The 251,083-nt window shown below is 43.3% G+C and overlaps 6 protein-coding genes across 17 annotated transcripts in view; 3 read left to right on the top strand and 3 right to left on the bottom strand.

Annotated features, from left to right (window-relative positions):
• Positions 1-26,272: 26,272 nt before the first annotated feature.
• On the bottom strand, positions 26,273-82,379 carry ZZEF1 (zinc finger ZZ-type and EF-hand domain containing 1). Of its 2 annotated transcripts, none has more exons than XM_042025950.1 (55): positions 82,010-82,379; positions 77,727-77,871; positions 76,504-76,698; positions 75,452-75,623; positions 73,853-74,052; positions 72,597-72,807; positions 70,983-71,099; positions 70,590-70,768; positions 69,464-69,562; positions 68,304-68,395; positions 67,181-67,329; positions 66,536-66,647; positions 65,218-65,433; positions 64,628-64,728; positions 64,127-64,296; positions 63,239-63,372; positions 62,871-62,941; positions 62,306-62,420; positions 61,519-61,678; positions 60,442-60,563; positions 60,246-60,356; positions 59,416-59,582; positions 58,770-58,851; positions 57,961-58,162; positions 56,770-56,918; positions 56,143-56,383; positions 54,537-54,616; positions 53,565-53,658; positions 52,499-53,015; positions 51,725-51,889; positions 50,954-51,073; positions 49,936-50,097; positions 49,177-49,306; positions 48,789-48,927; positions 48,430-48,595; positions 47,693-47,955; positions 46,554-46,726; positions 45,849-45,996; positions 45,152-45,291; positions 44,451-44,728; positions 43,222-43,396; positions 42,573-42,705; positions 41,382-41,578; positions 40,708-40,827; positions 39,590-39,778; positions 39,136-39,236; positions 38,492-38,627; positions 37,130-37,489; positions 35,120-35,263; positions 34,072-34,240; positions 32,091-32,189; positions 31,185-31,350; positions 30,389-30,539; positions 29,821-29,892; positions 26,273-29,336 (listed from the first exon to the last, which is right to left on the bottom strand). In XM_042025950.1, the coding sequence occupies exons 1-55, from the start codon at positions 82,346-82,348 to the stop codon at positions 29,262-29,264; spliced, it is 8,913 nt and encodes a 2,970-aa protein (XP_041881884.1). In that variant the 5' UTR covers positions 82,349-82,379; the 3' UTR covers positions 26,273-29,261. The 2 variants fall into 2 exon arrangements, with proteins under 2 accessions (XP_041881884.1, XP_041881885.1); XM_042025951.1 differs by having other exon boundaries at positions 45,152-45,288.
• Positions 82,380-82,538: 159 nt separating this feature from the next.
• On the top strand, positions 82,539-89,525 carry LOC121663554 (neuferricin). Of its 2 annotated transcripts, none has more exons than XM_042025946.1 (4): positions 82,539-83,599; positions 83,954-84,094; positions 84,729-84,915; positions 85,492-85,618. In XM_042025946.1, exons 1-4 carry the CDS (start codon positions 83,377-83,379, stop codon positions 85,583-85,585), a joined length of 645 nt encoding a protein of 214 aa, XP_041881880.1. In that variant the 5' UTR covers positions 82,539-83,376; the 3' UTR covers positions 85,586-85,618. The 2 variants fall into 2 exon arrangements, with proteins under 2 accessions (XP_041881880.1, XP_041881879.1); XM_042025945.1 differs by lacking the exon at positions 85,492-85,618 and adding an exon at positions 86,550-89,525 and having other exon boundaries at positions 82,541-83,599.
• Positions 89,526-89,634: 109 nt separating this feature from the next.
• Positions 89,635-121,402, bottom strand: ANKFY1 (ankyrin repeat and FYVE domain containing 1). 2 transcript variants are annotated; one of them, XM_042025944.1, is made up of 25 exons: positions 121,297-121,402; positions 116,394-116,586; positions 114,755-114,873; positions 112,309-112,444; positions 110,748-110,871; positions 109,426-109,575; positions 108,769-108,934; positions 106,518-106,722; positions 105,702-105,770; positions 104,754-104,953; positions 104,238-104,335; positions 103,634-103,859; positions 102,593-102,691; positions 102,062-102,215; positions 100,980-101,148; positions 99,699-99,817; positions 99,193-99,349; positions 98,033-98,233; positions 96,621-96,797; positions 96,058-96,205; positions 95,697-95,787; positions 95,246-95,370; positions 94,884-95,030; positions 94,313-94,403; positions 89,635-93,369 (listed from the first exon to the last, which is right to left on the bottom strand). In XM_042025944.1, the coding sequence occupies exons 1-25, from the start codon at positions 121,304-121,306 to the stop codon at positions 93,237-93,239; spliced, it is 3,507 nt and encodes a 1,168-aa protein (XP_041881878.1). In that variant the 5' UTR covers positions 121,307-121,402; the 3' UTR covers positions 89,635-93,236. The 2 variants fall into 2 exon arrangements, with proteins under 2 accessions (XP_041881878.1, XP_041881877.1); XM_042025943.1 differs by lacking the exon at positions 121,297-121,402 and adding an exon at positions 120,065-120,767.
• A 3,321-nt stretch (positions 121,403-124,723) lies between these two features.
• UBE2G1 (ubiquitin conjugating enzyme E2 G1) lies at positions 124,724-151,135 on the bottom strand. 3 transcript variants are annotated; one of them, XR_006015672.1, is made up of 7 exons: positions 150,831-151,135; positions 136,005-136,107; positions 132,565-132,662; positions 131,324-131,502; positions 128,025-128,148; positions 126,026-126,061; positions 124,724-125,906 (listed from the first exon to the last, which is right to left on the bottom strand). XR_006015672.1 is itself a non-coding variant. In XM_042025947.1 (6 exons), the coding sequence occupies exons 1-5, from the start codon at positions 150,874-150,876 to the stop codon at positions 128,062-128,064; spliced, it is 513 nt and encodes a 170-aa protein (XP_041881881.1). In that variant the 5' UTR covers positions 150,877-151,134; the 3' UTR covers positions 124,724-125,906; positions 128,025-128,061. The 3 variants fall into 3 exon arrangements, 2 of the variants coding, with proteins under 2 accessions (XP_041881881.1, XP_041881883.1); XM_042025947.1 differs by lacking the exon at positions 126,026-126,061 and having other exon boundaries at positions 150,831-151,134; XM_042025949.1 differs by lacking the exons at positions 126,026-126,061; positions 150,831-151,135 and having other exon boundaries at positions 132,565-132,657.
• A 13,076-nt stretch (positions 151,136-164,211) lies between these two features.
• On the top strand, positions 164,212-199,748 carry SPNS3 (sphingolipid transporter 3 (putative)). 2 transcript variants are annotated; one of them, XM_042025942.1, is made up of 13 exons: positions 164,214-164,518; positions 165,730-166,061; positions 169,182-169,247; positions 169,697-169,833; positions 170,373-170,524; positions 171,407-171,473; positions 172,331-172,521; positions 174,419-174,571; positions 177,699-177,888; positions 180,401-180,466; positions 186,965-187,063; positions 189,656-189,824; positions 190,319-190,483. In XM_042025942.1, exons 2-12 carry the CDS (start codon positions 165,854-165,856, stop codon positions 189,821-189,823), a joined length of 1,497 nt encoding a protein of 498 aa, XP_041881876.1. In that variant the 5' UTR covers positions 164,214-164,518; positions 165,730-165,853; the 3' UTR covers position 189,824; positions 190,319-190,483. The 2 variants fall into 2 exon arrangements, with proteins under 2 accessions (XP_041881875.1, XP_041881876.1); XM_042025941.1 differs by lacking the exon at positions 189,656-189,824 and having other exon boundaries at positions 164,212-164,518; positions 190,319-199,748.
• A 42,526-nt stretch (positions 199,749-242,274) lies between these two features.
• SPNS2 (sphingolipid transporter 2) overlaps positions 242,275-251,083 on the top strand; it is a 135,236-nt gene continuing 126,427 nt past the window's right edge. For 4 of the 6 annotated variants that reach the window (XR_006015671.1, XR_006015668.1, XR_006015669.1 and 1 more), the window contains exon 1: positions 242,275-242,753. Coding sequence is in view for 2 of the 6 variants with exons in the window: in XM_042025938.1 (XP_041881872.1) it covers positions 242,459-242,753 (295 nt within the window). In the remaining 4 variants the exon portion in view is untranslated. The remainder of the gene's footprint in view (positions 242,754-251,083) is intronic. The other 2 variants (XR_006015670.1, XM_042025939.1) reach the window with 1 other exon arrangement.

Below are 251,083 nucleotides of genomic sequence, written 5' to 3'. Positions count from 1 at the left end.
CTCCTCATATCTAATCTAAATCTCTCCTCCTTCAGTGTGAGGCCATTCCCCCTTGTCCTGTTGCTCCAGGCCCCTGTCCAAAGTCCCTCTCCAGTTCTGTTGAAACTCCTTTAGGCACTGGAAGGGGCTCCAGGGTCTTCCCGGAGCCTTCTCTCCTCCAGGCTGAGCAACTCCAGCTCTCTCAGCCTGTCGATGTCTCGGCAGATTTCCAGGCTGAGAAATGGGCAGGTTTGTGGGCAGTGGAAAGAGTCCAGAGGAAACAGCTGTGTCTTAAGCAGTTAAGAGGAGAGGTAAAATTTCAATCACAAAAATAATACAAAAAATATCAGGAGCAATAGAAGGAGGTGGGAATGCTGCAGGGATGCAGCTCAGCTGTGGGGTCTAAGGCGGCTGCCCAAGAGTGATGCTCTCTGGGTCCCCTCCATCACCCTACTTCTAGCTAGAAGCCAAGCATGCCCCAATCCTGCTCCTACTCTGCTGGAAGCAGAGCAGTTCCATGTCCACTGACTTTGGTGGGATCAGGATTATCACTGTATGATAGCAGCAGGAGCCCTGGAATTACACATCCCTGCCTGACACTTCTGGAAACCACTGGCACTGTTCCCATCAAGGCGCTGTACCCAGAGAGAGGCAGCAGTGCTGGGCTGCCTTTGTCTTTGGAAATGTGAGAAGTGGACTGTCACTGCAGGGAGACGGAGAAAGGACCCAAGGCACCTCCTGTGTGGTAAAACCTGAGCACCAGTCTCACTGCCTATGTCCCAGACATCCTCCTTCACACTCCTCAGTGCTCCTCGTCCCCACGCTGAAGGCAGAGCATCCGTATTTGAGGAACGGGCTTATCCTGGAGGCACCTGTGTCTTTGCAAGGATTCAGACAGCAGAACTGGCCTCGACCTGTCTCACTCTCCTGTTTAGCCAGGTTCCCTGTCCCTTTCCTGCCCGGCTCAGGAGGGGCCAGAGCTCCAGTTACACCACACAAGAGTTTTACATCACTCTTTGCAACACTTGTTGCAACGGGCTACTTAAATGACTTCTTCCAGCAGCAAAATGACTTTTTTTAGCAGCTCCCCCATGCAGCAGAGATCAGCAGCAGCACCATGACGAGTTACCCTGATCTGGCCCCCAAAATCCATGGTACAAGCCAGCTAAGGGTAACCACCACCACCACATCTGCAGGACTTTTCAACGTAGTGCACCTGACCCGGCTCCCTCACTCCAGCAATTTTTCCATGACCCAGCTCAAACCTGCTCCCCATGTGAACACCAGTTTCTGACTTTTCAGGTACTTCCAGTTTTCCCACTGTTGCTGGAAGAAGCCTGTAGCTGATGGTGACTGGCACTGCTCTCCAGCTGAGAGGGGAGAGGTGAGACAGCTGGAGGGTGACAAACCCAACTTCTACAGAAATGTACCCAAGGCAGAGGCGGAGACAGTGGCCAGTGTGAGGAAGTGACAGCAGACATCCCAGGGAGGAACTCTGGCTTATTTATTTCTATGTAAATTCATTTATAGAAAATGTTTTGTGGCTCCCACTGGAGTGGAGGTCATGAAGAAATGCAGGTTCAGTTTTCGAGTTTGATAAACTCAGTTTTTCGGTTCACCGCAGCTGAGGCGTGGGAGGCAGAGGGTGCTCCAGAGCTCAGCCCGGCATGCCACAGGCCCTCCTGCAAGATGCAGAGCTCCCAGCCCTGCGAGCTGGCCCTGCTTCAAGCTCTGTCATTGTATTCATCTGTCTCTCATGAGTGTTTTGGGAGGAAAAGTTCTGTTTCTGCTGCTGAGCCCTCCAGGCAATAGTGCTGCCCTTGGCCAGAGTCTGCCCCAGGGCTCCCTGGCTCATGGGGCTGAGTAGTTCCAGGATTCCAGGATGGATCAGGCTGGAAAAGACTGCAGTAGCTCATCTGGTCCAACCTTCCTGCTCCAGCAGGGTCATCCCAGAGCAAATGGCACAGAGTGTGTCCACAGGGTTCTGGAATATCTCCAGTGAGGGAAACTCCACACCCTCTCTGGGCAGATAGTTCAGTGCTTGGTCACTGTACATGAAAGAAGTTCTTCCTCATGTTGAGGTAGAACTTCCTGGGCATTAATTTCTGCCCATTGCCTCTTGTCCTATTTCTTGGCACCACTGGGAAGAGCCTGGTCCATCTTCTTGACATCTTCCCTTCAGATAGTGACAGACATGGATGAGGTCCCCTCTCAGCCACCTCTTCTTGGGGCTGAATGGGCCCAGTTCCCTCAGCCTGTCCTCCTTAGAGAGATTTCCACCAGGTGCCTGGGAAGAATTGATGTGATGTGAAAATATTAACTCATAATGTGCTCCTAGCCAGGGGCACAGAGGACCTGATGCAATAGATCATCCCCAAAACTTGGGAGCTGCCCTCAAAGCAGCTGCTCTGGCAGGGATGGGACAGGACCCCTCACCCCCCAGCCTGCAGCCCATGTGGGAGCCCATGATAGGCAGCTGCTCAGGCCTTGTTAGCCTATTTCACAGCAAACATGCTGCTCTTAGAGCAAGGCTTTTGGAAAGAGGGTTCTTGGTGTCCTCCTGGGTGTGATTTAGGCGAGGTCCTACTCCACAAACTCCCTCACCTGCAGAGAGAAGGTGAGGGTCTGGTTTAATGCTCATTGTACAGGTAGAGAACAGAGACAAGACACAGACAGCTCAAGCTGTGTGACTGTGCATGTACCACCTGGAGACCCTCATTGCTCTCCCCAGCGTCTCCTGACCCTTTTGTCACGTTCTCCCACACTGGCAGCTCCTCCAGCCCAGCAGTGTCCCACCCCACACGTGAGTCCCTACCACTAGGTCAAGTGCAGGGTGTTGTTCCTTCTTCTCCCAGTTTCATCGGATGATGCCAGTCCTTGTACTGGAAAAGAGCACGAAGGTGATGTCCCTGCTGCAAAGGTTCAAGTTTGACATGGCTGGGAGTGATTGAGGTGGGAGTTACAAAGGGAACATCTGGCAGCCCTGGTAACAAGACAGCGCCATCTCCCCCACCTATAATTAAGCAATCCATAAAAACCATTAGCGACCGGAAGTGGTAAATTAGTCAGTGAGGGAAAATGGACTGAAAACACACTCAGTATTGCAAGCAGACATCCCGGGCTGTGGAGGGAGCTGGGCTCCATCCCTGGCAGTCCCTCGAGTTTGGGGGATTCCCTTCTGTAGCAGGTCAGCCCTGAAACAAAGCGCAAACCTCCTTATTTATCTTGGCTTCCCCCACGATAATAACTTTTGGAGGTAGACAATCTTAAGAGAGCCATAAAAAGAAGAAAGGAATGGGTTTAACACCTCCCAGGCTACGGAGGAGTTTTTTTTGCCGTGGCTGCAGTGTGGGAGGAAGAGCAGGACCCAGCCAGGGCTGACTGAGCGCTGAACAAGACATGGAAGTCTACAGGCAGTTCTGATTTTAATCTTGCTTCTACGAAAGGAAATCAGGAGTAATTCTCCCCAAAGCTGTGGATTTGCACTGCTCTGCTCCCTGGCTGGGGGTGAGGGGAGTGGGATGGCTGGAGCCGCCCCAGAGTCTGTCGGAGTCAGCAGAGAGGCTGCCAGCGGCGCTGAACCGACGCCACGCTCCTCACTCCAAGGATTTTACAATCCATGGAAGATGAATCTTTTGTCTCCACTTTGTTCCTCTGAGATGGGGAAAAAATTATGTTCGCTGGAAAGGCTGAGAGAGCAGCCTGTGTGCTGGGAACCAGCGCCAGGCTCCGGCTCGGCTCGGCATGCGAGGCAGCGATGGGCAGCAGGCGCTAGCGGAGCCCGAGCGCAGGCACGCCACGGGTTTAAGGACTGTCAGCGGCAATTGAGGGGAAAGTACAGGGCTTTTAGCTGACTATTTCATCCTCTTTGTTTCTGCGCCAACGCGGTTTAGCGTCCACATCTCCCCACCTCGCTCAGGTCAAGTTCATCTTAATCCAGAGGGCGTTACAAGTGGGCGGCAGATGCAGGAGCCAGCCCTCGGATGGGCATTTCGCACCTTTTCAGGGATCTCATTGCCACCCCCTGAGCTCACCACAGCTGCACGCCCGCAGGAGAGGAGCCGAGAGCCCAAGAAGAGCAAATTCAGGGTTAACCACCCCAAACAGAGCTTCAACTCTCTCCCCTGGCCCCAGGGCTGTCACACACAGGGGTATTAACTAATTAGAGGTGACAGTGCCACTGCCATTTGTCCTGCTCCAGGCTTCCTCTCACTGCATACCCCAGTTCACAGACAGCAAATGCCCATCCACAAGGGAGAATCAGGAACGGCTTTTTTTTTCCACGGTAGCTTAGATATTTGCTTTTCCTACGGAGAAAAGAAAATAATACTCCTTGAAATAACAGTTTGAGGCTTTTCTAAATGTTACACGCCAGGTGACCTTTCAGAGCCAGGCTTAGGGGTTTATTTCTAATCCCCCAGCTAGGACTTGCAGCAGCTCTGGGTCTGTCCTGCTCCCTGAGGGCTCAGACATCAATCCTCACCACCACGATGCCCAGGACTGGAGCTCGGTGCTCCCACCCTTCCTGGAAATATATTCCCGTGGCTGTGCATCCTGTGCTGCCCTGTGCACCTTAAGGTGCTGTGGGAGTGTGGTTACCAGCGGGATTTGGCTTCTTGGAGCACAAACACACCCACTGAAGGTGGCAGGGAAGCACCAGGCCTGCCATGCATCCCAGCAGGATGCAGGGGATGATGTGGATTTGCAGCACAGGGCTGCAGCAATCCAGCTCTGCAGAGCCCACCTGGGGCCATGGATGAGAGAGATGGACATCCTGGGAACACCTGGCCAGCACAGGATTTTGAGGCAGGCAGGATGTTACGTCTAGGAAAAACGAGGAGGAACAGTCTGTCTGGACAAGGATTTTCTGTGGGAGGCCATGGCTGCATGAAAACAGAGCAGTCACCCTGTTTCCCAGCTCTGATCCCACTGCAAATGGCTCTGAAAAATAGGATTCAGTAAAGTGTCAGACTTTTACAGCAGCAGCTCTAAAGCATGTGTTTTGGGGTTTTCTTCCATGGCCCTGTCCACAACTAAGCTGGAAGTGGAGCTTTCCCAAGTGCAATGCCCCATCTGGGGCATGTCTGGAATGGTTGCCCAAACTAGATTTGAGCTTGGATCCTGTGGTGTTTCCAAACTCCCTGGCATTTTCCCCCAGCAGCACACTTAGGAGCCTCTGTTTATGAATCCAGACCTGTATTGGCCCATTATTATTTCTTTTTAACTGTATTCCAGTTCCTTTCAAAGGCAGGAAAATACATTAATATCCATTAAAGGGGGAACACCATGACCCTCCCTCTGACACTCAAATGGGTTTTTTCCTGATGCAAAATGCGTCCTGGAAAAAAATGTGCCTTTGTGGTGTGTCATTCCTGGGATTTTGCTGGAGTTAAGGAAACAGAGAAAACAAATAATACAACAGGAGGCTCCTGGGCAGCACCAAGAATCCCTCACATACCTGGGGCTGGGCTGATGGTTGAGGTGTTTAATTCAGCCCTCTCCCTGTGGGCAAAATTTCACTCCATGTTTCCTTCTAGCAAAAGCAGAAGCCAAAAGTGGAAAAAGGTCTGGTTTTCACCAGGCAGAAGGAACAATTCCTGCTCTCCATGGAGATGTGATGTTCACCAAGGGGAGGGTGAGGGCTGGAGACTTGCATGGCCCTGGACCAGCATCACCAGGCTTTGCCTCTCTCTTTCATATCCTCAGCACTTTCCTCTCCCCTGCCAAGCAGGAATTGCAGGATATCACTGCACCAGGAACTGGCCCCCTCCGACTGCTTGTGTCCATTGTCAGGGGACAAACATCACAGTGGCTTGGAAGCCAAAAATGCCCACAGGATGTGGGGATGTAAACAGGGGCGCAAACCAGCCTCATCCCTCCTCATCCTGGCCCATGGAGGGTGGGTGCCCTGGGGCTGGCAGGAGGGTGCTCATCCCCGCACGGAGCTTTGGAATCCAAGGGGACATCAGCACCCAGCACGCTGCATGGGATAATGAGCTGGTTTTTTACCACGTAATTTCTTTTTAAGACTGAAGAGTGGGAAAAGGGGAAACAGAGGGGTTCTGACTGCATGAGTCCTCCCTGCAGTTTCCTAGGAGATTGGCTGCCCACACTGAGGCACGCTGAGGACAGGACTGGAGCTTGTCCCCTGCCCTGCACCTGTCTCCTGTTCCCCTGCAAGTCACCAGGGTCACCCTGCTGAGACCTGGGGCTGCCCTGACCCCAGCCAGTAGCTGACCTGCACAGCACAATAATAATAAATAAGTAAAATTTAAAAATACTTAATTTAAAAATAAAACTTAAAAATATTTTTAAGGAATAATTAAAATAACAAGATTTTAAAAACAAAAATTTAAAAAGTAATTTGAAAAATATTTTTTAAATATTAAAAACAGAAATGAAAAGCCACTGGGGGGGCCAGGCCCTGGGCACCAGCCAGCATGGGAGAAAGGGAGTCCGGATGTTCCAGCTTCATCTCTCCAGCTGCAGAGATCCCACCAGGGCTGTCACACCCTGACACCCAGGAGAGCACCCTGGATGTGTCACTAGGATGGAAAATTAACTCCATGCACAGCCTGGAGCCGAGCTGGGCAATGAGCATCCTGCCTTCCTCCAGGCTCTTTGCTGCCCCTGAACCCTCAGAAATGTGCCCAAACAGGTCATTTGTGACATATTTGCAGCAGTGGGGCTCAGGGAAGTGACCTTCAGCGAGGCTGGGAGCCCTGGCCCTGCTATTTTTAACAGAGCAGCAGGCGGGCAGCAGCGCCTTTCCTTCCTCTTTCTCCTTCATGAGCGCTGAACAAAGGGAAACCAGATAAACCTCCACAAGCCCTTGGCTTCGGGGCAGGGAAGCCCTCGAGAGACAAAAAAGGCAACCCAGCACATTGCTGTGCAGTGTCAGGACGGATGGTTCAGGCAGAGAATTGGGAAAACACAGCAGTGACTGTACTGATGTGTTTGTAGCCAAAAAAATACAACTAGGTGTTAAAGGGACTGGTTTGACTGAGGAATCAAGCTGGAAGAAGCAGGGAAAAATAAAAGCAGCAGCATTTTTTATTCCAAAAGTCCCAGGATTTTGTTCCAACACTTCTTAAGGAAAAAAATGGGATTTCTTCTCGTTTTTTCCCATAGCTCTATATAAGAAGGGGAGGAATCCCAAATGATAAAAATCATGGGACTGTTTGGGTTGGAGGGACCAAAAGGAAAAGTTTTATTCATTGTAGCTCCCTTTACCAAAATTTTTACTGTATTTTTCATCTTGAAAGGAGAAGCCAAGTCACCACCACCCCAATTTGACACCCACACCAAGAAAATTTCTCAACCATCTGAAAATCTGCCATGAATTATCCAACACACTGCTACAGCTCCAGGAGACCTTATTCTTCTGGGTGCATTGATACCCAAAACACAGGGGCCACATCCCTGCGCCATTACCCAGAAAACACAAAGGTGTTTTGCATCAAAACCTTGGAGGATGGGCTGTCAGTCAGTGTAATGACTGCACTTACAGCTTCAGAGGGTGTCTGTGTTTTGCAGGTAGTCTGCAAAAGAAGTGGAAACAATATGTGGAGGGAGGTATATAAGTGTGGGGCTATTTATAGCTCGTAAATATATCGAGTGCTACCTACACGCAACATAAAAGAAGTCCTTTGCCAGATACTTCACATGCTGCTGTCAGATTCTCCATTTCTCTTCCCTGGAAAAAAAATCTCCTATATTAATCAGAGAGCAAATATATAGCCTGACAGGAACAGCTTTTGGCTCCACAAGGAAAAAAATGTGTGTGATTGCTCAGTTGGTTTCGGTTTGGATTCTGAGCCTGGAATTGCTGACGGCTGTTCACACCAAGGCTTTTGTGGGAGATGTAAAGCCTTTTTTCCACCATTTTTTCCTTCCAGCTTGAGGAATTGGTGATGGTTTCCCGGCTCCAGACATCACTCCTGAGCATCCCTCCAAATCAAGTTGCTTTAGTTGTTCTTGCTGGGCTTGGGCCAAGCGGGTTCAGGCTGTGCCTGCGGCCAGAAACCAGGGATAAAGTAGGCAAAAATAAAGAAAACAACCTAGAAAAACCAACCTTTTGAAATTCTCCTCTTTACATTGCTCTGGGGACTGAGGCTTTGGGAGAAAACACATTCCTGAGATCAGAGAACCATGGAATGGTTTGGGTTAGAAGGGACCTTAAAGGCTGTCTGATTCCAACCCCTGTGCCATGGGCAGGGACATCTTCCACTAGGCCAAATTGCTCCAAACCCCATCAAACCTGGCCATGGACACCTCCAGGGATGGGGCAGCCACAGCTTCTTTAGGGGGAAGTGCCACATCTCATCCTTCTGAAACCAAGGGCCAGCTACTTGCCTTTATTTATTTCATATGTTTTTTATAAAGGCACAGCTCGCTTTGCTCTCCTCGCCTAAGTGCAGAGGCTTGTCCCGCTGCTCCATCCCAGCGGGCTCCTTCTATTCCCAGGTTTTCCCAGAGGAAATGTTCTGGCTTGCACGCCATTCTGTGCCGTGGCAGGTGGCTCTCAGGGGCCTCTGAGGTGCCACAGCTCCTGAGCCGTGCATGGATGAAAGGGAAGAGCTGGCAGCCAAGGAGAAGATGTGTCCACCTTCCCCATGGTGATCAAGGGGCTGAAAAGCACATTCTCAGCTGAAATTTGCCCCCAGTCCCCAGCTTGTGGGGCAGGGGTGAGGGGAGCTCTGGGATGGATGGGATGGAGCCAGGCTTCGCTCACCAGCCCTGGCACCAGCACGCCGGGGCTGCCCTCGGCCTGGCGTCACTGCGGTCGGGACGTCAGGAACAACCTTCCCACAAAAATTGAAGCCGGGAATCTGGAAATAAAAATATCACAGATGATTTCAGGCTTGCTGAAAGCATGATTGACTATTTAATTCCCCCACACACACACTCCTTTCCTCACGACCAGGGTGACTCAGCCCTGGCATGGACGTGGAGGCTTCTCCTGGCTCCTGCCCTCACCGCGGGAGCGGAAAAGGTCCCCTCACAGGCGCCGGCAGCGAGGATGGATCCTGGCACCTGGGGGCCCAGCGGCCACTGCCAATCCAAACAGAGCCAGCGGCTTTCTCCCACACTTGGCCTGGGTGGCAGAGACACCCACTGCCAACAACACCTTCTCCATCGCCCCGGGATGCCACTGCTCCCACTCAACCCCAAATCACCAGGGGACTGAGGCTGCTGAGCAGCTCTGCTGCTGGGCCCAGGACGTGGTGAGGTGGGAAAGCCAAACACAACGGTGTTTAGAATGTCACTGGGCCAGAGCGCTGGTGCCAGGGGATAGCCTCTAATTCCAGTAGTGGCCATGGGAAATGCTGCCCATAAACCCATGCCTGTGCTGGGCTCAGCAGGTCCAGGCACGTGGAGGAAAATAAACCCCACAGCTCAAGGGAAAAAGAAGAGCCCCTCGGGATAACTCATCTCCCAAAGCCACTTCTCTTATTCCTGGACAAAGCTGTGAAGAGGAACGGCAGGAAAAGCAGTCCAGTGGGGACCAGCATTGGTCCTGCATTGGGATATGAGAAAAGACACTGTCAAAGGAAAATGGGCTCCTTTGGGGCTGGCTTGATATAGGGCTGCCTGCTCGAGGGCCATCGGGGCCAGCATGGTTTTGGTCCACATGGATTATTTTTAGTATCTGCACCAAGCACTAAGTACAAGCAGCCCTACTAGAGGTAGGGAAATCCTCCCTTGGCTGGCCCAGCTTCCCTTCCTGGCAGCAGGGATCAGGCAGCGATTTTCAGGCTCACCTTGTGCCAGTGGTGCTGCAGTGACTGAGCACAACCCCAGGGATTAAACAGAGCTGACCCCAACCTCCCCTCTCACTGCTTCATTCCCCACTCCCAGCTGGTTTTTGCTGTTTCTGTCCCCTTGTCTGCAGCCCCCAGTGCAGGATCCTCGTGGCACCTGCAGCCCCACAGCATTTTGGGGCTGCACCCTGTCCCCTGTGTGGGGGACGAGTGGTTTCATGTGAGTTGGAGTGTGCTGTGCCTGCCTCTTCTCCTGGAGTCTCTCATGCCAATCTTGGCTTTTATGCTATTTTTACACTCCAAGTTTCAAGCTGTAGACATGCAGCAAGTGCTCTCCAAATGTAAACCCCAGGATGCATATATTTAGAATCCAGCATTTCTTTAAAAGCAAGGTTTGGTTGAATTTTTCTTTAAGGTCTAAATTCACAGCTCTGGAGGAAGGACCACGCAGGGCATCTCCTGGTACTGGTGGGATGCAACTGTAGGACTTGGCTTCCTTCCTCCCACCCTGTGAAATGACACGTGCCTGTTTTCCAGCTTCCCTGTGAAGCCAGAAGCTCTCTCCCCTCAGCCAACCTGATCACACAAGCTCATGAGTCCCCAAGTGCACTTTAAGTAAACTAAAAGAGCCAAATCAACATTTAAAATACAAGAATCCCCAGGTGCATAAAGACTAAGACGGTTTGCAAGCCACGCAGCTGCATCTCCTGAAGATGCAGCAGAGCTGAGCCCTTGTCTCCTATATCAGAAACAGCCTAGGATAAAAAGATTTTTTAAAAAATCAAATCAAATCAAAAAAATTCACAAGAACATTTGCTGCTGGAACTGTTCATTGGGAGGGCGGGATGTCTGGAAGGAGCCTGTGTGCACAACGTGTGCCAAGGAAAGGGACGAGATGTGACGTCTCTGCATCCATGCCCAGAGAGATGCAAGGAGCACCCCCTGCATCTGGGGCCACCCCGGGCTCCTGGCCAGGCACTGTGGTGCCCACCACGAGCACCCTGAATGCCGGCCCTGGGGAAGCACAAACCAAACAGTTCAGAAAATTTGATTTGAAGCCGGTGTGGAGGCGGCTCTCTGCAGATGGCATCAATCCCAGCTCCACTGCCAGCTCCACGGTGTGTCATCGCTTCTGCTCAGCCTTAAGAGATGCAAATATAGAAAACAATGTCATTGTTGCTAGGATTTTCATGCTCCGACTGCCTGGCCAGGCTGAGAGCCCCGGGCTAGGCTGGGGAACGACAGCCACCAGGAATGGTGTTATTTCAGCTGAAGAGGAACATGAGTAACTTTTCCAAAGGCTGAGTCCCTTCAGAGCACAAATGAATTTTTTAAATGGCTCAGATGATCAGTAACACTTTTGGCTCCTGTAGGTCTCCAGGACATCAAAGTGTGTCCGCTCTGGGGCTTGGGATGGTGGCAAGAGTCACCTCGAGTGACCCAATGCCCTGGGTTTGCTCAGCCCTGAGCTCTGAACTCATGGAAACATCTCAACCTCAGTGCACAAACTGACCAGAAATTGGCATTTATAGAACACCAGACATTATTATTTACCTCTGAAACTCTCCCTCAGTGTCACACTGACCACAATGCCAGGGCAGCAATGAGGGGCGAAGCCCTGTTAAACCCTTCTACACCTTCCCACTGCGTCTCACCACGCGGCTGACACACAAGACAGGGCACAAGGCCATGCACAAGTTCCTGTGGCAGTGACTCCATCTCAGCTTTTCTGCCCTGGCAGCAGCAAGGACACAGGACAGTGGCTTTGCCATCTTCTGCCCATGCAGCTGCCCCAGTGCTGCCTCCTAGTCCCTGTTTTCCAGGGGGAGTTGTGGGCAATACATTCACTCCACTCAAAACCAAGGTTTTTCTTTTAAAAGCTCTGTGCCCAATGCATTTGTGTGCCCAAGAAGGGCAGTGGAGCTGGGGAAAAGTCTGGAGCACAAGTCTGATGAGGAGCAGCTGAGGGAGAAAAGGAGGTTCCAGGGGGACCTTCTCACTCCCCACAACTCCCTGACAGGAGGGAGCAGCCAACGCGGGGTCAGGCTCTGCTCCCAGGGAACAGGGACAGGACAAGAGAAAAGGGCCTCAAGTTGTGCCAGGGGAGGTTTAAGTTGGATGTTAGGGAAAATATCTTCAGCCATAGGGTTGTCCAGCCCTGGCACAGGCTGCCCAGGGCAGTGGTGGAGTCACCAACCCTGGAGAGATTTAAAAGATTGTAGATGTGGCACTTGGGAACATGGGTCAGTGGCGGCCTTGGCAGTGCAGGGGGAACAGTTGGACTCTATGATCGCAGAGGGCTTTTCCAGCCTTCATAAATCTGGGAATCTATGATTCTAGGACTACCCACTCCAAAACCCCTCAGGGAGGCACACAGCTCCCAGGGCTGATGCACCCTCCTTGCACACCCCACGCTGCCTGCAGCAGAGTCCTGCTGCAGGGACACACCAGGAAAATTCATTTCCACCTAATGAATTGCTGATCTGCTGTGCAGCCAGAGGCTGCTTCAGCTGGGAACTTCCAAGCCTCTCGTTCCATCCAGCAGCAGCAGGACACAGGGTGTCCCTGGCGTGGGGCCGAGGGGACGGGGATGGGGAGGGAGAGGGGAAAGGCCTCGCACAGGAAAGCCTGGGGTGCTCCATCATCCATCATCTGACATCCAGCCTCAGCCTAACCAGCTTCTCATCCCTGGAAATACACAACCCTGACCTATTTCCAGGGAACATGAGCGCCCTTTTAAACAAATCCCTGACAAATGAAGGCAAGAAACCATTTCCTCCCTATTTCCTTCCATTAGAAACGAAACACTGCCATTAATCACCAATAAAGAAATAAAACTCCTAAATGATTTGCTAGTGACTGGTTGAGTCAGGTCCCTCTCCTCGAGCTCACCATGGACCCAACCCCAGGCACAACTGGAATCATTCTGGCTGTGCTGAGCCAAACCATTGCTCTCTCCCACATTCACTGCATTAAAAAAAACCAGAGCTGCTGTTGGAGGACAAGCTGGGCTTGCTGATACTCAGCCCTATGTGCACCCCCACTTTATTACTCCAATTATTTTCTTTTTATTCTGATTACTTTTTTTTCCTCCCTCCAGGAAAAGCTCTTGCAAGAACCCTTTAGGAAAAAATCACACCCTGCACCGGGTACAAGTTATTCCTGGGGAGATTCCAGTTGGAAACAAGAGGAAAATTTCTCACAATGAGAACAATCAGCCATTGAAATAATTTCCCCAGGGAAGTGGTGGTTTCCCCAACATTGGGCTGTTAAGATTTGGCTGGATGTGGTGCTGGGCCATCTCGTCTAGACTGTGCATTTGCCAAGAAAGGTTGGACCAGATGATCCTTAAGGTTCCTTCCAGCCCGGGATTCTAGGATTCTATAAAATATCAGGGTCTCTTAGCAAGAGCTGTTGTTTTGCAAACCCTCCAGCAGCCTCCAGCTCCAGCGACTGATCCCACTCCCTGCCTGCCCTGCTCCAAAGGTAAATCCCAGGACACAGCAGACAGCAAACACCTGGTGGCTGTGCCAGCACTCACAGCCCCAGGGAAGCAGCCAGTCCCGGGGACACCATGTCCCAGCCAAGCACTGCCAGGAGCAGCTTGCTGGTAGATGGAGCAATTATCCCTGGCAAGGAGGAGGGCAGACGCTACTGGCAGAGGGTGCAGGAATTCTTCCTGCATTTCCAGGCTTGGTTTGTGAAGATAACTTTGGGTCGATTTGCTTTTTTGGAGCTGGATTCGAACCCTCCTTTTGCACCACAGGCAGGGCTGTTTACTGATCGCCGTTGGCAAAGCACAGCCCACCACAAACCTCAGTGGCCGTGCTGGCTGCAGCTCCCAACACGTCCTGCAGCATCCTGCTCTGACACCATCACTGGGGCAAAGGGGTTTTCTGTGCCCCACATTTCGGAGATCCCTGAATACTGGTGCACAGCATGCAAAAAGCTCTCTTTCTGCAGGCAGGTTGGCTCTCACAGTGATGCTGTGGGTGTCAAGCATATGGAGATGTCCTTGTTTCTGTGTCTGGTCAGAGCGATGCTGCATTCCCCTGGGAAATGAGGAGACGTCGTACAGGCATGGAATGATTTGGGTTGGAATGCACCTTAAAGATCATCTCATTCCAACTCTCCCTTCCACTATCCCAGGCTGCTCCAAGTCCCATCCAACCTGGCCTTGGACACTTCCAGGGATACAGAGGCAGCCACGGCTTCTCTGGGCACCCTGTGCCGGGGCCTCCCCACCCACACAGGGAAGAATTTATTCCTAATATCCAATCTAAATATCTCCTTTTCCAGTTTAAACTCATTCCCCCTTATCACCTCCAACTTGCCTCGCTGGGGTGAGTGTGGACCCGACCCTGGAGTACTCGTGCTACAATGCTTGTGTTACCTGAGTGGTCACAGCCAGGATGGTTACGTGGCTGCAGAATGGGGATGTTGGCAGGTGCTGCCCCACCTCCTGCTGCCTCCTGCACCCTCTAATCCCACCACAGCCACGCTGGGACTGTTCCCAGCAGGGGATCTCAAAGGAAAGCAGGAAACAAACCCCAGGGATGTCCCCACCACTGCTGAGGGACTCAGGTGCTGCCCTTCAGCTCCCAGCCCAAGCCAAAGCTCCTCCATCCCAGCATGGAGTGAGACACTTCCTGCTCTGGTGCTTATCTCCATGGCCAGGCGGCTTGAGGAAGCCCAACACCCTCGTGCTGTTGCTCAGTGGCTGCTGGCCAAGGGTGCACTTGTGTTCTGCAGAAACACAGCAGGGCTGGTCCCTCCTGCTCTGAGCACAGCCCCCAGAGTTCAGCTGGCAGCAACCAAGGGTGGCAGCGTGTCCTGCAACCAGCACAGACTGAAAATAAACATTTCTGACCTGATTTCACTCTTACATTACTCAACCCCACATGGACACGTTCTTGCCATGAATCCCAGCCCTGTGCACAAGATGGGATATTTGAGGTCCCAGGATACTGTGATGCACCCCAAGGTGCTGCTGCAAAGCCTTCAGAAACCAACCATCAGCTGCAAGTAAGCTTGAGCCCCTCAGCAAACCTTGGCTGACAACTCATGAACAGAACAACAGGGAATTTACTAAATAAATTGTGCTGGGAGTCATTTATCTTCCTTAAAATACCTTCACACAGGCAGCGCATCCCTACAAGGGGCTGGAGGCACCTCGGGGTGAGGTGCCTGGTGCCTTCGATGTTTTGCACCCTGCAAGTGCATGAAGAAATGCCAAAAACATGCAGAACCTCGATAAGGTCAGCGGGTAGGAAATGTAGCTGAAATCCTTGAGTTTCATAAGGGGCCATGACAATAGGCCGGAGAGCTGCCAACTTTCCTTTCACGCACTGAGCGACAAGTGCGCTTGGAAACTTCAGGCTCTCTGCAAAAAAAAGAGATGGAAGAAGAAGAAATGTTGGAGGAGAGAGTTTTGGAATGGTTTTCTGAATTTCAGCTAGTTTTGCTGTAAGATGGTGAGAAAGGTCCCCTCCAGTATGGCTAAGCTGAGGCAGCCTTTGCTCATCCTCAGCCCAGGATGGAGCAAAGGAAATAAATATGAAATTCATGAGCAGAGGAAAAACACAATGTTTCTAAATAAGTATTCAGGCTTTGCTGTAAACTCCCTGCTGCAATTGCTTCCATCACATCACTTTTTGCATTTCAAAGTTGGGATTTTCAGTGCAAATGCTGCTGAGCAGCCAAACCTGGCCTCTGGTAGGTTCCAGGGGATCATAGGGGTAAGGGCACCCTCTGCTCTGCTGGGATCTGCCACAGGTTTGGCTCCTGGGGAAATCCTCAGTCCAGCTGGAGAGCTGGATGGAGGTGAAAACCCTCTGAGGAATTTGCTCAAGGAGATGTCCAGATGAAGCTGTTTCTCATCCCTAGTGGAGATGGGGAGCTACGAGGGCTGCAGAGGTGATCACACCACCCTGCTGGGGAAAAGGCAGCTGGAAGCCAAGAGTCCTCACGCAGCAACAGAAATGGGAGGAAAAGCAGCATATTTGGGAGCTGAGCTCTGCAGTGGGTTTGTGCCCTAATTGTGGCTGCAGAGATCCAGCTTCAAAGCCCCAGTGGGCGTTTGGGCCCTGGGGGGATGCACAGGTCACAAAATCCTCCCTGAGCTCCCTTCCTGGGGCTGGAGACTCTGTGTGTCCTCGATGTTGGGCAGAGCCAAGAATGGCCATGGGGCCACCCCTCCCCACCACTCCCAGCAGGGACAGAGGGCCTTCCCAGGGCGGCAAACAGCATCCCCAGCCAGAGCAATTGACATCTGCACAGGTCACTGGCTTTCCAAAGCGTTCGGGATTTGCATTTGATTAAAATTGTTAGGAAAATAAAGGCAGCCAGCTCCTTACTGCAGCTGGGCCAGGGCAAAGTCCGATGGTGGGACCTGTATGAGGGAAAGAGAGGGGATAGGGAGGACAAAACCCCCAAACCCGGTCTAAAAGGGGCTGAAGGAGGGCTGGGACTGGGGGATGCTGAATGTGGCCAAAGCAAACACGCCCCGGACACCTCACAGAGATAGTTGGGATTTGTCGCCTCCGCTCTGACACAGAATTTGTATATGGAAAAAACATGCCAGGCGCATGACACCAGAGCTGCTCCATCTGGATAAATAGTTAACTGAGTAGTCAAAATAGCCGGTGCTACAAAACAGCTGCTGGGACAGGAGACAGCAACAGAAGCACCGCTGGAAAAACGGGATGGGAGGAAGGAAGTGATTGAGTGAGAGGATGTGCCAGAGGAGAACAGGCAACAGGCAGCAGCATAGAGCCCTGTGTGAGCCAAGACCCTCCAGCACTGCCAAGGCACAGCAGTGACCCACACCAGCCTCCCCAGGGCTTTGCTGAGCCTCTTCCCTGGAGCATCCCAAAAAACAGTGCTGAAGAGGGTGCCCATGATCCTGTCTCAAGCACTGGTACCCAGCCCATGCCACGGGATGAGGACAACAGGGTGTCTCACAGCACCCAAGGGGGACACAGCAGAAAGCCTGGTCCAGGGGTCCAGCAAACCTGCTCACCAGGAGAGCTGAAAGCAGGAGATGCAGGGTGGGAGGCGGTTCTGGACCTGCTGGAAACAGAGGAAGATCTCACACAAGAAATGCTGCACACCCCACTGTGGGCAGGACATCGCACATCACCAGGGCTGTGGGCTCCCTGCAGAGGGCTTTAAAGGAGGGACTGGACCTTTTCCATTCTGACTGACTAAGCAGATCTTAGCCCTGTTGACACACCTGAACCAGCTCCCTACACCTGAAAGCCTGGACTAACTTTCCCCACTGCTGCACAGGGCGTGGTGTCACCAAAAGGGAAGGTTTCCAGCAGAAAGCTCATGGATACTGAGGTGTTTGTCCCACAGTCCATCCCCTGCACCCCATGCAAACCCTCTAGCCCTGGGTGAGGAATGAGCTGGGAGCCAGGAATGCCATCAGGACCAGTTTCCCCGGCCAGAACTCCCAGCTGTGCTCATTGCTCACCGTGGGATGGGCTCAGCACCTCAGCATCAGCTCTTCCCAAGCACATCCCTGAGAACAGGGAGGCTCATGCTGCTGAGGAGGGGCTGGCATAGCTCCCCCATCCCCAGACCCCTGCAGCAAAGCTCCCGATGAGAATAGCTCTGCAGGATGAAAGGGATGGAACTTCTCCACATCCACGGGTGCTGGGATGCATCGCAGCAGGCTCTGACTGCAGCAGGAGAGTGGTTGGGGTTGGAGGAGTTTGTGCAAGAGCCAAAGGAGATTTTGGGAAGGAAAGGGATTACAAGCATTGTGACCCTAGAGCTACTGCCCTGGCGACATGTGTGGTGTCACCAACTTTGGGATGCAAAATGCTTGTGTCCACCTTGCTGCAACCCACGGAAGAGCTATGGGGACAGCAGCGCTTCAATGCGTCTGTAATCCCAAAGGAAAACCCCGAGGTAAGACTGGGTTTGGCCATGACGTGATGCCACACGGTGGATTAAGAGACACTTCTGAGCCTGAAGCCTTCCCAGGACCTCTCCCATCCCTCACCTCTTATCTGCTTCTCCCACCATGGGCCGGGATGTGATGCCCCAGCCCTCCCCTGGCCCCGTTAGCTGTGGTTGTATTCCCAGCACCGCTCCATCCCCTCCAGTGCAGGGAAAACACCTGGAGTGATGCACATGCCTGGAGGGATGTTACAGGGAGAAAACACACCTGTGCTCACCCAGCCAGAGATGGGTTTGCCATAGGAGAAGATTTTCTTTTCAAATGCTATTTGCATGGTCTCTAGGTGTGACCTGCAGTGCTCATTTGTTAATGATTTCTAATTGATTTACTCAATCCTAGCAGTGCCACTGGTGGGAGCAGCAGATGCTCCGGGTGGGTTTGAGCACAGTGATAGGAAGTGCTGCAGATGGCTCCAGTCCCCAGAACCAGGCAGTGCAGGATGGATTAAAAAAAATATTATAAGATTTATTAACCCTTCAAGAATAATTTTTCTATGGTACAGCTGGAGAAACAGGGACAAGAGCTCATGCTGAAATTTCCAAGCTGGAAAAGGCCCCAAAATGTCAATGCTCCCAGGAAAAATTAGGGGGGAAAAAAAGTTGTTCTTCTTTAGCCAAAACATCATATTTCTGCAAAGTCACTTTGTTTTCTTTGTGATTTGTCAAAGCTGGTAACACAGTGCAAAATAAAACAAATTATTTCCAAACAAGAGTAACTTTACAATAAAAAAATGTAAATATTTGTCCTGACGGAGTGAAAAGGGCTGCTCCAACATTTTCAAGATCTTCCCCAATCCTGACTTCCCCACCCAGCATGTTTTGCTTTAGTTTTTACAAGAAATCAACAGCTGGAGAAAGCTTTTGGATTTTCCAATGGAAAAGAGCTGGAGGGACACTCTTCCTACAAGTTCCGCCAATTAGCGCCTGGCTCCCCAACACGCGGCTGTGGTGAATTTTCCACTGCTGGAAATCCTAAATATCAAAACTGGCTGTTTTCCTCCAAGACAAATGGGACTGTGTGCAGGGCAGCTGCTGCCACACGCTGCTCCCTGCAGCCCTCTGGGCTACAGGAATGTCCAGCTGAGCATGACCCATTTCTCCTGAAAAAGCTCATTTTCCACCCAACAGCAGCTTGGTTTTGTCTGCCTGTGGGCAGGGGGAGAGTCAGGACATCCCTGAAATCCTCCAGCTGTTCCCCTGCCCTTCCTCCTTGTGCACACAAGCACTGCTCCGTCCCTCCCGGAGCAGCTGCCCAGATGTGCCTGTGCTCCAGATGTGCAGCATCACTGCAAACCTGCAGCAGTGCGTCCCCACAGAGCTGCAATTGGGGACATGAGTCATGTTACATCTTGAATTTCAGGCAAGACCTGACAGCTGGAACACGGTGCCAGGGATCAGAGCGTGCATGGGGGCTGCCCAGCACAGGGGCAGGTGAGGTGCAAGGCCTTAGCGGTGTTGCCGAACCCAGCCTTGTTTTATTAAGAGCATTAAAGGTCATCTTTTTTTCCCTTTCAAGACTATGACCCACACAACACGCACCAAATACATCCCATTAATCAGAACTACAATTCCCAGCACATTAAATATTTAGAAGCGATGCCAAAGCAGCAGGACAATAAAGAGCAATAACATTCGGGTGGGATAAGGAGGTCGCATTTAAATATTTTGTTGCACAAAGTAGGGCCACATCCTAGGAACTGCTCCTTGCTCCAGCCCATCCTTTTCACCAAGACCATCAGGTGCCCGTGCCTGGCTGGAGTTGTGCATCCTGAGGTGTCTCCCTGCTCTTTGTCAGCATCACTTTGGGTGCCAGGAGGAAGCGCTGGGGCTCTGGCCCAGGGGGATTGAGCCTTGCAGCCCGGGGGTGGCTTTCTCTGCCTGCCTGCAGGGGCTTCCCGGAGACGTCCAGGTGATGCCGGTGCTGCGGTGAGTCAGCGGCAGCGGAGAGCATGACTCAGCCGTGCTCAGGAGCAGAGCAGGGAGGCAAAAACAGTGGATCCTACGGCCTTAGTGATGCGATCAAACCTCAGCTACATCTGGAAGGGGAAGAAATGAAACATGGGAAGACAAAAGCAAGGACTCCTGTGGTTAAGTCACCCCTTAAAGGTCACAGTAATCCCTCTGCTCATAGAATTGCTGTTGAAACCCATCGCCATCCAAACCTGGTGCAGGAGAAACACCTTGCAAGTGAAGGGCAACTTCCCCAGGATAGCTTCCATCTCTGGGTGTTTTTCTCTGAGAACACAACAACCACAGCTCATGAATGTGGAATATTTTCCTTTTTTAAGTGTCTCTAAAAAGCAACGCAAACCCTTGAGAAGACTCCAGGTGCCAGGGAAAGCCGAGTCCTACAAGGGAAAAGCCTTTCTCCATGCTGTGCTGAACCCAGGGGCTGGGCACTTCCAGCCGCCCAAGTGGACACATGAGGTTGATACTCAAAAAGCAGTAATTTGGGGGAATTTTATGCATGAGGAGAGGAGCATTCAGTGAGAAAACCCCATGATTTATCTGCAAAATCTCTGCTAAGGGGCCATGGGGACATCACCACTCCTGACCCTTCCCAAGGAATCTGCTTCACCTGGGGACCTGGCTGCAAACACCATCATCTCCAGCCCTGCTCCACACAGTAATGTTAAGGGTAATAACCAGAAAACAAAGCCATACCAAGGGTCCCTGGCTGAGCAGGCTGCTTTGAGCCCACTGCCTGCAGAAAACTGATCCCAGGGAAGCAAGGAGTTTCCTTAATCGGGAAGGGCGAGGAGGGCGCAAGACCAGGGCAGGGCTTTTCTCAGCATTTTTATTTAGGTGGCAGAGAAATCTGACGGCAACAGAAAGGAGCTGGAAAAACAAACAGGTGTGTCCGGCAGTAAAGGGGCCGTAGCTATAGCAATGGGACAGGCCCTGTTGACAAAAGGCTGCACAAAGGACCTTCTTGAGAGATTAAAAGTGGTTTATGAGCTGGCAGGGTTTCCCGGGAAGGCGTCGGGGCTGGATCACGGCCGTGGGAGGCAATTTCTGAAAAAGCAGGATGGGGGTACAAGCACTGAGCACAAATCTGCCTCCTGCAGCATCCCCCAGAGCCAGAGCCAGGGTGGGGTTTCTCAGCAGCCCATGGAAATGTGTGGGTGTGCACAGGGCTGCTCTATTGCTCCCAGGGCATGGTGGGGTCTCTGCTCTGCAGCAGGCACCCCAAAGGGATGGGTTATTTTGGGCATCACCCAGCTCTGCTTGCCAGATGCTGCTTTTCTGGTGTCACCCTTTGCAGCTGCAGCCTGGGGCTGCTGCTCTCGGGCTTGTAGCGGTGTCCAGGGTTTGGCTGGGGAGTGCAGGTGCCCTGCTCAAAGCTTTAGCTGGACACCACCCTCAAGCCTCCCTTGCTCCCATCCCAGGCACCTGCAGTGGGAGAGGTGAAATGCTGCTGCTGGGTTGTGCAGCTCTTCCAAGAGGCCTGAGGGCAGCACCCAGAGCAAAACCATGAACAACAGCATGTCAACCCAATACCCCTCACACGGTGTCTGGTGGTGCAGCACCCCCAAACAGCCCGAGGCTCCTGTCTTGTCTTGTTTCTTCTACAACCCCTGCAGAAAGTGGAGCTCTGGTGCAGCAAAAACCTGCTGGGAGATCCAGGGGCCAGAAGAGATGTGTCTGAGACAGGAGTTTGGCTGTGCCACCAAGGAGAAACTCAGAGGGTCAAATTGCAGAGCCAGGCTTGGGAGCCAGGGACTGTCGGGGATGAGTGGTGGGACACCAACAGCAGCCTTTGCCCAGAGAGATTCACACTCAGGTCGAGTTCTGCCACAGACAGGGGCTCCTGAGTGCCCAAGTGAACCAACTGCTCACCAGCTGGGGTTGGGCTGCAATTGTCTGGTTTAATTTATCCGAGGCTTTCCAAAGGACTAGTTTGTAATTAAAGCCGAGGGTCAGATGCACTGACAACTGTGTGACCTCATGTACAGCCACTCCACTCCACATCAAGGAGAAAAAGTCTTAAAAGGAAAAAGCCAGAGGTTGCCTTGGGCAGATGATGGACCACTGGCACCAGCAGCCCATGCTGGCATCGTTGCTGTGTCCATCAAGGTTATAAAGGGCTGGTGGGTCACTCGTGTGCCACAAGGCTCATCCTGAGGAGAGAACAAACTGGACACAAACCAGGGGTTGCCAGGGCTGCCCCCGAGTGCTGGCCCAGGGTGAGGTGAGGGGTAGGGTGCTGCTTTCTGCGGGAAATCCAGAATTCCCCCGGGGAATGCAAACTCCTCGTTCGCAGGAGCCCAGGAATAAAACACACATTGCAAAAGGCAGAGCTGTCCCAGCAGTGTCCCACACGGGGTTTGCAGCTCGCAGAAGCCTCAGAGCTGCTTTTGGCCAGGGGAGCGGTGCCTCTCCGGCTGCCCCGGGCCCACAGAGCCGCCGCTCCCCGAGCCGGGGCCCTGTGGCGGTGGCGGCTCCCGGCGCTTGCCGGGCCCCGGGCGGGACACGGCGTTCCCGGCTGGCGAAGCTCCGTGCTCGGCTGCCTGGAGAGGGCTCGGGGTGCGCTTGAGGCAACGAGCCAGGGAGGAAACGTGATTTTAGTGCGTGAAAAACTCCCTAAGAGCAGCAGCCCCTCAGCCTGGAGAGCACCGGCGCCGCGGCTGCCCTGAGCCTTCGCTGGCCCCCACAAAGGGGCATCAGGCGTTGGAAAAAAGCAGAGGAAAAAACCCAGGGAGCTGGAGGGATCTTTCTTGTGCCCTTCTAACACTGGTTTTAGCTGTGTGGAAGCCTCGTGGAGCAGAGTAACTCCTACAGTGCACGGCAAGCACAAGCACAGGGGACAGGCCCCGAGACCTCCTGGATATCAGGCCACGCTCCTCATCCATGGATATCCTGCCTCAATTCTATGTCGGCTTAATTAAAGACAAGCTGTAACCTCCCAGCAGCATCTCTGCTGGTGCTAAGCATTATTAGTGCAAAAGGGAGGAGAGATTTGCTTTACCATCAGAGAGGCTTTGAGTTTCTGGTAAATAAAGCAACTATTTTCAGCTCCCCAGGTTTGCCCCCATAGGATTGCCTTCCTCGACCTAAGGGAAAGTCAGGAGCCAGAGCAGTGAGCACTGAGCACACCTTCCCAGATGCCATCATCTCTGAAGAGGCTGAGCCATCTTCTGCAGAAAAATAAGGTGGCAAAAGATCAAACACATCACACTGTATTTTGAAAGTGGCAATTGAGTGGGGGGAAAAGAATGATGTCATTTAAAATCCAGTAGTGTATCCAATACTGACCCCACAGAGGATGAAATGTTCTTCTTAAATATTAACAGTCACAATATGAAGGAACAAAACCAAAAACCAAAACAAGCGAACAAACAACCCCACGCCTCACTCCCCCACCGCTCCCCCCAAAAAAAAAATTGGTGGGGAGAAAAGAGCCCAACCTGCTACTCAGAGGAATAAAAACCCCAAAGTGTAAGTGAAGGAATTTCCGAGAAACCATTGACATTTCTGATGAATGAGCTTTCTGTGGGTGGTTGATGTAGAAAAGAAGGTTAAGAAACGCAGACGTGATTTATTCTCAAGCAAGATGATGAGACTAAAGGTCTCCTGACTCAACACTTCTCCTGACTCAAGAATTCATCTTTTTGTTTTGTGCCTTTGCAGATTCTGCTGGATGCGAGGGAAAGCCATACGATTTGTGCACCTCCCATCAACAGCACGGGCTGTTTAGGCTCCAAGGCAACAAAACCAATTTAAAGCCTACCTTTAAAAGCTGAACTAGATGTGCTTAAGATTACACCTTAATTCCATATTTAACTTGATCCAAGCACAGTGATGAACTGAAGCCCCAGTAAATGTCTACCTACACACGCACATTGAAGTCCTATCATAGATGACTTACTGGAGAGGAAAATCTGCACAGGATGCTTTTGCTGATTAGAAAGTATAAAATCATAAGGGAAAGCATTTCCTGTGATTCCTCTGGTGTTTTGTTGAGTCTTAGAAATGTTATGTGGTTGAGGAAGTTAAAACCTTTGGGGGCCTGAAAGGCAGCAAGGTGAGAACGGAGGTCCAGCCCACAACACAAAGGTGTGTAAAAGATCAGAGAACCATGGAATGGGATTGGGAAGGACCTTAAAGTCCATCTTCTTCCACACCCTGCCATGGGCAGGGACACCTTCCACTACCCCAGGTTGCTCCGAGCCCCATCCAACCTGGCCTTGGACGCTTCCAGGAATGGGGCAGCCACAGCTTCTCTGGGCACCCTGTGCCAGTGTAAGGGGAATGACTCATTATACAGAGCTAAACAGAATTTAGCGTGGCCTTACCAACACCTCCTGGATGTGATGATCCAGCTGTGAGGAGGTGCCAACAAAGTGTTTTAAAAATGAGCCCCTAAGAGACGATACCACTGACAAACATTTGCAGGCACTTCAATTCACATTTCCTTAGGTTTCATAAAACTGACTTTTTCCATGCAACACAAGTTTAAATATTTGTTATTTGCACTGCAAATGTTAAGAAAAAACTCCAAAATGCAATAAGATTTATGCAGTAAGATTATGGAAAGTCAGACAGTAAAGCGGGGAATGGAAAGAAGAAACCAGCTGAAAAAAAATTCATTGCAGTTGTCAGAAAAGGATTAGTAGGAAAAACTCCCTTGCTCAGCACTTGCAGGGAAAGACCCCATCTTCGACACAGACCAGTTATCCCTTCTCCCCCTCTTTTCCCATGCTCCCTAAACCCAAACATTGATTATTTTTATATTCAAGGAATGGGAAACTCTAAATGCTAAGTACCAGTACAAAACTGCCCAAGATTTCCATCTATTTATCAGGAATGTTTGTGGATGTTTCCAGTTGGAGGAAAAAAGAGTTTGGGGTTTTTTTTTTTCTTGAAGTGTTTATTCCTGCATACCCACATGTGAGGCTGACTGCAGTCTGGGCTGGAGCTGGGTACCAGCTTTTTATTATTTGTTCTTTCTTAGGTAAAAATCAGGAAAGATTTTACTGCAGAATAGACCTGATTACATTAGACCTGACCGTCATGGAAAGAATGAGCTTTAATCTTACTTCCTTCACCTCTTACTTAATTTCTTCCTTATTCACAGTGGATTTCTCTCTTATTCACTTGAATCAGGGTTGACTACTTTGCTTTAAATGCAGAGGTGAGGTGGGCCAGACTTCAGTTTCCCCTTACAAATCCCAGTACAGTTCCTGTTTTTCCAGGCCATTTTACCAACAGCCATTCTTTGTTCCAGTTATTATCCAGCCTGACCTCCTGGTCCAGTGCTGAAAACCAACCTCTTTACTTATACCAATGTATTTTCCAACATTTTAGAGCTTTCCCTAAAGGCCGGGTCATGCTTTTAGAGGCTCCCCTGGTTGTGATTTGTCCCCTGGAAACAGGAATGATGCTTGTGCTGGTGCCTCCCCAGCAGACCCAACACAATTCACTTCAGGGGGATTCACCATTGAAAAGGGGAAGAATGAAATCAATTATTGGGCCTTGCTCTGCCCCAGGGTGCCCAGATTTTACAGCAGGGTACTCCAGGGATTTGCAGTCATTCCAGGTTTAAAAGGTAAAACCAGGCAGGTCTTGCCCTCATGTTTGTGAAGGTACAAAACCCACTGGAAACACCAGACCTGAGCTGGGCTGTGAAAATGCAGGGATTGGGCCAGTTCTGTTTTAAACACAGCTCAGCCTTCTCCTAAAAGTAGATTTTTAAAAGTCACCTGGGCCAGTTCTGTTTTAAACACAGCTCAGCCTTCTCCTAAAAGTAGATTTTTAAGTCACCCACTTCTAAGCTAACTTGCAGCCTACCTTTGATCTCTTGGAATAAAAACAGTCTTAATGAACTTGATCTGAAAAGCAGATCCAAAGTGCTATGGATGTGCCCTGTTACATTCCAATGCCTGGCACCACACTGCATTTCAGAGCAATTACACTGAATTTTTTCACATTTATCAGCTGAAACCTCAAACCTCAGGGAACAATCCTCGCTCTTCCACACCCTCAAATCCCATTATTTATTTGTGTTTAATAAAATTACCTAATTAGACCATTCTCCAAGGAAACAACGTGCAGCTTTAGGCAAATACAGAAAGATGTTGACTTCGACACAGCCCTTTCCTTGAGCCAAACCCAAGGCAAACAACCTTTTCAATTAAACCCACTGGACCAGGTAGGCACAAGCACTTCCGCTAATAAATATCAGTAATTAGAATCAACACCTCCCAACACAATCCCAGCTTTACTGGAGACATCTGGGGTCTCCAGATGTGCTTTTCAGGTCTCAAAGTAAATACACACAGGCACTGAAACCACTGGATATCCACGGGAAAACTGAATTTTTAGGGTAAGGCCACTGGAATGTAAACAGCAGGGCCAGAATTTAAGAGATGACTCCAGAAGTCTGGTTCCTGCATAGCTCGATGCAGTATCAGATATTTACCAACCACATGGGGACAGGCAGGTTTGCTTACAGGCATGGAAAATAAGGATTCCTAAGAAAACCCTGGATCTCACTGCAAACTCCAGCATTAAACATTCAGTGAGGAGAGGAGAAAAACAAACAAGAAACAGACACCGTGTTGTACTTTTTTTGATTTTATAGAATTTTTACAATATATTTCTCTTCATTTGCATATTTTACCCACATCTGTAGCTTTCTTTTTACATGTTGAACTGAACTGGAATAAATCTAAAGGTCTGATATATTTTAAACAACTGATAAAAATTGCAAAGTAGTAAACCCGTAAGAAAAGAAATTATAAAACTCTCGTTTTTAAGTGTTTAATGAAAGCAAGTCAAATGTATCATTAGGAACAACATGGTTTGTTTTAAATACATCATATGTGATTCAGGCAGGACAACTTTTTTAGTTTTTCTTATATTAGGCACATTTTTTTTTCAGCATACCTGTTTTCCAGACAGTTTTATACAATTCAATAGCATCATTCACATCCGCTTGGAACTTCTGCATAATTTTCAAAATGTGATTGATCATGAATATTCATTATTGGTATTCTATTCCTCTTTCTTTAGAGCTACCAGAAGAAAAAAAAAAATCAGTGTTTCTTGTCTGTTAAAAAATCCATAATTAATGATTTGAGTTATAAGGCAGCAACAGATTCAGTGTCAACTCAGGTCACAGTCCTTCAGTTCCATCTAGTGGGTAGAAATTATATTTAGTGGACACTGTTCCTAGACAGTTCCTTCAGGGCAAGACGACTGACTCACGAGGCCAGTCACTGCTGGTAGAGTAAGTTGAGTGGTAATGCCTAGCAAGGAATTCTGGCCACTCCTGTGTCATCCTTGCAGCCTTATGTCTTCATCCAGAAAGCAAAAGGACAGTCCAACAGAAAAAAACCTGACTATGACAGAGCTGTGACAGGTTCTATGAATGGTTTATTTACAGTCTTCATCCCTGATGTGAAAAAAGAAAAAGCCTTCTTTGACTGAACAGGCAGATCTCAGCAGCTGCACGGCCCAGCACAGCAGCCCATTGCATATCCCTGATTCCCCAGCCACGGATGCCCACAGAGGCAGTGAATAGGAAGTCCTACTGCTCCAGGAAAGCCATTTCCAAGTGCTCACCTGCCCCATCCATACAGCTCCCTGGCATCAGTTTAGGAACGTCTCCTTTTGGTGGAGCAACTCCCGTGGCCAGAATCTGCTCAAACAATTACAAGGTGTGAAGCAGTTGGCTCCCCAGGGATCTCTGACTCCCCTGCAGGGAGGCTGCAAACTCCAACACCTTGCTTGGATGTGGGAACAGAATGATTCGTGCGTTAAAGGTACACCACAACCTTGATAATTCCCTTCCCATCATGATGTCTTTAAGGAAATCAACTCAGGATGCTCAAGGAGGGCTTTCAGAGCAGCATCTCTCTGCTTCCTTTCAGTCTTTGACAAATACTACACTTTTCCTGAATCCTGGCATTCTCATTTGCTAAGAGAGCCACTCCATTCCTGAAGGCAATGGCTTCAGCATGGTGCTTCTCGTCTTCATTTTTAAGTCTTTCAGGCAGAATACTCATATTCTGATTCAAGCACTTGTTGTGCACTCACCTGGCTGAACAGAAGTCAAAACAAAACTCTACAGCACTAGAGGCCATCAAAAAAAAATCCGAGGGATGTATTACTGCATGTTTCCCTCTCAGAGGGAGACTGGGCCACCCTTAAACTCCAGCCCCAGCTGACAAGACCATCAGTTCAGAGGACACCCCTCAAAGCAGGGCTCCTGTGCACTGGTATTTAGGCACCACTCAAATTTAAGACAAACAGGGTCAATAAATACATTCCCTCCTGACAGAGCCACTGCTTTATACAACTTGCATTCTCTTACTGCTAGAGCTATTGGCTGCCTTTTTTTTCCATAGTCCAACATTGGGGCGAAGAAGGGAAGAAGAAAATAATTAGCATTAAAAGTAATCTGAATTTATATTTTACAAGACCAGCTCTACAAACTGTGCAATGGTATACAAAATACACGCCCAAATCTTTCAGTGTTAACTCTTTGGAAAGGGAATAACCAATGTACCTGTGCAGGAAGAAAGCCAATTTATTTCAGCATAGAAGGTCTGCCATTTATTCCATGTTCACTAGGAGGAATGTGGTTATTGCTCTGTAAGATAAGAGTGGATTGATCATTAACCCTACCCTGAGTGCTGGGAGTCTGGGTTCCCAACATTGCCAAGAAGGACCTCCTAAGCCACTAATATTGAAATAACTAAAGGAAAAAACGCCTTGTGAATAATTTCTTGTAAAGATGCGGTTTTTGAGAAACATGTAAGTTCCCCACGTCTTCATATTACCACTGCCTTGTGACTGAGGGCCAGCCTTTGCTCTCTGCACTACAATAATGGGCTATTTGGAATAATACACTGGAGATAAAGCAAGGTGAGAACAGGTGACCCAGATGGATGAATCAAAGAACAGGAGAAACAAAGCTCTTGCACGAGGATGCTCTGAAACTGGAATCCTTCAACTGCTTTGCAAATCACCCACAATTTCTTTTACAACCTGTAGTTTAGTAAGAATTGAAATCCTTTTCCTTGGGTAGTAGCCTCCAAAGCAAAAATGACAGGATTCAAGTGTGGACCATTTCTGCAGCAGCCACCAGATTCTGGTTTGCCTGTTTCACTTTGAAGATGTACAACAGATGCTGCTGATGGCATCACCCCGAGTTCAGCAGTACTTTCTGAAGCTGACGCATTCCATGGATCAAGTTTCCTTGGGAGCAGATGATACCAACATGGGGGCCTTCCATTCTCATACTTCAGCTACCTTCTTTCCTTTACTTCCTCTGAATAAAAAACAATATTGTTCTGTTTACTCTAACATGCTACAATATGTGCATACATAACTGTAGGCGACGCGTGAGTTACTTCAGGATGTGCTTTTTCATTGAAGTGCGCTGTTACTTTTACAAATTCTACATCAAGGTGGAAGGAAGGAAGGCTGCAGAGTGCTCATACACTGAAGCTGAAGGAACTTTTCCTGAACGAAGTTAAGATGTTTGTTCCAATGTCCTATGGACAAACTACTCTATCCCATGCACTCCGGCCTGAGCCAGTATTAAACATTCCAGAAACTTGTTGATTTGTTTGGATAGTTAATGGCAAGGCTGATAGCAGCAATGTTTTTCAGGGCCTAGAAGAGAAAAGGAACAACAAAGTCACACCGAATATTCTCCTCAATTCCAAAGTGTAAAGAAATGCTTGTATGAAACTGAACAGAAATAGAAACCCAGAATCATAGAATGGTTGGGGTTGGGAGGGACCTTAAAGATCATCTCATTCCACTCCCTGCCATGGACAGGGACACCTTCCACCAGACCACATTCCCCCAAACCCCATCCAACCTGGCCTTGGACACTTCCAGGGATGGGGCAACCAGAGCTGCTTCGGGCAGCCTGTGCCAGGGCATCACTACCCTCACGGGAAGAATTTCTTTCCAATATCCCAGAAAAGCTTTTGTGCACAGTTCACTCACAACTTTCAGAGGCCTGTCAAGGTACTGTAATGCCCAAGTACATTAATATCTCTTTTATAAACTCCACTGGGCAATGAGAAATCATTCAGTGTCTGCCACAAAGATCACAGACCCACCCAGCCCTGCGGCTGTGCAGTCCTACCTGTGCTGTGCAGCGATGAAGATGATCTTCAGTATTTAAGGCAAGCAAATACTCCTGTAGAGATCCAAGCTCCTGCAGCCAGAAAATATGCAATGAACACCAGTGGTTCTGCCAAAGGTGATATTCTACTAATTAACATGAAAATGCTGATCATTAGAGCAGTCCCCGAGAACCAAAGGTATCAGAACTGCACACCAGACTCTCCTGGACTAGAGCAGTTTGTGATCACAGAAATGAGCTCACGACACTGCTCATATTTAAAGTTCAAAATCAACTCAATGAAAACCACATGCAAATACCTTTAAATTAATTATTAAACCAGCATTCCTCTCAGAATAAACAGTGGCTTTAGGGCCTTAATAGTCATGACTATTACTTAAAGTCCCATGATGGATAAGGCAACAGAATTCTCCTCTAATTAGAACTTGCTGCCACACTCCTTAAGAGAAAGTTGTTAATGTTTCTGTAGCTCTGAGGGATAAAGGAAAACTGCAATTAGTGTAACACTGAATTCTCTGTCAATCCCAGCACTGAGGAAAAGAGGGATACAAATACAGGAACTGCTTACAGTAACTCTGTTTTCTGTCACAAAGAAGAGTTCTGCCAGTGCACGATGAAGAGGAAGGAGAATACCAGGCTTGGCTGTATCGTGACATGAATTGTTTTCCATATGGGTGAAAAGCTGCCAAAGTGGCTTCAATAAGGTGAGGTCACAGTCTCTGAAAAAAAAGTAATTTAAATGAAATCGTGATGCAATGGTGAGTAACCACCATGCCCGTTTCTGGGAATGGGGAGGTGGGACAGAAACCAAAACCAAATCAAATTTAAGAGAACAAAACCATGCATTTGTGACAGTTAAAAATAAAAAATAACCACTTTGCTAAATGCTCTTGCATCTAGAGATACTCATGCCATACATACATAAGCTTAAGGACACATATCCCCTCTAAAACTCAATTACAGGCTTAGTGGTACAACTAAAAATAATAATTTAAAATCTATTTACTTTACAGAGAATCAGAACATCACCAGGTTATTATTTCATCCTTACCTTAATTCTGCAGTGTAACTAATACAAAGAGAATAATTTCTAGAAAATTAATTGAAATCTACCTTCATCCTGTTTTGGGGTGATTTTTTTGTCTTTACAACATTTGAATTCATTGGACTTTTTTAAAGGCCAAGAAAGAAGAGAAAGTAATAAATTTCTGCTACCAAAGCACTTTAAATTGTATCCATCAGGCAAATTAAGAATACCTGCTTCAAATCACAAGGGGTTTTTTGCTTCAAAATAGTATCAGTTTAGTGCCTTTTTGTTGCCCTGCCCTTTGCCATTGGTGCAGGGTGTGGAGCAGTGCACTCACCCCTGGGTGCTGCACTGCACTATCTTCAGGAGCAGGTGGATGGCCTTCAGACGCTGGTGACCCGTCTGGCGACACGCCACCCCCACCTGCCACTCCCAGATTTTGGCCAGTGGGAGGTGAGGAATTACCCTTTCCTCAGACAGCATCTGCTTTAGAATTTCAAACCCTGGAAAAAAGAAAATTCAAAAGGCTGTTACATTTTGTAGGGGGACATTCTGTTCACATAGTCAGTTTTCTCCATACACCAAGTATTGCTCTGGCAAGCCAGAAATATTGAATTAAAATACCAACAAAGATCTGAGACAATTCTGGATTACATCCTGACATGGCAACTCTTTTCTGAGGCAAAACATACATAAAAATTAGAATCATATCCAACATTAATTTTTTGCCCAAATAAGGCAAACAAAACATATATTATGTGATGTGCAGTAGAGTTTTGCTGATAGCAAATTATCCACCAGCCTCAATTTCATTCAAAATATTTAAACTCTAAAATAAACTAACAAAACATCTTATGCTAGAAATTAGACCCAGAACCATCCTATTTTAATGGATAACCACTTTTGAAAAATGCAATTACCATTATTTCTGTTTCCAATTACGGAATCCCAGAGTGTTTACTAAATACTCTTTGTAATTACTATCATATAATGAGATTTTGGATGCAAATTACATTATTATAATTGTAATCTCCAAGTCTCTGTGAAGATTTGTATTTCTACCCCAAAGTCACAGGAAGTAAGAGACATCAGTTGAGTTTCAACTTGAACAAACCTGATCGTGTTATTTCTAAGACATTGAATGCAAATTCTAAGTCAAGAAAAAGGAATAACCACGAGTTTCTCAAAGCTCAGCGAAACGACTAAAAAAGGCCTTTTCCAAAACATTCTGAGCATCTCTTACCTGTCTGAAACCTTCCCAGATGACCTGCTGTCACCGTAAATTTATAACCCCACTCAGTGTTGCTCATGTCAGAAGTAAATCGGTAGTAGAGTGTGTCTCCTATGTGCAGGGAAGGAAGAAAGCCCACATTACTACCTTCTGAGTTAGTTTTGCCATCTCAAACACAATTTAAATGAAAACTCTGAAATTAATTAATCCTAGATGTCTTCATTCAACAGAGGTGGTCTTTTATTTTTTGGTAACTATGAAACACACAGAACAGGGTGACAAAGAGGAAGCTGAAGCAAAACCCACAATGGTTTCCCCTGTCTAAAGATACTGGATAGGAAGGATAATGTCTTTTAGGAAGAATAATGTCTTTTACATTTTTGACAACTAAATAGAGGAAATTAAAGAAATTCCATATTCTGCACATGTAACTTCACTTTTCCAATTGTGTTATTGGATCAGTTATGATTTATGAAAAAAGAACCCCTATATAGGCAGCCAAGTTCTTTACAACAACACTCGAATTCATTGGACAAAAGGTTTAAAATATTTGAAAGTAAAATTTTTACACATCAGAAAATTAAATTGAACATTTTTACTCTAGGGAAAAAAACTGTTAAACTTAATCACTTAAAACCAGAAGGACTATCAGAACATTTGACCACTTAACAATCAGGCAAAAAAGATTCAAAAGGTTTTTGTCATTGTAGCATCTACACCTTCAGAGATAAATCCTGGTAGCTGGCTGTAATGCTGCACAAAACATCTTCTTACCTACTGTGCTATGTAATATTAGAGCTGTTAAAACTTAAAATATCTTTCTGCCCCATGAAAAAGCCTGTCATCCTGGGACAAGCAGGCTAGTTTTCACTGGGAAGCAGAATTTTCAAAGTTTCATGAACAACAAAAATTTTGAAGACATTTTTTAGGATTTAGAAGGAAATATCTAAAAAAGAATTTCCCTTTTTATCATGAAATGGAGACAATGTTCTCTCCTACTCATAGGAGAAAGCCCTGCAATCAAATTAAAAGCCCAGAAGCCTTTAAATGTCTGTTTTCAGCTAAAACCTGTGGAAATCAAGAGCCTTAACGCAGACAGCCTAGGCTGGAAATGAACTTTCTTAAGGTGAAATTCAAGTTTCACAGCCAAAGCTGCTTTAAACACTGAGCCTCGAAGTTCAGCTCCTTGGCAAACCTCCACAACTATTTGGGGGGAAAAGGAAGACAGAAGTTCACAAAAATCTAAAACATTTCTACAGAACACACATTTGCTTCTAACTAGGACCTTGTAACTCAAACCCAGCACCTTGTAACCCGAATTGGTTTGCTAAGAAAGTTCCTAAATCTCTTTACAGGTGCTGACAGTACTTGAAGTCAATAGTTTCCTGCAGTGCCCCAGTGCTCAGGGGTTAAAACACTTTAAAATCAGAAGCAGGGGACTGTGCAGTCCTCGAGCTCCCTGGCATTTGCACTGTGCTCTCCCAAATGTGCTCAGAGAATCCAGAGTGCAGCTGGCAGTCAAATCCTGGGTTTTTTCCAGCTGTGCTCTGTGGCACCAGCTGCAGCCAAGGCGTTGGCACTGGTTCTCTCTGCTCAGAGCAGCAGCAGAGCACGGAGACAGAGATAAGCCCATCTTTTTTTTTTTTATTAAAAAATGTGCTTCCTGTGGAAAGTAAGACAAGGCATAAACAATGTAAGTGAGTATCGTGCAGAACAAGGACTGTGCTGGAACAGAACCAAGATCAAATTTGTTTCCAGTAGCTGAGTGCATGCTTTGACTGAGGGCTGGAAAGAAAAGGTCACAGCACAACAACAGATAAGCCACTTTTGAGAAACAAATGCAAGAGTAGCACGTGAGAGCAAACGGAGTGGGACAAGGAAAGGATTGGCTTTTTTCCTACACATCTCAGGAACATCCACATTTAACTCATCAGGAGTTTCTCTCAGGAGTCCCAGCAATATCCTATATAACCTTGAATCAGGGCATATTCACCTGGAAGCTCAAAATCAGTCCATTTCTGTGGAGACCCACTGAAGCTGTGCCGATCCTGCTGGAAATCACTGCTGCTGGACATGAGCAGCTCATCACAGCCCTCCTCTGTGTTACACTGAGAGTCAAACTTGATGGAGAGGTAGATAGCACCAGGAATGTGAACTTTATCCTGAGAAATAAACACAGCAGCTGTGTGTCCTGTCACACTGTACCACCCAGAACCCACTTAACTTTCACCATACAAACAAGCGAGATATAAAAAATATTACAGCATCTCCATGAGTAAAAAACTGTTTGATATTTTTACCCAGAGCTAATTTAACAAATGTAAAGCATGGCCTATTGTTCACATTAGCTGTTAAGCACGTAAAATTAATTGCCAGCAATGCTTTCCTTTTTCAAAAGCAGCAATTGTTGCTGATATTGATCTCACTGCCAGAACCTACGGGGTTATACGCATTTTAAAAATAAAAATCAGAAGAGTCAGAGCAGCAGGGAAAATTAAAATTAAAAATCCCAAGACTGCCCAGAGGCAATAATTACTTATGAAACTATATCAGAAAAATGCTTTCAAACAGTATCAAGAAAAGAAAATCAGAAAATCCCCTGTTTGTATCAGAGGAAGAGTCTCAAATGAGAAATACAAGAGAAGACACCACCCCTACTTTCATCTAACAGCACAAGGGAGTAACAGGCCAACTGAAACAAATCTTTGGATGGAAGGATAGATATGTTTGATCATTAAGGCCTTGAAACCATTTACAAATCTGATCTACTTCAAATACATGCACAGTAAAACCATGTAAGTTATGCACTTTTCATATGATTGAATTACAACAAATTGAACACGTGATTGAACACGTTTCTTTGCAGGGCAAGGCCTCAGCTATCTGACATCAGCCTTTCTCAAGCAAGACTGAACAGACTTCACAGCTGCTTCAAGCACAGGAGTCCCACAGATACCCATGTGGAACTCTGAGAGGCTTCTGCTCCAACTCCTTGGTGATTTCAGCTTCAAGTCATGCACTGCAATCCATGCCTGCCTCACCTCAAAGCTCGTGTTGTTGTTGTAAGGATGCTGAGATTCCCGCATCTGCACTGCCATCCCTGGCTCCTCCATGAACTGACAGGCTGTCAGGGCCATGGTCCCCAGCATGTTCTCCTTGCACCCGTGCAGCACTTTCTGGAGAATCTGGGGAGAAGCAACGTCATGTAAATACAATTTACCATCAAAAGAACATTTACAGCTGTACATGCTGATGGCTGACACGAGTCATGTCCAGCCACACAGTATTTTGCAAGAGGGAATCAATGTACCAGCAAGAAACAAGATAAATTCACAAATGATGCCTACCAAGTGTCATCTCCATAAGCACAGAAGATTTCATTCTGTCCTCTGTTCTGGATCTTTCATTCTTTATTTGATAAAAACATGGCAGATATTGGCTACATCTCTTCCCACAACTGCTAGAATCAAGGCTAATCCATAAAGTAATTAACAGCAAACTAAAGCTGTCATCAAGTAAGATAGACAACTTTGTTAACATACTAAACAGGCACCTTTGCCTTCTGTACCTACAGGTTTTGATTTGAATAGAATATGTCATACATTTTAGCCTTCAAAAATGTACAACTCTGTGCCTAAGAAGAAATGATTAAGTATCAATTAGGTGGCTGAAGTTTTGAAAGCAGCAGATGCACGTTTTCTGCCCTTAAAACCTCCCAAAAATGCCCTTTAATCTGTATCAGGACACACTAAATATAATTCAGAACCACCTGTGTCTCCCCTTTCCTTACTTTTTCAAAGTGCACAAAAGCCCTGAATGGAGAGTTCTGTTACTTGAGGCCCTTTCAGGTCATCAGAGCAACTCATTACATCTCTTCACCTGCCATCTCCTAACTCCTCCTATAAAATCTAATATACCAGCTCAGACCAGCAGGTTCATCTCCAAATCAGCCAAAAACTGATTTCTTGGGAGAAGGAATTTGAAAACCAAAGGCAGCATGTAGCAGTTCCCTGAATGCACTCCTTGCCTTGCACTTGCAGAACAGCCTAACACAAAGGCTACACTTTTGCATTTAATATGTCTTAATAGATTTTATTCTATCAGTTCATCCTGCCCTTTTCTGAACCCATTAAAACACCCTGGGGCAACAATTACCATGACATACTGTGTCAAGAACCTGTTCTTTTGGTTTGTTTTGGACCTGCCACTTATTACCTTAATCTGACACTCCTTTGTTTTCTTACTGGGAGGGCCAGTGAATAATACTTGCTCTTAGCTTTTGCATGCTATTTACTGCTTTAAATCTACAGAGAAAGAGGAACAGACTTTTCCATTACTCCTTCTCCCTCAATGCCCCACAGGGGAAAGATCCAGAATGTAGAAAATTAGTTGGTTCCTCATACTGAAATTATTCCATGGCTGTAATAACCCCTGCCATTCTTCTCTAGGCCTCTTCCAGCTGTACTGCATCTGTATTTTTTAATGAGATGAGGGAGTCACTGCAGTCCAAAAGACTGCACAGTATTGGTTCAGTGGTATATCAATGCCTTCTGCTTTATTTTTCATTCCTTCTTCGAAGATTCCCAGCACTTGATTTGCTTTGACTGCCGTGAAGCCTTGAGCTGACACTTTCATTACAATATTCTATTGTAATTCCAAGATCACTTCCACCACCAGCTCATCAGTGGAGTAGCAGGTATTACAATATACACATTGAGATCTAAGTAAAAGCAGCTTTTAAAAGGCACTGCCTATTTTACCAGTTTCTCTAGATTACCATCTAGATTGCCTATTTTCAAAACAGACTGCCTATTTTACCAATTTCTCTTTCGTAACTGAAAGAGCTCTCTCCACAGAGCTAGTTTTTCCATTTTCTGTTAACAAGATCAGCACATCAAGATACTGACAGATCCCAACTGGTTTTTCAGAACTAATTTAAATTTTGGAGTTTCAATTTAGTTAAAAAAAAGGAACTTCAAGTATTTTTGTTAGTCAGAGTCTCATGGCATGTAGGCACAGGTTTTGCTCACGTCTAAGTGAAATCCACTTACTCTTTCCCACAGCTGCTTCTCCTCTAGCTGCATCAGCATGTCCAGGATGTATGTCATATGGGCTGGGCCACTGAGGTCTAGGATTTCCTCATTTATTGCCACATCATCAGGCCACTCAGCTAACAAGGATGCCAGCACATGCCTGGCATACAGAACTGCAATTGCCTCATTCACACGATACAGGTAGTCCCTCACAGCCTTTTTACTCCTGGAGTCCAGCTCCTTGTGCAGGAGAATGGAACTCTTGGTGCGTCGCTGCTTGGCATAGCTGAGCTGCAGGTCACTCTCTGTGTTGGTGATGAGTTTCTGGGCAACAGGATTGGTTTCTTCTGTTGCTTTATCACAGAGTACAGGCTTTGACTGCAAGAAGAGAAATGCAAGTTTGAAAACAGGCTGTCAATAATTTACTGCCTTATGTTTGGATATCTGACCAGTCAAACTGCGAGCTGAACTTACAGATGAATTTTCCAAAAAACCGACAAAAGTGGGATCTCTCACACAGCTAGAGGGACATATTTCCTGAGAAACACTGTTTATGTCAGCAGACCTCACTATACACTGATGCATTTGTGCAAACAGCAGTTAGAGTTCTAACCAGAAGCGTTAGCTGAAGCTGACCTACAGAGGCAAAGCTAACCACGTGCCATGAAATGAGGCAAGTTGGGAGGGACTTTTGGAGATCACTTGGTCCAAATTTGACTTAAGGCTGAGATAACTTCAAAATCAGGGTATTGTCCAGTTAAGTTTGGATTATTTCCAGGAGTGTGTATTTCACAGCCTGTGCAGAAGCTGTTGAAAGGCCTATTTTTTTTTCTTATAATTATGTGAAACTGCTTCAGGAAGCTCCTTGCCCTTAGCTGTACAACTGATAAACAGCTGTGCTGGTGACACCACACGGCCAGGAACGAGCCCCCAAAATAAAGCAGAGCTGTGGGACCCTGCTATTGAATGCAAAACCTAAAGCTTGTGAGTGTAGTGTCTGTCTGCAAGAAAAATTCATTGCTTCCTTGTTCTGCTGAACTTACTGTAAGATAACAATGATATGCTGAAACAGTAGCATGGCATAAGCTTACAGCAATGAGATACAATCTCTCTTGTGTAAGGGGAGGAAATTACAGCCTGCAATCACAATTTGTTCTCCTGACCTGGGAATCAAGTTCTTTCTCTTCCTTAAGGAAGGAATAACAAGGAAGAAATACTTGCTTCTTGTACCTGCTCACTCATTTTGACATAAAACATTGGTAACAGATTATTTCAGATGTTTAAAAAAAGATTTCTCAGGTTTGAAGTTACTAAACAGAAGCTACTCAATGCCAAAATTCATTATTTCCCAATTGCTCCTGTTTGTAGAGATGTCCATACCAAACAGGGTAAGATGATCATATCTGTATCCACTGCCTTGGAACTCTGTTCCTCCAGCCTCAAGCGTTTGCTGGGCTGCCACTTCTGAGCCAGCGTCCGGATCCTCTCATCCGTTGTGATTACATCCCCATCAAACCTTAACAGAGGCAAAAGAAAATCAAAAATACACAAATGTGTTTCCAAAGTAATGCAAACTCAATTAGGGCAATTAAAAGCAAATTAAATCTTCCCACCTTCTGTTTTGGAAGGATTAAACTCTACCTATTTTTATCACGTTAACTTGTTCTAACAAGCCAAAGGATTTAAATGTTACAAAATCACTCATTTCTGTGAGAACATGGTGTCTCTGTGAGATGCTTTGAGTACCAGAAGCCACATGTGAGCTCTTGACTCTCTTCCTCAGTTCACAGAACTCAGAGCCATAGCAGCTCTTGATATGGGAGCTACCACATAAAGAAGAGCATGTGATGTGTTTCAGAAGATGCTGACTTGCTTCCATAAATACAACTTAGCAGGAGTTTATTTCCTTACTTTTTTAAACATGAAAACCAAATCTTATCCTCGGAAGAATTCCTATCCAACACCGAGAGGATTTTAGATTTTCACCCACCACTGTTCCTCTGCAGCACCCAGACTCTCCGTACCTCTTTTGAACTTCCAGGAAAAAAGAATCTGTTCTTTTCATCTGCAGCTCATACATGGCTCGAAGAATATGGAGAGGTGCATTAAGTGCATCGTGTGTCATCTGAGCAAGGAGCAAAAAGAAATGAAAAAAAAAACCAAACCGCATTAGAGGGGGAAAAGAAAGATGAGTTTCTTTAAGGATGACCTAGGCATTATTCTCCACTTTGTAGGTAGAGAATTAATGAACTTAATATCTGGATTAGCAATAATGAGAAGCAATTTAGCAACATACTGTATAATGATTTTGTAGCATTCATTAGTAGTTCTATTTTATTTTCTTTAAAGAATGATGCATTGAAATCATAGACCCATATTCTGTAAATCTAGAAGAAAAACAACCATATGAACTACCAAATGTTTTATGCAACTAGCAAATGCTCATTTACCCACAAGGAGGTAAAGTAATTTAAATACCAAGAAGCATATTTTGGTGGCTTCATCCAGGCCCTCCAGAGGATCAAGTTTATTCTGCTCTAAATCAACAGGACCAACAACAGGCTGCTCCACATCTTGATCTTGTTCCCTGTCTTCCAGTTCAGTATCCTCCTGTTCAGCCAGGGAACTGATATCTTGCTTTGAGGAATACAGCATTATTGACAAAATCTACACAGAAAAAAAGGTAGCATATAGTGTGAGACCTGTAGGTATGATTAGTTTATTGCAATCAGCATTTTAGAAGAACATTATCAGACTTGGACAGTGCTTAACACATGCTATTTTACAAAGAAGCAACACCTAAAAAGAGAAAACAACCCCCAAAACACAAACCAAAACCATTTCCCACTTCACTAATGAGTTACACCTTCCATGCTGCTGCAAAGACAACTTCACTGATTAGCTGAAAGTGCAGAGAAAGTTGAGAAAATAATTTTTTAACCATTTCAGTACATCAAAGATTTGAAGATTCCCAGACAAAAACAGAGCAAAGGTAACTATCACCAAAATGCCACTAATGCCCCTACATACCCTTCTCCTTTGAAAACAGCCCTTTGGCTTTAGCATAGTCCTAAATATGAATTAACACAACTCCTGCCTAAGATAAAACATAACTAATAGTTGAACCACATTTACCTTTCAGCAATTAACAACTACCGTGAAAGAATATGCCCACATGTGCATTGATCTCCCCACCTGCACTGCAGCAAAACCTGGTGCAAATCATGCTTTTCATGGATATTTTCTAAATTGAAGAATGGAATTTTCAAGAACAATCTAAATAAAATCCATTAAACAATCTGAGTAGGTGAGGAATGTCTCATCTGCAAATTTTTTTCCAAATAAAATCAGATTAGTGGAAAACCAGTTCCTGTTTCAAAGAATTTAGACTATTACCTACATGATTATGATGGGCAGAAGGAGGCAGATTCAGGGACACAGTTAAGTGAACATTTTTTAAATTAGAGATAATTAATTAATTAATTAATTAATTAGAGATAATATTGAGTGTTTCTTCCCAGGAGGGCAGTGCACTGCTATAACCTTTCAGGCCACTGTGTGAAGCCTGATTTTTTACAAAATGTCACTTTTCTTACCTCCAAGTCTCGGAGAAGCCAAGTCTTACTGAAGCCAGTTCCTTTGCTACACTTCTTCACTAGAAGTTTGAGTAAACCAGACTGCAGAAAGGCAGCTTGGATCTCCTTAAATCCATGAATCTGCACACATAGACACACACACAAATAAAGAACTAAGTAAGGAACAATGCATCACAGTGCCTGCAAGGCACACAGCCTCGGGTGAATTTCCTGCCCAGATGAACTACACGGGGAATCTTTTTCTTTCATTTCCCTAAAATAAAAATCACTACTTCAAATCCCTTAGGGGTATCATCTATGACATGCACAGAGTGGTAACTGAGTATCTGTTTTGATCTGACAGTCCAAAAAAAAAAAAAAAAAAAACTTCAGGAGTGAGAGAAGTGAACTTCACTCCATAAAACGTTACCTCTACAAATTTCTTCCTGCACTCTCCTGAATGGCTGGCCCCCACAGAGGAGAAGCAAAACAGCTTCCAGCTCAGACTCACAAAAGCTATTTAAAGCCCAACAACAACATTTTCAGCTCCCTACAGACTGGGCATAAAGGGATCCAGCTGTGAGAGAAATACTCTTGTGGTAATTCCCCAGTGCGCTCAGTCAATACCCAAGCTCCTGTAGCACAGGGTAGAACATCAGTTTTTATTTCTCTATCATATTTTATGTGCCAGGTACCTTCAGAGTTCTGTAAAGGCCCTTCAGAGCGAGCGACAAGACCCAAGTTGTTTCCACTGCCTCAGCATAGCTACTGTCCATGCTGGTCTGCAGGAGGTGGGTGGAGATGAGGACAAAGTGCTGCAGGTACTGTCTCAGCTGGGTCTGGGAATCACTGCCTTCTTGCCCACATTTCTGAATCAACTGATAGTCTTTCACTACAAGAGAGAGAAAATACAATTCACTTGGTTGACTTCAAAATGTTGTGGAGTCATCTCTTAGATATGAGTAGGTTGAGACATGAGACATCCTTACATCAATTATGTTCTAATAAAGGTCTTATACAAAAATTATCTCAGATTCCCTGAACAGTCAAGAAAGTATTTCATTTTTCAGTACAAGTTTCTTAACATCTATTCCCATGTCACTTCTGGCAACAACACATATTTGCAGGTTAGCAGTACAGCATGCAAAGCAGCCCATGTTGTATTTTACAATTCAAATGGGGAAAATTCTGACCTGCAATTAATATGATGAAATAAATATTGCTGACCTTACTGTTTAAAATGTCAATAGTTAAACAAAAAGAAAAGCTTTTATATTCAAATCTTCCTTCAATATCAAAAAGCAGTTTAGTCTGTTGATTTTTCCAAATGTCTTTTACACAACTTCAGTAGTCAAATCTTAGGACAACCTTTGCTTTATTAACTTCACAATATTAGGTCATACAAAACAAAAAGCCCTTGCTCCTAAAAATCCAACTGATTTGTTGTATATTAAATGTTTCACTTGGTCTCAAATTTTAGGGATAGCCATACTGTTTTTAAACTAGCAATTATTTTACAACATTAAGCACACGTTTGTAAAGGGTAAGACACAAGCAGTACACAAATATTGAAACAGAAACAACTGCTTCATCAAAAGCCTATTTCTGAGATTTCTCAGTTACCAGAATAGTCTCAAGAGTTTTCTAAATCCTTTTCTGAATAAAGATAATTGAAATAATTACTGCAGAAGCTTCGCAATTTGGCAGTGACTTGCAAGCAGAATTTGGTAACCTATGAGCAGAAAGTCAGGCAACTTACTAATAATGGAATTCAAACTCTGCAGACCTGCACAGAGTGGTCTAGTTAACATTTGCTTTTGGGTATCCATAACAAACTGTAAGGAAATACTTTGTGATTCTCTGATAAAACAAAAATGTCACAGAACCTGTTTTTCTCTTTCGGGTTTTGATGTCTACAACCACTGCCCTGTTTTTCTCAGTGAAGTGCTTCAGGATGATCACGTTATGAGGCTCGTTAGCATTATCCATGTACACAGAACGAGTGCCCATACACAGCACCTGAAATGGCAGCAGAACTTCAGTTAGGATTTGGAACACTTATTTACAAATACACAGCCATGTCTTATATTGGTTATATTTGCTTATTCTTGGTATTGTATTTTTTAGCTGAACCATTGCTTGCTGCCAGGTATTTGCTGATCTTTAGAAAATGGCAGTTCGAGTCTATAGAAGAAATGCCTACAACAACCAACTTAATGTTACATAGGCAATGTATCAGTTATGAACATCAAGATGGAGAATGGACTGTTTTGCTTGTACAAAAGTCCTTTTTGATACTCAATGAAGCTGGTTTGCTTGTAGCAGTTATAAAGAAATGCCAGGCAAAACCAGCTCATTATTCCTCATTAGACCGACGTTAATTGCGCACAAGTGAAAAGATGCAAACTCTGACACACACCAGGTTTTGAGAGTTTATACAGGGTGTCCCCAACTGATGGAATCCAGAGTATTTAGAAAGAGACACCTAAAAGCTTTAACCAATTTCGTTTCCTTTAAGACTGACAGGCCACTTACCTCAGGAAAGCCAACCAGCACCAACAAAGTGAAGATGTTGGTGTGCTTTAGCTGGAAGGGCAGCTGCTTAACGCAGTGGTCAGTGAAAGCAGCGATCACATCGTGCCACTGCGCAGAGGCGTTCAGAGAGCGAAGGATGTCAGCCATGGAGCTCGCCCAGTCCAGACCTACACGACTGCAAAGCAAGAGCAGGCTGCATTAGGAGGGCTGACTGCAGACTTACCTGAAGCTATTTTTCCTCAAGACAGCATATCACTGGTAATCTGGCACAGCTGCAGCTTTCAAATCATTAGGGAACTGTTTTTCTAAATACTTGAAGCTTTCATGCCAGCTGACACATGAATTCTGCTTTGTTTGCCATAGAGCATAAATACTACTCTGTTTTCTGAGAGCACTTACAGTCCCAAATCAAAGTGTGCCTGAACATTGCCACTGTTAATTCTCAATTTTAGTTTAGAATTCAGAAGTTTCTGTTTGTGTGGCAGCAAGAGGTTTATTTCCCATGTATGTGACTACCTGCTTACTCTGTGGATCACACAAATAACCTACAGGGACTGGTCTCCTCACACTAAAGTTAGTTTTTGAGAAAATCCTTTCCCTCAGCTTATGATCTGGATATTCTGCCTTTAAATTTCATATGCTTTCCTATTTGTTTATGAACTCCCCCCTGTAAAACACAGCTACAGTAAAAAATAAGTCACATTTAACGGGCATGACATTAATCTCAGAATGCTCGAGTGCTTTCTCAGGATCTTCAAAATCAGTCCCTCCCTGATGTTTCCAGTGCTATTTTGCTATAAAAAACCCTTTCTCTCAAATACTCTCAGACAGAAGGGCCACATCCAGAACTCAGCACTGGTGATAGTTACATGACACACCCTCGTCCTTTCCCAAGTTACACAAGGGATTTGTAACTATGTGAGAGAAATAATGTCACACAAAAAATAAAGGACTGTATTTTTGGTTTTCCTCGTAGTTTCCAAACCTCACTTCCTCCTCCATGACATGCTGTGTAGGTAAGCACAGGAAATCAGGCCACTCTTCAGCAGCCAGCCTTCTTCTGGAAGGAAATTAAGATTCCCACTGCAACAAGGGCTGCAGACGGTAAGCTCCTCCATGACCAGGGTACAGGTTTAATTACCTTTCTATTAAAAAGCCTCTGTGCACAAGGCACACATGAAAACAACTGTTCAGCAGAGATTAACTAATTGGGTTAAGGTAAGAAGCACCTGTCTAAACACACAGCTCCCAGACTGAACAGAAGATGAGTTGTTTTCCATCCTTCTGGCACTGTAGACCCATCTCCTGGTACAAACAAATTATGTTTGGCTGAAAGGATTTTAGTCACAGCAGCATCCACTTCTGCAGGCATAAGCCTGAGGATTAACTGGCCCAGAAGTCCCAAGGTTAAATGATAAGTTTCATTCAGGTGGCCAGCATTTGAGATTACAACATGAAACATCAGTGGAAGTATTTGCTCCAGGTTGATCAGAGACATTGTGGAGCCCTGTGGAGAGAGAAAAATCTCAGTGAGGCAGGGAAAGAAAACAAGATTTTTAGTCAAAGTCAGCACATGCAAAAGCTTCTGTTCTAAAGGTCTTTCAAATGGGACAAAAGGAATGAGAGACTATGTTCCTACTTTGGTTACTGGCCTGTTAGTGTGACCTGACATGTGAAGCTAAACTGAAGATTTAAACTCTGCTGAACAGTTAGGACACCACCTCACAGATAGAAAAATTCCCTTCCCTCTCCTCCACCCAGAAACAAGCCCTTACACTCCTTAGTGATGTCAATGTCTGATGACATTCTAATTCACAGTTCCTAACATGTAAGCAACAAGGGCCCATATCCCACATTTAATTCCTATGAATTTTATTCATGTTATTTGTGCACCTAGAAAACTACCCAGATGGAAGTAAAAAGAACTAACTGATTTGAAAGGTGGTAACATAGCTGCCAGCAATCCCAGAATCCTCTTCTGAGAGCATTCAGCAAAAACTTGTTCCTGGCTCTGTATTAAAACCTTCTCTGTTGGCTTTTGGGCCAAATCCTCTGAGAGGGAGTCACCTGCTTTTAAATAAAAACAAAAGAAGAAAATCCCCTAAGTGACATTAAAAATAAAAGAAATAAGTGATAGCTTAATTTTTATAATCCAAATCGAAAAATAAATAGAAATTATAAAAAGAAGTATTACAATTTGAAAATAAAGTCTTTATAAAAGTGTAGGGAAGACAGAAGGCAAAGAAATTTATACCATCTAGTAAAAACATATAAAGGACAGTGCTACAGACAGATCCATTTAACTATCATAATTCTTACAATCCCAGTCTTTAACAGGATAACACAATTTCTGCTTCCAAGTGCATCAGAACACACAAATGTTGTGTTAGCCCAACAGGAATGATAATCTCTGTAGATGGATAAATATTTGTGGAAATCTACTCCGATTCCCAGACTCCTTTAAACCAACTGCAAGGCAGTTGTTCAAAGCAATGTCTGGCAGGTTTTCACAAAGCAGAGAGACATTTGAAAATACACAAAACTGGATTAGGAATAAAAAGGACAGCTGTTTGTTTGCAGATGAATGGGTATTTCTGTAACAGGGAAAATGAAAAATCATTTTTTACCTGTTGGAGGAACATTCCTATCCACAGACAAGTCTGACTCTTGTCTCACAACAGCTTTCTTTGCAGAGATAGCTTTGATTTCAATTTCTTGTTTTCCTACTTTATCTTCTGGAGGAGACTGGATTTCCTTGTGAGTATCTCCTTTCCCCTAAAAATAAAACAAAAGTACTAAAAGATTAAAACAAAATTTAATATCTGCAGGAACAAACATGGAAAGAAGTCAGTCATCTGCACTTGACAAACATTTTCCTTTGAGTATCAAAACATTTTACTGAAGAATGTATTGATGTATTCATGTCTTAAGCTTCCATACAATTAAATTATGGTTTTTTATTTTGCTCATATCTCTCTGCATAAAATTATTACACTACAATAGTTTTGAACACTGTATAAAAGTGTAGGAAAGTCATTCTCCTACTTAACAGTGCTAACAACCAGGGGAAACGACAGCTCTTTCACAAAAAATGAGACATGCCTCTCTCCCCCAACACTTTTGTGAATCAGTTCGGAACAAGAAGTTTTTGATCAGCCAGATCTAATGAAAAAGACAACTGTCCCTTGCCCCTCAACTTTTACCTATAAATGAAATCATTACTATTCCTTATTTCAGTCCCCCATACAGAATAGGCCGTTTGAACATCTGAAGATGCCTAATACCAGATCACATATCTGATATCAGTAGTTCTGGAAATAACAGGTACTTACACCACGATGCACCAAAGAGCCTGTGCTGGGTTTCTCATCTCTTCCCTTCCCTGCTTCATCACCAGGATGACTTTTTGGAGCACTGTCTGTTGGAGGACTGCCTGAAACAGTGTCATTCTCTGAGAAAGTCTCATCTTCTGGTAACATGCAGAGGAGAGCTAAGTTTTTCAGTCCTGGGAGCATGAAAGTTGTAAAAGTTATTTAGCTGTTGAGTGGTAAGACAGACAAAAAGCAGAACTGAAACACTTTAAAAGAGAACTGCAAACTTCTCACACACTTCTTTTGAACATTAACTCCATCAAAAACATGTTTTCCATCAGGCTCATATAATTATGTAGTTCCATTAAATACTAGTCATGGACAGGTGGTGACATCTTCCACCTCAAAGATGCCATTGGGGTAGAGGTCTTAATTTAAGAAAGCAGTAGAGTGTAAATTATGAATAGCAAATGAAATTTGTCTTATTTTTCAATCTTCTGACCTCTTGCACAATAGAACTGTATACTGTAAACAGATTAATTAATGAATGTGCACAAGTATTTGGTAGTGGTGTTATTTCAGCTGTATTACAGCTGCTCACAAAAACTACCAACAAACTTATTTTAATTTTGGTCTAGAATTTTTGATACATTCACCATAGGTCCCAATTATATCCCCCTATTTTCTGTACCAGATTTTTGTTCACAGAAACCTCCATTTCCAGACAAATGAACACCACTGCCAGAAATTTATACCACAAACACAGTTAAAAATCTCTTCGTAAGAGGTGCAGAACAAAAAGGTTTTCCACCAAGTTATTTGTTGTCCTTCAGCTGTCAGTGATACATTAGTAACAGAACATGAAGCTGTACTGACTGATCCCTTTACAACAGCTAAGATGGAAAAAAAAACAACTACAGACTTGCCAAGTTGTCTCCAATGTTTATGTAAGCATAAAATTAATTTTCTCAAGCACTCAATTTTCCATGTTCCAATGACCCTGAACGACACTTGTTCTACATTTGCTTTCTACATAAACAGTTATTCTCAGTGAAGTACACAGTAGCTTCCCCTTTCCTTTGGAAACTTTGAAGTGAGTAACCACAGACATTTCTGACACTGGTAGAAAGCATTGTTCAGAGCAGGAGGAGCTGACTCACCTTTTCCGTGCTGTGCTTTCATCAGGCAGTCCCCAATGAGCTGAATGCACTGATGCTGCAGAACTCTGGCATGACTGAGGACCTGGGGATCCAGTTTCTCTCCTTCTACTTCCTCCCCATTTGCCAGATCTGCGCTGTAGAGAGTCAAGGCAGCAAACAGCAGCCAGGAATAATTGTGGACATAGGGCTGGATGAGGCGCTGCCGGTCGCTGATTCGGATGGTCACCATGGGATACACCGTGATGCTGTGGGTGGGCAAGTGGCTGGAAGGAGAAGGGACAACATTTAGGAATGCAAGCTGGTGTTTTGCTAACCAACATAGCCAGTCAGTCAACACAAAACATCTTCAACAGGAAACCACTTAAAACCCAACACTTTCCAGAGGTTCAAACTGTGCACCTGGTTTTTATGACCTCTGGTGTCAAGCACTGAAATTGTTTTCCACAGCAGTGATCATCTCTTCTATCCTGTCATACAGGACTGGTAACTCCTTCTGCAGCTTTCCTAGCCACATCCAGAAAACAATTGCTACCAAGTGACTTCAGAGGTTGAGGCAGGTTTCCAGACTTTTTTGCTGAACTGGTCCTACGTAGCTTTGTTTCCCCAAAGGACACCAAGGAGATGTTCTGATGTCAGACACGGCTTTATAGGAAGCACCGTGAGAATGACTGATTGTATTTAGCTACTAAATATTGTCTTACTGCCACGTGGGGGAAAGCAAATCACATTTTTAATACCTGTCAGAGTATTTCTTTGCATGATAGCATCCATAGCAAAGGTCAAAGTCATCACACACATTGCAGTTCATTCTCCGACCTATGATAACTCCTTGGCAGTGATCACAGGCATATTCCATGTTCACCATTTCATGGTCATCCTCATGTCCTTCAGGTTTAACTCCACCTGTAAAGAAAGATTTCCCTGTAAAATCTTTTTGGGAAAGGCCCTTTCCTAATTTCAAGTTCACATACATATTAGGGAAAGAAAAGTTAAACATTTCCAAAGAAAAGTGTTTGACTTTATTTTGTGTATAATTTACAAGATGCTACTTTGGTTTCAAACACAGGGTTTTGAGGGGTTATTTAATGGTTCTTACCAAGGAAACAAGTTTTACACAGATCCATGTCATTGCACTGCAGACAGCGGTAGCGATGCCACGGTGCAATTTCATCACATCCATCACAGGATATGTCCACGTTTAACAGGTCACAGTAACGAGCAACAAACATGTGCATCTACAGCAAAAAAATCAACACAGTTACTTGAGTATTATTTTCTGACTTTGAGAAAGCCTCAGACAGAAAGCAGAACACTTCCCCTGCCAAAAATGAAGGGGGATCTTTTAATCATTTTAGACTCTTGAAAGTCTACAGAGATCCAACTCATAAAAATTCATTATAAACCAGATTCCTTTCTCCCCTTTTGGCTTATAGAGGTCTCTTATTTATCCCTTCTGCAGATAAATATACAAAACATGAGGTCACCTTTCTCTGCTTCTCTGGCTCAGCTTGAGCTATCTTTTCATACCAGGTCTCAAACATTACATCCTGACATTCATCCATCCATTCACAGTTTTGCTTGTAGTCTGCAATTTCATCTTCTTCACTCCACTGACTAAAAGAAAAGCAAGCTTAAAATTAAGTTTGAATGCAATCAGGATTCCCTTTAATAAAGCTTTACGTTTTAATGAAGAACAAAGTGCTACAATATGCTAATAAAACCAGAATTATTCACTTGGTTAATAAATGACCATACAGACACCTGCTTCTTGCCTCTGTGACATGCTTTTAAATACATACGGGGACCATAATGCAAAAATCAGGAAAACCTACTCTTACAAAACAGCTTTTGGAATGCTGGCAGATCAGATTAGATGTTTTCAGGTTTTTTGGCCTTCACATTTGCTCATGTGCAAGTACAACTACTATAAAATTGCCACATGAAGGTGTTAAAAACATTTAACATTCATCAAGGCAAGAAACAGCATTATCTACCTCCTGCTACACTGCCAAACAAGCGAAGTGTTCCAGTAGTAATCAGGTTAAAGATAAAATTTCCATGGTTTTTGCACTAGCAAAAAAAATTCAAATACTTCAGTTAAGCCACTGGATACTGGCCAAAACTGTGCCACACTTGTTAATAGCACTCTTACTGCTTGTTCCAGCACGAAGTTCAGGAGCCTTTCTGGGTAAAATGGAATCAGTATTTAGTAGCATGTGAAAGCTGCACTCTTCCTGACTCACCTAATGACACTGTCATGGATACTGATGTTCTCCTGTGATGTCGTCATGAGGAGATGTGGCAGCTGGATCTCAACAAAGAAGGAAAGATCACTGGGCTCCCAGCTCATATCCAAGAGGTGGAGAAGAGCTGTCTGCACACAGGATAAGGCAGGAAGCAACGACCTAAATAAAAACAAAAGACATTAAAACATGACAGCTCTAAAGCTGACCTAAAGCTGACAGACCTAGAGCTGGAATTGTGTATGGGGAGGAGGGGCAGAAAAACCACTACACACTGATTTCAGGCTTTACTATGCATTAAAGTAATCCTGTGGCAGGAACTCAGGTTTATCAAAGTATTCAACTTACACAATTTAGCAAGTACAGACTATGGAATTCGAAATAAAGATGGTTTTCCTTCTGGATTCAGTTAAGATCAAGCTAATGCTGTTGCCTGAGCATTAGCAAGAGGGTTTGTCTCTGCAGTACAGCTTTTTTTTTTTGGTATTTGCAGGAATTTGTTCTCTTTGAAACCTTTTTGACAATTTCACTTGAAACTGAACAAAGGACTTGAAAGTTATTGTCAGAGAGACTGACATTATAGCCATAAAATTCTCATTTCTCTAGGACACCTGGCTGTAAATCCTCCAAATTCTAACCAGAATGTTGCCAAAACATGAGTTTTAACATTAAAGCATGGCTGCAGAATTGCCATGTTTCTTGTGGCATTAGTCTTGCCCAAGTACTACATGGCAAATTTGCCATTTCTAGTATTTTACTACTAAGCTTCAGCAATACACTGCAGAATTGTAACTACAAAATGCAATAAATTTATTGTGCTTTCCTTTATTCCTTTAGTAATAAAAAGCTAACTTGGCACTTTTGATCACAAGATCAAGGCTCCTTATTTAGTTCTGTAAATAACGGAAAGTATAGTCAAAATTAATTAAGGCTTTAGATGACAACAAATGACAAGGGAAGAGGAGTGGAGGAATGCAAAAAAAAATTTCACATAAATAAAGCAAGCAATGTACTGTACCTGTCATTAATTGTACTAAATCCCTTCACAGAATTTACCAGGAACAAAACAAGCTGATAGTAGGACTCTCGAATCTCTTTGTGTAGCTCAGCACCACAGCCTTCCAAGTTTCCAAAGTAGCTGCAAATTAAAGAGTCGGCTTAGTAGCCTAGAATTCACTGTGATGTTTTAGGTAGCATGATTGGTGCAAATTTTACAAACAGGCCCTTTTTAACCCCTCCCCAAAAGTGGGAAAGATGTTAGTTTTATTTAAGAACACAGTCTAGAAGTTTCAAACAAAACCAAAAGAATCCTGTACTAGGAATCAGAAGTGATGAAACAAAACAGGCAAAGAGAATATTCTCATAGCACTAAGAAGAGAACATTCCTTTAAATTAAAAAGTTGCTTTATGAAAACCTAATCAAGATCTTAAAGGAAATCAGTGCATTGCAAGATGACCACAAAAGCTCCTGACAAGTGAAAAGCCAAGTGACAGAGTTCTGACAACACTAGCCAGACACAACATAGAAATCAGACCTAAACATGTTCATGGCATGAACAGCTGTGCAACTAAGTCCCACTTGAAAATAATTATTAATTTTGGGGTTTTTTTTTAATGAAGTACACAAGATATGCCTACTAGCCTGAAAACTAAACCTCAAGTCATATTTTCATTATCCACGTGGATTAAAAAGCAGAACTTTCTACTCTTGTCAATACACATGCCTGGAGGAACACAAGAACTCAGACAGTAAATCACATGGCTGAGATTTGCCTAAATAATTACTTACTTTGTAAAATCTTTCTGACAGGCCAGAAGTTCCAGGAGAAAAAGTACACAGGGTGGGTGAAAGCAGTGTGGCTGCCCAAGCGAGTCGAGGCACTGGCGGATGGTCTTGAGCACTTCCACAATATTCTGTCCTTGGGATTTTCTCAAAGCAAGAACCTTTAAAACACTGAAAGCAAAAAATGTAAGTGAAAACTTCAAAACACTGTGCTTAAAACAACACAAATAAATGACAATTCAAGAAGCGCTTGACTAATTACACAATTGCTTTGTATCTGAATTTCCAACTGTATTTCAGTGGAACAGTTGGAGTGAGTGATAAAGCTTTGAACAGAATCCAGCTCTTCCTGCACCACTCCATGTTTTAGAGCCCCAAACAGACAAGCTGAGAATTGGAAATCCCTCTTTTGATTTGCATTTCAGAAGACCAGGTAATTTAATCAGAGATGCAACTCCTTTCTATTTGGTACCAAGGATTGGTAGGAGTGGTACACCACATCTTTGCTGTTCATAGATAAAAAGCAAAACACATCTTGGGAAGCAAGACAATAAATTGCCAAGTGACTGTTTTTTATACTCTGTTCTATGTGATGGAAGCAAATGAAATGAAATAGTACTCTCTGAGCCCCTACATGCTCGTGAATAACTGAAGTTTGATACGTTCATATACAAAATATTCCACAATATTATCTTGCTGCTAAAATGCTTTAGCCCACCTGCAGAGGTGTGAAGTCAACCTTCTGCATAGTATAACTGACAACATTTTCAATTTGTTTACCTTTCATGCGAAAGTGATTGATCCTTAATAAAGTCTAATATGTTCTTCAAAATAGGATATTTTTCCTTCACAGTAGGCACAGCTCTTGGCTCTTCCATTGATCTGAACGACAGCAGCCTCAGTCTTCCCCGGCCGAGCTGAGACTTCCGTGTAGGAGTGGAAGGAGGGGATGACACATCCTCTTGCTGTGAAACTGTATTTTCACCAGGCTTACTATGAAATGCAGATACAGCTTCTGCTTGGTGGAGGTCTGGAATTTGTTTAACTTTCAGATCAGACTGTGATGTTTGACCCCCCTCTTTTGAAACAAGGTGAGTTCCTGCACTGGATGACACCGACTGTGCTGCCTGGAAGTCCATGTCCACAGCTGATCCTCGTCTTTGGCATTTATCACTCACATACTGCTGGGGATCATCCAGGTCTTGGGCTTCCAAACTGTCTGAGGCAGAATCTTTCGTCTTTGCTCTTATGGGCAAAAAATTCAGTAACAAAAGGCTCTTCTGCATACAGAGTTTTGCTGCAGCATAAAAATTGGAAGAGTTAAAATCATGACAATAGAACAACAAATTTGCTGTCTTATGCTTAGGAAGAAAGGGATTTATTTCTTCTCAGTCAAGACAGCTAGAAAATACTGTTTTTCTTATTATATTGATCATGATGCTCTCAGTTGCTTAAGTTCAGATTTCCAAACGCTAAATCTGAATAATCACACTAAACCATATGAAGTACAGAGTAGCCAATGAGAACACATTAACCATCAGCTGCTGTTCTAACATCAGTTAAATGTGGTAAGAAGTATCTACAAAAACAGATGAACGTAAGTTCAGAACCAGGCGACCCAAGTGAGAGGTCACACCCTGAAGAATTTGCTCACTGTTTTCTGCAAAGAATAGCTGAACACAATCCCAGATAGTTAATCCAATGTACACTAGGTTATCTCTTAAGGTATGAAAAAGTAACCCCAGTTGCTAACTTACCTTTCATGGCAAAAATAACGTCTTCAGCTTTACAAGGCAATGCTTTCCTAAGCTACCTGCAATGCTCCTACATACAAGGCAACACTCACCGAGAGTTTCTGGGTTCACCTCACTTGCTTCTGTGTTCTGCTTCTCCTCAGCATCATTTCCCCTCCCCATCAGGGATTTCTGCTTCATTTCCAACTGTAAACAGGATGTTAATATAGTTAAAATATGATTCTCTCTGTATATCTATACAGCAAGGCAGGATGAAGACTGTAATGACTAAAAGGAATTTAATCTCAGGGATAGATGACAGTAGTTACTATTCCCAACCTCAGAGCAAACTGCCCAGGAGCCTAAAAGAGCAGTACCTGAACTGTCAGAGCAGGAACAGCCTCACCACAAGCTGCTTGAGCTTTGTAGGCTGAAACCATTGCCTGTCTCGTGACTTGATGTGCATCAGTCCTCCAAGGAAAAGAAGGCTTCTCCTTTACCCTCAGCACTCAGGAAAATATATACATCTAGTTATGAGATAGAGTTCTCCAAAAACATGTCACCTCACTAGCGAGCTCTGCCAGATGCAAACACCTGTCCTGCAATGGGTAAAGGCAATTACTCATCTTAACATGCATCTGAACCCATTGTAACTCTAGTACATCAACCTGCCAGGAATTCTTAGGCAGAAAAGAGGAGGGAGAAAGTCACAAGACAATAGAATGATGTTTAAGACACACTTCTTTCTATGATATACCTCAAAAGAACTTCAAATGCAATGTAAAAATCTTTCTAATTTACAACATATGCTCTTACTGAAACATACCACAAATTTAATTGCTTTTCGGTCAAATTCAGTCCTAACTACTCATGATGACACATCTGGGGCTGAGGGGAGGAGGGGAGTGTAAGTATGCATTAAAACATTTAAGTCCAAAGTTTCAAAGTAAACCTACGTTCTTTCTAAGTGAAAACAGCTGATGTAGAATAACTGAAGGAAAAATTGTTCCACCCTACTCCTTAACATTGCATTGTAAAGTGCTAAATTAAATGACATTAACAGAGATCCTCCTGAGTGTTCTTACCATCCATATTCTAATGGAATCAGCCAGGGAATACACTTGTGCAAACTCATCACTCAAAGGCACCTTGCCTCCACTGTTGACTGGAAATGAGAGAAAGAAGAGAGTCCTGTTTATTTACAGCTCCATTTTTATACAGCTACTTAACTAAAATTATGCTACAGCCCTCTCTTCATCTCTTAGTCAATACTTGGAATTATACCTGTATGAAAAACAGAGAATAAGCCTGCCAACTTTCATACGTCCTAAATACATGAACTGCACCTTGACTGATTTATTTACAAAGTTAATTTACGAGTATCTTTCCCATCTCTTCCCAAAAATTGATGCCTAAAGCCATGGAAAATAAAATCCTTCCCTATGCATGCAATAACACTGATGTAAACTTATCAGAAAAATCAACAAATGCTTAGGATTAACCTAAAACTCTATAGATGTATTTGTTTTCTCTACTGTTTCACACTATGAATTTCTGGAATGGACTTTCAATACCAATTTGCAAAAATCATAAATCTGACAAATCAGTTTCTATTCAAACTGGCCTGACAATGACTATGGAGAAAAAGATAGTCAGTCTTCCCTCTTCCATTCTCCCTTTCTAATTTTTTTCCTGTATTTTTTTCAGCATCCCTTCTCCAAACTTCCCATAGAACAGGTGAACACGGGTCCTGAAATGAGTCTGCCCCAGCACAACCAGCAGATGAAGATACTGACAGAACAGTGGGATGGATTTCTTTAACAGTCATTAATACTTGTCCAGTTTTCAATGTCACTCAGAAAATTAGCTCAATTGTCAGACATACACAAAATGACTAAAGGCAGTAACCACATTAATCATCAAGTCAGTCTTTGTGTCAGTCATTTTTACTCATAACTTTAGAGCTCAAAAAATAGTTCAATCATTCTATGAAAATGTAAAATGTTTAGTGTCAAAATTATGACAAAAAGTGAAAAGCCTAAAATGAAATCCTTCAAAACCAAGTAACATCTTACTACCCAATACTTCAAACATATCAATAGTGGAAAGATGCTGTAAGTCAAAAAGTTGTTCATTTTACCTACTGAAAAATACATCAACTATAATACAATGGCTAGTAAGTTAAAAGCAAAACATTACCTTCTATTAGAAAAAAATGAAATATATATTTTGAGGATGGCAAGGTTGGTTTCCACTGAATGGTATTTTGGAAGATAATTCACACCTCCTCCAACACCAACAGTTAATAACAGAAGTTGTTGTTGGCTTTTTAGAAAAGGTACAATGTAGAAAATGATCCAAGAACCTCTAATAACTGGAGCCACATAGTTCTGAGTTAAAGCCCCAGAGGACATCACTACTCTCTTTAGGTATAGCCTTACAGAATTAGTAGCTTCTGATAGTTATTAATATTTTGCCAGTGCTCTGAAGACAAAAATACATGTTAATAAAAAAACAAATACTCTAGAGAAAAAGCTCACCTAGTCTGCCTAAATGATACCTTTTTACAGAACATCTTCTTTAAATTGCCCCACTAAACTGATTTTTAAATGCTATAAACTCAGCTGTAAGAGAGCCTTTTACAAACTTTAAGTCTTCATTATTAAGATAGTCTAATAATATTAGAGTTACCATATTTTTGAAGCTTCTCAAATAAATCTGGAGTGAGATACACCAAAGCAGCAAATGTTGAGTTCACAGCTTGATCAACAGTAGAACCAGCAACTATATCTGTCTTTGGGGTCTGTTTTTTACATGCCTGTATAAGTCCTTTGAAAAGTTCAGATTTTTGCCCACTGAAGTCCTGGGCAGGATCTGATTTTGCAAAGTCGATAAGAAAGTTACGGCAGACCTCGTGGGGAGAGCTCCGAGCCTGCAGAGAAGGATACAACACATTAACTTCAACATTGACTGAGAAAAAATGTAGCAATGAGCTGCAACCATCAGTCAACTTGCAGTTTATCCACTGCAGTTGAGCAAACTGATCAATGAAAGACATCCCTGCACAAGGTGGGGAGTGAATTAGATGATCTTTGAAGGTCCCTCCAAACCATTTTATGATTCCATGAAAATGGAAACTCATAAAGGGCACAGAACAACAGTTTCTTTCCTCCTTGATATTTGAATCCAACAGCACAAATGATGACAAAGATGACACAGCAGCACGTGCTTAAGGGCATTCACACTCCCTAAAGCCAAATGAACCTGTGTGATACACGGGGATTTCATGCCAAGGGAACACAGGCAGTGGGTAAGTACCTCTTTTTTGTCTTGGTGCTTGGTAGCGTTTTGCCTGGTTCCCAGGAGTGCCTCAGGACACATCTGATGCCTGAAGACAGGTTTCCACAGAGGAGAATTAAGAACTGATGTTACTTTCAAAGGAGGCAAGTCTGCTTCACTACCTAATTCTGCAAGAAATTCAGAACAGACCCTTCAGTTACTAAAGAATTTTCTTCATTTTTACAGATTATTGAAAATAATAAATGTTAAACATCCAGTAGGGAAAAAAACTGAAACACAGCAGAAAGTTAATGCAAATAGACTGAACAAGTAATTTAACAATGTTCTCTGTTTTTCTAACATGGTACAGAAAATTGATGTACCCTTTCATTAATGGCAGCATCGACATCTTATAGTGACTGTTACAATATGGAAGGATTTTAAACTGAACATTTTCACTGTATTATAACTACAGAAATTTTCTAATTTAAAAGAGTTTAAAAGCTTTCTCTCCTACTAAAGACCTAAATTGTTATATGCAAGCATGCTCATATTAAGAAAGGAAGACAATATTCTCAAACACTTCAATTAGTTCCTTGAATTCACAGGTAAATAGCTGTCTAATTTTCCATGGTAAACATGGACCACCTGATTGGAGCAAGAACTCTTTAGCTTTATTTAATTTCTCTAAAGTGGTGGATGGATTTGGATTTAGGAAGCTAGAGAGAAGTGGTCTTGTTTTCAAATTAAAGAATAAACTTTTTTTTTTTTTTTTAATTTATTTTTTAAAGTTTATTTTACTTATCTTCACAGGCCCAGATCCTAAGTGTACTTAACTACTGGAACTAACTGAACTTAATTTGTGAATTCAAATTTCATTCAATACCAAATGCTCATGTGGAATTTTTAGAATCACTTGTGTCCTAAGCGCCGTAATTTTTTCAGTTTGTTGGCCCCATATTCACACTCCCAATGTGAGGTGGATGACAGCACCAGGGAACAATTTTAGAAGGAAAAAAAGAAGCACATACTACTTCATAAACGTAATTTAGCTTAGTAGGATTACTTCCACGAGTCCACATCTTCCACGGACTCACAACACAGCAAGTGTTCCATGTTCACGTGAGAGAAACACAAAAGGAACTTCATTTTCCCAGGGGATCCTCAACATAAAGTCCTTGTAGCTCCTGTTTGCATGGATCCCAGCTGTGGGCTGTGGGAGGCACTCACCTCGCAGGGATTTGAGGGCCATGCTTCGGGAAGCCAAGCGCCCCATCAGCCGGGAGACCAGCAGCTGTAAATCCAAGCCCCAAGACACGGCAACGTCTGGGAGGCCGTAAGCAGTGACAGAGAACTTGTAGCCCCACTCATTATTACTGCTGTCAGAGTGAAAGAGAAACTGCAGCCGTGGGCCAGCCTTAAAGGTCACTTTCTACAGAGCAACAAAACAGTCATTTTGCCAAATGTACATGACAGGAAAACATTTCAGGGTAATGATTTCCCTTCAGCAACTCTGGGGTTTCATTATTATGTTCTGGCCATAACAGATCTAATTCCCCCCACCATCTCAATGAGAAACCCACAGTACTAAGCAGGTAAAATTTCTATCCAAGAGCTTAATGAGCAATATTATATATGATTGAGCTTTAAAAGTCAGAGCCACAAACAGAAGAGCAGATCCCATTTGAGGACAGAGCACAGCCCCAGAAAGGGCCACACTTGTCTTATGATATAAAAACTTGCAAGGGCAGAGCAAGTTTTGCCCATGTATTTTGGCAGTTAAACATGATTATTCCTTTTCACTTTAACTGATTGTTCTTTTGATAACAGGAGCAAAGAGGGATTCTTTACCCATTCACTCCTTTTATTTGCAGCATTTCAGACTTTCTTCCCCATCTCCTCCCCTCCACCTAAGAAACCTAATAAACACACCCATGCACAAAAGCACACATCCTTTTACATAAAACGTTTCCAAAGGAATCATAAGGACTTCCTAAGACTGGATAAATAATTTGGTTCCGAATTTTAAAGGTGCTCACCTTAGGCCACTTCTCAGTGCCAACCTTTGTATCGTAACGAGTTTTTGCCCCTCTGGCATCAGTGAACTCCAGGTAATCATACCTGTGAAAATTGCAATTCATTACTTCCAAATTTACTTTTCAAGTTTTGGGGGAGAATGTTTTCGCTTTTGGATTTTCACAAGTGCACCCTGTCACTTCTTTCTGAACCACACCTTCATGTGACTGCTAAGGAATTTATTTCATGTTTCAATGCAGAAGTCCTAGCAAACACAGATCTGCTGTCCTGCAGGACTTTGGAATTGGTAATGTTTGCCAAATCCAACATCTGGCAAATGCTTTAACTAAGCAGTAGCCTGATGTGTTACCAAGAGAAACCAAGCCAATAGAAAGAGGGCAAAAAAAATACCACGAGCACAAACTGCGGTGGTCACAGCGCAATTATAAAACAGATCAAAGCCAAAGGAAGCAAAATTCATATGGAACAGCATGTCTGTAAATTTGCCAGGAGAGGTAGCTTTCAGCACAAGGTCATTCAAAAATACATATTGTGTACTGCTCTGGACAATGAAGAAATTGAAATGGCATGTGTGGAGTGCACATTGAAACACGAATTGCCCCTCTGCAAACAGACACTGGAATTCAACACAGCACAAGATTAAATTACCTCCTTTCAGTTTCACATTTTTCATCAAATTCCACCTCAAAGTAAGTTGCCCCATGACACAGGAAGACTGAGACCTCATGGCAATTATTTTCATAGTTATGAGGTGATTCCATTGTCCAGGTTCGCAATACTACAGGCTGCTCCTGCTGCCAGCTTTCCATGTCCATCTGTACAACAAAAATGCATTCTTAGATACAAAGGCAAGAAAAAAATAAATTGCCACACTAGATTTTTGTGTCTATAATTTCAAGTTGCCAGATGTGCATACAAATGGCATTTAAAAGGCTACAGCATTGATTTACTCTGAAACTAGTTCTGAAGACATCCTTTGTAATCATAATTAGGAAGCACTTCTAAAGCAAAACCCACCCAGTCTACTGCAGGAGGAGACTCAGGAGGAGACTGTCTCACCCACAAGTGAGTACAAGTCTCCAGTCATGACAAAAAGAGAGTCTGGATGACTAATGCAGATTTAAACATCTACCCTACAGACATACAGACTTATTTGCATCACCACAAGCAGTGAAGCTAAAAATGTTAAGCATATACTATTTTTAATTTGTTTTCCTCTTCACCCTCAGAATCCCTTCCTTCCTATCTACCTTCCAGGCTGCTCATTCCAGTTGCACTGTCTGATCACTTTGCCCATCTCCCATATCAGTAGATATGTTTCTAGTACTTCACTCAACATTTCACTACACATCCCACACTTTTAGAAGCTTTCCAGCTCTTTTCCAATGCTCACCAACAGAATCACCCGAGTTTTCTATGTCTTTCTTGCAATTTTGCTTTTGTTTCACTGTGTTTAATGTGCCCGCGCCTTTAGTTACCTTATGAGGTTCACTACAAAGGCTTTTCAGTGGTTCTATCAAAGTGCTGAATCCCTGTAGCAGAGTACAGTATGGAATGTCTAAAGTGCAAAAATCCAACAAGAAGATGACCTAGGAGCAAACACAGGTGTCATGAAAATGCCAGAGTCACAGCCATGCCACCCAGGAATTGGAGAAAATCCCACTGTTCACTTACCAGCTGACGAGTTGCCATAGCAAAGACAGAGCTACTTATTTTTTCTACTATTGTTTTGCCACTATATTGAGATAAGAGTGATTGCAAAATTGTTCTGATATTTGACAGGAACTGGCCCACATCTAAAGAGAGAAAAAAAAAATCCTTAATAGCCACCTTAAGGATTTGCTCCCACAACCATGACTTCATGAAACATTAGGTGCATGATGATGTGCACAAGGACAAATACAGCAGGAAAGGATCTGCTGCCCCCAAGGCAGCAACACCCAACACTTCAGAGGAAGTTTTCTGTAATACTTCTATTGTGGAAACAAGTCGTGCTTATCAACAATATCACAGAAAAAATGAGTGATGAGTAATTTCATCAAACACCCCAGGATTGTTTCAACAAGCTCCATGTATCCAGCAGCCTCCATACACAGCTAAGAAAGGCAGCTGAAGTAACAAGTGAGGGTAGGAATTTTTAGCTACAGCCGTACTCAATTTTTAAATGTAAGACAGGAACACAGCAATGTATTTATATACAAATAACATAAATATGATGTCATTTTACATAAAATTACACCTTTGTTAAGTATTTGGCCCAATTAACTACTCAACACTGAGCTGCTGCATTAAAGAAAACTAACAATCCCCCCCACAAAAAACCCAATAAAACCCCTTAGGTGTACCTGGCTTCTTAAGCAAGTTCCTTTCTTCTTGCTATTACAACCATCTAGGAAAACACGTGTCACCACACAGGAGTTTACCAAAATGAGGGATGCTAAGACAATAAAATATTCAAATGGAAGTCTGTAACTATTTGTTGTTTGGGGTTTTTTTTAGTATCTGGCCCCCAAAACTTACTGAAATGCTTTCTGAAGATTCTCCCAGCATAAGATTATCAGTACAACTAAAACTCCAAGTTGCTAAATATGCCTTCTAATTACTTCCTAGAGAGATTAGAAAAGCTATGACATTTCTGAGTATGCCTCAGGCAACCTTTGGTGATCCCTAATTATACCGCAATTTGCAAAATCACATTTTAAAGTCCTGTATTGCACCATATTGAATTCTGTATTCAATCCCAGCACTTACAGTTTTTAAGTATTTCTACTGCAAGATCCTTGGCTGAATTATCAGTGCCTTTAAGCTGCAGATAGCACCAGGAAAGGAGGCTGCCCTGAACAGACCAGAATAAGGAAGACAAGACTGTGCCACTCTCTTGCTGTGCAACATCCAGCATCATCATTTCACACTGAAAAATAAGGAACACTTATGAATGCAATGGAGCCTCTTCTGCTGCAGCATGACACACAGTATGCACCAACTAAACTGGGATGGACACAATCATCCCACTCACCCCAGAAAAAGATGAAATGCAAATGACAAGCAGCATGTAACACCATGTAGCAAGTGATGTGCTTTGTTTTGATATATCACAATTTTAAATAGGAACAGCTACATATGAGTCACTCAATGTTCTCAGCAGAGTTTTTCTGCATATGTAAATAACCCTCCTCCATTTCCACCTCCCTTAGTGACATGCCCAATCCTATCCTCTCAAAATGGAATGATTCCTTCTGTAGCCCAGTGTCTCTCCATAGAGTCTTTTCAATGCTATGGAAAAACACCACATCTTACACATTTCCTACTGGAAAAATATTATTCATTTCCTACTCTACTATAATGAAATGTTAATGCTTAAAGGAAAACACTCAACTGATTGGAAAAGCTAATCCTACTGACTCACACAGCCATGAGCAATTGCATCCAGAAGGACAGGGAAGCTGATTCCTTAGCATCCATGGGCAGGCAAGCAGCTTGTGTTTGAGTGCCTACAAAACTCATGACAAAGAAGCAGGAGCAGTGCAAAGCCAGTTACCTCTCTTGCTGCCACAAGCAGAAGGGTGTCCATGACTGATAACACTTCACTTATATCAAAATTTGCAGAAACTCCTTTCTCTGGTAATAGTAAGAGTCCACCTGGATCTTGATCACTACAAAACAAAGATATTCTTACTAACCAACAACAAGAAGTTCCAAACAGTTCCCAACCAGAAATATAGTATTTTTTGTGTCAAATCTGTAGAGAACCTACTGTATAATTTACTATGAAAATCAAAAGTTTGTGTTCTGATGACTCCAGACTAATTAAATCAGTACCAACCATCAGCACCGGCAAACAATCACTTAAAAAACTGGAAGACAGCCTAGGAGAAGCCTAAGAGCAATACACTGTGATTTCAGCACCAACCTTGGCCAGTGCTTTATAGAGCTATTCAGTTAATAAAAATATTGAGTAGCAGTATGTCCTTTCTAAACAACATTAGTTGATTACTTCAGAGAATTATTGTTTAGGGGAATAACATTTCTAAAAATGATTAAATACATGCTTATTAACAAATGTGGGGTATCAGACAAACATTTTCAATTTCAGGACCCCTTACCTGAAGTGGGTACACAAGGATCTGAAGGCAAGATGTACAGATTGCTTATGTTCTTGCTCTGTGATGTTTTTCTAGAAAAGGAAAAAGATTTAGTTTTATCATACATTCTGTTTTCCTCCTCTGTGACAAAGAATTCTAATTTCTCTGTTCTATTATTCAGTTTTGGTAAGAAAGGCAGGGTTAGTTCCTCTTTCTTTGGATAAGCTGCAGAGAGAAAAGGGGAAGGGTAAAAAGAAGCAAAGAAAAAAAAGGGTTTTTACTTGAATGGGACAAAGTATATATTATTTGAGAATAACAACTCAGATTTGTCCTCTTTTCTGCATAAAGAAAGCAGGTACTAAACAAACAATTTCTCATTTAATGTTTACCATCATGGTGAAGAGCTGGTGTCGCCTGGTCTGTCTATCTGGGAAAAAAACTGCTGCTCCACTGAGTAAGGTGTTCTTAACTTCCTCTTTCAGCATTTTCATTGGCATGAAGTTACTGTCCCCCATATCCACTACTGCTCATACAAAAAGGAAACAAAATTACAAGTTCTAATTAATACCCCATCTAATATGTTAGAGGCATAACTGAATTAAATGTTAGTCTGCACAACTTCAAGTCCTTGCAATCCCATTATACACACAGAAAATGAGGGGAAACTTTTTAACTTACAGCAAGAAAGATTTATATTAAGAAAGAATATATTTATTCACCAAGTAAATGAATTCTAGCAAGATTATAACTTGACACCCAACAAAGCTAATAAAATTTTCAAGATGTGACAGATTCTATATAAAGTGTTTTCCCTCTAGCTCACTTTGTAGGAGACTCTTCAAATTACACTTGAACAGAGATTGCCACCCTACTTCCAAAGAAATCTAATGTGTAATTCCCATTCCCTTCACTGGCTCCAGAATCTTCCCTGTGTTCCTGTAAACGTCACAGTCTACTCATGAGCTCATTTATACTGATATGCAGTGTCAGAAATAAATTAACCCCAGTAATGTTATAGTCAAAGGGTCACATTCCCTGATGGTACAAGCAGGTGACACGTTCAAAAGTTTTCTACCGCAGCTGTTTCCAGACCACATTGCCAGAAAGTCTATAAAACCTTCCTTTGAGCCAAGGAAAGTTTCTAGTGATGGACTAATTAGCACACACTGACCTGAAGGAGAAACAAAGGAACAGGAGCTGACTTGGCCTCTAGGAATGAATATCTTTTCCCAAACTTTAACAGACAAAACAGTCAATATACATTGACTAAAAATTACCTTCACACAAATGTCTATAAAGCTCTTCTGCAGCTTCTGTGTGACCAGCTGTTTTGCTCTGAGGAGTTTCTTGAGGTTTAGCAGTTTTATTATCTCCAGTAAGTACAGAGAAGCAGCTCTGGAGAAGCTGCAACAGCAGTGTTTGAGCAAAGATACATTCTTCCCTTGGGCTGTAACAAGATATAGAACAAACAGAAGCAAAAACTAGAAAAGCAGCTCTTTTGCACCAAATAAATATTGCTATGAAAGTCACCATTTCAGATAGATAAAAACCACTGAGTGGAGAGACACAGCCAAAGGAAGTGTAGCTACCAGCTAAATTAATCTACAGCTCGAGCTTCTACATAACTTTATAGTTAAAAGTCCATATGGCAGCAGTAGGGAAATGTTATTTATGTAAATGATGTAGTTTAGGAAGAACAAACTGCTGTAACTAAACAAAGCATATTTTATTTATACACACTGATTAGTGCCTCAGCAGACATGAAAGAAGTAACTTACTTTTGGTGCAGTTTATTATAAAAATTCCAGAACAGCTGCAAATCAAGGCCTGTGAAATCTAAAAATGACTTGTATTTTAATCCACTCTCCTTCTGCTGAACCTTAAAAAGACAAAGAAAATGCAGGATTGGAAAATTAACTCTATACAGAACACATTTATAAAACATAAATCCCTGAGCACTGGGCTTAAAGGAAAGCACAGCCAGCTTTCCCATAAATTTGCAGCTAACATGAATTCCAGTTTCTTTCATGGATATTCTGGTGTCTAAATGTGACAGTTCATGCTGAAACCTTCTCCTCCACAGAGCTCTCCCCTCTTTCCAGATTTCTAGGATCCCATCCCTTTTCTCCACCACCAGAAGACTTCATAACCTCTACCTCTCCATCTAATTTGATTGAAAGTAATAAACTGTCAGCAAACATACACAGAATTCTATTTTTCAGAATTTTTTTTTTCTCCGCAACATGGTTTCTAACTTTGTTAAAAGCACCCCAGCTGTTCTTTGCCCACTCACAACTGCTGTTTGCACAGACTTATTCTTCTTAGGCTGGAGAACAGAGGCTTAAAAAACCCTAAGAAGTAAAAATACCAGGTCCTGTGCCAGCTGCTGGATGAAATGAAGTGTCTTCAGGAGCAGAGTTGTGCCACAAACTGTGTCATCCTCAGTTTTCCTGCACTGCAGGCAGCTCATGGTCCTGCAGGGCTCGTCTCGCAGGGGCCGCAGATAGCCCAGAACACTCAGCCCTTGGACCCCGAGCCGTTCTGCTGAGTCTTGTCTTGTGCACAAGAACTTTATCATCAAGTACTAGAAGGATATAAAAACAGCACAAGATTTGGGTTTAAAAGCTGGTACAAATTGGCCTTTTAAAAGGCATGAGTGGATGTAGGTGAGGAGACCGCAGCCGGGGTTGAGGGGGGAAGCCTTAGTCCCTCGTCTATCATCTCCAGAGGTTTAAAATACTGAGGCTAAGTTTGATCTCTCCCTACTTCCAAAAAGTCACAGGGACAGTTCTATGACCTCTACAGGCGCCTGCAAAGTTCGTTAGTTCATTATCAGTGCATTCATTCTGCACACACTGTTCCTCACTTCCACAGTCACAGTACTCTTGCAGGTTACAGAATTATTAGCTGCATTTAAAAGCAAGCAGAGGATCAATATGTAATATTTAAAACATAGTCTGCTCTCAGTGAGGTGCAGAACACAAAACTGAAGGAACAGCAAGTCCTGCCATCCACACGTACTCAGTTACTCCGCAGCAGCAGTGGCTTAGCAAGCAGCAACAGAGTTAGAAAAAATCCCAGTTGATACAACAATGCCACCAATTCTCTTAATTCCCACAGTGCAAATGGACTGGGGAACTACAGCAGCTGATTCCAGAACAAGGATCTGAAATGCAACATTCCCTACAAAGGCCCTAAGCACTACAAATCAAAGCCATCTTCTGCCATTCTTGAAACGGAAGAGTCTCCATTCCCCAGGGACAGCAGCCTAACTGATGGAAACTCTTAGTAATTGTTTGCCCACTAAAACATGGATTGAAGAACCTGGCTCTGAAAGAATAAATGCTATGACTACACAGTAGTTAAATGGTCTAGATACTAAAATAAAGCAACAATCATATTAAAACCAGTAATCTGCACATTATCACATAACTTTGCATTAAATTGATCATGAAGCACCACTTAACTTCAGATATATAGATATATAGATATATGTGCATACAGAGAAAAAGAATAAAATTCAGAGGACAAAAATTTAATCATTCATTCAAGTAGAAGCCTATTAATTTTTTTTTTCTGTCCAGCAGAGTTCTCCCTCACAAAATAGAATTAGGTTTACTTCAGTTGGCACAGAGAAGAGCCCCTGCTCATTTTGACTGGGCCAAGGGGTTTTTGTGGGTTCTTACTTGGGAAACTCTGCATTGCTGCATTTTGACATCAACTTCATCCCATTCTTCTTCTACTTCAAACCAGCCAATAGGATCATCATCTCCCAAATCATCACATGAGCAATTGCTTCTGTGTATAAAAGAATGTAAGACACTTTGTAAAGAAAACGTTTAGAGACATTGTAAAGCTGTTGATATACTACCAAAATACTTAAATTTAGCATGTTATGGCTATAAAGATGAGAAGAGAGAAAAGTTTCACATACCCAAAACTCTACCACATGCAAAGTAAAAAAAAAAAAAAAAAAATCAAGACAATCTTTTTAGTCATGGCCCCTTAACCTCCTAAGCAACAGTTCTGAAAACTGATTTAATAAAACTTAATTTTAAAATTTCTCATTGATCTGCACTTCAAGTAAAAGGTTTGTTTTGCTATATCACTTTCATAACAGGCCTTTAAATCAAGAAGCTGAAAACAACAACTATATACATATTTCCTCCAACACATCAAACTGATGGTCATTAAAATCAAACAAATAACAATTAAATGATGCACCATTTTTAAGTCACTTGGAATAATTCTCAGTAGTTCCAGCAGCACTGCAAAAATATCAAATATAACATTTATTTTCCAGGTATGCATTACAAAAAGTCCATTTATACCTGGTTTTTAGAAATTGTTTGAATTCCCTCAGCTTCCATTTGTCGTAGCTCTCAAACCTTTTGAAGTGTTCCTCGGCATGGAACTTTTCTGAGGCACCATTGTAAGCAAACACCAGCCCACACTGTGCCCCAATGGCACCTCTCCGGACCTGAAGGGGTAAATCCACAGCAGTGCAGTCAGAAAAAAGAAGAACTTATGGAAAGCAACCGAGTCCTGACAATCCTGGTCTCGGGAATTGCACGGGAAAATGAAACACATTTAGAGAAATGTTATGAAAACTTCTGTAACCCACTGAACTGAGATCATGTACACGGGTATTATTTACTGTATTTATCACCCTGCCAGCACCCTGACATTAACTAGAATTCCACATATTAATTCCCATTGTAATTTTGTCATCTTTTTACATTTAAAAAAATTAACAAAACTAAAATCATGCCTCCTTATTAATATCACTACTCTGCAAAACGACTCACCTGCCTCTCCAGCTCCAGTTAGAATTCACTTGCCAGAAGTTCATTCATGTTTAAGTCTCTTTGACATAAATATATGCATTGTTGCTCTGGGAATTAAACTATTGCTTTGCCTTAAGTAAATAAATCAATTCAGCTGCAGAAACTTCCCTGAAGTTTTGTCTTGGCCATGAGATTTAATCACAAGACCTTCCTTTGAAACCAGATAAAAGTCACAACGAATGTTCAAATGACACTGGTGTCTCTAAATAGAATTTGAAATAGCTTCATTTAATCTGAACTCACATGCTTAGTATCTTGAAACAGAGTCATAAATTTATTTTAAGCACAAGATAAAAGATCTTGCATATAAATCCACACACTTTAGAGAGAAACCATAAACCACAGAGTATCTGGCTTGAGATATATATTGCAAGATATAGATAGAATAAATATAAAATAAATGTCTTTACTACATGCTTGTGTCTCCCTGGAACAATTAAGGGCCTCCTTTTTCTGAAGTTCCCTGACCTACCCTGAAGAAAAATTCTAATAACAGTATTTCATAATGAATTTAAATTTCAGTTAATTTAAAAAATATCCCAATTCAATTCCACCACTAGGGAAAAAAATAAGTCTTCTACTTCAAAAGCTCACAGGAACTACCTACCTTTATTCTAATTTGTGTCACTTGAAATGAAGATTCAGTTCCAGTAGAAAGAATGATACTTGCTCTGGTTTTCCCAGTTTCAGTAAGAAAACCTAAAGCAGCAGTGGGAAGAGAATGAGGTTGGAATGAGTACTAGTGCAACATGTTTGAAAGAGAATATTGGGACTGTGGGCTGAAGGGGGGAAACAAAACCACAATGCTTTTCCAGTGAAATGCTCATTAGCAAATGTTCCCAAATAAAAGGGACAACTTAAGATTGTATTTTACCAGTATATACACAGAACTCTCCAGGCAGTGTCTCTTTGGGCACTGCAATATCTGCAGCAGTTTCAAAAATATTTTCTCATTGAAGTTTATTAGTAATTCCCAAATATTACTTTGGTTTGTGGCTCTATTCACTGAACTCAGTGACTAGTCCCCCAAACTATGACCCGCAAAACAACAGAAGACAAGTCACAAAATAACTACAGAATGAACTCAAATAATACACATGAACAAACAGAGGGGTAAAAAAAGCATTTAGAATGTGCCTGATTTTCTGTCACAATGGTTTTCATTTACCAGTAGCACTGCACAAGACAATAAACCATTTAAAAAAAAAAGATTAGGTGGCATTTCACTTAAAAAAGAGGTCAAGAAACACGAATCTCTTTGTTTAGGTAGTATCCAGTACATAAAAGCATTGCATTAACAAAGAGGGGCTTTAAGGGAGAATTAATAGGCATGTGCAGTGAGAATTTCAATGATTTCTACAAACCCTCTCCTCAACAATATTTGGGAAACTAACAGTGATTCTGGACTTCAGCCCACAAAGTGTGCTCTTGTAGAACATTCTCATTGCTGACTTCCACGTAGAATATCAATAATTCTCTCCAAAATCCAATCTTTTCGTTTGGTTAGCTTATTTTGACAATAAACTGGTTTATGAGAAATCCACAGTGCTGCAAAATCGAATTTATATAATGTCTTGGTTTTGTTTGTTAGTTTGCCTTTTTTTAATTACAGATCTTCTACAGCATAGAACTATAAAGAACCAAATATATATAAGTAGATATGGAACAGCACCACAGCATTTTTAACAATCACTATGTTTGGTGGAATTGTCTAACTTAAATGATTTTATGATTCTAATATTATGGATTTTAAGTCCAGGTTCTTACCATCCCCAGTCCATGGCTCTACAAGGAGGTTTTCAGGCCCTGATTTATCCTCTTTTCCCTTTACATCACATGCTTGCAGAGTGAGTCGTAAAGGCTTTCCTAAGTAAAAAAATCCACAGGTTTATCAAAGTCATTTAAAATGGTAAAATACATTTTCCAAACTTCTTCATACAGGGAAAAAAATGCAAAAAATTACAATACTATGAGATTTTTTACCACTGTCAGACCCAAAATAGGGGAGGGAAACTGGAATATGAGAAATACATTCTTCTAAAGTAGTTAGAGTTCTAGATACAGACAGAAGGACAATGAAAATCATGACAATTCACGTTCCTTCAACTGTTGCCACACTTTGGAATTCCCAGTCCATGAAATACCACTTGTCTTACAAAAGGCATTAGCTACTCTGGGGAAAATGAACTAATATTCAAAACTTTCAAAAGTAAACACTGATAATTATAAAGTAATTCATGTGCTCTTTGGCACAAGACAAGAAGTACTGACAAAACATACTAAAAGGCAATAAAGGGTAAAATTCTTCATGAGAGACTAATGAGAATCTCAGAAGTTGATACTGAGAAAATACAGCTAATACAGCAAAATCACCACCTGGTGCCAGACCATGAACAGCTCTACACTCATGACATACTCAGATTACAAAAACTTAATTTTAACTCATCTTATAACAGTGAAAAAAAAAAAAAAGAACCATAAAGAGATGCTATTCACATTACATTTAAAATGCATCTTAAATTTCTACATGCCTGCAAGAGAGAGCACTCACTGAGGATCACTCACACAAACAAATGTCTTCTGGAAGAATAAAAATATTTGCAGTCATTTGCCTTTTAAGCAACACAAACACCATCATCACCATCCTGATCCAGGGGCCATGATCTACAAAGTTCATGTTTTTTCTCTTGAGAAGATCTCACTTGGTTTAACTCTTTGGTCATGGAAAGCTGATCAATCATCAGCTTTTTGGGCAGTTCAGCTGCTAGCTTGTGATTTCAGTGACAGTTTTTAATTTAGATTTGGATAATTCTAAATCCCAACAAGTGGAACAACTCAAAGCTGTGTATTTCCTTAAGCATGTACAGTAAAGGATCCAGGATTGTTCCATTACCGTATTTATAGAGCAGGTTCTGTCTGACTGCTGCCATGGAAGAGATAAGAGAGGAAGCCTTGTATGGAGTGTCCAGATGATCAGTGATGGCACAAAGGGAACTCAGCACTTTGGCAACACTGCCCCGGGCTAAGGCAAAGGCCAGGAGTGTCAGCTCCACCTCTGGAGTAGTACAACAACTGTGAAGGAAAACAACAACAGCGTGAAAAGAAAATCTGGGACATTTTGTTTTTCAGTAAAGACAAGCTGCCACAGAATCTCTCAGGTGCCTATTTCTTGAAGTGTTTGTATTTTTCAAGATACTTAAAAAAGAGCATGTGGGTAAAGACGTAAAAGCTTTGATTTACAGATTCTTCTAAACCACTTCCCACTGCATCAACCACATAAGCTCACCTTGTTATTCTGATAAGGAAGCTATCTACTTCTTCCAAAACATTTGGTGATAAGAAGCTTGAAAAATCTGTGGAGCCTGGTGTTAGGGATAGAGGTGGCATGTGCTGCAGTGCTTTCCTAGGAAAAAACGAAACATAATGTCAGGAAGCCAGGCAGAATTGCAGAAAACAGCTTCCTAAAGTGAATTAGACGTTTGAATCTTCATGCTTTGTGTGGGCAGGTCTCTGCAAATTGCTTCTGAGTGCACAAAATCTATTTACACAGAGAATCTCTTCAAAAGGGAACAACAGTATTGCATTCTAGGCAGGGAAAGTTTAATGACTGCTGGGTAATCTTGAATCTAGTCTCAGTCACAGATTTAATGAGACAAACGTATCAAGGAGTTTTGAATTAAATCTGTGACAGCATTAGAAATAGCTTAGTGTCCAAGCACTGCTCCATTTTAATTTGGTCTAGAATTGAGCAAGAGCCTATGAATAAAGGGAAAATTGATTTGAAATTCCCTCAGATGAATTAGAGAAACTAGGAGAGACACTTGTTAGCTCTAATCAGAATTTTTCTGAATTTCCAAAGACAATGTGATAACCCCTGAAATTAGGAATTCTTAAGCAGTTTCACCGAAGTTATTCTATCCAATACTAAAGTTATCCCATCCAGTACTAAAGTTTGGGGGTTTTGCTTTATAATTCTAAACACTGAATCTAATTCCTGAAAGCATGATTTTAGTCAGGATTTCTCCTTCATAATTTTTTAATGCTTTATTAGCTCAGTGTTCATTTTATATTTCTAAAAAATATCTAAACTTGACCAAAACTGAAGGTCCTCAGTTTCAGCAAAGCCTGCAACTATGGGCCTGTCTCAGGTGTGAGCACGCATGACGTTATCTAAACTTTAAAGAGATTTCACAGATGACATAAATTAAAAGATAGGCTTAGTGGACTTTAGCCTACAGGATTCATCAACCTAATGACAGCCCTGCTCTTCAGTGTGGTGACATCGTGCTAACTGAGCTCTATAAAAGCTGATGTGGGTGTGGAGAGGTTTTATTAGGATTCCAATCCTTCAAGTCATCGAGCAGAAGTGCTTGGCAATCAAACAAGGAAACGTTACACAGAAAATGGTCAATCACCACAAGCAAACATTTGCACGGAGATGGTGCATGTACTCAACTATATCCCCATAAAATGCATGACAAGGCATCACATGAGCAGAACTCTGCTAAAAATTAAGCTAAATTAAGCTTCAGTCCTAAGGGGAAGATGTTAATTTTATTGGTTATTAATACTGGACAAGAAAAATTAATTAATTTTAGGCTGCTCAAAGTCATTACAAATGCATAGGTGAAAAATCTATTTTCCAGTGTCCATTCAGTCATGGTTTAACAACTAGATTAGATGAAACAGCCAGGAGAATTACAGTTGTCCTAGTACATGCAAATGGATAGAAGAAAAACATCAAAAATCTGAACAATGAGATAGAAAAAGATGTTTAAACACCTTAACGGCAGGAGTGGAAACCAGTTACAGACAGCAGACTGCCTACTAAAGCCAGAAGTGCTTTTTTAAAAAATTAAGAAGCAGATAAAATCACAGCCCATGTAAGTTTGGTACTTACTGAGTATTTTGTAAAATGGTGTGAACGAATGCTGGGTTTGTTTCCATGGAAGCTGTCACCAGAGAGGTCAGCAGGGACCAGTACCAGATGGCCGAGGCGTCGCACACGGACACTCCCACCTTCTTCACTCGCTGGTAGCCCACAGCCCGCAGCCCGTGGATTCTGGTGTCACATCCATCGCTAAGGCAACGCTTGATGTTTATCTGTACATCTGTCAAAACACAAAATAGAATTTTCTTCCCATTTCTTCTGCTAGATTAGAGCTAGAAGAACCCAGATATTCCAAACATTAAATTAGTGCAGGACCTCTTAGAAAAGTAACGGCAGATATGGAACAGCACTGCCTGATACAGACAGCCACACACGCTGTGCACCGTCTGATCTGGAAAATTCAGCCTTTGCATAAATAGCCTGTGGATCCATTACAGATGCTATGGCTAGAAACTAGGAAAAATTGTAATAAAATATCCTCAAAGTGGAAAATACATTGTAGATTGTTTGACCAGTACCTTCCTACCTACATACATAGGAAATGCCTTGGAAGCAAGTGGCTGTGGACATAATAGGGAAAAGGAGCAAAGCCTAAAAGCAAAGTTTAAAGTTACATAAAAATTTTCACACAAATTCTTGACCATTTTGCACAGATGGTATTATCCTGACTACTTTTGAGGAACAACATCCTTCCTGCCCACTTCTGTGGCACTGAAACCTCCCCTCAGAGAAAAGCATCTTTTGGAACTGAAGGGACAAAATTCCTGAAGCTGCAGAAACCATCTTAGGAAGGAGCAGCTTTTCTTGATTGATTCCAGTATAGCACCCACAGAGCTACCAGACTCAAAAATAACACTATTTAAAAGCGTAAAACCTGCCTTACATTGGATGAACTTCAGAGTTCCAGCACCAAAAAAGCAGATTTTTTTGCTAGATACTATCAGCCAACATATGCTTTCACTCCGCAAGTAAGGATATTTTAAAACTGCCCCATGTCTTCACACTGAGAGGCTAAAACTGTGTCTTTAGTTATTTTTCTCTTCAACCCTTAGCCCACGTTACAGAGGCCACGAGAAAGGCTTGGAAGACTCTCTTACAGGCTAGAAATTAAACTAGAATCAAAACAATTTCTCTGACCCAAGGACAAGGTCCAAAATGTCACCCCTGGTGACTGACACTGCAGCACATCTCTCCATCATCTACCCAAGCTTTCACCTTCCAAAAAGCACCAAACCAGTATCCCAATGGTATCTTTATTGACTCACACATCTGACTAATGTTAGCGTTTTCCAACAGTGTTACGTAGCCAGTGATATTGCTTGGAATGTGAACATCTCGGACCTCCTGGAGACTGCTGGCATTCCTTCCCACTGCCACTGTGACTTGCTGTGGCATGTAACTCTGGTCATTAGCTGCCACTGCAATGGACAGGTGTCTCAAAACCACATCTGGTTTCATCTTTAAACTGCAAAGCAAAGAGGATAAAACAGTTCTTGCAAAGAGAAGGTAAGTAAGCACTGTGCTTTTATTATATATTATATGTATGTATATATAATAGGTATTATATTATTGTTCACTCATTTTCCACCTCTACAAACACAAATACATCCTCTGAAATTTACCTAATGCTTCACAGGTGTTCTTAACCCCATACCATGGTGAACAAGTTAAAAAATTTTGATTTAGAAAACAGTTGCCTCTGAGAGACTGTAGAATTTTCTATTTATATTTTCAACTGAGAATTCGTTCTGCAGGAATAAAAATGCAGCATCAATAATGGCCAAAATGAGATTTTTTTTTTTTTTGAAGCACACATTCTTAGACACTAAACATTTCTGTTTCATTGAGCATTTCTGTTTCATGGAACTTCCTGGACAGTGGCAAAGTGTTTCTATTCAAGTACCAACCACTGCATCTCTATTACAGCTTGGAAAGTTTCTCCACATCACAAGGCTGTGAGTCACCACAGCAGATAAAGGCACTTCACAGGTGACCTTTTATTTGGTGGTCAGGCTTTTATATTTTATGCAGCCATTAGTGACTTCTGCTTTTACCTGTATTCATACGTCACGCATTAATTCCAGTTGTTTTCAATTACACCTGTATTGGGTTTGTGTGACAAGGTTTTAGCAGTGGGGGGCTACAGGGTGTGAGAAGTTGCTGGAGGCTGGACCTGTGGGGAGAGCAGCCTGCACTGGAGGAGGTCTGCTGGCAGGATTTGTGATCCCATGGAGGACCTATGCTGGAGCAGCCTCTTCCTGAGGGACTGATCCCCACAGGGGCCATTCACTTAAGGTCTGGACTTGATGATCCTTCCAACTCAGAATATTCTGATTCTGTAACTGCACGCCATGGGAAGGACCCACACTGGAGCAGTTTGAGGGGGAATGTCTCCCATGGAAGGGACCCCACGCTGCTGCAGGGGAAGGGTGTGAGCAGTCCTGCGCCTGAGGAGGAAGGAGTGGCAGAGCTGGCATGTGATGAAGGGACTGCAGCCCACATTCCCCATCCCCCTGCGCCTCTGGAGGGGAGGAGATAACTTCTCTTCCGTTTTTCTCTAAGCCTGGGAAGAAAGTGGGGGGGAAGGGGGAAGATTTGGTTTTGTTTCTCCTTACTCCACTCTGTTTTACTAAATTGAACTAAATTCCCCAAGTCGAGTCTGTTTTGCCTGTGATGGAGTTGCTGAGAGAGCTCTCCCTGCCCTTGACCCAAGAGCCTTTCATCACATTTTCTCTCCCCTGCCCGGCTGAGGAGGGGAGTCATGGAGCAGCCTTGGGGACACCTGGCATCCAGCCAGGATCAATCCACCACAACACCCCACTGGCTGTCAATCTCAGGACTCACAGCCCCAACCCTAAGCTCACCGTATCCAGTGGGATCGAGCACTCCCATCTGACTGCCAGAAGGAGGAAGTTTCTCCATTTGTCATCTTGTCGATATCGGCGGAATTGGAGGAGGTTTCGATGTGTGTGTAGCACTTTGTGACAGATTTCAGCTTGTCTGACTCCTGATTACCATTCAGATCACTGGGGTATTCTGCAAAGAAATCACTCAGAACATTCTTCTTTGGCCTGTTTTGAGAATTGTTATACCTTTGTAAGAACTATCTCACACAAATTAACTTGTTGGCACAGAACACAGCCCCTGAAGGACTGTTTCTGACAGAAACCAGGAGATAGCAAAGTTTCATTTCAGATGAAATTGCAATAATCTCCACCTATCACTCTCAGTATAAAAACACCTCCATTCCCTCAAGTTCAATAGCCTTTACCTATCCCTTTCATTACTTGCCTCACCAGTGCTTTATTATTTTTATACCCAAATACAAACAAATGAAAGGGAAAAGTAAATTATGATGGAGAAAACTTCAATTCATGTACTCTAGGGAAGGGACAAAGCAGTCTCTTTCCCAAGTAACTTGATCTATTTCAATAGAAGTACAGAAATCCGAAAATATCTAGTCAAGCTGTGAAGAAAAGGATCCCTCGCTGCAGGGACCAGGCCAGTCCCATCAGAGATACAGTAAGAGATTCACCACCTCCAGTCCAAAATGATAAAGTATCTTTTAATACTGAACAGTCAGCTTCAGAAAACATTCCCCTTCACATGGAAACTAAGTTTCCAGCAACTAGTAGAGACTGAATAAAGAATACCACAAATGAGTAACCATCGATTGTGAAACAGGCCAGGAGAAAGATAAGAACATTCCAGAGTGTTACTCAGATTGCTGGGTAGTTCAGAAATTAATTTATGTGTTTCAAAAACCAACAAAAATCCATAGAAGCATGCAGATCAACTTTATAAAACATCAGGCCTGTTGGAGGTAACATAGCAAAGAAAGCTTTCTATCTCTAATCTCTTTTTCAAAGCCATGGTTACACTACCCTCCTGAAAAAAAAGGGAAGACATTGCCTACCTCTCTCTTTCAGGAGAAGTCGATCCAAAGAATCCTTCAGCACAGACGAGCGCATGGTGCAGATGTTGTTGAAGTATTCCAGCACTGGGTAAGGGATGGCAGTACTGGAAATGCGGTTCCGGTGCAAGAATCTCAGGATCATTGAGGCATGAAGGCCCAGGCGCTCCTTCGATTCAGAAAATATATCAATAAACCCTAGAAAGAGACATTATTTCCTTGGGACCACAATGCAAGAAGGATATAAAACTATTAGAGAGTGTAGCTCAAGTCTGCAACCTCTACAGCAGGGAAAAGTGCAGGCAAATATTGTTGCCAGTGACTTGACATGCCTGAAGGAGTTGAAAACAATTACCAAAAATCTTATGTTTATTTTGCTGCCCCAAACCCTTACCTTCAAAATCTAAGGGAAGCAGATGCTACTTGGTTAACAAGCTCAAGTATTTGCATCACTCACCCTGAGCTACACTGAGCCTCTCCCTTTGGCACTGTGGATTATTCCCAAAGAGGTGCCTAATGCTCTCCATCAACGTGGTGAGAAATGTCAGCTTCCTGAACAGTGGTACTCTGAATCCCAGAGCATTTACATGCATAGAACAGTACTCTCTAAGTCCTCTCCTCTGACTTATCTGTAGCCAATTCTAGTGTTTCTTGTCTGATCCTTTAAGGCAAATCCCCTTTAGCCACTTATCATCAAAAGCTTGAAAGGAAAGCCAGTAACTGATACTTATCCCAGAAATCAAATTCTGCAAACTGACACTTTCTGAACTATAAACCATAAAACCTGAATTATGTTTTATCAGGATTTCAAACGCTGAATAACAGTGTAATAATAATAATACTAAAATATGTGACTCATGCCCTGGAACAGACTCCATGGAGGATTTATTCCTCCAGTTACCAAGTGCATTAGCTGGGTACTCACCAAAATTCTGCAAAGAACACTTTTCTGTCTGTGAAATAAACCAAACGGGGATAAGAGACTTCCCCAGTGACACAGAGAAGGAAACAGAGGCCATTTGTGAATGAAGTTCTGCATGTAATGCTGGGAAATTTTTAATTTACAGCAATTCCACTTGCTTGACACTAGAGAACCAAGAACCTTCTGGAGGATGGTTTTGATAAGATTAGGATAAGCAATGCTATTAAAGCAATTTATTGAAGCAGCACCTCTTCTATAGGGCAGGGCTTGGGAAACCCTTTCCTCCACCACTCTGCCCTCATACCTGGCACCAGTGAACAAGCTTGCAGTTGCCTGATTACATGGCTCAGCTCCCCCTGAAGATTTGCTCCACTAGAATTCTTGAGAGCCTCCAGCATATTCTCCACATCTACAGTGCCATCTCCTTCAGCATCAAATTGTGCAAAGGCCTGAAGGGCAACAAAAAAGGAAATTTATTTCAGCATATTTCCTTAAAGCAGAAATTCAAGGTATTTCACAGAAACCAGAGCAATAAACATTGTAACACTATTGAAACAAAATCAAAAGACTCCACTTTCCAAAGTACTGAATTCACGGTAACAGGAAGCAGCCTGGCTGGAAATCTGCAGTGTTTAGCAAGTTTGAAGGTATTTGCACTGCCTTCCTATAAAAGTCAACTGGAGTCATGCTTAGGTGGAGACAGCCCATCATATACGCCAGTGAATCAGCAGGATCCATCCACAGACAGCTGGGACTGTGAGGAAGGTACTCACAAAACACCAAAAAGCTCCTCAGTTTAAGGGTGGTTTGGTTCCAGAAGCCACACCTTCGATTACTCATCACTGCTGCATCCCTCTCTCACTGCATCCACTCAAATTCCTTCAGGGTTTACATATTTTCTTTATTTAAGAAATAGTCCTAAGAACAGTAATATTTTTTCAATTGGATTTTCCTCCCATAAACTGTTCTCCTACACAAAATACCAGTTTAATATAGTTTGTCTAAGTATCTGTGAAAACAGTGGAGAGAGTTAGAATTTTTTTTTATTGAAGAGAACCACTGGCAGTTTTATTAACTTTGACCTTAATAAAATTTTTAATATAAAAAGTTATGTTGAGCATGTACAAAAAGCAACTCACATAGCATTTCAAACTTCGAACTAACAAAAGTACAAGGTATTTTTATTCAGCTGAGCCTATAAAACAGAACTAAGCTCATAAATGTCACTTGCTTTAACTAACCAATGCAGAGAACTCATGATCCAGTGACACACTACTATTAAAAATCTGGCTATATTTTCACAATCAGATTTAATTTTGAAACAAACTTCTGTTTAATTGCTAAAAAAGTGGAACTTGTTCCAGTATTTCAGGAGCATCCACCTTTTTCATATAAATTAGGAATGCACTTACAAAAGATAATTCCTTACAAGCAGGACTTGAGTCTCACAGCCCTGAACTTTGTATTTCAAGTTCAGCCACACAAGCCAAGTAAATTTGGTCTCTAACAACAGATGATCTCACAAGTGTCTGAGTCAAGGGATCTCTGCTGCTCAGGAGGAAGCTCCTGCTTCAATTTCTTGGTTTGTTACCTGATTATCAAACTTGATGTACCATTAACAGTGCTATCCTAAAGAGCAGTAACCCGAAATGATCAGCTCAAAATAACCTGCCAATTAACCATGACATAATTACACCAGTAAAATGAGAGTAAAGTCCTCAGAAGACAACAGAATCGAAACACAGCGTTTTAGCTGACTAAAGCTCTCATGGCACTTCTGTGGCACAGAGCTGAATTTCAGCTTGGAAGCTTTATAAAGACGTCTTATACACACAGCTAAACCCAAGCTAATAATGATCACCCTTAAAAAGTTATTTTGAGTGGCAAAACTGGTGCTGAACATCCAGCAGGCACCACAGCCAGTCCAGCCTGGACACTGGGCTGATCCCGAAACAAAAAGCCACCACCTCTGCTTGAGGACAACAAGCCAGAGGGAATTAATTCTAACAGACATAACTCAGTTGCCAAAACAATTCAATGTACAGTTTCACACCACACCATTCTCACCGTTTTTCTTCAGATTTGAAGTCGAACTGCACAATTACTAAACTACAAATTGAGCAAGTTTTGTGATGTTACTGGTGACAATAAAACACAAGGCAACAAGGCTGGATCTGCTGACACTTACTTTAAACCAATTTTTTATACTCTCAGGTAAGAAGGGATTACTACATATATGCTTTTCTTCACATCTTAATGCAGTATTTTGTTATTTTATTTTTAAGCTCTTCCTATGATCTCAGGAGATTGCACCAAACCTAGAACTCTAAAATTATTTTTTGACTGTTCAGTATAACTTAAACTCTGTATTTGACAAAAAACATACACAATTTCCACTGCTGTCCTGTGTAATGGGGGAAAAAAAATAAAGTGGGGGGAAAAAACTGGAGCATCAACCTGTACTCAAAGAATTTTTGAGTTTGTGTGCAGGACTGGGACATGATACAAATTCAGCAGCTCATCCTACTCCTAAATAAAAGCAGTAACTCCACACAGTTCAACCCTGAACATGAAGAAGCATGTAAGAAACATCTTTCTTAGGAAATGATGGGTGAGAGGATTGCTTGGAAATACGGCACATGGAAAAATCAGCCCCTCATCTCACAGCTCAGGAGCTGGATGGCACAACAAAGTATCTGAAAGGTGACTTGGGAGAACTTTGTATCTCACCCTCTGCTCTCAGCAGTATTAATGTTGCCAGCCAAAGCTGGATACATGACATGACAACTGCTGAAGCAGTACCCAGAAGGATTCAAAGGTTCAGTTTATCTAGAGAACAGATTTTGCGTTTAAACATTGCTCATAAAGCATTTGAAGCCTGTGCTCAATGCCCTGCACTGAGAACAGAGAAACTGAAAGGGCAGATCAAATCATGGGCTGCTCCAGACAGGATTCTATAAACATTAAAAAGTGAAACCTATTGACCTGCCAGCCCCAAATTGACTTCTCATCAGTGTAAAACACACCCAGGAAAGCTCAAAATACCACAGCTCATGGGTTACTGCCAGCTACAGAAACTTTGACACCAAGGTTTTCCACAGAACTCTCAACATCTCGACTTCGCTGGACAGACCAGATGTGACCACATATCCGCGCCATGGTAAATCCTGTGACAAGCATTTTCCCCACTCCCTAGAGCAGGAAATGAAACCAAAACAAATAGATTCTTCATGCAGAGGAGGACGTGACATACAGACAACCCTCAAAATATTTCTGCAGCCCGCAAAGCTCAGCTGTTTGTGCCAACAGAAAGAACCCCAATGGACTAATTTCATCCTTGCTGTTGTTACAAATGAAGATGTGTTTGTTACTGGCTCTTCTTGAAAAGGACTGGAAGTGGAGGCAGTAGTTTACCAAGCTGCTTAAACCAGTCTGGTAGAAACACACCTATCTGTACAGGAAAATGAATCTCCTCCCAGTTTCCAGGAGCCTTGTTCACCTGTCAGCACTGATTTGAGGCGCGTGTGAGTGATTTAACAGTTTACATAGTTATTCTGCTACTCGGGAGCAAAACAAAGACAGCAGGAAGTGACTGCTGAGCCTCAGGAACTGCTTGCGCTAAGGAATTCAGACACAGCCACTTTCTCAAGTGAGTGTGGAATTCCCAGCAGAGTATTCTGCTGCATTTTGGACTGCTACAGAGCAAAGCTAAAGCTTAAGTGTTCTAGATATTAAATTCTCCATATCCTTTCCCACAGAAGGGGAAAACTGGAAATCCCAGCGGAGAGGAAACTACTCTCTTCTATCCTTAAAAGCTGCCCTTAACACCTTCTGGCTGTGGAAGGGGATCTCTGTTATACTACTTTCTTGCAAGTTTCCCAAAAGTTCTACTTTACAATAAAAGAGATACTTGACAATTTCACTGCTGGTTTTAAAAAGCTCCAGTAAAATTAAGCGTGGTAAACTTTGACTTGCTGATAATGCTAGTAAGTATCAAGAGGAATTACTCAGGCAGAATTTCCTACCTGTGTTCTCACCACACCTGTGCTCTCAGCTGCTTCAGCAGTAGCAACAGCAGAAATATTGCTGTAAATACCAATTTTATTCATAAGTGGCTGCTGAGCATGACCACTGATAAGTCACATAAGTTTTAAAGGGATATCTAGTAGCTGACAGGCTGCATATCAACTGCAGCAGCCGCTTTTCCAACCTTGTGCAGAACCCTCTGGCCTGGCCTCTCCCCAGGTACCAGGACGGGGTCTCCAGGGTCGTGTGGATGGCCACGGAGCCGGTGCCACCGCCCACACCGAGGGTTCGGGGAGACCAACCCCCAGCAGCACCCCGGCGCTTCCCCCGCCTCCCTTCCCCCGATCCCGACCACCCTCCCGGCCCGGACAGGCGGATCCCTGTAGGGGAGCCCCATCCCTGGAAGTGTCCACGGCTAGGCTGGACGGCGCTCTGAGCAACCCGGTCTACTCGAAGGTGTCCCTGCCCGAGAGAGGGGGTGGAAGGAGATGGTCTTCAAGGTCCCTCCCTGCCCAAGCCATTCCACGCTCCCTGCGGACGGCGCTTCCTGCCGGCTCTCACCTCCTCGCTCTCCCCGCGGGACCCGGCCGCCAGCCGGGACACGCTCTCCAGCACCTCGCAGAACTGCTCCAGGCTCACGGCCTCGTCGCCGCGGCTCAGCCGCTCCTCCAGCCATCGCACCAGCGCGCTGTGGTGCCGCGACACGAGCGGCTCGGGCAGGGCCGCCTCCCGCAGCCGCGCCGTGGCCTCCCGCAGCCGGGCCTGCTCCAGCAGCACCTCGGCCGGCGGCAGCGCCGGCACGGCCGCGCCGGGTTGGGGCGCGCCGGCCGCCCCCTCCATGCCCTCTTCGGCACCCTCCTCCTCCTCCTCCTCGCTGCTGTGGCTCACCGCCGTCCCCATGAGCCGCTCGGGAGCCCCTCGCAGCCGCCGCCGGTGCCGGTGCCGCCGCTCCCGCCGGTCCCCGCCCGGCCCGGCCCGCCTTAGTCAGCAACTTCCCGCCCGCCGCACCTGTCAGCGCGGGGCCGCCACACCGCCGTAAAGCGGCACCCGCGCCACACCGCCGCAAAGCGCCACACCGCCGCAAAGCGCCGCCCCGGTGCCGCAAAGCGCCGCCCCGCCAGCCGCCGTGGGCCCGACGGGGAGCGAGGGAGCGGCTGCGGAGGAACCGGCGGGGGCGGCTCGTCAGCGAGGAGAGACTGCGGGACATGGGCCTGGCTGCGTGGAGAAGACGTAGAGGGGGTTTCATTAATTCATAGAAATATTTCCAAGGGGTGCCAAGAGGGCGGTGCCAAACTCTCTTCAGTGGTGCGCAGTGACCGGATAAAGAGTAACGCCCGTGAACACATTTCACCTCAACTCGAGAAAAACTTCTTTACGTGAGTGTGGCAGAGCACTGGGACCGGCTTGCCCAGGGAGGGCATGGGAGTCTCCCTCTTTGGAGAGATTCCAAACCCACTCGGACCTTCCTGTGTCACCTGCTCCAGGTGACCCTGCCTTGGCAGGGGTTTCGACCGGGTGATTTCCAGAGGGCACCAACAACCCTAACGATTCTGTGATTCTGAGAAGGTCTTTAGGAATGACATCATTAAGAAGAAACTTTTCCCTGTCAGGGTGCTGAGGCCCTGGCCCAGGTTGCCCAGAGGAGCTGTGGCTGCCCCATCCCTGGAAGTGTTCGAGGCCGGGTTGGACGGGGCTTGGAGCAACCCGGGATCGTGGCAGGTGTCCCTGCGCAGGGCAGGGGCTGGAAGGAAGGAAGGAATGAGCTTTATGGGCCCTTCCAACCCGAACCGTTCCATGGCCGCTGCCACACTGCCGTAAAGTGCGCCCTCGGGACGGCCATCCTGCGCACGCGGCGCCGGCCGTGGTTGGCCGCCACGCTGCCGTGCGGCGAGAAAACGGTCGTGCAAGCGTCGTGGTGTCGCGGCGCGATGGGGCGGGGCGCGGCCGCGGGACTGCTGTGCCTGGCCGCCGCCTGCCTCTTGCGCCACGGGTTCGAGCCCCGCGCCCGCCTGCTCAGCGCGGCGGAGCTGCGCCGCTACCGGGGGGCACCGGGCGAGCCCGGGCTCTACCTCGCCCTGCTGGGACGGGTCTTCGATGTGGAGCGGGGCCGCAAGCACTATGGGCCCGGCGGCGCGTACAGCAGGCTCGCAGGTACCTCTGGTGGGGCGGGGAGGGGCTGGGTGTGGGCCTGGCATGGCGTGGCTGGGGAGGGGATCATCCCCGGGCTGGGGTGTGTCTGTCTGTGTGTGTGATCGGGTCTCACCCCTGACTGGGGGGTTCACTCCGTGCCTGGCGGTCGCAGCCCCGGCTGGGAGGAGGGAGGGCTCACCCCGTGTTTGGGGAGCCCACTCCATGGCTGGGGTCGCACCCCGGGCTGCGGGATTCACTCCATGCCTGGGGGCTCATTCCGTGGCCGGGAGGGTTCATCCCCTGGCTGTGGAATTCACTCTGTGACTGAGGAATTCACCCTGTGGCTGGGGGGTCTCGCCACCCCCTGCCCCGCAGGCAGAGATGCCACCAGAGCGTTTGCCAGCGGCGACTTCACCCCGGCGGGGCTGGTGGACAACGTGTCAGGGCTGTCGCCCCCGGAGCTGCTCTCCATCCACAGCTGGTTGAACTTCTACCGCGACAACTACGAGCCCGTGGGTGCGTGTCGCGGTGGGTGCGTGTCACGGGGCGGGCTCACACAAGGGCCACGCAGGTGGATGGTGGGAGGTCCAGGGCAGGTTTCACCTACAGGGTGCCACCACTGTAAGGGTCTCTCAGCTGTGCCCAGCGTCCTGAACCCTGTGGGGACCAGCTGGAGCTGCAGCCACACCAGATCTTCGAGGTCTGCTTCCCTCCAAGGGAAAGTTTAATAGTTTTCCCATCTGGCTGTTGCCCTGCTTTGATTGTCTGTGCCGAGCAAAAAGCATGGAGCCAGCCAGAAATCACCAGGACTTGGGAGACTATAGGAGCAGCAGTGCAGGGAAACTGCTTTGGGGAAGGAGGTGCATGGGTGGGAAAGGCTTCTGGGTTGTGCAGCTGAAACTGTCTTTAGTTTGCAGATCTTTAATGAGTCTGTGCTTAAGCTTATCCTGCATGGATTTATTAATATGGGTAAATTGCTGTGTGCTCCATGGGGTTGAAGGGATGTAAGCTCAATTGGGTTCTAAAATTGGGCCATGGTGCCATCTCCTTTTATTTTTGTCTTTAAATAACAAATTAAAAATAAAACCCCACCAGAATGATGCATTTTCCTTGCCTAGAAACACTGGTCTTAATTGATCTCCTCTCCCAGGGAAGCTGGTGGGCAGATTCTACGATGAAAATGGGGCACCGACAGAAGCCCTGAGGGAGGTTGAGGCTGCCATTGAGGAAGCTCTCAAATTCCAAGCAGAAACTGAGCAGAAGAAGCAGCAGTTCCCACCCTGCAACTCTGAATGGAGCTCCACTAAAGGCACCCGGTTCTGGTGCTCCAGACAGAGGTAAACTTGTACCCTTTGGAGGAGAGCATTCCTGTCCTTTTTGGGTGCCCTGTGCTTTGTTCTTGCCTCTCCTGGCAGGAGGGGTGTGGGAAGCTGTCCTGGCTCCTGCAGCCACTGCACTCCATAGGTAGCTGAGGTCTGTGACCTGGCACAGTGTACAGTGGTGCTGCCAGGGCTGGAATATGCCAGGCATGGACTCTGTCCCTGTCTAAATTCATAGGGTTGTTCAGGTGGGAAGAGCCCTCTGAGACCACCAAGTCCAACCATTCCCTCAGCACTGCCAAGGCCAGCACTAACCTGTGTCCCCAAGGGCCACATCCACACAGCTTTTAAATCCCTGCGGGGATGAGGACTCCACCACTGCCCTGAGCAGCTGTGCCAGTGCCTGACCACCCTTTCCATAAAGACATTTTCCCCAATATCCAACCTAAACCTCCCCTGGCACAACTTGAGGCTGTTTCCTCTTACCCTGTCCCTTGTTCCCTGGGAGTAGAGTTTAACCTTCACCTGGCTCTAAACTCCTGTCATGGAGTTGTAGAGAGTGAGAAGGTCCCCCTTGAACCTCCTTTTCTCCAGGCTGAACCTCTTCTGTAACACTGGAATCAAAGAATTTGCCACATGTGCACGTGATCCTCCTGTTCTCAGCAAAACAGGACAGAATTCCCAGTAGGACTGGGATTCAAACAGGTTCTGTCACCTATCAGAAACACAAGCATTAACTTGCATTTTTCAGACAGTTTCACAGCCTGATACCACAACATTTTCACTTAAACCACATAAAAATGAGGTTAAGCTTTGGATAGTCATTTCCTACTTACTTTCCTGTTAGTTGTTATCTCTCAGCTCAGGGACTATTTTGCTTGAAGGTGAAATCATTTCACAGACCGCACTGCAAAATGCTTGGGCTTCATGTCAGCCCACCAGCAGCACTGTGTACCCCAGGGCTCTGCTTCTCTGTGTGACTGAGCTTGGGGACAGCCTTGGGACCAGGTGTCATGTGGCAGTGACTTGTGTAAGAGGCTTAAAGGCTGCAGTGGTTGGGGAACAGGCAGGATTTGGCCCCCAGAGAGACACTTAGACATTAAGAGACATGATGAATTAGCTGGGGAAGTACTTTTTCTTTTGCCCCAGTTCTCAAAATCACTGTGTTTAGTCAAGGCACAGAAGGCCTAGAAGAGCCTGGTCTAGTGGAAGGTGTCCCTGCCTATGGCATGGGGTGGAGTGGATGATCTTTAAGGTCCCTTCCAACCCAAGCCCCTGTGATTCTGTGAAGATGTGTGATCATCTGTGAGCAATTTGGTACCTCCAGAAAAGGCATTTTGCTGTGCTACAGAAGGCTGTGATTCCTTTTCCAGCAATGGATGCATGGAATGCAGAAGCTGGTCACTCTCAAAATGGCAGAGCCTGTAGCAGCAGTGATGAAACCAGGTTCAGGCCACAGGTTTCTGAAGCACAGCCAATAAGAAGGTTATCAGCTGTGGGATGGTGGCTGCTGGGAGCAAAGTCTACCTCAGTGAGTGTATTGTTAGTTCAAGTTTTCCCATATTGTCTTAGTTGTTTTCTAAGGATTCTCTATTGACTGGAAGCATTTTCATGGGTTTGAATTGTAATTTATTTTCATTTTCCATTCCTAGTGGGGGAGTGCACAGAGACTGGGCCGGAGTCCCTCGGAAGCTGTACCGCCCTGGCTCGCAGGGGAGTCGCTGTGTGTGTGTGAGGAGCACAGGTCCCCCCTGGGGCCAGCCAGACTCCTCCCAGCACAGCGACAGAGGGGACCTGGATAACCCTCACCTGGAGCAGTATGAGGGCTGCCATCCCCTGGCTGAGCAGTGTGTCCTCACGGGCTGATAGCAGGCGCTGCATTCCAGGGCAGGGAGAGTCCTGCGGTGAAACGTTGCACTTTGGGTGGGCAGCTCCAGCTCCATCCCTTCCACCTATCTGTGCAAAGGGAGCAATAACAATCTCATGGTATTTGTGATGCTTTTTAACGTATGGAGATGGAGTTGAGAGAAGGGGAAAACACTTCAGCCAGGTTCGTGGCTAAAAATTCAAGTAACAGGATGCTTGCTTTATTTCTATGGTATTTTTACACCTGGCAACAAACTGTAAGATGCAGAGCCTGAATTGTATTTTAGAACTGCTTTCTTGTGCAGTCAGGAGATGGATGTTTGCGTGCACAGTGGTGGGACAATGTGCTGTGGTTTAAGGCAGCGAGGTCAGTGAGCACAGGAGCTGCTGCAGCATCACTGGCCCCAGTTCATGCACAGTCCTCAGGTCCTGCTGCAGGGCAGTGCTGATGCTCCTTCTCAGGCACCTGACTCGCTCCAAAGAGTTTAAAGGTAGCAGGGAGAACCCTGAATTTCTTCTGCAATTAAGATACACAGTATCTTGGAACTTGTGCAGTTTAGTTATACACAAGCTTTATCAAATTCTTGGAGTAGAGAAGGCAAAGGCCAGAGCTGTATTTCCTCATTCAGTGTTTGCATTAGATACTGTGCCAAGATATTGAAGCCACCTGTGAGGATTGCTGTTTGATATTGACCTCGCCCTCCTGGTCTGTGATTCACCACTTTCAAACTGCTCTCATCAGGAATGAGTAGTTTCTAAATAGCTTTTTTTGTTGTTGCTGCCTGGGTGGCAACACAACCATCCTACTGTAATCTGGCTCCTGTTTCCATTCTGGTATAAGACTTGCTGCCATCTGGTCTGTGCCTATCAGATTATAACCTGAGCTGAATGTGCCCTCACAAGACCCAGCTCCTTTAAAATCCATATTTATTGTATCAGAGCTGGCAGAATTCAGCAATATGAGTGACTCCCAGAAATGCAGGGCAGATTATTACCATTTCTGGGTGGGGCTAAAAGGGAGGAAGAAATACCTGCACAGGGTTCAGGCACTACAAACCTCAAGCTGCAGGCAAGCAGTTGCTGGTTTTAATGGAATCTGCTGTTAAAATCAGTTTTGGTGTAGCCAAGCTTTGAGAGAGACACGCAGATCATGGTCCAGTGGTGACACAGGTCCCTGCTGAGCTGTGGTCAGTTCTTCTCCTTAAGGCAGTTGTCACCTATGTATAAGCAGCTGGAAAGTGTATATAAACTGATTTTTAGCTACCATCACCTCTAAAGAGACGCCCAGAATCTAAGTGATTAGTTAGTTAATTGGCAAGTTTACACGAGGCACCATTCACTCCCTTGCAGTAGGACAGGTGACAGCACTTCTCACTGATAAAAGCTTAGAGGATGCTGCAGCTGCCAGGGCCGAAGTCATACAGCAGTTTAAATGTACATGTTTGCACATGCTTGTTGTAACATTGCAGGGGGGTTGTGGTTTTGGTTTTGGGGTTTTTTACCTAATCATCATCCTGAAGAGAAGCTCTTCCAGACACTGCCCTGCTGTGCCAGCTCTTAGCACTCCCAGGGAGAGTAGGATGTGTGGCAGAACCGAACCTCATCCCTGGGCTTGAGCCATCTTTGGGGGTGGAGTGAGCAACTCATTTCACACAATGCTGAAGATCAAGCTGTGTAAAAGGTGCAGGAAAGAGCTACAAAGCAGCACTTCACTGCCTCCACAACTTTGGCCTTGACCACATTTAAAAAGACATCACCACTTTAAATACAATTTCTTGTTAAAGTGGTGAAACCATCCCCCCAAATGATTGGCAAGTGCCTTTAAAAGAACTTTTAAGAGCTATTTAAAAGTTGCAGCAAATTCCAGACTATTAAATGCTGTAAGAAGTAGTTTGTGAGGGCAAACCAGTTCTAGTGAAGGTGGACCAGCTTGACCTTCTAAGCAAGTTTCATCTTGCTGTAATACTCAATCACTATGCAAATAGTGCTGAGGGGATGGTTTTGAGTGCAAGAGCTACACAAAAAAAATCAAATTAACTGCTGCAAAAAGGCAGGGCAGGAAGGTGGTGGTTTAAGTTAAAGTTGGTTGAAAACCACAAATATTCCTGTTTAGTGTTTGAAAATATGGGGGGGGAAGAGTTTGTCTTGCACTAGGAATGAGATATCTATTAAAGCAAACAAGGAGACACCCTCACTGACCTGAAGTGCTCCAAGACTACTGTACTTGTAACTCCAATTCAGCAGCTCAGCTGGATTCTCCCAAGGTGGAAAAGGGTGGGAAGAAAACAGTGACAGCTACAGAGGGCTCAGGTCACCACAGACAGTGCTCTAATAAAGCTTGCCATTCATCTGTACTTCAGTAAGTTTTATTAACAAAAGACTAATGCATCACAATCTCACCCAGAAGTCTTGGCTGGGTTTGCTGTTGCACTGAAGCTTTCCTTTTCCTCAACTGAAGCTGCAGGAGCTCTCTGCTCTCCCAGGGGGCTGAGCTGCCTCCAGAACACAACTGAGTGCACCAAGTGTTAATAACTTGAACTGATGAACTCCATGAACCAGCTCTGGCCCATGGGGAGCTCGGATTTGTTTCACAAGACTGATTATAGGTAAGTCTAGTATAAGGCATTCGAGATGACTACATGGTACAAACTAGAACACCAGACCTTGACAGCCAAAAGAACAGTTGTAGCAGTTCCACAACATGAAAATGAATACCTGGACTCATTTCAGAACAAAGAATAAAGTTGTTATGTCCAGTTGGATGTTGGATCCCTGGTTTTCTTTGTGGTCTGTAAGGATAGCTTGCAGAGGGGCAGCTGTCTCTGCAGGAGCAGATACTTCCTTAGCAAGGTTTCACCTCACGATGCATCATCTAGTTCTGCATTTTATTACAAGTAGAATCATTACACAACAAAGTAATGCATATTGGAAAAATACATTTTTACAACGACTCTGGACAAACATTGCAGATAAAATGCCATTGTTCTAAGACTTCCTTTTCTACTTCACAGAGGGTATTAGAAGGTTCAGTTACTTCTGTCACTCATACAAGCTTTGATTTTTCTAAAGACAAGTTTGCTGCAGTGACCACCTCTGCTGGTTACAGAAAAAAGAGGACTTGCCTATTAACATTTGATCTACAAAACAATCCAGCCTTGGCCTCCCATACTGTTACATGTTAGTTTATGAGCAGTTGGACAAGCTGTTATCTCCAGCAAGGGAAGTCATTAAGGCATCTGTCAGCTTGTAGCCAGCAACTTACTCTGCTCTGTTACCTTCAACAGCAACATTCTCACTCCACTCAGTGGTGTGAAACAGTGACTGCAACTTTTACAGACACAAAATTTCAGCCAGACCACAGTTTGTGCTTGTGTAAGAGTGCTGGACCATGGAATTTGCTTGTGTAAGAGTGCTGGATGACTGCAATCAAAAGGAATCCAGTCTCAGAACAAAAAGCTACAGCATGAACCACCCAACTTCCCATGTGTCCCTGCTGAAGTGCCTGAAGCCTCGTGTGACAGCAGCACTTCCAGGGACACAAACTGATTTTCCATTTAACCTTTTGTTCAGTGCTTGGCAGACTTGAGTCTCGAGTTAATAGATACCACTAAAAAACAGCAGGGGTAAGAGGGGTGGGGGGTTTGGTCACAACTGTGTTATGCTACAGAAAGGGAAGAGCAGTTTGTTTAGAGTTAGAAATGTGATGACCACCACTACATTACCAATTGCTTCATTCACATTTGTACCCTGTAGTGGAGCATTGCCAGCAAAACTCCCAAAAAAGTCTCAGTGGTCTGAGAGTTCAGACCAACACTAGGCAGAGTGTGTGAGGAATTGAGTCCCACCAGTTGTCTGGCAGGGTCAACTCCTCAGCTGAACTAGAAAAGAACTAACTTGGGTTTTGGTTCAAGTGAGCTTTTCCCCTTTAGCTCTGGCAGAAAGCTATTTAGAGTTAACTGGAAGGAAACTATCTCAAAGGCACTTTAAAAGGATCGAATTTGCTGAACTTAGTTGCTTTAAATTTAATGAACACCTCAGGCTGTACATTTAACAATAACCTTAACTTTCCTTTCAGACTTCAGTAAGAAAGCTGGGACAGTACTGGCTGTAAACAGCAAAGTAGGAGCACTACCAATGGTTTCCCAGATCTTTCCCAGAGTTTTACAGTTATAATCAACATCCTACTTTTCAGAAGACCAACTACCCAGCCTTAAACTTGCCATTCAGTTAAGCTGAATTTTCACCAGATCCACATTTTCCATCATTAAAAAACTTGCTTCATCTGTTAGAGCTGAGCTCCCTGTTCCTTTGCCCCTTCCATCAGAGAAGCCACTGAAAAAAGTGATGTTTAAATGCTTTCGCAATTACATGCTGTGCAGTTTTCCAATCAGTTTGAAGCCCATAGGCTGTCACCTTGGAAAACCCCTCCACTGCACTGTCTTTCAGCATTCTGAGCACACTCTTACCCCTCTACATCCCTGCAGCTCCAAACCAAGAAGGAAAAACAACATGTTAGCATGGGACTACAGTCAAGACTTCATTCACCAAATGCACTTTCTCTCCATCGTTATCTTTCACTGCTAGAGATGTGCAACCAGTGACACCCTGAAATATCAGAAGGCAATGGACCAGAAGTACAATGTTTCCATCATCTATTTCACTCAAAACCCCCCAAACTGTAAATCGCAGTTAACTGACACCATTAATTACTGTAGCTAACATTAACTGACACCACTACTTTCCCTCATTCACCTGCAATATTATGCCAGAGAGTCACCATTTGCTTTAGTAACTGTGTTAGAGACCAGCTGTGTTACCCAGAGCATTCTGTTGGAACATGACAGCAGCAGACATCAAACAGTGAGGCAAGGTTGTATTGTCATCCATTGTTCTTCCCTAGTGGTACAGGGGTGATTCCAGTTACAATATATGCATAGTGGAAGATGAAAGTGCAGATCAAGTGAGACTTGATGTGAAATTAATCATGCAAATGTCAGCAATTGCACCCTCTCCTATCCTCTCCTTGTACAAGCTTGAGAAAAACTGAGCAAGTCTCCCATAACAGCAGCAGTCTGGTTCATCATCTCATCTTACTCTTTAAGATGAACAAGTCACTGCTCCAAACAGGGCAACACATCATCACCTGTCCATCCTGTTCACTGGAAGTAACAGTCATTAAAAAATGCACACCAATTCATGTAGTAAAGATGAGGAATGCTGAATTGAGTCTATACTAGCTTTATCTCTTAGAATAAAAACAGCCTTAACATGGCATGTAGTTTTGCTTAAGTACCCATTTTTTCTAGCTGAAGCCTTTGCCCACCAAAGCTGGTCTACCAGCCAAGTACTTTCGTGTTTACCTAGACAATGTGGTGGTTTCTACAGATTCAGCATGTTTAAGAGAGCACAACCAGCCTAGATTAAAATACTGCAGCTTAGTCCTAATAGGAAGCCTCCACATAACACTTCCATTCACCAGCAATCCTGCTGAAAATGGACCCAAGTTTAGTGTCTAGAGGTGCAGCACACTCTACACTGGTAGGGTTACTCTCCCACAGCAGTTCAGGCTCCTTAAACCCAAGGAAAGTGCTACTCTCCCTCCTGGGATTCCTAATGCACTTCAGCATTTATTGCTGTACTGTGAGTTAGACTTCACCAGTTTTAGTGTTTCTCCTTTAGCACATGCTCAGGCCTTTCAGCAAACTCACGGTCATTTATACAAGTTCCATGAACTGGAAGGACCAACAACGTAAATATGAAAGTGCAACGAAGACTGACAGTTCCAGCAGGTATGAGCAAGAGCATTTCCTAAAACAATCTTGCACTTCTCTTGAACATGCTAAAGCCAATGAGTCGTTTGCTGAGGAGGTATCAAGACGTGGATCTGCAATTCTGACTGCTTCGCATCAGATGTTGTAAAGCTTTCTGTTACTGTAAGGCCACAATTCTTGAGCTATACTTAGAACTACCCCTGGGTCTGAAGAGTTTCTTGAACAGTGGTTGCAACAGCTCAGTTTAGCTTCACAAGAAGTCTTCTCTAGAGAAGGGGAACGTTTAAGACAAAGCAAAGAAAGATACCTGGTTACCCTGAAACTTAATGCCATCTCTACTAAGCAGCCTGAAAGCCACAGGACTTAATAGAGTTGCTCAGTGCAAAGCACCATGTCGAGGACAGACCTGTTTTATGCCGATTCAATCAGTATAAATTTCAGCTTCCATACCCCACTGCAACTAGAAGAGGGTCTAAATTCTTTTGTCACTTGGTTTCAACAATCCACTCTGATTCCTAGTGAAGTCTATCGCAGCCCGATACATTTACAGTCATACAAAATCATTTATACCAGAGTATATCATAACAGGGTCCTTAATTTGTTCAGTCTATTGCAGAAGCCTCCTCTTCCCTATCCCGAGGGCTTGTAAGCAGAGCTGCTGTCAGGTGCACTGACTGGGAATCCCTTTACTTCCAGAGCATACTAGGAGACTCCTCCCAGAGTCAGGACATCAAAGCAGATGTTGCAAACTCGAACTGGCTTGTTCAGATCAAATTTTATGATAGGAATCTCCTTTGTTGAGCACTTATGGCAGAGCAGGCGTCCACAGTGTCGGCTGTAGATAGAAGAGGGGTGGGAGAAAAGTGAATTCCCTCCTAGTGAACACCAGGATGTTACTGTTTGACATTCTTTATCAATGATAGCATCATTAAATACACACTAGCAATTGAAATGCTATGATTGTCTTGTATCTTCTGGTATTTGTCATGGAATAATTTACTAATGCCGACAGCACATGCTGGTTCTGTACTAGTGAGTCACCTGGTACTGCTTCAGCTGATGCACGTGGAGTTTCTCTGGCATACTGAGCTAAGAAGAATCTTAGCTTAACACCCCTCCAACCCAGCATGTTTTGTACAACTTCAGACTAGTTAAAAAAGGCAACTCCTATCTACACAAGAGCAGCTCATGTTCATCTTCAGCCATTTCCACACTACAAACAGCATCCCAAACCTGAGCTGTCAACACCTGCCCAAATCTGCCACCTGTTTTGGAGCAGGTCTTCCCACCACTGTGGTGATGGTGTGCTCCCTCCTGCCTTTCCTGGGTAAGCCACAGCCCCAGTTGTTGCCCTCTAAACCTCATGCCTCCACAGGAAGCTCTCCCAGACCCCATCCTCTCTGAAGGAAATAATCAAGTGCACCTTTGCCATCAAGTTCTGATAAACCATTGCCACATTTACCACTAAACTTCTGTTATTGTTGCTCCTCTGTGGAGTGAAGTGCATCACTTTCTTTCCCTGACAACTGGGTATTTAAATCCTGTTTCACTGGAATGTGGACATGATTCCTCATTTACAACCAATCAGAATATTAAATGCACAAGCTGCTTAAAATATGATTTCAGTCAGACTACAAGTTTCTGATCTAAGACAGGATGGAATGTTTCAGCTGGGTTAGTGGTTATACACCTACATTAAACTACTGGAAGGAACAAGCCTAGCTACATTTGGGGAGGAATCCATTTCCCGGTAAGCACAGCAAGGTGGCTCATATTACCAGTGATGCTTTCTTGTTGTGACTCCAAATTTGGCAGCACATTCATAGCAGTTGGAGCCATCACACCAGGGAGGTTCTTTTGTCAGCATATCTGTTAGAGGTAAAAATGTGAAGGCAAAATGAGCTCAGACACGTCTTGAGTACACTAAACATGAAGGTTTTTTCCAGTTCTAGGTTGCACCCAGTATAATGGATTTCACTACTCTTGCAGGAGCTGGAGTCTTGTTTGTAGGCAATCTGTAGTTGCTTTCAATCACATTGTCCACAGCAACAGTACAGCACCAGTTAAAAAGCAGTGTGTGTTTTGGACCATTGGACTACACAACCAGCCAGGAGTTTCCATGTCTATCCTTCCAGAAAAAGTAGTATCTGACAATCTGCATTGTACAACTTTTCAGCTAATCACAAAAAAACTAGTATTCCTACCCCCCACTGACAGTAGTATAAAATTCACAAGTTCCACCTCTCTGGAATTACTGTCATCTAAGTCAGATGTCCAGAGTTCTTTCCTCCAAAGTATCCTGGAAGCATAAGCCAGAAGCACTTTCCCACTGCAGCAAGAGGTACTTACCCAGCAGTCTGAAGAGAAGCTGTTTTGTAGCAACTTGATAGTTGAAGATATTGACTCCCTGGTTGTTGTTAACTCCCAGGCGAGCCCCAGCTCTCACTATTGCACGACACAAGTTCGCATTTCCCTTCATGTAAGCCAAGAGGAGCACTGAAAAACAAAAGCCAAACAGCTCCTTGCTAACAGAGTGGCAGATTGTGTTATATTCAGTCCGGACCAGGATTTTTAGTTTTTAAGTTTCTGTGTATTGTGTGCCTCCTACTGTATTTAACATACTACTGCCAATTATTCCAGCTTTAAAAGTGACGTACCACGAATACAACTTGAGTGACTTCCAAATTTAGTAGTCGTTGAGTCTCACCTACCTGTGTTTCCTTCAGCATCAGGTTTGTCTAGAGGGTATTCTGGCATACACTCCAAGAAGAGGTCACAGATGGCTGCTGCGTTATCTTTCCCATATTGTCCCAAAATATGCATTGGTGACTGGCCTCTGGGGAAAAGAGTTTGTTATCCTGATCAAAGTCTGCTTGCTACTGCAGTTACTCATCCAACTCTCCTTGCTTTCAAGTTTGGTTCAGACTTGAACAATGCTACATCTCTGCAACTCAGTACATCATACACAACTCCCCACTTTAACTTTCCTTTCTTGGTGCATACGTATAATCTGCACAGAATTTAGACACAGAATCATTTGCACACTTCCAAATTCGTGTATAAATAATATAATACAAGCCAAATATATTTTTTAAGCAGCATATCAGCACATTTTAAAATACAAAGCAGTTCTTTTAGTCTGTTAAGACTGTAAGTAATTACCTGATATTAAAGGCTTCTGCATCTACATTGCACTCTGTGAGGAGGACCCGGATATTGTTCAGACGGCCATGCATCACTGCCAGATGCAGAGCTGAACAGTAAAAGAAAAAAAAGAAAAAAGAAGGTTCAAGACTCTGAGCATCAGCAATAATTACAGCCTAATAACTAAATGAAACACCCTCCTTCCACTTTCCCAACCTTCCTTCTCAAACAACTCCTTCTGTCTGTTTTGATTTCCTGCACTTTTATTCTTTCACCTTTGCAGAGCAAGCCCATTCACAGTGAGCTCTCTAGCACTAGGAGACACCATTAACAGACCTACTGAAGTGTTTTGCATTTACTTGTGTAACTTAAAGTTTACCGTTATTTCCATTTTCATCTACAGCTGCAAAGTCTACTCCATTCTCCAGAAGGACTGAACAAATGGTGGGCAGGTCTTGCTGGGCTGCTAAGTGAAGAGCAGTCTGACGGTGCTTGGTCAGTTCATTCACCTGGGCACCTGCAAGCAGCTGTCAAGATGCAAAAAGGAATATGTTCAAAGATGGTTTCAGGGCTATTTTAGCCAACAGCTCATTTCTGTGAATGAAGCACGCAAGACTCTGGTGTACAGAGGTACTTCTAGGCCTCCAGCGTGTATAAAATGGTATCGTGACTGACTGGCTACAATTTGTGTTTGTGTTCAAATGTGCAGAAAGCACAAGGAAAGATTCTTTAAATTGAGCCATACTACCTAGTGATTGCCACAAACCCAACATGCTCAAGTGAAGGCTTCTGCAACAGCTCAGCTAACAGTACAGGCTACGGGAACTTTCTGTTTCAGAAAGAGTGGTGTCACTCCCACGGGATTGATCAGCCTGCAGGCACTGTGCAGTAAGGCAGAATGCACATTTTTAAGCAGGGGAACGGTGACTCTCCAGCACGCACCAGATTGCGCACAATGATCTCCGAGCCAGCCTGCACTGCCAGGTGCAGAGGGGTCAGTTTGGAGGCATCCTGGACCCGGGAGTTGACATTGGCCTGCACACTGATCAGGAACAGCACGCTCTCGATGTCCGAGTTCTGAACAGCCACATGCAGGAAATTCCGACCTTTATTATCAACCTGTGGCAGAAAGGGCATGTGAAATTAATCCATTAATCCTGCAGAATAAGGTGTTTTATGCAGTAGGACATGTTTTCACTAAGAGACACTTGCTCCCTTTACTTGAACTGTAGAATCTCGTTCCTTTCCCTCGTTGACATTAGAGACTTACCTGATAGATGTGACTATCAAATAACCAAACTGAGAAATTATCTGCTGCAACTGCTCGGTCCAATCTGCCTCACACTACTTTATTTCTATATTATAACCTTGTCATTTCTTGACCCCACACTGGAGAGTATTGTTAAACAGACAAAAGATTAACAGCTGTTGTAGTTAAGTACTGAGCAGCAGTTAATGATAAACTCAGTTAAATGACACAAGCTTGAGTCTATCTGGCAATTAATCCAGGAGAAGGAAGCAACATGGAATCCTGCCACGCTGATGCAAAGTGTATTCACAGAACCATAGAATGGCTGGAAGGGACCTTCCAAAGTGATCCCATCCACCCCCTGCCATGGGCAGGGACACCTTCTGCTATCCCATGTTGCTCCAAATCCTGTCCAACCTGGCCCTGGACACTTCCAGGCATGGGGCAGCCACAGCTGCTCTGGGCAACCTGAGAATTCGGTTTTTTTGCTTAATACCAAGTACATGTTGTTCACCTTGCACCTGACCTTAAAGCATATTTAAACTGGCTGTATTTGTAACCATGTTTTACATATATTACAAGAGCTCACTAAGTACTCAAATATTTTGCTAGTAATTAAACTTACACAGGATAGGAAGAACCTCCTGAACAGCTGCCTGAAGTGTCACACCAGAAGCCTGAAGATACAGTTGGAGGTTTTATAGTTCAGCAGGGCAGCATAGCATCTATTATTCAGTTATTTTAGGTCACGTTTTCTGTTTTGGATAGCTTTAGGAGAGCTGGGTAATAGATTATTTCTGTACTAGTCCAGCACAAGACAAGAGTAGAGTTAGAATTTCCTCCTTATACATACATATGCCTGTTTCTCAGTTCAGTATTGACAAGATAAGAAGATTTGACAAGATACTAACCCTTAAAGTTCTTACTCACACATATCACATACACACCTAGTTTCCTAATAAATCCTGCTAAAGAGAACTGGCATCTGGCAAACGGATTGCATGTAAAGCCACAAAAGGATAAAACAGAACCGGCTTGTGGAACAGCTGTTACCACAAACTAGTGCAGTAACAAAACCAGCATGGTTTGAACACTCCCAGCTTACCTGTTCGGCAGCTCCTGGTTCCCTCTTCAAAATTGCTTCAGCTGCTTTATTATTTTTATACGTCATAGCACAAGCAAAGGGAGTCATTCCTTGCCTGTCACGTACATTCAGCTTAATATCTGGATGTGAAATCATCAGCTGAATGATAACGTTATGTTGGTTGCTAATGGCAACATGGATTGGAGTTCTTCCTTCTGCATCCTAGAAGGAAACCAGGAAGTTTGTTATATATAGACTCAGTAGTACACAAATCCTTCCCTAATTTTCAAGGGTCAAAGCAACTTAGTAGTTTAGTCCTGTGACCTACCCAGCTTCCTTCAGCATGGTCACCAAACAGCTGCAGGGTGAGCTCAAACCCACAGTATGAGAAAAGCAAATTGAGATTTGTTTCTCCAAACAGGCTGACCTCAATCCTGTGCTACATGGCCTTTTAAATAGCTCACCATAACATTTCCCATGTAGTCAGTCATTCTGAGAGCAGAGATTAGCACTCAAATTTAATAGCAAAGTCAGCTGAGGTGTTTAAACATTTGTTTGCATCAAGCAGCAGTTTACAGCCAAGGCTGCTTTGTGACTGTGTTCTGTGATTCATTTTAATGTCACTTTCAACAGCACCAGGACCTAGAAATGTTATCCATTCATCTCTTTTGTTGTTATTTATAAAGCTTCTGTTTAAGGATTACTGTGTAATCGAAAATGAAATGTAACTCAAATCACCTCAGTTTACTCAATAACAGAAGATATTTCCCAAACATACTAACAAAGTAGAGTACTCTGGAGTTTTACACTATAGCTGATTTAATGATTAATTGCAGCACAATACAGCCCTGCTCCTGGCTTTAATTCACACTAGGGACAGAAGACACTGAATCCCATAGTTATATGAGAAAACTAACACTGCAAGAAGTTTTCTGTATCATTATTTTCCTTCAGCATAGCTTCCTGAATTAACCACCATACGGGCAGATAAGCACCAGGTCTGGTAAAAAGGGACAGGAGAGAAAGCAGAGCTTCAGCCAGTCATTGCATTGGCTCAGCTCTAAGAGCAGGATATTCTTTTCTCTATCAAGCAAAATACACAGCTGAGAGGAAAGTTTGTTTTCACTACGTTAGAGGCAAAGAATCTACTTTAAAAAATTGTGCATGATTTGTTCACACACCTGAGCATTGACATTGGCACCAAACTCCAAAAGGCACTGGATCACCTCCTCTAGTCCCCAGCAGGCTGCCAAGTGTAGGGGTGTCTGTCCATCATGGGCTTCCTCTTCTCCTTCTCCATTTGGGCCTGGCTTTCTGGGACTATTCACATCACACCCACTAAAACAAACACAGTGCGGTCAATTTATTATGTTTAATCCAGATTTAAACTGCTTGAAAAAAGGTCACAGAAAAGATTACAAGAGCTGATCCAGCAACTGCTGACACGTTCTACAAAAGCACAAGTTCCTGGTTTTAGTTTGACTCTTGTCATCAAGAACACGATGCTATTATAGGTAACAGAATGTGTATTTAGGATTGGTCAGAATCCCAAGTGTCACCCACCCAACCCAGCAAAAGCCTAAGGAAGCACATAGCTGTTATTGACTCAAGATAGCATTCAATTAATTTATGCCAGGGGCATCCCTACATGCATGTTAGAAGGTTCGTATCTTGGAAGGGGTCTGACCTGCGGATCAGGAAGCAAGCAATCTGTTCACTGTTCTCATCAATAGCTCTGTGGAGAAGGGTTTGTGAGCAGCCACTTGGTCCTGACCCCCAACACGTTGCGTCACAGCCATGCCTAACCTGGAAGGAGAAGCACAATGACACAGTGAAGGTTTTTTTCAACAGGCTCCTACTGTAGTCCCTGACTAATGCTTCTGGAACATTATCCCCTAGAGGTAAAACTTGAGATGCCTTGTCTATTCCTGTGACAGTCACTGAATTTCAGGAAGCTACTTTAAAGTCTTCCAGACCAATATTTTATTGTTTACTGTGTAATCCTTAATTAGACGGTATTTATTAACAATTTAAATATTCATCTATATACTTTGATAGATCTTAAGCAGGATGGACTAGTTACCTCACTTTCAGCAATGACAAGCACCTACAGTAAATCACGCAGCATCAGCAGACATTGCCTTTGAAGGTCTGGCCCATTTACCTGCTTTCTTACACAATCAACTAAACAGAGAGAGTTTTTTTCCAGGAATTGTTTGCTAATATTTGTATTCTTCTACTAGAGAACTACATACTTGAGCAATGTGGCACTTAAGACTTGTTCCACTCCACTTTACAAACTATTTACAAGGTTTAAACATGAGTAGTTAAGAGTGTTGACTCCATAAATGTTCTTATCCAATACCAGCACAGTCAAGAACAGTTACAAGATGTATTTCTCAGGTCACAAGCAGAGTTTTTAAATAGTTGTCTCTAGCAGACAACTGGACAAAGCAAAGTAACTTCCTTATGAAAAAGACACAAGGAGGTCTACATGTATCTCCTAGGAAATCTCCTGCTGTATCACCCATGCCTGAAAGTAAACAGTCTTTAAAGTAAATATAAGCTTTTAAAGGCCTTCTTGGTTCAACTTTAAGATGCAATAAAAAGCAACGTATACACTAAAGCATAAAATGAGTATTCAGTTTTATTCAGAAAGCTGATCATTACACAAGTCGTGTATGCTACAGACTGATCTAAGCAGATACCTACTCCTTCCAGATCAAGAATCCAGACAGCATATTCTACGTTTTTATTAAAGTGGCTGCAAGATATTTGGTTATGCAGACTACAGTATTTATAAGATTCCTGCAGTAAAGAGGAATTTGTGGTGAAGAAAAAGACCTCCAGAAATTAGTAATATTGGACAAGTCTGTTCTCTTCATGCATTGAGTTTGTTTTTGCTGATGAAGCCTTTTTTTGCTAGCAAGATGAAAAAAAGTGAGACTAAACCAACTGACAGTCTTACCAGAGTTGATGCAATATCTTCCAGGTTGTTTTCCAAGGCAAGCCATAAGGGAGGATTTCCCTTCTCATCCGGCACAGACATGTCTGCTCCCCTGGTACAAATGGCATCCACCACAAGTGGGAGCTGGTTTTGGATGGCCAGCTGTAGGGCTGTCTCTCCATCCTGGGTCCTGCAGCAGGGACACTTGCAAGTGTTACAGGTGCATCATAAAGTTCAGCTACAGCACTTTATTGGGAAAGCCAAGAATTATCTCCTCTTGTATGTATTTTTGCTGTGGTAAGACCATCACAAACACACCATGTATTTCATCACAGCTCTGCAGTCTACCTTTCTTCCTCCCTTCACTTCTAGCAAGTGATTGATTTCTAAAGTTGGAAAAACAAGTTAGTGTTCTTAGCTCAGAGACACTCAATTCCTTCAGTGCAGCCATTATTTGCACAGAGTTCCTTCCAAGCCAGCCTGCTGCCACAGAAGCAAACAGCTTTGTCTGCAACGTGGCAACACTTCAAGCAACAGTCAAATACCAACTGTTAAAAAGTTGAAGTTAGCACAGCAGCATTAGGCAGTTTGTACCCATGACATTCATTACAGTACAGCTCGCCAAATTTAACAGACAGCCTGTCAGTCATGTAAGCAGACAAATGTTCTGTTAAGTCTAATATCAAGTTGTCTAGGAGATACTGAGGAGGGAAGTTTATCAGACTCCTGTTGCTGGATCTATATCTAATATATTTTAGATAGTAGCAAACATGCAGCTCTAACAAGCTGGCAAATGGATGAGACAAGAGAAGTTCAGTGCCTCTAGGCCTGTCTCTAGGACTTCAGTCTCCTACAGAGGATGCTGTTTTACCTAGAATTAAGTAGCACCTCCCTCTGCAGCCTCAAGAGGAGGTACTGACCAATGGAGCTATACATAGGTCCAAGTTAACATATGTAATCCCTCAGCCATAACTAGTGCCACAGAACAGTGCCAAACTGTGTAAATCACAAACTGAAACAAATCTCAAGCCATTATACAAAGGCAGTCACCACCTGCTCCTAGATACATATGCAGGTAAGTGCTGTATCAGTTAGGATCTTACCTGACATTTATATCTGCCTGATGCTCCAGCAGGAAGAGGGCACTCTTACTGTCCTGTCTCTGGATTGCCATGTGTAGGAGCGTCTGTCCGTCTGACATGGTGTCATTGATGGATGCCCCAGATCCAAGCAGCTGAGCTGCTATTGTGTGCATGCCTGAACAGTTCAAACTCGTTAGTATTTTACCTTCCATTCTATAAAACGGAAACACTGAGACTAACAGAACCGAGTTAACGTGCACAGACAATACAGTGATCTGATATGAAAGCTGCTAGGGAGTTCACACAAGAAGAATTCCACAGAACTGCAAGTACAGTTCTGGGCAGAAGCTGTAGGACTAGAAATCTTTCACTAAGTCATATGTGAACACGAATTTTAAAAGATGAAGAACCATCTAAAGCTCTCCTTGACAACTCCTCCCTAGCAGCACAAGCCAGAACATGAACACACACCTGCTGTTTTATCTTTAAGAAAATCTTGTTCACATCATAGCTTCCCTATCATTGTAAAGTCTCATCTTGAAGGGCACATACCTGTCCAAAGAGCCAATCCCAGCACAGTCTGGTCTCTTGAGTCCTTTAGACTAAAGTCAGGAATAATTTGCAAGTTGTTGGTAGCATGAAGAGCATTAGCTACAAAAAAGCATAAGGAATTAGGGCATTCCTGTACTTGACCTGCAGTCACAGACTGAAAGCTGCAGCAGTAATGTCACATTTTGTAGAAGGTTGTTCCTTTAGCAGTCAGTTTTTAAGATCTGACAAAGTACCTTCAGCTTCCCTGATGTGACACTGCTTAGCATTCAGACAATATTGCCACTACTGCCTAATCTTAACACATATACTAAGAAAAATTCAGTTTTCTAGCTAAGAGGCTTAACCTGTCCCTTTCTACCTGCAATTCCAAATATACAAAGCATATACAAAGCTCTGAGAATGAAGAATGGAGGCTCCACAATAGAGCAGCAGCATCCCTCCTTCTCCATTTCCTGGGATGGACAATATCTACCCCAGTTCACCTAACTCCTTCTAAATCCCACTTATGGTAGGAGACAAAATTGGCCCTGCTTCGGCTGTCAAACTCCCATCCTGCTGCTAGAAAGAAGCTGACTAGTAGGATTAAATGAACTCATCTGCTGATATTTGAGCACTCACGTTTCAACTCTACTATCATTACCAGCATTGCTCTGTATAAAGTCCTCTTACTAAGGAGTTGAGGTAGGCAGAAGTCTCACCACAGAAAGATGCCTTTATCCAAAATTGATTCCAGCATTCACCTGAGGCAAATGCTTTAAAGCGATCTCAGTTGTACAGCTAGAACAGAACCTGAGACTAACTGTTCAAGCCCATTATCTGCAGTGGAGAATTTACAAACACGCACAGACAAAATAATTTTCTAGTTTTAACAAGCAGATGATTGGAGTTTAAGACTACTTAGCCAGTCTTATTAATTGCTATGCTTAAATACTGTTTACAGGAAGACATGCTTTCTCAGTAGTTTGTCAAAACACAACTTGGATCCCATCCTGACACACCAATTCACAGCAGCATCAACAGTCTGGACCAGCAAACACCTACCTTTTTGTTCTAGGATGACTGACACTACATCTGGGTGATTGTAAGCAATAGCCATGTGAAGGGGGGTTTGCAGGTGAACATTCTCTGCTGATGGAGGAGCAGATGCATCCTTCTGCCCAAGAGCCGCTTCTGCCGTCTGGATGTTGGGATTGGCTCCTTGCTGCAGGAGCTCTGCTGTCAGATTTGCTAGGCCGTGCCTGCAGGCTGTGTGTAGTGGGGTTTCTCCCTTTAATAAACAGGGTGCTGGGTTAACAGCTTGAGACATGAAGAGAAGCAGCTTTTAAATTATTAAAACTACAAGAGCTGGTGTAAAGAGTTTCACTCTTAGAAGCTGAAGCTCATTAGGAGTTCCAAACTACATGAGTTAGCTTTTACTAAGGATTTTATTACACCAGGCACTGCAGTAAGTGCTAAAAGCATGTTAACAACTGGTGATTCTGCAAGAACAGTGCCACAAGAATGCAAGTGATCGCTAGTAAATAACTGAAAATATGCAAAGGTTCACAATGTGCTCCAACTTGCTTTAAGCTAGCTACAAGAGATCTCTGCTATCTTATTTCTGAAGAGAAGTAAGGAAACTTTCAGACTAAGTGTCTGCTTTTACCCATTTGTTTTGGTGGTTGACTTTTGCTCCATGAGTTGCTAGGAAGAGAGAAGCTGCCTCATTTCCTGCACCAGCTGCTCTCTGAAGTAAGCAGTTTCCTACAGAAAAACCATGAACACTGTTAGAGTGCTACTCCAACCACACTGATAGTAAGTCTGCTAACACCTTCCCCACTACCTTACAACATTACACTTTGAAGCCAACAAGGAAAACCCTAGGTACTAGCAGTCCCCTTCCAACACTGGACTGTCACATGCACTTTAATTTAGTGATTACACATCTTGAAAGTGTAAAGAGGATATTAGAATCTGGCAATGACTCCATATGTTCTGTCACTTCCTGCAAGTCCAGCTCAGCTTGGGACTGTCAGTGTGCCAGCTGTGGGTAAAGCAACTACCACCTACCATTTATTATGGAGAAAATGCTGCTGAAACCTCATCCAGCTCCTCCAAGTGCAGTCAGCATCAAGCAATTAACTTACAAGCCTTCCACCTACAAAGAAATACTCTGTTTTACCTGTTACTGTGTCTGGAGCATCTGTATTGCTGCCTCGCTGGATCAACCTTGCTGCAAAACTGTTCTCATCAAATGAGGTTCCATTCACAACAGGGGCATCCTCGAAAGGGTTCACAGACTGATCAGATGATACAGTGATATACTGGACTGCAAGCCACAGAGCTGTGCTTCCTTCATGATCCTTCAGCTCCAAGTCTAGTCTAAAAATAAAGAGTTAGAGTCCCCAATTTATACCTTAAAAAGTGGTTCCCCAACACAGCTTAAGTTTCAAGTGTCTGAACAGCTGTACTAGTTCATCTCATACATCCCTGACAACTTTTGCTTGCCAAGAAGCCTACTGTAGCTCCAGTTACTTCAGAGAATTTGTGAATACTCTAAAACAAGCACAGCACCTTTCAATGACTACTAGATTCAAGCTCACTGCTCCTAGGGAAGTGTAGAATCCCTGGTAGATTTGGGCTCCCACTAAGTGTAACGAAGAGGCAAATCCCCTTGAGTAAGCTGTGTACAAGAACTGCAAATTCAGCTGCAATCAAACAGAGTCAAAGGAAGTGTTCTGCTTCACCACCCTAAGAAGTCACCGGTGTCAGCTTTAAGCAGAACCCAAGCTGAACTCAAGAACATACTGAGATATTTCAAGAGTCTTACTACTCCTTTTAACTCCACTACAAGTCAAGCTTCCTACATTACCTCACCTTTGAAATTATTTCAGTCTCTTTGAAAAGCACAGAGATGCAATTTGCTGCTTCTTTACAGTAGAGCAAAATCTTACATGGCTTCTGACATGGTTTTAGCATCTTCACTTATGCACAGCCTTTACACTTCTGCATCCAAAGTTATTACTAGTCTTATTGTAAGGCAAAAAGGCACAGAAGAGTTGTTAAACCAGTTTCCGTATCTTCACTATACAGGTAACCTCAGTGTATTTTACATTCAAGTGAGACTTACTGCTTGCATTGCAGGAGCTGACTGAACACAGGCTCATTCCTGACCACAATGGACACATGTAATGGGGTCCTGTAATTGCAGCAAAGAACAGTTACAGCAGGAATAAGCAAGGCACTTCAGACTTTGGCCCCAGTCACCAACACACCCCTAGGGAACCATGGGCTTAACTTTCATCTCTGCTTAAAGGAGAAAGGCACAAGCACTTCTTTTAAGAAAGAGAAATCTAAACTTTTAGTGAACATGATTCCAATTAATTTGGTAGTAAGGAACTCATTAATGTAAGAAGTAACTTTACAGGAAGAAGTACAATAGCCTCACCTGTCAGAACTGTGCAGCTGATATATCCCAAGTCTTCTATATTATTTTATGAACTTGCTTGCCAGCCCAACCTAACCTGTGAAAAAGCTTACAGGCCCTACACTTCAGATAAACAAACTGCAGAAACTGGCGATTTTTGAGAACATTTTAGTTTCCCTGACAGCTTCAGGTATATTATTTGTCATCTTAGTTAGCTTTTACCATTCAATGATTCAATAAAGGCAATTTAACTGTGTACCATGTGTTCTAACACTATCAACTCACCCCAGCTTTCTGTAGATGGGCTACATTTAATTGGCCGTGAAGGGTACCATTCAGCCTGCACAACTTTCTACTTTGAGTGCTACCAACTGGTCTCAAACCAGGTAAATGAATTCCTGGTTCCAGTATCAGCTGTACTTTGCTGAAAGACCTGAAGAGGTTCTTAGGAGGCTGCATCTGATCACCACAGCATTGTCTGTTACACTTGTAGCAGACTTTACATCCCACAGCATTTACCTGCCTTTGTTGTCCTGCATGTTTGGATTGGCTCCTGCCTGCAGGAGGGACTGTGCGATCTGTGCCATCTCTGCCATGACATCCGGCGAGTGCTTCTTGGGGCTGTACGATGCCACAAGGTGCAGAGGAGTCTCCTGGTCTCCCAGTGTAGCAGCATTCACACGGGCGCCATTTTTAATGAGAAAGTTTGCAGCAAATTTATCTCCTTTTGTGAAACAAAACCAAGTTATTAATGGATATATGTACCCTATATGTTTTATACTCCAGGAAATGGATACACGTGACTTCAATCCATACCATACACTCATTCCAACACAAGTGTCTGCTCCTAAAATGCCCCAGCAACAGGCAACTTCAACAGTGCTTCACTGCAAAGTCAGGATTAAAACACTTCACAGCAAACCCTTTGAAGAAGTGTTTTGCCCACAGGTTACCTGTGACTCAAGTTCTCACACCAGCTTATTGTTATAGTGATACTGACTTTGCTCATTCCTCTATCAAGATAAATCCATTGTTCCTTTAATAAAACATTGGACAAACTGTGATACTAAACATACAAGTATTTTTTGAACAAAAGGTACTATTCCAAGGCATTAGTCAAAAGTTTCCAGTTCAAGTTAGCCTGTTGAGTCTTACTACATAAACAGGAATAACACAGCCTTTGCTCTTGGAAATTCAGACCCTCATATATATACAGGGTAAGGGCTCCAGCAGTGCAGACCCACCATGCACAGCATTCCCAAGAACTCCTTGAGAGCTTCTCAGGAGTCAGAACTTAGACCCACTTTCACATATGAAACCTTGTACTTGAAACACCAATATGCAAAGAGTAACTTCAGGAAAATACTGGCTGCCCTTGCTTCAAAGGCTATTTTGCATAGACATATTCACATTTTGCTTGGCCTGAATGCAAGAGTGGAGAACAAAGAACAGTGTTTTAAATCCATATTGCTGGATTATCTCTATCAACAAAAACAAAAGTCCCATTCTGATCTCCATAGATGACATTCCCCCACTTTTCAGTGATTGTAAGTAGTAAGAATCATGTGGCAAGTGCAGACAATTTGCTTTAGCTCCATTTCCAGAACATGTGATTGTTAACTGTGATTAATTCACTGAAGTTGTGGTTACTGAAAAGCAAGTGTTCATTCTCAGAGCTCTAGATCAGACTGAAAGCAGACATTAGAACTAGGGACAAATGCCAGTATTAAGTATGAAGAACAGCCTGCTGCAATTTTTCCAGTGTTTTATATGGCTGCAGCCATCACAACACTGACCTATGCCTACAGTGTCTCCTACTCCCGTGGCTGAAGTCTCACTCACAGGATCAGAAGCCAGCATTACCCTGTTTAGACATGTAGGAGATGAATTTAAATTTTGTGAGTTTAAAATTCAGCTCCCAACTTCTTCCTTTACTTCTAGGGGTCCGAGACAGTTTGCTGGTAAAAATAAACTTATGCTTGGCTTTCTGGAAGAGAGCTGCCAAAGACACTGCAGAAATAACAAGCAGCACAAGGTGTTCGCTGCAGATTTTTACCACACTTTGACCACAGGCCAAGATGCTGCTGATCCAAAGCCTTCAGAGTACTGTGGCCATGGCAACCAGAACCTGCTGTGCTCCAATTCTCATAAGATGCATTTTCCACTCTAAGGTGGGGAACAGCTCAATATAATCATGTAGTTGTACTCAGACACCACTCTGGTAACTGCACTGGAGCTTTGGAAATATTCAGACTGGACAGTCCAGGTACCACCACCTGCTCCTCATCTTCTTTCAGTCAGATTTTCCTGTTCTGAAACTGCTATGCAGTGGCAAGGACCCTTACTGTTAACCATATTTCAAAGAAGCATATGCTGCATTCAACCCAAGTCTAGGAAAGGACTTCTTCTTTGTGACCTTTATTTTGTCGTGCTCAATTCAACTATTTGTCAGAAAGAATACTGTTAAATTAGAATATTCCCAGTGTCTCCCTAGATTTCTTCCTTTAGCAGGCAATGTTCTACTAGATTGCACCTGGATGTCACATAGCATAAGTTTGCCCAGCCAGCAAACTGGCTCTCAGATTTCAAATAATAGTCTGTTTGCTCTTACGTCTTAAAAAAAAAAAAAGAAACAGGACAAAGTTTATACTTCACTACAATTTTCTAACTGCAGTGTCACTACAACATGACACAGGAACAGACTTGGAAATATGTATTCCACACTGGGAACAACTGGAAGTTAACAAAGCTTCATATCACATCTCCTTACCTCTCTGGATGGCTTTATGGAGCAGACTCCAGCCTGTCTTGTCTGCCCTATCTACATCAGCCTTGTGGTTGACCAGTGTAGTTGCAATACTCTCCAATCTTTGGGCCAGGGCTAGATCCAGAGCAAGATCTCCATTGTGATCCAATTCATTGAGCTTCCCAGGAAGCTACAACACAAATACAGCCAACTGACATTACAAGTACTTGAATAACTCTTCCTTGCCTCTTGTTGGGAGACAACTTATTTGCTAGTTGTTTAGAGTTTTCATCCAAGCAGAACAAATACCTGTTACTTCAGCTTTCAACAGAAAAGTTGTCCAAGGAAATGATTCTTACTGAACAGCCACGAAGCAGCAAAGTTGGCTATTATAACCATTCAGCTTTAAATGTACATAGCAATATCAGGTAATGGATTTTATTAGATATATTCTGTTGCATGAAGATGTTTTTAAGTGTTACAAATCACTTCTAAATTATGTCTTCATGGAGCTACTGCTAGATAGACCTCCATTACCTACACAGAAGTAGCTGTGGCAATGCTGAACATGCAAATAAGAATTAGTGAGAAAAATCACTAACGAGTTTCGGACTGGTACTTAGGAGCTAGTTACTTGAAACACCAAATTGTAGAAGATAGATCAAGTCAGTCTCACTATACCTGTGAATCCATTTCAATAAGATACAAGAAGACTACATCTTCTCTCTCAACTTTAATGGCCTTATGCAAAGGATATTCTGTCTTTGACTTGAACATTTTATACAATAGCTGAGCACTCATGCTGCTGAAGTCTTCTTTACGCAAGTCATCCTAGAAGCAATAAAAAAGAGAAGGGTAAGCAATACTCCTGTTATATTTATAGACAAGGCATTGTACAATGTAATTTTGAAGTTCACAAAACAAGTTCAGTTAGAAGTTCCATTTTGATAACATTTTGGCAGGAAAAATCCCAGATGGTCTTTTAAGATTAGGAAGAAACAATCAGGAAGCTTTATATCTTACATTTTAATTTCAAGATCAGTTAGTGAAATTTTTCTTCCTTTTTGTCTACAGATATGGAAAACTAGCATTTTACCAGACACTATGGTGGATTAACATCTAGTCTTTAAAATAATCCTCTACTGACTTATTCTTAACTTTGCCAAAAAGTCCTACAACTACTGAAGACTGATTCATAAAATTATGAATAAAAGTAAACAGAATCTTCGGAATAAGAAGGCCTTCGGTCTCAGTTAGTGCTCATTTGACTAAACAGAAGCAACTTCATTTCCATGTAGAGCTGAGCATCAAAAGTTAGGAGTCAAGAAGAAAGTTGAGTTAAAACTGCTGACCCAAAGGTTCAGACATAATAATCTTTTTTTATGTATTAACATATCGAAACACTTCCCTTTGCCTTAGCATTAGCCAGAGAAAGAAACATCCACATCTAGAGTATGCATTTTAGATTTAGAATAATCTGAAGCCCCCCCCGCCCCAAGTTTACTGTTGACAAGTCTTATTTTAAAGGCTAACTCATTACTCAGTTAATCCAACTTTCTTCAAAATAAGAGATCAGAGCAAGTGAAACTTCCAAGCTGGTTGCAAGACCGGCTGCCTCTCCCTCCATTACAGAAGATAAATTTCCCTGGCTTCCATGAATTATTTTTAGAAGTAAAAGCAGGCCTGGGATTTGTGATCTGTATAGACAGAGACCAACTATGGATGAACTTCTAAACACTTTGGAGTCCAGATTTGATAAACAACCCTCTTGCTTATTAGAACACAGTCCCTTCTATTTGGGTCATGTTTAGGAAACTAAGACACTTTGTACAGTGAAGTATTTCCAATGAACAGAACAAGTTACTCCCCCCTACCAAGACATTCTCAAGACAATTGACCAACTAACTGAGGTTAGACAGTGTGGTAAGGTAAGCAAAATTCTACTATTACATTCCTATGATGTCCAAACATTTTTTGTCTTGCCTCCTTGTGCCAGAACTCACCCAGTGGCTAGCAATAATCTCAGCACAGTAGTTGAGGAGTGTGCTGGCACTGAGCTCCTCGGCAGTCTGATAGAAACGGATGCAGTTCCTGACATTAACGAGTGACATAACTCCTTTTTCACATCTGTCAAAACAGGAAAGCCAGTGTCAATAACCAAAAAGCTTCACTTAATCACTCTCCCATGCTATAATAGAGTCCTAAGACTCCTTTCTACAGATACCAGTAGAATATAGCAGGGACTTGCTTTAATAAGGCTAAACTGCATAAACATACTTTTGTCAGAAGTCCTAGAAGACTTCTTCCGTAAGAGCAGACTTCTATCAGAGCCCACCTAGCCAAGGTCCATAATAACACCACACTGCAGCAGTCTGCAAGTAGAGATCCATCCCAGTTCTCCCAAGGGCACAAACTGCAGTTCATTCACTACCATGAAGTAGGGAAGATGTGTATCTCTACAAGTACAACAGTGATCACAAGCAGGGGTTGTAGAGGTTGGATATTAGGAAAAATGTCTTCACTGAAAGGGTGGTCAGGCACTGGCACAGCCGCCCCGGGCAGTGGTGGAGTCACCATCTGTGCAGGGATTTAACAGGTGTGTAGATGTGGCACCTGGGGACATGGTTAATGATGGACTTGGCAGTGCTGGGCTGCTGACCACTCTATCTTAGTGGTCTTCTCCAGCTTAAACAATTCCATTATTCAGTGATTCTGTAACTACAAAAACATCTCATAATTATGAATGGCATCCTACACATCGACCAGCCAACTGCTAAGTTCACACTACAACATGAGGGCAGCTTTTGGGCTGGTACAAGGCTTGAAGCAGTTTTAGCACTGGCCTTACAGATTTCAGCTTCTCTGGTCAGAACACTTGACAGCAATTTAATTGCTTCATGTTGAAGGCATACAAATCATAGATTATGAATGTACTGCTACAGATACCCCTTGGGCAAAGGATTATTCAATTAAAGGGTACTTTGACTAAATTCAAGGCTTTGAAGTTGTACAAACTTGACGAGGTTTCAATTTGTACATTCAGGCTTCTCACTAACTCCAAATGGTTTAGAACACTCTGTAATTCAATATAACAACCTAGCCCCTAATACCATGGTGTAATCACAGTCTCAGAACGTGAAAGCATTGTACATTAACCCTATTTCTGAAGAAAGGTTGCACAAGATGCACAGAAGTTACAAAACTTTCACCTGTGCCACTTTAATACCAAGCTAATTGCCATTGACTTCCTAGCATTCTCTAACAATTCCTTTCTTGCAACTCTCCTGAACCTGACGCTATTCTACTATCTCCTCTCAACACCAGATTAGGGTTATTAGTTTGACTGGGAGAAGAACTGCAAAGTAAACATAAAACTTATGAGAAATCTGCTACAGTTTAACTGTAGCACAATGCTTCATTTCCCCTGATAAACTGAATGTCATGTTGTATTATTAAAAGCTCAAGACTTTGAAAAAAGTATAATTTTATCCAATTGCCAGCAGCTATCATCTTATTTCTGTTCAAACAAGGTTTAAGAGTTCAGGTATATTTACTAAGACCCACCTTTCCCTAAGCAGCTGGAGCTGAAATTTATTAGCTAATTTCATAAGCTCCGTCAAGAAGATATCATCTTCTCTTAGCTCAAGTTCATCTGTGTAGATCCACCGCAGCATTGCCATGGTTACCTCTGGGTCAGCATCTGGTACAGGGAGCAACAGGATTAATAAAGTACCTAAAAGCAATCACCTATCCTAGTAGTTGCTCTTCCTTTGACTTCTGAAAGTCACAGCTACCATAAAAAGATGGTCTTGTTTTGAAACTGTACTTAGTTCAAAATGTTGAAACTGGTCAGAAGTTGAATAACAATGCTGGCACCAAGCAGGAAAACCTTCTTACTCTGGGACACTGCAGAATGCAGGGAGCTATCTGCTACACCCACGTTGCATATTTAGGGACCAGTGATGCCCCTTATGCTCCTTGGTCCCTCACATATGGCCAAATGCACACCCACATCTGACAAGAACAATCTCCCTTTTTGATTTAACAGCCATATGTTATGAACCGCTGCATTCCAACAAAGGTATTTACACCTTGTTACACTTTGGTAGTGACTACAAAGCACTTCAAACTGCTGGCAGCCACTTTTAGGAAAAGTGTAGAAGAGCCAGTTCAAGGAGCTGGTTATATTTCAGGTGTTTACAAGACTGATCACAAACTGATGTTTTTATGCAGTGGGAATAAAACGGAAAATCACACCATGGGACACTACTCAAGCCCAGTGGCCAAGGACCTTTGTCACCTACTCACAATTAAAATGACAATCCATCTTACAAGGATGTAGGTAAGAATAACTTCAGGAGATCAGATCAACAACAGAAATACCATTCATTTAAAAAATTAACCTTAGTCCTTTGAGCTGTTTTGTTTTTCTAAAAAAAATTTAATTTAAAAACCTTAGACACCAGAATACCCATCCTAAAACATCTCCTTTAGATGGAGGGTTGGCCCAGATTATCTGCAGAGTAGCAGCAGTACTTGGCATGCAGACTGCCTCCTAGGAATCACAAGGTTTTAGTAAGACAAGTATTTTTTGCCAAACTTGAAGCAATCAGAAAACCTACTTGAGATGTACTATCAGCTCTGCCTTGGCAGAGGTAAGAGTGCATTTTCTCCCTCTCAGTAAGAGAACATGTGTTCATCTCTTTCTACTCTTTTAAAGATTAGAAAATTCTACAGATTACACGAACTCTAAAAACACTCAATCTCAAATGCTGCCTGCATTCTGAAGATAAGATTCAAGCAATCTTAGCTTGCAAGTTCTTAAGAGAACCTCTTAAGAAAACCATTTCCAGGGAACAGCTTGTTGCTTGCTCCAGCTACTTCATGAGGTAATCCTTGTGCCATTTATCAAATTTATTAAAAAATCAGTAATTCAATTTTACAGTGGAAAGTATCATTTACTAGCACACATTCAAGTAGTGTTTGCATTGTTAAACATGTAAGACGGCAGTTACATTTGACATTCTCAGACTAGCTTAGACATGGAGCTAGAAACACTTCGGACTGCCACTTGGAATGACACTCCAAGTAACATAAGAGCTTTTTAGTAATAGCTTTTGTTAGCATAGCAGTTTCAAAACTCCTTGGCATCTGTTTTCTTGTGCCTGCAGAAAGATCCACAAATCATGTTGCACGGAAGCCCACGCTGCTCATAAAACCAGCTTGCTGTGACTTGCTACTTTCCAGTTTGTTTGTACTTAGAATTCATGATAAGATTAAGTGCAGAAAGTGAAGCCAGTGCTTAATATTCAACATGCCAGTCAGCAAGCCTGCTTAACTTCATACCTGGTTTTATTGCTCACAAATTAATTGTATAAGGCTGTCCTACACTGTTAAGTACAGAAAAGCCTGTTGAGAGTTCAATCTGCAGAAACACTGCTCAGTGTAAGTACATGCAAGAAATAGCTACAGCAAACCAAAATGCTCATGTAGAAGACGGTCTTTTGGAAAACTTCTCTTCCTCACCTGTTTTACAAAGGTATCAAAGTGCCAAAGCAAACAATTCCAATAACACATCAGTACTTGCATTCACTTCCCACACACACTGTGTTAACAAGCAGCAAGGTATTTCCATGACACGCTTCAGAGAAATTATGCACACTACCTCAAAAAGCCCTGTCCTTCCTCACAAAGGAAGAAGTCAAGCTCCTCCATATAGATTTGTTTTTCATTACGTTTAGTTGACTCTAGAAAAGACAAACAGGCCACCAATCTCAACCCCTGTTTGTTAAAGAGAAAGAAGGCAGGTTATTGACTTAACTACCCCTAGCACACAGTTCACAAGCTCACTACCACTTTTCAGAACGAGAGCTCCATAATCAACAGATTAAGCACCACTTTGAGTGGACAGCACTAGACTGAAAGGCACTTAAGCAACCTTCTCCCAACAGGCCCTTTCACAAGTCACCCTAAAGACAATGAGGCATCACATTACTCAGCAGTGACTGACCTGACAGATCCAGCTCCTCTGTTGAGGCAAGGCTGGCAAGACTCCATGTATCACTGCGTGCAGCCAAGACAAATTTGTGAGCTCTGATGTGCCTGTCCCCAACCTTTATCTTCAGATCACTGATAGGAGAAAAAAGCACAAACACGTATTATGCAGACTTCCCCTGCACTTAGGTATGTATAGATTCAGCATCTCCACAGTATCTATGTCATGATATCCACGATTTTGGTTCAAGTTGTTTGGGACGTTAAAACACAATTGGTTAAGTAAAACATGTTGTCAAATGGCAATCCATATTTTTCTAGGGAGAAATGCAGTGAGTCATTAATACTTCAAGTACTTGGTTGGGTTTGGGTTTTTTTACCATTTCAGAATAAACAGCAAGAGAATTATTGTGGAAGTTAGGAAAAGCCACCAATCTTGAAGTTAAATATTTATGTCACAGTGTCCATACTAATACTGTCAGCTAAGCACCAACGCTTTCAGGCAAGACCAGCAAGAGAACAACACTGTTTGACAGTAGTCTGAGTGCAAGGCAGAATCCCCAGCTCCCCGGAGACCAGCTGTCAACAACACCCATTTCATCCTGACCGTTTATACCAGGTTATCCACTGCAGTTAGAAAATACCTGACCTGCTCTTTTTGAAGTCCCATGGCTTGCAAATGTTCTGACTGTGTAGGTGTGCTTTCCAGACCATTTTCCAAATCAAAGTACTGCTATAAACTACAGCACAACACCGAGATATTACTTAATGAAACCTGCACTGGGACCTGCTACCTTTCTCATTCTGTGATGTGTAGGCCCTTTTAGACAACTATTCTATGCATTTAAAGCTAAGAAGCTGAACAGAAATAAAGTGCTGCAACTCTTCTGACATACACTATCTATCAAATCTTTTACCCAGCAGGCTACAGTAAATTCTTGCAGGCACAGAGCCTTTTCTCAGGGAGGCTCATGAAGAGATGCTGGTGCAAGGAAATTTTAACTAAAATAGATTTTCCCTTACATGACTAAACTTCTTTACTATATTGGCACTGCTTTCAGTAACAGCAAAGAAATTGATAAATATCACAATAGTCTCAGAACTGAATCAGCTCAGAGATCTAGAATACGGAAAGGATCCTTAGTATGCCTACAGAAAACATTAACCATAACTTTGTGTTGAGATTCAAAAATACAGTGCATCACTAAGTCACATACATCACCAATACAACCAGACAAGCCAAATTAATCAGGCTTCTACACACACCACTGGAATACAGAACTGAAAATGTTTTAAGGACAAAGCCTTTCAAGAAAGGAACAGTTTTTCAGACACACTGTGTAATTAATCCATCAACTAAGTATGGTCCAGGTCAAAACTCCTTCTGTTCAAAGGGAGCTTTGCTGCTGACAGTGAGCATTGTCAGTTTTCTCTGAACTTGTCTGAGAAACAAACTTCTGCTTAAAGCTCTCGATTCAAGAACTGGATACAGAATGTCACTTGATTTTAGCATGCTCTTCCATCTACAGCTGCAACTCAGGACGCTATTCACACCAGGCAGCGAAGAATTTTCCTCGTCTAAGACCAGGACCTAGTGCAGTCAATAAAATCAAAGGTTCCTGGAATTCCCCTTTCCCCAGAGGGGGATTCCTTACCTGTACTGCTCCTGCTGATAGAGTTCAGCTACAATGGTGAGAAGTCGACTGATGAAGGTGTCGCTGGCATTGCCCTGGTTGGACTCCACAGCCAGAAGGTTGCACCTCCTTTCTGTATCAACAAGTTTCTTCTGCAGCTTCACATACTCCTGGCGGAGGAGCATCAGATGCTTTTCCAGCTTGGCCACCTCCTCTGCAAGGCACACAGTGTTACTACAAGGTTGAGACATGCACACCTTTTTCTGGCATCTGAGGATAACTTAAACCCTCAGATTACACATGTAGTTTAATTACACAACACTCCAAGGACAGCCTCTCCTCTTCCACATACTAGAGCATCTCACCCCCTGTATTAAACCTTCAATTTTATATCATTTTCATAAACACATTGAAAAATCATAACACAGTCACAGAAGTCACTTACAAAGAAAGTTCTGAATTTTGTAAATTTACAGGAATGCCGTAAAGCTCCTAAAGCCATGGGAGTCCATTTCTGTGGAAATTGTAGTTGGGGTAGAGGACTAAGTCTCTGGTTCTTACCCATATTTTCAGCATTAGGTAAGATGCTATTTGACTTGACAGCTGATACTTAAACCACAAGTGAGCAGGTTGCTGATGTACCATATCTACCTCAGAGTATTTAACTGACTGTTTAGAACTCCTCAACCTGTCAGCTAAGAAACTCCCCAAAAAATGGCCACAGTGGAAAACAGATTGTCCCCAGAATCTACGTGCTAAAGGCCAGTCAAAAATATATAAAACTACTTCCTGCTGACACACACACTCCTCCATTGGAGGCCCTCCACTGACAAGGCATCACATATGGAGTCAAGTCCATGGTGGCTATTTCAGTTCAGAAGCAGCAAAGCAACAGCACCTGGGAATCTGAGCCTTGAACAGGTACTTCCATCCATTGCAGAACTCACTTTTCCACCACACTTAACTGGTTACTCCATAACATGCTGGGGTAAGTTGTTCACTGAACTCAACCCAGGCCACCTCTAAGAAAAACCTCTACACTTCACTGCTGGAAGGAAACATCTGTACAGCTGTTTAAAACCAATCCAACTTATGGGTCCTTATTTGTGGATTAGTTGCAAAAACTATATGTTTGCTATTAATCACAGTTCTTTATTATTTTCCCCCCACCACTACGTTGATTTTTCAAGTAAGGCCAAATCCCAAACCAGTCCTAAAATAAGAGGGGGCAGGGAGGATAAATTTGTAAGCTAACCAGTGATTTTAGGTGGGAAAGTTCCTACAAGATTACTCCCTACCAGTTAAGAATTCATACTTCGACGACTTTTCTCAAATATTTACTAAATGTCACTAGTCCAAACAATGAGAAACTGAGCTCTGTTGATCAGTGTTTTCTTCTTGCTTCTGTAGAAAGTTCAACAGCACAGCTGACCTTGGCTTTGCTCTGACACAGGTCCCCAGGGCAGAGCATCAGTCTCTGGCTCTGCTGCAGACAGAACACCTTGTTTAGCCTGTCCTCTACAGACCTGGCAGCAAATGCTTCCTCATAAGTCTTTTAACTTAACAACTATTGTAATGGATAAATAAAAGGCAACATATCCCATTTTATTTTTCAGTTAATACTACTTAAGCACGTTTGGCAGGTACTTCCTTCAACAGCCTTTTCGTTAGCTTCATCCTTTGAAATTTCATAGATACCCTCTCCTTTGGGATACCTGTCTTTTTCTACTGAAATGTACTCTGATTTCAGAATTGTGCCATCAGCACCACAGCAAGCCTCAAGGAGGGTTTGAAATCCTGCTGTGGTCAGTCTCTCTATCTGAAGATGAATGCAGTTTTGGTGTTCCCAGAACTAGAAGGACATGTCCCTTGAACAACTACTCCTTCCTCATTTCTCCATGAGGAGAGTGTTGGGAGGGCACAAAGCAAATCCTACTGTTACAGCAGGGAGAGCAGGAGTCTGACAGGAGCCCAGAGTGAAAGACACTGAGAACTGCACCAAAAATTAGTGTATGAACAGCACCACTGTTCATCCAGTGAGATTTTTAGAGGCCATACAAATTCAAATGCTAGGAATAAGCAGCTGCCTAACGAAGCTCATTGCATGCACCACCTTACAGAAATACTGCATCTTCCAGTCAAACCATGGGAGTGTGAAGGTGGGAATAAAGAATCCGTACCAGAGGTAACATGGTAAATACGGTCATTTTACCAAAGTCAGCTCATTGGCTCCAAATTAGCCTGAAATCACTAGGATACAATGCAGAACTGCCTTGAACTCCCAAACAGCAGTAGCTGAAGCTTTGTGCGTGATCCACAATCCAGCTTGTTACTGTTGCTTTCAGGGCAATCCCAGACAATCCCTACCAGCAGTGAAAGTACCTCAAAGAACCGAAGCTTTGAGAACTCTTGTTTTCAGATTGACACCATATGCTTCCTGCAAATTCAGCGAGAAGGACTGATGGGTATTTGCTTACTGTGCCAGTTACAAGAATTGTAAAGGAAAGTTTCTCTTATTCTACGTGACAACCTGCACAGATGTTGGGTAGCAGCTACACTTGACGACGGTATTTGATCTTACAGCACATTTCAAATGCACATTCAAGAGAGTTCTCAATGTCCAGTTAATAAACATCTACAGCACAAGGGCAAAGTCTCAGTTTTCCCTGTGAAGTGCTCACTTAAAGAGTGAGCAAATAAAATGCACAATTACTGCAGGCACACACACACACACTCTTAATGCACACACTTAATGACCATCCTTGCCTCAAGACACTGAAAGTACAGGCTTAGTAAGATACCAGTAAGCCTCTGGCTAAACATCAATCCAAATGCCTCAGCCAGGTTCAGCAGAGAGGAAAATACAAAATGCCTCTCCTTCTAAGCCACAGTCCAGGTAAATAAGAGCAGTGTTTGTTAACAGCTTTCTGGCAGGTCGATCAGCATCTCACAAACTGGCAGAAGTTTATACTCCATATCAAAGACATTGAAGAGGATTTCAGGAAAGGCTACTGCTATTTTCTTACAGGAGAAGGCACAGAAGTACTTGAGAGCAAACAGATAGCTGAATGCAAGTAGGGAGGCAACAGGCAATGAGAGACAGATAACACATATCAAACACCAGAGGGTCTAGTGAAACCCATCACACAGCCCATCCCACCCATCCAAAGCAGTCCCAGAAACCATACAGACAGACTTTTTTTACTTATGAAGTGGACCTGGGTGAAGTATTTCAGAAAACCAAATTACTTCCTTATCCGCTCCACACTCTGACCCTTATCACCCCAAGGCTGTACAAGTCACTGCTTTCTTGCTCCTCCTCACTTTTGATCTTTACCCTGCCACCACCCCAAAATTCTACAGCTACTGCTTCTTTACACTCAAGCATTGATCCAACAATTCTTACCCATGCCTGCTTGTAAACCTCTGGAATTAGCAGTACAGAACCCAGAAATTAGAAATGCCAACTTGGCTCTTGTCTTACTAAGCTGTTCAGTCAATTTGCAGGTAGCAATTGCAATAAATCTGATTCAGGATTTTTGTAGAAGAGGCAACACTTCCTTATGAGAAAAAGCACTTGGCTTCTGAGCAAATAACCACAATTTGATAAGCTCCCCTCCTTAATAGGCCTTCACTTTTCAGCTGACTCAACCGTAGCTCTTAACTAGAGAAGTGAGGCTGCAGGTTGGTACCTTGTTTGCAGGGACAAAATGAGCCCCTCTTCCAAGACATCCCAAGGAACCGAGGAGGGTGACAACAACTCCAGCTTGCTATTCCTGTTCACACAGGATCATTCACTGGTCATGTGCTTTCTTCAGCCAAAAGATCAGAGAATTACTTAAGCTGGGGAAGAATCTCTGAGAAGTATAGATTGTATGAAACAGGGCTTGTATTAACTGCTGGTTAATTCTGCAGAGGAGGACCCTGAGTCAGAGCCTCACATCCTTGAGGGTCTGACTGGGGAAAGTTTCACTGCCTGAAGCCAACCTGGACATCTAAAGCCCTCCAGAACCGGGTCACCAAGGCTTAAAAGCAAGCATAAAAGGCTGGTCAGCTAAATATGAAGCAGTGGTATTTCAGCACACACGAAGTCAGGCATTGCTCTAGGGATTGATCAATCCAGCTTGACTGCAGCATCCTCTGAGGTGATGCATGCCAGTCCATCAGCATCTGTTCCATCTTAAGTCAATATTCTACAAGTGTTCCTAAAATTTCATCACTGTCCAAGAGCTGGACTTCAAGAGTTGAAGGCTGTGCTTTCGCAACTCTAACTTTATTTCCTTTGTAACTTTGAGCATTTAGCTCCGTTTGCCGACTCCGTTTTCTCCGAGAACAAAAAAGAGGAAGCTTGTCCTGCAGAAATGAGTAGAACTGTAAAAATCCAAGCGTCCCTTCAAATCGCATTAGGTTAAACGGTGTCACGTACAGTCTTCAAGCAACACAGCAGCACTCCAGGAACTCTGCAGATCTCACCTGAGCCTGACAAAAGGACTCAGCACAAGTGACCGGGAGGCTGCAGCACAGGCTCCCCGCGGCGACTCGGGCAGGGCAGGCCGGGATGAGCCCCCGGACGGCGCCGGGATGAGCCCCACGGGACGGGCGGGAGCCCCCTGCGGCCCCGCCTGACCCACGGCCTGCGGGGAGAGGTCGGCGGGACGTCCTGGCCGGCTCCCACCGCCCACAGCAACCCCAAGCCCCCTCCTGAGGGGCAAAGCCGCCCGCGCCAGGCCGGCCCCACCCGGGGGTGTCCGCCCGCGGCCCCCGCCATCTCCCGCTCACCTCGGGGGCGACCTGCCCCACCCACCGCGAGCAGGGCCGAGCCCGTCCCGCACGGAGGAGCGGCGGGAGCCGCACACTGCAATGCCCCGGGAGCGGCGGAGTCCCCCGGCCCCGCCCGGCCCCTCACCCGGGCTCCCCCCCTCACCTTCCGCCATGTTGGCTCCGGCACCGCAGCTCTCGCGAGACCGCCGCGCTCTGGCGCTGGGGCCGGCGGCGGCTCTCGCGAGAGCCGCGCGACAGCGCCCACACCGGCCGCGGCGCTGGGGCGGCCCGTCTCACTCCGCGTTATCCCGCCTTCTCCCGCGTTATCCCGCCTTCTCCCGCTTTATCCCCGGCTCCTCCCCGCCTCTCCGCTGCCACCGACAGCCGGCTGGCGGCACGGCACAGCCCCGCCCCCCCGGCAGTGGGCAGCCGGGTGTAGCCGCCTCCGGGATGCGCTTCCCACGTGGAGGACTCGCCCGGTGATCCCGGTGATCCCGTCCGGAGCGCTGGGCTGGCGGTGAACAGCAAGGCGCCGACTGGCACGGCTGGGGAACGCTGGAAAAAAACCGCCCAGCACCGGGGGAAACGCACCTGTGCATCGAGCGCCGTCCCGCGCCGCCCTGAGCCCGGAAAGCACCTTCTGCCCGGCCAGTGCCCGCACGGCTGCAGAGCCACAGCGACGGTGTTCGGGGCACGGGCGCTCCTCCGCGCGCTGTGCTCACTGTAGCATCGTCACTTCAATTCCTGCTTTTGTTTCAGAGCCAACAATCCTGGACACTGGATCGGTGCCCCCTGGACACTGGATTGGTGCCCGGTGGGTGACAAGTGGTTGCGAGTCGACAGGCAATGGCCAAGTACCAGTAAACAGGATCGTTTTCGCAGCCATGTATACAACACAGCTGCCGCCTCGGCTGCTGTCGTTGCTCATCATCGCTCCTGCTTAGGTGCAACAGAAATGCCAAATACTCGATGCTGGTCCAACAGCAAATGTTTTGCTTGCTTTAAGGAGCAACTTTCAATTAAACGTTTGAAGACTTCATGCACAGTATTGTTTTACAGACATAATTTTTTCTGGACTCTGCCATGAAGTGACCTTTGAAAAGTTGCTCTGCATATTTATTTTGGTGTTGGATTAAACAGCAAATACAGAGCTAGGCCCGGGAGAGCCACAGACTGTAGTTTTCTAGACATACCATGAAACAACCTGTCTCATTTTGCACAGCTCGATGACAGCGGTGTATGGCTTTGCTGCGTAGCAATTACCCCACTGCTCATGGTGCTATTGATCCTCTTGAGGAACTGCGAGGAAACAGTTACTGCTCCTTGATCAGATTTAGTTTAATTTCTTACTAACATCAGAGATCAGATTTCAAACTACTGCTATGTTTTGTATCAAGGGAATTGTAGTCTCTGAGGAATTGCCTGGGCAGGAAGCTGTTGTATGACAGTCTCTCTAAACCCCAACCAGCCTCTGATTTAGTTTAGAATCCCTCGTGCTGCTTCTGAAGGGCCTTGTGTTGCTGCTCTGTGTGCAGTGATGGCACTGCACCAAGAGCAGTGCACCAGATGGTACAGGCGCAGTGGAGTCCACCCCCCATCAGCCTACCAAAGCCCAAAATACACTTCTAATCACTTCAGAATTTATGTGCTCTGCTTATTGATCATCCAGTTTCAGTGTTTCCAGGCACTGCAGCAGAAGGAATTTTAGAGTGACAGCTGACAGCCTTTCTGAGTTTTAGAGATCTTCTCTGGTGCAGCATGGAGAAATAGAAAAAATGAATTAAGATGGCCACACTAGTTAGACATCATTCATATTTGATGCTTTTCCTTTTCCCCCAGTGATGCAGTGATATCTGGAATGCAGGGCAAACCATGTTGGGGCAAAAATCAGCTCAAACCCTCAGCCAGGGTAACAAACGCCTGGAGAAGCTACAGTGTTAACTGAGCATCCAGGATGCCAACAGCCTGCACAAATCAAACCAGATATAAGGCCTTGCTACAAGGAAAACTGAGGAATGCTAGTTTACTGCCTTGTTCACCAAGAATCCTCATACTACTTGTCAATACTGCAGCTCCTCAGTGGTGTTCCCATCTGATTGTATCAGTAACAGCTTTCCACCAGCGCCCCTTTCAGTGTGGGGCAGGAACAAACAAAAAGCCAACTGTAAGCACAGAAAGTGAAATAGGCCATTTCCTTGCCTGCCAGAGGATTCCTACAACCTGGACACTTGGCATCAGACCCTGAGCTGCCTCTTTCATTCAGTCACTGGGCATTAGCATACCTGCAGCTTGTAGATCTTAGCAGTATCCCATGGTAACGCTCCTCCCTGGGGAATATCTGGGTCAGGTGGGATCACAAACCATCTTGGGTAAGCCAAATATATATTTGAATTTACAAAGAGGGGAATGAGTAGTGCTGTGGAATTCTCATTTCTTCCATAGCACTGAGGCAAGACAAACAGTTCCAGGCCTACCCCCTAAAGAAAAACAAGCAGCAATTCTGGAGAGCAGAGAAGTAAAACTTTTAACTATTTTGTGAAGTTACAGGTGAGTCTGTGGTGAACTGTGTGTTATTTAGGAAGACAAAAGAAGAGACCACTGTTGAACTTGCTGAAAACAGCAAGTACCTTGAATTGCTTCAGTTCTAGATACACTCGTGGAAATCAAAAAGGAAGCGCAGCCTGTGGGGGAATAAGTCCATTGCTAGATTGAGGAAGAACAGCTTTCTTCCAGTGTTTTCTTTAATGGAAAGAATGACACCATGCCACTGAAATTCTGCACAGTCCCAACTTTTAAGTGGCAGTCAGCTGGTGGGATAGAAACCTGCTCTGAAGACCTTTTGGACAAGTGCTCCAACAGGAACTCAAAGCAGCTCTGGTGTCTGGGGACCGAAGTACTGCACGCAGCTGCCTGGCTGCCGGAGCAGCCTAGCCACTTAGAAGCAATTATTTAGAATTATTTCACAAAATAATTCACGTCCAAATACGTCAATGTGGATATCAAACATACCTGTTTATGTAAAGCACCTGTAGGAGGAAGTAGTACCTTTCCTTGTAAGTCCCCTTATACGAAATGCCTTTTTGTCTCCAAGGGCTGCCCTACCTCTAACAACTGTCACCTCCTTCCACTCCAGCCCCCCTCACAAAACCTGCAATATGTGCCTTTCAGCACATCCATGTTGCACAGCAACATGAAATGAAGTCCAGCCAGCAACTCAGGACTGAAGGCTTCTTAAAAGCAGACTCTTTGACACTGGAACTTTTGATTTATTAGTGGGTTATGCTGTGCTATGAAAAGAGTCAAGTAGTTTCAAGTTCTTCTATAAAGTTTCTTTGGTCAAAGACTTGATACCTCTTGCAAGCAGATACTCTGAGACTTGTATTTGCTCACTAGAGGGCCAAAGATGGTTACAATAAGGAGAAAAGTTGTGTGTTGTGTTTGCTCTTTCATTATTCAAGATGAAGCAAAGCATGTCCAATTCCTCAAGTGTTTGCTGGTGTTGTATAGTTGATGATGTTCAGGTAAAGTTGTGCTCCAACTATAGGTACCCTTCCTATTGTGATACTCAAGAGACCCAGTTTGACACATTATTATTGGAAAAAATTGTATTTTGGAAGAACTCACTACAGAAGGTGACAGAATTCCAAAAATCAAATTACATGAAAATATACATCGCAATTTTCTTTGTACATTAGGTGAGGAAAACTCTGAAGTAGAAGGCAAAGCAGATGAAGGGCCACAGAAGAGAGTAAAGGAGAGAAACTATTTTTGATACCAAACCCAGAAGTTAGTCATTTGAAAGCCTACAGATGTGCATGCTTGAACTCAACCTTGAGAAAAAACAAGCCTCCCCCACACACACCCCACCCCACAAACAGGCAATGAAAAAGGCAAACCAAAAATTTCACCCATAAGAAGCAGCTCATTCCTATCTTGGACTAACTTAAGTCAACCAAACTTCCAAGTGAAAGCACTCAAGTCCTTGGAAGTTAAAAATCCATCAGGCTGCTCAGGGGTGCTCCATGGCCAGTTTTATTGCTATACCCAATTCAAGAAGGATGAGTAATTGGGTTTAAAAAAGGGGTGGGAGGGGAAAAAAAGCACCTTTGAGACTACAAAGGTCATCATAAAAGAAGACACAAGTAATTGATAGCAAATCCTTTCAGGGTTTAATTAGGAAAATTTTAAGTTTTGATGGGGGAAATAAAAGGGAGCACATTTCCAAAAACCAAAAAAAGAGATACTAAACTTTAATAAGCAAGAAATTTTAATTAAGCCTCAGTGGGTCAAAGGAAATTTAAACTGGGAGGAAAAAAAACCAAAACCAAAAAACCAACTTAGTATCCTAATTGGTTTTGACATGCTTCACAAGTTGTTGTTGTTTTTTTTTAACTCAGGAAACAATGAATAGGGAGAGAAAAAACCTGCTAAAATCTTTAGAATTTACACAATTCTATCCCTAACTACAGACAGCATTATTTGGTACAATGTGTATTTGTGGATGTACATGAACAGTATATATATTATCCGGATCATGTTGTGCTATGTACACATCTTTACAATTCTTCCTGAAGGTTAAAGCAGTTCATTAGATTTCAAAATGCGTAATCATCTTGTGTTGGCACTTGTTAGGCTCTTGTCAGCATTGATAACTGGCATGTTTTATTGCAGCCCAGTTCCAGCCAGTGTTTGCCAACTTGTAACAACAGAAGTCCAGCAATAGGTGGGTAGAGTGCAGGAAAAAAAACAGTGCCATGTTTCTCAATTGGAGACCTGCAAAGAAATCACAGGTATTAAAATAAAACCCCTCCTCACCCTCAATTATTTTCAATATGTTAATTACTTTTTGAAGCTTAAGAAATAACTATTACTTGTTCAAGAACTTCACATACCTCTGGACAGAAGATGGATAAATCCAAACTCATCACCTGAGAAAGACTGGAGTTAGTTCAGCACACCGCATGTGTATCCAAGCTCAATTATCAGACTTTCTGGCTCCTATTACTCATGTTGCTTGTGGAGTGCATAGTGTGTAAAGCTTTGATTATTCACACATAGGGCTAAACACTGCAGATTTATCACTGAAAAGTCTGTGCATTACTTACTGTGAATGGTAGGTACAAATGGCACAGCAGTGCTCAGCAAGCACTGACACCACAGCCCCCAATCACACTGGGCTGGTTTGAAACCAGCTGTGGCCCCTTCTCATCCAATTCCCTGCCCATCGCTCACTTGGGAGGAGTCACCAGGACTTAGAAAAGCTTTCGCCTTCCAAAAAAGCAACACAGCCAATTACTTAAAATATTTGTCAAGAGCATTGTTTCACTATAGCTAAGTTCAACATGGCAACAGAGCTGAGGTTAGTTAAGGATACTCTGGAGTGTTACTCACAGTTACTCCCTTTCTCCAAGACAGGAAAAAAAGAGTCAGCTGCATTAACAATTCTTGCACTCCAGTTATAGGCAGTTGTACAAGACCTTCTGTTCCTTTGCTTAGTCTTTTGATCAATATTAAGCATTTTTCATGCTTAATCTGTACTGGAAAAAGTTCCTTTCAATCAAAGCATTTCTGCAAAGAGAGACTGCAGAACGAATTTGTCACAGATGGAGCCTTCCCCCAACCCCCCCAGTGCTAACAAAAGGGTAAGAAAGGAACTCTCTCCTGTACAACTGTGATGAAAAAAAACTACCTAGCAGAAGAATGTAGTATGCTGCTCTGGTTCAGTCAGCACAACCCCTCTGAACTACATACAGTGCCATATTTCTGTCCCTGTGAATTATGTATGCTGTAGATAACCAGTAAATATGGATTTGGAGTTTTCTAGCCAAATGGATCAGAGCAGTTTATTTGCCAAACCAACTATTAAGAAAAGGCAGCTTCAACATGAAGCTCTGTTTTGCTTTGAAAAGCAAGAGCAGGAAATTATTAGCTCATGGACGAAGTTTTCCCTTGGCATACCCAAGATAAAGTGACCAAAGGCCAGGGATTTAAGAGCCCTGCTTTAATACAGAGCTTTCTATGAGAGGCTATTAAAAAAAAAAAAAAAAAAAAAGGTCCCATTAAAACTGAGATGGGATTGTGTAAATTAGAGTTAAGTATCTTGAGTCAGAAGCTCTTTAACAAGGTGGCATAAAACGCAAATATCACGTCAGCTACTCTCAGGTCAAAACTTGTCCAAGCTCTCAGATATGCCACAGTTCAGTTTCCAAGCAGAACACAGCTGTTTTTATGACGTTATTCCCAAGCCTTCCTCACTAAAAATGTTTTTTGGGCTGCTGAAGAGAACACCACCTTTCTTGATATTATTGACAGGTAATATCTTAACTTGATGCTTTCTGCTGTGCCAGGAGACTTTCTATGAAAACTCCCATAGATACCTGAAGCAAACCCTTCTCAGTGGTTCCTGACAACCTCACTGAAGTCTCATTTAATACCTAAGTGCAACATGCCACCAACATCTGCAAGATAATCTGCAACTCCTGAGATAACAAGACTTTTAAGATGCTTTTAAGATTCTAGCAAGTGTTCTTCAAAATAATGAATCTCAAAGAATTATCACCCCCTTCTATCAGAGCTCCAAGTAACCTTTAAGTGCCATTAATAAAGCAGGATGAATTCTGATAAAGAGAAGTTCAACTTCTGAACAGCATAAAATGCAAGAATACAAGAGAAGTTCCCCAATTTTGGCAGAACGGGCTGTCTAGTGCACTTAAATTATTTTAGTCTTTAGTACTATATACAGCCAAAGAGCTCCACTGAGATCATGCAGCTGAGAAGAAAGGTTTGCGTGTTTCTTTTGCTTTTGAGGGGCGCAAAAAAAAATAGTTCAGCAACACTTAAGCAGGAAATCCTCAACTCAGGTAACTGACTTATCTTGAGAAGGATACTTACCCTGAAAAAAGTGAAGCTACTAGCTGCTGAATAAGTGTCACTCAAAAGCAGTTTCTTGGCTTTTTCTTACACAGCGGGCAACTTTTCTTTTAAATTCTCCATTTCTGTCTTCTCTCCATTCTTTCTGTAATTGAATAGACAGCTTTCAGATGTCAGTCCTGCAACAGTGTACAAGCTCTAGGAAGACTCTTGGTGTTTATGTTTTCAGACATTAGCCATCTAGTCAACACCTATATTTGCTTACAATCATTGAGATACTCACTGAAAATCTGAGATATTCAGGACTTTTGAAAGTTTGCTCTGGGTTTCTGTGCCCGCTGCTCACAAGACAGTGAGGATGTAATTTTCCCCCTGGATTTTAGGCATACTCCAAGACTAGCCTGGTGGCTTACCAGTATTTCACACTGTGCTAAAATCTATTTGCTTCAGCCTGCAAAGTAGCAGCAAGCTCAACCTGTAGACCACAAGCTGTTATGTGTTAATGTCTTTAACTGCAGCGGTGAAAAAGGTACACAGGTACTGTGGAGCCAGTAGTTACTCTATTTTTTTTTTTTTTAGGACAGTTTTAGTTCCCTTCAATCTAGCCAGGACACTCCAGGACAGAACTACAGAAGTCACAGTATCCAGAAGAGGGACAGCAGTGTCCTTCAAAAGCAAACACTTCCTAGTTAGATATGGCTATAAGATATATTGGCTCTGTGAGAAAGACCTTAGGAGAATACTCAGCTCATCTACAGGGCTGGTATCTGTGACAGGGATCTGATTTCAGAACTGCAGAGATGAAGAGCAAAGAAAAAGATAAGCAGGAAGATAGGTAAGAGAGTAGTCTGAACCCAGAGATGCACACATCAAGGTATCACAAAAACCTACATGAAAAAGTGCAGCCAGGTTGTTTTGTGCCATGCTCACAATGAGCTCAGATGAAAGCACAGGAGCATCGTGTTAACTGACATGCTGGGTACTACCTTCCAGTCAGAAGTGGTGGGGAAAATACAAAGAACCCCTCATTTCATGAAGTTCTGAAGTTCTTAGTTTCTGATATAAGCAATATATTCTTACTGCAGGGGTGAGGGAAGGGGTTAAAAACCCCCACATTGTTTTATCTGATGCAATCTAGCATACAACACCTTTTCACCCCCACTTGGAGTGAAGGTTGTAGTACACTTGAGTGAAAAATGGCATACCCTAACATTCATCGCCTCCAAGATCACTTCAACAATCAGCACACTGGAGAGCCCAGCATGTCTTAAGTCTCCTATGAAAGCACAAATAAGGCTACTAATTAATTTGTTCTTTTTCAGCAATTCATGCAGCAAACATTTGGTTCCTTGGATTGGGACACAGGACAGCTTACACAAGATGGCTTAAGGCCAAGAAAAACATTGAATTTGTGCCCTCGGAGCTTCAGAGTCTTAGTTTTGGTTTCTACTCTTTATATTTGCAGTTCTATGAATTGTTCAGATTTCAGTAGCAAGCAAAGTTTCCTATTTGACAGCTGAATCTCCAAATATGTAATTTTAGGTCATGAACTGTTCTATTCGCTTTTTCAAAATGTATGTTCAGGTTCCTGATTCTCATTTTTCTCCCGCTCCAAGAGACAGTACTCCAACATGCATAGTTCATTTTTCCAGAAAGCTATCCCCTGCTCCTATAATTCTGTGAACTGCCTGTAACACCTTATTCACTACTCACTTAAAAGCAGAAATTAATGACAGCAGACAAAGTATCTCATAGTTACTGCCAAATTTTATTGCTATAGTAAACACAGGAGCTGATTCTTCATTACCCTGATCAGTATGTTTTTGCTAATATGAAGAGGTCTCTGATCCAACAGGAGAAGCCAACTGCTCAAGCAGCACTTTAAAAGTTCCTTGAAACATGTCATGCCACAGTCAGAAATATAGTCTCTAGCATCCAAAGTGATGACTCACTACTATCTTCACAGGCAAATTTGGATTTTCTTGTTCTTTCATGCTGGGCTAGAAAAAGCTGTTTTCATTTTTGACCTTTACCCTAAGGCAAATTCATTTTGTGTCTAACTTTCCTAAGGAAAAAAATAAAAAACCCACTCCTGAAGTAGGTGTCAGAGTGGGGCAAAATACAAAAAGTCTGATGTCAGGAAGGTGACAAGCACAGCTAAAAGCATGTGCTTTCTCCAGGGTTAGGCCAACTACATTCAACATACATGAGTTTGTGAACTGAGGAATTCTAATTGCACTTTTAGCATTTCATTAATTACTTGCTCCTCTCGGTGCTCTCAGGTTTGCCAGCAGGAAATGTCCATGTTTCCTGGGTGTCTGTTTCCACCAGTAAAATGACACAAAAAAGGGGAGGTCCAACACTTAAAAAGGTTGAATGAGGAAATTGTTCACTACAACTTTACTTGTTTTCTGTCTTTTTTCCATTAAATTTGTTCCACATGAGTCTGTTCCCATGATGATTTTTCAGCAGAACTCAACCGCCTTTGAAAATACTCACAACATAGTAAATCAAAGGCTCCAGGAAACTACTAAACTTCACCCGCTTTGGGAAGGCATAGCTCGGCTAACAGAGCAGGTTAATATTCCTTTACAAAACTCTGCATCTCACAATTCCCATCTCCTTTTGCCTCACTCCCACAGTTAAAAGAGCTAGAACATGCCTTCTGTGAGAGGACAACAATGTCCGTGTGCAATTCAACAGCACGTTAGTGTACGTCAGATGAGTGGGGCCTAGAGTCTGTTCCCCTACGCCCTTCCAGAACTGAGACTTCTTTCCTCTCCCCACCACAAACAGTACTCAGCTTAACTGTTAGTCTGCTCTAAACACAGCTCTTCAAGAGAGCTGATAGCTGTGTTCACACATGCACACAGCACAGGCCATGCTCCAGAACACTGTGCTGCAAACGCTTGCATCTCACTTATGCCTGCAGATTCACCCTGGTCTTTGACTATAAATCAGACCATTCTTCCTCACTCCTCAGCCACTCAGACTAGTCTGGGACAACCCTTCCTGCTGAGTTGAAGGCCAGATGCCCAGTGAAGGCTTTGAGCACCTTCTCAGAGCACAGACCTACACAGTCAAACCTACTGCTCTAATCCATGGGACAAGAAGACTGTTCTAGAGAGGTGAAAAAAAAAAGTTCCCAAGGGTAATTAGTAGTTCTGTCTGACATCATCACTGCTTTTCCCAATAAAAAGGTAGTTTTAGCCTGTGATAGCAAAGGTTCTTCCCAAAGTTACTGTCTGCTAAACTAGAAACAGAACTCCATGGCAAGGTTTCTACATTGAAGACAATTGGCAGACCAAGGAAAGTCTTACCGCTGCATCAACATTAGCGGGAGAATCACCATTGGGATCTGCCAGCATAGAAATAACACTAATCATTATAGTTTCCACTGTGTGAATGGGAAGCCAGCGTTCCTCAGGTTTTTCATAGCCATATTTGTCTTCTCCAGGCTCATGAAGAATTGAAATGCAGACATCGCCGTTCTTGTCAACTACAAAATAGAACAAGGCATATTTCAGTAATGAACAACATGCTGGCATTTCTTCAGGACAGTCATGGAACTGTTCATCTTCATTCCAGCTAGTCTGAAACACGTTAGTGAAAACACTTTATAAAGAAGGAAAGTAATTAACTATTGCAGAACTTAAACTGTAATAAACAGGGCTTGGTGGAAGTCTGAATGTGCCTGAACTCCTGACAGAGAGGGTACATGGGGAGGAAGGACTCAGTCTAGCATCATGCTGCAACTCTCAAGACTATTTATTTAGACAGGCTTCCACTACAGTTTTTTCTGTTAAGTTCAGCAAACTAGAGAGTGAGTTTTTTCCACAGCAACAGCAGCAGCTGGATATTACTGGAACATACTGAAATATAATTTAAACTGCTGGAATTAGAAAGAGCCTGACAAGTACTCTGATATTTCCAGAGCTGAAACTGACACAGCATTAAAATATTCCCTGTCCTTTTGATGGGAGCACTGTCTCCTCCCACCTTTCAACATCTACAGTTTCTGAAGCTGAAGAGCATTTCTCTTTCCCAGTAAAACCACCTTCCATTTTATTTTATCTTCCCATCTAATCTCCAACAGCCTGTAAGTAAATGAGACATTAGGAGAAGTCTCCTTTGGAGGAACTGAAAGATTTCTTTTCATGCTTCACTAGATGAGGACAACCTTGGGCCTTCTATACTGAACTGCCAAGTCAGTAACAGCAAGACGAAATATTTGAAGGTATAACAAAAGGCAGCTATAGAACTCAAGTTTCTCCTCAGACTAGAATTTTGCACTTAGGAAAACAAATGAAGAAAAAATCCTTTAACAATTACCAAGAATGCAAGAACCTACTCTGACTAGCTTCTGAAAATAAGAGTATTTTATGCTCTCAGAGCAGCACTATTAAAAACTCTGCCATTGTTATTAGTTCTCTATTAAGTGAGGATGGCAAAGTAAAAGCAGGGTTTCATATTTCTAACATGAACAGAAACGTATCTATTTGTCTTCCCTGCATTTTAGTTCTGAACTGCAAAAAGAAATTGAAACTTTGACATTTCTTACCATTCGGATGCCAGATTTCTGTGATGAATTTCATTTTTGGCGGCCTCAGTGGGTAGTCTTTTGGAAAAGTAAGATGAGCCTTGAAAACACCACCTTCACTGGGGAATCAAAAATATCTTAGTAGAGTTTCTTGTAAGCTTAAGCTGAAGATCAGAACTTATTGATGTATCAAAACCTCTAAGTTTACACCTCACACAACATCATGTTGGTAATTAACAGTACCAACACTTCCATATGCAATGTAAAGCATTTCTACACTGAGAAGATCCTTTCACAAGATACTGCCAGTTCTCCAACATGATTTTTTTTAGAACTAGGATGATATTCCAGAGGGGAAAAACCACAGGGAAAAAAAAAAATCATCAAAAAACTGCCAAGGAATTTCCCATCTGGAATCACAACTTACATTTTTTCCCTCCCAGTAAATTTATTAACAGGAAAAAAAAAGGTATTGCCAATAACTGCCTTTCTCATGTCCAGCCCAGAAGACACCCATTTTCCTCTGTTAGAGACCTCAGACCTAATTTTGTGGTCTCAGTCTGCAGCAGTGAGCCCCAGGGAAAAACTGCAGAAAGCTCTGCCTGTGTCTACAGCATTAAATGTAAAAAGACTTCCAATGCTACCTTTTCAACACTAAGTTAAAGGGACTCAGGCATGACAGTGAGGTGTTCTACATTAGTTACCCACTCAACTGGAAAACAACAATAAACAAGAGACATCCAGGTTTTATGTGGAGTTATAAGCCAGGAATAGTCCCTTTTGAAAAATGTGAAGGCCTGTATTAGATGGAAAGGTTTACAGATGGAATACTTTGCTAATGTCAATAATACAACATTTGTCCTGCTACTGTCATTTCCTCTAACTGAAGGTTGTAACAAAATTTGGAATTGCAAAGGCAGAACAAAAAGAGGAACATAAACCTCCAAAGAAGATGGCAGGAGTTGCACAGTGTGGCAAGCTACTCCTCAGCAGCCACTCGGACAAAAGAATTGCTGTAGAAAACTGCTCAGTGCAATATTTTTCCTGTATTTGTAAAGGAGTAGGAATCTCTGAAGTGCACCAGCTACTGAGAAAATAACATGTTTTACCACCACTAACCAAAGGTGTGCAGTTACAGCAACTGTCTCAAAAAACCCCCCCAAACAAACAAACAAAAAACCAACCTCAAAAAGCACTGCATTTAAGTAACTTGGCTCTTTGAAGCAGCTGAGGGGATCTGAGCCCACGGCACTCATTTTTCACAAGTTTTAGAAAAGGCAGGCAGTTTCCAAAGAATCCTTCATCCCAGGAAAGTAAGAAGTCCAGAATTTTAACACCCATAATGTCAACAAAGGAGAGATAGACTGCATTTGTTGATTTGTTGAGAGCCCCAAACTGGTCAAACCCTTTCTTTGTAACTGAGAAAGTCCTTCTTTCCCTTTTTAAAGAAGCAGATCCTAAAGCTACTAGACTGCAGGGCATCCCTGGTTGCCCCATATCAACTGCATATAAATAAAACTTTTAAACTGGATATACATTAGAAATCAGTTAATGAAATACAGCTGTCAATTAAGGGAGATCAATGCCATTTTTAGCAATATTCTTGATAAAAGGGTTTCTCTCAGTAGACTAATGCACCATGTCTAAAGTATTTTCAAGTAAACTCAGAATAAATGAAGTGGGACCAGGAATGAGACTGAAGCTTGACAGTTGGCTAACTTAAACTATTATGCAAGACCATCCTTATCAAACAGCCCAGGGAAGAAGGATTCAGTGTAATACTACCCTGAAAAAACAGCAACTGGGGACTGGAACAGAAGAGAGTTTCTTATCTAAAAAGCCTCAAAAAAAGCTTGGGACCTGTCTTGAGGTGACTTTATGTTGCATCCCATATCACTGCCCATATATATGCCTTTCTATGCCTTTAAACTGAGCCTGAGAGGGGGGAAGGAGAAACTGAGCAAAACTTCTTCAAAGCAGTTTTGCAGCTTTGTTTTCATGTTTCGAGGACACAGAGACACAGACTCCTCTGGCTTCTAACAGCAGCGGCAGGAGTGAGAGGAAGCAGTTTTGTTTTCCAGCCAGCTTTCGGCCAGTTTTTCAGCTTCTTTTTCTCCAGAGAGAGATGGAGAGTTGAACTTTTGTTTTTTTTCTCTGGAATTTCAGATTTTTTTTCCTTTTTCTGCTGGACTGCTTCAATATCAGAACACATCAGGAGGACTTTCCACTGAGCACAGAGGGCCTGGCCCTGGGCCAAGTCCCAGTTCCAAGGAGGAGGAAGACCAAAGGGAGGACTCTAACACTTTCCCAGGTTTTTCTCCACAGTGAGAGATTTTATTATTTAGCAGTATTATCCTTTTCCCATGTCTTTGTTAAATAAATAGTTTTTATCTCTTTCACTTTCCTTCGATGAAAAAGGTTTTTTTCCCCGAACCTGGTGGGGGAGGGGTGGTTATAACCTGCCTTCTCTCAGAGGATATATTTCTAAACTTGGCCAAACTGGTACAGGACCCTATAAAAGTGGAGCAAAAAAACCACTACTGCAACTTTTAACACCTAAGATGATGAACAATTAGAGGCAGCATTTCTTTACTGACAGTATTTATAAAATAGCCATGAGAATATAACAGAACCACAAGACTGTTCAGAAAAGATCAAGAGAAGCTGGAGGAAACATCTCATGCAAAACATGAGAACCACAGTGTAGTGAGCTTGAGGAAAAGCCAAGCAATTTGATTGCTGGGTTTAAGTACTTATTCAAAGTCTGCCGACAGACATACACAACTTCGTGCTGCAACCAAAACTGACCTCAAGTAAATGTCACCAGGCTTTTTGTATCAGTAATTTGCTACTGCAACATCTTAAAGAAGATAACAGAGTTCATCTTCAGGAGTACACTTCAAACTGACCTCTCCTGAGCATAGAACCTTTTCCCAGAAACTGGAGTAGATGATCACCCCAAAGTACTCCAGGTGACACTTGGAAGTTCCCCCATCTCAAACTGACAGGATTTGAAGCTAATTCTATGGACTGCTTCGGCTTCCTCCAACTACATCCCTACATCCCACTTGAGTTGAGTATTTTCCTACCATCACAAACATGAAGTTGTAATGGTTTAGCACAGCACTATCAGCTAAACTACAGCCTCCCAGCAGCAACAGCAAATAGTGGATTTTATCTACCTTACTTACATGTGAAAGAAAACAGAAGCCGCCTCTAAGTACCTATTCTCTTTCTTTTCCATACAAGTACAAAGAGATCAGTGTTGCCTTTTCCCAGGGGAGCAAAGCAGTTTAGAACTTCTACATAGCAAATCCAGCTATTTACACATATTCTGCTAGCAACAGAAGAGCACTACCTAATTTAGCACAAAGGTTTTGGTTAGCTTCTGTTCACTAGGAGCAAACTAGAACTAGTAAATCCGAGTTCACTTAAGTTTCTGTATAAGTATCAGTACTTACTATAGTGTATCTGGAGGACCAATAATAAGGACTTCCCATCGATAAAGATCATTGTCATCTATTAAGCCCGCTGAAAAGCCTTCCACTGGATTTTTGTTGAGCTCTGTGAAGGGAAAAAAAAAATTAAGAGTAACTTTAAGTGTTTATAATACACACTTGCTGGTTTCGCTCGTGTGTCCATACATGACCAAAAAACCCCGTGACATTTAGTGCTTGCTTATGGACTTATGGCCTGGGTGAGTACCCTCAGCTCCCCCACTGCAAACACTTCTGCCAGTGCTGGGACCATGTCTGACCCTAAAACTCTGAGTACACCATGACCAGAAGGGCCAGAACAGCACACAACTATGGGACATGGTCTCCTAAACTAGATACCAATGAGTGTTCAAGTCAGGAAACAGGCTTTCTAATAATAAAAAAGCTTTCCAAGAACCCCAATGAGTCATTTTAAACTAGAGTCTGCCTTTAACTCTAGAAAATGTTAACAGCAGACCAAAGTCACACAATGTTTTTATTTTAAAGTAACATTCTACTTCATTTAAATGATTTTTTTTTTTCCACAATCTGAAAGCATTTGAGACCTGTGCCACTAAATTATGGAGATAATGATTTACTATACTTTGAACTAGTAGAAGAAAACATAGAAGGTAAGCTGCTATGCTGTTCCGGTATGGGGTTGTGTGTTTTTATTTCTTCCTTTTACTTCACAGTTTTTTCCTTCAGTGATAAGCAATACAGCATTCTAAGTGTATAGGCTACTTCATACAGTTACTGCCAGGTAGAGGCTTCTCTGGAAATAGCTACACACAAGTCACAGCTAGGTCTAGACTCCACTGAACTTCTGTTTTCAGCCTGCTCCATGAAAAAGACCTGTAAGGTTTGGAATTAAACACTTCAAATGAGTTTTGCCTATAATCCAGTGGTGAGAGTAGGAAGGTAAGAACATCTGTTAACTGACAGCTTAAGGTCAGAAATTACATTAAATGCCATATTTATGCCAAATTCAAATTCTTCATCCAGCATTTCCAACAGTACAGACAAAATCCTGATAGATCTTGGGTACTTAGAATATGGGAAGGGGGGGAAAAAAGTTATTCTTTCAATTGGTCAGTAATTTCCAGATTAAATTAAGAATGGTAGTTATTGGGGAAAAAAAACCCCATACTTATTTTACAACCTGTCGGACACCATGCAGCTCTCATTGTTCTGTTCCACAGCACAGTTTGTCGATATATTCCCATTTTTTAAACCCAAAAGCTGTACTTTGTGTTGTTTTCTCAGCATTACACAGACTTAAGTTCAGAGGGCCTTATAATGCCCTCAGGTACATGCAGCGGAACTTCAAGTGAGAACCTTGTATCTTTCTGGAGAAAAAGCTGCCAGTAAGTTCAAACTGATTTGCCCATAAGCTTGCAATCACTGGTGGCTAGTTAAGTTCTGAACTATTTAAAGTGTGGTTGAAAAAGGCAAGAAGAATCAATTCAAACCCTACACAGAGGAGTCCAACTCCACATGGGGAAAACAAAGCCCTCAGTTCACATGAAAGATCAAGGTCCTGAAGAGGGAGATAGCAGGAATATCAGCTTTGGTCATTGCTAATTTAGTCAAACTTATCCACAAAGATGACACAATCTAAAATCCCAAGGAACATATATTGGAAGGGGTTTTCCTAGGAGCTACTCAGAGGGGTGTAATCAGGAGGTGAGGTCAGCCACCCAGTCCCAAAGGTGCAGGACAAAGATTTGGGTATTGAGCCCAACCACTTTTTTTCCAGACAACGCCTGGAAAAAAAAAGGCAATGTCACAGGCTCTCTAACCAAGATGCCAACTTCAAACCCAAAAGCTACAGCATGGCCATGCCTCCTCCAAGCAAATCAGTTTTCAGACTCTGGCATCTATGAAACTTAGTGGAAACAGTTGCACAAGCCAGAGTAACTATTTAATTTTAGCTGAAAGGACAGATAGCTTGGTGAGCATCTCACATTAAGAGAGCGCTTCACCAGTCCCTTACCTCCTTAATACAAAAATTTCTTCAGCATGGTCTATTAAAGGTTCCACCACATCAGTAGTTGAATATAACCTGCTTTTTCACACAGGATTTCATTTTAAAAATTGCCTATTGCTTATGAAAAAAGCCATCTCTGCTCAGGACACTTACACCACCCTTTCGGATATTATCGGTACTGTAATACAGAATATCCACCATAGTAACTACAGAAGTCAGAATGCAAACACTAGGTTCGAGTATCTCACCTAAGACTTTCCAACATAAATTTAAGCCTGTGAAACACAAGTCCCATCATTTCTGCATTTCCGCTGAGAAAAAAGGATTTGTGTGAATTTTGTGTGAACTGCTGTAACTCAAACTGCTCACATTTAGCTTCTTTATTGTTTGCAAGTTATCACTGCTCACTGATAAGACTTTAAAGACTGCCAGAACTTAAGATTGAAAAAATTCAGAATGTTTCTCTCTATTTAAATACGCCACACTATTTCCGAAGCCAATATACACATTTTGTTCTCTATTTCTTAATGTGTGCCGTTTCAATTTCTTTCTACATCTGTCTCAGTATCAAACAACTTTATCCCCAAGTAGTTCAAAACATTTTTCGTGTATTTATTCCCAAAGAAAGACAGCGCTTACACTCCGACTCACACCTAGGACCATGTACCACTATATTGCAAGAGAATTTGAGAGAAGGAGTAAGAGTCCTGGATGCCAACTCCTTTAAAGTAGAACATCTGTAAACTGTATGAAAGGGATAAATCATTAACAAAAATTTTCAGTTTAAACAGTTTGCTTAGTGGACGTTGCCTATAAACGCAATGCACACACTACTTCTTTTAGAAGAGGTGGCATCAGTGTCTGCTTGTGAAAAGGTTATTTTCCTTCCATGACAGCAATATTGAAGCACAGCTGAAACAGCTGCTGATTGCAGAAATACTCTGAGGAAAAACAGTGAACATAAGCTCATACACCTTCTCCACAAGAGGTATGCAGAATTACCAACAACTTAAAAATGAGCTTTTCCATCCAGATTATTTATGCTAAACTAAACAACATGGCTGGTAGGCAGACAAAAAAGGAAGTCTCAGGAAAGTTCTGCACTGAGATATGAAAAGCATCATCCTTGGCTGCTCTACCATGGATAGCCAATAGCTGCTACTCATTAAAACTTGACAACGCAGAGGCCCAAGGTTTGTTTGGCTTTGTTTTTTTCCCTGGATATAGTCAGTGCTGTGCATCAGAAAAGTTAACTGGTAATACCACCTGTCTCTTGCCTCTCTCTTCACAGTTGAGCCTCACACAGTAGTGAAATCCATGCACCGAAATCCATGCACCAGAATCCCAGAGGAATAGCGATGCAGGCAGGGCACAAAAGGAATACACACAAACACAGGGCTCAGTGGCACAGGGCTGGTGCCAGGCTGGTGTCACTGCCCAGCGACCAAGCGACACTGACACTGCACCCAGAGCAGGGGACACCTGCTCCCTGCGCCTGTCAGTCCCCACCAACCACAGCACTGAACTGCTTGCAGCCTGAACAGGAGCTTCCCTAGACAAACATGTGGATAAAGCAAAGGATTCAGTTCCCTTCTCCAGGTAGGGAGAGGGGAACAAACTCTTAGTGCAGGTCCTCTACAAAGCCCTGATGAAGAACTGCCCTACAGGTCCTGGAAAAGCAGAGGAGCCAGACACCTACAAAGAACTGGATCCTTCCACATTATTTTTCCAACAGCTTTACTTTCAGATTTCTTGTTCAGCTAAAGATATGCTGTACTTTTTAAACATAAATGAGTACATTAATATATTTCCATCATGTCCATGCCTAACTAAATGCCACTTACTTGCAACTACTATATATTACAATCTGTGGTTTAGTATTTTTGACAACATTTTTTGCATTTCTGATTATTTAATATAATAGGCATTTTTCTACCCAGTAAAAGAAAAAAAAAAACCCCGAAACATTCTTACACTCAGTCTAGAAGCAGTTTCAGGCAGAGCCCTTTGCAAACCAAGCAGCAGCTGACAGCCAAAGCAGCACACACCTGGACAGCTGCCAGGCAGCAACATACTTGGAACGGAATCCAGTGTCTGCTTATAAATTAGACATTCAGTTCCTTTAATCCCAGTCCTGAACCTGGGATTAAATCCAATACCTGATTTGGGAGGTGAGGAAGACTAAAGGCCCATAATCCAGTGGAGTTGTTTAAATCAAGAAAAGACTTTAAAGCCCCATGTCTCCCTTTTCACATGCTCTGCCACACTGTCTGTCCCTTTAGCTCTTACTAAAACAGAACTAAATTACCACTGCCTTAAACTTGAGCCAACACAGTACCATAGGCTGCACTTCCAGTTTCAGTGTTTAGTTTACATCAAGCTACCGATGTTCCCACACTCACTGAAACTGCCTTTATATAAGCCAAGAGACTTCACCAATCCCAAAGCAAAACAGCATCAACAAAAATGACTAAGCAGAATGAGCCCCATAGTTCCATGGAACAGCTATTTACGGCATCCAAACTTTTCAGCCTGACGTCTCACTCAGCCAGCCACTGCATATGAACTCTGAGTATTTAAAGCTCCATTACAGTACAAAGCTTTCAAAAATATGAACTCCAGTATTTTTTAACAGCAGCCTTTTTTGTAAGTTACACAGTGTTGGAGTTTTGTGCAGCCAGTGGATAGAGTACAGCACAAAAACAGAGACTAGGGAGCCCAAGTCCCAGCTAAGGCTTCTGGATAAACCATCTAGCTGGCTTACACAGCTCTCAGAGCAAGCAGGCCATATCAGCATTTTATATCTGCTGCACCTTAAGCTCATGTTGTCTTCGTTGCTTTTTGTGAGGCTCAGAACTAGTTCAGGAGATTCTAACAGCTGTTCACACCGAAAATCCTCATTTTAGACTCTTCTTTCTGTACCCCACCCTGTGACTTCTGTATAGTCCTATTACTTCACTAAGGCCAGTTACAATTTCCAAAAATTGGTTGCCCATAGACCCTGCTGTAGAATCTCGCCTTTTAGAGAACTCAGGCTGAGATTATGACAAAGTAACATGATCTCTATGTGGAGATGTATTTCCCAAGCTCTCCATACTATCTGCTTTCATCATGTTCTGTCTTGCTCACAAGCTCATCCAAGAAGTTCAGACAAAACGTAGCACAAAATATGCACACGCTCCTGATAGCCACTGTGGGAGTAACAAATAGACAACATTTAAGACAGAACAGATTAAGTCTCTGAAGGACATTGAAATTATTTTGAAGGGAGACTAAAGTGGTAAAGACAAACCTGTCTTAAGCAGAGATTCTACCAACCATTTCAGTAGCAGCTTTAGATTTGACTTTAGCCTGGCAACTAACTAATTTCCAGTGCTCCACAAATCACTCCCTCTTTATAAGGGAAGCATTTCAGACTTCTGCAAATCAAATTCTCTGAGTTCAGAAAATATGTAAGAAAGCTTGCACAACTAGCATTAACAGGCAAGTTGCATCTCAGTGCAGTGCTGCACACCTTCGCATACTGCTTCAGTTGCCATCTCTTCAGCTATACATGTGAAGTCTTCCATAGATTTGCACAGTGAAGCAGATTTTGAAAGGACAGAGGACAAGGCTGGAGGTTTCTTGTTTGATTTTTGGTTTTATTCCCAGTCAAATTCCTAGCCATGGCCACAGTTCAGCTTTGCAAACAAGTAGAGAGCAGCACTAGCCCAAAGTTCCTAGAACTGACACTACAGGTATGAGGATTAAGGTACCAGAGAAACTTGAGTAAATAGAGATTGGAACTCTTTTATGAGTAAGGTGTCACTTTATTCTAGAATTAAGCTAAAAATTGAGTTTCTTGATTCTGTATATTCTGTAGCTCCACAGTCATAGGAGTCACGGCATACCTGGAGACAGACAATTGGAAGTTCAGGTTAGTTATTTAGTGGAAAACTGAGTCTTAACACACCAACCAGGAGCTTGCAGGTCTTTGGTACTGACTTGGTTCTTAAGGAGTTCCCTGTAATCCCTTAAACCCATGGAGGTGGGCACCAGTAGACATTGTCAATGCTCCTTTAGATTTCTCTCTCATGGGTCTCAAAACCAGCTCTTAGACAGTCTCAACTAGAGCACAGATTACCAGCAACCCAGTTTACCCAGCCCACAGTCTGTTCCTGCGCACCGTTTCACCTGAGAGTCCTAAAGACAGGCAAGAACAGTCACAACCTATTTTGAGGCATTTCCTTTCTGCAGCACTCTTCATACATGGACCCTTCTGTGTACACAAACTCAAACCAGTCCTTTCCCAACATCCCACACTACAGAAGGAAGGTCTGTTTCCCCCTCCCTCAACGCATTTGCCATTAAGCAAATATCTAAACTCAGTAACTTAAGTTACTGTAGACCACATTGTGCCTACTAAGCCCACAAATATTTTCTTTGAAAACAAACATGGTGTTCAAATTACTTTCCTGTCCAAATCACTGGAAATACAAAACATACTCATCTGATGAAAACCTTTAAATGTCATAGTATTGTCTGAAGTTTTGAAAGTTATGCTTCCAGAATTAAGGTTCTCAGCAGTAAATTCAAGAATATATGTTCAAATCACTATCAGTCACGTGATTTTGGTAGAAATCAAGATAAAATGTTTCCTGAAGAGCCTTCTTTGACTAGACTGCTAGAAGCATGCTGTGTATCCCATCAGACCAGAATCCAGCACCGTTATACCACCCAGGTTAAAATGGAGGTTGAATAAGGTCGGCTAAAAGACCACAACAAAATCATCCCCAGTAAGTTCTGAATTTTGAGAGGAAGTGTTACGAGGAAGGGAAAAACAAGGACAGTAAAAAGAATTGGAAGAACCCTGATTCTGAAACCCACATGTAAAAGGAAGCAATTATGTCACCAGGGAATATTCAGTGCTTTGCCCATCGAGTCAACTGCAGCACAGGGCCACATTCATCTCTCACACTCAGTGTAACAGAAATGCCACCTCCGCTTTGTCCTCCATGTTTGATGCCTGTTTCCACTCTTAAGAGTTAGACAAGCATTCAATGGCCATCTGCATCTGTCTGTACTTGAGATGGTCACGCTCAGCAGCATTCAAGACATCTTATCAGGCTAAGTAGTTTCGGAGACACCATAATTATCCCAAAGCAGTTGTTGAAAACAGGTCAGATGAATCACACTCTACACACACTTATTTCTCTCACCTACAAAGGAGTTTCAGATGCTTACTGCATGCAACTGCTGGAATTCGGGAAGACCAAATTGTGCCATTCTAGGCACCATTAATGTAGCTGAGTTTTTCATGGACAGGAGAAGTTCATTAACTTCTTGCAAGTTATTTGCAAATTACCAACAGACTAAAGCTAAGAAAAAAAATTCCATCCAAGTATCTTCTGAGCAGTCATATAGACGTTAGTCATGAAACAGCACTGCTGCACAGAGCCAAGGATTCTACGATGTATATGGTTCACAGACAAGAACAGAACACCATTAGAAATCCACTGAAAAGTCTTTATGGCATGCCTATGCCACACGGAGACGTTAACATCTGAGGAGTTCATCAGTAGCTTTCCTTGTCATACGCGTAAGTTCTTGTGCAAGTCAAGGACAATTTTTCAGCTTGTTTTCTCTCCTGCTTATAATATGAATAACAGGTTTGCATACCCTAACTTGAGCCACATTGTTATTCAGAATTGTTTTAAGACATTCCTTTAAATGACTCTTGACAGCACCATCTTCTGGATCAGCACCAAATGCCAGCCAGCTAAAAAAACAGCCAGCTCGACCTATGAGGTGTGTGATGACAGCACAGAAATAGGTTTCCCTTAACAATCCACACAGAGACTGTATGTGAAAACCTTGACGGAGGATTTCTACCAAAAGTCTTTACTATTATTCTAAACCTGGGCAAAACCTGCTAACATTTCTGTCCAGGAAAGTAATTTTTATGGAACCCTATTTCAATTAGATTGCTATACTTAGTGTTCTTACAAGGTCTGGATATCTGATCTCTGCTCCAGCTGACACACCTTGAACTTGAGAGTAGGAAAGAAAAGTAAATATGAACATTTACACTTGCACGGTGGCCTAAAGCTCAAGCCTGCTAGAGGCCGTAAGTGAAAGATCTCACCAAGACCAGACACTGACAGATATCCACACACCACTGAAAACTGAAGCACAGAGCAGGCACAGCTTGGTGAGAGCAAAGGCCTGCATGTGAAATGTTGCCCTGATTCCATTCCCATGCACTGGAACAAAAAGTGGACAGGAGAGTTTCAGGAGTCACATGTCCTCTTCCTCACGGAAGCCACCTGCTCTCCTTTTTCCAGGCACCCAAGTCTGCACACTCATTTTAGTATTTGGTTAGTTCTTGATTTCAGAACAGCAGCCATCTTTCAGTTCAGTTCCACTTCATTAGAACCCCATCTCTATGCTGGGAACAAACTGTTTGGTGTATTTTAGATCAAAACAGAGGTTGATTAAACACACTACAGGAAGAGAATTTAGCAGAATGCCTATTTAAGGCAAACAGGTTTCATCTACAAAGGTCATTTATTTCCAAAATGTTTAACATAGGGCTTTGAGGGAACTAAAAACCAACTTGTACCAACCACAGAAGGGACCAAGTAATCCTATGTTAGTTGAATATGCAGGTATTGTTCCAAGTCTGCCCTGCATTAAAAGAAACCTCAATAGCATAAAGAAAAGTCAAAGCAGAATCAGTTCTAATTACACATGGTTTCACCTGAAGACCATTCACTCTACATCAGTTTATCTTAAACAAAAAAACCACATATATAGCAAATCAACAAATCCTTAGTTAGCAATTCTGGAGCAAGTAACCCCAATACTGGATTGGAATCAGTATCAATCACACAAGGCAAGACATCTTAGTTGGTTTTGCATGATTTAACATCTCCAAATGAAGCTCTTATCAACAAAGCAGGAATTCTTCCGATGAAAATATTTTCTCAAATGGTATTAATTGTGCTCCTCTCAGAGGATCTCCAGCAACATTCTCCCATTGCACTATTCTCCAACAAAACAGGAATAAATCACTCTACTGCCAGATCCTGATATGCCCTTACTTTGGTGTAACTTACAATGCCTTGTTTGGGGCAAGCAGAGAAGGAAAAGAACTCAGAGTTCATGGTAAGTTTGGTTCTTTCCCTGAAAGATCAGTAAGCTGACCTAGGCAGAGCCAAGGCAGTGACTCCTTGATGAGGCAGCTATAGTAAGTTTATGAAGCAGCTTATTGCTTCATCCTGTTCAAGCAACTGGTTGAGTCATCAAGCCCTTCCATTCTGAGGTTTAGCTAAACCTCACTTTCCAAAACTGCCAGCACCCCTGAAATTTTGCTGGTGGCTGCTGTTATAAATATTCTTTTCTTTGAAGATGCAAAGTTCAGATAATTTCTGCAAGAGAAGCATTTGGAAAACTAACACGTAGCAGGCAAAGTTTGCCATTAGTCACATTTATCATGTTACTTACAGTGCAACAGAAATTCAGGCTGCTTGTGCTGTTGTAGTGACTGGAGTCTGAGCAAGATCTGCGTTTTAGCAATGATATTGTCTATAAAGCCATCTTGAGCAAGGGTGCTTTGATAATTTCTGTCAGCACAACCTCACAAGAAACGGGATTATCTCATTTGCTGAAACAGGGCCCTACACTGCCAGGGGATTAAGGCGAGTGCTACACACATGCTGTACCTAAGTACCCCAAAAAGCATCAGACCAAAAAATTGATGGTTATCTAAAAACATGAAAGAATCTTCTAAAAAAAATATGCAAGGCTGCTTTTAATTTCAGAAGCACTTCAAATGCTAAGTTTGACATCTGCAGAACCTTGGAGTCTTAATTGTTGGGGATAATACAGAATATTACTGTCCATATGAACAGACCTTCACAATGGAGGTAACACGCAATCTAGTACCAAATTAATACTTTACATCAGTGCCACTCAAATATCTTACAGACAAACTTACTGTAAGCCAGTGCTCAACTGTAAACAAAGGTTTCTTATACACCAGCCACCCCAGAAATACACATCTCAGCTTTGATGTATTAAGCTATCTTCACTCCACAATTCCGTCTCCATTTACTATTCAAACAGATTTTTTAGAAAAGTAAGTCCTATCTAATTGCCAAAAATTCAACTAGCTCAACATTACATGGCAAGATTCTTCCACAGAAGAAAGTAAAAATTGTTCTACTGTAACATTAAGTATTTAATACAGTTTTCCAACTTGTTAATTTTTAATTAGACATTTCTGCTTTGAAATAGAAGCTGCATCCACTTTAAACTGAAATAATGCCATGTTTCTCATGTTTAAGAAAAGCATTAGTGTGACTTTTTCTGTATCCTAAATTGGAGATTATTTACAACCTAGCACAACATCAGCCAACAAAGGCATGGTTATTCCCATTTCCAATGCTCCATGTTTATGTTAAAGAGAACTCGCACTTCTAGTTCCACTGTGCGCTACTGATTTAACTGCATCCTCCCTATGTGATTTTGCTGGTTGAACTAGACATGTCTGCCTACTCTAAAGTCTCTGTGTCAGCAAGAATTTGGCAGAAAGATGAAATAAAAGTATTCAGAGAAATACTTCAGTCTGTAAAACCTTTGGGCTTGACAGCTCTGGAGACTGGAAGAGAAGTTTTACACCCTGTTGTCTCCATCTCCTTTTAAAGAACATAAAGTTTGGGGCTGTAAAAAGAACAGTTTATCCTCCACCAGCTCCCCTGGGGGGTGAACTCTGCTAACCCAGTGCTACACCAATCTACGTACTTGCTGAAGACTTTTTTTTTTTTTAAGTTCAGAGGCACTTTTTTTTCTTTTAGTTTTTCCTGCACCTTGCCTGGAAGAAATGGACAGGTCATGGCTTCTATTTCACATTGTTACCAACCCACAAAGTGCCCCTCTCCTTAAGAAAAAAAAAAAAAGTAAGAACAAATATGTTTGAATTTTAAGATATTTCCAGAAGCTGCTACAACTTACAATTAAGTTGATTTGAGATGGAACAGCATTTAGTTTTACAGATATCCATAGATACTGCTGATCCTCCAGCTCTAGTTAGACTACCCTTTTTAAATGGCTTTGGTATTAAGAGATCCAAACCCACCACTTCCTTATCACTTAAAAAAACCAAAACAAAACCCATAAAAACTACCTGAAGTTCTTACTACCTTGAATTGTTCTTGTGCCTAAATGGGGGCAAGCACATGTCAATATAAAAACAGCTACTACACTAAGTCCCTGGGGATCCAGCTCAATATTTCATTAGCAAAGGCACTGTGAAACCACACAGAATTTGGGAGATTAAAAAAAAACAACCCACATCTAACTTGAAGTTGTATTTTGTGACTGTCATTGAATGTCCCTTCTCTCAGAGCACTATCAGCATCCAGAACATGCCACTGAAGCACACAAGCATGCTGTACATGGTGCTGTGGTACCAGCTCCCTGCTCAAGTTACAAGCCAGCTTGCTTTAGGAAAAAAAAAAATATAGGAGCCTGTCTTCATACACTTATTGGAGCAACTTACTTCAGGTTGTGTTCTGAAGTTTAGCTCTGTTTGATAAGACCCATTGTTTTACATCTCACTGACAACCAGCAGCCTAATCGGCTGACCTATACTTTGACAAAGTACTCAGGAATTAAAACAGCTCATTAAAGTGCTCTGTGTCAGACACCTTCTTTCCCCATAATTAAGAACCAAAGCATATGGGGGACCAAACAGGTAGCCACTCTGAGAACTACTGTTTAACATTCCTCCCTCCTCCTGCCATTGTTTTTTCTTCTCAGCATCAAAAAGAGATATCCAGGGTCTTACCATTAAAGACTTTTTATATTCCTCAACTGCTCCACCATTATACAGGTTTCAGATTCTCGCTTCAACCTCCCTCCATTTCTGGATGTCTTGCTTCAACTTCAGATCTCTTGTCATTACTGAAGCACAAGTGAATGATCTAAAGCAATTTAAACTAGCTTAGATCACATGACTCATATCAACTGTTTACTGTCCTCCAAAACCCAACTACCAGGTACAACCCCATAATTCACCACACTGGATATAGGCAATGGGAGCAGAGAGACTGAGTATCAGTCCCACCAGGGCAAATACCAGTGGTGACTCTTGGTTTGAGGTAGAAAAAAACCAGTATGGGTATAAACAAAGGGACACATTGGAGCAGCTGAGACTTGGAAGAAGATAAGTCAGCAGTAGGGAAGGAAGATCATGAACCTCAGTCTCTGCACTGTGACTTCAAGCAGCCTGACACCAGAAAAACCAGTGTCAGTCCAGTGCCAGCTCAGTTCAGATGTCACATAGAAAATAGTTTCTTCCATATGTGATAATTTTCTCAGGTCAGTTATTCCACGTAGGATTTTTGAAGAGTTCAAGGCTCTTCTTCAATGCTCACCACACTTCATGCATGCTCAAAGTCACTTTTAATACCGTTTCAATTTCTTTTAATACATGTAAAGGGATACCACAGGTATTGATATTACTTAAAACACCATCCCCCCACAATAGCTGCATGGTTCAAGCAAATGGCTGCAGTCAGTACAGCTGAATCAGTAACAGGGGCAACTGGAAAAGCTCACCAGTTTTTACCAGTACATGAGAAACCTTAAGAAAAGAGTGAGAAGAAAGTTAAACAGAAGTTAACACCTAGATCTAGACAGAAGTCTACAAATCTACTTACATATCCAACCAGTCTGTGCTTACACAACATCTTAAGACTTCACAAGACAAAAAAAAAAAAAAAGAAAAAAAAAAAAGAAAAAATACACCACAAAAGCTGAATACTTACTATCAAAAGAGACTTCAGCTAAACTTTCAACTTTCTTTTGCAGAGCACAACTAGTAGATTAAAAGAGAAATTTCAGACAGCTGAACAACTATTCTGGATTACCAAATGCTTGTTTTTATCAAGGGAGAGAGCAACTATCCTACACTATTGTTTCCCTTAAGGGATCATATATAGGAGAGAGAAGCTTCACGTCACATCCAGTCTGCAGCTCCTGCAGTTAAGCTCATACTGAGGCGGTATGAGCTTATCTGAACGTGCAGACACCTCACTGAGTGTCATTAATAACTTCAGCAGTTACCAGGGAGGGCATTAACAGGTGCATGCTGATGTTCAGGACTAAGGCCACAGTATGAGATTTTTAGCCACGGTACTAGGTTTTTTGTTTTGTTTTTAAAGAGCTTCACCTTAAAGGGGTAAAACACTCTCTGCTAGTAATTAACGATATTGAAGTTTCTCAAACTGGTCATCAGCCAAACCCAGAAAACAGTGCTGGAGATGCAGAAACACACCATCCAGCTTGCTATGCCCGGTTATGCAACCTCATCTCCTTACTGCTAACAATGCTGCTTTCCACCTTTAGGCTTTCAACGACATTAACTGAAGTCTCGGGCCAAAATCTTCCTCCGGGAATTCCCGTGCCACTCAGTGACCCTGTCCCTTTGTATGGCTAGTCGGTCAACTCCAGCCAGCGCTGTAATTGCCCGAGTTTAGGTACACCTAGCACACATTTCCTTATCTGGGTACGAAGCAGTTTTTACGTAAGGGGCGAAAAAGGCGACCCGATTCTCATAAGGTACCGGGCGGACCCGTGCGCTTCCTCGAGTGGACCGCCGTATCCCGGCCCAAGAGGCAGAGGATGCGGCGAACATGTGCGAGTGGGGGAGGGAGGAAGGGAGCGCTGCCGGCTCGTTTCCCTTTAAGTGTGGCAGCGCACACATGGAGCCGCATTGTGCGGCCCCGCGCATGCGGGTCCCCTCGGCGGGGCCGGGCCGGGCCAGCTCGGCCGCCCGCCCGCCCGGGGACAAAGGGAGGGGGCGCGGCGACACCGAGCCCGGCTGACACCCCGCTGCCACCCCGCTCCCCTCCGCCGCCGGCTCGGGCCCAGCACCCCGGCCCTGTCCGTCCCCCAGCCCGGTCCCCAACTCCTCCTCCCCCGCGCCCGTCCCGCCCTCTCGCCCCCGGCGGACCCCCCGCCCCTCCCCGCGGATCCCCCCGCAGCGGTCCCACCCGCCGCCCCCCGCTGCTGCCCGGTCCTCTCCCCCCTGCCGGTGCCTGCGGAGCCCCCGGCGCTTCTCCTGACAACAAAGGGGGCAGCGGCCTCCCCCTCCCGGGCACGGGAGGTGAGGGGGAGCCGGCGAGGGGAGGCGGGACGAGGGCACCGCAGGTCCCCGCGGGAAAGGGTGCGAGTGCGGGGAGTCAGCCTGGGCCCGGAGTGCCTCGTCGGGAGGTGGGGGAACAATCCTCCTCCCTCCCCTTCTTTCCGGCGCCTCACAAACACCCCCAAACATCATCCCGCATCCCCCGCGCTGCGGGACGAGCTCCGGCTCGGTTCTCCCCCCGCCCCAGGGAGACGGGGCCGCAAGGGGAGGGGACGAGGCGTCCTCCAGGCTTGGCACCGGGGGGGTGGTGGGGGTGGGGGCCGACGAGCGCGGCTGGTGCCACCCCGCGCTCCCCCGGCGGGACGGGGGCAGCCGAGGGGACGCTCCCCCGCCGTGCCGGCCCCGCTCCCCTCCCCCGGCTCCCCTGGCAGCAATCGCCGGCCGGGCTCCCCCTCCCCCGCTCGGCCTAGTTCCCTCGGCTCCCGGCTGGGCACAGCACGGCGAGGGGGGGCCGTAATCTCCCCTTCCCCCTCACACACACACACACACTCCCGCCCGCCCCCTCCCCGAGCCGGCGCCCCTTCCTTCCCCCGCTGCGGGCCGCAGCCCCTCCGAGGCCGCCCGGCCGCTGCTCCCCCGCGGCGGATCACCCGCCGCCCTCCCTTCCTTCCTCCGCCGCCAGCCCAGGTACCTGCTAGTTGTCTCCGCAGTAGCAAGGCGGACTGGAGCTCCGTCATTCTCCCCCGCTCTGCCCGGGGAGGGAGTCCCAGCGGCGGCGGGGACGGCGCGGCTCCTGGCGCTGCAAGAGGCGGCGGCGAGCGTCCCTCAGCCCGTCCGCTCCGCGCCCGCCGGGGGTCTGGCTCGGCGCCGGCCGCCACAGCACGCAGGGTCCCGGGCAGGGCAGCGCGGCCGTGGCTCCGAGCCGCCCTCCGCCTCCTGCTCCGAGCCCTCAGCGCCGCCACCTCCTGCTCCCCCCGCCAGGAATTTCACCGCACTCGGGCCCGCGCAGGCGCACCCGGGCCGGCCGCCGGCCCTTCCGCGCCGCCATCTTGAGAGCGGCTGAGGGGCGGGGAGGAGGGAGTCGTGCTTGGCCGCCATGTTGGGAAGGTCGCTGCCTCCCCTTCCCGAGTCAAGCCTGAGTTAGCGGGGAGAAAGGGAGAGCGCTTCGTGAGGGGAATCTCCTCACGAAGGACATTTAGGGCCATAAACTAAAGCACAACAAGTTCCACCTCAACTTGAGGAAGAACTTCTTTACGTGAGTGTGGCAGAGCACTGGGACAGACTTGTCCAGGGAGAAATGCCGACCTCACCTGGACCTTCTTGTGTCACCTGCTCCACGTGACTCTGCCTTGGCAAGGGGTTAGACCGGGCGATCTCCAGAGAGCCCTTTCAAACCTAACAATTCTGTGATCTGCAAAGGCCCTCATGAAAGACATTATTAGGAAGGAATGCTTTCTTCTTCAAGTGGTGATGCCCTGGCCCAGGTTGCCCAGAGAAGCTGTGGCTGTCCCATTCCTGGAAGTGTTTGAGGCCGGGTTGGACAAGGTTTGGAGCAACCTGGGATAGTGAAAGGAGTCCCTGCCCATTGCAGGGGGTGGAATGAGATTCTGCTGAGATACAGCAGCCCCCGAGACACATCTGCCCTCATCACCAGGCTGCACAGGACTGTCGGATGCAGGCAGTATGTAACAACAGTGTCTGTGCCCAGAGCTCTGCTGGCCCTCAGGCTGCTGCCATCTTCCAACCCACTAAAAACGGGAGGTTTTGAGGAGCAGCTAAAAAGAACAGCTAAACAGAACAGGTAAAAAGAGTTACCAGCTGCTGGGTAAATGTTGCTCACACAGGATTGCTGCAAAATGTACATTTTTGTCTGTGTGTGTGGTGGGCATGCTTTAGAGTTGTGTGCCACTGCACTGAGGATGTGCCCAGGGAAGAAGAAGGGAGATAAAAAGCCTAAATCAACCCTTACACTTATGAGGCAAAGGGACTTTCCTGCATTAGTGTATCCCTGAAGGGCAACCTAGGCTTGGGTTTGGATCTCCAGCAAAAACCTTCAGAAAAAGGGCTTTTGAAGGATGACTACAAGTCTGAAGACAGACACTGCAGAGGAAAAGAGCTAAAAATTAAGATAATTTATCCCAAGGAACTAAATAAATGGCCAGGAGAAGCCTGACAAAAGTATGAGTTGTCTGTAGGCTCACGTGTTGACTGTGAAAAATACACTGTGATAAATAGGTGTATGCAACTCTAAAGTAAAAGGTATGGGCTGCTCTGCTCCTCTGGCTTTAAGCATTTCATTGGATTCCCTAATTTTACATTTCAATTCACAAGTAAACGCAGTTTCTGGCTAATTGGATGAACCGTTATTACCAGTAGTAGAAAGCAGGAAACTCCCTGCTCTATTGCAGAAATAAATTACTACAAAGGGCTTTATCCTGTATCAGTTTGCCAAAATGTTCAAATCCTTTCGAAAAAGGAATTGTTTTAATTTATTTTTTCTACTACAGGGGCTTTATTTTGTGAACACCAAAACTGGCTTGCAACAAAAGGAAAGAGAATGAGCAATGGTAACGTCATTTCCTGTGCTCCAACTTGGAAAGCCCAGTATAGTCTGAGAGTTTCATTACTGTGCTAGTACAATTAATCAGAATACTATTCCCAGATATTCTTGCAGTTCTGATTAATTATGTGTCCTTTTCAATGATTAAACTGAGATGACAGAAGACATCCCATAGTGTATGATACCATTACTGAAATTCACCTCATAAGGGTGTCCTTAGCCAAAGAAAGTCTTTGTGAAAGCCTTTCTCCTTTGTAGGTTTACTCGCATTCCTAAATGTATTTTGTATTTGTATTTTGTATTGCTTCAGTCAGGTTCATTCAATCTTAAAAAACAAGCTATCCATTTAAACATAGGAGGCTATCATGTGCAAGTGCATTTTGTAAACTTATTATGCTAAGAGACAGTCACCCAGATTGGAATTCAGGCGTGTTGATGGGAAGTGACACTATTGTGGATGGTATTTCTCTTTCAGGAATAAAAAGTAGGCTTTGTTCACAATGTCAGTTAAGCCAGCACTAAATTCACTCACTCAACTTTCTGTACCTGATGTCAGTTCAGGCATGAGCACACTTTCTGACAGTTCTATTAATAGAGGACCTAACTACAGCACTGAAGACTGAAAGGTTATATGAAACAACTCTATTTCTATTACATTCTGTTAATCAAAATCATTCTGTATTGTTCACAATTAGGTCACTCAGTGGCAATTACCTGACTTAAGAAAGGAAGTTTTCTGTGGTCTCCTATACTTTGTGTATTATTTTCCTTGTCAGGCACATAGGAGACTGTAGGTTGGAAAATAAAGTATTCAGTTTATGCTGGCACAAATGACCTGCATTCCTTTATTCTGGCGACAAATTCAACCCTAGTTTATAAAAGTAGTATGTCTCATTATGGGAAGCATTGACAGTTTGAAGTGCTCTAACCCTGCTCTGTGAAATCACCTTGTGTGTAGCTGCAAAATGTCCAACATGGTGGTGAGGGCAGGTGTGTGACTGAGGCATAAACTAGTTTAGTGTTTCCTTGCAGCAGTAAAGACTCCGTGGAATCCCATCATGAAAATGGAGCTGTCATGCCACAGCAGAGGGGAGCTCTGTTGGTTTGCATCTCATGTTGCCTGTCCTTAAACACACCAGACTGTCTGAAAAGAGGGAGAAGCCTTTCCCTGCTAGATGAAGTGATCTTTGTTCTGTTAATATCTACTTTCTGTACTGCTTATGCACAAACACCTTGTCCTACTGTTTGTTGAGGCAACATGCACCACATTTGAGGAAAAGATTTCAAGATAGGAGAGATTGTTTTTTTGAATTTGTTTTACTGTCCCTGGCATGCAGCCTCTCTGCAGCCATCTCCCCCATTTCTGCATTGAGTGGAAGGGCAATAAGAATTTAGATTATCTTTTCTGAGACCATTTCTGGTATAATGACTGTTCAGTTCTGACAGCCATTTGCTGTGGTCCTTACTGCATTAATCTTTCCCTTGGCAAGGGTATATTATCATCATAATTCATCTCATGATTAGAATAGGAAATCCTGGCACTTTTTCTGTCACCTTAAAAAGGATCAAGGCTTCACATTCAGCATCTTACTTTTCTTGAATATGATGTCTTTCGTTTGACTTTCTCTCCAGTTCCTCCTTCACAACACAAATCACAGATTACACTAGTAGATAGTTTCTGTTCTGTGGAGTCTTCCAGCTGGATTCACACTGTTAACATCATCTGCTCCCCTACTTCAGCTTCTTGGCAAATGCAAAAAGCTGATGGTAAGATAGACACAGCTCCCTGTAACATGTTCTGCAAGGTTCCTCTAATTTTACAAGCTAAAGTCAGTGAAGAGACATTTTAAATGGTAGCATTGTGAAGTGTCAGGTTTTAGGCTTAAAAACAGTTCCTGTTAGGCAAAAAGGGACCATTTATATGCCCTTTATAGCATTTGCAGGCTTGGGTTTCTTGCAGTTTATATCTAGCGAACAGTAAAGGCTAAGTGTTTAAAAGGCTTATGTTCTGGATCCAAGTTGTCACCAGAAAATAATATCAGTTTGCTGAACAGTTCTGTGTTCCTGTCTACCCCCTAGCACTTGGTTTTGCTGTGCTTTTGTCAATACATAAGTAATTTGCTCTAAGGAATCTCTTTTTTTGAATAAGCCTTGACTGAGTTTACTTGGGAGTAGCAAAATCTAAATTATTTCTTGTTGTATTGTATGTAGAGGTAACAGTTGGCCATTACCATGGATATGCATCATAAAGAAAAATGCTCTGAAAACTCCTTGTGAAGAGAGAAATTGGGGGAAAGGAGATAGCAATTCATTGTACTTTTTGTTTGATTCACAGCTCCTTGCTGGCTTGAATAAGAGCATAGCAAGGTCTAAAAGCTGTTTTGTTCCCAATCTGGTGTGACCTATAAATAAAGCGGGGACTAAACCTGGGCCGAACACATCAGTCTGGCCTCAAGTATTTGTGCTGAGTTCAAGGCTACTCCTACAGAACAGGTTCAAAAGTTTAACTGTTACTCAAATGTTGTCGGGCTCACGTTTCACTGGAAGTGGGTGTGTGTGTGAAGAAATGTGATTTCCTGGAAAAATATGGACCAGTGAATCAGTAGCATGGCAAACAGAGAGAAGCCTGGTACAGGAATTGCTGCAGCTGCTACAATACATCTCTTCAGAACTTGTCTCCGAGCAGGGCATGATGAAAATATTTACATTGACTTGTATTGCAGCAGTGCTCAGCTTCTCCAGCTCAGATCAGGGTCCTGCTGGGTTAACACTAATCCTTGAGGATCTCTTGTAGAGGTAAGAATCTCCATTCTTCCCTACCAGTCCACATAGTCAGGATGGACATGTATGGCAGTCCATGGCGCTAAATTGTCTTGCCCAAGATACCAGAGCAAGCCCTGGAGCCAGAAATAGGAGCTAATCTTGACTTAACATTCCCTGATAAACGAAACCACAATGACCCTAATGTTCAAACCTCACCATATGTCTGTCTGTCACTCCTTAATAAATCTAGCAGTATTCCCTCTAGGTCACTGACCAGAGATAAAGGCTTTAGTTGTGGCATGAAGTGTGGACAATGATTGCTTGAGCCAAGGAGAGCAGATGTACATGTAGACAAAGTTGTTCACTGAAGGGTGACACCTAAACAAAGTGTTTTCACCTGACTTTTGGGTAAGATTTCTGGTATGATCAGGCTTGACAGGAATGGTTATGGTAAAACAGTCTCTGGAACTGCAGGAAATCCTTATGGATTCTTATGGTGGTGTTGATTCAGGCTTTTGGCAGAAAGGTGCTGTTTAAGACCTGGGTAAACCAGAATGACCTTGTTCCAAACTTTATTTGTATAAGCTTAAACTATTACTTAAACTGATAACATTCTCAGCTGGGAAACAGACATGCCTAGCCATTAGTGGTAGGAGAGTGTAAAATGACCCCTGAGAGGTGTTCACTTTACACAGCATGGACATAATTTATTCAGAATTGGATGTCTTTCCTGATTATTAGTAAAAAACAACATCAAAATAAATCTGCAAACAAAATCAGTAGTTAATGATGAAAGACAGTCTTAAATCCAAAGTAGTTATGGGGAGGGTTAAAGTAAAATGAAAATTGCAATTTTCTAACCCATATTTCTAAAGAATTGAGTGTGAGAAATCTTTGCTCTGCAACCTGAAAGCCTGACCTAATTGACAATCAGTTTAATATACCTGATGGAAAGCAGTCATGAGATCCACTGCTGTGTCAGTGTTCGATCCTTGGAACAAACACAAGGATGTGAAATATGAAGGAGGTCATAATTGATTTGCCTTTTCTGAAATGCTGGCATGTTACTGGAAGAAAATAAACATAAGAATTCTTTCTCGAAGAAACAAGGACATATACTCGAGAATGGTTATTTGTATGTAAATTTGGTGCTAGAAGTTAAAATACTGGTTTCACTGCTTCCTTTTTCTATTGTTGGTTTAAACAAGATATTTAAATAATTGATTCATGGTTTAAAATGGCAAGCTGGAAATACTAATTTACATAATTTATTTTATATTTAAAATTTTTAATTATGTTTTAAAATAGTGGATTCCAGGTGCTTGGCACAACGCTACTTTTTGACAGTCAGTAGGACTGGAGTAGTCATTGATTTTAGGTACATGAACATATATCTTTTCAAACTTCTGATTTTGTTCTTTAATCCATCAAGTACTATTTTGTTTATTAGATGCTGTGAGCTTTTAACTGATTCTTTCTGTTAAGTAACATTTGATGGGATTCAGTTAAAATGCACAAAGGAATCATTAAAAATGAGAAATGAGAATTTGTTTTTATCTCCCCCCACTTCCAAGATATTCATACTACCAGATCTCATCCTCCCACAAGTTAGATCTAAGCATCCCACACCTTGATTTTGCACAAAGTTTGGAAAAGGGAAAATCAAACTGGCTGCTTTTTTCAAACCGTGTTTGGTTCCCATCTCTTAATGAACCAGGCATCAAAATGAACTTGTTGAATAAACTCAGATGAAGAAATTTCTTTCTGCACTTGCAGATGAAGCTCTGCTACAAGGAGCTGGTTCAGCACTCCACATGCTATTTCCAGCCACTTACTCAATAACACCCACCAGTTCGGTGTTTTGACTTTCTCTGAAATTTCTGCAGCAAGCCTGAACTACTGGTATATTCTGTACTTTGTGATGCTGGGTTTCATGGCGTGTGGGCTGCCCTTATTTCACATTTTATTTTAGATAGGGCTGTTTTTAAAAGAACATACACACTTGGTTTAAAATAAAGAATTACACTTTAAAAATTGTTCTTCCTTTTAACCTGCTAAATTCTTTTGCTCACATTTTATAAAATATATCCCAAAAATTCATTTTGCAAAATCTATCCCAGTTGATGCCTCTTACCTCAAATTGTGGCCAGAAATTGTTGATTATGAGGTATATAAAATGCTTGGCAACAAAGTTAATTTTTCCCTGGAACAGTAAATTTGCAGTACCTTGAGATATGCTCATATTTGTACCTGACACATTCTGGTGCCTTTGCGAGTACAAATTTAGTGCAGTGCACAAAAGGGAAGGAAATATGTCTGCAGCCAGGAAGGTATTGAATAGAAATTGCCCAGAGATGAACGGAGCAGTGAATACAAATATAACCTGCACAAGGGCTCTGTGAGAGCACGAGCAACACGACCTGTACTGCACAGCTCAAGTGCCAAATCCCTTAATGTGGATGCACTTAGACATGTTACGTGAGGATTAGTCCCCTCAAGGAAGCAAAATAGGTTAAGATAGTGTAAGTCCAGCCATCAGTGGGCTAGAGTGTTACCATATAATACAATATTTGCCTCTACTAGAAAATTATGCAACCATAATTCTTGTATTATACACAGGAACTGTGGAACTGAATTTAATTTCAACAGAAGCCCAAAGGAAAATCTGGGCTTTGGAGCACCAAGCAGGTCTGCTGTGCAAACAGGTGGACAAAAGGGATGAACGGCTTGGACCTGTGGAGTCTGGTGATCTCAGTGTGTGGCCGTGTAGGACTGCTTTGGTTTTCTGTCAGGACTGAGAACTTGCTGGAGGAGGAGAAAAGCAGGAGGGGGAATGGAGGCAGTGAAAACACAGGTGGCTTCAGTTATATTTGGCTTTTTGAATGGATTAATCACTTTGCTGATTTACACTGCCCTTATTCTGTACTTCTAAATCATTTCTTAAGGAAGCATTTTAATGAACTAAGCCAGAAGATATTCTATTGACATAAGCCTTGTTGGAAGGTGCAGAATTTTTTTTTTTTTTGGATAGTTTTGAAAATCAAGTGATTGCAGTTCTTCCATGACTGCCAGTTAAACTCCTCCAACCATTCTGGACTTTGAAACAAAGCCTCTTCTTAGCTTCATTTAAATTCAGGATTTACAATAATAAATCTCATAACACTTTTTTTTCAAGCAAATGTACCAGCTGAATTATGCTCTATTATGAAAAGTATTCAAAAAGCTACTTTGAAGTATGGAAAAGAGCCTTTGCTGGTTGGTGGCTGGTAAGAATAAAGAGAGAATAGTTCTCCCACTTGTACTGAACTTGTCTTAAGCAAAAGTAGCTTCTAAAATTGTGAGAATAAAATTCTTTTTTATTAGCAGCCTGAGAGTCTTATACGTTATCAAAAGTGTGTAAAGTGTGCAAATGCCAGCATGACTCCAGGAAAGAAAGAAAGGCCAGAGTTTATTCATATACCTTATGATTTTATATGTAAGACATTTTGAGAGCATCTTCAGAACAGGTAAAATTTCTGGTATAAAGAGTGAATAGAAGGAGGTTGTGAATGAAATGAATAGAAAGAAGTTTAATTTCTATCTTTTTACTTTAATATTGCTAAGTGATTCATATAGTAATTTTTTTACTGTGGTTTTAAATTTTGTAATGAATACTGTATGCAAACCAGAGCTTTAAGAACCAAGTGCTGAAGCCTGAAAACATCTTGTATGTGTTAACAAGAATCAGATGTTAAGTAGAACTGTGTAAGTGTTTCAAAGTTTTAATGTTTATTGTTTCTTTCTCCCTTTAAATTATGATGGTACCAGTTGCTTTAGGACTGCAGGCTTGGCCTCCCTTTGCTTTAGCAAAGGAAGTTAAGTAGCAGAGCAAGGAGTTCTTCCCAACTCTTCTCTCAGGTTACCAATGTAACTGATAGACAATCCTTTCCACACTTCACTTTTTTTTTTGTTTGGTTGGTGTTTTTGGGGTTTTTTTTTGTTGTTGTTTCATTAAAAGTAGATGTTTGACTTGCCAAGATTTTTACAGACTTTTTTATCTCTAGTGGATTAGTATCAAACAGAAGATGCCCAGGAAAAGAGTGACTCTGGCCACTTCCTCCATTTGTTCTCTTGTTGGACTGGGAGCTGCCCTCTGCCTAAGGTGGCTACCTATCAGTGATAGTACAGATATATTTTAATCCCAATTTCCTATCTAAATTGCATTATAACTTTAAGAACTTCCAAATATTTGCATAATAACTGTCATAAAAATCAGCATCCTGGGGGTAGTGCTTTAGAATGACCAAGCTTTTCTTTTGTTGCTGGCAGAATTTGTTTCACAGCGCTATCAATTAAGCATGGCTATAGTGAGTTCACATACTTACCCTTCCCAAAAGGGTGCATACAGCCTCACTTTGCCTTACTGGAAGCATTGAGAGTGACAGTAAATCTCTTTGTGCAGGACTTATTTCTGGGAAATAAAGGCATTCTCAATACTTAATTAGAATATTTTTAATTAAAATCAATTTTTAGTTAACCCTGACCTTAACATTCTCTGTAGTGATTAAAATACTGTGTTCACTGCAGAATACTCTTCCCTTTCAGTCTGGAGGTAGTGAGGCTGGAAAGAGAGAGGCCTCATAGGGAAAGGCCTCCATTTTTGTTCTGTCAGTGCTTGTCTGTTTATCATTACTCATAATAAATGACTCTTACCTGCTTTGCTGTCGTCTTAATTAAGAGGACTCTGGTGTATCACAGTGAAGACTGCAGTGGTCAACTAATAGTTCCTCTGGGGATGAATGTTTCACTGTGGTAGAAAGGTCAAAACATAGGTTAAATAGACATTTAATTCCAGAGTTTTCTTCCAAAATCCAAGCAGATGTCACAGCCCTTTTCTGCTCTAATTGTGTCAGAAGCATCCAGAATCCCAAAATGCGAGAAATTCACTTATCAGCTACACCAATAAAAATAAGCTTGAGCTAAAAAATGGTCAAGGCCGAAGCAGATAAACTGGTTGGTGAAATAGTATCTTTGGTGCACATTAACTATAATTCCTCACTTCTCTTGACATCCACGAGCTGCTCTGTGCTTGAATAAATCTCAGCTATAAGAGGAAGCTCTGTTCCAGCGATGTGCAGCTTCCTCCTTTGTCTGATGTTAATGCAAAATGTTCTCATTTGCAAAGGAGGTTTTTGCTTTTCTTTTTGTTTTCCCAGAGAAGAAGGGAGCAGCTAATAGAATTGGAGTGTGTTCATCTTTTGCTGCTCTGTGATTATGTGCTGGAACTGTAATTTTTTCTGCTATACCTTTTGGGACAGAATTATATGGATACAACCAAGGAGAATGTTACCTGTGAGATAAGTTATCTAGGTAAGCACCCTAAGAAATTTTTTGTAAAGCTTCAGTTTGTTTCCTAATTTAAAAGGTGTAGGAGAAGAGTCTAAACTAGCTTCCCTGCCCAACCAAAAGCATGATCTGCATTCCAAGAAGTAGGAAGTTATATAGAGCTAATTGTCAGTAATAATGAAATAGTAGATTTTATACTTCAGTTTGTGTAAATTTTATTTACTGCTGTCACAGCACTAGAGTATGTTCCAGTGAATCCACACTGGGTTTTGTGCTATTACTCAGGCAACAAGAAGGAAAGCATTTTAGATGGAAATTTAGGGTGAGGAGGTAAAAAGGATGTGGTGACTAAAAATGTAGCATTTATTGAAACTCGCAGAATGAGAATCTTCCTAGCAGATATTTTCTAATTAAGTGTACAGTGGATCAGGTGGTCCAGCTGGTTTTCTTGAAGTTTTTGGTAGTAGTGGACTACTGTAAAGATGATTAGTCTGGATGGTTGAGGCTGTTGCAGCATATTTGTTCCACAAGATATGGACAGAGACTCAAATTAAATAATGGTTCACACATCTAGTTCTGCCTGCAAAGGTGAAGAAAAACTGTTGGCAATCTAGTTTTGATTATTCAGGTATTAAATTTCATGTTAAAATACAAAATATTTCCTAACAGCTTTTGAAGTCATTAGCAATTGCTACCTGAGTGTTAATCATGGCTAATGTAGCTGCAAGCACCACATACAGATAGAGCAGATTCAACAAAGTACAGGTGCAGAATTTCTCAAACTTCCCTCGGAAGGAGAGTGCTCGGGCTCCCTCCCTCTCAGCTGTGTATTCCATGGCAATAACAGCTTGGCAAATGTACATCAGTCTGGAGGGCTGAAAGGCAAGAAAAATATACACATTAGTAGATGAGTCATCTCTGGAGTTTTGTAATATGGTCTTGTATGAGAACAGGATCAAGTGTTGATTCTATAATAGATCTGTAACTGAAAATTATGCTACTTTTATACGTGGTTACATTTCTGCCCTCCTGTCAGGCTGGTCACTGCTTGGTTTAAACTGTCAAACTGCTGCCCCTGCAGACGTGCAGCCCAGGTGTTCGTGTCTCAGTCCAAATCTGTCTTTATGTTTTAGCACTGCAGACTGGGTTCAAAACCAAAGTGAGTTATTGTGCAGCCTTGGTACAAGTAGTGACAAACCTTAACCCCCCCAACCTCTTACCTGAATCTCTGTCATTCTGCAGCTTTTTTGCAGTCACTATAATTGTCTTTGAATCTCCTTGGAGTGGAATATTTCAGGTGGGTCTGGACATGCATTTATTGAGCTGTCTGTCTACTAGAATGATGTTAAATTTCACTTTTCTGATATTGTCAGACACTAAAATTATTAAGTTTTGCACCAATCCAAATTTCAATTATTTGCAGAATCTCATGATTTATGAATTTGCTTCCATCACAACAGGCTTAAAATACATACACCTCAAAATGCAGACCAGTCTTATGTTCTGCATTAAATGCATGCTTGTTGGTCTAACCTTATTGAAGCAATTAAATATATACTTGCAAAAACAGAAAAGTATGTATTTTCTTGTGGTTACTTTATGTTCTCTGTCTGGGTAATGCATGAGAGAGATACCAAAAGCAGCTTATTTCTTTCTTCCTAAAATCAGTATTGTTAGATTTAGTCAACAATTAATATTATTTTCATATTTAGTTTTCATAGATTTTGTTGCTGTTTCCTGTTCAGTGGCTTAATAAGCTTCTTTTTGTTACATGTATGGAAATGGTTTGGAGTTAATCAGGATAATAAAATATTTTCAATGTATATCTGTCTGACATCTTGGTTCACTATTAATGCCCCTTCTGATGTAGCTTTCTGGGAAAGCTCTGGCAAACCTCCAAAGCTGTTCACGGATGCGGCAGCATCCACCATTAGAGGTTATTTGGATAAATAAATACATTCAAAGGCATTTTGTAGTAAATACTTGGAAATCCTTTCAGAGAAAGCTGGAAGCTCTCACATCAGTTGTGTGTAAGCAGTCCTGTCAGGATTCAGGCATGGCACATTTCTTGGCCTGCTGAGGATCAGCCAGCCAGTTTAACTATCACCAAACCTGTGTGTCCATCTGGGGGATCTCAGTTGCCTCTGTCAGGTTCAGCCATCAAAACAACTTTTGGTACCACAGCCAGATTCCAAATGGTGTAAGAAAATATGTTGCTCTGTGTGTGGGCTGGTGCCAAACATGAGAATAAAGAGGTTCTGACTTGCTGCTCTCATGGGAGAGTTTAACTGCATGGCACAGCTATGAGATCTCATGCTCAAATGAACCACCAAGAGAACAGAGCTTCTGAAGGAGTATGACAGGGATAAAAAGCTGCCTTTTATATTGCATGGGCACCTGGCACCGCCAGGGTAAGCTGTGGAAGCAAACACTGCACTTCGTTCCAAGAAAGGAGCTGCCTGACTGACAGAACAAATAAAGAAAAAATTTAATTTTCTATAAAGAAATGAGCTGTGATCTTGCCTAACAAAAGTTGGCTTACATTGTATAGTGGCATTCTATATGCCCACAATGCGAAAGTGGATTGCCACGAACTTTTGCTGGAAGTTTTTGGTGCAGTGTGGTCTGGATAAACACGAAAATTGTGATTGGAGAACAGCACAAGCATGCAGTTAAGGCAGGGTGGCTATCAAGGAATGATGGTTGTCAAGGAATGATGGCTATAGGAGCTGACAGAGGAAGGCAAAGTCACAGGGGGCCTTTTAAAAACCTCTGCGGACTTGTACCCAGCAGTGAAAGCCGGAATGGGTGGAAGGAGGTGGCTTGTGACACTGAGGGAAGGGAGAAGGGGGATGTGTACACAGACGCGATGCCACCAGTGGCCAGGTAGTACAGCAACAAAAAGCATGAAGTGGAAGTGATATCTGGAAACTAATGAAGGGCAAAAATGGAATCAAAAGAAGTGTTTAGAACTGATGGGTTTGTGTTTGTGAGGAACATCTTGTTTAATCTGACTCTGTCTTTGGAAAATTTGGAATTTGGAAATGTTGGGTTATAAAAGCAGAATTGTGTTCTTGCCACAGCAGTTATAGTTAGAAACCTGCCTTTGGCTGTCTCAAAACATCAGGTCCAGCAGTAAATGTCAGGAGTTGAGAGTAATATAGGATGTGCCCTGGGTACTCCGAGGACGCTTGGATCAAGAGACATTTAAACTATCCAAAGTGAGAGTTAAACCATGATGAGCTGCCCCGTGAGGCCTTCTCCTTACAAGGTCTGAGCGGCGGCTGGGCATCAAACACGGAAAATATTCCCGGGGAAGGATACGGAGGCCGGACGGGAGCGGGCGGGGCGGCGGCGCCGCGCCGGGCTTGGGGCGCCACCCAGCGGCGCAGCGCCCGGGCGCCGCCACAGCCCGCCCGAACTCGTCTGAGGCATTGAACCGGTGATGGGAATAGGTGCTCCTGATTTTCCTTTGTCCTCGGCTGGGGTTGGAGGGAAAACTTCTAATTGCTACAAAATTGTGTTGATTCTTTATTGCTTCCAAGAACTTCCAAGGAGCTCTTGGCTTCGCTGGTTTAGTTAAGCGCTGGGATGGTGCGGATAACGTGACGTTGCTCAGAGAACATTCTGTGGTCTATAGCAGCGAAAAAAGGAGAGAGATAAAAGAAAGGGAAGATAGAATGAGCACGTGGAAGCAAAGGAGTCTGGATTTTACAAAAGGGCCAAGAGTGGTAGGTGCTATTTTGTTTTTTAGTTAGTCTAAAGTGTGAAACACACAGTTCTTTAAAAAAGCCCAACCACAGGCTGGTGTTTTCATGCATGAGTCATAAACCATAAGCAGTCCTCATTCAAATTAGCTGCCTCACTCTTAAACTCTTAGAGTTTGCTGGTAATTTTCACTTTAAATTTTCTTAACAGGCTGCAAAAAATAAATTAGCTTCTGAAGTTGGTAATCCACAAAGTGGCTCAAAAGACAGGTGACTGAATACTTCTAAAAATGTGAGTGGGCAGAAGAAAGAAGGCAGATAAAGGTGTCTTCATGTGCCAAAAGAACAAGAACGCCTTCCTATACCCTCTGCTCCTCCCCTTTCAGAACTGTTTCTTGAGGGAGAAAGGGAAAAAAAATCCCTTTGAACAACTCAAAACTGTGGAATGTGCACTGTTCCAGCAGCAGTGGGGAAGAGTGGTTTTGTTTCCATTTCCCTTTCTCTGCTCAGTGTAGCGTTCTGGGTTGTTGGTTGGTTGGTTTTGTTTCATATTCCTTCCCTAAAACACCAAATGAAACCCAGCATGTAGTGTGGAGTATGAGTCTTCTACTGATTTGACCTAAAAACTCTGGAACTTAGGGGGAAGGATTTTGTTCTGGGAGTATATCTGGCCAAACAGGTGGGCGATAGCAAGGAGCAGGGAATGCTTAGGTGGCAGGACAAAGCTATACAGCCCTCCCTGTTTTAAAGGACACAGTTTGTGTGTGGTGAGAACCTGAGGTGCAGAGAAAGCAAATGACTTGTCACAGAGTTGCACAAGAAATCTGTGGTAAAGGAGGGCTCAAGTAAAAAAAATAGGTACTGGTCTAGAAAATTAGCCTTTCTTTCTCTCTTTCTCTCTTTCTCTCTTTCTCTCTTTCTCTCTTTCTCTCTTTCTCTCTTTCTCTCTTTCTCTCTCTCTCTCTCTCTCTTTCTCTCTTTCTTCTGTAGAAAGACTATTTTTAGCTTTGGCGACTCACTGACAACAAAGAATATTGTTATTTTGGCATTTGTAGTTTCTGTGATATCACTGCAGAGTTGTGCACTTTTATTTCTTGGGTGCACAATGGATTACTTTGCTTTTGTTTACATTTACTTTTCCTAGTCTTCAAGGCCATGGTCTTCAGCACTTTTGCAAAACACTGCAGCTTTTTTGTTTGCAAGTTCTTCTGACTGCAAGGAGCATTTCATTTCAGTTCTTAGTGGCTGGGCTTCAGTGCCGGAAATGACCGTAGTGATTGAAGTTCCTCATAGCCCCAACACATCAATTTTGTGTGAGGAAATGCTTCATCATCCCTGCTGAGTGTCTGCACTGGAAACATGCAACCCCCCTGCGAACATGAAGACACAGGCTTGCTGCTCCAGCCACTGCTTGAGGGACAGAATTATGGAGCTGCTGCAGCAGATGGGACACAATGTCCATCAGTGTCCGTGTCAAGGAACAATCCAGCAAAGAGGGATTGCCTGGTAGTTGCCGTGCTGTGCTTTGGGAATTTAATAAATTTCATTGACTGGTTCATTGTGCCAGGTGAGAGCCCATTTTCCTCTTCTAAAGAAAAAGAAATGTAAGTTCTTAGCAGTTCTGCAAATGTTTCTAAACTCTACAAACGTTTCTAAAGTAAGGATATTTATGTCTTTTTACTATTTCTCATTTATCTGCTTTAGCCTGTTGATCATACTCTTAATGAAACTTCCAATTATAAATCTGGAAAAACCTAGAAGTGATTTATTGGATATTAATAGTTAGTGGAATGCTTATAAAAATAATATAATATTTTAAAATCTAGGTCTCTTATAAACAGACTTTAGCATATGGAGCAACTGGTCCATTTTTGTGGCTGGGTTCTACAGAGGTTTGACTAAGGAGCTTCTCTTTACTGTACCCAGCAGTTTCAAGGCCTTCTTTTCATCTAGTAGATTCTACATGGTATTCCTTTATCTGAAGAATACTGATGCTATTCCCTCCCTTAAAAGTACAAAAACTATGTCATCTTTGTGATAACTTTGTTATCTGTGTTAGTTTGCTTAGGGGAGGCTTAACTTCCTTGTGAGCTGCTGGCAGTTTTGTGACTTCTGCAATGAAGAGTAGAACATGATTGTGAAAAAAGAATAGAGACCCACTTCCTTAAGCCTTGCCCTACCCAAGTTATGACTTGTTGTCTAATAAATAATATCCTTCCTCCAAAATGTGATTTTTAAACTATTTTTTTTCCCTAGCTGAAAACAACCAAGAGTTGCTTATAGTAAACTGGAGGGAAAACTGTGGGTTTTTTCTCCCATGTAAATTGTGGTCTGTGTAAATTCTTTTATTTAGTAACACTCCTAAGCATCTACCATGCTTCCAGGCATCTGATTTAGAAAATAGGGGAAACACTTGTTGTGACCTTGCTATATTTTACTTCTGAGTGGCCTGGGAAACAGCAATGTTTTATAACCTTGAAAAAACCCAAAGGATGGACTATTGAATTTGGAATTAATACCTAGTTACTGTACACAAAGGAGTTATTTTGCTACTTAGACCATTCAGAAATTTAGGACATTCAGTCAGTGTCTTTAATAATGGAGAGCATAGTGGGTTTAGGAGGTTGAGCTTGGTTTTTTGAGTACTTTTAAACAACACAAGAGGGAAGGAAGCAAGTAGGAGTAGGAGTGCAGTAGCAGTGCCTGCTGAATGACACTGCAAGGCTGTTGGTGAAAAGCTTCTGTGTATGCATTCTGTTGTCAAGTAACTTTCCTTGGAGAAGGGCAGAGGACAGAAGAGAAAGAAAATATCTTCAAGGGAGAACTTGGATGCTAGAAGGGTAACCCCTTTGGGGGGTTAAGTTCAAGAAGCCATTTGGCTCATTCTAGGCTTTGAACTATTCAGGAGCTCCTGTACCTGCTAAGAGCTTAAAATTTCCCCAGCATGCTCCTGTGAGTGAGGTACCTTCAGGGACACGTAAGAATTCAAGAGCAGAGGTTGGGATAGTTCCCAGGCCTTTGAAACATCTCCTTTAATTACACTGTATGACTAAACCACTTTTTACTTAATCCTATGTCTCCTGGGCCATGGAGGAAGTCTGTAAGCTGAAGTTTATACCACAGCAATATACTGTTCACCTGCTATAATTCCGTGCCACTGCAGAATTCTTGCAACACTTTGCTTTGCATTTGAGTTTGGCTGTCCAAGTGTATGACCATGTTGTTAGGTATCAGCTAACAGGAAAGAGAGGAAGGGGAGGTGTGAGTATCTGCTTAGAAGTAAACCAGCAGTAAACTGGTAGCAGTTACAAAGCTGTGGTTTCCGGATAGTTTTGCTCACAGGCTTTGACAGCATTTGCATCACAGAAAACAAGCTCTTCCTCTTAATTGTCTGCTGACTTAAATTTGTTAAAACTAGTGACCATGCAGACCTTTCCCCTCTTTTCTGTCACCAAGCTGTTCAAATCAGTGCTTTGTAATTTGCCAGGAGCGAGTAGGATCAGTTATTTTAGTTATGTGGAGGGGATGACATTTTAATTGTGTTCAGTGTGAGTGTTAGTTTGAGGTGAAGTTGTGGTTCTGTTCAAGTCTTGTTAGCTGTGATTTGTTCTAAATAATCCATGAGACCAAACCTGAATTCGTGTAATACAGTATTTCTGTGCGTTGATCACTGGCTGCCGGAAAGATACAATTGATTGTCCTGTTTTAATGATGCAAAATGTTTGAATTAAATCACCCATTTAAACTTTTGAAAGCATTAGGAAATCCCTAAATGTAAACTATGTTCAAGAGTCATTGAGAAACGACTGTAAATCTCTGGAGCTGCTGTTAGGCTGGACCTTGATCTGCACTGACTTGAAGTCACATCAGTAAATAGTGAGTGGACTGATGCTGCAGCCATGGGGACTGTAGGAGAACATGGATTTAGCTTTAAATTAGCTGGTCCCACACTGCTTTTAAGTGGCTGGAGCAGTATAGTTCATGGCACAACATGTAAAACACACTGTGGGAGAAGAGGTGCCTCTTGCTGACCTCACCCAGCTCCCTTCTGCTGCAGACGAGCTCCTGTGAGCACAGCAGGCAAATTACACAGAACTTGTTCTTGTAAGTGGTGGTGGTTTCATCCTCTCAACAATGCTATGACTTTATCTATTTTGACAAAACTAAAGTGGTATGAAAATAAATGTCTTTTTTAATTGATATCTTTCAATACTGGAGTACAGGTATGCTTTTTCAAAGCAGTACCTTCTATTTTTGATCGTTTTTCAGCAATGTAAATTGGAAATACAGTATAGGTGAGATGGAAGATCTGTAGCCCTGGCATAGTATAGAGAAGAAAATGACCTTTTTGTCTTAACATCCAGTGTTTTGTTCCACATCGTGTCCATTAAACTTTGAACTCTAAATTGTTCATGTACTTAGGTGCTAATGGTGCAAAAGAAACAGAACAGGTGTGGTTGAAACAGTGGGTAAACTGACTCTCATAAGACCCTTATAGTGGAAGATCATTAATTTTATTTATAGTGATAAGAATTTTTAATTTTCTGTGCATCTTGTGCTTGTGGCAGAGTACTGGCTTACATCTAAACTAGAAAATGTGCTGCAGTTCTTGCAAGCCCTGTTTTAGAGCTGACAGCAGGATTGAGCAGGATACTCTGCTGTCGTTCAATGTCTGCCTCTGTTGCAGGGATCCTTTTGGATATACAGAAATACTTTGGGCTTAGTGATGGGAAGACAGGTCTACTGCAAACAGGTAATAAAATTTCCTTATTTCAGATGGTTGACTTTGCCTTGCCCCTTTGTGGTCTGCTCCTAAAACACAGTCCAGTTACTTACCTCTCCTAGTTCCTCCTCGTATGTGGTATTGCTCACTTCCACTTGTGGGCAGGCTGACTATAATGCAAAACTGGAAGGCAGACTGGAGTTGAGTCCTTCAAAAATCCCACAGTATGGAAACCACAAAAGATGAAAGGTTTCGCAAGAAATAAAGAAGTTAAGTAATTCACATACATTTTATTTTTGTATAAGTATTTTGAGTCTGCATTTGTCTTTTTCCAAATATCAGTCCCCCTCCTAGTCCTACAAACTCAGTCTGCCTTTAACCCTGCTCTAAAAATAACCTGAGTTTATCTGAGGGGTGAGCAGCACATATGACAAAAATAATTGGATGAATATTGTCTTTGTTGATTGTTGGATTTTCAGTCTTCACCTTGTGTTACATGCTGGCTGCCCCCATCTTTGGATACCTCGGAGATCGCTACAACAGGAAAATCATCCTTGGGGCTGGTATTTTCTTCTGGTCTGGTGTGACCTTAGGGAGCTCATTCATCACTGAGTCGGTATGTTGCTTTTTTATAGGGTGCTTTGAAAACAACCTGAATACATCTTGCAGGACTTGATAGGGTCCTTCTCTAATCACATTTGCAAAAGCATCAGTGACCACTCCTTTCCCGAGCCTTAAGCCTGGACTAAATGTACTCCATGCAGGAATGCCTTATAGGGCACTGGCGTCCAACCCAGCCAATAGAGAACCTCCACATTATTGTTGCAATTGATGGGATTTTATTTTTGTCCTGCATGTTTGTTGTTTATGACCTTACGGTGTGGCAGCTTGTTGGGCAAGCTTGTGTGCTATCCACCCTATCCTGAAATGCCCTCTGGGTGTCACTCTGAGAAGTCACTGCTGTGCAGAAAGAGAAAGCCCAGCAGTGAGATGTGAGGGGAGGAGGTGTGAGTAGAGGGAATACAGACATAGGCAAAAGGCAGTTCAATTCTGATTTCCTCTGGTAGGTTTGATCCACTAAAATGCCCCTCTTTAACAGTAAGCTTTCTTTCTTGCATGGCCTTTTTTTGACTATAATATGTCTTTTCCCTGCAGCATTACAGGATATTTGTTCTTTCACGAGGACTGGTTGGCATTGGCTCTGCCAGTTACTCCACTATAGCACCTACCATCATTGCAGACCTGTTTGAGGAAGGAAAAAGGACCACAGTGTTATCTATCTTCTACATCTTTATTCCAGTGGGAAGGTTGGTTTTCTTGCTAGTGGCCTTTTGAAATTCTGTCTGACCACACCTGCAATTCAATATACCCTGAGCCCTAATCAGATTTATTTTGATGTACTTCTGCATTGACTCTTGCAAAGGGATTTGTCCCTTCCTTAGCAAGTTTGAATAGAGTTGATTAGGTGTATTTCTCTACTTACCTTGAAAAAAATTTGCTTTTTCTCCCCAACATTTTTAGGGAGAAACAAACTCTGGAAACTCTGGCTTTGAATAAAATATTGAATCAATTCTAAAAGAAATATGTGCATGAGAGTATGTAATTTATTTCTGTGTTTTGGAAGCAAAAGCTTTTAGGTATTAGTTTATTTGACAGATTTTTCAAGGACCCTCCATTAAATATCTCCCAAGGAAGAAGTGGTATTTCCCTCTCCTCTTTTAGTTAAATTGACATTGTGTCTGAAAAAAAGGAGGAGAAGGGCTTTTCAAGTGGTTTAGAGGCATACTCTGTATCAGAGCAGGCAGCCAAGGCTGGGCCCAGAAGGCAGATTAAAACTAAAGAAATTCCTGCAGGGCATAATTCCTGTGACTAGCACAGAAGGGAGTAGGTAATAAACTGTTTTATGGGCTCTTTGACCAGGGTTTGCAGGGTCATTCTACAGAATATGTATTCCAAGGGGAATCTGGGACGTTACTGTCATTGTCTCAGGTCTGCTCTGAGGAGGTTAGACTCTCTTTTTGATACTGGCTGGCAAGTAGAGTAGCACAAACCATGAGGGTTATTTCTGTTTATCCCTTTGGAAAACTGACAGAACACTTCTGTGTGCTCTCCTCAGCTGGCAAGACATGTCATTTCAGCCATCCAGAGTTCATTGGTGCTTACTGATCATTCCTTTCTGTTGTTTACAGTGGCTGTGGTTACATGCTGGCAGCTGGCATGGCAAAAAGCACAGGTGACTGGCACTGGGCATTCAGGGTGAGTCACTCATTTTCATTCACCGTAACATCAAAATCATCACTGGGGTTTGGATTCTTTAAGTTCATTGTGTTAAAGGTGAGCAGTGGAAGGACTTTCTACCTTCTGACAGGTCAGGAACATTGTGTTTAGGAGAAATTTTCCTGCAGGACAAGTGGCAAATTTCTGCCTAGAAACTTCTTAGGTGTAGGTGAAAGCGTACAGCAACCAGGGCAGGTGCTGATGTTCCTCTTACCTGAGGGCACATTTGGAATGGTTGCTACTGCACCAAAACCTCCTCAAACAGAAAATTTGAAGGTAAAATGATCATATACTGGTAGCACCAGTTTTCTGGAATGCTGTTGGGAACAACTTCTATTATTTGAGGGTTTCAAGAAAATAACCTCTTCTGTTCTGGTCATGTCATTGTGATGTCTCTCATTGAGAGTGCTTTGGAAGCACTTTGTCAGAGCCTCATGCCTTGTATACAGAATCAGCTAGCACATGCAGAGTAGGGCAGAATATTTACTGGAGTAACACTGATGTTACTCAGGTAACACTGGTGACTGCATCAGTGATTCTTGTGTTTGTGGCTGGAGTACTACAGTACAGTTTTCTTTCTTCACATGTTTTTTCTTTAAAATCAGAGGGAGAAGCGATCATGTATCTGTATGATGGGGAGGGAGGATCTATTATCTTTCCTCCAAAGTCACCTAAGTCACCGTTTTTCTTTACAAATATGACCTAAACCAGCACACATCTATTTCTGAACATATTTGCAATTTTCTGATATGTGGTTCTAACACAATTTGAATTGCTGTGGAGTTCTCTCTATAAGAAAACAGGTGTCTTTGATCTAACCAGCCTTGTGTCTACAGGTAACTCCTTGCATGGGAGGACTGGCACTGCTTCTCCTGATTCTACTGGTCCCTCACAGGATCCAGAGAAAGACAGCAGCACACAGAGCACTGAGCATCTCCGGCACGATACAAAGAGCAGATGAGAAGCCAGATGTACATAGAACTGCCAAGACTACTTGGTGTCAAGATGTGGGATCACTTGCCAAGAAGTAAGTGGTTTGAGCTACAAAGGTTCCCTCTGTTGAGGAGTCACCAGTCCATTTTAAGAAATACGTCTATTGAATCCCCTTCACGCCTTTGAGCCACATGCTCTATGCAAGAGGATGGAAACACCATTAGTAAAAATCTTTCTTCCACTTTTTTACACAAATTCTACACAAGAGATAAAAAATTTATTTGCTTCTTCTATCCTCCCGTTTTGAGGAGGGGGAAAGGGGCAAAGTTATGATGGCAGTTTGCTCCTATTTAAATCCAGCTCTATTTTCTACTAAATTTTCACTTCCCTAAGGAAGCTAGGTTGGTAAAAGTGCATAATTTTCTGGTGTAAATTTGTTTATAACTCTTAGTGCCTGAGGAAGGTTGGATCAGCATGTCTCAGGCAGTCTCTGTAGTATTTGGGAATCTGCTATGCATGAGGTCAGAGTTTGTAGGACCCCAATATGGTTTGTAAAGTAATTGTCCATGTATTTTGGTGGGCTGAGCTGTGGCTGGCAGGTGACATCTTCCTTTTAACCACACAAAAACTAAAGATGCAGCTGACCTGCAGGACGAAGCAGGACTGGAGCAGGTTCCTCGCTCCGGTGGCCCCGCAGTCAGGCGGTGACCGGCCCTGCCGGGACAGGACGAGGAGCTGGAGCCGGTTCGGGAACAGCAGGTGCCGCTGTGCAGCTGCGCCAGACCCGGCTCCGCGCTGCCCGCAGGCTGCTTTCCCGAGCCAACGCTTTTCGTGTAAAGACTTGCTTTCCTGGGACCTTGTCTGTCTTGGACTGTTCTTCCACACGATCCAGCGTTTTCTAACTGCCCACTAAATCTGCATCCTCGTTACATCCTGAACGGCAAGTACACTAGCGATCAGTTTTGTTGGATCACAATTTGTAGGCACTACATCCTGAAGTGAATAAAAAAATAATTTTTCCTGAGTCAAAAATGAACCTTTCTGACATATCAGCAACTAGACTATCTCCAAAGTTGCTTTCCTACAGAGATTTTTCCAATGTAAAAATATTTTTTAATCTTCTTTTCCTTTAGCAATTAAGTCCCATTTTCTTTTCCTTGGGCAATTGATTTCCAAAGCATAAAGACATACTGCCAAAAAACTATGTGGTTCCACTTTTAATCAAGTCCAAGAGCACTTTATCTTTAGAAGATGGAGAATTGGGTTAATTTCTTAACAAATCCTCTAGTCTGGTGGTCACCTGGTCATTTGCGGCAGTCTTAAGATTTTGTATGTCCCTATTGACCTCAAAGGGGGTTTTCTCCTGAACTATTAATGACAAAGAGTCTGGCAAAAATTTAATTTTCTCCTAGAATAGGGCAGGAAGGAGACAAGGTTTGGACAGTTTTCAAAAATGCTTCTCCTTTTGTCCAAAACTTACTGTGGAGATTGAGAATCTATTTTTACTCAGGTGGAGTTAAGGAGTGCTTCAGCCACTGCAACTTCACAGTTTGGAAGACCCAGATGTTACTCTCATTTATACTGGTTACAGAATCAACTTAAAAACCGAGGCATTTAGACTTGCAGATAGTACCCTTTCCTTTAGCTACAAAGCCTTTAAATTCTTTCTCACTCTCTATTGTTGTATTTCTGCTATCAAAAATTCACAGCAATTGTTTTGGCAGAAGTTGGCGATGAAATCTGCAAGAGACTGGGATTTAACATGAAATCAGTAGGTCGTACCCTTTGCTCTAATTAGTACTTTATTGTTGAATTTCATGATAAAGCCTGATCAGAGTTCAGATATTCAAGGGAGTGGATTTTGATTCTAAGACATCAGAATGAATTGTTTTGCTATTGCTTGGAGTCCTGGGTGTTGCAGATGGGTTTTCCATTTTTCCTCACACACCATTCTTTCTAATATCTCTCAGTTGTTTTCTTTTGACTTTCAGCGGTAGTTTTGTCTGTTCCTCTCTCGGTCTGACTGCCATGGCCTTTGTCACTGGAGCCCTGGGGATGTGGATGCCACTGTTTCTGTACAGGGCTCAGGTTGTCCAGGGCATTGTCCCACCATGCCTCCAAGAATCGTGCAATTCATCTAACAGGTGAGCTGTGGGAGCATACCTGGAAACACTGCACGGTGCTCAGTCACAGCTTGTTTCCAAAGGCAGAAGGGAGGATGTGACTGAGCACTTTTTGTGAAGGCAATGGGGTGTGAATGTTAAACTAAATTGCTTCCAGGTATCTGAGACACTCCCCTTTGTTTGTTTGTTTATAATCACTCAGTTAACTGGAAAGATGCTGCCAGCCCTATTGCAGTAAAGTGGGAGGAAGCAGTAATAGGAACACCTGTGGGGAAAAAGGAGCAGCTTTAGCAAGGAGTTTTTAGTTGACAAATGACTGTGCATCCCAAACTACTTAAATACCCATTTAAGTATATTTAAATCCAGTGTTTTAGTAACCTATTATCTTCTTGTTAATCTGGTTTTGTAATCCCTGCCATGTTGGTGAGTTCATTGTGGCTCCCAGCTTGAAGAAAATGTGATGATTTTGATGTAGTATTATATCATCATGTCAAACTAGGATCTTGTGAGTAGCTGCCAGCAGAGCTCTGCTTACAGAGCATGTCCAGACCAACGAAGATTCATTAATAGTATCAAATATTGTATAAGAAGGGGAATTTACACTAGTAGAATGCTTTGAAGTAGTCATAACACACCTTTTTGTAGACCCCTTTTCCCCATATAGGAAGGGAAGTTTTTCTTCACAGTGTGTTGTCCAGAATACAAATCTGTGTTCAATGTTCCTCTTGAGTCTTCATGGCTTCCCTCAGTAACAGTGAGCACTGGGACTGACTCTCTACCAGTGGTCTCCATACAAGTGTCCCTTTCTCTGGGAGGTATCCCAGATCTCGTTTCAGTCTCTGCTTTTGTAATGGATTTCAAAGAACTAAGTGCTTTCTGCGTGGCCTTTCCAGGTAAAGAAAATTAAAGGGAAAAGCAGTAATCACATCTTGAATATGTCCTCTGCTAATAGGATTCTTCTGTTTTTCTGCAGTGGAATAACTGAGTCAACTCAAAAGTGATTTCTAAGTTGTAGCATAACCACATGGACTGAAGAGTCATCCCAAAATCCTTCAAGGGGAAATGAATTGTCCTTCCATGGATGCCACCATTGGCACATTATTTATCAATGAACAGCACTGGGAAGGGAGTGAAACACAGGAGTCTGGCTCAGGGTAGGCAGATAAGGGAAGCTGAACAGTTTAAGATGCTTGGCTGTATCTATTCACAGATGCAGTTTAAATATTTCCTTTGTGAAGTTGAAGGTGTTGGCCTCTAGTTTGTTTTCTAATCCACTTCTGAATTATTTTTCCACAGTAGTATTGTGAGAGCAGACATGGTTTTCAGGGGAGTGAAACAGAGCATCTGATAGTTTAACCTCATGTACTGCTTCTTATAAGATGCTTTAAATATAACCTTGGCATAAGCTCATGCCAGAAGCAGCATAAGGCTGGTTTTGGACTGTTATTCCAAGGGGATGTAAAGAAACAGAATATAAACTACTGTGTCAGACCTGATGGTGTTGGAGGAACTGCACATTACCAGACCTGCCCAGGGATACTTTAAAGATATTTTCCCCTTTGGCTGTTGAGCAGTTTCAGAGTTTGTTTAAGGATCAAGACTGTGTGACTTAGACTCCTTGGAAACACAAACTCAAATGGCACCACAACTGACTCAAGTCTCAATCCTTTCAAGGTAGATAAATAGGCAGTGTGAAGTTTTTGTTCAGGTCTTTGTGCAAACGCTTTCGAACAGTTCAGAGAGATAAGTGAGCATTCTCAGACCCTTAAAGATCCCATAGGAGCCTTTCTCCAGGACTAGGCTTCTGTACTTTCCTACTCTCTGTTGACTGCACCGTGCTTGGATTTAGTTTTGGCTGTTCTCTTTTATTCCAGCTGCAGGTTTATTTCAACTACAGTTTACAATACATGAATATTCTAAACACAATTCCATGAATGCTTCAATCAACTAATGTCACCTTGGAACTTGCCTCTCCTGAAGAAATCTTTGATATTACTCTGCCTAGTGACAATCTATAATGTCACTATCGAGCTATAGACAGTGATGGATCAGAATCCTGAAGAACTTGCAGGGAGAGTACAAATTTGCTTAAAGTTTGTTATCTTGCATAGCAATACCTTTTTTTTTCCTTTTAGAATTATTGAATTCTTCTTAATTAGCCAGAAAAAAATTAAGAAGTGGATCTGCTGTAGTTTAAAGGAACAGATCATATCCCAGCTGGTTACTTTGCTTTACAGTTAGAGAAAGCTCAGGAAAATGTACAGAACTCACCATGTAGCACTCTAAAATATTCAGAAGCACTTGTGCTCAGAATACATTTGTCCTGTCCCTGTTTGCCTTCAGAGAATGACGATGCACTAAACAATCAGTGGCACCACTGATCTTGTGCAAGAGACTTGCTTTGTCATTGAGGGGTCTCATTTGGGACAGAGATGAAAGCACACATGGAAGTCCCTTTGCAAGCTGAATCTTCTAAGCTATTCAGACATATTCTTTTAAAACATGAACTTGTGGTTCCCGAAGGACACATTTGCATTTGCAGACACACAAAGCTGAATGGTATTGGAAATTTTGTGTTCAGAAAATGCTACGTGGACCTGGCAGTAGTTACCTATTCAGTACTCTTTGAACTCTTCTGGGAAGTGGTAGGTGTTTCCCCTAGTCAGAGAAGTGACTCATCTCAGCTGTGCTAACCAGAGGGTTATAATTTAGATGTATATCATTCCACGTGCTAGGATCTCTTCCAAGACAGCAGATTGTGATACAGAGTTACTCCATCTGTGTTTCAGGGATGACTGGGTAGATTGATTCTCAGGGTAACCAGGATGACTGTGTCTCCTCTAAATCACAGCATGTCCAGGCCAGATCATACTGAGCGGAGCCCTCCTTGAGCCTGGGTGCATAACACCTGCTCTATAAATGGGAAAATATCTTCTCCACAGGATACAGCCGCCGTTGCAAAGCCATAGCTTCAGCTGAGGCTTGGGATTACATCCATTTAGAAGGAGTGGGAGGGTTACATCAAGTGGAATAAAATTCAACTTCCCCATTAAAGATTCCTCTGAAACTGCAGGTACAAGCTAACACCATTTATTTTTCCACGGTACAGTCTTACTATGCTCTGCTGAATCCTTTGCTTTGTCACCAGCCTAATATTTGGAGGCATCACCATTGGGACAGGAATCTTGGGTGTTATTGCCGGGGCAGAAGCCGCAAGACAATTAAGGAAGATAAACAACAAAGCTGATCCTCTGATCTGTGCCACAAGCATGTTCATTTCTGCCCTGTGCCTCTACACAGCTCTGATGGTGGCCCAGATGAACATCCTTTCCACTTTTGTAAGTGACAATTAGCAAAATGTCTTCTGGCATCCTAGGGAGAATGGGAAAGGGGAGGAGGAGGTGAGGGGTGGCTTTTGTAGAATTTTCTGCAGTCTTCTAGACCATTAAGAGGTTTCAGTGGCTTGTGACAAGGTATCCAGGTAAGCTCAGCTCTCCCTTAGCTGAGGTCTGTCCTGTGAGAGCCACACTGGGCAGTCCTTGGTCCAGTATAAAGGGTAGACAGAACACAAAAGCTGGGCCTCAGGACCTGCAGAGTGCCCACACTGAAGAAGAGAATAGTAACTATGCATTTAGCTGCATGAAACTTGTCCCTTATGCAGAAATGTAGTTAAAGCAAGTCTCAATCTTATGTTAATGCTTTGTGGCTAATATAGTATTCTTATTTATTTTTGCTCTCTGAATACTTAAAGATTGGTGTCATTGGGACTGTACAATACACACAGTTCTTGCTAAGAATAATTTAGCTCTTACCTTCAAAGCCCCAGATCGCTACCTGATCTTTGAAGTCAAGCTTTTGGCCATGCAAACTGAAGTATAAATCACTTAAATTTTGTTCTCAGTAAAGGGGAAGACAGAAACTTACTAGGAATGGCAAAAAATCCCTGTAAGAGGGAATCGAGTGTAAACCCCATTTCAACTATAATCTGGTAACAGCTAGGGGAAGACTCCTGTGCTTTTTTCCTGTGACTCCCAGCCAAAATCACCATGATTAACATAAATAAGAGGATCCAAGTAAAGTTAATTAGAGTAATCAACAGTTCTCTACAAAAGGGCACTTTTGCAGGTTTTTTGCTTCTAAGAATAACACTTGTTCAAAGAGGTTTTCCTTCTGACTCCTCAGGACTGTGTATTCCTGTGGAAAAACACCTTTACACCAAGAGAAAACACAAGTGGATTTGCCTGAGTGCGGGTACCCAAAGCAAAATGTGAAATTGAAGATTATTTTTAGATCTAAGAGTAGGGATCTGTGTGCCCAGAAGAATTAGCCATTTTCTTTTTCTGCTTCTCAGTCCCCCATAGCTCCACTCTGAGTGTGTTCCTCAGGGGATTTTTTGTCATTAAAGGTAGAGAGCAACCGTTTACTTTGCCAGTCTCTGTGATATGAGTGAATCAATAATATATTTGGTTGGAACTACCAAAATGTACCTTTTGTTAGAATCAGAGAATCAGAGGTTTGGGTTGGAAGGGACCTAAAGGCTCATCCAGTTCCATTCCCCTGCCATGGGCAAGGGCATCTTCCACTAGACCAGGTTTCTCCAAGCCCTGTTCAACCTGGCCTTGGACACTTCCAGGGATGGGGCAGCCACAGCTGCTCTGGGCATCCTGTGCCACGGCCTCACCACCCTCAGAGAGAAGAATTTCTTCTTTATATCTAATCTAAAGCACTGTGAAGGAAAAGATGTCTGGATAATGGTCTATACTAAGTATCTCAGTGCTTCAAGGAACTTTTTCTCCAAACTGGTTTGGAGAAGAAAACAAATGAACAGAACAGACAAGAACCACAGAGGAGCTATGGATATCCTAGGTCTATGATCTTTATCTATTACCTCTAGGATATCTATAGATATCCTAGGGATACTAGGTCTAGTTCTCCTTAGGAGAATGTAAGCCATCCCTCCAAAAACATCTGACAGTTTGTCACTATGCCTTTCCTAGACTGTGTTTTCATCAACCAGGGACAACAGCTTGGCCAAGACCTTACCAAACACGATGCTGGCACCTGTTGTAACAATGTGCCATCAGTGTGATTAGTAGATAAGAATAATGTTCCAGGTGCCATGTGACTTTGTGGCCTGTGTTTCTGAAGAGATCCTGCTTTCTAGCACTGCTCCACCTCAGTGGTGTAACTTTAATGCTTTCCTCAAGTCTCACTTAGTCTGGGCAGGCTGCTTCAATCTGTATCCAGGACTGGCTGAAAGGGTTAATATTTCCTGAGACCACAGCTGTAAGAACTGTTCGGTGCCCTACCCCTTTTCCTCATGGCTGGGTCTCCATCTGTGATGGATTAGGGATTTCCCACAGGACACCAAGGTTTTGAGACTGCCTGTTCCTTGGAGTCCATTCCATTTTGGAAGTTCTCTCTCCGAAGGAGCCCTCAAGAGTACTTGCACTGGCACAGAGGTGCTCAGTTGGCTTCATATGCATCCCTGTGCACTTTCTAAACTTGCACTGAATGTTTCTCTTCCATGGATCTTGCTTTTCTCTTCTTGGGTTCAGTAGTTCACAGCAGTTAATTTGGGAGGGTGGTATGTTTCCTATTTTGGCTCTTCTGCTGAGGATTTGTGATTCAAATACCTTCTTTGGTTCCTTTCCCCACCTTTAAGATGAAGTTAGTGTTTGTAAGCGTAGACAGAGGTGTTTAATTTAGAAGTAATGGGTATGTAGGACAACTCTTACATAGATAAGCACAGTCAGTGAGCTTGTCTTACCTTCACAGCCTAGAAGGGCAATTCAGTGTATAGTAACAGTAATAGTAATAGTATAGTCACTGCTTTCTTCTGTTTTGCAGATTTTTATTGCACTTGGAGAATTATTTTTGTCTGTAAACTGGGCTGTTGTGACAGACATACTGCTGGTAAGTGTTTGTGAAACTATTTCCTTATTTCAAGTTTTTTTGTCCGTGTAATATTGTTCCTAAGCCTGCATCTTGGTGGCTTTCTGGGGACAGATGAACGAACTCCTACTAAGAATCCCCTTATTGGTATTCTGCTTGGAATCACTGCCACAATGTACTGCTGGGCAAGGATGCCAGTGGCAATAAGGGTGTGATGGTGCAGTAGTCCAAGTTATTATAATCCCAGGAAGATGTCCTGATTTGGATGGAACTCGTGCACGTGGGACTCTCTAGTGCTGCCTGTATCCAGAGTATTTTGGGCTTTGGTACAGCTCTGTGTTGTCAGATGTCTGCCAGAAAATGGTCTGCACCAGAAACAAGGTCATTTTGTGTCTATAATCAGGTTTTCTATTTGTTTTCCAGAGGTTTGAGAGCATGATGCAAATGAGGCAAAGCTGATAGTGCATGATGTATTAGCAAGTTCCCTTAGTCCAGAATACAGTGCAGATGAATTCCAGCGCTTGCAAGTCCAATTCAGAAGTGGTGCTACACTGCCAAAGCATCAGGCCAGCAGTGATGCTTAAGGGGCTCTTGGGGATTGCAGGACTGACACCACAAGCCCGACGAATAGCAGTGCATGATTTCATTTGGATTCTGTTGTCAGTAGTTTCTTTAGAAAGGAGTGATGTGAAAAGCACACATCTTGTAGCACAGTTTGTCTAGATTGTGATGGGCAGCTTCTTTTTATCATTTCAAAGGTTTTTAGATTTAATTTTACTTGAGTTTTTACTCTAAATAAAAATTTGGCAACCTTTCATCTAGGTTGTAGCTCCACAGTCACTAATAGATGTCTGTGTAAACCATGGGACAGATACTATGGTCGCTAAACTACCCAGGTTGTTAGAGTCTTATCAAGTAGTTTATATTACCTTTTTTTTATTATTAATTCATAATATGAGCAAGTGAATATGGTTTATCAGTGCAATAAGCGAAGAAATGCTCATAACTGATAGTCAGACTGCAAAAAGCTGATTTAAATACCGAAGTTATTTATACGATTGACAATTCTTTTGTTGCTACCCATGGGCATAAGACAAAATATTTAAATTGACACTACAGTTTTCTATGAGGAGTAGAGTACTGTGTCACACAAGGGACCCAAACTCTCCACTTTGGGATCCCTGTGCTGAAAAACTGTGGATGTGATGGTAACCTAAATATTTCAAGCAGGAAGCTCCTTGAGAGACAGGGACTGTTCAGGCAAGTGTGGTGCAGGCACAGTGCTGCTGCAGTTGGCACTGAAAGTGGGAAAATTGTGTAAAGCCATCAGGACAAGTGAGAGAAGGCACAAAGTTAAGGGACAGCTGAACAGAGATGTTTGGCTGTTTCTTCCGAAGCAAGAGTCAGGTGAGCATTTCTCATTTTGTGTAATAGTGTTTCATTCTAAGGGAGCTGAAATCTATTTGCAGATTGCTGCTGCAAACTCCATAGTCATAATAAATCTTTCATTTAAGAACCACAGTGAGTGCATTCATGTGTAGCACAACATGCAGTGATGCACAATACCAGTTCACAAGAGGGACAGTAAAAAAACCTTGCAGGCTTTGGCTCCAGTGGAACACAGGTCACTGTCCTTTGCTATCACAGGAACTAGAAGTTTACCCCTGAGGTCACTGTCACTGTGGTCTGAGTTGCTCAGATATACAACTTGCTTGGTATCTCTACTGGCTAACTAAACCCAAGTAGGGGACAATCTGAGCAGAGATAGGAGTATCCCTATTACAGAGTCTGTGTAAAAGGATGAGAAAGTATATTACCAAATGCTGAGCACTGTCTAGTGACCAAAGGGACCAGCTGTGAAGCACTACAGAGCTCTCCTTCCACTGCCTGACCTTGCCTTGACATGTCTGTTTATCTTTTTATTTCATGTTGAAGAACCTTTCTTTACATTCTGATTGAGATGAAGGAACGGAACTACTTACATTTCATGGGTCTTCAGCAAAGTCCTGCTGACACTGACTGTGCATTATGTTCTCTTTCACGGTGCTGCTCTCTACATGTCAGTTTTCTGCACTCTGGAATTTTAATGAAGTAGTAAATAATGCAGTCAGCATTAGTGAATTGGCTGCTTGCTTAAAATCTCAGCCAGCAGCCAAGAGGGTTTTGATTCTTATTCGACTCTCGCAGAATGGTCAGAAATGATTATCCTACGAGAAAAGAGCTGAAGCCTTACAGCAGTGAACAGGTGCAGAAAAACTATCACTGGTCCAGACTGACATTTTTACTTAGATTCTGTTTCAGTTTATTTTGAAATAATTGGGGGTTTTTGCACCAGAACCAAGTGTTAATATCATTGCCATTGTTTTTATATCAGTTGAGGCACCAACTTTTTTAAGTTTCTCAATTTACTTTTCTTTGAACTCCTACATCTGCATTTTAATTCTGTCTTCTGTCACAGTTAAAGAGGGAGGTGACATCACTGAGTTAGGTAGTGGTGATACATGGTGAGGAGAGTGAGGCAGATGGTTGCTGTCAGCTCTTTCCTTCAATTCCTCCCTGAACCCAAACTGCAAAGCCTGCGGGGGCAGGGCTTTTGTTCAGTTCCATCACTGCAGTCTCAGGGAATGCTGTTCTTAGGGAATGCTGCATCACATTGCAGCCTGCAGAAGTCTGTGGGGAGCATCATTGCCATATCCTGCATCCATGTAAATTCAGAAGAGGAGGAAGTTCTTGTCTCCCAGGTGACCAACACCCCTAATTTCCATTTCTTTTAAAATACCGTGGGATTAGTTACCAGCAATATTGTATCAATTGGCAACAAGTGGAGAGGTGAAAAGCTTGGCATAGCAGAGCTCTGTGGTGCTGTGTTCCCCTGATGTGTGCCCCTGGGGGCAGACATCCAGTTTATTACCACAAATGTGCTTTGGGTTGGATCTCTTGAATTCTAGATGCTACTAATTATTTTATCAGAAAAATGATGGAATTGAGCTGAATTTGTAGATGTCTGCTCATTCAGTGGTAATCTTACTTGGGAGTTGTGTTTCATCCTGTTGAAATCCCATGAGTTCAGTGTATCACTGCTGTTATACTGACTGAAGGGTGCCATAGATAACAGCAGTAATTTCTCTTTTTGCCTTGTTTCCCATGTGAACTGGTAGAATTTCTGATAATGTAGCTGGATTTGCTAATGCATGTTCTTATTTTGCCATGAAAATTACTTTTCTTTCTTCCCACATGGCACTACTAGCCAGACAATGTAACTAGGAATTAATTTCTCCTGCGACCTGCGGAGCTGAAGACAAAGGAAGATGCTGACTGAATGATAAGGACTTCCTCCCTTTGTGGCTGGTGCATCAAGAGGCATTGCATGTAGCCACCTTTGTGCCTCCTATTCAGTGTAAACACGAAGGTATCTGCTGTACAACTACAGTCCTAATGTGCAAGTGGAGATGTGTTGTAGCTGCCTTGCTGGTTTACTGGGAGGCTGTACTTGGAGTGTTCCTTATGAAATATGTTTGCCATCTGTGAGGTTATGGAACTCTGTCTTTTAGGTTTTTGGCAGCTAATAGTGTAGGAGATGCTGGAACTTGAAGCCTGTATGGGGTTTGGGAAGGCTACCAACGTGTCCCTGTCTTTGGAAGTGCCCTCAGAGGTACCGAAGTGTTCACCAGCGTGTGTGTTCCATCTGCTTATTTAGCTGACAGCTCTGTGGCAGAGTCTTAGGGGGGATCTCTGAAACCTCCAGGGGCAGCTCGAGGGGTCTGCAAACTGTACCTGTTTGGGGCACCTACTTCTCTGTCCAGGCATCTGGGCTGGATCTCCTCAGAGGGGCAGTTTCCAGGACGTTACCTGCACTCCTGCCGTGGTGGGGGGTCCTGGGCAGTCACTGTGGCCAGGCAGGACCCCATGGCTACTTCAGAGTCTCTGTGCAAGAATGTCTTTTGTTTCTTCTTTTCCTAGTGAATCCCACAGTGCCTTGAGCTCTTGAGTACTGTAGAGGGATTCCTTGTGGAATACAGGATACCCCAGGAGAGCTTGGGCATCCCAGGGCTGTTGCAGAAGTACCCCTGATGGGGCCTCAGGCTGAAAACAGGCTTGCAAGGCACCTGCTAGCTGGCAGCCTTGAACAGCCTTGGGAAAAGGTATACACTGGTCAGCTCCCCCGCTGCTTAGAGGCTTTCTCATGGGAAAGGGGTGTGAACTTTGGAAAAAGTATAACTTGGGGTAACCGAACAATAAAACTGGAGCACGATGCTCAAATCGTATCGGTGTTCCTGTCGTGACTCTGGCTGGATTCCCCTGCTCCCGGGACCCCCCCCCCTGCTACAGAGTACAGTTTCTGTTGTGCAGAACCTGAGTAATAGCACAGGCAGAGTTTGTATGAGCCCTGAAACTATAGGAAACATCCTATTCTTCTCTTGTATTTTTCTTGTTACAGCTTTGTTCCATCTGTCTCTTGTAGTTAGAGATATGGGATATTAAATAAAGGTAGTAAGGTGCAGGGCACTGGGAGAACCAAATTACATTTAGCTTTTCTCATGCTTTCAATGCCCACAATATACTAAGTGCATAACAATATTTGATTTGCATTTCTCAAACACAGCCTGTCATTATCCATAAAAGAAATTTTGAGTCTGGGACAGATGACATGAAATCCTCAGAGAGCCAAGAGCTGACAGTCTCCAGTCTAGCACAGTCTGTCATAGCCAGGTCTGCTTCCCAAGCTTAGAGTTTTATACTGTAGTTTTTTAGTCTCTGTGCAAGAAAGCCTGTTCACAAACTGTGCATGCTCATCATCCAGGCAGGTTCTGAGAGGGAAAAGAAACCATGGGTAGACTGCACACACTAGGCCATAGTGTGCTGTGGCCTCAGTGAGAAGGAGCTGTTGGATTGTTCCTTCATCCCATGGGTGACAAGGATTTCAGAGCAGCCAATCTCACATAACTCTGCTCTTACACTGTCATGGGGCTGGATGCAGTGTCGTGGCAACATGACATCACAGTGGTTTTCTGTAACTTTGGAGAGATCTCCAAAGCATCCCTGGTTTAATATTTACTAGTGTTGAAGCATTCTACCTAAATATTCCTAATGAAAAATAAGTCTTATATCCATGCTCAGAAATATCTGCTTTGGAGGAACTAGGAATGGAGCAGGGTATGCGTTAGCTGCACGTGTGCAGAGGAAGGAAGGAGGTTGTCTGCTCTAATCCAGCTGCTCAGAGCTCTCTTAATGGGTGCAGACATGCTGGTTTAAAAGTGATTTGTGTATCCAAGGTTGAGTGGAGTGCCTAAGAGGGGCACTGCCAGTGTTGTCTGGTTCTTTACTGAAAATGGTTGCAGTATATGGTAAGCAGTACCAAAACTCTAAATTAAATGTGAGAGCAGGGTCTTTTTTAGTTTTAAATCCATCTTACCATGCATGTTAATGTTTCCTTGAGGGCAGTGATAGAGCCACAGTATAGGTCATACACGTTGAGTTTGTCCCTTGGTAAAAACCACCAATCACTCTGTTAACTAATGTGTGAGACATACTTAGTGACATTTAGATGAGTTTCAAGAAAGCCCCCCAAATTGTGGAATAGAGGACTGAGAAAATATTAAGCATTTTGTTTCTGATACAAACAAGTGGTTGGAAAATGAAGCTATGAAGGTTTGAAATTGCTTCTGAAGCATTCTGACTGTGAATGCTTTTTGCATAAATGTATTATTGAAAGACTTCATCAGGCACAGTTGATCTTCAGTAGCACAGGCAAAGAGCTCTTATTACCCCCAAATTCATGTATTTCGTTTGACAAAACAGTTCTAATCTATGCAATGCTTTGCTGTGTTCTGGATGTACACCACATCTTCTTCTCCAACTCGTTATTTAAACTGTGTGCACTGAAAAACAAAATCAGTGTGAGGTGTTGTTACTACAGTATCTTGTGTCTCAGGTGGTTCCCAGTTACAGGCAGTGCTATCAAAGCATCACCAGCCACCTTTTGGTCTGGCAGGTTGGGTCCTCACCCTCAGTCTTCAAGGGGTCTGCAAGGCCTCAGCTGACATGCTTTACATCTCCTCCAGGTTCCAGGTACCCCACTTTCCCCCAGCAGTCTAGAGCAGGCCTGCTGACACAGGTCAGAAGATATTTTTCTGAGGGACTATCAGTGCTGAATCCTTATAAGCAAATCATTGTGACTGCAAGGGATACTGGCTGGAGGCTTCTGTTGGTTGCACGGCCAAATGGATCTGTACAAGCTGCTCTGAGTCTGTATGGAAGCAGAGGAGTCACAGATTAGCTATTTTATTGTTATTTTCTCCTGTGTCTTCCTTTCTTGAATGTTTTTTTCCTCAACAAAACATGCAATGTACTCTTTTGCTCAGAATAACTTCTCTGTCTCCAAAAGTGTAAACAGTGTTTGAATATGAAATACATAAAAGTTGCTATATCAGTGTCTCTGGGATATTCTAGAAGCAGCTGGTCACTCATGAAGTTCTCTGTGTTGATGTTTCCTCTCCTGTGGGCTGTGCTTTGTTTCAGTATGTGGTGACACCGAGGCGACAGTCCACAGCCATCGCCCTGCAGATTTTGGTGAGCCATTTGCTGGGAGACGCAGGCAGCCCATACCTCATTGGAGCTGTAAGTGAATTCTCTCCTTATTGAGCTTTCCTTAGGGTAAAACTTACAGAAACTGAAAGACAGAAACTCACAGAATCATAGGCACTACCTCATCCAAAACCAGAAATTACTCAAATTGCTGGCCCTGAGTCTAGGACACAGAGACATTTTTCTAAATGTTTTTACTTGCATGAAGCACCTGGTCCTGTGACACTGCTTTTAGGTGTGAGTACTTCTTTGCAGTGTGTAGAAATTTACTTTTATTTTAAATTTGCAGATTCATACATTTTTGAAGGCACACATTTTTGCAAAGACAGTGTCATGGGATTTAAGCACTTTCTGCTAGGTTTGTGAGGAGTTTCATGGAAATTAATTAAATGTGTTAAAACCCAAGACTTAGTTCAAATCTCGAAGTTTGAAATCTTGCAATTAGTCAGTGGTCTCTTAAAAATCAGAACAAAAGTGGTGCAATGGTTGTCTTTACTTGACCTTTAAAACTCTGGTCTCAAATCACCTTAACCTTGAATTCCCATATTCCTTGGGACCTGATTTCTCTGCCCTTCCTACATTTACTTGATCTTAGGTGCTTCTGGGCAAATCAGCCTCATACTGCTTTCTCTGTGCAGTTCATTATTTTAGTTTCAGTGGACTATTATCTGTCAGTCTCATTTCCTTCCTTCATTCATTTTAAGACACAGTAGCTAACAAAGCACCCATTTGACTTTTCTGCTTTACTTGACATGGGAGATTGAGTCCTTGTTGTTGCTTTGAAGTTGTGTTTGCATGAAAGTTTATTTAAAGAAGTTCACCTCATGTTAACAGTGTCAGGGTTAGACAGGGCCAGCAATGCCCAAGTGAGCTGTGCCTGCACAGCTGCTGCTGGCCCAGCCACACAGGAGGTTCCCCTTGCCCTCAGCCAGATGAAACCCAGAGTCTCAGCTGTGTAATCTGTCTGGCAGAGAAGACAACCTCTCTCCCTGAGGGATTCCCCCTGCTGACTTCCTTTTTACTTGTTGGTGTTAGGAAACTCCTGCTCTCACACTTATCTGACTGTATGTGTGTGGGAACACAACCAACATCACTGTGGAAAATGGCTGAAATGGGATGCAAAAATGGGAGGTACCCCAAAAGCTGAAATATGTCTTGTTCATTCTCTCTCTTACCAATCTATTCATTTAAGCTTTCTACCTGAAAGATAAAACTGTGCCTCTTGCCTGCTGTCCTTTGCCCTCTTTGGGGCACGGGCAGAACTGAGGCTTTGTGCTGCATCCTGCCTGTCACTGTGTGCAGGACCTGCAGAAGTCACCTTGGAAAGCAGCTCATCAAAAAGAGTGAAGACAAAAAAAAGCTTATCCAGATGAGATTAACATCAGGTAACCTTGTAACTTCAAAGAGAACAGAGGCAATAAACCCAGGAATAAAACTGCCGTGTGTCCAACTGTGTTCCTGTGTACTGAGCACCCACATTGTCCTCTGGAATGTTCTGTGAAGCCATATACCAGCACTTCCCATGACTGCTGTTGGTTAAACACCAAATCTGCTTTCATATCCTGATAGTGTTTCCTAACCTGCTTCAGCCAACATTTTAGTTTAAAATCTGGCTGAGGAATCAGGGAGTTTTCTTTCTCAGAGCCTGTTTTTCTTCCCTCTGCACTCCAGAGATTTTTTCATTAAGCATTTTAAAATTAAATGCATTGGGTTTGTATTGCAGCCATTATGCTTGCTGTAGTCCCTAGGTGCCCATTTAGAGTTGATCTTGCTCTTATCTTTCTAAACTGTCATAAATAATCATAGAAACCCAGCAAAGGTTGAAGAGTCTTGTATTTATGCATTTCAAGTCACACAGTGTATTCTAACCATCAAGAACAAATGTGGGAATAAAAATGACAGCTTTCAACATTTATCTTTTTGTTTATGCTAAGAAAAGATTTCAGGTTCCTGAAATCTTAAGGGTTAAGTGTTGAATCTTACTGAGTTTCTGGAAATCAGATTTTCCTTCTGTCTTCAAAATTAAATTCATGTGTATCATTTATATCCTTTACAACCTCATTCTCCCTCCAGTGCAAAAAGCACCTGCCTGTTATTTTCTTCCTCCCACTTACTCACAGTGTCACTCCATAACTCCTCAAAAGCCTTTTGGCTCTAAAGCAGACCCCACTCTTGTCTCAGGTTAATTTCCATCTCTTCCCTGTCTTATGAGTCTTGCTGCTTGTGCCTGTATTGCTGCTTGACCCCCTGTTTCTATCCACTGGATGCCAATAAGGGAGGCAGAAATTTACTGAATAGGATCAAGAAATGCTAAAGGTCACTGCCAAATGCCCATCCTGTGCTGGCAGTCTGGAGATGGGCTAGGAAATGGTGAAATGTATTTCCTGCCCTTGTGACTGGAGGCACTGAAGGTGTAAAACGACATGAGATTCCTTGGCCAGTTGGCAGCTGGAGAGCAGTGGAGTACAGGTGTGCTGGGTACTGGGTTTGACAAACTTTGGGAGCAGGCTCTCATCCCTGTCTGACTCTTATTCTTTTCAAGGCCCACACTGTAAACAGGCTGTTTAAAGCAGGAGAGGATGGAGGTGTTATCCCGGATTAATGGCAGCCTTGTTCACTCCCCAGATCTCCAACGCTATCCAGGCCAAGAACATCCCGTCGTTGCAGTGGAGTTTCCGGAGCATGCAGTACAGCTTTATCATCTGTGCTTTTGTTGGGGTCTTTGGAGGAGGCTTTTTCCTCCTGACATCTTTCTACATCGAGGAAGATCGGAAAGAAGCACAAAGGCTCTGAGGTGTCTGTGTGTCTTTATAACTGTTAAACCTGGATATGGTGGCCTGTTTGGACACCAGCCACAGAATTGTCTCTGTAACCTTAAACCATGTTAACGTCTGCCTTATGGTAATGCCATGTCAATCTCTATAAAAAAGATAAGGGCAAATCCCAGCAAAGTCTCAGATTAAAGAAACCTTCCACATTGAGTAAAACAAATGACAGAGCTCACAAGCAAAATTGCTGTTAGTGCAGAATGCTGCAGTACATGGAAATAACATCATTTACTGTAATGCACCCTTGCAGACTTCATGGAACATGAGGTTCTTTGTCTACTCTGATCTTTCTCAGCCCTGTAGAACCAGTCCTGTCTCTCTGTAGCACTTCCCTCTTCCCTGAAAGAAATTGTGTTCAAAGTGTAAAAGACTTGGGAAAAAAACTTCTGAATTGGACAGAGCTCTGTCCTCAAGCACCTGGGTTCTTACAGCCTCCTTCTGCTCTGACTTGTTTTTCCAGGTACCAGCAATGAACTGTCCCTCAAAGGAAGATGAACTCTGGGGTGAGGTTTGCACTGAAGAAAAGAATGTCCTCCCTTTTTTCTTTCCTTTTTGCTTAATCAGATACAGCTGGGGAGAAGGCCAAATCACAATTCCTCCATATGGCAGAAAATCCTGCATACTGAGTTTTTTGGATGCTTTTGACTGCAAGTCAAAAATTGCTCATGCACTGGCATATGGCAACCCTCCTCCCCCATCCATAACCAGGTCCTTGTCCTCTGTGGGGCTGGAGAGCTCCAGAGGGTGTTCTACAGAGCTGTCACCAGCACAACTGCTGACCTCAACAAGGCAGGAGCTTCTGAGGCACAACATCTCTTGGAGATTAGGGAGGTCTCTAAGTTCTTAGCAGGATGAGATTTGCCTGTAGAATTTGGAAAATGTAGATAGTACAAAGAGTGTTTTAAATTGTCTGAAATGGCCAAGAGAAGCAAAAACTATCAAAGTCATGTCAGATTCAAGACTGGAGAGTTGTGGTAATTTTATATGTAACATGTTAATGGCCTCTCCCTAATACTTTGAGGCTCTTCAGTGTATCCTCAGGCCTTGGGTAAGTATCTCCTCTCACGAGTGAGCAGTAGCACCACTAAAATATAACTGTTATATTTAAGTAAAACCACTTAAATATAACTGTCCATTTGAACTCTTATCTCCAAAGTGAAGGGCATTTGGGATGTGATATCTGTTGTCACAGTATCATGCCAGGTACCAAACAGGACATGACCAGTGTGGCCAACTTCCATTGTTTGTCATGGTGTAGTTCCCAGTAGCACCTTAAAGCCAAAGCCTGAGGAAGATATTGGCAAGTGAATTGTAAAGTGTTGTGAATCTTGCCTGATTCTCCCAGTAAATAATAAGGATCATAAAGCACAATATTCCTGTAATGACTGTGAATGTCTAATGTCACTGTAAATAGCATAATTCAGCTACTGCGGGCTTTTGTTCTTCCCTCTGTCTACCTCATTTTTAAAAAATCTGTTCTGAAGTCTGACTTAAACCCAGGTAGTGAAATGTGACCATTGTGGGAAATAATAGAGAAACTTTGTGATACTCAGTGTAATAATTGTCCTTAAAATAAAGGTTTGTATTCTGAAAGACTGAGCGACTTTTTCTGGTTGCAAAAACTAGCCATGGCCATTGTAACACTGACCTTTGGGAAACTCCTGTGGTGCCAGAGAGCCCATGTCCAAAAAGAGATTTTTGCTATTGGATATGAATGCATAAGCTTGCAGAAGTCCTAAGTGCTTCAGCCATGGCAGGATTTCAGCAGCTCCATGTGCTTCTCTATCGGTACATTCAGGACTTGCCCTGCAAACAGTTGAGCAATTTATCACTTTTGTTATGTCAGCATTAAATTCCTTTTCAAAAAATTCACTAGAAGGTGCATCTGGCTCACTGTGCAGGCATGTATTTGGCATATGAGCAAGAGATGCCAAATGCTGTTCTGTAAATGGTACAAGCAGTCCGTGACAAACTCCTTCCTACTCCTACTCCAATCTCCTCTGTGAAAGTCAGTGCCTAGAAATGAGCAGGATCACACTGACTAGTCATTCCATCTTTTCAAATACCTCTCTCTTTTCGTTGCAATTTGTGGGCAAAGGATGTGTATTTTTGTTCTTTTTTCCTGCATTTAGCAGGACTAACACTCCCACCAAGCAACTGGATAATCTGAGCTGTGCCTGGGCCTCCCTGGAGCTGCCCTGTCCTGTCTCACTGAGCTGCTGACAGAGGCAGCACCTGCGTGGAACAGCCTGGGGAGCCTCTGCCTCCATGGCAGGGAAGTTGTTTCCATCACCTGCTTGGTGCTGTCTCTTAAAGATGGAACTTCCTCGCTAGGATTTGTAAGAGGAGTAGAATTTCTTAACATTTTCTGCATGTCTTGATTTTGCTTCTTAGTGGGTGTCACCAAATTCTGCATGGAGGGGTTAACTTAGTGCTGGAGGGGGCTGTGCTGCACGGTAGCTATTTCAGACATTACAGTCTTCATGCCACCAACAACCTGCATTAGGGAAAGTCACAGAGTCCTGGCACACAGCCAGTGAAGGAGCTAAGGTTTTCAGGCCTCAACTGAAATACCAGTTGTTTTCTATGGTTCCAACTAAGTATGAGTAAGAGAAAAATGGAGGGCTTTAAAAAGTTATTAAATCAGATGCTCTGTCTACGTTGGAAAGAGCTGCTGCTGGAAGCTGCTGGTTATTGGGATTGTTTGTTTTGCAGCATTCCTGCTGCAGGGAATCTGTGTCCCTTGCAGCAACTGAATGATAATCAAACAAGTTGTCAAAATGTGCATTTTCTGTAATTGTTTATATATTCTCCTTCTACCCTCAACATTTGTTCTTTGCTCTTTCCAATCAAAATAGTGAGTAAGATACACATTGAAACAGCTCCAAAAGGTGGGATTTTATAAGTCCATTCAGGTAATCCTTTTGATCTTTTCCTCCCCTTCCCTCATTCCCAAAGCAGGGACAGGTGACCTTTACTGCTGTTTGTGGATATTTTTTTAACAAGTTTTAGAGCTCTGCTTTGCATAAAAATTGCCTTCAGTGCTGTGATTATTTCTAGGTTCTGCCAAATGCCTGTAAAGGCACCAAGTGGGCAGGACATGTCTAAGTCACAATACCAGGGTGTGTAACCACTTCTCCAGAGGGTTCACTTCTTCCACCAGTGATGTGGCGTGACGTTCCTGTCAGCAGAATTTTAATTGCCAAAGATGTTTCATGTAACTGTTTCTCTCCTTCCCAAACAAGTAGCCCTGTGCTCTGCTCTGGAAAAGGATGTCACAGCACCTCAGGAACTCCCTGTGCTGTGGCTGAAGGTGCAGATGGCAGAGCTTGGCCTTCCAGGCGACAGATTTGGAGGTGCTGTCTGGGCTGCTCTCTCCTAAGAACATCTTGTGTTTTATTCCTCTTTGCCCTCATTACTTCTGCAGCTGAATTGTCTTTTGCAAACTGTTTTGCAGAACAGCTGTGAACGTTCTAATGCTGCTGATGTAGCCATGGGTGTCAAAAGTGGGGAAAAAAGGCTCAGGGGGTGGTTCTGAGGGGCCTGTGCTGAGCCTGGGTCAGTTGTGACAGCTCAGAGTTGCACCAGCCCTGATGGCTGGGTTTTTGCTAACTCATTCCTAACTTCCACTGAAAAAATCAGCACCTGCACAGGTGTCCTGTGTCAGTACTCCAGCAATGAAAATTGGTGTTTGCCCCCATATTCTATTTCAGAATAGATGGCTGAATTCTGTCTTGTTCCTCTCCCCTGCACTTGTTTCCCCTTGTAGCCCTGCACTGCCCAGTGGCTGGAGCTCAGCTGGTGCCTTTACCATTAGGTACATATGTCCTCTTGGCTTAGAATCTGTAGAATTCCAGTATGGAAAGTAAGCTAAAGGAGATAGACACTCTCCACCTAAGAATAGCATCATATGAGTGCAGAAAGACCCAAACAGCCAAATTTAGCTGATTTTATTTTTTCTTAGCAGTAGATCTATCACCTCTGCTTTTTCTTTCTCTTCCCCACAATGCAATGCCTGTGCAGTGTCTGTTGAAATAAATTCTGAAATAACTAAGAAAGCTAAAAGTCCTCCATTATCCCCAAACTTTTATGGCAAAAGTTTTCTTGAGAGATCCTTCTGCTGGTTTGCAAACACTGTTCACTCTTCAGGCCTCCTTTGAGCACTTGGTTCTCCCATCCTGCCTGTGAGGGTGCCTGGGACTGGGGAGCAGTCACCTCATCCCTCGGAATAGGCAAAAAATGCACGAAAGAAACAGTGTCTGTGAGGCCCTGACAAGTCAGGCTGGCACTCAAGTAGCTACAACTGGCTGTATTTCATTACAAGAGAGCCACTGGATTCATCTCAGTGCTATAATTACCCTCATTGTAATCCAATAAAGCCTTGGAAAGGTTCTTAGAGAGCTTTTGGCTTATAAGAGAAACAAGGGTTGATATGAGGAGGCTCTTGATCCTGCTGCTGTGTAGCTGATCAAATTGTGTGGGTCTCACTCTGTGTCATTTAATATTTCCTAGCAGTTTTGTTATTAGTATGTAAATTGCCTACATACCCTGCAAGAGTCAAATAGCTCTAATTGGAGAGATTAATGTACATGCTGTCAAATCTCATTGCATGAAGGTGCTTTGTAAATGCCCTCTTAAGTGCCCAGATTTGGAATGTGTCTGTATCCCAGCAGGCCTGACCCTGCCAAGAGAGCTGGAGCAGACTTGGGAAACACACCCTGTCTCCCTAAAACCAGGAGTCTGTGCAATGACCAAACCCGACCTGCCCGGGACTCAGCTCACACTGTGGCACCACAGTCTGACTGCATCTGCTCATACACTCTGGTGGGTCTTTTCATAGTATTGTGAAAAGGTCTTTTAAATTGAATTCAGAGGTAAATTCATGCATTCATGTATGCAGGTATAATTTGCTTTTCAGTGTCAAATGTGTTGGGCAGTAGGCTTGAAACTGATGTAAAAGATGGAGGGAATAATTTTTGAAAGTGCTGACTTCAAGCTACCTGGTTTATTCTACCAGCATGTACCTTAGGAAGGGGCCTGACTTCTTCCTTTTTTCATTCCTGTTTTCCCAAGAGCCTCTCATCCCTCAGTTCCTAGCGAAGGTGCGCTGAGTCACTCTGTGATCAATACTCGAGAGGACCAGGCCATTTGCTTAAAGATTTAGGAGCTTAAAGATAGGTTTGGGAGCCTAATGTTAGGCACCTATGTTTGAAATCTTGGTTGTAGGCATTTTCTTCAGGAATATCTATCCTGCTTAATGAAAACATCACTTTAAGAAATGCAGGTCTGAGACTGTTGCTTAATCTCCAGTCTGGCAAATAGTGCAGCTGTTAACTTCTGCACAGCCTTTTGTCTTGGTAGGTTGCCTTTTCAGTGCATGAACTTCATTTTTGTGTATATTGGCAACCCAGGGCAGAGAAGATGTCACTGGAACTGGTATGGCAGAGGTGGGAGCAGGCAGAGCTCTAAGGGAGGACATGAACTGCAAAAGAATCCTGACTTCTTGCTGAGAATATTTCTGCAGTAAAACCAGGTGAAAAAGTGTTTCTTTAGCCCATTTGGATAAATACGGATTCATCCAGTAGTGGGATAAAATGCAGATCACAGTAGAAAGGAGCAGAGTCCCCATCAATGATTTTTAGAAGCCTTGCAGAGAAGTATGTGGGTGTGAGTGCAGTGGGGAAGAGGAGAGGTGAAAAGGGCTGGTTACCAATCCATTTCTTTTTGTAGTAAACATATTATCTGGGTTTTGTATTAGGAATGACAAGATGTTCACCAAGGGGATGCTCAGTGGCAGCTGGATAGTGTTTAGGCAATCTTTTATCCAAGAAAATCATGTTTATGATCTGATTTTTACCACAAAAGCCCCTGCAAGCCAGTAATCTCTCTGAGTTGTCCTTCCAATTAATTTGGGAATAATAATTGAATGGGAATTGTATGGTAAGCTCCTGAGCAAGGGAATTATTTTTCTTTGGCCCTTTGTTTGTCTGGAAGTCATGGACGACAGAGCTGCCTTCCTGACATGCACGGGGAGGGGGAAGAGCTCCTAAAGAAAATTGCAGTTCTAATTTTAGAATTGTTTTCCTTGGGCACTGGGTATGGGCATCTGTACCCTATAAACCTGCCCACACTGTGGGGTCTGGTCCTTCTCTGAGGGCGTGTGAATCAATGGGATCCATCACCATCTCCATGTGCAAGTGGGAGCACATTAGCCATGGAGCAGGTGCAGTTACTGTCATAGCAGCAGCCTTCCCCTCGAAGGTCAGTGTGTGTGGTTAAACACGGTGGCTCCCAGCTCTGTGTCTCCTGACTTGGAGCAATCACCAGTGAATGTTCTCTGCTGCACTTTACCAGAGGCTCAAAGTGCTCTTGGAAGGATGAGGATGACAGAACAACAGGACTTGTTGCCCATGGAAGGTGTGGCTGCCTCATCCCTGGAAGTGTTCAAGGCCAGGTTGGACAGGGCTGGGAGCAGCCTGGTCCAGTGGAAGGTGTCCCTTCCAACCCAACCTGTTTTGTGATTCTGTTATTGAAGTGTTGACACCGGTGGCTCTTAAGAAGTCAGTGATCTGTGTCTGAGGGAGAAGAAAATTGTCATACTGGGATTGCCTGGACTTGCCAACTTAATTGAGACACTTCTGTCTCTTTTTAATGGCAAGGTATGGGAGGAAAGGGGAAAGATTCCCATTTGCTGATGTTCCATAAAATGCAAATGTTTAACCAAAAAAGAATAGCCTGTTTAGGTGAAGAGAGATCTCGTAGACAGCTTAGAGGTGTGGCAATGGGATGGGTCTACTTTGACAAGTGATTGGCTTTTCTGTTATCCCAACAATTCCAGGGCAGACTTCTTTAACTATGAGTAAGTACATGTTGCTTCTTTAGGCAAACCTGCCTTAAACCCAAGCTGAGCTTCCTACTATAAGATATCCATTTTATTTCCTGATGTGACAAACATCTGTCCTTCAGTGATGCTGGGGAGGGGCAAGAAAAAGATCCAAATGCATCCTCCTGCTCCTCCTTCTCCTCCTCCTCCTCTTCCTCCTCACCTCTGGACTTTATTTCTAATGGCCTTGGAAAGCCAGTGTTTCAATTCATTTGTTCTGAGGCAGCATTTGTCAGAGGGGCTGTGACACCTGAGTTTCAGCAAGGACCTGTGTATGTCAGACATGGACATGCTGAAGGCAAGGGAGGTTTCCAGAGGGACATTCTGAGCTGTTTGCATTTGCTTCCCAGGCAGGCTTTGCTGCATCTTGTTCTCCACTAGCCAAAGGCTGAGACCAGGGATAACAAGGGATAATGTTATTCTGTATCTTCGGGCTTCTTTCCAGTCAGAGCCACCTCACTCTTCTGGTGTCAACTGAGGACAGGAGCAGCCAGGGCCCTCAGCCTGCTTTAAAGATGGGCCTTTGCTGCTGCTCTCCCTTCTCCCTTGGAGTCCTGGCCATGGGAAATGTGTCACAGCGAGCAGGGAGTGCTGAGAGCCCCAGGTGAAGCTGTCACCTGTCCCTGCAGAGGCTGGACAGGAACGGGCACTCACAGGGATGTGAGCCAGAGCAGAGAGGGCTGGCAGAGAGCAGAGAGGTGTGCCCAGCACGCAGGGAGATGGGAGGCAGGGAGCAGCTGGAAGTGCAGGATGAAGTGAGCAGTAATAGGAACAAACAGGGGGAGCAGTGGGGAATGAGAAACATCCTTGTTTGTGCACTGACATCCAGCATCTAACTCAGCAACAATGACATTAGGATTTCAAATAAATGTCCAAATAAATTTTTTCCTTTAAGGGATTTGTTTTAATTCTTTATTAAAATAGGAGTTATATGTGCATTTCGCCCTCAGCCCACTGTTTTAATAGGATTACCTTTAGCATCACCCCATGGGCTCTTTAATTTTTCATTCCAGATCTTCTATGTGCAGCTGTCTCAGCAGATCCAATCAGGTGCATTTCATTGCTCAACAGTACAGAGGAAATGAATTTTTCTGGTGAGGGGAAAGCACAGTGAATAGCTGGATTCCCCTCCCCAATACCATCTGCAATCTGTTTTGTGCTGCAAATGAAGTCAATGTTTTCCTGGGTCAGAGGTGCCTGATTATTCATAGCACTTTCATTTCCAGCAGCACAGTCATCCCATCACTGCCAATCATCATTCTGTTTTGTGTTTGGTTTATTTTACAGTGCTCTGAGGTTTGCAAGTCTAGCTGCTCTCCAAACTCCTCCTGTTCTTTGTCACTTTTCCTGGGCTAGTGCCAGCAGTTCTCAGCTTCTGAAGAGACCAACAGGAGGACTTTGGCACTAGTATTGCAGTTTTCTCCCATCTTTTGAAATTGTGTCTCTTGAAAAAAGAATTACATGGAGGGAGGGAAGAGCGTAGTACTCAATTCACTCATAAGTAACCAAAAAACCCTCAACTGAGCAGTGTTTTACTGAGAGGGAACAGTGTCATCTACAGGGTTGTTTTTAATGGTAGTAAAGCCCAGAGAAGTGTCTTGGTCAGGTGGAGCTGGGATTTGAACCTGATTGAACTCTCAGGCTGTTTGTTCCCTGCTCAGTGCTTCCCTCTGAGGAGTGTCCCGAGCTCACACTGTGGCAGCAGCCACAGAGAGGTTCACAGAGTCCCTTAGGATTGTCCCTGGCAGTGGTGCCCTTGGATTTACAGCACTTTTCCCAACATAGATTAGAGGAGCAATGGAGTGTTAGTGCCATTCAGCAAACTGGCTGTGTCCTGGGGAACTCATGGAACTGTGATCCAGCCTTGCATCATCATGTACTTGTAAGGTGCTCTGCACAGATCTGTTTAGAAAGGTTTTGAGAGGGCTCCAAAGTAGATGGTGATAATGAAAATGCTAATTAAAAATATTCCAAATGGTATTCACTGATAGTGAGATTTCAATTCTCTTGCTATTCCTTTTAGAACTAGAGGAGTGTCCTGCAATGAGTTGAGATGAACTACCTGAGCCAGGACTATTTCACGGCCTTTAGGTGCTGACCTTTCTCCAGATTTCTTCAGTTTCTCTTTTTCATCTTCTCAAGACTGCTCTGAAAGTCCTTGACCTAACAGCCACCAGTGCAGTGATGTGTCAGTGAGAGGCCCTCAGACACTGCCATCTCCAAGGTCAGACCTTCACAGGCACCAAAATAAAGATTTCAAATGCTCAGTTCTTGTAGCCTAAAGCAGCAGAAGACAGGTGAGTGTTCTCAGGACAGGCCCCTGCTCTGCAGGTTTGATTGGCAGGAATTTAACATGCTTAGAGCACCATAACTTGAAAGCAGGAAAGGGCACAGGAAGTTGGGACTGTAACAAGGAGAAAGCTGAAGATGGGAAAATCAAAGGAAAGGAATTTGGATTAGAGGGATCCACAGAAAGGAGAAAAGGTGCTGCCACACGTCTGAGTAAAAGATGTGCTCTAGTGAGGTGGGCAGCTGTTGGCTTTCACAGAGGAATGCCAGGACAAAGGTTTGATGGTCTCTGTCCCTGGAGCGTGTGATCTCTGGGACTGTGGGACATGGAGGCTTCACCAATTTTTCTTGACTAGATCCTGTGTCACGAGGGATGTGGAAGGGAACTCTCTCTAGCATGGCAAGTAAATTTAAACTTTAGAAAAATTAATTTTCTGTAGCCAAGAGGAATGCTGCTTTCAGCCTTCCCTTGGAAGGCTTTCGTGCCAGCCGAAGTATTTCCAGAATCAGCATGTTTTACCAGAGCAGTGTCCAGCAGTGGTTGTGGGAGCAACTGCTGGTGTATAGCAAAACACTCAGGAACCATCTGACAGAGGAGGAAGGACTGCAGAAGTGGAAGAAGTGAACATATGCTAAACTGGAGTGTCTGAAACTAATGAGATGTAAAACAATTCAGGTTAATGAAGCTTTTCATGAAATAAATTTCTGCTAAACTCTACCTGGAATCCTGCACTGCCTCTTCCTTAGATCAAAGCACTTTGTATTCCTCTGATGCTTACAGGTAACAATGAGGAATGTTATAACTACTGCCCAAACATTGCTTTACTTCACACCTTGTGATAACCACGGGCTGGGTTTGGTTGTAAAAAGTTATGTCTGTGACACTGCTTTTTGAAGTGGGGTAGGACGTTTGGAGACAATTTAGGTCTGTTTATAAAATCAGGATGTTGTTCAATAAGTATCTGTTACTGACTGCATTATAATTTTATGGGTACATAAAACATTGCAGTCTGATGTTTAACATGTACACACACAAAATACAGCCCTGAGGAGATACGGGGACTCCAGCTTGGCTTGAGCCAGTGGAAGAGCTGTAAAATACATCTATACCTGCTGTACCCACCTTCCTATGGCCCAGCAGTGCTGTGTTCACTGCAAACAAACGTTTCCAAAGGTTTTTGGTGGGCAACAAGAAAAAAAAATCCCTGACATGAATGAAAGTTACTGTAAGGATCCTTAGGGAAATGTTTTATTCTAAAATTAGGCAGTAGCTTTAAACCCTGTACAGTTTCTTTCATTTTTTCCTGAAGTGACTCCAGGTGGTCTCTGATTGAGACAAGAGACTACTTTTTCTCTGATCTGATAAAACTATTCCTTCACCTTCCCTGATTGAAGATGCTGCAAAATTTCAGTGAAAACAGCATTTTTTGTTAATATCTACAAAAACTGCTGAGAGACAGCAATGATGTGCAGTTTGAGACTAACATTGAGTTGTTTTATATTGTCATGGTCTGGTTGAAGAAGGTGCAAGATCTCATTTTAAATGACTCTGACACATATGAGAATATGGATTTAACCACTGGAAAATTCACTGAACAATCCCCAGGAGCTACCTAAAGACATCCTGAGTGTTCCAGAATATTTTGTCTCTTCAGCTGAGGAAGGGAAGGCCAGTATTCCTGCAGGATGGAGGTCCTGTGCAGAGGAGTTGGGAAAATCTGATCACATTAAGTGAGGGGAGGTAGATGGAACTGACTCTTGACTGTTGCTTCCAAACAGTTGGAGCTGAAGCGAAGCAAACTCTTACTTGAGCTCTTGGTGGTGCTCAGATGGGCCATCTGTCCCTCTGTGACAGCAGCAGGGACACAGGGAACACAAAGAAGGGTCTATTGGCCCAGCACAGCTCCTGCTCCTTAAGTCTCATTTGGTGAAAATCAGCTTTGGGAGTATTTTGTAGAGCTTCAGTGGCAGCAAGCCCATTTTCTGAATTACAGGATAAAATACACAATAAAGGACGTGTGTTGATTAATTTTAGAAATACATGTAGTGATCTGAAGGGGAAAGGGAATTACCTAAGTGGAAAGATGAAACAGGAATGAAGAGCCTTTTCCATAGGTGCTGTAGTGTGTCTGAGTCTGTCAAGTGTAAACAACTCTCATGTCTGCTGGGAGACTGGCCAAGCCCAGCGTCAGTGAGCACCCTGCTTTAAAAAATAAAGAGTCTTGCTCTGTTCTGTGGTTAAAAGGCTTGAAATGGTACAAGGTAAATACATCCACCTGCTTTTAAAGACACTGACCTGGCTGTAAGGGAGGGAAAGAGCTGCACACTCCCAGCCAGCCAAGGGGAGTGATATTTTAACATCTCTGCGTGAAACTCTCTGTCTGGGGCTCTCCAGGGTCAGAATTCCTCACCTGGGTGATGAAGGCCTGCTTTAACTCCTGGCCTAGCCTTGCTGGAGTGGCGCCTCTGGATTCTCTGTGTCACTGAGAAGCTCCAACTGAGAGACTCACTGTGTTTATTACAGTGCATTTAGTACAGGACATTCTCCTTAAAACAGTTTCTCAGAGTGCTGCCAGACAGGGACATTAAATGTGTCATTTAATTGCATGTCACCTCCAACAGGTTCCACAAAAATAATTCTACGTTATGTTTTTACAGCAGAAACCAGAAGAGGGATGTTAAACCCTGGTCACTGACATCCACACCCCAACCATTGCAGCATCCCAATCTCCTTGGCTTAGTAGGGATGTAGCAGGAATATTCAGGGTATTCAGCATTGAATTTGCAGGAAAACTGCTGAAACCAGAAGTGCAACTTTTTAATACATATATGACATATTTTATATACTTGTAAACTTGGGCAATGTACTTTGCCTGTATTTGGTACATCAATCACTTGATGTTGCACTTGAATTACTCCTATTTTAAAATTTTATCAAACACTGTCTTATCAAATGCTAACTTTGGAAAGGGTTATAACGGCACAGGTGCTCACACAGCCTTATTTGCTACTTTATAGGTGCTCTAAATGCTACAGGTGACTAATGATGCTGATGATGCCTTCAATAACAGTCAGATGTTCTCTCATTTTAAATTAGACCACTGCAACTTTATTTTTGTCTTGTGTCAAGTACAGGCAGTTCTCTAAGTCTTGTAAGAGGTCACAGTGTTTTAGCTGGTCTTTTTTGTTATTTCCTGTGTGCATGTCTGCCTTAGCAGTAAGGGGTTTATTGTAAATCACAAATACTCTACTGCAGCTGATCCACTCAGGAAACATTTCTGGTTGGGCACACTCAGGATCTCACTAACTTGAGCCTCCAGCAGTAGGTATGTGTTATGAAATGTATATTGAGCCAATTTATTCTTTGCTGATGCCAGGCTATTTCCTATAATTTTTTTTCCTTAAATGGCAGTTCAGCTTAGAGCTTTTAATTATCTTAGTTAAGTGTATCAGTAGCATTAGTAAACAGCCTTGTGGATTTCCCCATAAATTTATTCTTTGTCTGATACTCATCCTTCTTAATGTTGTCATACAAATTCCACTTGTTAGCCTAAATATTTCCACATATACCTTTCAAGCCCTTCTCGTTCTCCCTTCCTAACCAATCCCTCCAGTCCTTTTAATTACATTTACAGTTTGCATATTTAGTTTGTCTCTGCTCTATAGAGCTGTTGGAGCATTCAGTGGCAATCTTCCTTGGACTGCAGCTATCCAAACAGTCTGCCAGCTTCCCATCTGCTTGGGAGCCTTCCTGTCACATGTAAATCACTGTCAATAGACTGTTTTTTGGGAATTAAGATACTGCCTGAAATCCCTGTTTGGCTCACAGGCCCATTTTCTGTAACATGTTTAACTTGTGCTGTATGTGAGAGCGCTGCACATCCTGCAGCCTTTGTTTAGCTCCATTTTCTCCCCAAACTAGCTGTCAAATAATTGCAGAGCTGCCTGGGGTGCTTTGGGAATCTCTTCTCCTGCAGGTAGTTTTTTTTCCATGTGGCTTACCATAGCCTTGCTCTGAGCATGATTTTCTGTAATGAAGCACACACACATCAAAATGCTTTCGTTTCTGAATGACAGCAAGGTCCTTGAAGTGTGGGCAGAGCATGAACTGGGTAACATAAAACAAGAATAGGACAGTCCCATAGGCTCTGTGTCCCCTGTGCACCTGGACAAGGAGCTGGGATGTGCTTTCCTGTTGTGGAGCACCATGAAGGGGCTGGTGCATGTGCTGTGCTCTGCTGTCTGCACTGTCAACCCTTCAGTTCTGATACATCTCGCTGTGTAAGTGATCCCTGAGAGGCTCTTCTTTCTCTAATAAGGAATAATAACAGCTAACTGGAGATTACATGGTGTTCTACTTCAGCTTGAAGCCACCCTTGGAACAGCTTTTCCCCAGTAATTCCCCCATGCACCAGCTGATGGACACTGCTCTGTGTGTGCTGTCACTGAACAGCAGGAGGGAAGATGCTGCTGGCTGGGGAAATGTGCCAGAATCCAGCATTTCCAGATTTTAAGACGAGCTGCCAAGTTTATTGTGTTTTTCTTGCTCAGTGGAGATAGACAATGCTCCCTGTTCAAATAACTGCACTTGTCTAGAGTTTGCAAATAGGTCTGATACTGCTTTGGTAGAAAGGACTTCAGCTGTGGAGTCTCTTATGGGTTGTGTGAGGCAGGTCCTCTCCAGATAGAATTATCAAGAATGAATTTCCAGTTTTGGTTCTCTACGGAGATCCTATGTGAATATTCTACCATTGCTCAGGCCATTGAAGGGAAAGATCGTCCCGAGTCCAACGGGAGCCCAGAGCGCTTTGGGGCTCTGACTCTGCAGCTTTAATCAGCTGGCTGGGTACAACAACCCCAAAGTTCTCCTAAAATTTATGCCAGGTAATTGCTGAAAAGTGAATTTTAACGACTGTGTAGATTAAAACAGAAGGCTGAAAGCTGCTGCTGTTACCAGGCAGTGGATACAGGCAGCAGGGCTGGTCCGAGCAGGAAGGTGATGTAAAGACATCGGAATAGATTGCAAACTCTCACTGCACCCGTGCTCGCCTCATTTGCGTTCCTAGCGATAATCCCTGCAGTGAATGCCGTCGGGAAGAACAAAAAGATTCCCTCTGGCATTCATGTGGCTTTTGCAACTTCAACGTCGCTAATCCTGTGCTGCTGAGGAGGGTCGCTCTTCCTCTGAATCCCGCAGGGACGAGGCTGCCGTGTTTCTGCGGCAGATTGAGGTGCCTGAGGCAGATGCGAGTAGGACCCCAGTCATGTTTTTAATTACTTTGCCCTGGATCCAGCTTAATTTTGAGTCTTATCATAGTGCCCCAAATTAAATATTGAAGGTTTGACAACTCCCTACTGGTCACATTGATTTCAAAACCGGGGCAAAACAGGAGCTGGCGGGGTATCGTTTCCCCCACGGCAGGCTGCGGGGGCACCTTCATCCGGGCTGGGGCGAAGGGCCGAGACCTCGCTGAGTTCCTGCCACGCTGATCGAGCCGTCAGTGCTGCTTCTCCCTGCTCGGACCGTGCTCTGAGCTCCAGAGCGAGTGGGAAGCAGCTGCAGAGAACAGCACCAGCCGCTGCCGTGTGTGCGAGGAGTTACGGCCACGGCCACAGTGCTCTCGGGTGAGGCGTTTGTTCAGCTTCAGTACTCGCCAAAAGTCCCTGCTGACACAAACCTGTGGCTGGGGAAGGGAGCTGGATCCCCAGTGATCGCAGTGATCCCCAGCTCACGGAAGGAAACCGATGGCTCTCTGTTGGTGAAGTTTTTGGGGAGCAGAGCAGGAGCCCCGTCCAGTTTATAGGAGTGACCCCAGCACCTGGCAGGGAAGGGGATCCACCCAGGCTGGTGCCTCTGGAGACCCCTAGTGAACTAAAACCTGGAAGAATTACTGTTGCAGACTTCCTCTAAGGTTAGACCAAAGACAAAATAACAATTGAATTTGCATTCCAGACTTTGGTTAAAAAGTGAAGAGACTGTTCCATATCACACACGAGCTTTTGTTGGCAAACAGTGAAATGAGAATTGGATAAATGTCAATTTAACTTTGATGCAGTTGTATAATCTCCCTGAAAGGCTGTAGGGTAGTTTTCTCTTTCTTTAATGGACTCATCCCCTCTGCAGCAACTTCTCTTCACCCAGTCAGTGAGTGCTGCTGCTACAGGAGTGAGCCAACTGTGCTGCTTGGTTAATTAAAGGGTTTCTTCATCAGGGGGATGAGATCACAGGAAAGAACTGATTTCTGAGCTCTCATGTAATACCTGTTACTGCTGACTGCCAAAATACTGGACTCTGCTGCATGAGGCTGATTTCGGAAGCAATCCAATCAACTCCAGTGACTGACATCAGCTTTAAATGTTATTTCCTGGACAACATCTTAATAATGCAAAAAAAAATAAATTAGATTTCAGGAGTCTTCACTGTTATTGAAAAGCTCTGCTTGGGAAGGGAGGGGCTCATTGTAGAGCAGAGCTCAGCACATCATTCTTGTGGATTTGTCTGTTGGATTTAATCAAAACTTCATTCTATAGTTTTTTGGTTTAGGTTTCTGAGATTAGTTTATGGGTGAAAGCTGGTCTCAATCCCTGTACAAAGTGGATCTGGGGTCAAATCCATTCATCTGTGGACATTTGAAACCTTAAGGAGAATTAACAATCTAGAGCTGCTGGTAATTTGTCATGCTAACACCGATGATTGACTTCAGTGTCACAGAAGACCCAGATGAACACTTCTAATACATTGCAGGTATTTTTTTTTGATCTTTGACTTCCAGAGCACTGGAACATCTGGATGGTCCTGAGCTTTCCTCCCATTACTGTTAAACTTTTGCCTTCCTCAGACTCTGTGGTTGTGATCTTGAGGGGTTTGCATGAGACTCTGATAGTGATGGTCAGGACCGTTCTCCAGCCGAGCCCCTCTCCAGGGGTGCCCCTTGCTCCCAGCAGACGGTGCCGCCTGGGCTGATGGACTTAGGCCTGTACCCAGTGCTTGTGCTCATGGCTCCCTCACTTCAGAGGGAACATTCTGAGTGCTGCCCTGAAGGGAATAGAATCAGATATGAATGGAGCAGACTGCCCAGCAGGAAGCAGGCTGAAAGCTGGAGAGGTACCAAGGTGCTCTGGAGAGCTGCTGACTCCCTAAGGAACAGCGGCTCGTGGCACGGGAGGAACAGCTGTCCTCTTCCAGAACACCAAGTGTTTATGTCTTCACACACATTTAAAGAACAAAGTTAAGTGGAAATACTTCTGTTTCCTTGTGAAACATGCTTATCTGTGCCTGTCTCTGCTCTCCTCTCTGTGGGAAAGGCTGTGCTCCAGGATTGCACCACAGTGATGGGAACTCCATTAAATCGCCATTAAATCACGCTGATGTGGTGTGTGCTGGACACCTCTATTGCCCAGCTGGCCATGCAAACAGGGGAAAGCTGTGGCCTGGTACAAGTTCAATACACTCTCATCTCTCATGTCATACAGTATCTGCCTCAAATGTTTAACTACTGAGAACAAATTTGGTGCTTCATTCATCAGTAAGCATGCTGGAGGGGTTAGGGGGTGTTTTGGCAATGGAATGGTGTACTGTCACATACAGGATACAGTGTTAGATGCAGGCTGGATTGCTGGGCAAATTCAGTTTGGGAAATAATGTTGCTGTTGTTATGGAAGAGAGAAGCAACAAGCTTGAGAGTGTAAATCCTTCTGGTACCTGGCAGTGTTCAACGCTGGCAGTGGCTGGTCTGCAAAGTCAGCAGCTGCCACGGAGTCCAAAGGGTGAGAAGGTCATGGAAAATGCAGAGGAGTCATTGTTCCTGGCCGGGCCTGCACCCAACACTGTCCTGCTTCTGCCTGCTCTGCTGCTCAGTGTGGAAGCAACATGGATCAGAGATATCCGATGCCCTTTGCTGGTACCAAATGTATTGGGTCAAATGCCATGCTGAATGAGCCTTGGCCAGCACTGGCTCCATCAGACACAGTACCTCTCTGGCAGCTTCTCACAGAAGCCATCCTGTACCCCCTGCTACCAAAACCTTGCTACACAAACCCAATACATTAAGTTGGGCAAAAAGAAACTTTTCCCTGTTTCTCTAAAGGAAACACGTGTTGGTGTTGAATCCTTAATGGTAAGTGGATTTTTAAAAAATTGTTTTCAATTACCTCATTTCACCACTCCTCTGGTGATTTATAATTTTTTAGCCACAACAATCTGGCGAGGTTCTGCCTTCCCTGTCACAGCAAAGGGTTGCAGACAAAATGTGTCAGACAAGTTTGTTCATGCTAATGGCAGCAGTCCGTCTTCGCTAACCAGCAAAGTGCTCTCTTTGCACAGTTTTAATTTAAATCCATGAAAAAGTCTTTCTCTCCTGAGGAATGTCAAAGGCCTCTCTGTCTCTGGTTTTCTATCTTTGTCCTCATCCTTCACTCTCTGGTAGCACAGGTGCATCTCTCTCCTTTTTGCTGTAGAGTTTTGATGACTTTGACCTATGAATGACAAGGGTAATGGAAACTTGATCTTCCATTGAAAAACACATCCCACAGCTCATCATTTTTCCCCTTTAGACAGCAAAGTGTGTTTCCTATACCTATGGCCTCATCTGCCTGTGTGGTAGAACAGCTTTGTGCTTTATGAGATTTCTTCAGTTTCTATTTTTTCCAATTTCATCACTTAGATTGATTCGTTTGGTTAAGATTTGAAGCCTTGGCAAGTCTTGCTTGAAAAGTAGGTTTTGGTGACAGTGGAGAAAGCAGTTTAGAAATCTAAGCTCTGGACTCATTTTGGCACTGATTTGTCTGAGTGAGTGACAGTCAAATTGACTGTCTGCCTTGGCTTCCCACAGGCTTCCCAGATGGGGTCTGGATGGTGGATGCATTGAGAGGCAGATCTTCTTCAGCACTGGGAACAGCATGGAAGCTTGGAAGTGCCTAAGTTGTGGAGGATGTTGCTTGTTGCCTCATGCCTGCTGCACTGTGTGGTTCCCCAGGCATTAAGTGTATCACAAAACCAATTCTCAGAGGGAGACACAGGAGGCTCCTGCTGGCATTGTTCTGAAGAGAAAGATTTTTTTCCTTTTGCTTCTATCAGCATTCCCAAAAGCTTCTTGATAGGCAGAGAGTGAAGGGAAAACCCAGTATTTCTGAAGGTCGGTGTGACTGTGGTTCTGATGAGCTGCTCCTTGGGCAGAGGTGCAGTAGCACTGCAGGGTTGGCTGCTGGCAGGCAGCAGCAGCAGCAGGGAGGCCATGGGTCAGCCCATTGCTGATGAGGTGTCCTACAAGGGCTGTAGGGGCTGCCTGCTTACAGCCATTACCTTCTGTGCATTTCACACCCTCCCAATGACTTCTCACAAGTCTCTCTTCTGCCCTGAAAGGTGCATTTTTCTCTACAGCTCATGGGGAAATTGATCCTGGAGCAGCTGAGAGTGGTGCTGAGGGGAAAGCTGTGGGTTGTGCTTCAGCCATGCACAGATGAGTGAACACGGAGCTCCAGAAGGTGCAGTAACTCAGTGACTCGCTCCCAGTCCCATCTTCTGGGGCAGTGCAAAGTCACTCTCAGTCAGGCACAGCAGCACAACAAAGTGATGGCTCTGCTGTCTTGTCATTGTCCATTTCTTGGAAATAACCATCAAACCCTTGGTGTCTTCTCTCCTTGTGAACAGAAGTTGGGCTTTCACTCATTAGTGAAGTGTTTGCATCCAGCACCTGAGGGAAGAAAACCCAGTGGTCTGTGATACCATAGCTTCAGTTTCATCTCTGCTGCAGTGATCAGACAGAGCTCTTCAGGTTCTTCTTTGCCACTTACCAGCTCAATGATATCCAGATAAAGACCGTGCTGGAAAGACAGTTGTTGTGGAAAATCCGGGATTGTAAAGACACAATGGGGCGTATTCAAACGCAGGGAGCTTTAGCCATTCTCTGTCGTTCCTCTTAAATTCAGGTTTCTTAATCCTGTTGTGCTGACCAGAAGTTTTAAAACAGACCAAACCAGAAACTGCAGGGGTGTCCTTAGATATTGAGTGTTCAAAGTCCTTGATAAATTAAAAAATGTTATCAGACACGAATACAAAGGATGTGTCCATATTACATCGTGCCTTAATCCTGGACAACTGGGACTGCAATGAGAAACACCGTGGCTGTGCTCAGCACTACATGCCTGACCAGCTATGCTGGCCTTTGAAGCAGTTTGCAAATAATTTTAACTCAAAAGGATAAAGGATAGCACCTTTAAAATACCAAAGCATTTTGCCCTAAGACTGCCAGTTGAAAAACTGACTTTTACCTAAGAAATATAAAGCTTGAAATGGGGAAAAAAAATTAAGAATTATATGAGTCTTGCATATTACAAAGGCAAAGTAAAATACTTCATTTGGGCTGGAAAGCTCTTCAGTCAAAAGCTACAGACTCTTTCTATGCACCTGAAAAACCTCATTTATCCCAAAGCAAATCTGTAGCTCCACTTCCCCACTCTGAAAATTTGTCTCTCTGCGCCCCCCCCCCCCCCCAATTTCTTGTATGTATGTGCAATTTCACTTTTGGACTACAAGAGAAATACTTTATTTTCTCCTCTCTGGGTCCACAGAACCTGAAGAAGTTCATCAGTTTTCACATCATGCTGACGGATGGAACCGATCCCATTGCCAGGGCAGTGTTGTGAAAGGTTTTGTGGATGATTTGCCAAGTCCCTTCTCTGTCTGGTCTCATGTTCATTTTGAGAAGAACTACCAAGTCAGTGATGTTTAAAAACTATGGCAGCCAAAACAACCCCACTTTGCTCTTGTCCTTTGTTTTTTTCTGACCCTGTGCAGAGAAGCAGGGCTGGAAGGTTCCCTTTCATTTGCTGTTGCCCAGTGTGAGGAGACTATCACATTTCTGAACACTGCTGCCTTATGAAAGCTTCAGTGGTGGAATTACAGAGCTTGTTATTTACCAAGATCTCGGCAGTCCTGCGTTTTTTCACCTTAAGGTGATTTTATTAATCATCCTTGTCCTGGATTGTTGCCATGGTTTGGGTGGATTTGCTTTTGTTTTGTAACTTCTGCACTTATTTGGAGGAGGACGTGTTGCCAAAGGAGTCAGGCTAACCCTGATTTGAACTCTGAAACATTTATTTCACAGGTTGCTGTGTTTGGAAGGTGCTGTCGTGCTGAATTACAACAAAGCTATTGCAGTTCTAGGCAATGTAAGTTGAGTGCTCAGCCCAGATCCCAGAGTCCCTGTGGCCTTGTCTAGACTGGCTGAAGGGACAGTGGCTGTGCTGGGCCGCTGAAGTGCATTAGCAGAGGCAGAGCAGACTTTAATGCTTGTGTTCAAATTCACTTTCCTTTTCCTATGCTAATGGAAATAGCCCAGCTACCACCCGAGCATCCCTGTCTAGACGAGCTAATGGCCACAGATTTGTGTGCCAGAGGCAGTGGGGGAACCTGGAAAGGCTTGTGTATCCAACTGTTCCCTCAGCTCTAGAAGGAGAATTTGAGTGATCTAAGTGAAGGCAAAAACCCTTGGTAAACTTGACAGCAGCACCCATCAGTGAGAGGAGGAGTGGGGGCTTAGGCTTGTCTTTAACTGATTACCTCAAGCTCTGATCAGCCTCTGCCTTTTCTCCAGCACAAACTGGCACAGAAATACAGATTGCTCTGATGACAATGTTAAGGAGTTGTCTAGACTACCCTAAAAGATGTATTTAAAGCCCATTAGCTCAAATGACTTAATTATCATATTAAACAGGTGAAGCAGGCAGGATGATCTGTGTTCTCTGGCTGCAGCCAGAGAAGGCTGGAGTGAGTCCTGGCTCTGGGGAATCTCAAGGCTCTGCTTCTGTGTCTAATGGCCAACAGTTCTGTGCTGAGGCTGAAGTAGCCAAGTATCTGGGCTTCACCCAAATCTTGGAGAAACCAAATGATACAGGATCAGCGTGTGTAGCTCTCACTTCAGAGCATCAGTTAATAACATAAATAGCTTTGTTCACTCCCTTACTGTTGCAGGCTGTTAGGTCAACTGGCATTTTATAGACCTAATGGCTTGCGAGCTTGCTTAATATGTCAGAATTGGTGGAACAGACTGTGTTTAAAATTCAAATAATCCATTTTCCTATGAAATCTGTGTGCTATTTGAGCAGTGGCCAAATTAATGCATGGCACATTTGAATACTGACTAATTAGACTTAACAAATGAGTAAGAATTGAGCACTGGTGAGAACTAAACCTATTAAAGAAACAGAATATCAGTTTATTAAAAAAGAGAAAAAAACCCAACAAACAAGAGAGAAGAAAGCCCTGACACTTGATGTAGTGTTTTCCATTCACAGAGATTTTTAAATGCTGATTAAAACAATGACCTCTGGGATAAACCTTGACCGTGATATGCAGAGCAGCAAGGTAAAGTCTGAGTGAGAAAACAAGTCCTGACTGATACAGCACAAAGCTCAGGTCCGTCACTGCTGAAGGATTTGTTTTCCAGACAGTAGCAAGAGAAATGAAGTAATTGCTTAAATGACAGAGAGACTGTACTATTGATGTTTTAGAGTGGCCCCATCCATCCTTCCAGGGCATACTGAATATCGGATTCCAAGCTAAACTAGGCTCTTTTAAACATCTGAAAGATGTGGTCCAAAGAGTTCCTGCTGGGTTTTCTCAGTGATTCTTGCAGTGCTTAAATGGTCGTCTAATAGGAAACACCTTGGGACCCAGGATAAAGTCTCACAGGGAGAGACCAATGGAAAAAGACTTCAATAAAGCCTCATTTTCTGTCATTAACAATGTGAGTTTTAGAGTTTCTGACAGAATATGTCATATACCCTGGACAGGATGTGTCTGAGGCTGATTCACTCAAGGTTTCTTGGCAGCAGTTCTGTAGGAGGGGTTGTTTCTTTGGAATTGGGCTGCTCTGAACTGTGAACAGGAAATTCATTATCTAGGTATCCTCATTTTGTACCACTGCCCTGACTTGCAAAGCCCATGAGCAGCCAAGTTCTTCCCTTTCAGCTGCATCTTATCTGCCATATGTTGATACTTTGCCATGATGAGCAATCCCAAGCATTTGAGAATACCTGTATTGTGTGTGGAACTACAATTTGAGGTGATATTTTCGTGCTGCAGAAATTAACTCCCATTGTGCTTATTTGTAAGTTAGTCCTTGCTGTCCCTCAAGAGTTTCAGAGCATTAAACATATCATTAATCTGACAGGCTAAAATGTGACACAGAAGCACTTCAGACTTTAACTGACACTGTTACAGTACTGGGAACCACATGTGAGGAGCTCTTCTCAGACTCCTGAGCAAGGCCTTTGTCTTCCTTGTGATGAGGAAGTTCTGTGGCTTCCAAAAGCATCAGAATGGGATGAGAGTAAACCATCACTGCTATCATAGGGGCATGTCTTCGAATCAGGCTTTCTGCTTTTTTGTCTGCTTACTGTTGCTTTAAATTTTGGCATCCCTGGAGGATCCCAGTTGGCAGAGGCAAGGCAGGAGAGTGTTGGGTGTATCACATTTAGAGCAAAACAATCTCAGCAGAGACACAGGGGAGTTCTGCCAGAGGCTCTCTGGGATGTCCCCACATGTAAATCTGCAATGTTCATGTTCATCACTACCTCTGCAAGGTGCAGCCCTGTGTGTGTCACGGCGTTTGCAGCACCACAGCTTGTTCCAGGCTGGCAGGGAATATGGTCCATCTGGAACTCCACCCAAAGGATGGCTTCTCCAAGAGACTGTTATGTCCTAGTGACAGATGTGGATGTTCTCCTTATGCTCTCTGCTGGAGCCCTGATGAAGCATAGGAGCAGATGCAAGTGCTGGGATCCAAACAATGCTCCATCTACGAGGGAACCCTCGGTGTGAATGGACGTGCTCAGCTCTTCTGCCAAAGAATCTAATTTTGCCCCAATGAAAAGGAAAATTATGGTGGGTTTGTCTGGCCTAGACACTGTTTTGGTTACTCAGGAGGGATTTTTTTTAGCCTATATAAATCCACTGTTTTTCCTTAATGCCTATTCTTTTGCCATCCAAAATCCCCTTGGCAAGTTAGTTGATGTAAAGAAGCATTTTCTGTCAGCCCAAAGCAGACTACTTCTCAGATTCAGTAAGAAGACACAATTCCATCTAGTTTTCTGTTCTTGACTATTTCCCCAAAGGCTAAATGCAAAATATTACCAATCTGAGCTATAATCATAGTCAGTAATTGCATTTAAGGGGTCAGCACACATAAGCAGTATTTGCAGTGAGCACTTTCACAAACACAAATCACATTATAAATCAGGCTTCTTTTCACAACCAGCCTCACTACCAACACACAGAGGCATTGCTCCTCCATCCAGCTAAGGATGCTCATCCCTGAGGTACTTTCCTTTGTTCTAAATACAACTGAGCTTATTTCCAGAGGATAATTGTGCAGGGTTTGCTTGCTACCTTGCACAGAACTTGGAATTGGAGCAGTGAGTACAGTGAGGTTTGGAACACAGACTTGGAAAAGAAATGTCTGTTGTATTTAACTTTGTTATGTACTTGGCACTGCAGGTGAGATTCTACATGATGTGCAGATCAAAAATTTTTATTTTGTCTTGGGTAAATTTGTTTCAATGCACATGTCAAGTACATGTTGGGACCCCAGTAGTGCTTTCGTATTAGGCAGGGAAAAATAGTTGGAGGATGAAAAATATTCCTGTACAAATTCAAATTATCTAAGAGAAGGAGGACAGATAACAGTCAAGGTTGTGAAGATGCAATGGAGGAATTTCATATATTGTGTATGTAAACAGCTTGTAATGGGTTTGTTTTTAATGGTTTGTATGCAAATTCTATTGTAATAGCAACAGTGAGAACTTGCCCATTTACAGAAATGCAGAGACCCTGAGGAAAAATCTGTGACCTAAAGCAGGTGTGATACCACCTCATCCCTCAATGGGCATCTCCACAAACTCACTGGGAGAACTGGGGCCCTTTCTGGGACCTCTGTGGCTGTCCCACACAGCTGCTCTGGTCCTGACTCGTGCCATTCCATGGTTTGAAGCTTCATCTTCCCCTGGTGGGAGCCTTCATCCCTGATGGCAGAACATGAGTTTGAGTGAAGAGGCACCATGTGTTCCTGCCTGGCTTCCCTGGCCCTGTGCAGGGCTCTCCCATCTGACACGGACACAGCAGCTTTGCCCAGCTCCCAGATTTCCTTTCTAGAAAGAGACATTTGGGCCACACTTTGCCTTGTACAAAGAAGTCAAAGGATTATGCCTTTGCACTGAGGCACTTTGGTCACATGCACCTGGGTTTTAGGCAGCCTGCTTTGTCCTGGAGGGTATTTATTTCATAGCTGCAGCCCCAAAAACTCGGATGTTGCACAGTAGAGAGACTTGTTTTCTGGGTGATTCCAGGCAAGCAGAGGTAAGTGCTGCTGGCTCTCCTGCCAGTGCAGGGTATTCCCAGATCTGCACCAGTTTAGGAATCACCAGTGAGCTCTGTGAGGTGGAAAAGGAAAGCAACACCCAGAGATTTCCCCTCCCTGCCTGGGCTAAGAGCAGCAGCTCCCCAAAGTGGTGTCACAATACAGGTGCTCCTGCTGCTTTCTCCTACAGGCAGAGAACCTGAACCTTACTCAAGGATGCTGATGGCACTACAGGAAGGGTAAAGAGCTCCTGGCAGTATTTCACAGTATTTGCTCAGCCATGTAATGCAATCTTTAGTGCACAATGCTGTACATGCTTGATATCATTCCCATTTTATACTTATTCTGTTTTGCCTGCTACACTAGAGCTTGTGGGTGTGTCTTTTTGGTTTTTTAGTTGGTTGGTTGGTTTTTTCCCCCCCTCCCCTCTCTTTTTTTCCCTGCTGTTTTTTGCTCCAGAGTTTTGTCACCCAGACCTCTCAATTCACTGAGTTTTCAACATTCATAAGCATTTAGCATCACATCCTTGTGACACTGCAGGACTACAATCCACACACTTAGTGATAATTCTGTGTGTACTCTAGAATAAGTAGTATTTCACAGTAGTTAAAACTTACAAACTTACAGCATATAAATATTTTGGTAAAGAATTGCTCAGAGGGTTGTAATTTTCTATAGCTGTACAATATTAGTTCCAAATGCATTTATATTTCTATCCATGTGTAGTGGATAGAAGCCTATTTGTTGTACACCCATAGGACTAGGGTAAAAATTTGGATAAAATATACAATTCTTAAATAGAAAAATGAGTGAAAGACATGCAAACCTTCCTGGAGCCATTCCTGCTCAGTTTTCACTCTTTTTTTTTTTTTTTTTTTTTTTGCTTTCTGTTACAAGGAACTTACTCAGGCTACACCTGGGACTATTTAATTTCCCACTCTATTCAGTTGCACTGTAAATCTGAGCTACTTCCTTGCAAGTTGTTATTCCATGAAAATGTACCTCCTGCTGTACAGTGGCTAACAGACCCTGGATAAAATCCTCTCAGTGGTTTCAGAAATTAGCCTCAGAGCTCAGAAAAGGACTCAGCTGGGCAGCTGGTGGTGACCTTGTATTTAAATATCCCCTAAAAGCGAACTTGAGCAAGTGCTGATGAACACGAGGCACCTTTTTCATTCCTATGATGCAGGTTGTGGCTCTGGGTTCAGATGTTTAGGGACAAAGGTGCAAAGAAATAAAATACCCTTCCAGCTGGTCTAAATGGGGTGGGAGAGTGTGACAGCTCAAAACACCTGGCATCAGCATCCATGGCAGCCACTGGTACCATTGATTCCAGTGGTAGCAGGATTTCCTAAGCTGAAGTGAAATTCTTCTGCTCTCTGTGCCCAGGTGCTGCTCAGCAGTGACCAGTTGACACCAGTCTGGCCAGTTTGGGGCACAAGGCCTCCAATAGGTCCTACAGGCTGAATGTTCCATCTCTGTCTACTCCAGTCTTAAAGCTGTAGTAGTAAGACAGTAATAGTCCTCTCCTGTTAGCACAGTATTGGCCGGGGTTGAGTCAGACACTGAAACTGCAGGTTTATACACTGGGCTCCAAAGTGTTTGGGGGGAACTCTACAGAGCCTTACACCCCTTCCAGCCTCTCTGGCAGCCCAGCATCAGGGAGTTTGGCTGTGAGTTTAGCACAGTCCTAGAAGCTGAGCCAAGGTGTCAGTTCTGGTGGTTCTACCCCAACTTTGATGTAGCCAGAAGCAATAACAGCTGAGAGGAATTGATTTGGAAGTAAGTCAGTACAGATTCATCTTCATGCTTTAAAGCACAGTAACCACTTTGCAGGGCTCTAGAATTAGTTACCATAATGAAAAAGTTCAGATCATACCTGCAGAGAAATCAAAACAAGAGATTCTTCCCTTCACAATTTATTTAGCAGGAGAGGTGAACAAAGAGAGGAGGCATCACAGTCTAGAAGAGATATTCAGGTATTGCTGGTGCAGCAAGTGCCAGCTGTGCTCTGAAGGGCAATATCTGCTTTGGAGACAGATGTGCTGCATGCAAATGTAACAGAGGCCCAGCCTGAGTGTACAGAGCTGTGCAAAGCAGATTTACTACAAATGGGAGTTATTTCACAGGAATCTTTGAGATGTCAAATGTTCTTGCAGCTTCCTTTTCTCTCAGGTACTGGGGCACGAGGATGAAGATGGCCAGAGGTATTTGTTCTTCACGTGCTCTGGAGCTGGGTAACCAACACAGTGTCCAGCACTGGGCTGTATCACCCCTGCTTTTGTAAATGGTCACATCCAGGAGATTTTGCCTGGCACCTTGTAGGACTTGCTTTTGCCTTCATCTAATCAGTATGTCAAACTATGGGCACCACAAAACAAAATAACTTCCTGACTGTTTGCCAGCCTTTTCCTCATTTTTCCAATCTGAAACTTGCAGTTTATATAGAGCCTCGAGTCAATTTGCAGATTACCCTGCATCATCAGATGACAGTGCATCAAAGTGAATCAAAGCAGCCACATCTCCTGGTGAACGACATTTCTGCAGCTATTTAAGAACTGGAACTGTATTGTCCAAACTAACCAGGTGGAGTTACAGAAAAGTAATGCATTAGCTTGAGAGTGATTTTCTTTCTACCAGCTGTACTGTTAGTCCTACAAACACTGACCCATTTCAGTGGGGTTTGTATCTCCATATATTATTGATCTTATGGGCTTTAATCCTTCATACAGTAAAACTGTCACAGTTCATAGACCATAAATGGGTGATGCCTTTTTCTCTGGTCCTAGAATTATGAGCCAGACACAGTTAGGGTGATAAAAAGGGGTTACCTTTATATAAGAATCCTTAGGTGCACAATTTGTCAAGTGGAAAACGCCGAAGATGCACACACCCTGTAACGTGTATACAGTTTTTATAGATTTTAGAAGTTGGCAAGAGTCCCCAGTTAGAACCATACATGGTGAAGTCATGCCCCCAGTTCTAGTACCTTTGAAATCCTCCCCCCTTAGATGAGGACTAAACTTCATTTATAAAATTATGTCTCAAAGAGCTGGTCTCAGCCTTGGTTTCTAAGGAGAGTCAAGATAGGATAGGGGTCTTGGAATGCGTTTTGTCTTTCTGCCTAGGAAAATACTGAAGCTAAGCTACAACAACAGGCTACAGAGCTACAAATATATGTGTAAAGAATACAGAGAATATATAAAAGAAAAAGGCAAAACCCAACATGGCATCATGGGCTCTGACAGCAATTTCTAGCAAGAAAGAGCTGAGTCATCTTCATCTGAACTCGCCTCCTTTCGCCTCCTCCTGCAAGGACAGACACTTTGGGATGTGCTTCACAGGGATGGAGCTTATGTGAAAGTGATCAAAAGCTGCCATTCTGCCCCAATGTGTTTATGAAAACATGCCTAAGCTTCACTCTGTGTGGGTAGAAGACTGTTGGTCCTAAGGGATAGAGGGTGGCCAGTGCTAGAACATCGTGTCAGAGATCTCTGGACTTTGTTGGAATCTCAAGTGTGCCAAGGAAGGCACAGCATCAGAGAAAGAGACAGTGTGTGCTGAGGATGCAGTTCTGCCCAGATCTTTCTATACAGCATAAAAGGAACGAAACAATAATTGTTTTAGAACCCTAAAATAACCTGTGTTTGAAAAATTCTAAAGGATCCTTGTGGAAGTGAACTGTTAACCCACAATGCCTTCCCTCCTGGGGAAAGGGCAAGGAGAGCCTTCTGCAGGGAGAACATATTAGCACTTGTGTTTCCTGCCTGGCAATGAGAGAAAGCTGCTGCCAGACAGGGCACAGAAAGTGCCCTAAGGAGGCCAGAGCAGGGGGAAGGACTGTAAAAGGCTGGACATGTGGCAGCTGTGCCCAAGAGGGACCTGTAAGAGCCGGTTTAGCCTTGCTTTGGCCCCTCTTTACAAACGGGGACTGCAAAAAGAACTGATGTGATGTGTCAGTAGCTGTGGCTCCCAGTAGCTGCTTGTCAGACTGCACAGGAAAGGTGAATCCCACCTGCGTGTATGGGGATTGTGATGGCACAAGCCTTGGTGCAGAGGCAAATGGAGCACCTGGACACTTGCACCTGCTGCTACTTTATGTGTATTGACCTTCACCTGGTAAGAGACCAAACTAACCCTGCTGCAGAGCTGTGTTATGGTGCTTTTGTAAGTCCCACTGCATGGAAACCAGAGAACTGAAGAGAATTTTAGTTAGAGTCTGCACATTTGGCTCAAAATGGTGAATTTAAAAGCAAAGAGCTACAAAATAGTATGAATAGAAGCAATCCTAGGACTTTAACAGGGACAGATGTGCAAAGAAACATCAAAATGTGATTGATGTCTGACGTGGCTGTCAGGAGTTAAAGAGCTGAGGACTGAAGTTCAGTGCCATGCAGAAGAAAGCCCTTGTGAAGCTGTATAGATTGTGGTGCTTTCCTGACAGGGCAGAATGAACTGGGACAGAGATATATTTATACCACTTGATATTTTATTTAGTGCACATACATATTTTAACAAACCCCTGATTAGCTCCCACAGCATATCTTCTGTAAAACTTTGCATTGTGCCTGGGTGAGGAACTCTTGCTGTTAAAAATGGGAAGGCACTGCCGGTTCTAAAGTGATTTCAGCTTTTATTCTGTGCCCTAAAGCACCGGGGTCCGGGCTGAGTGCACGCTGACGGTCCGGGGAAGCAGCGCAGGAGGGCTCCGGGCAGCAGCGAGCGTGGCTGCTGCAGAGCAGGCACGGGATCTTCTTCTTCAGAGCAGGGATGCTCCCGATGCTCAAGGTCGAGCAGCACGCCTCACTGACCTGGATGCCCCCTTTTTATACTGTTTTTTGGCCCTTTGGATTGGTCTCTGTTTGGATCCTTCATTTGCATGAAGGTTAAGGCACTGATTGGTTCTTAAGGGTTTCGTCCAGGCTGGCTCGTTGCTTGGGGGGGTGGGGGGGGGCCCGCGTGTGCACTTTACTTAGGTGTAACACAGTACCCCTTTTATAATATAATATAATATAATATAATATAACAGAATAGAACATAATATAATATTATATTATATTATATAACACAATATAACATAACATAATATAATATAATATAACATAACATAATATAATATAATATCCAAACCTTTTAACAGTACATGCATTATTAACATAACAGTTATTAACTATTTAACAATATTACTATTAACAGTATAACAGTTTCTAACCTATTTTTGACACTTGCTAGTCCTGTGCTCCTCGTGTAGTAAAAGAGAATCGTTCCTGCCTTAGCCTTCAGAGCAAATTATGGCTTCTCTTTCTGCTTTTTTCCTAATTCACTTCTGTGAAGGGCAGAGTCCTTCTGACCAGGGAACCACACATAACCCCAGCACAGGCTCTAGAGCTTTTGTCTGCCAGGCAGTTCCTCTTCTGACATTTTTCCCTACTACCCACTCCTCTTTCCATTTGAATAGCAAAAAGACAACAACTGTCCTCATCCTATTCTTATTCCCTGTCCCTGGCAGGAATTCTCTGTTCTCTTCTCTCAGTGCAGACTACTACTTCTGCCTTCCCTCTGCTCATCTAACTAAATGTCATTTACTAGACTTGAAGGATTTTCCTAGGAAAGATCAATATTTCTTGCTGTGTAAATTGTGCTTTTCACTTTATAGCAAAACTGCATTGATGTTAAGAGAACCCTATTGCTGGGCAGTGGAGAGGGATTTGGAAGTCTGGAATGCTGTGACTGTTGAGGGTAAGGTATTGTCACCCATAAAAGGTAGTTGCATCCTTGCTGTGACTTCCCACAAAAGAATTAAGTGCCTTGCAATACCAACTGTGCTTTTTGGAGTTAAATGCATGGGCTTTATGGCTTGCAACTGGCTTTGCTAAATAGCTTCTTATTGTAAGCAGAAAAACAAGCAAACAAAAAACCCCCAAACAGAAATCCATAACAAACAGTAAGTTTTAATCTTTCTTTTTGCATTGTTATGCGAAAACTTCTTGAGGAAGAGCTGTCAGATCTGTCACTAAGTACACAGAATATATCAAAACAAAATGCCAGGAGAAATCTGCTGTCATACCAGCCGCTCTTTGCACACTCTCTTTCAGAGTAAAGCTCTGTGATGGCAGTGTTTCTGTTTATCTTTAGTGGGGTAAAAATGAACTTGCAGACTACCGGTGAAGACAAGCTGGAATTGAATTGTTGCATGAGCTGTTTTCACTCAGTAAATGTAACTGTACCTTTTCCTTCTATTTGTTTCTTTTTACTTCTATTTTTTACTAAATGTCACAGCTCCGCTGGCTGTCTGCACACTAGTTTTGCTGAAAGATAAATATGTCTATTTTGGCATCAGCAGCAGATTTTTCAGAACCTAAAACTCTGCAGTGATCTCAAGGTCTTGCTGAAGTTCCATCAGATCTGAATCCGAGGGGCATTTCTTGCTCTGGCTTGGAGTGTTCCTTCACTCTGTGAGCAGATGGAGCAACTTGGTGCATGGGCTGCCAGCTCAAGCCCAGAAACTCAGTGGGCCAACTCTGCTCTGTAACTCTGGCAGTGAGGTTACATATAGGAAGAAGCTTTTCATGTATTTCTTTTGCATTTATTTTTCTAAGTTCATCCCTGGTACCCCTGACTGTTCCCTGCTTTACTGGGCTCTCTTTCTTCCAGCCAGCACAAAGATATGAGCAGCTCTGTAGAGTCCTTCCTAAGTGTTAAAACAAAGCTGCCAAATGTGCACTGCCTGCAAGGTCACCCTCAGTGGCTGGTGTTCCATCTGTGAGTGGGATATCCCGGCCTTTTTTCAGCACTTGTGTGGATCCAGTAGCCTTGTTTCACATCACTTTCTTCTTTTTTCCTATCATATTCTTCTGTTGGGCTAATAATTCTTTGGGTCTTTGTGACCGTTCTTCCATAGTACAGAAAATCATGCCATGGAGTTGATTTCTGTCTCAAAGACATCCTGGCTTGAGTACTGTAAAAGAGGAACATTTCTTTAGGTCTCCTCTGTGTTGATGGTGATGATTCCACTTTATGCATCTCCCTGTATATGCAAAGAAGCTCCTGTGTTTTGGGAAGGTTGTGGACTAGGACTGTGAGCAACAAAACTGAGGGGCAATCAAAAGTACTTCATGAACAGGTAAACTTGTTGAAATACAACCATGGTGTTACTAACTGCTGCTATAGTATATTGGGATGTGTTGATGCAGATTCTATTAACTAAGTGATGGTAAGTCAAGGCATCCTGTGGATAACAGCATCATTCTTCTCTCCCTTTCCACTACCACTTGCTCAGGACAGAAAGAAATGGGAAAATAGGCAGGGAGAGGCTCCCAGATAAGTCACATTAACTATGGGTAATAAAAATTCAACGTGTTTGGCACACACAAAATTTACCAGAAACAGATGGTAAAAGAGAAACGAATGGGAATTGGCAGCATACCTGGAGTAACCCATCTTACCAAAACAGGTAGAAAAATAATCACTATGTGACCACAAAAGTGACCATAGGGAATCTCTTTATTTGCTGGAAGACATCCCAAATCCAGTCTTTGGAAGCCTGGAATGTAAATTAACACTACTGAGGATGCAATCTAGCCCAGGGTCTTCTGGTATAGAATGAGCACCTCTCTGGAGCATGAATTATCAACACTAGTGTATGCATGGTTCTTCCTTCATTGGCTTCTTTTACGGGAAAGTGCAGTGAAAAAGATTATTCCCTTCAAATTATTTACATGTATCCATTATGATATCAGAGGGAGTATAAAGATTGCAATTAAATTTATTCTTACTAGCACTAAACTCCAAAACAATCATGACAAAATGGATCTAAACAAGAATCCCCCAGGAGAAAGACAAGAGGGGAAAATTGTTTTTACATTCTTAATTCTGCTTCTGGTCTCTTTCTGTGTTTCTGTGCTGAAGAGCTGTAGATGTGTAAGAACAGCAGTATCCCCGCAATGGTATCAAGCTGACAGCAATCTCCTCCTGGAAAACTCCCCAATGGACTCAGTAGGCTTTCCTCCAAGATTTTTTTTTTAAGGAATTATGGCAGAAAAATAATACAGGCAGTCACTTGCCTAGGACTTGGAGAAACCCTATCTGCTACACCCTTCCTATGGGATAGTGTTGAGTCTCTTAAACCCTGTTCTAAGTCACCAAGGCACCTCAGTCCCTCCCCAGTGCAGCAGAGATATGCTCAACATGTCTTGGGCCTCACTGCTACGGTGGAGGGACACCAATGTCACTGGGTGCTTATAAGGGGAAGTGCATCCAAAAGTGAGAGCTGGACAGCAGCTAGGGGAGAATCACAGAATATTCTGAGCCACAATGGACTCACAATTCAGCAAAGCCCAGCTCCTGGCCCTGCAAAGGACAGCCTCAAGCATCACACAAAGGTAATGAACCCTATGGAAATAACAATAAGAAAATTAGGCTGAGGTTTGGCAACAAAATGCAATGGCGTGTGAGAAGTGGTATTTTCTAAAGCACTAATGACTGACATATGTGCTCCCATTAGGAGCACTTAGGAAAATCCCTAGCTAAAGTCTCAGGGAACCTCTCTGGTTTTAAAGAATGAGATCAGTGGGAGTCTTTTTGTAGAGGTGATGATTGGATCAGACTTTGGTCTCTATGGTAATTTGTAGCGGTGAAATCTTACTGGCAGCATTAACTGATCTAATGCTGTAGATCCTCTTTGTGAAATCAAGATATCTTCTGCTAGTTGAATGTGTACAGACACACCCTAAATCTCCTGCAAAGGCCACTGCTGTGAGTGATGCTAAACTCTTGTAGGGGTGGGTGTATCCTGAATATTCAAGGTTAAACTGATTATCGGTTTCAAGTTAGAAACAAATTTTGATGTTCCCATTAACTGGCACCATTGAAGCTTCTCTCCCCCATAGCACAAAATGTCCTTGGACCATCCTAGGACTGCTTGTTCAGCAGTGCCTCCTCAGAGACCAAAGGCCCCTGCAGTGACCTGACTTTTCCTGTGTTCTTAGGGACACATGACAATTGTGGCTTTGTGGTCAAATTTTGGGCCTGCCCTGGAGGGGTGTGTGATGTGAGTACTGTGGATACAGCAGGGAATGGATCTGGCAGCTGGGCCATATGTCAGTGAGTGGCCCTTAGAGTGCTGACATTTCCATCCATCCCTCACTAGAGTCACAGACATCTAAAAAGAAATATAATCAACTGATGTTACTTTTAACCCAAATGAATAATTTTAGTCGCTTCAAAGCAGTGTCTTGAGGAAAAAAGTAGTAGGAAACTGGACACCTCAAAATCTAATTTGATCTTAAATATGAGTCTTTCCTTTTCAAAAGGCACAAATGGCCAAACCAGGCCTGCAACAACAAACCAGGGCAGGATAAGTTTTACAAACAGGGAAGTGAATCTCAGAATTTCTGCATGTGATACAGGGCAATTCTGAGAGGGAATGGGGGCTGATGGGCAGTTGACAATTTCTGTAGGTTTGAATCCAAGAGCTAGGGAAAATTCCAGGATGGTCACAGCATAAAGACAGATCTGAACAATGTCAGCAGGAAATGCCTGAACGGCTCTGCCTCGGCTTTCCCTCTGCAAACCTGGGCTGAGGATGAATTTCTGAGGAAGAAGCTTTAGCTTTGAGGAGAATACGGCTCCTCTCACCCATCTCAATGGGCTGGGTAGAAGAAAGCTGAAAATAACAATCTTTCCTAGGAATGTTCATGGATGAACAGCCTAATAAACTGCAGTGCTGTAAAACTAACAGTTTTAACCAGCACTTCTATTTTTGTAATTTCAGTAGGAAAGCTGGAATACTTCATCCTCCTCCATGCACCCTCTGCCCACAGCTTGGATGATTTATTTTTTATGTATGTGATGTTCAGTGGTACCTGCCACGTCCTGTGTGACACCTGGATGTTCTGCAGGTGTGTGACTAATGTGCAGCTCAAAGCAAGCTGGATGTCTGTTGCACCAGCTTCCATCCATGTCTCTTTTATTCTGACATCAGAAAATGTATTTTATAGTGGAAGATAATTTCTACTTACCTCAAGGAACCCTGTGTGATGCCAGGAACAGGGAGAGTTTGAAAAAGTGACTGCAAATAAATTTAGGGGAAAATTTTTGTTCCCTTTCCGTTCACAAGCGGATCTTAATCCTGCAAATGGTTTTATTCTTAGCATTACTGACAGGAGCATGCAGGGACTCCTGCTGATACCTTAATGTTTTAGACATCACCTGGAAGGGCTCTGGTTTTTGGCTGAAATTCCAGACTTGAAGGTGGGAAGGAGAGCAGGTCCTTGGAGTTAAAAATAACAGGGAAGACCTCCTTTGTCTTTTACTGAGCAATAACACATCTTTTCCAGATTCCTTTTCCCACTTTTCTCTTGCTATTTACTACATCCTCTTTACAAGGAGATTATGGGAAATCCATTTCTAAGTCAATAGCAACTTATGAGCCATTGACTACCTGGAATTATTCCTGGTTAGAAAATGCAGAGAGTCAATTTCTTCTGTAATCTTTCCCACACATCGGCATGTCTGTATTTGTGCCACATAGTTTTGATTGCTAAGGCACAATGACCTTGTAGTTGTATTTATAAGCAGTGCATTACTTGAGCAAAAAAACTGGATATTGGATGTGTTCTGGTTCAAGTCTTAGTACTTCATAAAGAATCCAGACTTCATAAAGTGTTCTACACACCCCTGTAGAAGCCAACAGGACTTTGTGTGTCTATGGCACCCTCCACCCAAAGCCCAGAATTAAAGCATCCATTTACCTGTGCAAGAATATTTCATAGGCAACCATGTCTGGGTTACAGGAACGTGAACGTTTTAACTGGCCATTGCTGTGCTGGTGCATGGCTCTGGGGAGACTGTCCCAGCTTCTGTCCCTGTGTTAGCTGGGTTTGTAAGGCATCTTCTCTATTCTTTCCCTCCCTTGTTTAGTCTGCAGGAGGAACAGACCAATCCCTTAGAACCCTGCGCATGCTTGAGCTTAGGAAGGGCTAAGACAAGGTTAATATTTCTTTTGAAAAGCCTTCTTTGCTTCCTGCAGGAACAGGCTCACAAATAGTAACAGCAAACGAGGCTTGTCTAGTTCAAACTCTACAAGTTCCAAATGTCATTTGGAGGTGGTTAGGATTTAGTTCCTGTTTATACACTCATTCTCAGTAGAGAAGCACTGCATTTTACTGGGCCAGAACTAGCAGAGTCACTTGTCACTTTGGCTTAGTCAGTCTTTCTCTTTGAACAGAGCCTAAGCCACTAGAGGTCAGGGGAGGGATGGACAGGGAGAGCTTCTGAAAAACGGAGGTCAGGATAGAATTTACCAGGGAATGTATTTTCATCCATGCCTGTATCACCTAGGTGAATTTTTATAGCCTTGATTTTAGATAGTCCCTCAAGGAAATCACAGGAGCATCACTGGTATTTGACATCTTTATTCAGTCCTTGGCTGTGCTACAGGCTTACAGTGACACATTTAGCATGTCATCTAATTGCTCGGTGTCACAGCCCCCATCTGCCATGGGAGGATTCCTACTGCACCTTGTGTTTTCTCAACTCACACTGAGCCACATGTGGCAGTGATAGTTTTTCACTGTGTGTGTGTGAAGAATGGGGCTCCACCATCCAGTAGGGCTGACTGAAATGCAGATAACTCACCACCTCTTTTATCTCCAAACATTTCCTTCACCTAGAAGGAATATTTGTAAACTAACCTAGCCTGGTTGAACAGCAGGGTGAGGGCTATCTGGTTTTGATGAAAGATTTACTACATGCTGTCTTCTAATTTTTTCCTATTTTTGCTTTTTGTCTGGAGCTTGTTGGTTATATGCAGAGAAGTCAGTCTGTGCTTGTCAGATGAACTCCCATGGGACTGGGAAACTTGGTCCTTATGGAACTGTATCCATAGGTGAGCTGGAGATGCAGGTAGCCCTTCACCAGGAGAGGGGGCTGCCTGCCCTCAGAAGGAGCAGGCACGGTGGTGTGGTTATACGGGAGTGCGGGACCTGGCAGTGCCCTGTCCCACCACTCCCTGCTGAAGGTCAGTTTGTCACCTGAGCCTTCAAAGGCTGGAAGGAGGCAAAGAGGGAAGGGAAGCAGAGAATATGAACAGGTCTTGCATTGGCCTTTCTCAAGGCCAGATAGGTGTTTGTTCCCACAATTGTCCTTAGAGACAATGAGGCTCAACTGGAAGTGACTGGTATTCTCTTTGCCTGCCTGGTTGGAATGGCCACAGCAAAATCAGTGGGTTCAGAATACTGCAGGGTATTAGCTTTGGGAACCCAGTAAACACGGGAAAGGAATGCCAGCATTCACCAGGATATGCATTTAAACTGCTGTGACTGAGCTGGTGTAACAGCTTCACTACCCAAATTCACTGTACAAATACTTTCAAATTTCTTTGTGTATTTTTCCCATTGTATTTGTTCTGACACTTTTTACAGGAAATCTGGACTGATCCAGGAAAACCTTACTTGTGTTCCAGGCTGAGCACAGCCATGAGGGCAGTGCATGGTTACACCCAGTGGAACATTCCCCATGAAGGTGTGCTCTGCACCTGCTGCTGCCCTCCCAGGCTGAGCACACTGCTCCTGGATCGTGTACAGGACACGTGCTCTTGGCCTCCTGGGAGCTGGGAAACAAAAGGTGAGGAAGCATTGCAGGGCATGTGAGATTTGTCACTTCTAAGGCATCTGCTTGCGAACACTGCTCTGCAAGAAACAGAGTATTTCCTTTGTCCTACGAGGTGGTTTGACTACAATACTCAAAGCCTTCTCTCCCCCTTTCTCTTGCTTCATGCTAATAGAACTGTGACCTGTCCCCTCGGGGTGCAGGAAAATACTTCACATATTTTTCCTCATCACTGCTGTGTTGTAACTCTCAGCCCTGGTCTCTCTGAGCTCGTGGCAGCAAGAAGCCCCTTCCAAGTGACCAGGGAGCACTTGTGAACAGTGTTTTCTGGGTTGCTGAGCAAAGGAAGGGCTCTGGCTCTTGTAGTGATGGTAAGCACACTTTTCCATACTGAAAGTAGTGCTTGCTACTCAGAGGAGTATTAGGCATGTGTGAATGATTGCACCCACAGCTCAGCGTTAGTGCTGCTCATTCTCCATCTGCTCCGTGGAAGATCTAGGAAAGATGCCAGGAAAATATAGAGGTAAATAATGTTTCTATTGCACCTGCTATCGGAAACATGCAAAGTGTTTTGCAAGCTATGCTTAAGTCCTGCTGCCACTAGGAAATGGGAGCATGTTCTTGTGCTTTCTTGTAATGTGTTTAATATGAGGTGTGAGGAGAAGACTTAACCCTGGGCAGGATGGACCTGGTGGAGTCTAGCTCTGTTTCCAGGCTTGCAGTATGAACTCGGTTATGAGAGAAGCATAGAAAATTAGTTGGATGCCTCATGGCAATTTGAAGAGTCTGGAAGTGCTACCAGACTGCTCAGTGAGGTAAAAATGCTGCAGTGACAGAAATATTTGTGCTCCTGGGCTTGTTCTACCTCAAACACCCACAGGGCGTGACCCTGCCCCTTCCTCTGCATGCCAGGATGATGCTGTTCCTCCACTCGGACCCCGGAGCAGCTCTCATGGATCATTTCCTGAGGGGGTACTGCTTCATCCAAAACATTGTGTGACTCTCCTGCAATTTCTTTTATGAAGCATTCGAATATTTTAACTAAAACTCCTGTCTACCTTTCTGCTCCTGCATATAGATCTGTAGCTATAAAATGTTTTGTCCTTGCAACCAGTCCCATGGAAGTAGCTCGCTTTGATTTGCTCCCGGTGTTTTGCCTCCCCACAGAGCAGACTGTGTCATTGTAGCTGTATCTGAGGCCCGACACTCGATGAGTAGATACATTCCCATTACAGAACACCTGACCTGAAGCTCTTTCCCACTCTCAAGGACCAGAAGGACAAGTCAGGTTGCTGGTACACCCTTTCTGAAGGGATCCCTTCTTTCTGCATCTACAGACCTAGATGATGATTCTGGAAGAAATTGTCCTCTAGCCTTGGATTTCCTATGTAAGGAATTAAAATGCCACTGGGATGTCTCCATAGCCATTATATAGTATCTGAGGGAATGCCTGTTGTATCAATTTGTGGTGGGAGCTTTCCTAGTCACTTCCTTTCCAGATGCTCAGAGTCATTGGAGCTCAGCAGAGTAACTCACTGCCCACCTAGAATCACATTGGGACTGACTGGATGCTTGAGTATTTCTGCATCACTTTAAAGATGATTACAGACATTGAGTTCCCCTTGGAAATGCTCATAGATAAGCTGGAAATTGTCAGCATGAGAGAGTTGTACAGGTATAACCTATAGATGTTTGTTTGGACCTACAGATGTTTGATTGGACCTTGAAAGGGACATTAATAATTTATATTTAAAGTGCCTGTGAATAAGTGAGCCTTCCAGTAGGTTTATCTGTGCAAAGCCTTGCACTCATTTGGCCTCATTTTTTGCCTTGTTTCCACCAAAATGGTCAGTCTAATCTCTTTGAGGACACTTTGGCTGGGTGCCTATTGAATGGAGAAACAAAGGAAGTGAAGCAGCTTGTCCAGGGACAGGAATGGAATCTGTCAGAACTGCATTTATTTATCTGGTATAATTTTTCCCGATGCCATGCCAAAACCACACCTCTCCAGTGAGCTGGTTAGATGGAGCAGAGCATTCTTATGGCCTGGAGTCAGCTCAGGTTTTGCCTCCTATAAAACTAGTTTTTCTCACTCTCTTGCTGATAACTGACAAAAGGAAATCAGCTCCTACCTGTGAGATCCAAACAAGTTGTAAATCAGCTCTACCATGTTTGTGTGGGAGGAGGATGTTTCCAAGTGCTTGGGAGGAAAGCTGCAATTTAAGTCAGTTACTTAGCGATGTTGTTTTTATGGCACACTTCTCCATGGGCTGGCTGCAGAGGGCAGAGCTATTCCCATGGTGCTCAGATGTGAGAAAGTTCATTTAATTCCACCACCTATTCCTCGGGGAGTGCAGTCCACCAAAAATCAGGGAAAAATCCAAATGCTAAAAATATTTTTATGGAAGAGAAAACCCACAACACATTCATGTGCTATCAAGGGCCAGCTGCTTTGTGGTAATAGAAGTGCTGTGGCTTGTGAATTGTGAAGGACTTCACAGTTCAACAAGTTGTGGCTTCTTCAGAGAGAAAGATGTGGCAGCTTTTTTCAACAGCAATATTTCCAAGGCCTTGGTTTTGCTTTTATAAGCAAAAGCTGGAGATTCAGATTCAAGGGTATCACTGAGCCTATTTGTTCATAATGGTAGAAAATGTTTTGTGAATGAATAATAAAATCAGCTTTCCCAGCTGTTCCCTTCTGGCTGGTGTCTAGCTGGGGCACAGTCTAAAACACTTGTGCAAACAGAACTAATGGCAGGCGCCCTGTTATTTGTTTGTTCCAGCATAAAAGATTGACTCTGTCGTGTTGTTTCAAACTTCTCAATCTTCCTTGTAACCCGGATTTTGTCTAAATTGCTTCTCTGAAATCCATGTGTATTATCCAGAAAATTCCAAGCATGACAACTGCTCCCCTTTCTGTCTTTTGCGCAGGACAAGGCAGGCAACAAGGAACCAGGAAGGACTGCATGGATAAAAAGTTCTGCCTCTTGGTGCTAGAAGGCTTCTCTCTTTTATCAGAATGATATCTGGGCAAAATCTCTGTGGTGTTATTAAAGAGCCATATATTACTGGGGACCATCACACAAAGACAAACCTCCCAGATAACAGATTGGAGAGCAAATGCTCATCAATGCGAGGTCAGATAGCCCTGGATAGAATATCTAATAGATTTTCCTCATCAAAATATGCCTGAATCAACAAGGGATGATATGACTTCAAATATGATTCTTCCAAGTGTTAATGATATGATAAAGAGGTTGCTGAAAAACATTATGCTAGCTGGGGTGATCAAAGATTGATTCTATTTAAATTAACTCTAAGGATAAACAAAAGCAGGTTTGCGATTCAGATTTTCTGTTTCAAAGGGAGAACTGATTAGGGAAACCAACATACCTGAATATGGATAAAGGTCTGGAATTTCTTTGTCAGCTGTTGTACACTTATTACCAGGATCTTACCTAAGTATAGCAGTTTTCACTCCAGCATTCTGAAAGAACTGGAATATAGCAGCAAAAAGTGTTTGAACAGACTTGTCCTCTGAGAATAGAACCATACAGGTGGAGGAGACAAACCAGGCAGCATAGAAATGAGATGACAATAGAGAGTAATGGTGTTCCTAACAATACATGTGGTATTATTTAATATTCATATTGGTTTACTTTCACGGAGAATTTAAAAATGTAATGGAATTGAAATGGATACAATTCAGCAAGACAAAACACGTGATTATGAGCCACTGTTCAAGAGAGATTTTCACTGTACACAGCATGTAAGTGTAATCAGATGGGGGAGAAGGATGGGAGGGCCAGTCAAAGGCTGGGTCTGACCTGCCAGGTGGGAAAAATGCAATTGCAGTTCTGGTAATCAGGAAAGGATGAGGGGTTATTAATGCATCGTATAAAGCAGGAATGAAGTCTTAACTACCTTTGCAGGTACTTAGCTCTGAAACAAGTGTAGAAAAAGGTTATTAATTTCCTAGTAACCCAAGAAACCCCTCTGATGAGAGAAAGAGAGAGTCTACCATCTATAAATACACTGCAGGAATGAACAACAGGAAGAGAAACATTTTTAAACCAAAGGATAGCATAAGTCAAAGAGCAAAAGGGTATGACTCAGCTAGGCATAAACTTGGTCTTGAAACAAGATAAATACCTATAGCCCTCAGAACAGGGAGACTTTAAAAGAGTCTCCAAACTGCTGCTGTGAAGAGAAGAAACTTATTCTAGAAAATGGAGGTCTGGAAGGCCTTTCCAGCCCCATGTTTTATGGAAAGGATAATGCAGATGCAGCTGAACAAGTTGACATTAAAAGCACCAGGTGCCATTAGGAGATAATAATTTTGTTCTAGGTGGCAGGAAACGGAACTATTTTTTTAGAAGCAGCATTCAGGTGGAGTCTGGTTATCTCCACTGGTGTTTGCCAAAGGCCACTCACTTCTGTTTTTTGGGACAACAGGGCAACTTTCAAGCCAATACACATTTTGCTACAATGCTTTCAGACCTGCCTGGGAACCAATGTTGAACATACGCATTCTGAAAGAACACATGCCTACATCGTCATCCCCTTGGAGTAGAGAATATTTCCTGATTCTACAACGTGGCTCTAATTCAATTAAAGGAACTACTGATGGCAGTTTATGCAGTTTATGAATGGCAGGAAAACTTGAGCTACAGTTGCATTGAACCAGATCCTCCATTGCAAGACATGGACCTTGCTTGCAAAGGTTTTATTTTTAATATTCTTTACAACTATACTGATGAATGTGTGGAATTTGTAAAATATGCCATAGGATACATCTGTGCGAATATTGCTGCTTGAGTCATTTTAGGAAATGATGCAGGTTGGAAACTTTACAATATTCTTCCTGCTGGAGTGGGTATTTCCAACATACAGCCCAGCCCTCTTTACAGTGAAGTTGTCTGCTAGTGAACGCCCGGTAGTAAACTGTGATGTGGCAAGAATTGATCTGTCATTGATTCTATTATTGAGGCTATATTACCTTAACTGTGTCTGGCATCTGGTGCTTTAAAGGGAAGTAGGGTTTTGCAGGTGTTCAGGCAGATGTCCCTGAACAGCAGGAGAGTGACAGTTTCCAGTGCTACACGTGCAGATATAGTTTACCTTATTGCTTTTACCTGGCTTTCCTGGTTGTGTGACTGGTCTTGCTGCAGGTAACATTCCCGGATGAGGTTTGAGCTGCTCCAGCAGCTCAAGTGAGCAGTAGCTACACTGATATACATCTTAGAAGAATTAGCTGCTAAAAAGAGCTAGTTGGAAACAGCAATCCTGAGAGGTTTGTTCTATTCTTGAGAATTAAGCACTTAAGCAATGCCCTCTAGCTTTGTTCTGACTTTGTAATTCTCTGTTATTTAGCAAAGCTTACAAACCTTGCCCTCTTGCCACATATCACTTGTGGTTCGTTATGCTTTGCAGCAATGAGCATAGAAATAGACAAGTGATAAGAACAGTTGGCATTTATGCTCCTCAGTAGCACCACTTGCCACTGCAGTTAAAGCCATTTCTTCTTATCTTTGCACTTGCTCAGAAAGAAAAAAGCATTTGAACAAACAGAAACACTTGCCCTAAGATTTATTCTTATTTTATATATATGTGTGTGTGTGTGTGTCTGCATATGTATATATATGTATATTTGAATTTGTCTCTATTTAAAAACAGATGATTAGAGCAGATGAGACCATTTCTGCCTATTTAATCTGATAACCTGTATGTTTTAGCTGTAGACTTCTGTAAATTTTGTTCCTGTTTGAACTACACAGGTTTTAGAAAAATATCTGATTTTGACCTGCATAATTTTTTGTAAAGAAGAATTGCTACAATTGCTGGTGAATTGCTCCAGCTAATTATCCTCATTACTAATAAACATGTGCCTTTTTTGCTGTTTGTATCCAGCTGGTCAGGGCTTTTTTACAGTTTTGTCACACAGACAACTGTAACAATTGAATTAGTCTTCCTACCTACAAGCAGAGAGCCCTGTGCAAATCAGCCGCTGGCCTAAAAATCCAAACCCATGTGTGCTTCTTGAATCTGTTGTTATCAAACATCATTCCCAGCCCCTTCATCTTTCTTGCAGCTGTTTCCTGAGTGCTCTTCTGTTTATCAACAGCCTTCCTGAGTGGCAGTCAACACAGCTGCACTTGCTGTGTCTGGGGTAGACGTGACACCACAACTGAACAGCGACAGCCCTCGCTGCCTGTTGCAGTTCCAGTGCTGAGAGCCCATTTCCCTACAGCTCTGTGCTAGGAACTCCTGAGGTCTGGGCTTCTTGCTGTCAGCCTAGTCACCTTTCCAAAGGGACTGCTTTCCAAAGCAGGATCCTTTGGCTGTAAAACTCAGATCTATGTTCTTAGGCGTTAAAACATTCCAACTTGCCAAGCAACCCACATCATTCCAGCAGTAAGCTCTGCTGTCCTCATTTACTAAAAGCTGTAGCATTAGGACATGGTTGTTGATTGTGTCCTCCCTTGTTGCTAACAATGTATTAAAGAAAACAGCTGAAATTACTGAGGAACTCCTTCAGAACTATGCTTAGTAAAATATCCCCACTTCTATTGTGTGACTTGTTGTATAGTCAGGTTTAATTCATTTAATAGTCGTGGTAAGTCTCAGCTGCCATAGTTGCCTGATCAGCACATCACATAATACCAAGTGAAATGTGCAAGAGTCCAGTCCAGTGACACTGATACCTTTCAGCAAGCAAGGAAACTTTTGATCCCATTAAAATAAAAATCAAATTCATTTGGCAAGTTCTACCTTCTAATAAACACTTGTTTGTTTATTAGATCCCCCCGTTTTTCTATTAATCAAGTCAGCCCTTACGCTATTTTAGTCAGGACTGATGCCTGGCTGGCAGGCCAGTACTTCTGTTTAAAATATCGTCACAACACAAGCATCCTTCCAGGCTCCTGGAAGTTCTCTCTGTGACCAGTTATCAGCAAGTCTCATGTCACCAGATCAGAGCACCCTCATTCAGCTTTTTTACAACCTGTGAAGTTCTGTCTAGGCCTCTGTAGCTTCAGCCTGCAGCCTGGTCTGCTGCTGGCAGCTCTATCCCATTAGCTAATGAGGAGGCAGTATGCTGTCAGCACTGCTCTTATGTTAAAACAGACTGGAAAATGAAAATATTGCTTACAGAATATTCTGTGTCCTTTTGCTTTGTTATCAACTTGTTTTATTTTTATATTCCAAGTTATCAAAATTTGTCCTAAGGTAATAGTAAGTTTTTCGTAGCCTCTTTCTCAGTGAGTGGCTTTCTAGACTGTTACCGTTCTCTAACCCTTCTTTGTGAAAAAATCCCTGTTAAAACACCAAGCACTCAATGGCTATATTCTGTTTGCACACAAGAAAGATGACCCAGGTACATGAATCACAACCAACGTTTAGTTATGGGGTCAGCTCCCTTTGGTGTCAAAAATGATGCCTAATTTAAAGCTTCCCTTATTAGGATACAGGATTATTTGCACTAAGAAGTAGAAATTGCTAGTAATGTCCAGAGTTGCAGGTAACTTTCGAACTGGCAGTACACATCCCTTTATTTAGCATCTATCTATTTTTTTTTCTTTCCCTTATCTCTCCATTCTATAAGAGATAAGTTCAAATCTACCCACCCCTTACCCTATCCTACTTTACCTAGGCAGTAGATTAAGAACCTCATTCTTTCTCTTTCCTTTTAAGACATGAATGATCTGAGAATAGTTTGGATGTTCTTTCTCAGATTGCTCTCAAGTTTCCTGATCCTGACTACATTCAAACAGTGATCCCTTCAAAGCATCTCACTAGCACCTGCAACCGCTGCTACCTTGGGTAGAAACCTAGCTCAGCTTTCTAAATTCGGAGTAGCACTTTGGCTTTGAAGAAGGACTGCCTTTCTTTTGCTTTCTTTTTTATTTTAATGCTCATGGTATAGAATTTGCTGTGATACACAAAGAGCTCTTTGACAGATATTCTTGGTCTCTTTACAAGCTGGGCAGGGCAATCTACCAGTGAAGCAACTCCTGCATGTTCTGTTCTGTTTGATCAAGTGAATCAGTCTCCAGTGTGGACTTCAGAGCTTGAAACTGCTGAACTAAGTCTTGAACCACTAGGAATAACTGCTGGTTCCTTCCATCCTATCTACCTGGTTGTCAAATCCTGTCCCACAGAATTGTAGGCAACCATTCAGTCCCAGGATGTACTTTCTGGCAGCCTAGAAGGCTGCATTCCCAGTATCCTATTGTAAAACAAACGGCTTCACTGTAAATGCTGAAAGGCATGAAAATTACTAAGTGTGAAATAAAATAATCCCCTCTTCGGAAAGCCCAGATTGACCCTTTGGGTGATGAGGTTATAGATGTATTTTGTTTAACTGAAAATGCTCCAGTCCACTTAGAGCCCTATAAATTCAAGTGACCCTGATGATGTAGTAACATAAAGCACATGATGTTATGAGACTGGGCTTGTAATTTTGGGGACAATATCTGGGACAATGAATGCTCAGCCCTAATTACAGCTTCTAGTATTAATCCAGAATTTTCAAAGTTGCTTGAGGAAATTTGGTCTTGAAATAAGTTAAGTCAATTCAACTGAGTAAACCACACAGTTAGAGCTGTACAGTTCCATCCTGTTCACTTTGTGTGACCTCATCTTTTACCTGTCCTCATGTGGGCAAAGCAAAGCAGTGGCACCATTTCTGTTAATGTTGTTTTTGCAAGGATCCCCTTCTCATGGCTTGAGCCCATCTGTAAGATTCCAGGAAGCTGTTTATGAATTGGTAACTTCTGGGTCTGTTCTTATTGTTTTGGGATTCCTCTGCTCCCACATGGATCTGGCAGTCCCTTCCTAAAATGCTGGGGTAGTGCAAGAATGCTATTTCTGTAGCTCTCCATTCCACACTGGGTTCTTAAATGCTAGTTAATCAGACCTCAAGTATTTGGCTGTTCTGAGAAGTGGGACTAAAAGCAAAGATGCATCTTACCATCTGCAGAATCCGACTCCTCCAGTGGGCGGAGGCAGAAGTTCAGAGCCTACATCCTTCATTTAAAAGGGACAAAACTTGCCAAAAATGTGGCATACTAGTAATTGTAATCCCTGCTGGGACCTGAGGTGAGACCACGAAATCCATTTATTTGGAGCATTAAGATTCCTCTGAGTATAATGAAGGCCAGGACTTCTAGAGATGGATCATGGCATTCAACAAACCTGAACATCAAAGGCCATTCGCTAAGAAATCACAAAGGCCAGTGGCAGCATTCGCCTCCTGTACCAACTTTCTCTGGGAGTGGAGAGAACAGGGTTATTTGGAGTGCTCGGAGTATTTTTGGTGTGGGGTTTTTTTAGTTCTTTTCCCTTTAATTTGGTTTTGGTTGGCATGAGCTATTCTATGCCAGGCAGTCTGGAACACTACACAAATGTTGTAACTGAAAAATTCACAAATATTCCAGCATTTATGTAAGATTGTAGTGGAGGGTGAGAGCAGCTGTTTGTACTGTTGCAAAAGCTAAATGTTTTAATGGAAATACAGCTTCTTCTGAATGCAATTTATCTTTTCATGCACAACAGTACGAGGATCAAAAAAGAACTGGGCCTGGGGATGCCAGCTTCTGTTCATGGATTTTTTCTTTTGATTCACTCTCTTTGCCTCCCTCATGTTTCTGTTGAATTCAAGGAATTAAAACACTGCTACACTTTAAATATTAAGTCTAATTTGGCTTCTGAGAGATTTTAAAATTTCTGTGCATCTTGGGGCACTGTTTGTATCTTCTTTGCTTAATTAAATTGTTCTGGAAATGCCATGGTCAGTGTCCAGAGCTCTCCTCAGTGAGACGGTCATATGTGAACGTGGAGGGAAATGGATGACCAGAAGGTTATTCACATCAATGAGTATTGAATGCATTAAACAGCGAGATCCAGAGGGTGGTCTCCAGAGGTAGTTCAGAGTAGAGAGCTTGTCTAAGAGAGTGACTGCTGGAAAACATGGAGATACGTGCTAATGTATATCCCCCTTCACTGCTTTGGGAGAGCTGCTTTATCCTTGTCACATCTCCCTGGTACGGCATCTCTCACAAGAACCCTTTGAGCTGGATGAGTTTGTAAATGCTACTGTGTAATATCAAGTGTCAGTAACACAGGTTAATTCAGCTGAGAAATTTGTGAAGAAAAACGAAGCCAAGAGATAACCATGGGCATGATGGGAATGTGGGTGTATAATTGCAGGGTTGTGATTCTTGTTCTACAGAGCTGCAATCTGTTTGAAGCCCAAGAATGCACAGTGCTAGAGACAGTTGTGTCTTTGTCCTGTGTTTTGCTCTCACAGCCTTGATGACCACCTGATGATACAACTCTACATGGAATTTGGTCGGTTTAAGGCTTATATCTGGATAACCCAAAATCTGGGGCTTGTGATCCTGTAGTGTAGTATTCTGTGTAGCTCTGTTTTTCTTAAGTGAGAAGCTGTGTGTCTCTGTGTGTCTTTGTTTGAGCTCTGATTTTGAATCAGATAAAACAAAACACAGGAAAAGGACAATAATAGCATTGAGTCATAATTATTTACAGTTGAACATGTTATACTGTTGTAGGCAGTTAGTGCTCCTGATAATGTTAGTGGCTACACTGGTGTACATTTTGGCAAAGCATTACTTCTGGGAGACTCCAGTCCTTTGACAGTTCTGGTTTAGAGATTGTTGTGACTTTCTGAAGGCAAAAAAGTGGGGGCTTTTTTCCAAGATTTTTATTAACTGAAGAAGAAATCTGGATTTTAAACAATCTGGGCTACAGATAATTTCCATTATTTCTAAAAGGGCAATGTGATATTCTCTTGATGGTCCAGTTCCTCAGCCTGTAGTAACTGCTTAAACTAGGTAAGGTCCAGCTTGGTTATCAACAGAGATCACATCTGGGTTTTGCCTTCCACAGGTGGTCCAACCCCCCATTCTTCTCTGCAAACAGCCATGTCCCCTTCGGAGAGAAGGTGGGAGTCTGGTCATAAGCTTCCTGCAGGCCAGGCACAGCCCCTGGACCAGCTACTGGACTATGTCACTGAAGTTAATATTGGTGCACTGGCAAATGTGAGTTTGTTTCCTCAAAGATAAGTTTTAGCTGTTGTCAAACAGAAGCACTTCTGCTCATGCTGACCCTCTCTAGAACTCTGGAGATGAGGAAAATCAATAAGTGCAGACTAGGATAAACTAAAATAAACATTTTCAAGCTTTTAAGATACTAACAAAATACTTTTTCAGGAAGAAAATAATCCCTGAAGGGATAAGCTCCATTGACTGCACTGGGAGAGAGAAGGGCTACTAACAACTGAGTCTGTTCTTTCCACACTGAATATGCAGCCAGATGCCTACAAGTTCCCTCAGCACAGGACTAGTGCCTGGTTTGCTTTGGTCTCACCCGGACAGCATTGTGTTTGTGGCCACTGGGACCAGACAGCGATGGGGAATGGGTTGAGGGGCTTTCAGAGACCAGGAAGGCTGCTGATTCTCTCTGTCCTACTAGTGCCTGTTAGCTCAATTCTGCAGGAACTGGCCAGAGCTCATTCTGGAGCGGAGATGACATGCATAACGTGGAAGAAGCAGAAAGATGAGCTAGCTGAGTTTAGACTTGCTTTTCGATGTATCCACACACCTCTTGGTAGTGATCCCAGTATGAAGGAGATTCCTAGCTTTCAGACAAAACATATAGTATTCAGTACCTAGGAAGATACTGTCCATCTTTATCACATGGGCTATGTGGACACTCCTGGTTTGCAGTCACCATTTCAAGACTAGGTTGCTGTCATGTGCTTTCCTAGGGGCTGTTCTCAGCTCAATCCAATGGCTGAAGTAGTTGCAGAAAAGGCATGCTTGGTAAGCAGAGTAAGAACTTGTATCTTCAGGGCTAGGACTTTTACCCACCTAGCCTGACCTCCTGTATCATCAAATTACAGCCCATTCTCTCTGCAGGGAGTGCAATAGCTCATGCTGAATTCAATAATGCACTTTCTAGAAAGGCAATCAAACCTGGATCAAAGGACATAAAGGGATAGAGAATACACTCCTTCTTTAGCATTTTGTTCCAGAGGATATTCAGTCTGTAACAAATGTGAAACAGATGATTCATTAGAATTTTTCTAACTCCAGCTCTCAGCATTGTTCTGGTTCTTGCTATGCCTTTTCCCCCTTGATTAGAGCTCTTAAAACTGGCATTTTTCTCCCCATGTAGGAACTTGCACTGTGTAATCGAACTGCCTCTCAACACCCTGTAACAGCCAAGCCCAGCAATGTCCCTGAGCTAGAATCTGTGCTGTTCCTCTTAAAAGCTGTTCAGTTATATGATTCATCCTGCCAGTAAAGACCATTCTATCACACTTTTTCCAGTTCCCTCTGCTTTCCCTTTACATAAATCTCATGACATGAATGCACTAGCATCTTCTGTGTTTGTGAGTTTTCCATGTACAGTTGAAGGTGTTAGGGCTGGCTGCAAGACCCTGTGTGTGTCTGCGTAACTCACTGCCCAGCCAACGACTTTGTGCTGTATCTGTGGTTGTCTCTGAGCTGAAACTTCTCTCTGCATCAGAAATAAAAGGATGCTCTTGTAAGCTCCTTCAGCTTGGTATTGCATTGCTCCATGTTCAATGGCCATCAGAAGTCTGCCTGAACTTTGGAACATATATGTTGACCTTTAATAGTAAGTCGGTGTTTGGGATGGTTTTTTCTTTTCTTGGGGATTTGATGCATGGAGGTGGATTTGGAGAAGTCACTCCCCAGTCTTTTTAGGCAGTTATTCTAGTGTGCATTAAGCCACCTTGGCTTCAGTCTTAGCTGTGTTTGTGTGCCTGATACTGGTTAAATGAAAAGGAAAAAAGAAATTAAACACCTGTTCCCTAAGAAAACTGTGTTTTCTTAGCTGCTTTCAGGAGAACCATCTGATCCAAAAGACTAAGGTCTTTAATTTTACCTTACCTTTTAATCTCATTGACATCTTCTGAACATTGTTTTCTGTGTGCAGAGCCTGGGGTAGACCAAGCAGTGAGAAAAATAGAGTAGAATAGACTGTGGCGCAGACCATTCATATCTGAGGGCTCCTGGACACTTTGCCTGCTCTCTGTGGAACTCCTTGAACCTGCAGTTCGGATATTTTTAGTGCCTGATATGTCTGATATGTTAAAAACCCCATGGGTTTTGCTTCCACTGCTAGGCAAGCTGGGTGGTCCTTATGAAGATGTTTCACTTCTTTTTTCCCTTTTTTTTCCCCTTATTTTTTTCCTTCCCTTTTTTGTTTCTTTTCCTTCTTTTCAGCTCTACCATTTTCTGTTGGTTTTGGTTGGTTTGTTTTTTGTTTGTTTGGTTGGTTTGGTTTTTTGTTTTTCCTTTTGGGCTATATAATGCATGAGCACTGCCACTTAATCAAATTAAGTACACCACTAGAATTCTGAAATTTGTGGGGATGTTTTGTCAATATAACTGTTCCCATATAGTCACATCTGAACTGCAGATGCTGCTATGGAGCAAAAAATGATTCCCTAGACTTCAACAAGTCAACCTGAACATTATCATTAAACCAGATACGTTGTTTCCGCTACCGAAATGAACTCTGGAACATCTGTGCAGACCCATTCCCAAAGTTAAAATGTCACCTCTCACTATTTGGGAGTGTCACGTATCCCCGGAAACGGTATTTGCTCCTTTCCTCAGCGGTATTGCACAAGCAGCCCTGAATTACAGCTGACTCACCAAAAAGTGCCCTTTTCTCTGCTAGCAAACTGAGGGTTACGTTGGTGGTATCTCACCAGATTTCTGGCATAGTCTGGACCTGGTGTCATCGGTGGGTAGGGTGTGACACAGCCAGGTATGCCAAGCACACACACACGGGCTGTGCTGCGAGCAACTCTGTGTTCCTCAGAGAAAGGCAGTGGGGATTCGTTTAAATACCCCAGAGACAAAGGCTTTAATCACGACACATTTTCTTAGGTAAGATCAACAAACTGAGAGGAATCTGAAATTGTAACATGCTGTTTTTGGACATGCGTTGGCTCTCCAGCAGTCTTTTTATTTCTCTGGTTTTAGTTACCTTTTGTAGTTTTATGACAGGTATGACAGGCTGGAGCCACTCTGGTTGTGAACACTTTTATCTCTTTGAAGATTCTCCTTTTGAAATTAAATGTTTGTTGGCCATTCTTAGCTCAAAGGTGAAACTTTATAGGGAGTGGGATGGAACTGTTTGCAGTGGGGGGAACTCCAGAGCAATTTTACTTCCTTTGAAGATGTGTGTTGTTTGTGAAACTACTTCTGTGCAGTAGGAAAATCATCTGGGGCCGAGCAGGAAGTTGCGAGGTTGGTGGCACATCCCAGTGTGCCCTTGCCCTCCATCACACTGCCCCTTCCCTGCCAGCCCGTGTGACTGGAGACAGCTCTGGGCACCCAGGATAGGCAAGGAGAACTTTTGTGCAGATTTATTCTTAAACTCACATCTGAGGGTGGGCCTGCACAGCTCACATGGAGTTGATTGTTGGGTACAAGCCGGTAGTGCTGGAGCCATTGGTTTTGTTTGGTGGGTTTGGTTTTTTTCCAGCTACCTCTACAGTTCCACCCGTGTGTTTGAAGCCCGTTGTGCAGTGCTGAAGAATAATAAAGGTAGATAAAGGGATTTCATTACTCGGTCCCACTGCGCTGGTGACTCCGAGTAGGTAAGACCTGGACTCTCCCGGGCTGAGGGGCTGAGGTGAGCTGAGGAGGAACCCCCTCATAGCCGGGCTGAGGGGACCACCTGAGGGCCAAGCTGAGGTGGGCAGAGGAAAAATCTCCTCATGCCCGGGCCGGGCTGGGCTGAGGGGGGGATCCCCTCAGGGCCGAGCTGAAGTTTCTGAGGAACCGTCTATCATGGCCGGTCTGAGGGGGGCTGAGGGAGAACCCGCTCCTGGCTGGGCTGAGGGATCCCCTTAGGGCACATGGAGGGGGCTGAAGGGTCACCCTCTGGGCGACACTGAAAACAGCTGAGGCGCCGACCTGAGGCGGCTGACGGACCTCTCGGGGCCGGTCTGAGGAGGGATGAGGAGCCGCCCTGAGGCGGGCTGAGGGGACACCCCTACGGGCTGGTCCGCCGACGGCTGAGGGGCCGCGGTGGAGCACGGCTGAGGATACACCCGTAAGGGGCGCTTCAAGGGCGGCTTAGGGTCCGCCCCCCTGGACCGCCCCGGGCCGGGCTCACGGACCCCTCGGGGCCGCGGGGGCGGGGCGCGCACGGCCGCCGAGGCGGGGCGGGGCGGGGGCAGGGGCGGAGCCTTCCCCGGGCCCCGCCCCGCGGGCCCCGGCCCCGCCCGGGCTGTCAGAGCCGGCCTGTCCCGGGCAGGCTCGGGGCGACCGCGGGATGCGGCGCTGAGCGCTCTCCGCTCGCTCTCTCCGTCCGTCCGTCCGTCCGTCCGTCCGTCAGTCAGTCAGTCAGTCACCCCGCCCGGGCTCCCGCACGCCGAGATTCCCTCCCGCAGCCCATGATGTGCCTGGAAAGCGACGGCTCCTCCGGCAGCAGCCCGGGCTGCGGCGGGCGGCTCCGAGCCGGCGACGAAGAGGAGGAGGAGGACGGCGAGCGGGGCTGCTGCGGCCGGGGCGCCGAGGGAGAGGTGCAGACCCTGTCGGGCAGGATGAACCCACCGGCGGCCGGCAAGCACCCCGACCGCCCCTCCGCCCTCCGCAAGGCGCCGAGCGTCGGCCGGGCCCGGGTAGCGGCCGCCGGCATCCTCAGTGTGGGCAACGTGCTCAACTACCTGGACCGGTACACGGTGGCAGGTGAGCGCACCCGCGGCTGTGAGGGCATCCCCCGCCGCCCGGCGACAGCCCTGCCCGGGCACGGTACAGCCGCCGCCGTCCCCAGGGTTGTCCCGGGCTGGGGTCACCGGGTCTCGCCCGCCGTGCCGGGGCTGGAGGAGGGATGGCGTGAGGGATGCGGCGCGGCCGGTGCCCATTGTGCGGCCCTTCCGGTATTGTTCTCTAGTTTGTCTGAATTTTATCGAAGATAAGAGAAGCGCCCTTTGTTTGTCTGGGCTCGATGGAGGAATCGGTGCTCGATGGGATTCGGGAGGGACCGGCGCCTGGGCAGAGCAGGGGGCGCTCGGCGAGGTTCGGGGGTGATGGCAGACGCGTTATCGATCCCGGCACAGGGTGAACGCTGCGGGCGACAGGTGCAGCTGCGGCCGGAGAGACAGTCTGATGCCAAAGGGGGGGAGACGGGCATGCGAGCGCGGTGTGTCCTTGGGTGAAAATCGCAGCGAAGCAAATCCCCTTTGCTTTGTTTCTGCGGAGTGCGTCCAGCCTGGAACACCCGGCTGCCCTTCAGCCCTGTGCCAAGGAGGGTCCCTTCCCTGCAGAACTCCCGAGCAGGTGACAGCAGAGCCGGCAGGAGCGGGCGCAGGAGGAGCAGCTAGGCAGCCGCAGTGCACTTTGCAAAGCTCGGTTTTCTTGAGGTAAACACTTAAAATCATGCGCTGATGGATGCATGACCAGCTGTACTCCGTGAACCACTATGTTCCTCAGTACTTACTACTACTGTGAAGCGAAGCTCCAAAACAAATGTCTGTTTGCATGTTTACTGTGCCATCCCTAGAGCAGACTCCTTGTTTATTCTTGTCAGGCAATAACAGCAGGGAAGAAGATCATCACTGAACTTTTTCTAATTAGAAACGAAGTAGGCTTGTTGGTAATCAACTGTCTCATGTCATTAGAATATAATACATATTCTCTGTTTGGCAATACTGATAATTTTATCTTCAGAGCTTACAAAGGGGTTTGTGCATGTATAAATTTTTTCTCTATGCATATATATGTTTTAATCACTAGGACTCAATGTGGTGTTAAGCAAATCCAATTATTTGTTTATACTGCATTAAAATAATATATGTTTGTAGGGCAGTAATAGAGAGCAAGGGACATAAATCTAAGTCACTTTTGTGAGAATAAGTTGGCCAGGTTGTATTTATTTTGTCTGGAGTAAGGAGATGGGGAGGATTAGATGGAATATTTAGCTGTCACTGTTGTGGCTTTTTTGTTTTTCTTTTTAGATGTGGCTTGTTCCTTCAGGAAATGTAAAAGGCCAGTATTGGGAGATACTGAGTACTTGGCTGGTAATCAGTCTGTTACAGAAGGAAGCTTGAAGATACAAGGTTAACCTGTTATTATTGAAGGAAATTGTAGTGTGTTCCCTTGCCCTCAAATACCTCTCTAGTAGACAGTTTTACTACAAAGCACCTTTAATACATGGAAAGTTTCCTTTTTAGGAAGCTATTCCCCGCCTCGTGCATTCTTTAAAAAAAAAAAAAAATCACATCTAGTTCACCTATTTGCTCTAGCACTTCCACCAAGACCTTTGTCATCTGATTTTTCTGCCTGCAAGAAGTGAAAGCATCTTCTTTTCTGGAAAGGCTGGAAGGTGCCTGACCAAGCAGAAGATAAAAATGCCTGCCTACTGTAATGTGGCATTGCCAGTCTCAGTGCTATAATTGCTGATATTTCAAGGACAAGCTCTGATTTTACTGTGCTCAATAACTGCCCTGTGCAATTTATCTGTTAACACTCAGTTTGATATCAAAGGTTTAAGATCTCAGACATCAGACTTGCCTTTGGGGACAGAATCAAACTTTGCATGGGCTTTTTGTCTTCTGTCAATTGGTATTTACTTTTCAAACCGGTGTTCTATAAAGTGCTAATCTAAAACATGGAATAATTTAAATCCAGTGTAATAGAAGAGTTGTGGTAATAAAAATTATATGTTTTGAGCTCAAAACTGACTTGATTATAAAGTCTTCTCTAAAAGTAATCTTTACTTTTGTGTTTTGAGTCTTAGTGTATACCACATGCTTATGTGATGTGCACTTGCAGATGAATCAAGCTAGCACTTTGAATATTCAGCTCATGTCTCAAGACAGGTAATAATTAGTAAATACAACTCTCCAGACCTTCAAAGTACATTTCAAATATGAATCGTTGCAGCAACGTAATAAGAGATTTTAACACCAGCCACATTATGGCAGGGGAAGTAGCATCAGAAGTTACGATTTACCTAAGGCCAGTGGACTGTTGTGAGAACTGGAACTAATTTCTGGTTCCAGCTCTATTTGAAACAAGTGTTAGAAGAGTGGCAGTACCAATGGAAACTGGTTCCTGAGGATCTGTCTCTAGGGTGATCCCTGCTGTGGATTCTCTGACGTCAAATAATAGTTGACCTTTGTCATTAACCTTTCTCGTCTTATAAGAGTCTTGCATCTACCCAACCATTTTTTTTAAATGAAAGTGTTGGAAGCTTTGGGACTTCTTCCTGCTGTCAAATTTAGTCAAAAGCAGGTCAGTGGCCTCAAAAGCAATTAGCAGGCAGCTGACAGACAGACATAAGCAAACAGAGTATCCAGCTGTATGGGCACGATACTCCAAGTACATCTTCTGTCTTACTTGAGAACTTGGTTGCAATCATTTTGGTTTTCCAAAAAGTATAAGAAAAAGCAAGTATATATTTCCTATATATATATATATATATAAAACAAGTGTATGCAAGTATGTATTTACTTACTGGGGAAAAAAAGATCATATACAGAATTATTTCCACATGTAATTTCCCGAGTATCTTCCACTATTTTCTAACATATCCTCACAGAAGCTGGATAGTATGTATCCAGTCATACATAAGATGCAAGAGCATCTTATATAATAGAAAGAACTAGGCTGACCTCTCCTATAGCACATCTTGCCCTTAAAAGTTTTTGCATTGCTACAAAGCAAACAGCAAATATGGTATTTCTTGGTGTTTACACTCTGGACACATAAACATTGTATATAATGAGTTGTTCTTGGGTGATCGTTTTTTTCAAGTCCAACACACAAGGAAGTAGCTGTCTGTTTTCCTGGTTTTGGTTTAATGGCTTCCCAGCATGGACTAAATGACTTTATGATGGGGTGTGTGTTTTTGGTATCTGGGACAGAGCTTGAGTGCAGTTTCCAAGATACAGGGCATACACAGCTTCACACCTAACACTAAATTTGCAGCTTTTTTGGGAGTACATGATGAAAATGGGCCTGACCGCAGAGGACTGGCCTGTTTCTTATGGTTTAAGAATAAGTTTCTTCCAGTACTTAAAAATAAAGTGTCTGCACAGCAGTAGTGGATATTTCAATAAGGTCCTTACGTTTACAAAGACTTGGAAATTTCCAGTGCATGTGGAGTATGTTGGAATATACTGATATTTGGGAGAAGCTGTCCCAGACAAAAAGTGCGAGTGCTTCTATTGTGGCTCTTGTAAAGAAAAGATTGAAAACTCAATCAGTGCTGAGCATTACCAACTTGAAGGGAAATGATCCTCTGCAATTTTCTTAATAGGTCTTTGATCATACTGAAAACAGTTGCCTGTGGAAAAAGCTGTGATATTTTGCTGCTATTAGGATAGCAAAGAGTAAGGACAAGGGGAAAACAAAAGTAATTAAACCATCGTAGATTGCCTGTGAAACTGCAGCATTTCAGCCATCCAATGATGCTGGGACATATCTTCTTCCTTAATGAGGTTTTGGGAAAAGTCATCTTGCCTTCAGAAGCTTGGAATGTGGTTTCACAATTATACCATGGGTGACCTTTTACTGTGCCTGCTGTTGACAATGAAAATATTCTTGCTTCATTAGGGTGTCACCTCCACCTTCTAATTCAGACGCTACTTCCTGGCATTTCTGTAGTGCTTTAATTTAAAGGTAATGATTTAATTAAGCTGGAGAACTACCCAGCAAAGTAAATGAGTCTCACTATCCCACTACAGAAGGGGAAACCAAGTTGCAGAATGTTGGTGATTTGCCTGTGGTAATGGAGTTAGTGGCAGAGCCTTGGCTGGTATCACTTCATCCTTGAGGATCTCCATCCCTGTCACACAGTAATGTCACAGACTTTGGTCTGCTGGTTTTGTCCTTTAAATGTCTGCAACTTGCTAATAACCATATTTGTGTTAATTAGCCTCTCATTACAACACATAGTTGCAAATCAAATGCCATTCTTTGAAGATACATACATGCAAATGATCGTTGAAAGTTGAAAGTCAAGTTTACAACTATGTAGTACAGACTCCAGCTGAAGGGTTAGGAAAGGTTCAGCACTAACTCTCAAGACATTCAAGAGGTTGTGAGCCAAAACTGCTTCTTTTTACTTATGAGCTCACATTTCTGATAGGAACATAGTGCCCCATTGAGTGTTTCTAAGTGAATGTCTAAGTGAATGTAGTCAGAGAACTCACATGGAATGGGATAAAAAAGAGCCTCTTCTCCCCTTGTAACAAGACCATGCTCAGGGCTTATGGCTTCAGGGAGAAAACTATTAAGAGGCAGTGCAAGCGCTTCCTTTTTTTTTTTTTTAATCACTTTGAGCTAATCTTAACCCAGCAGGACACAGCTCTGGAAGGACTGTTATGCTGGAAATTATTAGAAAATAATACTGACAGAATGCACTTGAGCCAGCAGTGCCACCAGCTCACACATGTGAGCATTTGTGAAAGGATGACAGTGTTTTACTTGGACAGCAGGGACCTGCTACTGACTCAAAATTCAACAGGTCCTGCACTGGGAGCAGAAGTTAGAATTGAACCTCATGCACTTCAAAAGCAGGAGACAGCAAGTGTTCTACAGCACAATGACAGGGACTGTGCAGTAGCATCTTGTTCTCTAGTGTTGTGTTTTCCCTGTGTGATGGGCTTTATTGCAAAGGCTGCTGCTTCCTGTTTGCTGGTTCTTATGCGAGTTGGCAGGATTTGTTCCAGAGTATTTTACATTTCAAGTGAAGTGTTATTATGTTTAATCATAGTATTTTTTCTTCCTTGTGCTGTAGGTTTGCCAGATACTAACTATCTTTGTTATTATGTGCAGATTTTCCTGTTTGACTCTGAGATCCTCTTTCATACATGTTGATTAATTTTATCCCCAAAGCATCCAAGTCATTGCAGCCAGACAATGTGGCCTTTATTACATGGAGTTAATATACTCATAAATATTGAGTGTGTTCTTAAGAATAATGTGATGATCTTATTAGTCCCTTGATCTCTGTGACTGTCAATACCAGAAGCTTTGTGAAAAAGCTTCTCTTGTCAAAATTGTGGGAAATCTGTAATCATTCCTTCAGACTTTTCAAATACCATACCAAGCTGCAATAGAGTTAATTTCTATCAGGGAATTTGTGTAAAAAAAGGAAATAACTGAGAACATTTACTCTTCATTTCTTCTGGTACACTGTGCATGAGAAGCAAATAAGCTGCTGGTGACGTAGCATGGTGGGTTATGAATTTGAACAGATGTTGTTAAAAACTGGTGACTTTTCCTGTAACATAAAATCCCATAGCTCTTGCTTGGTCTTTCAACTGCTGAGGAACTTGTGGTTGAAAGGTTCTATAATGTATCACCTATATCAAAAAACATTTGCAAAGTTCCTTATAACTATCAGGAAAAGCTCCTGGTACCTCTTCAGGAGATTCAGCAGGAAACCATGATTTTATATGACAGATAAAAGTTAGGAACTCCAGAGATCAGAATTCTTCTGAGTTGTTTGTTTGCATCATTGTTGTTTGACGTGTATTATGGACCAGGACATTGTCGTGCAGCTTCTGTGGAATCAGGTGGTGCACCCAAGGTACTTACAATCCACATCTATCTCCATATCTCCAAGATATATCAGAGAGCTGTAGGCCAAAGATGGAGAGACTGAGGGAGACGAAACAGCATTTGTTAGTGTGAGAGGCCCTACAAGATAAGCAGGTGTGGCTTTTTGGTAGGCAGTATAGCCAAGTGGTGAGGAGGGAGTTGAGGGGAGAAAAGGGCAGCTTTCAGCAAGAGTTTACAGACAGCATCTACCAAACATGATAAGCATCACAGGAGAAAGGATGAAGTTGACTGTTGGAAATGGACAAAGGAGGATGATGCCCTTCTGGCTGAGAGAGTTTTGTGGAAATTGCACTATGGGTGTAGGGTGATGAGTGCTCTAGAAAAAGTAATGTGTGCGCAAAATGAGTTGTACAAAGAACCTGTGAAGTGCCTAAGGCGCCACGGAAGTTAATGGGAGTTGAGCAAAATGGGCTTGGGCTCAGAGCCCAGAGAGGTGTAAGTGAGGTGAACAACACATCATGGTTTCCAGAGAAGTTTGGGTACAGATTTGGCATGGACCTCTCCTTAAATTGCATTTTTGGTGAACTGGTCTGAAATTCTTGGTCTGAAAATCAAGAGGCAAATCTGAGACAGGTAAGGGCAAAATAAGAGAAAGGAACCCCCAAACAACCCAAACGAAACAACAACCCCCCAAGTCGTTACGACTGAGTTCTTAACTACTCATGCCTGCTTTGACTTTGGTGCTGTAAAACAGCTAACCCTGTGATTCATCGACTGGACAAGTACCCTACCTAGAACTGCTGAACTGCCAAGTACAGCAGGCATCTCATGCATGGTTTTTCTTTTCTTGACACATCTGCTGTCATTGTTATTTTGTGTGTGTTTCTGTCTGATGTAACCCAGCTATTTCTGTAGAGTTGCAGGGAAAGGAAGTGAAAGGGAGGGAGCACTAATATCTGTGCTCCTGGTTTTACAACAGTATATACTAAATCAGGAGAGTGACTGAAGGGATGTAGAATCCTTCCCACTTGTAGTCATGACTGGACCTGTCACCAGTCAGGAGCAGCTGAAAGTTTCTTCTGGAAGGCTCTTGAACGAGCTGTTCAGGTTGCTCTGGTGGCTCTTTCCACTTTTCATTGTGCTGTGTGTTTCATGGAAGCCTCTGCACAAGGCATGGCTGGAACCACCACATTATCTCTCACTTATGACGAGTAAGGAATGGAGTTCTTCTGTCCGGCTGAACTTTCTAGACAGCAATGGAGCACGTCGTGAGAGCAACATCGCTGCTCCCACCTATTCTGTACTTCTGGTTTTGAGGGCATAAGTATCAATGATCCTTCTCAAGAACTGATCTCCTGCCACAACTGAAGTCATAGAGCAATTTTAGCTTAAGAGAAGGGAGAGAAATACACAAGAAAAACTAGGCTTTATGCCTTGCCTGTCCTAAGGTCAGGTGTGAGCAATATGAACATACCAGGGTTGTATTGTTGGTGAGCAATATTATCTCCTGTTGAGATTTTTTGTTTGTTTCTTTGTTTTGGGGTTTTTTAAAATACATTTCTTATGCTTCTGCTGGTGGCCAGCAGCTGCAGTAGCTGAACAGAAGAGCAAAGGGAAAAGATCAGTGTTTATCTGGAGAATAGCTGCAGTAACAGCTTGGAGCTTGGCTGGCAGAGTGAGAGAACCCCATGCTGGAATGAAAATCCTTTCAGCCTTGGCATGTGATGATTTATTTTTTAAATTTTTTTATTTTAAGGCTGCATTGAACCAAAACTGCAGTAATCCATCTTGCTCCTTGTTCAGGCTTCTGCCAATAATTATGTAAATAACAGATCACAGTTAATTATTCGTTTCATAGCTTCCTATTTTCTCTATTTGTATTAGTAACATGTCATTATTGTCTTAGAATACAGCTCTGGGTTCTTGGCAACATGGAAAACAACAAAAATAGGTGAACTGACAGTGGCAACAGGACTCGTGTCTGTGTTGAGTCTGCAGGGCCTGAATTAAACCTGCCTGAAGGTTGACTCTGATTCCCATGGCTGTCCTGGGATTTGCTGATCTGTGCTCTCTGCATATTCTCATTTCAGAGAAGTGATCCTTCAGGAGGGTTTGCCAACAAAGCAGTATGGATCTGAAAGGGGGGGTCTTGGCCTTTTGTTGATTTGCAATTTTCACTTCTCGCTGCCTGTCACGTTTGCATTTCATGATTTGTGCCTGTGTGGTGGTGATCACCTTGGAAGTTTTGCTTTTATCGTGGCTTAGGCAGCTGCTTTAGTACAGCATTCCTACCAGGTGGGCAGTTTGGGAAGTTCACAAATCACTGTGTGCTCTTGCTCTGTTCCTCTTCAGTGAGACTTTTCATTTGAAAATGTGAGACTATGACAGGACTCTTTTTCTAATAATTTTGCATAAGATACTGGATTCTCATTTCCACATTGCCTTTAGTGTTGGGTGGTTTTCTCCAACAGACTGGTGCTTGTAAATTTTGCTCCAGCCAGAGCCAC

Source organism: Corvus kubaryi, unplaced genomic scaffold (assembly GCF_017639235.1).
Source record: "Corvus kubaryi isolate FWS band 111438036 unplaced genomic scaffold, C.kubaryi_AGA036_p1.0 37284, whole genome shotgun sequence".
Classification (NCBI taxonomy): domain Eukaryota; kingdom Metazoa; phylum Chordata; class Aves; order Passeriformes; family Corvidae; genus Corvus; species Corvus kubaryi.
This window is presented reverse-complemented; position numbering and strand designations above follow the sequence as displayed.

What these genes read in the sequence shown, in the direction of transcription:
- ZZEF1 (XM_042025950.1), bottom strand. Translation starts at nt 82,348, where the DNA reads ATGGGGACGGCGGTGAGCCACAGCAGCGAGGAGGAGGAGGAGGAGGGT. An exon ending in GCTCGATCCCACTGGATACG is followed by an intron (nt 74,053 to 75,451) that starts GTGAGCTTAGGG and finishes TTTGCTTTGCAG; the next exon opens with TTTAAAGATGAAACCAGATG. An exon ending in AGCAATGCAGAGTTTCCCAA is followed by an intron (nt 65,434 to 66,535) that starts GTAAGAACCCAC and finishes ATATCCTTCTAG; the next exon opens with TACTTGATGATAAAGTTCTT.
- LOC121663554 (XM_042025945.1), top strand. Translation starts at nt 83,377, where the DNA reads ATGGGGCGGGGCGCGGCCGCGGGACTGCTGTGCCTGGCCGCCGCCTGC. An exon ending in CGCGTACAGCAGGCTCGCAG is followed by an intron (nt 83,600 to 83,953) that starts GTACCTCTGGTG and finishes CCTGCCCCGCAG; the next exon opens with GCAGAGATGCCACCAGAGCG. An exon ending in CGACAACTACGAGCCCGTGG is followed by an intron (nt 84,095 to 84,728) that starts GTGCGTGTCGCG and finishes CTCCTCTCCCAG; the next exon opens with GGAAGCTGGTGGGCAGATTC.
- ANKFY1 (XM_042025943.1), bottom strand. Translation starts at nt 120,104, where the DNA reads ATGTCTTGGAAGAGGGGCTCATTTTGTCCCTGCAAACAAG. An exon ending in AAGATATTGCATCAACTCTG is followed by an intron (nt 99,818 to 100,979) that starts GTAAGACTGTCA and finishes TTCTCCTTCCAG; the next exon opens with GTTAGGCATGGCTGTGACGC. An exon ending in AGATCATTGTGCGCAATCTG is followed by an intron (nt 96,206 to 96,620) that starts GTGCGTGCTGGA and finishes GCATCTTGACAG; the next exon opens with CTGCTTGCAGGTGCCCAGGT.
- SPNS3 (XM_042025941.1), top strand. Translation starts at nt 165,854, where the DNA reads ATGCAACCCCCCTGCGAACATGAAGACACAGGCTTGCTGCTCCAGCCA. An exon ending in GACAGGTCTACTGCAAACAG is followed by an intron (nt 169,248 to 169,696) that starts GTAATAAAATTT and finishes TTGGATTTTCAG; the next exon opens with TCTTCACCTTGTGTTACATG. An exon ending in TTGTGACAGACATACTGCTG is followed by an intron (nt 180,467 to 186,964) that starts GTAAGTGTTTGT and finishes GCTTTGTTTCAG; the next exon opens with TATGTGGTGACACCGAGGCG.
- UBE2G1 (XM_042025947.1), bottom strand. Translation starts at nt 150,876, where the DNA reads ATGACGGAGCTCCAGTCCGCCTTGCTACTGCGGAGACAACTAGCAG. An exon ending in GGTCCTCCAGATACACTATA is followed by an intron (nt 132,663 to 136,004) that starts GTAAGTACTGAT and finishes TTGATTCCCCAG; the next exon opens with TGAAGGTGGTGTTTTCAAGG. An exon ending in AGAAATCTGGCATCCGAATG is followed by an intron (nt 131,503 to 132,564) that starts GTAAGAAATGTC and finishes TCTATTTTGTAG; the next exon opens with TTGACAAGAACGGCGATGTC.